Here is a 288,358-nt window from a genome sequence, read left to right on the forward strand (position 1 = left end):
GGAAGAGTTGTCAGTTCCCACATATAAGGTGGTATAAGACAAATATTAAACAACTATTCTTCATTCATTCACCTCTCTCATTCTCTCTGTCTCTCTTGACCTTCTTTCTCAATTCTGATTTTTCTCTTGACATTGCTGAGCAGTATATTGTGTGCCACAAAGTACTTCCAGCTCTGTAGAAAATATGAATTGTCTAGATCTACAACTGCTGATGTTCCCCAAACCAAGATATATAGGTCTTAAACCTTACATTTGACATCAGGTGAAGTTTCTTAGTCGTGTCCGATTCTGCGACCCCATGGACTGTAGCCCACCAGGCTACTCAGCCCGTGGGATTTTCCAGGCAAGAATACTGGAGTGGGATGCCGTTTCCTTCTCCTTTAACATCAGAGTTTATTCTAAATTCAGCACTATTTGTCAATCTCTTTCATGTAATGTCTCCTCTTCAACATTTTTACAAATCCAAGATGTTGCTAAACCATTTCCTACCATAGAAAATGGGGATTTCCATATTTTAACATTTTAACTTAATACATCTAATAGAGCTTGCAAAATTAATTTGGCACTCTTCAACCTTCTATGGGCTTCCCTGATAGCTCAGATGGTAAAGAATCTGCCCGTAATGTGGGAGATCAGGGTTCAATCCCTGGGTCAGGAAGATCCCTTGGAGAAGGGAATGGCAACCCACTCCAGTCTTCTTGGCTGGAGAATCCCATGGACAGAGGAGCCCGGCAGGCTATAGTCCATGGGGTCGCAAAGGGTCAGATGTGATGGAGCGACTAACACTTTGAGTTTCAATCCTTCTAAATCTATCTAGAGCTATACTAGTTCACATCAAAGACTAATTATAGGGCATTGACCATGTATAATACCAAGTCTTATGCATAATACTATGTAGACAGTCAAATATAATTATTGAGAGAAGAGTGAAATAGTTTACGTAGTTGCATAATCTTAAGTAACTTACTCTTCTTGCCTAATTTTCTTGCCTATACAGAATTTACAATTACTTTTATCTCAATGGTAATTGTGAGATTAAATGAGATAACACATATCAAGTGCCAGATACAGCATGTGTCAAAGAAAATAGTAACTACTATTGCCGAGAATGACTGAAGCAACATAGCACTCAAAATAATACTGTACGATAGAAAGATAATGTGAGATGCACATGTAATTTTAAATTTTCTAGTAGTTATAATTTCAAAGTTTAACAAAAGGTAAATTAACTTTAATAATATATTTAACACAATATATCAAAGAAATTCTTGCAACTTCACTTTCACTTTTCACTTTCATGCATTGGAGGAGGAAATGGCAACCCACTCCAGTGTTCTTGCCTGGAGAATCCCAGGGACGGCGGGGCCTGGTGGGCTGCCATCTATGGGGTCACACAGAGTTGGACACAACTGAAGCAACTTAGCAGCAGTAGAGCAGCATATCAACATATAATCAAAATAAAATGTTATTAATGAGATATTTCACATTCTTGTTTTTTATAATACATCTATAGAATCCACAGTGCACTTCATATTTACAGAACATCTCAATTTAGACTAGCCATACTTCAAGTGCTAAATTGCTAAGTATAGCTAATGGTTGCTAATGGCTACACAGATCTAGATGCTTATTAACTTCAGATGTGAGTGATATGTAACTCTGGGTGAGTCATTTCTTTACAAGTGGGTTCAAAAGTCCTTAAAAAAAAAAAAGGAAAAAGAAAATAGTTCTATGGAATATATCATGACCAGGTTCCTGATGACCTTACTATTTTCTTTTAAAGTGTTCTTAATAAATACTATGTTTCAAGTAAATAAATAATAAGAAAAATACAATTTGAATTTAGAAAAAATAATTATGATCACCATTTTAAAAGTATGGGAAGTCAGCCCTTGTTTTAGGAAACACATATTTGTTTTTTAGTTTTTTGGTTATAAAATTTTATTTTTTTAATATAAATTTATTCATTTTAATTGGAAGCTAATTACTTTACAATATTGTATTGGTTTTGCCATACATCAACATGAATCCGCCATAGGTGTACACATGTTCCCCATCCTGAACCCCCCTCCCACCTCCCTCCCCGTACCATCCCTTTGGTTTATCCCAATGCACCAGCCCCAAGCATCCTATATCCTGCATCGAACCTGGACTGGTGATTCGGGAAACACACATTTTGAAACTGTTAAACTTACACAGAATCCTAGAGTAAGCTTGGTTCTCACAGAAGCAAAAAGATGCACACAGCGTTTAAAATGTTATTAAAATACTTTGAAGAATGTTTCTATTCCCACTGGGCTAACAACACAAAAGCCCTCCTAGGGCCCACCCCAGGTTTGCCAGCTCAATGAACCCTCTTAGGCAGTTTAAAAAAAAAGAAAATCCCTTCACCTTCTCCTCTTTGCTACATGAGCTGATTTCACAGGCTCTTTACATGCCTTATTTACTCTTCATTTTCATCTTCGGAAGAGAAATTTGAAATATTTATTCACAGGACATTGTCCTTTTAAAACGCTTCCAAAGCCAAGGATTTTGTAAATGGCGGGAGGAAAAAAAAAATGTCTTCAACAGTCAGTGTAATTATCATCCCTGAAATTGCATTTTAAAATATTTTAATAATTAAAGAAGTTTTCAGAAAATACAGGCAAGAGAACTAAGAGAATAGAGGAGCTCAATAATCCAGGGTAAGTAAGCCTGCTGTGCTGTGTGTGTGTACACATACTTAATTCTTACATAAAGCCCAACAACATTAATCATGTCTGTAAAATGATAACCAAAATGACAGCCTTCACCCTGCAATCAGCTATACGGGGAAGCAGCTTCTAGCCATAGCCTGCTACTCTGAGCAAACAAGTGATGGACAGCGGTCCTTTTGTCAGATTTCTGACAAGTGAATCAATAAAAAGACACAGCAAAAGTTCAATCAGAACAGACACCACTAATACGGCTGGCCTTTGGGGACCCACAGAAGCGTGGAACTGCTTTTCCATGTTAATTTCTCTTCACTACCCCTTGGGGTTATCACCTTCTCTGGCCCCTGTTAATTAAAAACTGCCTCCTTCTAAAATTCCTTGGCAGGCATTTCCCTTGTGTCAGCCTATCTTGCTGACTGTTAAAAGAAACGGAGGAGGGAGTGTTCCAAAGCTGAGAATTTCATGATGCCAAAACTCTGCTCCTGTCCTCCCAAAAGACTGTGTAAATAATCTTTTTTTTCCATAGAATCCCTTATATTATAATTATGAACTAACAGAAACACACATGAATAAAGATAACACATGAATAAAGTCAAACAAAGAATAAAATTAGTTAAGTGGCTAGGCAGGTGAATCAATAGGTAGGCAGAGAATCTTCGTATACTATTTTTGGAGTTAGCCTTATTTTGGAATTTCTTGATCTAAGGAATCTTAATAGTATTCACATATCTATTTGTTGATTTAGCCTGCCACTTAGTCATTGCATTCTTTTTCTTCCCATATCAGACATAAGTTTATTTCTACGTACTTGGTAATCCTACATGAATATCAAATAACAGACGTTAGGGACCAGGTTACTTCATGTTTGTGCTGAAGTCTATAAGGTTATCTATTTCACTATGCCTTCTCCAACATCATGTATTATTATTTATTTTAATATTCTACAGGTGTGGCTTATAGGACTTTACTTAGGATCAGTGCTTTTAATCCAGTCATGTTATTTCTACCAGATATAAGAGTCCATTTTGCTATCATTACCTAGGATAAACTACAGCCTCCATCCTGAACAACACTAGAATATAGCAAGCCATCACTTCTCTATGTTGTTCTAGTCTCCTCTGCAATCAACCACCATTCTAGAGTTATTTTGGATTTTTATTCTAAATTATTATTGTGTTTCCCATTACTTATCAATATTTTTAAAATATATTTATATGTTTTCTGTGTTTTTACTTTAACACTATTCTTTGATTTCTCGTCCCTGAGTTTTCATTGTTATTATTAAAATTCTATTGCAGTATTTATCAAAAAGAGATTGTGACTGGTAAACTTACTGAATCTCTGGATAACCAAAAGGACTTCATTGTCATCTCACAAGTGTTTATTAGACAATATCTAAAGTATGGATTAAGAATATCTTTTGTGAGGTGATGATAACAAGATGATAGACTAGGAAGTTCCAGGTTCTCACTCCACCATGCAAACAGGTAAACAACCCACTGACTAAAATTACCTTCTGGAAACTCTAGAAACATGTTAAAGATTTGTAGCAACCAAGCAAACAGCCAATCAAGAAAAAGCCACACCAAAATGATAGAAAATTTCATGGTGCTTTTGCTTGTCCTTACTTCACTCCCTCCCCATAGTGGTGTGATGTGATCAGGAGAAAACTGCTCAATTCCAAGTTCCTACTCATGGACTAGAAGGATAAATGTGGAATATGGTTGTAACATTCTGGCCTTTCTTTGGGCTATCTGAGGGACTGATTTTTTATTGTTTGATCCAGAGCTCAGATAGAAATGGCAGCATAAGCTTCATCTCAGGATGGAAGCCATGGAAAGCTAGGGAAGTTACCATGACACATGAAAACTGCAAGGCTGCTGTTAGAGACCTGGGTTGGGCCTGGTTGTACCTAGTACTTAAAAGACATTTAAATAATTATTCGGACAATTGTTCTGGAGGCACCTTTTGATCCTTCTTATTTCCTTTTAACTCTGCTGAATCAAAGAAGACTCAGTGGTCATCTCAGGCTCCCCTGTTCCAGAGGCCATTTGTACTCTTGTAAAGACTCCCATAGAGTTGCTGGATGCTATACAAGTCTGAGTCTTCATAGGGTTACAGTCAAGAAGCAGATCTTGAGTCCTTTCTGCCACAGAGTCCCAACATTATGGATTTAACCCCATTTCCTCAAATCACTCCCTTCCCAACCACCTGCTAGGATATCCACTCCAAGAAAAAGTAGCATTGGGACCTCTTACAGGCTCTCTGCTTTGTCTGATCCGGACGCTTTGCTCTCTTACTTTTCCTCTTCACATACCATCTAATTCTTACTTTAAGAAGGAAATATAAGTGCTCATTTTAAGAGGGAAAAGTAATAAAGTGTTATGTCATCCATTGCTTTTTTACTACTACATATATGTTTAATTTTCATTAAATGCTATGTTCTTAGTACAGCAGACTTTTTGGATTCTGATATCAAAGATGATTTTGATGTCTTACTTTTGGAATGTAGAATGCTTCTCTAAAATTTCTAAATCTTATGACTGAAAAGTATGGATTGCAAGACTATTTTTGTTTCTCTACCCTGATACACTAACAAGAGGAGCAAAAAAAGACTCTCCTGAAATTTAAAGTTGAGCTAGAGCAATGACTGATTTGTTTTCAACCACACCAGTCTTTTTTCTGAGGACATTGTGCAGAGAAAGCTGTTACTGATCCATGACTATTGAGAGAGAAGACATGGGAGAAAACACATAATAAAAATAATGGTCAGTTTTGTACATAGCAGAACAACTCCTTCATTGTGATCTATTGAAAGTCAGACCTCCACACAAGGGTTTGTAAAATAAAATTAGAAAAAAAAATAATGATCAACTACATGAGGGCATTTCCCCTCAATGTACAGATAGATGATAAACAGATCAATCAATCAAGTATCCGATAGAGAGATGAGATAGCTCCAACACTTTGGCCACCTGATGTGAAGAGCCAACTCATTGGAAAAGACCCTGATGCTGGGAAAGATTGAAGGCAGGAGGAGAAGGGGACGACAGAGGATGAGATGGTTGGATGGCATCACCGACTCGATGGACTTGAGTTTGAACAAACTCCAAGAGATGGTGAAGGACAGAGAAGCCTGGCAGACTGCATTCCATGGGGTCTCAAAGAGTCAGACATGACTGAGTGGCTAAACAACAATTGATAATAGCCAAAATTGGATGTCTAATCTTAACACATGTAAACCTTTACCATCAGATTTCTGTATGCTTATGTAAACTATCTTCCCACTCTTAATGAATTGTGCAGCCTTTTCTTTGTGCAGCCTTTTCTTCAGTCCTAGATCTGATATTTAGATAGTGTTTTACTGAATAGCATTGTGAACTTGGCAGGTCTTAGTGGCCAAACATGATGGTGGTAGGGGACAGGTATAATAAACTGGAATGAAATACAGAGTCTTCCCCAAGAAAATATGGTGCCTCAAGAAGCACAGGAATTAGGAGAGGCAAACCCTTTAAGGCAGAGTCCAGACTGACTAAATTCAAAGTTCAAATCCAAAGGGCAGCAGAAATGCCAGAAATAGGAGTTAGAGCTGAGCTAGGATATGGGCAGAAACTAGATTGAAAGCTACCATCATTACTTCCAAAAGATGATCTCTGGGTAAGGTAACTGTAAGTTCTGATTTATATTTCTTGACTGTTATTTTAATATGATTCTTAATGGTACCCTTTTGCTCTCAAAGTGCTCTGGTTTAGGGAAATCTTGGCAGCTTGGCCTTTCTCAGTGGCACTAGTGGTAAAGAACCCATCTGACAATGCAGGAGATTTAAGAGATGCAACCTCAATCCCTGGGTCAGGAAGATCTCCTGGAGAAGGACAAGGCAATCCATTCCAGTATTCTTGCTGGAGAATTCCACGGACAGAGGGGCCTGGTGGGCTACAGTCCATAGGGTCTCAGAGTTGGACAAGACTGAAATGACTCAGCACACACCTGGTTTAGAAAAAAACTGTATGTTACCTTACCCCTTGTTGACCGGAAGTCATGTTGGAACATCTACAAAAATTCTAATTGATTGGGATTATAGGTTGAGAAGGCAAGCTCGTTAACATGACGTAAGGTGCATGACCATGTTAGACTCCCAGGTAATATTAAAATTAACTACTGGAATAGATGTGAAAGCAGGCAAACAAAAACACAAATAACACAATTATTTGCATTTATACTAGAGAAGTTACTTTGGTCCCTACTCAACTACTTGTCAGCACCTCTCTCATTTACCAAGTTACCTGTGGGCATACCTGTCTGTACTACTACATGATTCTTGAGGTCTGTTATGCAACCTTGTTCACCTTTGTCTCTCTCAATACTCAGCATTAAAATTTGTATTCGGAAACAGTTACAAAAGTTTATCACAATCATTGGCTAAAATCTGTAAGTGATCCAGGTTTTTAGTCAAAGTAGCTAGTAAGTATCTTAATCCTTTGTATTCATACATAACTGTGATAGAAAAATTATAAATAGCTTACAGGCACTGTTTAGAAGATGGTATTATTGATTTTTTTTATAGATGAGGAAACTGAGGCATAAAGAAGTTACATGATTTTTCTCATGACAACCCAGCTATATACTGATAGATCTCAGATCTGATCCCCAAATAATCTGTTGTAAAGTTAAATTGTCATCTAATGCACTGCCAATATATATTGGGATATTCACACATACAATGTTTATTTCTGCTTTGGGAAATCTGAGGATTAATTTCATACTCTCTCAATCCACCAGCTTTAGTGTCCATACTCTTTCTACTCATGAAATTTCTGTTAGGCTGTCTTCCTCAAGGCACTGTGTCTTCAAAGAGCATTTTACAATTAAATAACTGTAAGTCATACATTCATGATTGTGTAAAATGTCACAAATTAAAAAAAGACAATTTGTTGATTTTACTATTTCATCCCAACATATGAGTCCTATAGGACTCGCTCCAAATATTTCTATGAATATAAACCTCTTGAGTAGAAACACACAAAGCACTGAGTTCTTACAAACTCTTTGTTGTCTGTGTGTTATTAAATCCTTACATACTGGATGATATTCTTAGTGAACCAATCATTTAAGAACAATAACAACAAAACCCATAGTTTAGCTTATCAATAAAATAACACCTTGAATATTTACTTTAATAAAGAATCATACTAGATATTTGATTCTAAAACATACATGTATGTAAAATAAAAGGAATGAACTTGGGCTTAAAGGAGTAGCTATAACCATTACTGAATATAAGTTTTATTTAATCAGCATAGTTTTATCCTCACTAATTTTTGGTTATGAAATTAATGAGTGAATGAATAAAAATAAACAAATCATAAATAAATTCTCACTTGACTGGAGGCTATAAAAATTTGAAACATAAGTTACTGTAGTACCTTCTCTTTGAAAATTATATCACACAACAAATGACCTTATTACAGTACAAAATTCTAGAGGCCTTGTGTTGTGTGTGTAGACTTATGTGTGTCTCTGGATGTCTAGCATGGGGCACTAGCTTGTTGATTAACAGTATCTCTTTTTAAAACATATATTCAATTAGATTTAAATAACATTGGATCAGACCACCAATTCAGTGTATTTTAACAAGCACCTAGTCAGTTTAGCAAAATTAAGCTATCAGTTAAATGTCAGTCAATTTAGACAGTACTTCTGGTAAATTTCTCCCAATCCTATACTATTTCTGGATTCCTGGTAGACATATATGAAATACAGTCTAATTACTAACTTAGTAGGAAAGTTTCTCAGGAAATCTACCTTTGTAGAAACTCATTTTTCAAGTACATATTGGATACAATTTTATTTAACACTTCTAGATCAGTTGGCATTAAACATTTAGTATATCAATACTATTTAAAAAGTTAGAAAAAATTTAAATTGGGAAAAAATAATACCACAAATTTCCCTTTGTTCTGAATATGAATATCTAGTCTTTTAAATGTCTAATGAAAATATGAAAATCAAAGATTAAAAGGAAACACTTTCAGAGACAACATATCACAGAGACCAAGTCAAACCTTTGATGTACTTCAATTCACCCCAAGAACAGTGAATCATTTTTGACACAAACAAATGTACAGAAGACCATTTTTAATCAGAAAACCTTTACCTGTAGGAAGATAAAGCATACTGTTTAACTTTCATGTATTTAGAATTATTAGAATGCCAAAAAGAATTGTGTTGTCTTTGCTAAAGTTTCATATATTTTTAGGCAGAATGCAAAAACAAAATTCATTTGTCCTCGTAAGACAACTAGGTTCTTTGTCTAATTTCCATTTGTTTCTTTGGCAGCTAAAACACCTTGAAATTACCTTCTCCAGCATGGAAGAATGATTTTTTTTTTCCCTACCTCTAGCTGTCATAGTGATTAGAATTTTAATTAGCAAAGTAGAGTGCAGAGAGGAAAATGACTGAAAAAAAAAGCACACAAAAGATTCTCAATTGGAAGAGAAACAAAGGGACAACTGAAGCTGGCTCACAGCTTGAATGCTTCACCTGTGATTTCCCCCCATTCCTGGATGCTCTGACTTAGCACACGGCTGTCTACCCACATACCAGCATGGGGTGGCCAGGGCACTACTCAAAGTTATTCCTAGTTGTCACTCAAAGTAAAGCAAAACTCTTAAAGCACTGGAGTGGCTCTGTTTCAATGCCAATGTCAGCCTCTTTAATTTACTCTGAGAAACCTACTGCCGATTATAAGTCCAACCACAAAAGGCAGAATCCATTAAATATTCAAAAACTAAACACTCTCAGGCTGGCGATAACACTCTCGCGCTTCAGAGGCATTCATTCCTTTGTATGCAGGGTGAGGCACAGCAGGCATCTTTCATCAAGAAGTCACTCAAGAAACATAGAAACTATACTAGTTGTTCATTATGCCATTAATTAGCAAAGGGTCAGAATATTTCTGAAAAATCTAAGACAATCTCAGTTCAGTCACTCAGTCATATCCGATTATTTGCGACCCCATGGACTACAGCATGCCAGGCTTCCCTGTCCATCACCAACTCCCAGAGCTTGCTCAAACTCACGTCATCGAGTCGGTAATGCCATCCAACCATTTCATCCTCTATCATCCCTTTCTCCTCCTGCCTTCAATCTTTCAACAGGGTCTTTTCCAATGAGTCAGTTCTTTGCATCAGGTGGCCAAAGCATTGGAGTTTCAGCTTCAGCATCAGTCCTTCCAATGAATATTCAGGACTGATTTCCTTTAGGATGGACTGGTTGGATCTTGCAGTCCAAGGGACTATCAAGAGGCTTCTCTAGCACCACAGTTCAAAAGCATCAATTCTTTGGTGCTCAGCTTTCTTTATGGTCCAACTCTCACAACCATACATGACTACTGGAAAAACCATAGTTTTGACTAGACAGACCTTTATCGGCAAAGTAATGTCTCTGCTTTTGAATATGCTGTCTAGGTTGGTCATAGCTTTTCTTCCAAGGAGCAAGCGTCTTTTAATTTCATGGCTGCAGTCACCATCTACAGTGATTTTGGAGCCCAGGAAAATAAAATCTGTCACTGTTTCCCTTATTCCCCCATCTGTTTGCCATGAAGTGATGGAACCGGATGCCATGATCTTGGTTTTTTGAATGATGAGTTTTAAGTCAGTGTTTTCACTCTTCTCTATCACTTTCATCAAGTGGTTTAAACTAACATCATAAAGATTACATCTACCATCTATATTACTGCAGTAATATTGTATGCATGTGTATATATAAATATGTATGGGTGATGTATAAATGTAATGGAAGCAGCTATGGAAAGCCTTTGAGTATCAGGGTCCTGTGGCTTTAGAGGGCTTCTCTGGTGACTCAGATATTTAAGAATATGCCTGCAATGCAGGAGACCCAGGTTTGATTCTTGGGTTGGGAAGAGAGTCACTTGATCTTTGATGGGCTCTCTTAGTGCTTGCTACTTGAACTTGGGAAGCTTTTTAAGCTGTCAACTTCAGTCTGTCATTTATTTGAAGTAGGGAGCATAATATATACGCCATGCAGATAATGTGAAGAATGAGTGAGACAATGGACATATAGTTATAATAATAGTAATAAATGTACACAAATAGCTGATAATTATTTGCAATATTATAAGTAATGTCATAACCTCTATGCACAAACATGAGATAAATTTAAATTGAATTATAAAAGAAAGATTTTGATGGGCAAAAATGAGGCTGGTAATTTCAGAAATAAGCAAAACCACAAATGAGCAAGGCATAACTTGAGGGAGATGAGTAATGAGAAATTTAAGAATCATAATAATCAACAGCTGAAAGAGCAATGTGATACAGTCAGCTAGGATAAGGATGTCCTATATTCTGAATTTTATACCAGGGTTCTTGGGACTCCACCCTGTGGGCAGTAGAATGATTTGACGGAAGGCATGCCGTGAATAGTCCAATGTCTCAGTGATAGTATCTGATATCAATACTATTGGATATGGACTGATATCAATACAGTCCATTTGTGTTATGGACTGAAGGCAGGAAAAACCAGTTAATCATCAAAATGAGACAAAATGGATCTCTGATGTTAGTGACTGGCATAAAAGGAAGGAAAAAGATAGGAGTGCTATAACCAAAAAAATAAATAAAACAGAATTTAACATCATAATGTAGGGTGACAGAACAAAGAAGATGGGAAGTCAATGATAACTATAACATTTCAACTCCAGGATTATTGAAAAAGTAAGGCTATTTGTAGACACAAGGGTTATTGTGGTTTTCAAAACAGAAACAGAAAAATTTAAGGAAAGGACCAAAAGTTTTTGAGTTTACATTTGCAGAATAGAAAAATACCAAAAGCACTTAATGAATATTGTTCAAACAAGCTGCTGACAGAGAGAATATAAGTTCCCCTTAGAAATTTAATTATTTCATTTGTGCCATTTAAAACCTATTTTATTGAATTCATTTTAATTGATTATTAAGGAGCACTTAAGGCACTGGGGAAATTTGGCTTAATTTTCTAGTTGTGTAATGTGTAATAGTTCATTATTGTTAAGATAACACCAATATATTTAAGTAGGTTTTATACTGACAGCAGGATTAATTTGAAATTGATGTATTTAGGATGTTATAAAATACCATATATTTATTCTCTATCACAAAATATTGAATTAAATATAGATGTGTTGCAAGCAAAGACCAATTCACAACTGCCTATCCAAAGTATGTTATTTTCTAACTAAGAGTGATTTAAATTCCATTTCATATACAATTTCTGTTTCAGTCAAAATCCAGGCTTAAGAATTAAAATCAGAAGGCTTCCAACAAATGGATCATTGTCCAAGCTCTGGTAAATGCGCTTCTGGTGTAACAAATTGGTTTGCTGACCTTTTGTCTACTAACATAACACATGACATATTTGTAATTTATGGAAATCAATCCATAAAGAATTTTTAGTTTCATGTAATTATAGACCAGTGCAAGATCTAAATAAAGGTGAAGAAAAGGTCTTTAGAAAAGTAATGGTACACTGTTGATAAAAACTAAAAAGCAAAGTTCAAAGCACTGATCCATGCAATGCATCTTTAAATACTGGTAAAAGGCCAATAATTATAGCTAAAAGTTAGTTACCAGCTGTGTTTTACTGCATACATTTTAAGGCACCACTGAAACTGCAACCCTATACTCAAGAATGTAGGGGAAAAAATCACACAAGACCAAATCTATCACCTAGTTACAAATTTTAATAGTGCTTGGCAATTTCCATCTGCTTTGCTGAAAGGCTGTCTTTATCAGGTAGTCATCAACTCATTTATACTGTCTCTTCTGAGATACACTATCCGTCAGCCCAGCCTCCACCTGGTTGAATAACGCCAGCCTGCTCTCAGCAGACCTCAGTTCAAAGCCTGGCTCTGTCACATAATAAAAGCGCCACAGTTTGTAAGTTACTCAAGTTCTCTTGTGTACATTAAGATTTTGAAGTGTTTTGAGAATTAAATGAAGCAAGTTTAAAGTGCTTTGACTGGTACCTGATATAAACTAAGTTCTCAGTAAATGTTTCATGTTTCATTATCCTTTTCACCATCACCACCATCACCATCCTTTATTTTAGAGAGAGAAGACATGTCAGTGTGCATTCCTTTTCTTTCTGTTCTCCCATTGTTTCCCATGCAGTTAACTTCCCTACACTACTGGTTCTATTACCCAAACTGCTAAGCAGTCTCTGGAAAGCCCGATTTTGTGTCGATAGTGTGGCAGAAAGAGGCATGTTACACTTCTTCTAGTTCATAAGAAATGCCAGCTCCTTTTCTACTCATGGACCATCATATACATTGCTCCTTATGTCTAGAAAATTTATCTTTGCTTGGCTAAACTTTATTCATATCCATGTATGAGCCATTAGTTCAGTTCATTTCAATTCAGTCGCTCAGTTGTGTCTGACTCTGCGATGCCATGGACTGCAGCATGCCATGCCTCCCTGTCCATCACCAACTCCCGAAGCTTGCTCAGACTCATGTCCATCCAGTCGGTGATGCTGTCCAAACATTTCATCCTGTCATCCCTTTCTCCTCCTGCCTTCAATCTTTCCCAACATCAGGGTCTTTTCCAATGAGTCAGTACTTCACATCAGGTTGCCAAAGTATTGGAGCCTCAGCTTCAGCACCAATCCTTCCATTGAATATTCAGGACCAACCTCCATTAGGTTTGACTGGTTTGATCTCCTTGCAATCCAAGGGACTCTCAAGAGTCTTTTCCAACACAGAGTTTTAAAAGCATCAAATCTTCAGCACTCAGCTTTCTTTATGGTCCAACTCTCACAATCATACAGAAACTAGGAAAACCATAGTTTTGACTAGATGGAGCTTTGTCAGCAAAGTAATGTCTCTGCTTTTTAACATACTATCTAAGATGATCATAGCTTTTCTTCCAAGGAGCAAGTGCCTCTTAATTTCATGGCTTCAGTCACCATCTGCACTGATTTTGGAGCCCCCCAAAAATAAAGTCTGTCACTGTTTCCCTTATTTCCCCCATCTATTTGCCATGAAGTGATGGGACCGGAAGCGATTATCTTGATTTTTTGAATGTTGAGTTTTAAGCCAATTTTTCACTCTCCTCTTTCACTTTCATCAAGAGGCTCTTTAGTTGTTCTTCGTTTTCTGTCACAAGGGTGGTGTCATCTGCATATCAGAGGTTATTGATATATCTCCTGGCAATCTGGATTCCAGTTTGTGTTTCATCCAGCTCAGCATTTCACATGATGTACTCTGCATATAAGTTAAATAAGCAGGGTGACAATATACAGCCTCGACATACTCTTTTCCCAATTTGGAACAGGTCTGTTGTTCCATGTCCAGTTCTAACTGTTGCTTCTTGACCTGCATACAGATTTCTCAGGAGGCAGGTAAGATGGTCTCGTATTCCCATTTCTTGAAGAATTTTCTAGTTTGTTGTGATCCACACAATCAAAGACTTTAGCATAGTCAATGAAGTAGAAGTACATGTTTTTCTGGAACTCTCTTGCTTTTTTGATGATCCAACGGATGTTGGCAATTTGATCTCTGGTTCCTCTGCCTTTTCTAAATCCAGCTTGAGCATACAGAAGTTCTCAGTTCATGTACTATTGAAGCCTCACTTGGAGAATTTTGAGCATTACTTTGCTAGCGTGTGAGATGAGTGTAATTCTGTGGTAGTTTGAGCATTCTTTGGCCTTGCCTTTCTTTGGGATTGGAATGAAAGCTGACCTTTTCCAGTCCTGTGTCCACTGCTGAGATTTCCAAATTTGCTGGCATACTGAGGGCAGCACTTTAACAGAATCATCTTTTAGGATTTGAAATAGCTTAACTAGAATTCCAACACCTCCACTATTTCTGTTCATAGTGATTCTTCCTAAGGCCCACTTGACTTCACATTCCAAGATGTCTGGCTCTAGGTGAGTGATCACACCATTATGGTTATTTGGATCATTAAGATCTTTTTTTGTATAGTTCTTCTGTATATTCTTGCCACCTCTTCTTAATATCTTCTGCTTCTGTTAGGTCCATACCATTTCTGTCCTTTATTGTGACCATCTTTGCGTGAAAAGTTCCCTTGGTATTCTAATTTTCTTGAAGCGATCTCTAGTCTTTCCCATTCTATTATTTTCCTCTATTTATTTGCACTGGACACTGAGGAAGGCTTTCTTATCTCTCCTTGCTATTGTTTGCAACTCTGCATTCAAATCAGTATATCTTTCTTTTTTGTCTTTGCCTTTAGCTTCTCTTCTTTTCTCACCTATTTGTAAGGCATCCTCAGACAACTATTTCACTTTTTTGCATTTCTTTTTCTTGGGGATGACTTGATCACTGCCTCCTGTATGATGTTGCGAACTTCTGACTATAATTCTTCAGACACTCTATCAAATCTAATCTCTAGAATCTATTTGTCACTTCCACTGTATAATCAGAAAGGATTTGATTTAGGTCATACCTGAATGATCTAGTGGTTTTCTCTACTTACCTCAAGTTAAGTCTGAATTTGGCAATAAGGGGTCCATGAGCTGACCAGTCTTGTTTTTGCTGACTGGATAGAGCTTCTCCATCTTTGGCTGCAAAGAATATAATCAATCTGATTTCGGTGTTGACCATCTGGTGATGTCCATGTGTGGAGTCTTCTCTTGTGTTGTTGGAAGAGGGTGTTTGCTATGACCAGTGTGTTGTCTTGGCAAAACTCTGTTAGCCTTTTCCCTGCTTCATTTTGTACCCCAAGGCCAAACTTGCCTGTTACCCCAGGTATCTCTTGACTTCCTACTTTTGCATTCCAGTCCCCTATAATGAAAAGGACATCTTTTTTGATTGTTAGTTATCAACAGTCTTGTATGTCTTCATTGAAATGTTCAACTTCAGCTTCTTCAGCATTACTGGTTAGGGCATAGACTTGGATTACTATGATATTGAATGGTTTGTCTTGGAAACATAGATCATTCTATCATTTTTGAGATTGCATCCCAAGTACTGCATTTCAGACTCTTTTGTTGACTATGATGGTCACTCCATTTCTTCTAAGGGATTCTTGCCCACAGTTGTAGATATAATGATCATCTGAATTAAATTCACCCATTCCAGCCCATTTTAGTTCACTGATTCCTAAAACGTTGATGTTCACTCTTGCCATCTCCTGTTAGACCACTTCTAATTTACCTTGATTCATGGACCTAATATTCCAGGTTCCTATGCAATATTGTTCTTTACAGCATCAGATTTTACCTCCATCACCAGTCACATCCACAACTGGGCATTGTTTTTGCTTTGGCTCTGTCTCTTCATTTTTTTCTGGAGTTATTTCTCCACTCTTCTCCAGTAGCATATTGGGTACCTACTGACCTGGAGAGCTTATTTTTCTGTGTCATATCTTTTTGCTTTTTCATATTGCTATATCCCTAGCATGCAGCGTAACACCTAGCAGACAGTAGGTGTTTTTAGAGTGACTATTTTGCAGCATTGTTGTGAGTATTAAATGTTAAAATTCTTGCCACAGTTCAACATACATTAGGTACCCAGCCCTTCTCTCCTAATACCAGAACTTAGTATGTACTTAGGCACAAGGTATCCTCATTTTCTCAGTCATTCTCAGGAATCCTTCCTGTTACCAATTTGGCATCTATTTGTGAAATGCATTCCAACACATAATTCCTTTTATTCACTAACCATAACTTTAGCCTTTTTTGTCCTACTCTATAATAAAGTATGTGAAAATAGAAATAAATAAGAGCAATTCTGTAATTAGGGATACTCTAATTTGTACAAAGTATTATATCTTAGCACGTTGTGGATTGAATGTCTGCGTACTTTCCCCTCAAGTTTAAAATACTGAAGCCCTAATCCCCAGTGTGATAGTATTTGGAGGTAAGACCTTTGGGAGATAGTAAGGTTTAGATGAGGCCCTGAGGATGGACCTCATGGAAAGAGGACAAGAGACCAGAGTTCTCTCTCTTCCCACCACATGAGACACAGTGAGAAGGCAGCCGTCTGCAACCCAGGAAGAGAGTTCTCACCAGGAAGTGCATATGCCAGTGCCTCGATTTAGACATCCATCCTCCAGAACTGTGAGAAATAAACGTCTTCTTGTTTAAGCCTTCCAGTCTAAAGTATTTTGTTATAGTAGTCTGAGCTAATACAGTATGTATTAGATAGCCTGTATACCTGTGGTGGATTCATTTTGATATTTGGCAAAACTAATACAATTTTGTAAAGTTTAAAAATAAAATAAAATTAAAAACAAACAAACAAACAAACAAAATTCTCACTCTGACTACGTGAAATCAAATTACCTCCATTCCAGGTAATCTTTATTGAGACCTGAATTGATGAAACAGGCACCATCTACATTTCTGATCATTGTTAACCAAAAGAGCTCTGAAGGGTCCCATGTTGGCACTAAATGATCTAGCCCAAAAGTGACACTGTCACTTCCATTTACAAACTATTGAACAGAATAGTCACATGACCCCATTCATTCAATCACATGGGAGTCCAAATTTCAATATTTTAAGTACTATAGTAAATATAAATATTCTCTAAAAAAATGATATATCAATATTGCTATGATCCTGAAAATGCTCTAAACTTTTCCCTTTCTCCCTATACTCCTAAATCAAAACTAACTGTGAATATCAAAATTTTCTGAGCAAAATCTCAAATAAAATCAAGCAGGTAGAATAAAGGAAGGAAGGAGGGAGGGAGAGAAGGAAAGGAGGAGGGAGAATAAAGAATAAAAGAAAGAAGGAGAGAGATGGAAGGAAGCATAGAGAAAATGAGAGAAATAAAACTGAATGGAAGGAAGGAAGGTATGAAGACAAGAAGGGAATAAAAGAGAAAGAAATACTAAGCCAGAAACATAGCCTCATGAAATAACCAATGTTCCTACCTAGATTTTAGGATGACTGGTTCCCAAGAAAATTATCAGAGACATACAAAAATTAATGATGCTGTGATATTTAGGATTGCTTCTAAGGAAATTAGAACTCCATGTTCTTTCTAAGATTAGCTCTTGGTGATGATACACTCAAACTGGATAGTTTCAGATAGTTTAATAAAGGAACTATTAACAAAAATGTAGGCCGGTTTGGAAGGAAATAAATAGTAGTGCAGATCCTGGGGCCTGCAATAGTAAAATCACTGAGCTCCCCTAGGCATGAACAGACAAGAAGAGGGAACAGCTAACCACGAGATACCACCTCACACCTGTCAGAATGACTATCATCAAAAAGTCTGCAAATAACAAATGTTTGCAAGGATATGGAAAAAAGAGAACCCTCATACAATGCAGATAGGAATGTGAAGTGGTACACCCACTGTAGAAAAGAGTAATTGAAGTTCTTAAAAAAACTAAAAATAGAACTAACCATATGATCCAGCAATTCCACTCATGGGTATACACCCAGAAAAAAAATGAAAACAATAATTTGAAAGGATACATGCACCCCAATTTTCATAGCAGCAGTATTTATAATAGCTAAGACATGGAAGCAACCCAAGTTCCCATAAACAGGCAACTAGATTATATGCCTAAGAATATATGCCCACAACAGAATATTACTCAGCCAGAAAAAGGATGAAATAATGACATTTGCAGCAACATGGATGGACCTAAAGAATGTGACATTTAGTCAAATAAATTAGACAAAGAAAGACAAATACTGTATGATGTCACTCATATGTGAAATCTAAAAAATAATACAAGTGAATGTATATACAAAACAGAAACAGCCCCACAGATATGGAAAACAAACTTGTGGTTATCAAAGGGGAAAGGGAAGGAGGGAGTAATAAATTAAAGGTATGAGATTTACAGTTTCAAATTACAATATGTAAAATAGATATACAACAAGGATATATTGTATAGCATAAGAAATTATGCCCTTTATCTGGTAATCACCTAAATGCAGTCTAATCTGCAAAAATACTGAATCACTATGCAATATACCTGAAACTAACACTGCATTCTTAAATCAACTATCAGATCAGATCAGATCACATCAGTGGCTCAGTCGTGTCCGACTCTTTGCGACCCCATGAATCGCAGCACGCCAGGCCTCCCTGTCCATCACCAACTCCCGGAGTTCACTCAGACTCACGTCCATCAAGTCAGTGATGCCATCCAGCCATCTCATCCTCTGTCGTCCCCTTCTCCTCTTGCCCCCAATCCCTCTCAGCATCAGAGTCTTTTCCAGTGAGTCAACTCTTCGCATGAGGTGGCCAAAGTACTGAAGTTTCAGCTTTAGCATCATTCCTTCCAAAGAAATCCCAGGGCTGATCTCCTTGCAGTCCAAGGGACTCTCAAGAGTGTCCTTCTCCAACACCACAGTTCAAAAGCATCAATTCTTCAGTGCTCAGCTTTCTTCACAGTCCAACTCTCACATCCATACATGACCACAGGAAAAACCATAGCCTTGACTAGACGGACCTTTGTTGGCAAAGTAATGTCTCTGCTTTTGAATATGCTATCTAGGTTGGTCATAACTTTCCTCCCAAGGAGTAAGCGTCTTTTAATTTCATGGCTGCAGTCACCATCTGTAGTGATTTTGGAGCCCAGAAAAATAAAGTCTGACACTGTTTCCACTGTTTCCCCATCTACTTCCCATGAAGTGGTGGGACCGGATGCCATGATCTTCGTTTTCTGAATGTTGAGCTTTAAGCCAACTTTTTCACTCTCCACTTTCACTTTCATCAAGAGGCTTTTGAGTTCCTCTTCACTTTCTGCCATAAGGGTGGTGTCATCTGCATATCTGAGGTTATTGATATTTCTCCCAGCAATCTTGATTCCAGCTTGTGTTTCTTCCAGTCCAGCGTTTCTCATGATGTACTCTGCATATAAGTTAAATAAACAGGGTGACAATATACAGCCTTGACGAACTCCTTTTCCTATTTGGAACCAGTCTGTTGTTCCATGGCCAGTTCTAACTGTTGCTTCCTGACCTGCATACAAATTTCTCAAGAGGCAGATCAGGTGGTCTGCTATTCCCATCTCTTTCAGAATTTCCCACAGTTTATTGTGATCCACAGTCAAAGGCTTTGGCATAGTCAATAAAGCAGAAATAGATGTTTTTCTGGAACTCTCTTGCTTTTTCCATGATCCAGCGGATGTTGGCAATTTGATCTCTGGTTCCTCTGCCTTTTCTAAAACCAGCTTGAACATCGGGAAGTTCATGGTTCACATATTGCTGAAGCCTGGCTTGGAGAATTTTGAGCATTACTTTACTAGCATGTGAGCTGAGTGCAATTGTGCGGTAGTTTGAGCATTCTTTGGCATTGCCTTTCTTTGGGATTGGAATGAAAACTGACGTTTTCCAGTCCTGTGGCCACTGCTGAGTTTTCCAAATTTGCTGGCATATTGAGTGCAGCACTTTCACAGCATCATCTTTCAGGATTTGGAATAGCTCAACTGGAATTCCATCACCTCCACTAACTTTGAGAAGGGGACATATAAACAGACCTGGAATGAAATGCATAGAGGGATTCCCCTTTATGAAAGCCATGACCTTTAATTAAGGAATGCTGCAACTTCCAGTGATGCAACAAGAAGGAATCAGGATGAATCTTTATCCTCATCCCTCAAACCAATCACCAGCAGATAATCCTACTGTCTAATTTATAGCCAGAATACAAGGGAGTCTGCTGAGACAGTCCATGTAGCTCAACTTGATAGAAAAAAAATATATGGGGTGGGAAAATGACAAGAAGGGCACCCAAGTGATATGCTCAGCTTGTAAATCGTAGTTGTACCTCAATTATCAAAGAATAGAGTACTCCCTTCACCTGCTGTGAGAAAACTTGATGCTACATCGGTCTCCAAAACATTTCTTTTAGAACAACATGCTTCCTTTCAGGAATCAACCTTGATTTTATAGCATTGCCTCTTGAGATAAACCTCAGTTTTCTAGGTTCATTTGACATGATGATGTTGCGATCTTTAGTGATAGGCAGTGATGTTTTGCCAATACTACTACTAAAGAAAGGCAAACGTTCCATTGATTCCTTCTCTTTGCCAATAACAGAGGAAAAGAAGTTTGTCAACACTCAACAGAAAAGCTGGATCTGTGCAGATTTGGCCTGCTGATTGGGTCTAGTAGGCTTAAAGGCATAAGCCAAGCTAGGGAGCCTCATCAGTAAAAAACTAACTCAATACAAATAGGGTTAACAGTGGTTGGAAGGGATTTAGTGCCAGGATATTACTTCAGAAATGGGTAAATTTCAAAGAATCTCTGCACAGATTTATATACCTTAGCCTCTTTCTCAATAAAAAGTAGTTGTCAACGCTGGGGGCAGTTAGCTGAAGTCCTTTGAGTGAAAGAGAAGTCCTTCAAATTGTTGGGAAGAAAAAACAGAACATTTTAAGACTAAGTGGTATTAACCTTGCTTTCTTGTGTCCCCAGTTGCCTTCCATGTTGCTAGTTCGAAACCACATTTGTTAATCACGAAATAGATGCATACAGATCTGACACATGCTCAGAGCATACCAATTAGGAAGAATGGTGTTGATAAGCCACCCATGTGGAAATATACAAAGATGCCATCACTTAGCTTTTCTAAGAAGACAGAAAATGTCTAGCATTTTAGGATAGCTGAGAAAGAAATGTGGAGAAAAAAAATTTACACACGTATGTCAATATATGACACCAATTTGAGCCCTAGGTACATATTAGAATCACCAGAAAAGGTTTTAAAATGCCCATATTGTGGCTTATCCTCCATAGATTTTGAAATAAATGGTCAAATGTAGGATCAGGCACCGATATTTTAAAAATATTTCCAGGTGATGATAAAGACATTCAAGTTTGCAAACTTTTACATTCAGGCATGGGATTCTGTCAAGTTTATTAGAACTTTCTTTAGGTTTATGTTAGGAAGGCAAAGAAAATGGCATGACTATTCAGTAAGCAAGAGTTCATGTCAAGACTTCAAAAAATATTTTAAGGAGGGGGATGCTAAGGAATTTTCATAGTGATTTGTAGAAGCAATAAGATAATGTTTAAGAGTATGAACTTTGGAATTAGAAAAACTTGACTTTGAATTTTATCTCTGTGATGTACTAGCTCTGTAATTTGAGAAAATGTCCACATCTGTAAAAATTGGTATAATAATATCTACCTTGTGGAATATCTGTGAGGTTGTGTGTGTTAAATGAGATCAATCATGTAAACCACTATCATATAGCTTTTGTTCAGTAATTGACATATTCTTCTCATATTCAACCATACTTCAAGCCCAGTTCCTTTACAGAGATACCTGTGCAATCCTGATAGCTACCTAAAAGCAAAAACAAACAAACAAAAAAAATCCTAAAATAAGCAGTTTATCAATAGAACTAAGATGTATAATTTGTGGTATGAACAGAAAATTACAGCTGAAATCAAGCTATCATTTTCATGATGCACTCATTTATTCAAAAGCAAGTTTAGTCATCAGCTTACATATTCCTAAAATATACCACTTTGGTCTAGACTGAATTGTATATGGAGAAAAGATATTAAAAGATTTCATTTCAATCCTGAAGTGCTAAAATAAGCCCATTGTAAAAGAAATTCAAGAGAAATATAAACCACATAATGTATCAAAAGATCATCCCTGATCAGATTTTCACTTGAGAAGTAGTTCAAAAAACACTAAAGGATAACTTTTTCCAAAGAAAAACAATCATGTTATAACCCTCCTCCCACAAACTAAATCCAAGGAAGCTGGGCCAAAATTTATTAAAACGGAGCCACAAGGAGATGGTTGCATAGAACTTAAGCTCTGCACATTGAACAAAGCATTTTTGTTATGTCAATAAAAGATCTCCTTGGTCATCGACTTTCAAAATTACAACCAGAGTGGGAGGCACCTTACCCATTTCTCCAGCCTCTAAAAATATTTCCTTTCAGAACAGTCTGTCTGTAAGACAGATCTGTTTGCTCCAGCTCCCCCCTGCTCTATGCCTCACGTGGGAGTACTTGCAAATGGAGCGCCTGGAGGGATCAACACAGTTTTCTAAAGCAAACATAACACAAGTGCTATTCATGGGTTACACACTCCACAGCTGTAAAACGAAATGTGTAGGAGCAGCCCCTAATGGCATTCAAATCATGTACTAACAGTTCTCAAGTGTCAGGTGTTTTTCATTTTCTACTAGGGGAAGAGATATTCACGTGCTGATTTCCTACACTGAACAGCTTTGTAACCCCTGCAGAGTGAAGGCGCACTGTGTTTCTGAGTCTCTATTATGTCAGATGAATGCCACAGTTAGAGGCCAGAAAGGACATGTGATCCCAGTTTAGATTCTTTTTTCTTCCAGCCATCGCTCAGCATTTCAGCCGCATGAATTTTGTGTGTATGCATGGAAGAAAACTCATAGAGCATGTATCAATGTTAAATTTCACATGAAAGACTTAGGCCACATATTTTTCTATCTGGGTATAATTTAATACTTCTGTACACACTTTGATCTCATTGAAGGTTTGAATTTTCAAAATGGCCTCGTGCGGTGCCCCAGTTGGCTGCCTGTCAAACCCAAGCATCAGGCTCACTCTAAATAGTATGGGTTCTCATTGGAACAATGAGGTTCACATTATACATGCTGAGGGAATTAAGATACATTTTATTTATTTAAATCTTTTTTTTTTTAAACTTTAAATGTGACTTGGTCATAGACTATAACAGAGAATATTACAACCTATTTTCAGAACACTAAAAGGCACACTTATTATAAATGTATCAATAACTTCAACTTAGAGTGAAAGAGTATGTGTGAAACTAGTGTTGGATATTCACCATTATAATCTAAATATTTGGGATTCTGTGAAATCTAAAACATATTTTACCAAACACGTTTCCCATCACACTTGAAGTTGTGTATTTCAAAGCTATTCAGTCCATTTATTCCAAATTCATTTATATTAACCTTATTAGGGCAGTGCTTTGTACACTAAAAATCTTGACATGCCAGAAGACTTATGGTCTTTTTAAAGCCATTTATCTTAATTTTAAAAGGCGACTGGAACTCTAGGCTAAAAAAGTTTCCTTCCATGTTGAATTTTAAACATCTCCTTTAAGAAAAAATGGAGAAAGTCATTTGTTGTCTGAACGTAACATGTGGGTATTTATGTGCCACTTTGTATTCGATTAAACACATATAAAAGAAAGAAAGCATTTCACAGGATTTTGGAAAATGGTTGAGTCAAGCACATGAGAAGTAGTTACATAGAGGTGCTGTGTCCATGATTTTAGTTAAAAATTATGTATTTAGATGGCAATAAGAACATGCTTTCCAGGGTAAATTAAGCCCTTGTGTGATTTTTTTTTTTTTTTCTTTTCTTTTCTGTAACCAATGTCATTGTCTTCCTGTCCTTGTTCTCTAAGCTCAAGCAAGCTGGGTCCTTGAGGAATAGCCTGGAGATACATGTACCAAAAAACCAACAACTCTGCAAATGATAGAACATAAGACTAGCTGCAAAGAGACTGTAAAAGCTAAACTGGAGAAAAAAATAATATGCAATCTTGTTTAGCTGTCTTCATATATCTAAGATCTATATTCTCGGTTGTGAAGAGAGAAATAGTGAATTTGGTGGGGACTGACATAGAATACATCTGACATTTTAATAATAACATGGACCTCAGTTCAGAGACGTACTGAGGGGTCTTCTTCAGTGCTCTGTGCCCTCTCTAGGCCCGCTCACTACCGGCCCTCAAGAACGTAGAGGATACATGATAGAGTCGACTCTCCCAGTCCTGCCGCCTTTGGCTAGTGAACGAGCTTCTTAGAACCGTTTCTTCACATTTAAGGATAATTAAGATACTTACCTATATTTGCCACAAGGTTGTAAAAATTGGCATGGTGTATGCAACGTACTTTTACCACAAAATAGTTGAAGAAGTAAATGAATGTTATTTTAAGAATTAAGTTAAGTCTGCCTTCTGAAAGCTATACCATATACTATCACAGAGTAGATTAGAGGGGAGATAATGAGTCACCCTAAAGATACACCAAAGTAACTTTAATAATGACAGTGACTTATTGAATAAAACAATGTATTAATCATAAGGAAGATTGGTCAGAAGTGTACAGTGATCAAAAGGAATGCATTTTATTCAGCAGAACTTTCTCATGAGGGAAGCCGGCTAGGAAAGCAGTAAGACTGCCACGCACCCGCTTCTCTTGGAGCAAAGGGAGGAGAGGAGGTGTCAGGGCAGCTGTTGGATCTTCAGGTCTTCAAAGAGTTCCAGTCAAGATTTGCTTGTATTATGTGTACTACGATGCACATTTCCATGTATTCATAAATTACCTTTTTAAAACATTCTGTAATCACTTCCATCACTATCATGAATAATTTCCAACACTATCACAACCATCACCAAAATTCTCAAAGTGCTTACCGAAGAGAACTACTGCTTCAGAAGTCTTACTCGGACTGTGATGTAATTATAGAACTGGATAACATATTAAAGATAATATAACTGGGTTCCAATAATGAGGGACTGCTTTGGGGAATAAGAAGTTAAAATTAAGGGAGCTAAAAGTCCTTGATTTCCCTATTTCACTTAACCTGAATAGTATATTTAAACATATATTGGAATTTGTGTAGGACTGTATTTGATACATTGGCTTCCTGTTTAAAAAAAAAAAAAAAAAAGTTTTAAAACCATCAACCTAGTCCTGCTTTTCATGTTACAGATGCATAAACTGATGCAAACGGTGAGTTGGTATCTCCAAATTGCCACAGTAAGTGGCGACATGATACAATCCAGTTCTCATACGCTGGATTCAATTGTCCTTTATCTTTACCACAGCATTTCTTCAACTCTTCTTTCCATACAAGAGCAAGTATCCATCAACTCTTCTTTCCATACAAGAGCAAGTATCCACATTTTTCTTGGTAGCACTGAAGTTATTCTTCCAGGGACACAAGCTTAGAGCCTAAACTTCAATTCACTAATCAAAGTTCTTAACATTTCTTACCAGTTTATTTTTAAGACATGGATTAAACAAAGAGTAGCTAAAGACTCTGTACGGCAGATCTCTGTGAACTATCATTACTTCTCTAGCCTCTTTCCATCCCTCAGACCCAGATAAGAAAATAGCAAGGGTATTCAAGAGGCAAAATTATATTTTCTGATTCTCTGGGACTTACTTGATGCTTATCAAGGAAGGAATCTTTTGCTGAAGGTGGGTAGGGAGGGCATGTCCAAGAAACTTCGGACTCATAGTTCAAAGATGACCACACAAAGCACGTATTTAGTTAATTAGGAGGTTTATGGAAGGAGTAAGATCAAAAGATCATCAAAATTTTATCCTATTGGAACCAGATGTCAGACTTTCTACCCAGGTTGGAGGTCTTATTCCATACATATCTACCAAGCCCTCTCCTACCTGTCTTTTCCTTTCTTTGATTTCCATGTCTTAACAGATAATTCTTATGTGCACTACAGATTTTCTTTGGGTACCATCTCAGTCTCCAATTTTGTTTCAAACTCCCACACATTTAACTAGTGACATAGCTCTCTAGCTTAAATATTTCAGACCTAAGTATGTTTTCTTTTCTTATGTACATATATTCTGATCACTAGAGAGAACGTCCTACTTTATCTCCTCTGCTCATATAATTACCCATGTTAATAACAAATATCTCCACAGTGTCCCTAAAAGAGTGATGAAGCCCTTCATAACGTTATGCATGCTTGCAGGTAGGGGGTGAAGGGGAACTCTGACAGGAAAGCGTCTCTTCCCAAATGCCTCACCATGTTTCGCATTTCATTCTTTAATCATACCCAGCGAGCCACTCTGCATCTCCATGACAGAGGCTCTCTCAAAGCCTTCTTTTCTTTCCATACCATGACAACCCCTCTCAACCAGAATTTATTGCAGCACAACACAGCTCTGCGACAGCTCCCTGCTTCCTGTGCTCCACTGTGCTCTTCTAACAGTCATTTCCTAAATGCCACCGTCATTTTTAGGTAGCTAAATCTGACCAATCTTCCAGGCCACACACAGGAATTACCTCCTTCCCAAACGCTTCATTCTCCCTACAAGTAACTGCTTGTTCTCTTGGATGCTCTCAGAAACTCTTTTCTTAATTTCTGGAACTTATGGGAGTTGAATGGAGCTATCTTCCTGGAAAAAGCCTCCCTGATAGGCATTGCCCAGATCTAGGACTTAGTCTTTATTATGGGTTGAGCTGTGCCCACCCCCACTCATATTTTGAAGTTCTAACTTCCAGCTGCTCAGAACTGACCTTATTTGAAAATTGGTCTTTGCAGACGAAGTTTAGTTAAGTTGAGGTCATTAGGGTGCATCCAACTTCATTCTGACTGGCGTCTTCATAAAAAGGAGGAATCTGGACACAGAGACAGAGATGATATGAAAAAAATACAAGAAGGCAGTTATCTACAGGCCAAGGAGAGAGGCCTGGGACAGATTCTTCTTATACACCCCTTGGAAGGAACCAACCTGGCCAACATTTTGTTTTAAAAGTTTAGCATCTAAAACCGTAAGACAATAAACTCCTACTTTTAAAATTATCCAGTCTGTAGTATTTTGTTGTGACAACCCTAGCAAACTAATACAGCTCTTCTCCTTTTAGGCTCAGAAACCGCATCTTTCAGAATCTTTATGTATTCACACTCAGAGATGCTGACCCACATTTTAAAGAAGCAGTACAAGAGACTGATGTATAAAGCCAAAATGATAAATCACGAATTACACTAATAACTAAACCTGCTGATGGTATCACACACTTTTGTTCTCTGGCCAGCACATTCTCTTTGAGGATTCACACCATTTGGAAAGCCTAATCACAATCACTGAATTGTACAGTGAGCATGAACACATAGCAAATGAAATAAGAAACAGGATTCACACTCACTGCACGTACTCAAATGATACGTTTGCTGGTGGGACAAATCAAGTGAAGTCTTTGGAGTACATTATCTTTGCCTTTATCCAAGCTGTCAATATAGGAAGCACTGTTTGGCTTTACACCTTGCATTTATTTTTCCTTTTCTCTTTCCTAATTTTATCCGGGGGTCTGGGCCCTGCCCCACAGCAGGATGGTAGTCCTGCCATCTCCCTCTTCAGTGATAGATTCAATAATCCAGTCTGAAGTCAATCCACACATGGGCCTTCCTAGGTTCCCTAAGAAACTGATATTTCAAGTTCAGATTCCTGTTTCTTACTATTAAAAGCATCCTAATTGCTAAAGAACATCTTTTTTCTATGCTTCCTAGAGTACTTTTAATTCATACTTTCTTTCTTTGGTTTGCTAACATCACCAGCCTTTATTAGGTTAGGAGACCCTTCATTTTATGGTGACTTTGCTCATCTTTTATCTTCTGTGTTCTGTGGGAATTTAGAGTTGCAGTTCCATTAGGAAAATTGATATATGGGAGAAATAGTGCTGGGAATTCAAGGCAGGCAAGTCATTGCACACATGGATTAAGTATTCTAAGTAGAAGACATGCGAAAATACATAAACTCATAAAACCAGATCCTAGATTGTAATCTATGGTATGGAGAAAATAAGCAGGGTGCTGGTATAAAGAACAAGGATAGATACTTTCTAGGGAGAGTGGTCACAAAAGCCTCTTGGATTAACTTTAAGCTAAAACCTTAAATTTATAGGAATCACTTCAGTGTGGCCCCAAGGTGCCACTCTCAGAACTTTCACATTTTCCTGTGCATTATTTATATAATTTGCAGGATATTTGTCATTATTTTAGACTATTATTTAGATACATATCTGGATTATGAACTCACCTATTCATTTCAATATTGGACTTCCCTGATAGCTCACCTGGTAAAGGATCTGCCTGCAATGCAGGAGACACCAGTTCGATTCCTGGGTTGGGAAGATCCACTGGAGAAGGGATAGGCTCCCCACTCCAGTATTCTTCATCTTCCCTGGTGGCTCAGCTGGTAAAGAATCTGCCTGCAATGCAGGAGACCTGGGTTTGATCCCTGGGTTGGGAAGATCCCCTGGAGAAGGGAATAGCTACCCACTCCAGTATTCTGGCCTGGAGAATTCCATGGACTGTATAGTCCATGGGGTCGCAAAGAGTCAGACATGACTGAGCAACTTTCACTTCACTTCATTCATTTCAATGTTTGAGGAATTCCTATTCTTATGAAATTGGCAGTGGCTACTACCCATATTGAATGCAGAATTTTAGAAATCCACCTTCTCAACCTCCTGTGCAGTTGTGGCACGTGCCCCAGGATCCAGGCATGAGAGGCACACACTTAGACCCGGAAGCGAGGGCAACTTCTCTCAGGTAGTGGAACCTGCTGCAGTCTCACAGTGAAGGGTTCTTGAGCCCTATAACGAGGTATTAAGTGAAGCATCCAGTCCTGTTTCAAAGAAGTGGTTTATACAGCAAGGATTTCTGTGGTGTCCAGGGCACTATATCCAGCTATTTAACATTCATTCTAGTTCTTCAGTCCCATCAAGATTTCTTTGAATTCCACAATATCCTTTTAGAGGACTTCTTTTCTATTTAAAAGTTGGATTCTATTGCTTGCTGTTAAGAGCCCTGACTGATACTTATGTCTTATGTCACATAGCTTAGAATAATCACATCAATTTCATCAGAGCACTGCTTGAATTGGATTTTTTTAATATTGTTTATCAAGTCATCATATTGTGTAATATACTCTAGTTGTTCAATGTGTATGGAATAAAAACATTCTTTGAATTTTATTTTCCCTTTTAACAAGAGGAATAAAATATAAAATATACTGATTGCATATTATCTTATAAATATAGGTTTAATTACCTCAGGTGTATCTCACAGAGTTAAGCAGAATTATCTTCAAATAAGCCTTCTTTTCTTCTTTCCTAAAATCACATTTGGCAATGCATATTGGTCTCCTTAAGAAAACTATTGATATGTGAGTGTCTGAGTGAGAAATCTCTCTTGCATTCTTTAGTTCCCAGTATGGAAAATTTTGAGCCACTATTTTATATTATCCGATGATAGATATGTACCATTCCTTCTTTCTTTAGCTTAGGTGAAAGAAAGCTGCAAATGGTTCCAAGAGAATAGTAACCCATGGTATAGAAAGCTCATAAAATAGCATTTTTGACTTAAGAGTTCAGAATCTAACTTTTAATTTAGAATCATTAATGATTTAAGCTATATAACACTAACATGGCTTCTTCTAAGAGATAGGCTCTCTAGGTAACAAGTGCCCATTTGAGAGGACAACACATGCAAGCACTTGATATACATATATTTTCTCAGTTCTCACTACAGTCATCTATTTATATTTGACTACTGAGAAAATGGGCTTCCCAGGTGGTGCTAGTGGTAAAGAACCTGCCTGCCAATGCAGGAGACATAAGAGACGTGGGTTCAATCCCTGGGTCAGGAAGATCCCCTGGAGGAGGAAATGGCAATCCACTCCAGTATTCTTGCCTGGAAAATCCCATGGACAGAGGAACTTGGAGGGCTGTAGTCCATAGGATCACAAAGAGTTGGACATGACTAAAGCAGCTTAGCATGCATGCACTGAATAAACAGTTTCAGAAAAGCTGGGGATCTTGCCTAAAGTTACAGAAGGTTGTTGCTCAAGGATTTGCAAATGAATCCATCTTAATCCATTCTCCTCTACCACATAGTCTCCTTAGGTCATTAGTAGGTAAAACTGGCCTTTCTTTCCTTAAAGTCCTTTCCTTCATAGATATGAAAATAAAGCTAAGAAGACCAGAACCCTACCTCTCTCTTAGAATGATGCAATATATATGGAAGAGAAAATAATGAATAGTTTACTTGAACATGATTACTGTTTTTATCATTTTAGTGATCAAATTAATTACATATATTCACAGCTGCTATTCCTATTTAGTTGTTTTTAGCACCTAGCACAGTCTTCCATCATAAGTTCCTGATAAGAAAGTAATTGAGTACTATAATCCACTAAAGTACAAACAATATTACTTTACAATCCTTAGACTAAACAATTGTAAAAAATAAATATTATAATTATGCACAAGTAAAATTAATTAATAGGCAAATGTGGCAGAAGGGGCCCAGATACTTGAAGTCAATTGAGAAGTAAACAAAAGCAAGTTACATATTATATTTAATGATATTGGGTAACATTAACAGAAATTAAAATTTTAATATAGGAAGTAAAAATTTACACTAATTTAGAGACCAAATCTCAGGACTAATTGATTATATCAGAATGTAATTTATCCATGTCTAAAAGGATTTGGAAAACCTGGAGAGTCCAGAGAAGGAAACCAGAACAATTAAATACTGAAAATATTCAGAGGAGATGAAGTTGGCTCTACAGGGAAAGTCAGCTATGCAATGGCTTAGTGAGTAACTTCAATCAGAGAATCTTTATTAAGTGGCAGGTGCCAGTCTCTTCAGAGCACCTGACTTGAACAGCAGGAATTGAGACCTTGGCTAATGACAAAGGAAACCCCTCTTCACAGAGGTTTCCCTCGTGACTTTTGCCAGACAGTCCCCCCAAAGTCATCATTAGATCACTTTGCTTATTATTAAATTTCATATAACTAGAATCACGCACATCAAACCTATCATGAAATGTGATTTTCTCTTCTGGAGTATCCTATTCTACAACACAGAGTTCCAAACAGAGCATTTATAGTACAAGGAAGACCTGATTACAGCTGGAATTCCAGTCAAAAGCCTGAAAATCAGGGTACCATGCAGACCCCAAGAGCTCATTGTGTCATGGTCTGCAGGATGATGACCACTCTTGGTTCTAAAGAACTGACAGCAAAATCAGAACATGGGCTTCACAGCCTTGCCGCAGGGTTCAAGTTCTACCTCTTTTTCTCTGTAGCTGTGTGACACTGGGCAAATATCTTTTCTCTTTGCCCCTCTAATTCCTTTCTTTACCCTTCTCCCTATTCTCTTCTTCCTGAGAAACTGACCTTTTTGCAAGATGTGTGCTCAGACTTGGCATTGGGTTCAGCCAGTGGAGGACCTCAGGAAGACTGCAGGTTGTAGGAAGACAGTAGAGTCAGGGTATTTATTCTCCTTCTGCATCCCCTCCCTAAAGTAGGCACTGTCTTAGCTGACTATCTCTACTGAAATCATGAAGTCATTTTCAAGACACCCTCTCTGCCTTTTCCTTTGTTTTGTAATAGCTTTTCCTCAGTTATTTCAGTCCCAGGCTACTGCCTTTTCCTTGGTAATGCCCCAACACTCCTTTCTCATCTTTGTAACTATTTTGTATTTAAAATAAAAAGAAAAAAGAATGATGAAATAACAACAAGAATAATTTATTATTAAATTATTCCAATTTGAGTGTGTTATCTTTGTCTAATTCCATCACATGAAAAGTTTTCATTTCCTATTTTGCTCTATGAACATGAAATGTACACAGGGTGCTTAAATCAGTATTGGTGGGAAGTAAGTATTCAATGAGCATTAGTCCTTCAGGTGGAGGAAGACTGGAGAATGTGCTGTTGGCTTCAACTTGGTTCCCATTTCAAAGCAATGGGTCTTACCCATCTGATGCCACCCCTCAGGGAGGGCTATACCTCTATTGCTGGTTTGGAAATAGTTTCTTTTGATAGGGTAAGAGAGAGAGAGAGATTCCTCTCCCCAATACCATGCTCAGTTATAGCTACCTAAGGCCAATGTAGACCCTATCTTCACTCTTAAGTACAATGAGTTCTTCCAAAGACACTCACTGTGCTGGCATAACTGAGTCCAAGAAGCCCTCCAGCATCAGCTACATGACGTGTCTTTAAACCCCTGCGTCAAGTCCAGCTAGTCATACTGACTCCAGACTGTTAGCAAACTGTTCATTTACCATGGCTGGCATAACAAAGTGCCACAGACCGGAGGACTTAAACTGGGAAATTGGTGCCTTATATTTATACAATAAACGGACCACTCAAATTACTTTTATTAGTACTGAGAGGTCTTCTAAGGCTGTCTGTGGTTGTATGTAAAAATGGAATAGACAAACTAGCAAGTCATATATATATATATTTCCTTCAACAGTTAGAACTGTACATGAAACAATGGACTGGTTCCAAATTGGGAAAAGAGTATGTCAAGGCTGTATATTGTCACTCTGCTTATTTAACTTATATGTAGAGTACATCATGGGAAATGCCAGGCTGGATGAAGTACAAGCTGGAATCAAGATTGTCAGGAGAAATATAAATAACCTCAGATATGCAGATGACACCACTCTTATGGGACAAAGCAAAGAAGAACTATAGGTGAAGAGAAGAGTGAAAAAGTTGGCTTAAAACTCAACATTCTAAAAAGTAAGATCATCGCATCTGGTCCCATCACTTAATGGCAAATAAATGGGGAAACAATGGAAACAGTGATAGACTTGATTTTCTTGGGTTCCAAAATCACTGCAGATGGTGACTGCAGCCATGAAATTAAAAGACACTTACTTCTTAGAAGAAAAGCTATGACCAAGCTAGACAGTGTATTAAAAAGCAGAGACATTACTTTGCCAACAAAGGTCCATATAGTTAAAGCTATGCTTTTTTTAGTTGTCATGTATGGATGTGAGAGATGGACCATAAAGAAGGCTGAGTGCCAAAGAATTGATGCTTTTGAACTGTGGTGTTGGAGAAGACTCTTGAGAGTCCCTTGGACTGCAAAGAAATTAAACTAGTCAATCCTAAAGGAAATCAATCCTGAATCTTCATTGGAAGGACTGACGCTAAAGCTGAAGCTCCAACACTTTGGCCACCTGATGCAAAAATTGATTCATTGGCAAAGATCCTGATGGTGGAAAAGATTGAGGTAGGAGGAAAAGGGGACAACAGAGGATGAGATGGTTGGATGACATCACCCACTCAATGGACATGAGTTTGAGCAAGCTCCAGGAGATGGTGAAGGACAGGGAAGCCTGGCATGCTGCAGTCCAAGGGGTCTCAAAGAGTCGGGCATGACTGAGCAACTGAACAACAACAATATCCTTCAACAATCACCTCACTTCACTACAAAGATCAATTAAATACTGAAGCTAGCTACAAACTGTGGAACCACCACCCCCCATCAACTATTTCCAAATGTAATAAAAATTCACTCCTCTTTGACTGTTAACTACTGATATGTCTAGAAGCAGGAATCTGAACCAGGTGACCTCTTGAGAAGACTTTGTCATCAAATTATGTCAAGGATTAAATGGCTAGCAGCCTGGAGGAATTTAAAATAAGTCCAACTCTAATCCTTAGGATGACATAGAGCCAGGTAAGACTTTATTAATCAGCATGTGGCAAAAATGCTTATGCCTGCTAATGAGATGACAGTAGCTATGTTGAGCAACCTGTCATGGTGAAAGCATCCCTGCCTGGCTCCTATGCCCTTGGGCACTTTTCCAGTTACCAGGTAAATAGCAGCGGCTGAGCAGGACAGGCTTTAGAGATGGAATTCATGAGCATAAAATCTCTCTTAGACTATTACTTCTACTCATTGAAACATTAATCCTGACAAACATACTAAAGGGGGAAATTCTAGTCTATAGTGAAATAACATTAAAAAATAAGGAATAGATTTTGTTGCCACATAAGGATTCCCTTACAATAGTCAAGAGAAAAAAAATAATGCTCGTGAAAGCTTGGGCTGAGAGCTTAAAAATATTGCATATTAAATCTTGCTAAACATTAGGAATAACGTAATGGAAACAGAAGGCTATATTTTATATCTGCAATTTCCTTTCATAGGATACTGTCATCATTTTAGGGAGAAAGGGCAGAATAATCCTATAATGAAACTTACTTATTACATCATTTTATTTTCATAACAACCTTGTTCTCATTGCATTTTATACAAATGAGCACTAAATAAAATGCTAGTTAAAATGTGTGTTTGCTTTAATATATAAACAGATGAAACACTCAATTCAATGAAGTAGGATGGAGCATTAACCTTTAGGGAGCAAGGGTTGCTGACTAAGGATTGATGGAGTGATTCTGTGTTTTATCAAATCACTTAAATCAAAATGGAGTGTAAGTTAATTGGCTATTTCAAAGCACTGTAAAGACAGTTTCATGGTTTAAAAAGCATCCGTTTCCATTACCATCAATGCAATAAGTGTAAAACCATTTTATGCTATTTCTACATGCTTTTATTGTATAGAAAGGAAAATGCATTATATTATGTTAAGGTACATGGATTTTTTTCAACATTTCTTCTTTGTGAAAACTTATGGTAAATATCCCCCCCTAAAATAGCTCTAATGAATCAGATAAAATAATGCTGCTCTACTTTAATAATAGGGAAAATTTATATGAAAAATACAAAATGTCAAAATTGCACTTGTGCATATACAACAAAAACATAAAGAAAAATCATTTAACATATGTAAGAGAGAAGGCAAAGTGATTTCTTTTATTACCATCATTTTTAGAATTCATCAAATAAGTAATATCAATGAGAAAAAAAAAAGGTACAGCACTAAAGGGCTTACAGTGAGAGTTAATTCTCTTTCCCACACTTTCCCAGATACTCGGCTTTTTTCACTACAGTCAACTATCTCATGAGCTGTTTTATGTTTATAAATATATATATGTACATACATAAACATGGGCATGTGTATTTTTCCAAGTTAAAAAATAATAAGCAGCTTTTTATACTTTTATCTTTTTACTAAAAAATATATCTAGGGGATTATGCTTCTAGCATGAACATATATGCATGCAGACACACACAGACACACATCATTTTCAATATTAATCTCTGCATAATATCCCCTCTGGGAGTGCACCACTATTTAGTCGTCTTTTGCTGACAGGCGTTTAAATTGTTTTCAGTGTGTTCTTCTTATAAACAGTTACTGCAATAAGTCCAAGTAACTATGTCAAATCCACATGTAGAAATAAGTTCAGTCCTGGATGTAGAATTGCAGAATCAAAAGCTTATGGGCATTAGTTATTTTTACAAAAATTAAAAGTTTCCACACTGCTGAGGGAATTTCGGGGCACATATGAACCATTTACTACCTAGTTAGGTTGCACCAGTTTATACTCCTTCCAACAGTGAATGAGAAGACCCGTCTGTACTCTGTTCTCCAAAGCTGTGCAGCTACTGTGCATTTATTCAGGGATACAGAGCACCTGCTCTGCCAGGTGCTGGAGCTATTTAAAAAAAATGATAGGGATAATGTCCCTGATACTCTGGAGTTTATGCATTCCTCATATTATGTGAAAAAAGCCAACAATTTCATTGATAAAATATTTTAGGTAGTAAAAAGTAAAACAAAATTAAAATAGACAAAAGAGGATAGAGTGTGGGTTGGGAGAACTTAGTTTCTCCTCTCTCTTAGCAGGGTGGTTAAGGAAGACATTTGGAGAAGGTGACAATGGAGTAAAGTCTAAATGAGATGAGGAGACAGAAAGATTCAGAAAGGGCCAGCTGAAAGAGGGAAAACAAGTAGAAAGGTCTGGAAGTTCCTTACTGGATGTGTTCATTGGGGAGCAGGAAAACTAGCCAGTCTAGAGTAGAGGAGGGGAGCAGAGGGCAGAAATTTCACAGCTACTTAGGACTTCAAATTCAGTTAAAAAGCAGCGGTCTTAAACTATATTTCCATTCCATTTATATAAATCTAATTCTTTAGACAAGCATCCTGATTTTGTTTTTACTGTGATATCATTGTTATCATTTTTGATAGATGGTCTTGCCAGGGGTGAGAAGGAATACATAGTCATTTTTATCTGAGCATAAAGAGACAATTTAAAATCATTGCTCCTATTATAATTAATGAGAATTAAAAATCTAAATAGCCCTGACTAAAGTACAGACAGTATCCCTGTATTTCTGAATTCAATATGACATATATATGTACATATATATACATGTACTGACACCATATAATTGTGATAAACAACCTCATTATAATACAAGGGAAACTAACTGGGGTGCTGCCTTTATTTTTTAGCAACTCTCTCTCCAATTCCAAGTGAAAAAAAGGTCTTGCTTCAACTAAATTATTAATGTTGCAATAATCTGTCATTAGAATCAATACCTGCTTTATTATTCATAGTGCATAGAGAGCTAAAATGGACCTTTTCTGAAATAAATTTAGTGCCTTGTCACAATACAATATGATTTTACAATACTGCTAATGTGCACAAAGCATTCAAATATAGAATATTGACATGTCAGAGATTTATGACAAATGTGAGGAGAAGATGCATCCAGGTTAAGCTTTCATGTCACTTGACTGAGATTAAAAAAAAAAAATCAATACTATTCATAATGTATCTTTCACCCACAGTCTTAAATGAAAAACCTTATAAGCATAGAGGGATTTTGTTTATTTCTCATCTTGGCTATACAAATACTCTAGAATTGAGGTTAATAGAGAAAATAAATGAAAACTAATTAGTAGGAAAGTGAGCTAATTACATTTTGAGAATATACAATGACGTAGAACCAGGGAGCTAGATACATACTCATATGCTTTCCCTATTTTTATCTTTACCTTTATCTGAAGGTATGTTTAATGTTTGTGAAATGGAAGATGTGCAATGCTGTGGGCAACAGTCACACTTCTCTACTCAACTTTGACTTTTATGGATTTTACAACATGCAAAATATCCAGCAAATGCATTTTTATTTTACTTACTGTTTCCTATTTCTTTCAACACAACATGGTTTTTAGGTATATACTGAGCACAGTGTTCAGTTCCTGTAATTCTTTTCATCCCTAAAGATTAGTGTAGCCCAAATGTTGGTATTCTATTACCCTTGTCAGTGAGTAGTTGAGAATAGGCAAGTCACTTAGTCCTGGTCAACCATATATAAGGAGAAACCTCTTAGGGGATTTGGCAAAAAGAATCTTTCTTTTTAAAAAGAAGACTCAGAAGAAAGAATGTTATTCTTTATTCTCTGAATTTTATCTAGAGATTCAGGAACTTCTAGAGTTATCTTGAAACCCTGTGGGAATTTAGCCCAGCTGACTTGGAAAGGACACAGTGCTGAGAGATGAAATAACTCCATTATTCTGTGAAATTGTCTTTAGATAAGTCTGGAGACTACCTTACCTTTGGGTTTAAGACAAATATCCAATTTTAAGTCATTTTGAGATGCAATTTTATATTGCAGCCAAAAAGTATCTTAACTGATGCTATCCATCAGTCATGATTAGAAACTAATTGAAGATTAATTATTTTTCATAGTTTTATTTATTCTTTGATGCAAAGAGACTGTAGTCTGCAACTGTATTATCATGGAATTAAAATGGCTAATGACTCTAATCATAAATAACTCAGCCCATTTTAGCTCAGAGAAATGACAGTAGTCCTGTTTTATAAACTTGATCTATAGTTAAATATTTTTATGAAGAGTCTTTATCTCTGAAAGGTTTTTAAGCATTATGATAATTTCATAAAACTCTTTCATTAATAGGTTGATCCTAAGCAATAGTTATCCATACATCCATTCAATAAACATTTACTCAGTGAATAATGAGAGAGGTAGACACATAAAATTGTGACAAACACAGTAATAGAAATTATGCCCAAGATACTCTGATACCTTGAAAGATAGGCACGACCTAATCTAGCACAGATGAAGAAGAAACATCAAGAAAGGTTTCCTGGATAAAATTCTGCCTGAGCTGAATGTTGAACAATGATTAGAGCTTGCCAGATGAAAGAAGGATATGATATGAGGATATAAGAAAAAGAAAACCAAATAGATCAATAAAGATAGAAAGGTATACATGTGAGAATTATGAGTCCAGGGAGTGGGACAAGAAGTGAAAATAGACAAGGCTGAAGATAACAGTAGTATATAGTGGTTAAAAGCAAAGATTTTAGAATCACAGTGTTTTGAATGTCAATCCCTCCTCATTCAAGCAATAATTGCCAAGTTTCAAACATATATCCATTTCTGTGACAGACAGTAAAAATCTTTGTCATCATGAAGCATACATTCTAGAGAATGAGGAACAACAACAACAAAAAAAGGAGATAAGCAGAAATGTGGGTGGGGTGGGGGAAGAACTGTCAATATAACGGGTGTTATGAAGGAAACAAAGGGCTGAGGTAGAAATTAACAACAAATATCTATTTAACTAGGATGGTCATGGTGGATCTCCCCGAGAAGATGCCAGGCTGAACTTAAAAGGTGAAACGGACTCAGCTTTATCAGGAATAAAAGCGTGTTTCCAGTCATCTCAGAAGAACTGCCATGTCTATGACCCAGGCATAAACATTTCTCTCTACAGTAAAGCAAAACCATTTTCCAAAAGGAATAGTAATCATGTCCTTGCTTTTCTTTATAATTGTATCATCCAAGTGTGTATCCCAAATTGCTGTTGTTTGTTGTTGTTTAGTCACTAAGTCATGTCCAGCTCTTTTGCAACCCCATGAACTGAGGCCCACAAGGCTCCTCTGTCCATGGGATTTCCCAGGCAAGAATACTAGAGTGGGTTGCCATATCCTTCTCCAGGGACTCTTTCTGACCCAAGGGTCAAAACTGTGTCTCTTGCATTGCCAGGCAGATTCTTTACCACTGAGCAACCTAAACACTTAAGTTTAATTCTTCCCATTTCTCCTTTTTAGTTTACATAAGTTTTTTAATGTATAGTTTTATCCTCAATCTGTTGCTTTTTTCTTACATGTATCTATCGAAGAAACTTGGTTATTTAATCTGTAAAGCTACCCACCATATGATAAGAAATAACTTTTATCAGTCTACTTTTGGATAGCTCTTTTGTACATATTACTTTGGGCTTCCCTTATGGCTCAGCTGGTAAAGAATCCACCTGCAATGTGGGAAACCTGGGTTCGATCCCTGGGTTGGGAAGATCCCCTGGAGAAGGGAAAGGCTACCCACTCCAGTATGCTGGCCTGCAGAATTCCATGAACTGTATAGTCCATGTGGAGAAGGCAATGGCACCCCACTCCAGTACTCTTGCCTGGAAAAGCCCATGGATGGGGGAGTCTGGTAGGCTGCAGCCCATGGGGTCGCTAAGAGTCGGACACGATTGAGCGACTTCACTTTCACTTTTCACTTTCATGCATTGGAGAAGGAAATGGCACCCCACTCCAGTACTCTTGCCTGGAGAATCCCAGGGACGGGGGAAGCCTGGTGGGCTGCCGTCTATGGGGTCGCACAGAGCCGGACCCGACTGAAGTGACTTAGCAGCAGCAGCAGTATAGTCCATGGGGTCGCAAAGAGTCAGACACGACTGAGCAACTTTCACTTTCACATATTACTTATCTGCCCTTCTGTCCTTTTGGAAAGTTTAAAAATAATATCCCTCACAGGGCCCACTCCTAATTTCCACAAGGAAAGATATCCTGTCAGCACACTCCCATTTTAGGGTTGGATGCCTTATCTGTCTGGTGTATTGGGGAATAAACTTGGGGAGAATGGGCTCGACTTCCTTTCTTCCTTGTGCGAGTTGTCAGAGCCAGCGCAAGCTTCTGCATTTTCTGGGCCGCTACTGATAGGCAGCGGTTGGGCAGTGCTGGTGGTGGAAACGCCTGTCCCGATTCAGAACTGTTATGACCGCTTGTGTTAGAGGGCCCACCTCTGAAGAGCAGTGCTGATAACCACACGTGGCTAACTTAGAGCCTTGTCCTCCACTGGGCCTCACCAGTGATACAAGCAATATTTTGGTCCTATGGCATGTCTTTGCTTTATTTCTTCAAATGTTCAAAACCCTGAGAAGAAGATTAGTATCCTAAAATCGAAACAAACATCTGTTCATTGTATTTCTAGGATCACTGTAGAAACATGTAATGATGATTTTGGACTGTATTTTGCTTAAGTAATAAGCACATTTCTAACGAACTTAATTAAATTTAGACTTTGTGATCTGACTTATTTAATATTTAAAGTGAATTAAGGTTGCACACTATTTTAAAGTAATTCTTTGGTAAAATTAATTGCATAATTTGCTAAAATTAATTGGGCCTTAGTTTCCTTTCATCAGATTTATTTTCTGAAATACTAACAAGATTTTGTGAATGCAAGTTAGATATTGAGAATAAACTTCTAAATGACCACAATGAATTCAGGAAAGTAGCAATGCATGTGTGATTTGGGGAGAAATTCCACAGAATGTTGACAATGAAAACTTGACATGTAGGAGGCACTGTATGGATAAAACACACTATTTATAATCTAAAAATGTATATAATGTATAATATCTCCACCCCCTACACTTCTAGGTGGATGAAGAACTCCACTGTGAGGTGGCTATTCCATTCCAGTATTGATGTGTGGCAAATGTAAACATTTGATCATTTTTCTAATATCTTTCCACAGGATGGTAATAATATGAGGCTTTATCCAAAATGTCTGTTATATTCACATATGTTGAACTTTAGCCAAATAAGTCTCTGTAATCCATAAAATGAATTGGGAATAAATTTATCTTCATAGAAGACTTTTTTTTTTAAATTTTATTTTAACTTTACAATATTGTATTGGTTTTGCCATATATCAAAATGAATCCGCCACAGGTATACATGTGTTCCCCATTCTGAACCCTCCTCCCTCCTCCCTCCCCATACCATCCCTCTGGGTCATCCCAGTGCACCAGCCCCAAGCATCCAGTATCGTGCATTGAACCTGGACTGGCGACTCATTTCATATAAGATACATAGAAGACTTTTAAAAAATATTTTCTTTTGGAGTTTTAGATATTTACTTTAGAGTTTTATTCTCACAGATAGAGGTTTATTTTACTTTTATTAATGTAAAAAGTTTACTTTATGTTAAAGTAAAAAGTTAAAAGTTCTTTTAACTAAAGACTATAATCTATTATTTCATTACTTACTATACATAGCTTTTATAAAAACTGTCATTCATAAATTTATAGGTAAGAAGAAATTACGTTACTTTTAACTGCATTTATTGAAAATCTATGCTTCATAGTTGCAATATAATCCCCTTGCTGGTAATTATAATTTAGAAAGTTCAAGTCTAACTCTGTATATCATTGTTTCTGCCAAAAGAACTTTGGTAAATCTCTGCTCTTCTGACCTGAATATCTATAGTGAATCCTTACAAGTCTTTAGCAGCATCACAGGTTAAACTCATATCTCATCTTCATTTATAAATCTACTTCTCTGCATCTTTGTTTTCATGTATAAGTATTTTATTTAACAAAACCATGCTACTTTAATGAAAAAAGTCTTTTGGTCAGCATCATGTTCACTTCAGTAGTTAGAAAGGTAATCATATAAGCAGTGTATATTTATCTGGAAGAGATAAAAAGACTATTAATTTGATCAATATGGATATTATTAAATAGAATGTGAATTAAGCAGACACAACTATATAAGTGATTTTTCAGTGAAAAGAGTATTAGAAAGATGATTTAAAAGAGTCTTATTCGTTGCAATTCTATTTTTAGACATGTCAATTGCATAACAGATATATTATCACCATGTCAACCAGCTTTCATACTGCCCTTTGACCAGATAAAACAAATGGTTTGCATGGCAACCAGGTTGCCAAGTGTAAATGATATGGATTCATAGACTATTGGACATTTTTAAGCCAATTTGAATTAACTACATTTTTACCTCAGTGTGAAAATAGGAACTGACATATTCTTTTGAAATGTCATCTGCAAAACTACAAGGATAAAAAGTAAAATATATAAATATATATTTAGAGAAGACAAAGTGGATTTAAAAATAAATAACTATGGATATTATTCTGTATACATTACTGATGCCATCAACATGATCTTGTCTTTCAACCTTTTTTTTCTACAAGTAGAAAATTTTGCAATAGACAAATCCATAATTACAGTTGGAGATTTAAATACTCATCTTTCCAACCCTGGTTTAGGAAGATCCCCTGGAGGACGGCATGACAACCCACTCCAGTATTCTTACCTGAAGAAGCCCATGGACAGAGGAGCCTAGTGGGCTACAGTCCATAGGATCGCAAAGTGTCAGACACAATTGGAGCTACATACCACACACACACACACACACACACACTCATACAATCTATGTTCTCTGAATATATTGAATTAAATTAAAAATCAATAACATAAATATATCTGGAAAAGCCCCCCAAATTTGGAAATCATCCTTATCATTACCATTTTTCATCTGTGTCAAAGAAGGAATCAATAGGAAAATAAATATTTTGAACTGAATAAATATAAGGAAATAAACATAAAATATCAAAATCTGTAGAATGGTGCTGAAGCAACACTTAGGGGTAAATGTACAGCCCTAATTGCCTATGTTAGGATGAAAAGGAAGATTTCATATGAATGACCTCAACTTCAACATCAAGAAGCTTAAAAGAAAAAGAAAAAGAAAATGAGCCTTAAAATAAGTAGAAGAAATAAAGATCAGATCAATGATATAGAAAACAAAAGACAATTAGAAAATTATCAATAAAACCTAAATTTGATTCATTGAGAAAACAAACTGATAAACCTCTTACCAGGAAAAAAAGGAGAGAAGACATTACCAATACCAGAAATAAGAGAAGTAACATGACTTGTGACTATGTTAAAAATTTTTGATCTTTAAAAATTTTTTTTCCTGACATTTGTCTGCACTGTCCCGTCAATATCAGTAGTCTGTCTCCTTTCGGCAACTCTCAACTAGCCTTCACTTCTGCATTTTTTTCTTCCACTTAAAAAATCTGGTTTCTATAAACTTTGATTGCATTTCTTTTCATTATCTTCCCATTTTCTTTCTTGAATATTGTTTTTGTGCTTTGAAGTCTTGTTGTGTATAGAAAGTTGCTTTCTCTTCTGTCTCTGCACTCCTCCAAAAACAATTTACTTCTGCAAATATGGCTACAACCGTGTCTCTCCCTTTAGTGCCTCTTTCTCTGTTTCTAAGGATTTTGTGACAAATCTGGTTGGTAAAAACTTCAATCCCCTTTGGTTTAAATAAGAGAAGAGTGATTTTGCCCCAGAGTGCCACTTAATATAGGCTTTGTCTAAAGTCTACAGTAAAGAGTAGATATCCTACCTTAGTATGCCCACTAACCTGTATTTAATCTTCACTGTATTTGATGACTCTTTCTCATGTGTTGTGGTTTAGCATTGCTCAGACAATCTTAACTTCACCGAAAATGAAGTTCAGGTTTCTGTTTTCGGCACTCCCTGTTGCTACTGGGTAACTTTCAAGAAAAGAAATCATTTTAAAATTGAATATGTCTTCTACTTTATGTTTTCTAACAAGAAATTTATGAAGAACACTAATGTTTTAAAAATAATATGATTTACTTTGGAAGTATTAATTTAGTTTTAATCATTAAGAATTTAGAAATGAAAAACCTTTAAATTTAATTGTTATTTCAAAGGATATTTGGTGATATATTGATTAAATATCACATTAGTAAATACAACTAATATAAATAGTCCTGAGAACTGATTTTATCTTCATATCATTTATCACAGTATGTGGTATTAAATTGGTGTATTTATCATTTTATCAGAAAATGAACATATAGAAACTATAGCTGTCTTAAATCTAAACATAACCCAAACAGAAGCAAAAACAAAGAGCACTTATTAGAGACATCAAATTGCACTTCAGAAAGGGATTCAGAATTTTATAACAAAGTATTTACATTCTAGAAAACTGAGAATATTTTTAACTAAAATCTTTACCAAGTATTTTAAGTTTGTTTTGCCTTTTCCTGTTTGGAAATATTGAGGAGTTAATCCCATGGGTTTTCTGGCTTGATGAGAGAAAGCTGAGAATGAACACCAGCTTTTAGAATTATATCTTTCCTACTTTAATCTCAGCTAGAATTGTCAAACCAAGCACCTTCTCCTTTGAACTCCAGGAAATCCATTATCATATTCTTTTAATCATTTCAATATACTGGTAGTATTTTCTGTTTCAGTTATAACTCAAAGAATGCTTTTAACTTCAAATAGTTTCCAAGATATTTTTGAACTAAATAAATATTTTTTAATAAAATGTTCCAAATTTAATAGTGAAAAATAAATTTTATAAATACAAATTACTTGGGAATATTAGATCATGTCAATTATTAGCTAATGTAATAAAACCCTAGAAGCTCGGATGGTAAAAAATCTGCCTGCAATGCGGGAGTCCTGGGTTCACTCCCTGGGCTGGGAAGATCCCCTGGAGAAGGCAACGACTATCGACTCCAGTATTCTGGCCTGGAGAATTCCATGGACAGAGTAGCCTGGCCATGGGGTCATAAGGAATCAGACATGAATGAGCAACTTTCTTTTTCACTTTCAACACTTACTAGAGTGTTTGATTACATTATGCTTGTTCTTTCTGAATAATCAATAATTTTTAAAGTATTTTAGTTGAAAATAAATAATGCAAGCACAAGGTACAAAATCCAAAAGACACGAAAGGGAATCAGTTCAACTGAACTTCTCAGTCATTCCATATCCCTATTTAAAGACAATCCACTACTTCCAATGTCTCCTAGAGTGCCCAGAGCTGATCTATGTATATATAACCACACACACACACACATTCTTTAAAACATAAATGGTAGAAATCAGTATGTTTTTCTGTACTTTACATTTCTATTCAACACTGTTTTGAGAATTACTCCTGAACAAATGGAAGTACATTATTTTGCTGAACAGCTGCAAAGTACTGTATATATTGCATGAAAGTGCCATGACTCATATAATTAGCTCTCCACTGTTGTTCATTTAGATTATTTCTAATTCTTTGCTAGTTCTATCATTGTTGGCACAGATATTCTTTTACATTTCACATATATATTAGTAAATTTGTAAGATAAACTCCTACAAGTGAAACTGCTGGGTAAGAGTACATTAATTACAAATTTAGATAGGTATTGTGAAATGCTTTTCATAGAACTAAAAGATGTGTCAAATTTGACCCACACACAATATTAGCATAAAAGAGTGCTTATTTCCCCAAACTTTAACACATATATTTTCAAATACCCTTTTGTTAATCTAAAAGGTAAAAAAAATATATATATATATTTTAGTTTTAAACTTCATTTTTTTTAATATAGAAAAAAATACTGCTTTCAGTGGCCACTTCTTTTAAACATCACTTGTATGAGCCAGGCTCGTATCAGCCTCAAAGAGATCCTGCCAACAATTTATAAGTCCTTTCTTGTTTTTCATCACCCTCATAGAATCTTTTACAGAATACACATACTTTAAAATGTACCTACGTATATATATATCTTTTATCATTATTTTACAAAAATTATATCATCCTATTTGTTTCTATCAATGTTTTGCTTTTCATGCATAATTATAACTCTAAGATAATTGGCCTAGTTTTAATTTATACTTTTCATTTGCTACATAAGATCTAAATTATTCACTCCCTCCTCTACTGTTGAACATTTGTTCACTATTTTCTCATCTTTTTCAACTTTGTATGTGTATAAACATTGTTCCAAATTTTCAATATCATGGACATGTCTATTTATTACCAGAAAGGCTTCCATTATTTCTTTGAATAGACCTGAAAATAGTCTAGACTTTCAATCTATATTGATATATTTCACACAAAGTTAGACTTCTACTTTAATTTCTTCACTGATTTAACAAATATTTTGAACCTTTAATCTGTGCTCAGAATTATGCTAGAACTTGTGGATGATAAGATAAAAAGTTACATGGTCACTGATCTTGAAAAAGCTCAAATCAAGTAGAATTTCTGAATTAACTGAACCGCATCCCAAAGATCCAATTTGGAAGCATATGACAATCTAAAGGCAGTTAAAATGTTTTACAATGACAGTTTTCTTAGCACTGATAATAATATCGCTTTGGTTACATTTCACATTAGAAAGTGGGGAGAAAATATTGGCTAAAAAACCTAATTCTTTAAAATCAAAAAACTTTATTTCCCACATTTCTAGAAAACAGATGCAATGAACATTCATTATCATTCTTCTTTTAAAATAAAGATAATTTAAAATGTTAATGTGTTCATTGAAGTTCTGAGGTGATAGGAGTTTTTAACTACTGGATTCAGTGTGCAGCCATAGCTGACCCTTCTCTCACTTCTTTTAAGGGCTGGTTGAGTGAATGGGAAGACAGGAGACAAAGAGGCAGCACCTGTCTGCCTGACAGATGGGCAGTGTCACTTCTTTCTTTTATCCTTTCCAGGAAATAGAGACACTGGTGATGAATGTAACAGTCCAGCTCTTCATATACTGAATAATCATTGATCTAGATCTGCTCAGATAGTTTCTGTTAGTGTTTGTTGTATCAGTACAATGATTAGTAGTGTTCAATTTTATTCTCAAAAACATTCCTATTTGGACAACAAATTACACAGTCACCTCATTATTATGTGGGTATATTAAGTTAAGTAATGAGAAGGCAATGGCACCCCACTCCAGTACTCTTGCCTGGAAAAATCTCATGGACGGAGGAGCCTGGTGGGCTGCAGTCCATGGGGTTGCTAGGAGTCAGACACGACTGAGTGACTTCACTTTCACTTTTCACTTTCATGCATTGGAGAAGGAAATGGCAACCCACTCCAGTGTTCTTGCCTGGAGAATCCTAGGGATGGGGGAGTCTGGTGGGCTGCCGTCTATGAAGTTGCACAGAGTCGGACACGACTGAAGCGACTTAGCAGCAGTAGGAGTAGCAGCAATGAGGTTATATGTAGACTTTTGTCATTCATTCAACATGCTACCAAAAGACTTTGAATAACTTTTCAAAGAAACAATATCTAAAAAGATCAAAAAGAGAAAATCTAAAAGTTAAATGTCTTCTAACCGTTGGCAGTCATTTAATAAGGAAGCATACAAAAACCAGGAAAAACCCAGGAATCGAAATGGGATCTCCTGTATTGCAGGCGATTTTTTACCGGCCAAGCTACCAGGGAATCCCCAGTCTAATAACATGTCAGTCCAATTCACTCACCTTAAAAAGGAATTCTGGATTCCATGCAATCCACAGTGACAACCCACATGAGAAGTGGTTAATGAGGGAAGGTAGAAGTTGCGAAAGTAAGTAAAAGTAAAGTCAAATGATCTACTCACTAAACCACTGACTTTTAGTCATAATAAAAACTATTTTAAAAACATTCATATTTGATCACTCTCAGAGGAAAAGAAAATGATTCTTGTTGACAAATGTTATTACATGGAACCAACACTTCCTTTTAAATCAAAAGACTAGATATCAAGATTGACAACCAGTTCCATGTACTACAAAATAAAGGCCAAATCATTTACTCATGACTTCATTATTTTACTAAACTTTAGAATCTAGTATAAACCTTCTCCAGTCATTATTTCTTATAGGCAACCCTCAAATGCCACTATATTTATCAGCTTTCAAGAGGCTATGCTGCATAAGGAATCACTGCAAAATCTCACTAAATTAAAACAACAAATGTTTATTTCTTCCTTGAGTTCCATATAAACTGCAGCTCAACTGTGGTTTTGCTCTAGGCCTGGAATCAGATATGTAATTTACCTATTGTTTCAAAGAAGAGCCAGAAGTTGAACTAAGTAGTCACTTTTAAAAATTTAAACTTTTAAAATTTAGAATTTGCTCAGATCAGATCAGATCAGATCAGTCGCTCAGTCATGTCCGACTCTTTGTGACCCCATGAATCACAGCACGCCAGGCCTCCCTGTCCATCACCAACTCCCGGAGTTCACTCAGACTCATGTCCATCGAGTCAGTGATGCCATCCAGCCATCTCATCCTCTGTCGTCCCCTTCTCCTCCTGCCCCCAATCCCTCCCAGCATCAGGGTCTTTTCCAATGAGTCAACTCTTCACATGAGGAGGCCAAAGTACTGGAGTTCCAGCTTTAGCATCATTCCTTCCAAAGAAATCCCAGGGCTGATCTCCTTCAGAATGGACTGGTTGGATCTCCTTGCAGTCCAAGGGACTCTCAAGAGTCTTCTCCAACACCACAGTTCAAAAGCATCAATTCTTTGGTGCTCAGCCTTCTTCATAGTCCAACTCTCACATCCATACATGACCAAAACCATAGCCTTGACTAGACGAACCTTTGTTGGCAAAGTAATGTCTCTGCTTTTGAATATGCTATCTAGGTGGGACTAATATCATATATGTCATATTCCACTGGCCAAAATAAATCCATACCCAAGCTTAACAGGGCTTCCCTAGTAGCTCAGTGGTAAATCTGCCTACCAAGCAGGAGATGCAGGTTAGATCCTTGGGTTGGAGTGATCCCCTGGAGAAGGAAATGGCAATCTATGAACAGAGAAATTTAACAGGTTACAGTCCATGGGGTCACAAGAGAGTCAGACATGACTCAGTAACTAAACAAGCCTTACATCAACAAAGCAGAGACATATAACCCTACCACAAGATGAAGGAAAAGGAATACTTCCCAACAATCATAAAACATATCACAGCCATGCTCAGTGTTTCAGTATTTCTTTATGTCTTTCCAGTTTTTTTGAATAGTCTTGCTAACCCATTTATTGTCAAATTCTCCCCCATTCCAAGGATCAACTCAAATCAAGCAAATCCACAAGTCTTTTTCTAATGGTTGCGATTCACTTTTTTACTTTGTCCACTCTTTTGTGCATTTATATTTATCACTTATTTTGACATAAAAATATGGTTTGCATCATTATATATTTGTTTCATACCCTTATGCCTTGTTTTAAGGACAAGGACCATACTCCCCTCTTTTTATTAATGTATACACTTTTCACATATAAAATACAATAGAACTATATGTTGACTCAATCATTCACTATTACTTTGCTCCTTTCCATTTCAGAACTGGTTCTGAAGGGTACAAGACCAGTGATCAAAGCTACATTTACACTATTTCAATAATTTCATCATTTATTTATTCAATAAATATTTATTTAAACATGTATCTGTAGCCTGTATAACCTCACATATGAAGGTGCTAAAGATGATTCAACAATACTCTTGAAAGCTCTTGAGGAATTTCATGGCACCACTAAAAGATAAAATATTTTCTATCATAACTGAGGTATCAAAAAAACTAATCTAGAAATAATTATGGACAATATAGAGAAATGTATATATGTTCACACATACACATCTTGTATGGTATGCTTTGATTATGGTTGTCTATTAGAATAAATCTCTCCTATGGAATATTTAGGATCCTTCAAACTTACATTAGAACATTTTGAAATCAACAAGTGTATGTTTCTCATCAACAAATAACAGTGTACTGTGTCTAAGTTATTTTTATATCTGTAAGTCCATAAGAAATTTGCATTACTTTGTGAGTATGAACAACCATGAGAAAAATGGAGAAAAAATAGTGAATCAACTAATCAACACTGCTACCACTATAAAAAATATATTTCTTTCTCATCCTTATCCTTGCATTTCCTCTGTCCTGACTTTCTGATAATAGAGGTAAAGTTTGGAAGTAGTTTAATAATGTGCGTGTGTGTGTGTGTGTGTGAGTGTGTGTGTGTGCCTGTGTGTGTGTGATCCTATTTGCAGGCTGTTATCAGAGACTCTTGGACAAACTATTTGGAAGGAAGTCTGAGATTTAGGCACCATGTTATAACAATACATTGTTCTCAGAGAAACAGAAGTTTCTATTAAGTGATGACCAATATTCTATTGCAAGTTGTGCCAGGAATTTTGTACTCTGTCAATAAAGGTTACTATAATATTACATTTGTGAACTGTTTACTTTAAAATTCTTTCCTTTTAGGACTCATGATTACTTGTTTTTCACATTTTGTAAAGATCAACTCTAAGTTAGTAGAAGAATTGTGATTTAATCTCACCACGATCTCACAATATCTGCCTTGAACAGAGAAGTCCAAAGGCAAATAACTTTTTTAAAAGGTTTTCAAGATTTAACTACTACTCATATCTTTATCCACAATAAGTTACTACACCCAAAGCAACAATTTAGAAAAGTACCATGGTCAAATAACATGACAAAGATTTATAACAGGTTTATGAAATCATAGGTATACAGAAAGATTCAGCAACCTTTAGTGAGTAAAATTTTTTCCCAGCTGATTGAAGTTATCATTGTAGGCTTATTGGTAAGAATATCTGGATTACATGCACAAAAATAAAAATAAGATTTAAATAAAGCTGTAAGTCATTTTAAAAAAACTAGGATTAGCCCAATTTCACTAGCATTATTGTAGGGAGCAAGACAGTGTGTATCCTGCTATGAATACAACTAAGAAGAACTCTATTCCTTTGCTGCTATCTTCTTTCTTCTAACAGTTTCTTCATTATTCAGCCCATATTAAAGATCTTGAATAAGACTGTTGATACTTAATTCCCATGAGAAATTATCAGTGTTTCTGATTTTCAAAATTCTATGGTTAGTCCTAAAATCAGGAATAATGTTCACTAGTATCATGTTCAGATGTGTGTATCTTTAATGTTGCTGGAATTAACACAAAGATGTTTCATGCTACTAAAGCCCAAGAAACAAATAACAAGGAATTGCTAAGATTTATTACTTCAGTCAGTTCAGTTCACTCATTTAGTCATGTCTGACTCTTTGCCACCCCATGGACTGCAGCATGCCAGACTTCCCTGTCCATCACCAACTCCTGGAGTTTACTCAAACTCATGTTTGTTGAGTTGGTGATGCCATCCAACCATCTCATCCTCTGCAGTCCCCTTCTCCTCCCACCTTCAATCTTTCCCAGCATCTGGGTCTTTTCTAATGAGTCAGCTCTTTGCATCATGTGGCCAAAGTATTGGAGTTTCAGCTTCAACATCAGTCCTTCCAATGAATATTCAGGACTGATTTCCTTTAGGGTGGACTGGTTGGATCTTCTTGCAGCCCAAGGGGCTCTCAAGAGTCTTCTCCAACACCACAGTTCAAAAGCATCAATTCTTAAGTGCTCAGCTTTCTTTATAGTCCAATTCTCACAACCATACATGACTACTGGAAAAACAATAGCCTTGACTAGACAGACCTTTGTTGGCAAAGTAATGTCTCTGCTTTTTAATATACTGTCTAGGTTGGTCATAACTTTTCTTCCAAGGAGTAAGTGTCTTTTCATTTCATAGCTGCAGTCACCATCTGTGGAGATTTTGGAGCCCCCAAAAATAAAGTCTGCCACTGTTTCCACTGTTTCCCCATCTATTTACCATGAAGTGATGGGGCTGGATGCCAAGATCTTAGTTTTCTGAATGTTGAGCTTTAAGCCAACTTTTTCACTCTCCTCTATCACTTTCATCAAGAGGCTCTTTAGTTATTCTTCACTTTTTGCCATAAGGGTGGTGTCATCGGCATATCTGAGGTTATTTATATTTGGTAGCTGCTATATATTTAGAATAATAGCTATCTACTGCACAGCTGATGGTACTCTCGGCAAGAGTTGGCCATGACTTAGTAGCTAAATCACCACCACCACCACCATGAAGTACTACTTACCTGATGCTAAAGCTGAAACTCCAGTACTTTGGCCACCATGCGAAGAGTTGACTCATTGGAAAAGACTGATGCTGGGAGGGATTGGGGGCAGGAGGAGAAGGGGACAACAGAGGATGAGATGGCTGGATGGCATCACTGACTTGATGGACATGAGTCTGAGTGAACTCTGGGAGTTGGTGATGGACAGGGAGGGCTGGCGTGCTGCAATTCATGGGGTCGCAAAGAGTTGGACATGACTGAGCGACTGAACTGAAATGACTGAACTGAAACAAGATTCTACTTACAATTTGATTAAAATGTGTTTTCTCCATCTATATAACCTCTATCCCTCTGCCTTTGAAAAGATTTTGAACCTTGAGTTTATTTAATAGATTCCTATTTGAACTTGATTTCTTAGTATTTTCTAAGTGCTCCATCTTGGCTTTCCTTATATGAATACAGATTGACCACACTGTTTCTCAGAACAGATACTCCCTTTATGTGAACATTTAGCATCTGTCTAGTGATGAGAGTACAGTATGTGTTGGCCACAAAAGCTTCAAACTGGTGAAAAATGGCTGTCTATTCAAAACAGACATTTTGCTACTTTTCCCAAAGCACATATCTAAACAGTTCTATAGATAGTAACATTCTATCTCTGTATAAGTTGAGCTTGTAGAATTTGGGGCATCATCTTAGCTATTTTATATTCTATTAGAATATAATTGTGTAACTCCATCAGAACTAGTCAATATAGGGTCAGTTGCTATTTGAGTACATAGATTATTCTCATTATTCAGCACAGCTATTAATTACCATGAAGCACCATGATAACTGAATTGTCCCTTATGCCGTACTTAAGAGAGTATGAGCATTTGGAGTCATCAGAGAACAAGAAAAGAAGAAAAGCATCAGTTGGGGCAAACGTGTGAGTGCATACACATGCTTGTATGCATATTATGCTTATGAATGACAGGTGTGCAGGAATTAATTTCTCACATAAAAGAGATTAATCTCAAGTAATAAAATGTAAAGTATTCAAAAAGGAAAATGATTGCTAGTTTCCAGCTCTCCAGTTTTACTTTAATTATTTCACCCTGTATCAGCATCCTGAAAATGTTAGCAAGGTTAAAATTACTATGCTAACAGAAACTTACAGCTTCCATTCGATACTTTTCTTTTTTTTCCTGAAACTTTCAGCTGAATAATACATATAACCTTTCATTTTTTTATGAAAAGCAACACTGGAAAATTGCTAGACTGCTTCGAAAATTCTGGCAAAGTAATGTTAGTTTAAGACAATGCTAGCTTGACATAAACTAGTCGCAGTTAGACCGATTTAAAAGACTAATGAAAATGCAAGGAAATAAAAAAAAAAGTCATTGTTCCACAGTAAGATCTTGTCCTGGGCTTGGGCTGTAGATAGTAGATCTGAAATTGCCACTGACTGATGCCATTAAAAAGGGAAAGAAGAATCCATTCAAATGGACCCATACTAATGTATCATCCAACTTGTCATCCTATGAAACACCAGCACATATAGTTGTAAAAGACTGAATGCAATTTCCCTAGTCATAATTCGAAATGTCAATCTGCAAAGACTGCAAAACAAACATAGCTTACAGCATGTTTTTCAATGTATTTTCATCATTTCCCTTTGAGTTTATCCCATCATTTAATAATAAATGGCTTTATTTTTTCATTATATGAGTGCCTGTGCCTGTATAATACCCAATAAGCAGAAAACATTGAAAAATATCATTGGTGTTTTGATATATACAAAGAAAAGAGATCTATGAGATTTTTCCTTCATGTGTATTTTAAGCTGACTGATTTTACATTGAAATATAAGCATATCACAGTTTAATTAGCTTAAATTCAATAATGCTTCCCAGGTGGTTCAGTGGTAAAGAATCCTCATGCCAATGCAGGAGACACGGGTTTGATCCCTGGGTTTGGAAGATACCCTGGACGAAGAAATGGCAACCAACTCCAATATGCTTTCCTGGAGAATCCCATGAACAGAAGAGCCTGGTGGGCTACAGTCCATAGGATTGCAGGACAGGACTGTGCGACTGAGTACGCATGCATGCAAAGTCAATGATCGTTTTCAGTTAAGCAGGACATTTCATATAACACTAATTCCTTTGAAAACGTAGTGAATTATTATTTATTTATTTACCCAAATAAAATTGACATAGTCCTTTGGAATATAGTCATGTTGAAAGTGCAAAAAATTAATATAAAACTGTAAATATGGAACACTTAAATGTGAATTTGCAATAAATGAATCTAAATCACTGTTGTTTAGTGGTCACTTAAATGCTCACGCAAAAATTATTTTTTGCCATCTTCCAAAGTGTCTACCTCTCTTTCTCACTCTGTTTTTGTTTTTGTCTCTTTCTTATTCCCTCTGTCGAGTGTGTGTGTGCATCACACATGTGTTTGCACATTCTTTTTCCAAAACCCTTCCTGATCTACATGTGTTTAATTCTGGATTTTAAAAGAACCAAATGCAAAATACAGCCATCAATACTGATTCACCAGTTGTAAGAAATGTACCACACTAACTCAAGTTGTTAGTAACAGGGAAAATTATACTGGAAAGTTATCAATTATTCATTGAATTTCTTTAATAGATATGGACCTATTCAGATTATTTGTTTATACTTCTGTGAGTTTTAGTAGCTTGCATCTTTAAAGAAATTGGTCCATTTCACTAAAGTTATCAAGTTTATGGGCACAGAGTTGTTAAATGTCTATTTTTTATGTCCACAGAATCAGTAGTGATAGTTCCTATTTCTAATATTAATAATCTGCCTCATTTTCTTGGGTTGCCTCACTAGAGGTTTATCAGTTTTATTGTTCTTTTCAAATAATTAACTTTTTCTTCATTGTTTCTTGTGTTCAGCTTCACTGACTTTATTTTCTTCAGTTTACTTTGCATTTCATTTACTTCTTTTTCTCATTTACTAAGGAGGAAACTTAGAAGACAGATTTTAGATCTTTTTTCTTTTCCAATATACACATTCAGTGGTATAAAATTCTCTCTCAGCACTGCTTTCAATGCATCCCACAAATTTTGTTAAGTTGTATTTTTCTTTTAATTTATTGAAAACATGTTTATTTTTTTCTTCAAACTTGTTCTTAGACCCAGATCCATGTGCTTTTAGAAGTGTGTTATTTAATCTCCAAATAATTTGAAACTTTCCAGCTACCTCTCTGTTAACAACTTCTCTGTTATGCAATTTCTAAGAACATAACATACTCTGCATGATTTCTATTTTTTTAAGTTCGTTGAGGTATATTTTGTGGACGAGAATGTGGTATGTCTTGGTGAATGCTCCATATGAACTTGAGTAGAATGTGCATTTTGCTCTTGTAAATTGAATTATTCTATAAATGTCAGCTAGATCCAGTTCATTGATGATTCTGGGAATTAGTCTCTTTGGGGCATGGTACCTAATAAGAACTCAATAAATGCTTTTCAAATGTATGAATAAATGACTAAATTAGCAAATGAAGAATATTCCATGTCCTACGCCATGATGTAGTTAATCCCTTCTTTATTAAGGAACATTGAAATAAGTTAAGATTTTGCACTATTACCATCTATTTATTAATGTACATGTATGAATGGATTTTAATATCTATAATTCTGCAATTTTACTGTGTATAAAAGGAGAAGTTGAGACACAACAACATTAAGTAATGAAATTATATTCCAAAAAGTTCACTATCATATTTTCCTCACTGTGAAGTACTGGCATCTTTCCCTTCCCACCACATCTTAATCATCTGCATCTTGTTCATTACTGACTGCTGCATTTGCATCTGTTGTTTTGGAACAGTATGCAATATTAATGCAAACTGATTTTTAACATGATACCACAAAGTTCACATACAGAAATGTGGTTCATGCAGTAAAATTAGAAAACAGCTAAAATCACAAAATGATGGCAATGGAGATGTGGCATAGTGAGGACTTCCCTGTGGCTCAAATGGTAAAGTATCTGCCTGTAATACAGGAGACCAGGGTTTGATCCCGGGGTTGAGAAGATCCTCTGGAGAAGGGAGGATCCACTCCAGTAATCTTGCCTGGAGAATCCCATGGACAGAGAAGCCTGGAGGGCTACAGTCCTTGGGGTTGCCAAGAGTCGGACACGACTGAGTGGCTAACACACACACATGGCATAGTTAAACTAGTTAACATAAGCAGAAGAGGAAACTGACACCTAGGGTTACATGAGAGATGTTTCAAAACAATTATTTCATATTAAAGTAAATAGAAAAGCTTATGGAATAATTGAGGTTTTGTTGCAAAAGTCATAAAAGAGGATTAAATATAAGGCTATTATAAAGTGTTATTAGATAAGCTACACTAAAAAGTTTAAAAAGTTGATTTGTATATTTTTTTAAAAACTTAACCTTTGCTTTGTCTAGAACATGCAAATATATCATATTTGTCAGTCCTAAGTCTTTTAATTGTACTGATAGTGATTTTATTTTCTGTGCTGTGTAAGATTTCAATTTCTCCAGTGTCAAATCTGTAGGTCTTTCATTATAGCTATTAGACATAGAATATAGATTTCATCATATGTACACACACATACATGCATACACACTTCAGGCCAAGATTACAAAACAGCAAGATTATTACACTTCTCCCCCATATTTCCTTATATAATACTTATAAATGTATTTGCTTAATTCCTAAAACAATGTGAAGTTTGTGTCCGTGTGTATACATGTGTGTACATGGGATAAAATCTATATCTAATCTACTTTCCTCCCACTTCATTTACAGTTGTCCAGTATCATCTGTTTAAGCACTATATCATTTTTCATTGATTGTAGATGCCCTCTTGTTGCAGATATAATTGCCACTTATACATTGCCCTATTTTCTTGGGCTTTTCTTCTGTTCCAATGACCAACTTTGTCACCAATATTACATTCTTTTAAGCTTTAGAGTTCTGTAGTTTGTTTTATGCAGGCATACATTGGAGATATTGCAGGTTTGGTTCCAGAACACCACAATAAAGCAAATAATGAATGAAGTGAATCACACAAAAAGTTATGTTTACACTACACTTTAGTCTATTAACTGTGCAATAGCTTTATGTCTAAAAGTTGCTTAACTTAATTAAAAATACTTTATTGTTAATAATGCTAATCACATTCTGAGCCTTCAATTAGTTGTAATCTTTTTGCAGCAGTAACATCACTGATCACATATGACTGTAACAATATTATAGTAGAGAAAAGTTAGAAATATTTAGAATTGCCAAATTGTGACAAAGAAATATAAAGTGAGGAAGTATTGTTGGAAAAATGATGTAATAGGCTTGCTTATGCAGGGTTGCCACAGACTTTCAATTTGTGGGGGAAAAAAAGCCGTGCCTGAGAAATACAAGGAAGAGATGCACCATAAAATGAGATATGCCTGGGTTTGGCAAGACCCGTCAATTTTTTTGTTTATCAAAATTTAGTTATTCTTTATTGGCTTTTTTTTCAGATGCCAACTTTCATAACTTTTCATTAGTATTGCCATTGACTATCCATAAAATGTATGGATTAAATTATACATGACTGGCATCTTTGCAATATATTTTTCCTAACTAAAAATATGGACAACAGACTGGTTCCAAATTGGGAAAGGAGTATGTCAAGGCTGTATATTGTCACCCTGCTTATTTAACTTATATGCAGAATACATCATGCAAAACCCCAGGCTGGATGAAGCACAAGCTGGAATCCAGATTGCCAGGAGAAATATCGATAACCTCAGATAAGCAGATGACACCACCCTTATGGCAGAAAATGAAGAGGAACTAAAGGCCTCTTGATGAAAGTGAAAGAGGAAAGTGAAAAAGTTGGCTTAAAACTCAACATTCAGAAAACAAAGATCATGGCATCTGGTCCCATCACTTTATGGCAAATAGGGAAAGAAGGAAACAGCGGGAGACTATTTTTTTGGGCTCCAAAATCACTGCAGATGGTGATTGCAGCCATTAAATTAAAAGACACTTGCTCCTTGGAAGAAAATCTGTGACAAACCTAGAGAGCATATTAAAAAGCAGAGACTTTACTTTGCTGACAAATGTCCATCTAGTCAGAGCTATGGTTTACTCCATAGTCACATATGGATGTGAGAGTTGGACCATAAAGAAAGCTGAGCACCGAAGAATTGATGCTTTTGAACTGTGGTGTTGGAGAAGACTCTTGAGAGTCCCTTGGACTGCAAGAAGATCCAACCAGTCAATCCTATAGGAAATGAGTCCTGAATATTCATTGAAAGGACTACTGCTGAAGCTGAAACTCCAAAACTTTGGCCACCTGTTGCAAAGAACTGACTCACTGGAAAAGACCCTGATGCTGGGAAAGATTGAAGGCAGGAGGAGGAGGGGATGACAGAGGATGAGATGGTTGGATGGCATAACCAACTTGATGGACATGAGTTTGAGCAAGCTTCAGAAGTTGGTAATGGACAGGAAAACCTGACGTGCTGCAGTCCATAGGGTCACAAGAGTCAAACACAACTGAGAGACTGAACTGAACTGAAAATATAGTGTGCATTTTTATTTATTTAGGTCTTCTTTTATATTTGTCTTTTTTCTAACACTCAATGGAATTCCTTTCAATATTTTACCATTATATATGATGTTTTCTGTAGACTTCTATAGTATCAACTTCATTAAGTTAACTTAAATGTGCCTATTGAATATTTTTAGTTACTGGGAGCCAAGGAAATAATCCAGATATCGCGTGGGGGTTTTATTGTTTGTTTGTTTGAAATAAAAGAAAGGACCTGAAATTATCTCATTTATTTATTGACTTCCTCACCCACTCACTGCATTAGACAATAAGCTTCATGAGAACAGAGATCATGTCTTTCTTAACTTTTACAATCCAGCACCAAGGACAGAGTGTCTCATTAAATGGAGAATGGAAGAAATCAGATTTAGAAATTTACCCAATGACTTTAAAGCAGTCTTAAGCATATGGTTCTCTATTTTGCAGGAAAGTCTTAAAATTTGGAGATAGAGCCACTGAATTAAATCCTGATTCTGATTCTTAATATCAGTATGATTTGAAGCAATTTAACTCCTCTGAGTTGCCTAAATGGAAACTGAAATGGATAAAACATAGAACCATTGTGAGAAGTAAATGTAATGGTTCTATAAAGTTCCTAACAAAGTATAAGATACATAATTAATAAAATTAAATACTACTGTCATTTTCCTCTTTTCCTCATAAGCTAGGAATACCATTTAAATAACTGTTGGGCAGTTACATATGATATTGTTTATGTTCAAATGAATTTTTCATGTTTCACAATGTTTTATATAGAGTGAACATAACTTACGATTTTTACCAGTCTGAGTTCATATACCTCTGCTGCTGCTGCTGCTGCTAAGTTGCGTCAGTCATGTCCGACTCTGTGCAACTCCATAGATGGCAGCCCACCAGGCTCCACCGTCCCTGGGATTCTCCAGGCAAGAACACTGGAGTGGGTTGCCACTTCCTTCTCCAATGCATGAAAGTGAAAAGTAAAAGGGAAGTTGCTCAGTCATGTCTGACTCTTCACGACCCCATGGACTACAGCCTACCAGGCTCCTCCATCCATGGGATTTTCCAGGCAACAATACTGGAGTGGGGTGCCATCGCCTTCTCCTCGTATACCTCTAGAACCACAGAAATCTTCCCTTCAATAAGTGTTTTCACAAGCAACCATGGCCTGAAATCTACCATAATCCTTCTGGTGATAAAAAATATTCAATCCAACTAAATATTTGCATATTTAATAGCTGCTATAAGTGTACTTCACAAACAACCATAATATGAAACCCCTCACAATCCTTCCACTGATATAAACTATTCAATCCAATCCTATGATGTTTATTTAACATCTACTATACTATGCATTATAGAAAATATTAGTAAGAAAGGACCATTATCTTCAAAGGAATCCCATATTATGAGTGAAGCAAATGAGAAATAGACCTGAAACAAACATATAAGTAGGTGTATATAATTTTCAGACATTGCAGTATTGCTTTTGTACCCATTGAATTATGAATATGGGCTTGCTCAGTGGCTCAGCAAAATTTGCCTGCAATTTAAGAGCTGCAGGAGACTTGAGTTTGAAACCTGGGTCAGGAGGATTCTCTGGAGGAGGTCATGGCAACTCTAGTATTCTTGCCTGAAGAATCTCTATGGAACAGAGGAGAGTGATGGGCTGCAGTCCATAGGGTCCACAAAGAGTCAGACAGGACTGAAGTGACAGTATGCACACACACACATATGCAATCATGAATATACGTCCATCAGTTCAGTTCAATTCAGTTCAGTCGCTCAGTCGTGTCCGACTCTTTGTGACCCCATGAATCGCAGCACGCCAGGCCTCCCTGTCCATCACCAATTCCCGGAGTTCACTCAGACTCACGTCTATCGAGTCAGTGATGCCATCCAGCCATCTCATCCTCTGTTGCCCCCTTCTCCTCCTGCCCCCAATCCTTCCCAGCAATGTTACAAAAATAGAATCAGTTTTTATAATCAGTTTTTTAATTTTCTGTAAATAAACTGAATAAAATTATAGATTTTAAAATGTTGAGGGACTCAAATTCTCAGGTGAGAAATTGGAGGAACAGAGAAGTCCAAAGTTACCTAGACATTTGGGAATTAAAGCCTGATTTCCTACATGCTAACTAATTATCCCTTTCACATACAGCATGTGATATATATTGACAATTTACATTAACTCACATAGTTATATTGTGATTTAACATTCTGAGATGGCAATTTCTTTGGGATTCTTTATCTTTGTGTCAAAACTATTTGCTGACTATAAAGCTTTCTCTGAATTTTGCATAAATAATTCATGTATTCATACATTTGAAAAACTATCTGATAAAACAACTTTAAATCGCCTAGCTAATTCCCAGAAGCCAGTTATTCCCTAAAACATATTCACTTTGAGTAATTCCGTTTTGTTCATCAGTCATGTGAAATTCTCCTATACTTTTCATAATTTAAGAAATTGTTAACTTACTTTTTTGTTAATGCTTAAAGTCTATTTTCGGAGAAGGCAATGGCACCCCATTTCAGTACTCTCGCCTGGAAAATCCCATGGACGGAGGAGCCTGGTAGGCTGCAGTCCATGAGGTCGCTATGAGTCGGACACGACTGAGTGACTTCACTTTCACTTTTCACTTTCATGCATTGGAGAAGGAAATGGCAACCCACTCCAGTGTTCTTGCCTGGAGAATCCCAGGGACAGAGGAGCCTGGTAGGAGGCCGTCTATGGGGTCGCACAGAGTCGGACACGATTGAAGCGACTTAGCAGCAGCAGCAAAGTCTATTTTAATAATACAAAATAATTTTAAAGTTTTCATTCATTGACAGTTTGAAAAAATCCAGTGGTTCTTCAGAACTATTGCTACAAATTCAGATAAAAAATGAATTAGTAGACTGATGTCAGCATTAGGTTGGTGTAAGATGCTCCCTTTCTCCCCCACAGTGGACCCAGGCACAATGAGTAAGAGGAAGCTTGATGCACACAAAAGGAATAGGATCGCGGGATAAAGTGGGAAGAACCTCAGACAGCAGTGCAGCTCTGTGAAACTTTCCAAGCAAAAGCTGCAGAGCATAGGGTGTTGGGCAGAAAAGGGGTGCAACAGTACCCACACTGTACTTGTCACTGGCTGGGAACATCCCAGGAAGACTGCTCTAAAGCAGTGGTGGATCCAGAAGTGACAGCTGGAACAGTCAGTCAGTCTGGTCCTCAAAGTGGTTTCTCTTAGAGATCTCAGGAACGTATTTCCATGGCTGCCGCAGCATATAGACACAGTGGCATATGATAAACTCATAAAAAATAATCTCAGTCAAGTTTTCCTCCTCAGCATTACTTCATCATGCTGAGTTACGTTCTGAAGAGAAACAGCATTCATAAAAATAGGTCTTACAGAAACCCAGGGGAAAAAGTATGCTTTATGCTTACACTTTATCATCACCTCTCAGGGGACAAGGGGAATCATGTGGCTCATTCATGGGACTCTTCCTCTTTTACCACCTTCTCCAATTCCTTTCCTTGCCCTGCAAAATGGGTACATTTCCAAAGGGTCAGATTCCAAACTCCTGCTTTTGTCTCTTCATCTCTATCCTCAATGAATTCTCAAGACATCCACATTGGTGTCCTTGTAGCCACTTTCCAGAGATACTTTTTCTATAGCTCCTGACTTAAGTCACAGCCTCAGCTACCTTCAAGAAATGCTGAATTTGCTATTTCAACACAACTTTAATTTACCCTATCAAAAACAAACAAGCATGAACAAATTCATTGTTTCGTTACCAGTTATTTTTTCCTAAGGAAATCATTCTTGAAAGATTTGAGTCATCCTCTCCCTGCACTAAGGATTATCAGGGTTTTCCAATTTCCTTTTTTTATGGAAAAGTCTTTTAAAACCTCCCTTCAATTCCACCCACATACCACAGACTATGTCCTCATCATCCTAACGCTAACATGCTTATGATAGTGTCAGCTGTTTACCTCACTCCCTGAAATAAGAACAGAAACTCTGGAGCATCAGCTGGGGTCACTGTCTCAGAGTGTAAAAGACAAATGTGAAGCCAGAGACGAAGCACGTCAGGGGGCCAGGAGTTACTCACCCATCAGGTAGCTTCCATGTGTGTACTAATATTCTTTTAATGGTAATAAAAATCATGAACAATAAAGAAAAACAGTGTAACCCTTTGTGAAAAATATGCAGCATTTTTTTTAACCCATGACAACTTTTACACCAAGAAGCATTTTTGTGTGATTTTTTTTCTACTATGGTTTTGAAAAACAACAAGGGATTTTAAATTATCTTGCATGTAATTGCCTCCACAGATAAGAGGGTTCAGCTGGAAAGTCTAAATTTCCCATCTATGAAAACTGGCTTAATCCTTCCACCAAGCAAAAATTCAAAATATGAATCCCAATATGCCACAGGTAACTGTTAAAAATATTACAACATGTCTTCAAAATTACACATAGGTGAGAACACCGGAACCACAGGTATTGTTTATGGATTAGGTAAAACAAAGTTCATCTTTGACAGCAACCCAAAAGGGCCAGATCAATCTTAGAGCTGCAGCCACAAGTTATAAGCTCCGGAGTCAAAGCCAAGAAAAACAAAGAGGTCACCTCCCAGTCAGTTTCTGTTCCTCTTCTCTGAGACTGCCCTTGTTTCTCCCTTAAAAGACAATAAAAGCAGGGCACAGTGCACACACCTATCCACACAGTACAAGGAATGAACCCAGAATGCCTCCAAGAGGCAAATTCATAAGCTAACAGAGCAGAGTGTAAACTTCACTTGGAATGTGCCTGTTATCCTCCCAGCCTGAGAAGAATGTCAACTTGCTTAGTTTTTTGTTGTATAAGACATACCTTCAAGCCAAATACAAAGGACTTTACCATCACTTGGTCTTTATATCATGTAAATGGGTGCCTCCAAAGAGAATGCCTGCATTCTTCCTCAGCCTGGTACTGACGACTTTCCCTTCCCAATTCCTTTTGCAGTTGTGAATCAAAAATGATGTGCATTATTTTTTTTTAATATTTAGACATTAGGTGTTATAGAAATGCAAATAGTGAAATGCAGATAAAAAATATATACTCCCTTACACTTTCATGTCTCATTGTTTCAAACTGTCCAATTCTAGTTCCAAAAAGAACCAGAATCGGACTTTAAAAAAAAAAAATTAAAAGCACATTGACAATTAAGCATAAGAATGATTTGCTGCAAGCTTTTTGTTCTGTTATGACCCTTTGCATACCACTGTGACTAGAATCAGAACACATGTTCATCATTGCAATATTCACCTCTTTCTCAGAACTTCTAAACATCTTAACCCACAGTTATCACTCCATTAAGTGGTAATATCAAATATTCTTTTTTGCTTACCAAATAAGGTATATGTTTTCTACTTTGTATTGCAGTGCTTTAAAATAGCTACCTCAGAGATTTTGGGTTTTGTTTTCGTTTGGGTTTTATATTTTGTGCCCAACTCTCTCAAAATAGATTTTTTTAGAGAGATTTTTATTCAAGTGACCCCTGTTTAGTAACTGGTTCCAGGTAAAGTAAGTGCATTTTTTGTCTTAGTAAACCCATGAGAGGGAAAATGAACAAAACTCACTTTTCTAATGAAAAGCAAGTAGAAATGCTTAATGAACAATACAGTGAAATATTCTTAGTTTAAATGGAAATGGGGGGAAAATGGAAATGGGGTGTTTTTATTTCCAGAAAATAGATGATAGGATTTCTTTCTTTTATTGTATAAGAAGATAATTTTGACTAAGACCTGACTTTTATAATATTTTAAGATGATTTTCTTGAGTCTGAAAGAATGGCAGAAATTGAAAAGAAATTTAAAAGTATACACAAAATTATTTGTTCTAAACTTTAAAACAATCAGTTCAGTTTAGTCACTCAGTCGTGTCTGACTCTAACAATAAATAGTCTCATTTTATTACCATTAAAATGAAATGAACACTTAAAAGAGGTTGAAAAATATTCAACCAAATTAAATGGGCTGCTATACTATGAGCTGGTGTTAATTTTACCTCATTTGTATTAATGTAAAATAAATCATCAAAGCAGAAGTGAAAATGCAACAGCATTTGTTAGTAATTTCCACTTAATGCTCTGGCAGTGTTATAAATATATCATTAATTATACTGTGCCAGACACAATGTTAAATTACTTTTTGAAAATATTCCTCTTAATATAGCTGTTAATTTTGGACACTATCAAAAGAATGCTTTATCTTGAAAAGCCATCAAAATATTGATCTGAAACTCCAAGTCTAATTGGCTATTTCATAACTGTAGTGTCCAGGGAAAAAAATGGTTGGCAATATTTGTCATTTCTGGACAATTATTCTCATAAGAATAAAGAAGATAAAGGTGCATATCAATTATCTGTTGGATATCCTGAGTATTGAGTGATTACCTGTTTTACAATTTATTGTCTCCTCAGTAATAATGTTAATTCTTATGCCATACATATGTGATCATAATTGATAAGGGATTTATGATGGCAATCATAAATCAATTTTTATACTGACTCTTCTAAGATATATAATGAAGTAGAAAACATAATTTGTTATATATCTTCAGTATAAAAATATAGAAATATTGCCATGTTTTGTTACTGATTTTGGTATATTAAAATATGTCAGAATTTGGTGAAAAGACTATCTTTCTTTTTTTTATTCTGTATAGAACAGAAGTTTTGTTTAAATAAATTCATTGAACGAAAATTTAAATAAATTTTATTAAGTGACTTCTTAATTATTAACCTTTTGAAGTAATTACTAAAGCTTTTGCATACATACTACAACTTTCTTCTTACAAAGAAATAGAGATGGGATCTGAACATAGTACTACTTAAGATGACAAACCAAGACCAAAAATACGTATAAGGCAAATTTACTGATTAATCCAATTGAGATCAGTTGATAAAGGGACAGGTAGGACAAGGTATAAAAATCAATAAATGGGTTAGTGAAGCTAGGTGACCAATTCTTAGCCTTGAACTGAGAAGAGATGTTATCTTTAGCCAATAAGAAACCTATGAAGAAGATTATGTTTTTCTTTCATTATGTGTATACCGGGATTTAGTGTCTTTGGGGCACATCACTGCCACTGTTTTCCTCAAAGCATGAACACAAGTGTGTTATCTCACAAGTAACTTGCTTTTCTGAGGAGAGTAGGACACAAAATCACACAGCCTTTCCCTACAGCCTGTGAATTTTTGGTTGGGAAGTAATTTCCTGCTCCTGATTCTCCACTTGCATAACAAAAACATGGCAGTATTTTCTGGGCTTGTCCTTTTAATAAGTGCAGGGATGATCCCCTGGAAATGAACAGAGATCATTCTGTCGTTTTTGAGATTGCATGCAAGTACTGCATTTCACACTCTTTTGTTGACCATGATGGCCACTCCGTTTCTTCTAAGGGATTCCTGCCCATAGTAGTAGATATAATGGTCATCTGAGTTAAATTCACCCATTCCAGTCCATTTGAGTTCGCTGATTCCTAGAATGTCGACGTTCACTCTTGCCATCTCCTGTTTGACCACTTCCAATCTGCCTTGATTCATGGACCTAACATTCCAGGTTCCTATGCAATATTGCTCTGTAATTTACAGCATCAGACCTTGCTTCTATCACCAGTCACACCGACAGATGGGTATTGTTTTTGCTTTGGCTCCATCCCTTCATTCTTTCTGGAGTTATTTCTCCACTGATCTCCAGTAGCATATTGGGCACCTACTGACCGGGGGAGTTCCTCTTTCAGTATCCTTTCATTTTGCCTTTTTATACTGTTCATGGGGTTCTCAAGGCAAGAATACTGAAGTGGTTTGCCATTCCCTTCTCCAGTGGACCACATTCTGTAAGCCATCTCCACCATGACCCGCCCATCTTGGGTGGCCCCACAGGGCATGGCTTAGTTTCATTGAGTTAGACAAGGCTGTGGTCCTAGTGTGATTAGATTGACTAGTTTTCTGTGATTATGGTTTCAGTGTGTCTGCCCTCTGACGCCCTCTTACAACACCTACCGTCTTACTTGGGTTTCTCTTACCTAAAGGAAAGATATAAGCATTTGAATGCAGAGTTCCAAAGAATAGCAAGACAAGATAAGAAAGCCTTCCTCAGCAATCAATGCAAAGAAATAGAAGAAAACAATAGAATGGGATCTCTTCAAGAGATCTCTTCAAGAAAATTAGAGATACCAAGGGAACATTTCATGAAAGATGGGCTCGATAAAGGACAGAAATGGTATGGACCTGACAGAAGCAGAAGATATTAAGAAGAGGTGGCAAGAATACACAGAAAAACTGTACAAAAAAGATCTTCACGACCCAGATAATCATGAACACTGACCTAGAGCCAGACATCCTGGAATGTGAAGTCAAGTGGGCCTTAGAAAGCGTCACTACGAACAAAGCTAGTGGAGGTGATGGAATTCCAGTGGAGTTATTTCAAATCCTGGAAGATGATGCTGTGCAAATGCTGCACTCAATATGCCAGCAAATTTGGAAAACTCAGCAGTGGCCACAGGACTGGAAAAGGTCAGTTTTCATTCCAATCCCAAAGAAAGGCAATGTCAAAGAATGCTCAAACTACCACACAATTGCACTCATCTCACATGCTAGTAAAGTAATGCTTAAAATTCTCCAAGCCAGGCTTCAGCAATATGTGAACCGTGAACTTCCAGACATTCAAGCTGGTTTTAGAAAAGGCAAAGGGGTCTGTAGAGAGGCAGTTCTAAGATGGCGGAGGAATAGGACGGGGAGATCACTTTCTCCCTGACAAATTCATCAAAAGAACATTTAAACGCTGAGTAAAATCCACAAAACAACTTCTGAAAGCCGGCAGAGGACATCGGGCACCCAGAAAAGCAGCCCATTGTCTTCAAAAGGAAAAATATAAAAGACAAAAAAAGAGACAAAAGAGGTAGGGACAGAGCTCCGTCCTGGGAAGGGAGTCTTAAAAACAGAGAAGTTTCCAAACACCAGGGAACACTCTCACTGTCAAGTCTGTGCCAAGCCTTGGAAGCACAGAGGGCAACATAACAGGGAGGAAAAATAAATAAATAATTAAAACCCACAGATTACAAGCCCAACGGTAACTCCCCCAGCAGAGAAGCAACACAGACACCACTAGCAAGCGGGGGCTGGGCAGGGAGGCGCGGGCTGCATTGCTTAGAGTAAGTATCGGGCCTGAATGCCCCCGAGGGTAATCAGAGTGAACTAATTTGGGCTAGCAAACCAGACTGTGGGATAGCTACCACGCGAAAAGCCCTAAGACACCACCAGGCCCGCACACAGAACAAAGGGCAGAACAGAACTGACTGGCTGCAGACCATCCCCCTCCGGTGACAGGCAGCCAGAGCTGGAAGGGGGCAATCACAGCCCCAGAGAGACATTATCTACCAAACTGCAAACAGGCTTCTTTGCTTACTAAGACTTCTTGGGGTTCTGGACAGTCATCCGCCTGAGAAGGTGCTCCAGTTGTACACCCAGAAAACCGAGTGGCAGGGACAGGAGAGGCGATAAGTCACAGTGACCGCGCTCGCCAAACACCTCATCACCCGAGCTGCTCGGAGCTGGAAAGGACACAAAAAGCACGCCCAATGGAGTCTGCGCCTCTGAGGACTACCCGAGTGCCTGAACCTGAGTGGCTTAGACCTCGGAGGTGCATGCAGCCCAGGGCCAGCATCGGACGGTTCCTGGCGGAGCAACCTAGAGCCTGAGCTGTGTGGACAGGGAGGGTGTATGCGCCATGAGTGGGGGCAGGCCCAGTGTGGCTGAGACACTACGAGCACACGCCAGTGTTATTTCTTTGCAGTGTCCCTCCCTCCCCACAGCGCGACTGAACAAGTGAGCCTAAAAAAGTGCACACCACCACCCCCCCTTGTGTCAGGGCGGAAATCAGACACTGAAGAGACCAGCAAAGAGAAGAAGCTAAAACAGAGGGAACCGCCTTGGAAGTGACAGGCAATAGATTAAAACCCTGTAGTTAGTACCGACTACATAGGAAGGGGCCTATAGATCTTGAGAAATATAAGCCAGACCAAGAAACTATCTGAAAATGAAATGACCCCACACTGCCCACAACAACACCAGAGAAAGTCCTAGATATAGTTTTACTATTTTTACGATCATTCTTTTCTTTTCTTTCTTTTTTTTTTCTTCTTTTTTTCTTTTTCTTTTCTTTTTTTTAACTTTAAAAAAAATTTTTAAGTCCTCTATTACGCCTTTAATTTTCACTTTTATAACCTATTACTTTTCAAAAAAAGACTATTTTTAAAGAAAACTTCATATATATATTTTTAATAACTTTTGTGACTTTTTTCTTCTTCTTCTTCTTTTCTTTAATTTTTTTTTTTTTTTTTAAAATCCAAACTCTACTCTAGAATTTTAATCTTTGCTTTTTGGTTTTTGTTATCAATTTTGTACCTTTAAGAACCCAATATTCAGTACCTATTTTTACTTTGGAGTGAGATTACTGGCTTGACTGCTCTCTCCCCCTTTGGACTCTCCTTTCTCTCCACTAGGTCGCCTCTGTCTCATCCCTCCCCCTTCTCTTCTCTACCCAACTCTGTGAATCTCTGTGTATTCCAGATGGTGGAGGACACTCAGGGAACTGATTACTGGCTGGATCTGTGTCTTTCCTTTTCATTTCCCCCTTTTATCCTCCTGGCCACCTCTGTCTCCTTCCTCCCTCTTCTCTTCTCTGTATAACTCCATGTACATCTCTGAGCGGTCCAGACTGTGGAGCGCACACAAGGAAGTGATTACTGGCTAGCTTGCTCTCTCCTCTTTTGATTCCACCTCATCTCATTTGGGTCACCTCTAACTCCCTCCTCCCTCTTCTCTTCTCCATGTAACTCTGTGAACCTCTCTGGGTGTCCCTCACTGTGGAGAAACTTTTCATCTTTAACCTAGATGTTTTATCAATGGTGCTGTATAGAAGGAGAAGTCTTGAGACTACTATAAAAATAAGACTGAAAACCAGAAGCAGGAGGCTTAAGTCCAAATCCTGAGAACATCATAGAACACCTGACTCCAGGGAACATTAAGCGATAGGAGCTCATCAAACGCCTCCATACCTACACTGAAACCAAGCACCACCCAAGGGCCAACAAGTTCCAGAGCAAGACATACCACGCAAATTCTCCAGCAACACAGGAACACAGCCCTGAGCTTCAATATACAGGCTGCCCAAAGTTACTCCAAATCCATTGACATCTCATAACTCGTTACTAGACACTTCATTGCACTCCAGAGAGAAAAAAATCCAGCTCCACCCACCAGAACACCGACACAAGCTTCCCTAACCAAGAAACCTTGACAAGCCACTGATACAACCCCACCCACAGCGAGGAAACTCCATAATAAAGAGAACTCCACAAATTGCCAAAATACAGAAAGGCCACCCCAAACTCAGCAAGATAAACAAGATGAAGACACAGAGGAATACCCAGCAGGTAAAGGAACAGGATAAATGCCCACCAAACCAAACAAAAGAGGAAGAGATAGGGAATCTACTTGATAAAGAATTCCGAATAATGATAGTGAAAATGATTCAAAATCTTGAAATCAAAATGGAATCACAGATAAGAGCCTGGAGGCAAGGATTGAGAAAATGCAAGAAAGGTTTAACAAGGACCTAGAAGAAATAAAAAAGAGTCAATATATTATGAATAATGCAATAAATGAGATAAAAGACTCTCTGGAGGCAAGAAATAGTAGAATAACAGAGGCAGAAGATAGGATTAGTGAAATAGAAAATAAAATGGTAAAAATAAATGAATCAGAGAGGAAAAAAGAAAAACGAATTAAAAGAAATGAGGACAATCTCAGAGACCACCAGGACAATATTAAACTCCACAATGTTCGAATCATAGGAGTTCCAGAAGAAGAAGACAAAAAGAAAGACCATGAGAAAATACTTGAGGAGATAATAGTTGAAAACTTCCCTAAAATGGGGAAGGAAATAATCACGCAAGTCCAAGAAACCCAGCGAGTCCCAAACAGGATAAATCCAAGGCGAAACATGCCAAGACACATATTAATTAAATTAACAAAGATCAAACACAAAGAACAAATGTTAAAAGCAGCAAGGGAAAAACAACAAATAACACACAAGGGGATTCCCATAAGCATAACAGCTGATCTTTCAATAGAAACTCTTCAGGCCAGGAGGGAATGGCAAGACATACTTAAAGTGATGAAAGAAAATAACCTACAGCCCAGATTACTGTACCCAGCAAGGATCTCATTCAGATATGAAGGAGAAATCAAAAGCTTTACAGACAAGCAAAAGCTGAGAGAATTCAGCACCACCAAACCAGCTCTCCAACAAATACTAAAGGATATTCTCTAGACAGTAGACACAAAAATGGTGTATAAACTCAAACCCAAAACAATAAAGTAAATGGCAACGGGATCATACTTATCAATAATTACCTTAAAAGTAAATGGGTTGAATGCCCAAACCAAAATACAAAGACTGGCTGAATGGATACAAAAACAAGACCCCTACATATGTTGTCTACAAGAGACCCACCTCAAAACAGGGGACACATACAGACTGAAAGTAAAGGGCTGGAAAAAGATTTTCCATGCAAATAGGGACCAAAAGAAAGCAGGAGTAGCAATACTCATATCAGACTTTAAAACAAAGGCTGTAAAAAGAGACAAAGAAGGACACTACATAATAATCAAAGGATCAATCTAAGAAGATATAACAATTATAAATATATATGCACCCAACATAGGAGCACCACAATATGTAAGACAAATGCTAACAAGTATGAAAGGGGAAATTAACAATAACACAATAATAGTGGGAGACTTTAATACCCCACTCACACCTATGGATAGATCAACTAAACAGAAAATTAACAAAGAAACACAAACTTCAAATGATACAATAGACCAGTTAGACCTAATTGATATCTATAGGACATTTCACCCCAAAACAATGAATTTCACCTTTTTCTCAAGCGTACATGGAATCTTCTCCAGGACAGATCATATCCTGGGCCATAAATCTAGCCTTGGTAAATTCAAAAAAATTGAAATCATTCCAAGCATCTTTTCTGACCACAATGCAGTAAGATTAGATCTCAATTACAGGAGAAAAAATATTAAAAATTCCAACATATGGAGGCTGAACAACACACTGCTGAATAACCAACAAATCACAGAAGAAATCAAAATATGCATAGAAATGAATAAAAATGAAAAAAAACAACCCAAACCTATGGGACACTGTAAAAGCAGTGCTAAGGGGAAAGTTCATAGCAATACAGGCACACCTCAAGAAACAAGAAAAAAGTCAAATAAATAACCTAAATCTACACCTAAAGCAACTAGAAAAGGAAGAAATTAAGAACCCCAGGGCTAGTAGAAGGAAAGAAATTTTAAAAATTATGGCAGAAATAAATGCAAAAGAAACAAAGGAGACCATAGCAAAAATCAACAAAGCCAAAAGCTGGTTCTTTGAAAGGATAAATAAAATTGACAAACCATTAGCCAGACTCATCAAGAAACAAAGGGAGAAAAATCAAATCAATAAAATTAGAAATGAAAATGGAGAGATCACAACAGACAACACAGAAATACAGAGGATCATAAGAGACTACTATCAGCAATTAAATGCCAATAAAATGGACAACGTGGAAGAAATGGAAAAATTCTTAGAAAAGTACAACTTTCCAAAACTGAACCAGAAAGAAGTAGAAAATCTTAACAGACCCATCACAAGCACGGAAATTGAAACTGTAATCAAAATCTTCCAGCAAACAAAAGCCCAGGTCCAGACAGCTTCACAGCTGAATTCTACCAAAACTTTAGAGAAGAGCTGACACTTATCCTACTCAAACTCTTCCAGAAAATTGCAGAGGAAGGTAAACTTCCAAACTTATTCTATGAGGCCACCATCACCCTAATATCCCTGACAAAGATGCCACCAAAAAAGAAAACCACAAGCCAATATCACTGATGAACATAGATGCAAAAAACCTTAATAAAATTCTAGCAATCAGAATTCAACAACACATTAAAAAGATCATACAGCAGACCAAGTGGGCTTCATCCTAGGGATGCAAGGATTCTTCAATATCTGCAAATCAATCAATGTAATACACCACAGTAACAAATTGAAAAATAAAAGCCATAGGATTATCTCAATAGATGCAGAGAAAGCCTTTGATAAAATTCAACATCCATTTATGATAAAAACTCTCCAGAAAGCAGGAATAGAGGGAACATACCTCAACATTATGTAAAGTTTAAAAATAAAATAAAATTTAAAAAAATATATTAAAAACAAAAAATAAAAAAATAAAAGTTTATATGACAAACCCACAGCAAACATTATCCTCAAAGGTGAAAAATTGAAAGCATTTCCCCTAGGGTCAGGAACAAGACAAGGGTGCCACTCTCACCACTACTATTCAACATAGTTTTGGATGTTTTGGCTACAGCAATCAGAGCAGAAAAAGAAAGAAAAGGAATCCAAATTGGAAAAGAAGAAGTAAAACTCTCACTGTTTGCAGATGACATGATCCTCTACCTAGAAAACCCTAAAGACTAGACTAGAAAATTACTAGAGCTAATCAATGACTATAGTAAAGTTGCAGGATATAAAATCAACACACAGAAATCCCTTGCATTCCTATACACTAATAATGAGAAAATAGAAAGAGAAATTAAGGAAACAATTCCATTCACCATTGCAATGAAAAGAATAAAATACTTAGGAATATATCTACCTAAAGAAACTAAAGACCTATATATAGAAAACTATAAAACACTGATGAAAGAAATCAAAAAGACACTAATAGATGGAAAAATATACCATGTTCGTGGATCGGAAGAATCAATATAGTGAAAATGAGTATACCACCCAAAGCAATCTAGAGATTCAATGCAATCCCTATCAAGCTACCAACAGTATTCTTCACAGAGCTAGAACAAATAATTTCACAATTTGTATGGAAATACAAAAAACCTTGAATAGCCAAAGCAATATGAGAAAGAAGAATGGAACTGGAGGAATCAACCTGCTTGACTTCAGGCTCTACTACAAAGCCACAGTCATCGAAACAGTATGGTACTGGCACAAAGACAGAAATATAGATCAATGGAACAAAATAGAAAGCTCAGAGATAAACCCACACACCTATGGACACCTTATCTTTGACAAAGGAGGCAAGAATATACAATGGAGAAAAGACAATCTCTTTAACAAGGTGTGCTGGGAAAACTGGTCAACCACTTGTAAAAGAATAAAACTAGAACACTTTCTAACACCATACACAAAAATTAACTCAAAATGGATTAAAGACCTAAACATAAGACCAGAAACTATAAAACTCTTAGAGGAGAACATAGGCAAAACACTCTTCAACATATATCACAGCAGGATCCTCTATGACCCACCTCCCAGAATATTGGAAATAAAAGCAAAAATAAACAAATGGGACCTAATTAAAATTAAAATCTTCTGCACAACAAAGGAAACTATAAGCAAGGTGAAAAGACAGCCTTCAGAATGGGAGAAAATAATAGCAAATGAAGCAACTGACAAACAACTAATCTCAAAAATATACAAGCAACTCCTGCAGCTCAATTCCAGAAAAATAAATGACCCAATCAAAAAATGGGCCAAAGAACTAAATAGACATTTCTCCAGAAAAGACATACAGATGGCTAACAAACACATGAAAAGATGCTCAACATCACTCATTATCAGAGAAATGCAAATCAAAACCACAATGAGGTACCATTTCACGCCAGTCAGAATGGCTGCAATCCAAAAGTCTACAAGCAATAAATGCTGGAGAGGGTGTAGAGAAAAGCAAACCCTCTTACACTGTTGGTGGCAATGCAAACTAATACAGCCACTATGGAGAACAGTGTGGACATTCCTTAAAAAACTGGAAATAGAACTGTCATATGACCCAGCAATCCCACTGCTGGGCATACACATGGAGGAAACCAGAATTGAAAGAGACACGTGTACCCCAAAGTTCATTGCAGCACTGTTTATGATAGCCAGGACATGGAAGCAACCTAGATGTCCCTCAGCAGATGAATGGATAAGAAAGCTGTGGTACATATACACAATGGAATATTACTCAGCCATTAAAAAGAATACATTTGAATCAGCTCTAATGAGGTGGATGAAACTGGAGCCTATTATACAGAGTAAAGTAAGCCAGAAAGACAAACACCAATACAGTATACTAACGCATATATATGGAATTTACAAAGATGGTAACAACAACTCTGTATGCAAGACAGCAAAAGAGACACTGATGTATAGAACAGTCTTATGGACTCTGTGAGAGAGGGAGAGGGTGGGAAGATTTGGGAGAATGGCATTGAAACATGTATAACATCATATAAGAAATGAATCGCCAGTCCAGGTTCGATGCAGGATACAGGAAGCTTGGGGCTGGTGCACTGGGATGACCCCAGAGGGATGGTATGGGGAGAGAGGTGGGAGGGGGGTTCAGGATGGGGAACACGTGTACACCCGTGATGGATGCATGTTGATGCATGGCAAAACCAATACAATATTGTAAAGTAAAATAATAATAATAATAAAATAAATTGAAAATAAAAAAATAAAATACAAAAAAAAAAAATAGAAAAGGCAAAGGAACCAGAGATCAAATTGCCAACATCTGCTAGATCATCAAAAAAGCAAGAGAGTTCCAGAAAAACATCTATTTCTGCTTTATTGACTATGCCAAAGCCTTTGACTGTGTGGATCACAATAAACTGTGGAAAATTCTGAAAAAGATGGGAATACTAGACCACCTGACCTGCCTCCTGAGAAACCTATATGCAGGTCAGGAAGCAACAGTTAGAACTGGACATGGAACAGACTGGCTCCAAATAGGAAAAGGAGTACATCAAGGCTGTATATTGTCACCCTGCTTATTTAACTATATGCAGAGTACATCATGAGAAACACTGGGCTGGAAGAAGCACAAGCTGGAATCAAGATTGCTGGGAGAAATATCAATAACCTCAGATATGCAGATGATACCACCCTTATCTCAGAAAGTGAAGAGGAGCTAAAAAGCCTCTTGATAAAAGTGAAAGTGGAGAATGAAAAAGTTGGCTTAAAGCTCAACATTCAGAAAACGAAGATCATGGCATCTGGTCCCGTCACTTCATGGGAAATAGGTGGGGAAACAGTAGAAACAGTGTCAGATTTATTTTTTGGGGCTCCAAAATCACTGCAGATGGTGATTGCAGCCATGAAATTAAAAGACGCTTACTCCTTGGAAGAAAAGTCATGACCAACCTAGATAGCATATTGAAAAGTAGAGATATTACTTTGCCAACAAAGGTCCGTCTAGTCAAGGCTATGGTTTTTCCAGTGGTCATGTATGGATGTGATAGTTGGACTGTGAAGAAAGCTAAACGCCGAAGAATTGATGCTTTTGAACTGTGGTGTTGGAGAAGATTCTTGAGAGTCCCTTGGACTGCAAGGAGATCCAACCAGGCCATTTTGAAGGAGATCAGCCCTGGGTGTTCTTTGGAAGGAATGATGCTAAAGCTGAAACTCCAGTACTTTGGCCACCTCATGCAAAGAGTTGACTCATTGGAAAAGACTCTGATGCTGGGAGGGATTGGGGGCAGGAGGAGAAGGGGACGACAGAGGATGAGATGGCTGGATGGCATCACTGACTCGATGGATGTGAGTCTGAGTGAACTCCAGGAGTTGGTGATGGACAGGGAGGCCTGGCGTGCTGCGATTCATGGGGTTGCAAAGAGTCAGACACGACTGAGCAACTGAACTGAACTGAACTGATCCCTTAGATGAGGTTTAATTGAGCAAAAAGAGTTTCCGAACAAACAGTTGCAGGGTCTAGTTTGTTGTCTGAGGAAATATAAATTTCAAATAGCTTGGCCACTTACAAAAAATTACATGTGATTAAACCAAATATATTTCTTTTTCACACAAAGAAGTCTGATGTTTCTGATTTCAGACTTCCATGAGGGCTCTGTGACATCATCATGCATCAAGAGGCCTTTCCGTTTACTGCCATGCCTCTAATGGCATGTCACCCTTATTTATATAATCCGAAATGGCTGCCTGAACTCCAGCTGCTCCATCTACACTTCAGGCAGCAGGATAGGAGAAATATGTACATCTTCTCTTTAAGGAAACATCTTAGCAGTCCCACAGATGCCTCTCATTGTTTCTCATTGTATAGAGTTATCACATGATCATATCTAAGTGCAAGTTGGGCTAGGAAATGTACTTTTAAAATGGTGTGTCAATTTACCTAACTAAACATTGGGATTCTAGTGGGGGAGAATGTATATTGAAAGGCAACAAACTCATTCTGCCATAACATCAACTTTTCTTCTTCTTAGAAAAAAATTCCCAATAAAATGCAAAAGGAAAAACATGTCAAGACTGTGAAATTTAACACTGCTTCTCAGACCATGCATTGGAACATAAAGTTTGCCATGTGAATGTATTCATATGAACATAGTTGTAAGGCAAGTCTCAACTAAAGTATTTCTTCCTAGTCATGACTTGCTGTGAATGTAGCAGGAATGTAAACTGCAAGCTCCTTAAGGGCAGGCACTACAACTTAACATTAATTCTCAATGCTTGTCCATTATAAATACAATGAATAAATATTGATAATTGAATAAATGACTTAAATGATTAGGATGACTTGAGATCCAAATAATGGAAAGTAAAAAAAAAATCAAAACTACTAACACCCAAACTTTAAACTGAGTGAGATTTAACATGACAGTTAGTAACTGAGGATGTTACGTGAGTCATCCAAATTCTCTAGTGCTCAATGTCCTTCTTTCTGAAATAAAGTCAATAAACCAGTCTATGGTAACACTGAGTTTTAACCTGATGGTACTCAATTGGTCCAAACTTAGTGAAATGTTCCATCATCTCCCTAGCTGTCCTAGTCAAGAATCTAATTGCCAAGATTGACTGATTTTTCTTTGTTTGGCTCTCCCTTCCATATATAAGTAATTATCAAATCCTCTTAAGTTTTACATTCTGTCTCCCACTCTGTCCAGATAGTTCCATCCATATTCCTACTATGCCGGTCTTGCTGCTGCTAAGTCGCTTCAGTCATGTCCAACTCTGTGAGACCTCAGAGATGGCAGCCCACCAGGCTCCCCCATCCCTGGGATTCTCCAGGCAAGAACACTGGAGTGGGTTGCCATTTCCTTCTCCAGTGCATGAAAGTGAAAAGTGAAAGTGAAGTCGCTCAGGTTGTGTACTTGAAAGTTACACAGTTGTGTCCAGCTCCTAGCGACCCCATGGACTGCAGTCTACCAGGCTCCTCCGTCCATGGGATTTTTCAGGCAAGAGTACTGGAGTGGGGTGCCATTGCCTTCTCTGATGCCGGTCTTAGACACCATCATATCATCATATCTTACATGGATTACAGCAAAAACTTGGTATAACTGCTCTCATTTCCTGCTCTCATTTACTTCTCCAAAGCACATTTGAGTAATCTTTCTGAAATGCAACCCTAGTAAAGACAATCTTCTAATTAAAACTGCTCAGTGATTTTATATTTTCCTTAGAATTGAGTAAATACTTTAGGACAGCCATGAATCCCTTCATTATGTGACCATGAAGAGCTTAGGCTTTTGCTCCCACTCTTCCCTGCCTCACACCATTTATCCAGCCATAGTTAACTCCTTTCACCATTTGAATGTGTAATACTTTCTCTTACAGACTCTGCACATGCCATTTTGTTTATTTGAAATACTGTCTCCTCTCTTTCTACCTCTCTTGATTTTTCTACCTAGCTATTTTTCTTCATTCACTTATCCACTAACCATTCCCTCTAAGGGACTTCCCTTATAGCTCAGTTGGTAAAGAATCCACCCGCAATGCAGGAGACCCCAGTTTGATTCCTGGGTCAGGAAGATCTGCTGGAGAAGAGATAGGCTACCCACTCCAGTATTCTTGGGCTTCCCATGTGACTCAGCTGGTAAAGAATGCACCTGCAATGCAGGAGACCTGGGTTTGATCCCTGAGGTGGGAAGATCCCTGGAGAAAGGAAAAACCCACTCCAGTATTCTGGCCTGGAGAATTCCATGGACTGTGTAGTCCATAGGGTCACAAAGAGTCAGACACCAATGAATGACTTTCACTTCACTTCATTTCCTCTAAGAAAATTTTCCTAAACCTTACACTCCACTTCCAGACTCAAGGAGGTAACCCTGCTATGTATTCCTATAGTACCCTGTGCTTCCTTATTGTCATATTTATTAGTCTATTTTTAACTAGTCCCTATTGACTGTTAATTCCATAAATGCAATAACAATATCTGTTCTCTACATTTATTATAATATCTGCTTAGTGATAAATAGTAACAGTTACTACATATGAATGGTATAAATTCCAATTAATCCAAATCAACTCATATAATATATACACTAAAATATATGGCAAGAGCAAAATAAATGTAAATATATATAATTATATTAATAAGTCTACATTAAGCTTTACTCATTATGGTTCATTTATATTTGGCTATGGTATGAACTCTTTAGATTTCTGTGTTTTAAGCTTCAGAGTCCATCTCTGTTTCTACTTCTTAAACCATCGATCTATGGTATATTCTGGCTTCTGAGAGCCTGTAGAATAGAACCAAAATGTTGATTTTTAGTCTTATATTTATAAAATAGGGGCTGTTCTTGGGAAAACTCTATTGATGTAGCTCACAGTTGTTGCTGAACCTTCTAACCATTTGTCTCCAGGGAGCAAACTGACTTTCTCGATAGGTGGAGTTCTAAGAATTGTGTGACTTACTTCTGCAATGCTCTTTAGTTTTTCTCATTTGCTCTTCCTTTCATGGGAAATAAAGGAGAAGATATGCCAGAGGGTGATCAATGAAGTTTTTATCAAGTCTAACAATAATATCTATCCAATAAAAAATGATTCTTGTGGCAACTGTACTTAATATCATTTCACTCCACCTTATAGTTTCCTTTTCAAACACTATATTATTTACATAGGAATAACCTACCTGGGATGAGCCTTATAGCAGTTTTTATTTGTAACTTTGTCTTCTATAACACACGTCTCAAGAAATTATTTCTCCTTTAGTATTTTAAAGTTATTTTAAACAAACTTCAGTATTAGCTTTGAAATATAATCATATCCTATTTTTCATACAAGAATAAAACAACTTTATTAGACAAGGTTATTTTTCCATGAAAAGAGTTCTAGAAAATTGAAGATAATAATTCTGAGAAATAGAGTACAGGTTTTTAAAATTTATAACTTTGACTGAAAACATAACAGAAAATTCAAATTTATAGTCATATAGAGATAGCAAGGTGGAATCATTTACACACATGAAAAATATTAAAACACTGTCATACCCAAACAGACATTCATTTTTAATCTAAATAGTGTCTGAAAAGGATGGAAGCCAGAAAGAGGAACTTCTATAATTCTTTCAGTACTTTTATCTCTCTTCTTCTATTATAAAAAGTATATGTATCTTGGGAATTTCTTTTTGCTCTTAGTTTTCCTTTAATTTTGTTCTCTTTCTTATTTTCAAGAGCTTAAATATAATGTAATATGATTACTTTGAATTAAGATGTTAAAATATAAATATCCTAAATAAATAGTTACATCCATGGATGATAGCTTAATCATATCAATAAAGGTATATAATGAACTCTCTTTCCCTGTCTCACACACACACACACACACACAGTCATAAACACATAAATACACATTTAGGCACACATACACTACATTCCCATAGTAGAATAAAGGGCTTTATATACACAGAAAATACTGTCTTCATATAAGACCATATATACACATAATAGATTCTATTAGAAAACTATTAAGTTCTAATGTGTTTAAAAGTGGTTACCAGAAATGGTTACTGAGGAAAAGAATAAACAGCTGATAGAGAACTCATAGCCAGAACAATCACTGGATTTTTCTCCCTTAACCTGTCCTACTTCAGCTGTGGTGTGAACTACAACGTTAATTACCAAAAGGCTAACTATGACTTAGGAAACCTTTAAAGGTTGAGCATTTCACCAAGGAGTTATTGATATAGAATATACAAGATGAGTAAAACCAAGAAGAAAACAATGTCACATATAACCAATATACTTTTCCACCAAAAGTAACAGAGGGTAGATCCTGCCCTCAAAAGAATAGGACACAAACTTTAGGACTCAAACACACAAACCTTCCCACATGATCCCAAAAAATGAATCATCAAAATTTTAGAGAAAATATTTTTTAAAACACATGAAATGAAGGCACTAACTAAGGAATTCCCAGGTGAAAACACAAGTAAGAGAGGATATGAAATCTATATATGAGATTCAAGAAAGTGAAAGTGTTAGTCACTCAGTTGTGTCCAACTCTTTGCAACCCCATGGACTGTAGCCTACCAGGCTCCTCTGTCCATGGAATTCTCCAGACAGCAATACTGTAGAAGGGTTGCCATTCCCTTTCTCCAGGGGATCTTCCTGACCCAGGGATTGAACCTAGGTCCACTGCATTGCAGACAGATTCTTTACCATCTGAGCCACTAGGGAAGCTGTGAGATTCAAGAAGGCCCATCATAAATTTGGAATATTAAAATTTTTAATGGCAGTATTTTTAAAAAAATAATAATTAATAGTGTACTAAAAATAGCTGAGGGGGAAAAATATACCTGGAATTACTACTAAGAGGAATAGAATACCTCAGAACACAGAGAAAAGGCAAAGGAATAAACAGTTAAGAGGGGGGAAATGTCAATAGATTTGGAGAGTAGACCCATCTAACCCTAATAAGTTGTGAATTCAGAATCTACTTAATAGAGATTCTAGAAAAGGAAACAAATTAAAGTGAAAGAAATAATAAAATAGTAAAGAAGTTCATGATTAAACAAATAAATTGACAAACTGATCTTAAAATTCATTTGGAAATACAGGGGACTCAGAATAATTTTGAAAAAGAAAATTTGTAAGTTCACACTTCCTGATTTCAAAATGTAACTGCAAAACTACAGTAATCAAGACAGTGTGGTAGTGGCATATAAACAGACATATAGATCATAAATCAATTGAAAACAATTAAATTGCAGAAATAAACTTTAATATGTATGATCATTGATTTTCAAGTAGGATGCCAAAACAATTCGAAGGCAGAAAGAATAGTCTTTTAAGTAAGACTAGATACCTACATGCAAAAGAATGAATACCTACTCCTCACACAACATATAAAAATTAATTCAGTGTGGATCACAAACCTAAAAGTAAGAGTTAAAGCTACATATTAGCTCAAGAAAACAACAGTAAAAATCCAACAAACAAAACCAAACCAAACAAACAACCACAAATATTCAAAGGGTTTGAACAGATAGACCTTTCTACAAATAAGATAAACAAATGGCCAATAGGCACAGGAAAATCAAAACTAAAATGAGATATCACTTTACACATACCAAAATGGCCAAAATAGTTTTTATAAACTAACACGTATTGTTTAGAATGTGGAGACCAGAAACCTCATAAGCTACTGATAAGAATGTAAAATGATAAAGCCACTGTGGAAAACATTTTGATGTGCCCTCAAAAAATTAAATATTCAATTACCTCATGACTTAGTAATGCCCACTGCTATATATATACACCAAAAGAACTGAAAACAGATGATTAAACAAAATCTTTTACATAAATGTTCACAGCAGCACTAGTCACAATAGCCCGAAGTAGAAACAAACCAAATGTGTATAATGAATGAACTGATAAACAAAGTGTGGTAATATCTAGGCATAAGGGTTCAATATATGGACTGATACAGGAAAAAGACCTGACCACAAACTGGTAGTAGCACATACAAGCTTTATTGGGTGATACTTTGACAGGTTTGCATGTGGGGGAAGTACCTCACAGCAGAAGTTTGCCAAGAGGCTATAGTATAAGGATAGCTATTGGTAAGAGGACGAAAGCACAGGAACTCCAAAGGAGAGCGAGAGTACAGAGATGCCCTACATAAGTAGGTGATGTCACTCAGAAGCACATTAAGAAGTCTCTAGGTCAAGGAACTATGAACTGGGCAGCAGCTTGGGGCCTTACAACTATAACGTGCTATCTTAGCAATCAGTAACTGTTTTCAGTGAGGTCTTACGTAGTATGCAAAACAAGCAGGCTCTACATGGGTGAAAACCTGCTTCTTTGGGCTATTTTTTAAATGATTAGATGTGCAAAATTTTGAGTTTGGTTCTGGCAGGCTTCTGAGCTATCAGATCTCAGCTTACAATAAAGAAATAAGCAATCTAGAGTCCATTTCTTAGAGGATATGTTTGGATTATTTATATAACACCATACAATGGAATATTATTCACTCATAAAGGAATGAAGCAATGATGCATGCTACAACATAGCTGAACCTTGCAAACTATTCTATGAGAAAGAAATTAGACACAAATGCTTCATACTATATTATTCCAATAATATAAATTATCCAGATTGACAAACCATAGAGATAGAAAGCAGACTTGTGGTTAGTGGAGGGAGAAGGAAATAGGGAATTATTGTTTAATGTGTATGGGGTTCTCATTTGTGATGATAAAAAAAAGTTCTTTAACAAGACAGTAGTGATAGAATGGGGCTGGGGTTAGGCTGCTGGCACTGAGCCTGAGTTTCTGCTGAGTCAGAGATCTCCACTGTGCTCTTGTGCACTGGCTTTTGGAACTCCAGTAAAGGCCCTTTCATTTCAGGTGAAATTCCTCTTGGTAGATTGGACCTAGGCTGGTCTTTGGAGAGAGATCAAGCCCTGAGCCTTTGGAGGGGGAGCACTGACTTCAAGACCCTAGACTACCAGAAAACTAACCCTGGGGAGTATCAAATAGTGAGAACTCACATAAAGGAAACCACTTGAATGCAAGACCTGGCATCACCCAACCACCAGTAGCATCCTGTGCAGGATGCCTCATCTAAACAAACAAACAAAACAAAAATACAAACTAAGTCATCAGCAAATAGAATTATCACCTCACTCAGCCCTGCCTATCAGAGGAAAAACAAACAAACAAACAAAACCTCAGCACAAATCTCACCCTGTATGAAGCTTACACAAACCACTGGACCAACCTTAAGGAGGGCAGAAACCAAAACAAAGAAAGAATTCAACTTTGAAACTTGGGAAAAGGAGACCTCAAACACAACAAGTTAAAAAAAAAAATGAAAAGGCAGGGAAATACTACACAGATGAAGGAACAAACTAGAAACACAGAAGTCCAAATAAATGAAGAGGAAACAGGCAAACTACCTGAAAATGAATTCAGAATAATGATTTTAAAGATGATCAAAAACCTTGAAAACAAAATGGAGAAAATGCAAGAATCAATTAACAAAGACCTAGAGAATTAAAGAATAAACATACAGAGACAAACAGCACAATTACTGAAATTAAAAATACTCTACAAGTAATCAATAGCAGAATATCTGAAGCAAAAGAATGAATCAGTGAGCAGTAAGATAAAATGGTGGAAATAACTTCTGAAGAGCAGAATAAAGTAAAAAGAATGAAAAGGACTAAAGATAGTCTCAGAGACCTCTGGGACAATATCAAACACACCAACATTCAAATTATAGGGGTCCAAGAAGAAGGAGAGAAAAGAAAAGGGTATGGGAAAATTTTTGAAGAGATTATAGTTGAAAATTTTCCCAGTATGGAAAAGGAAATAGTCAATCAAGTCCAAGAGGCACAAAGAGTCCCATACAGGATAAACCCAAGGAGAAACACACCAAGACATATACTAATCAAACAAAGACTAAACACAAAGAAAGAATACTAAAAGCAGCAAGAGAGAAGCAACAAGTAACGTACAAGGGAAACCCCATACACTTAACAGCTGATCTTTCAGCAGAAACTCTGCAGGCCAGAAAGGAATGGCAGGATATATTTAAAGCATTGAAAGGGAAAAATCTACAACCAAGATGACAGTACCAGGCAAGGATCTCATTCAAAATTGATGGAAAAATAAAAAGCTTTTCAGACAAGCAAAAGTTAAGAGAATTCAGTACCACCAAACCAATTTTACAACAAATGTTAAAGGGACTTAAATAGTCCCTTTAAGAAAAGAAAAGAAAAAAGATCTACAAGATCAACCCCAAACAATTAAGAAAATGGCAATAGGAACATATATATCAATAATTACTTCAAATGTAAATGGATTAAATGTGCCAACCAAAAGACACAGACTAGCTGAATGGATACAAAAACAAGACCCATATATATGCTGTCTACAAGAAACCCACTTCAGACCTAAAGCCACATATAGACTGAAAGTGAGAGGATGGAAAAATATATTCCGTGCAAATGGGAAGCAAAAGAAATCTGAACAAGCAATCCTCATATCAGACAAAATAGACCTTAAAATAAAGAAGATTATAAGAAATAAGGAAGGATACTACATAATGATCAAGGGATCGATCCAAAAGGCAGACTTAACAATTGAAAATATCTATGCACCCAACATAAGAGCACCTCAATACATAAATCAAACTATAACAGACATAAAAGGAGAAGTTGACAGTAACACAATAAAAGTAGGAGATTTCAACACCCCACTCACATTAATGGATAGATCATCAAAACAGAAAATTAAAAAGGAAACAGAAGTCTTAAATGATACATTAGATGAAATGGATCTCATTGATATCTTCAGGACATTCCATCCAAATGCAGAATACATCTTCTTCTCAAGTGCACATGGAACATTCTCCAGGATAGACCACAACTTGGGTCACAAATTGAACCTCAGTAAATTTAAGAAAATTGAAATCATATCAAGCATATTCTCTGACCACAATGCTATGAGACTAGATATCAACTGCAAGAAAAACACAGTAAGAAACACAAACACATGGAGATTAAACAACACCTTTCCAAATAACCAACAGGTTACTGAAGAAATCAAAAGAGAAATCAAAAAATTTCTAGAAACAAATGACAATGAAAACACAACTCAAAACCTATGGGATTCAGCAAAAGCAGTTCTAAGAGGGACGTTTATAGCAATACAATCCTACCTACCTACAAGAAACAAGAAAAACATCAAGTAGACAACCTAACTTTACACCTAAAACAACTGGAAAAAGAAAAACAAAACAAACAAACAGCAACAACAACAAAAAAAAAAAGTTAGTAAAAGGAAAGAAATCACAAAGATCTGAGCAGAAATAAATGAAAAAGAAATGAAAGAAATAATAGAAAAGATTAATAAAACTAAAAGCTGGTTCATTGAGAAGATAAACAAATTTGACAAGCATTTAGCCATACTCATCAAGATAAAAAGAAAGAAGAATCAAATCAACAAAATTAGAAATGAAAAAGGAGAGGTTACAACAGACAATGCAGAAACACAAAGGATTCCAAGAGACTATTATGAACAACTATATGGCAATAAAATGGATAACCTGGAAGAAATGGACAGATTCTTAGAAAAGTTCAGTCTTCCAAGACTGAAGCAGGAAGAAATAGAAATTATGAACAACCCAATTACAAGTACAGAAATTGAAGCTGTGATCAAAAATCTCCCAAAAAACAAAAGCCCAGGACCGGATGGCTTAACAGGAGAATTCTATCAAACATTTAGAGAAGAGCTAATGCCTAGCCTTCTAAAACTCTTCCAAAAAATTGAAGAGGAAGGAACACTTCCAAACTCATTCTACAAGGCCACCACTATCCTGATACCAAAACCAGACAAAGACAACACAAAAAAAGAAAACTACGAGCCAATATTACTGGTGAACACAGATGCAAAATTCCTCAACAAAATTTTAGCAAACAGAATTTAGCAACACATCAGAAAGGCTGTACACCATGATTAAGTTGGGTTTATTCCAGGGATGCAAGGATTCTTCATAATATGCAAATCAATCAATGTGATATACTATGTTAACAAATTGAAAGATAAAAGCCATATTATAATCTCAATAGAGGCAGAAAAAGCCTTTGACAAAATTCAGCACCCATTTATGATTAAAACTTCAAGAAATGGACATAGAGGGAACCTACCTCAACATAGTAAAGGCCATATATAAGCCTACAACAAACATTATTCTCAGTGGTGAAAACTGAAAGCATTCCCCCTAAGATCAGGAACAAGACAAGGGTGTCCACTTTCACCACTATTATTCAACATAGTCTGGAAGTCCTAGCTACAGCAATCAGAGAAGAAAAAGAAATAAAAGGAATCCAGATCAGAAAAGAAGTAAAGGTCTCACTGTTTGCGGATGACATAGAAAGCCCTAGATAGTATCAGAAAATTACTAGAGCTAATCAGTGAATTTAGCAAAGTTGTAGGATACAAAATCAATACACAGAAATCACTTGCATTTCTATATACTAATAATGAAAAATCAGAAAGAGAAATTAAGGAATCAATCCTATTCACCATTGCAACAAAAAGAATTAAATATCTAGAAATAAACTTATCTAAGGAGATGAACTGTACACAGAAAATTATAAGACACTAATGAAAGAAATCAAAGATGACATAAATACATGGAGAGATATTCCATGTTACTGAGTAAGAAGACTCAATACTGTGAAAATGACTATACTATCAAATGCAATCTACAAATTCAATGTGACCCCTATCAAATTACCAATGGCATTTTTCACAGAAGTAGAACAAAAAATTTCACAATTCATTTGGAAACACAAAAGACCCTGAATAGCCAAAGCAGTCTTGAGAAAGAAGAATGGAGCTGGAGGAATCAACCTTCCTGACTTCAGATTATACTACAAAGCTATGGTCATCAAGACAGTATGGTACTGAACAAAGACAGAAATATAGATCAACGGAACAAGATAGAAAGCCCAGAAATAAACTCATGCACCTATGGGTACCTTATTTTTGACAAAGGAGGCAAAAATATACAATGCGGTAAAGAGCCTCTTCAATAAATGGTGGTGGGAATACTGGACAGCTACATGTAAAGAATGAAATTAGAACACTTCCTAACACCATACACAAAGATAAACTCAAAGTGGATTAAAGACCTAAATATAAGACCAGAAACTATAAAACTATTAGAGGAAAATACAGGCAGAATATTCAGTGCCATAAGTCAAAGCAAGATCCTTCATGACCCATCTCCTAGAGTAATGGAAATAAAAGTAAACAAGTGGGACCTGATTAAACTTAAAAGCTTTTGCACAGCAGAGGAAACTATAAGCAAGGTGAAAAAACAACCCTCAGAATGGGAGAAAATAATAGCAAATGAAACAACTGACAAAGGATTAATTTCCAAAATATACAAGCAGCTCATACAACTCAATGCCAGAAAAACAAACAACCCAATCAAAAAGTGGGAAAAAGACTTAAACAGATATTTCTCCAAAGAAGACATACAGATGGCTAACAAACACAGGAAAAGTTGCTCAACATCACTCATTATTCGGGAAATTCAAAACTACAGTGAGATATCACCTCACACCAGTCAGAATGGCCATCATCAAAATGTCTACTAACAATAAAAGTCGGAGAGGGTGTGGAGGAAAGGGAATGCTCTTGCACTGTTGGTGAGAATATAAATTGATATAGCCACTATGGAAGATGGTATGGTGATTCCTTAAAAAACTAGGAATAACCCTGTAAACAAGACAGCAAAAGAGACACTAATGTATAGAACAGTCTTTTGGACTCTGTGGGAGAGGGAGAGGGTGGGATGATTTGGGAGAATGGCACTGAAACATGTATAATATCATATATGAAACGAGCCGCCAGTCCAGGTTCGATGCACAATACTGGATGCTTGGGGCTGGTGCACTGGGACGACCCAGAGGGATGGTATGGGGAGGGAGGAGGGTTCAGGATGGGGAACACATGTGTACCTGTGGCGGATTCATTTCGATATTTGGCAAAACCAATACAATATTGTAAAGTTTAAAAATAAAATAAAATTAAAAAAAAAAAAACTAGGAATAAAACCACCATATGACCCAGCGATCCTACTCCTAGGCATATACCCAAAGAAACCAAAATTGAAAAAGCCTCATGTACCCCAATGTTCACTGCAGCAATATTTACAATAGCTAGAATGTGGAAGCAACCTAGATGCCGATCAACAGATGAATGGATAAAGAAGTGTGGTACATATACACAGTGGAATATTAGTCAGCTGTAAAAAGGATTGCATTCGAGTCAGTTCTGATGAGGGGGATGAACCTAGAACCTCTTATATAGAGTGAAGTAAGTCAGGAAGAGAAAGATAAATATCATATCTAACCCATATATATGGAATCTAGAAAAAAAATGGTACTGAAGAATTTATTTTCAGGGCAGCAATGGAGAAACAGACTAGAGAATAGACTTATGGACATGAGGAGAGGGGAGGAGAGGGGGAGATGTATGGAAAGAGTAACATGGAAACTTACATTACCATATGTAAATAGATAGCCAACAGGCATTTGCTGTATGGCTCAGGAAACTCAAACAGGAGCTCTGTATCAATCTAGAGCTGTGGGATGGAGCAGGAGATGGGAGGGAGTTTCAAGAGGGAGGGGATATGTATCCCCTATGGCTGATTCATATTGAGGTTTGACAGAAAACAACAAAATTCTGTAAAGCAATTATCCTTCAATTAAAAAAAAAAAAAGCTAAAAAAAAAGCTAGTAGTGTTAGTTGTACAACATTGTAAAGGTAATTAATGCCATTAAATTGCACACTTTTATGTCTCCTACATTGGCAGGGAGATTCTTCACCACTGTGCCACCTGGGAAACCCATTCTACTTTTACCAACAGCTGTAAAAACATGATTTTCTTGCTTCCCTTGTAGGTAGAATTCACCATGTGAGGCATTTTTGGCCAGTGAGGTAAGACAATGTGGAGTTCACCTTCCCCCTTGAATAGATCAAAAATATATCTACATGTGGAACAATTCTCGCTGAAAACAAACTAGAAACTGGCAAAAAGAACTGTACATCCAAGGGATGGTAAGAAAGATACAAATTTAATCAGGTAGGAAGGGAAGAAAAACAATGAAGTTGGGACCTATGCCCTCAGAAAAGATATTCAGAGGAAATGAGAGATAATGTGGTAAAGAGATAAAGAGACAGCAGACCTAGGGTCAAACCACAGATTGGATACCCCAGTCCTAGGGTCCTTCATGAGGGAGAGAGGCCCCTTGGCTGATTAGAGAACTGCTTAGACAAAGAGAAAGACAGTGGGAAGCCTGGACTCTGCTCTCCTGAGGAGCATGTATGCAGAAGTACCTGTTTGCAAAACAGAGAGAGGCCTGCTATAGACGGCACAGATTTCTCACAACTGCCTCACTGCATGCCCCAGTCCAAGTTGAGCAAATGATCCAGTATTGCTCATTCATATCACAACATGGCCCTAGATCTGAAGCTGCCAATAAGGGAAAAGACTCGACCACGGAACACAGAGATGACCCAGTCCCTGGGCAGAGCCTGGTGGGGCTGGTGGTGTCCGTTGCTATTTTTTAATCAGGGGATGGGTTTTCCGGAGTCCCTAGTGGTAAAGAATCTGCTTGTCATGCAGGAGATGTGTGTTTGATCCCTGGGTCAGGAAGATCCCCCAGAGAAGCAAATGGCAACCCACTCCAGTATTCTTGCTTGAGAAATTCTACGCACCAAGGAGCCTGGTCGGCTCCAGTCCATGAGGTTGCATAGGAATCAGACATAACTTAGCAACTAAACAACAGCTCAGGGAATGCCTCAGAAGTAGCCTAGATCTTTGACCAAAGTTGGTTCATGCCAAAAGTCCATAGAGGCTCCACAACCCTGAGGTGTGGCTCAACAATAGTGCACAGTGGGAGACTGAGGCTGGGTCAGTGATCAGCTGTGAGGAACAAAAGGGACTTGCACCTGAGGCTGCATCTCAGCAGAGTGAGGAAATCAAGTGCAGGCATTGCACATCAGCCCACAAGAGACAGCTTTGACCTCTATCAGCAACTGAGGGCCCACAGGGACCCCTTGCTTCAGCACTGCCCCACTATTAGTGGGAATATAAGCTATGGAAAACAATACAGAGTTTCTTGAAAACTCTAAAAATAAAACTACCCTATGATCTAGCAATTCCCCTCCTGGGTATATATCCAAAGAGAATGAAAACACTAATTTGAATATATATTTGCGCCCCAATGTTCATAGCAACCTTATTTACAGTTCAGTTCAGTTGCTCAGTCGTGTCTGACTCTTTGCGACCCCATAAACCGCAGCATGCCAGGCCTCCCTGTCCATCACCAACTCCCGGAGTTTACCCAAACTCATGTCCATTGAGTCGGTGATGCCATCTAACCATCTCATCCTCTATCATCCCCTTCTCCTCCTGCCTTCAATCTTTCCCAACATCAGGGTCTTTTCAAATGAGTCAAGACATGAAATCAACCCAAATAATATCCCATCGTGCGTGTGTGTGTGTATATACACATATACAATAGAATATTATTCGGACATAAAAAAGAATGAAACTCTACAATTTGCAGCAATGTAGATAGACCTAGAATATATAATGCTTTGTGAAATATTAATAATTCATACAGCAAAAGGCAAATACTATATAATATCACTTCCATATGGAATTAAAGTATAAGACAAACAAATACATATAGCGAAAAAGAAACAATCTCACAGATACAGAAAACAAATTAATGATTACCAGTGGAGAAAGGGAAGTAGGGAGAGTGGCACATTAGGGTTACGGGATTAAGAAATATAAGCTACTATATATGAAATAGACAAGCAATAAGGATATATTGTATAGCACAAGGAATTATTGCTGTTACCTTTTAATGAAGTACAATCTTTAAAAATACTGAATCACTATGGTCTACACCTGAAACAAATATAATGTTGTAAATTAACTATATTTAAAAAGAAGTGAAAATTAATGAATAAAATTTAAATACACAGAAAGAAAGAAAAAATTCCTAAGTTTCTTGAGTGTCCGGCTGTGGGTACCAAATTCTCTGACCCAGCCTGTAGCGTAGGCCTGGTCTGTCATTTGTTTCTTTTGGATCTTTTTTCCAGAGCTACTCACCCCACATAAGGTCAGAGTCACAACTAAATTCTAGCCTAGTTTCTAACAAGCCATAAGGCTCTGGGAAAATACCCTCTCTGACCTTCAATTTCTTTATCCTTAAGACAGAAAAAAAAAAAAAAAAAGTGAGACTTTACAGTGCTGTTCATAGGGATTAAAGAAGGTGATGAGAACATAAGGGCAATATCTACCTGTAAATTGCAAAGAAGGTCTAAGTTAGTCTTCCAGGGGAGATTCTCCCAACCCTTTAGGAGTTAAGTCACCAGAATGTTTATTCAAGACCCCTTAAGATTAGCATCTGTAGAAGGAAGCAAGATACACAGAGGAAGAAAGAAGCTTAATTGTGAATGGATGCAGACTCAAGATGGGCTTCCCTCGTGGCTCAGATGGTAAAGAATCGGCCTGCAATGCAGGAGACCTGGGTTCGATCCCTGGGTTGGGAATTTCCTCTGGAGAAGGAAATAGCAACCCACTCCAGTATTCTTGCCTGGAGAATCCCATGGACAGAGGAGCCCAGTGGGCTACAGTCCACAGTGTCACAGAGTCGGACACAGCTGAAGCGACTTAGCAAGTAGGCAGACCCAGGACAGCCTCAGTCTGCCATGTAGTCAGCTCTGAAACTAGAATGGACCTTCAGGATTGTCCCAAGTGGGATTAATATAGCCAGGCCTTTTTTCCTCTCTGTTATGAACCCACCATTTGTATCCTCCCCAAATTCATTCTTGAAGCCCTAACCTCCATGGTGATGGCATTTGGAGGTGAGACTTTGAGAAGTTATTAGATTGAGATGTGATTATGAGGGTGCGGCCCCAAGATGGGATTACTGTGTATTTATAAGAAGAAGAAAAGACCAGAGATCTCTCTCTTCCCACCATGTGAGGTACAACAAGAAGACATCCGTCTCCAAGTCAAGAAAAGCTCTTATCAAGAACTTGGCAGTGCTAGCAGCTGATCTTGGACTTCCAGCTTCCAGAAGTTTGAGAAAATACATGTCTGTTGCTTAAGCCCACATGCACACAACAAAAGAATTAATATAAGAAAGAACATGGAATACAAATTGTGACTGCAACTGAAAAATTAAGAAAATGTGAATGAAGAAAGTTAGAATTAACCAAAGAAATATGGATTGAATGATTGGTAGAACATCTTTGGCAAAATTTAAATAGCATAGAATTATTTTACCTTCTAGGGCCTCCCTGGTGGCTCAGATGTTAAAGAATCTACCTGCAATGCAGGAAACCTGAGTTCGATCCCTGGGTCAGGAAGATCCCCTGGAGAAGGGAATGGCTACTGTGAAAAGAAAGTATCCCTTGCCCTATCAATACATAAGAAATGTCACAGCCATCAGCGATTTATGGCCTCCAAATGTCAAGGAAGGCTCCCGAAACTTTTAATCCATCGGATGCTGCCAACCCCCACAGTGATTGCTGAGGATCTGGGGGAATGCATGAAGCAAGGCGAACAAGGAAACAAGATTGGCCCCAGATAGCTGAGGTGCATATGAAAGGAATGAATTCAGTGAGCCTAGAGGCTTGTATTTTGCCATACATAGAATGCTATACTCCTTAACTTTCCATCCATAGAATGCTATATTCCTAAAGAATGCATCTTTCCATACACAGAATGCTGATCTTTGATGTTCAGACTGCCTGCTCCCATTATTGCCAACTTGTAAGTAGCCTGGGAGGCCTGCCTTGCTGCAGTCCATGAGGTGGTGAAGAGTCAGACATGACTGGGTGACTGAAAGATAACAATAAATATAGCCTGACTTTCCCTCCTGCCTGCTTGGAGCAGTTTTCTCAGAGCTACTGAGATACTGCCTCCCAGGCTCAGAGTCCTAAATATTCCCACCAAATAAAATAACTCTCTGCTTTCAGATTATGACTATTTTTTAGTTGACACTACTCACTCCAGTATTCTTGCCTGGAGAATTCCATAGCCAGAGGAGCCTGGTGGGCTACAGTCCATGGGATCATAAAGAGTTGGACACAACTGAGCAACTAACACACACACAATTTTACCTTCTACATGGCTTAAAGCACAGTTATTAAAATTTACATACAATATAAATTTACTGTATTGGTTTTCATCTTTTAAAAATAAAAATTGAAAATGTGGTATTATTTCAAAACAGAACTTAATGTTATAAGGCTTGATGATTTTTAAAATAGCAATAAAATTTTCAAAAAGTGAATGTAGAAAGACAGAGAAGAGGCTTAAAAATAGATAAATATTCTAATTCTCTCATTTTTCACAGCAGAGAAGTCCATAAATACTTTTGATAAGTCAAGCATTAGGCTATAACTGAATAAAATATAAATCACTAGAGGAAAGTAAAGTTAAATAAATAAATCAAACATTAGAGAATGAAGAAATTTAGTAAGTTATGTGAGTTAAATTCCTTATGCTTTCCAAAAAAGAAGCAATATTTATTTTCCAAAACAGATAATTTAGAAATAGAGTAAATATATGAATAATATAAAGGGAGCAAATTGAGTAAACATATAAATCATATGTAACTATATATAATATGCATAAATTAAAAAAATATAAATACATTGTATAAAGCAAATAATGGTAGGCAGAGAACCAAAAAGAGAAGCTGTTGTGCTGTTTACCTAAAGGGAATAGAGAGTACTCATAAAGGTGATTTCTACTTCGCATTTTGCTTTCTTATAAAACAATTTTTTATCATGTACATCATTTTATGGAATTAAAACCAATTAATGAAGTACATAATTTGGATAAGGAAAAACTCCAGCTCTGCTTTACCTGAACCATAATGGGACAGACTCATGATATCACCATTTATTTTGCCATAAATAGGCAGTACAGTAAATATAAGTGTATGGAAAATATTGCTAGGCAGTCAAAGTTTTCAGTATGCCCAAAGTTCATTCCTTAGAAACACTGTTTCCGAACCTGAAATATATTATGCAAATGACTCTAAATTTTTCCTGTGTTCATCATATTTCAACTTATTTTTTAAAATCTATATGATAATTTACAGGGACATGGTTAAAAATATTTAATGTTAAATATCCTCACATTGATGCATTTTAAACCATGCAATTTGTTTGAAGCGGGCCTTTGCAGCTCATATATCTTTCCTTTTCTGCATGCTACTAAGGTTTATTCTTGATTCTTTTATGCATTTGGCTCTACAAGCAAACTGAAACACAAAACAGAAGTGAAGCCTCAGAAGCCCCACCCCCAAGTGCAATACTTGAAGAAAAAAATGACAAAGAAAAGCACCCAGACTTACAAAGAACAAGAAGCAGAACAAAACAAACTCAAAGAACAACAAGCAAACAAAAGACCTTATTGGATTTAGATGGTGTTATCTTCACGGATGACAAAAGGAAAACCGAGAGTAGGCCAAACTAGACATAAAACTTAAGACAAGTTCTGATAGTGAGTGATGAAATAATGAACTAAAAATAATGCATATGATTTATAAGGTCAACAGAGACAATCATAAAAGAAAAAAAATCAGCAATAAATATTAAAATATAATTAATTGAAGACTAAAACCAAGAAATAGAAGTTAATGCTCTTAGGAAGGGGAAAAGAACTGTGGATATGGGGATGAGGAATCAAGAGTTATGGAAAGATTTTTGTCCTGATGCTAAGTCCAGGGGATTACTATCAGTTGAAGAATTATAGGGAACAGTAAACAAAAATTCAACATTGTTTATCAAATCTACATACATTAATAGCTTTAATTCCATATGTGCAAATGTAATCTTTATTATGAAAAGAAAATTTTATAATATTCCCTGGATATTTAGTATAAATTATTACCGTCTTTAATATATAAGACTATAGGACACTAAAGATTTGAGGGCAAGATTTAAACAGTATTACTGAAACACCTAGAAAATATCCTATTTTTAAATATTCCTGTTGTTACTGTGTCACTGTTTTCTTGAATTTATGGTCCAAGAGTAAAATTGAGCTCTATAATAATTAATTCTGACAGTTTTATACTGAAACAGAGAGATCATAATGATGAACACTAATATAAATGTTGACATTTAACAAAATGCTATAAAAGAAAATTTTATTATACTACAGTGGCTACTTACCAATTGATTTCTTAATAAACTAAAAGAATAAATGGACCTAACAAAAGTTCCTAAATTACTCTTGAAGAACAGCTTCCATAGATATATTTTCCCTTTAAAGATGGTGAAATTTCTCAACTACTATTCTTTGCTTCCCATGGATCATGAAAAATCATGAATTCAAGTTTCTCGAACCCTTAATCCTTGGGTCAAAAGAAAGTGAACAGACTCTTGAGGTCATTATTACTTGTGCATTGTTAAGTTTAAAATATATTCAGTATACTAACGCATATATATGGAATTTAGAAAGATGATAACAATAACCCTGTGTATGAGACAGCAAGAGAGACACTGATGTATAGAACAGTCTTATGGACTCTGTGGGAGAGGGAGAGGGTGGGAAGATTTGGGAGAATGGCATTGAAACATGTAAAATATCATGTATGAAATGAGTTGCCAGTCCAGGTTCAATGCACGATACTGGATGCTTGGGGCTAGTGCACTGGGACAACCTAGAGGGATGGTATGGGGAGGGAGGAGGGAGGAGGGTTCAGGATGGGGAACACATGTACACCTGTGGCGGATTCATTTTGATATTTGGCAAAACTAATACAATTTTGTAAAGTTTAAAAATAAAATAAAATTAAAAAAAAATAAAATAAAATATATTCAGAATATGAACAGTGTTTACCTCAGATAAAAGAGAATATAATGTATCTATTGAGTCCATAAATTTAAAAATGCTTCAAAGTCATTTAAAATGCAACGTTGGATTTAAATATATTATTTTTCATACTTAGAATAAAAATCTAATCAAAAAACATTTACATTTATGTTTATAAATTTAATAATGCCAAAATGACTCCTTACTTTCATAGAGAACCTATGAAATTCCCTCGGCATGTAGTCCTGTTTATTAACTGTAAACATTAATTCTATAGTAAATAATCCATTTTTGCAGTTATTTTTAAAAGGCATCCTGATAAAACCTAAAAGAATTATGTTTCCTGTATCTTTCACTGGAATAAAATATGCAATTAAAATTACCACTAAACAGTAATAACAGCTTTATAAAGATGACTTGATAAGAAAGTCAGGTCAAGAACACTAGCTAGAAGAACATTCCATTTGCTTTTGCCAGCTTCCTTTTCAGACATTCCTTGCTACAAAAAGACAATGGATGAAAGAAAAGAAGGGGAACAAAGATTCTTTGTAAATATTGGTGCTTTACTCTGTGAAGTAGATGACTACTCACCCTGAGTACTCTGTAATTTTCTCGTTCAACACTCTGCCTCTTATAGCCTTGTCAGGTGGTAAAATTAAAAGATTCTCCAGGCTTGCTCTGAACATAAGTTTCTATGCTCTTCTGTACACACTGAATGCTGTGCCAGTATTACTTTGCGATCTATTCACTCTAGTTTATCATTTTCCCTCTTTCCTTAAAATCCTACATTATAGGCTGGGGGAAAATATCTGTGCTATCATTTTCATACTTTCCAAAATAGTAAAAGCCATAGGTTGTCATCATCCTAAAATTAATATTTTCTTAATGTACCACATGCAAGACACCTTTGGCATTTTAAAATATGCTTTTAAGGAAATCAACATGATTAACATGGTGTTGTGTTCAGGGAGGGGAAGTGTTGTAGCATTGTTATCCCAGTTCATTTTTTAAACAATTGAGCGACCTTTCATATAGTTTTGTTTCTGTAGGTGATGATTAAACAAATTTAGTTCTCCCATATTGTTCTTGGTACTGATGCTGGTTTCAACTGTTGTGAAATCAGTGTTGATTGTGAGTAAGTTATTCATAATACAGCTTCTCATGAAGTGTGGACGTGACATGAATAACAAATATCCTAGCTCTTTAATAAGGTTATCTCAGACTCATCATAAAACCCTACATTGTCTCTATAATCCTGCAGAGGTTTACCGAAGTCAAATTAAGACACATAAAAACACATTCTTCAAGTGTGATTCACAATCCTCAGGAAACGACTATAATTGATTTACAACAAACCAGCTGTACTGAGAACTCAGCAGCCCCAGGTGATTCTGACAGTTGTGCTTGAGTAAATCTGTGTGCAAAACACACTATTCTGGAATTGTTTACCGCCAGATTGTTAAATCCAAAGATGAAACACGTGGTTAATGGGGAACGTTTAGCAAAAAGGACTGGAGAATGATGTTGCTTAGGTAAACATTCATTTAAACACATTAGTAAAAATGTCAGGCACATTAAAAACTTATATAAAGAATTTATAAAGCTACTGTGTGTTTCTAAAATGAATCTCTTCCCTCTCCTTTGGAAGATCCTGATTTGTTTAAGCTTTCTTGTTTTTATAAAATCCTGGCATACACAGTGTAGTGTATCTGAAAATGATAAAGTGTGCCTCTTTGGTACACCCTTGTCAATTACATGTGCCTTGTTTCATTAGCTACAGCTAATTATTAGCCATAGTGTTCGAGGCTATGAATTTAAATTGAGGAAAATGAGTGGTCATTTTTTATGATTTCCTTCTAGTCATTTCAGATTCATCAGACTATTTTTATCACATGTGAAAATACTAAAATTATAATAACCCAAATCTTTCACCACCTTGTTCAGCAGTTGAAAAAGAATGCATATTAAGAATGACAGAGATAGATGGGATTAACTCCATTTTTTTGCTTGACAGCTTTTGCCCACAACATATGTTCAGTGCTATCAGGGTTATTAGAGAGAACACAAACTAATCAGGTGGACAGATTCACAAACAGTGCCCAGAACACATGGTGGCCTCCCAGTGTGAACAAGGAACATCCAAATCAATTGCAAACATGGTCAAATAATGTGAGGATTTGTCATTTTGATTGTGATTCTTAAAATCACGATTAGAATAACTGTGTTGTCTATGAAGCTTCTGAATTGGGAGTTAAGGTACTGGGACATGACCTTACTTACTGCTATGTTATTAAAAGGGAGAAAAATAACAGGCTCTGTAGGTTCTGATATTGATTTAACCACCTAATGTGCTTTACCTTGAAAAATAATTTGTGGTTCAGTTTTATTCTTGAAGCTAAATTTCTTAAAGAGAATTATTACCAGACAGCCATTTTGTTCAAAAGTTTAAAATTTGCAAAGAATGGAAAAATTATAGCATGTTGAATTGAATGAAGGAATTTAAGGATTATAAGGAGAATGTTGCTGGAAAAAAAAAACAACCCTCAGAATTGTGATATTTCCAAGTAAACAGACCCATCAAGAAACTAGAGCTAATTATAAGGGCAACAGTCACATAGAAAACCATCTGGGCTCAGCATTTATTCCACTAACTTTCCTCAGTTTTTTTTAAAAAAAGGAGAGATTTCTCTATTAAACTGTGGATTATTGGGTTTGTGACTTTCTCTCACATTATTTTTTCCTCCACTAAATCAGTTTATCATACTCAAGGTTAGAGATAAAGATTCAGTTCAGTTCAGTCGCTCCATCGTCTCTGACTCTTTGCGACCCCATGGACTGCAGCACAACAGGCTTCCCTGTCCATCACCAAATCTCGGAACTTGTTCAAACTCATGACCATCAGGTCAGTGATGCCACCCAAAAGCATCTCATCCTCTAAGTCCTGTTCTCCTCCCACCTTTAATCTTTCCCAGCATCTGGGTCTTTTCAAATGAGTCAGTTCTTGGCATCAGGTAGCCAAAGTATTGGAGTTTCAGCTTCAACATCAGTCCTTCCAGTGAACACCCAGGACTGATCTCCTTTAGAATGGACTGGTTGGATCTCCTTGCAGTCCAAGGGACTCTCAAGAAACTTCTCCAACATCACAGTTCAAAACATCAATTCTTCAGCACTCAGCTTTCTTGATAGTCCAACTCTCACATCCATACATGACTACTAGAAAAACCATAGCTTTGACTAGAAGAACCTTTGTGAACAAAGTAATGTCTCTACTTTTGAATATGCTGTCTAGGTTGGTCATGACTTTCCTTCCAAGGAGTAAGTGTCTTTTAATTTCATGGCTGCAGTCACCATCTGCAGTGATTTTGGAGCCCCCCAAAATAAAGTCTCTCACTGTTTCCACTGTTTCCCCATCTATATGCCATGAAGTGATGGGACTGGATGCCATGATCTTAGATTTCTGAATGTTGAGTTTTAAACCAACTTTTTCATTCCCCTCTTTCACTTTCATCAAGAGGCTTTTTAGTTCTTCTTCACTTTCTGCCATAAGGGTGGTGTCATCTGCATATCTGAGGTTACTGATATTTCTCCCGGCAATCTTGATTCCAGCTTGTGCATCTTCCAGCCCAGGGTTTCTCATGATGTACTCTGCATATAAGTTAAATAAGCAGCCTTGATATTTGGAACCAGTCCATTATTCCATGTCCAGTCTAACTGTTGTTTCTTGACCTGCATACAGATTTCTCAGGGGGCAGGTCAGGTGGTCTGGAATTCCCATCTCTTTAAGAATTTTCCACATTTTGTTGTGATCCACACAGTCAAAGGCTTTGGCGTAGTCGATAAAGCAAAAGTTTATGTTTTTCTGGAAATCACTTGCTTTTTCTATGATCCAATGGATGTTGACAATTTGATCTCTGGTTCCTATGCCTTTTCTAAATCCAGCTTGAATATCTAGAAGTTCATGGTTCACATACTGTTGAAGTCTGTCTTGGAGAATTTTGAGCATTACCTTGCTAGCGTGTGAGATGAGTGAAATTCTGTGGTAGTTTGAGCTTTCTTTGGCATTGCCTTTCTTTGGGATTGGAATGAAAACTGACCTTTTCCAGTCCTGTGGCCACTGCTGAGTTTTCCAAATTTGCTGGCATATTGAGTGCAGCACTTTCACAGCATCATCATTTAGGATTTGAAAGAGCTCAACTGGAATTTCATCACCTCCATTATCTTTGTTTGTAGTGATGCTTCCTAATGCCCACATGACTTCACAATCCAGGATGTCTGGCTCTTGGTGGGTGATCACACCATCATGGTTATATGCGTCATGAAGATCTTTTTTGTATAGTTCTGTGTATTCTTGCTACCTCTTCTTAATATCTTCTGCTTCTGTTAAGCCCATAACATTCCTGTCCCTTATTGCACCCACCTTTACATGAAATGTTTCCTTGGTATCTCTAATCTTCTTGAAGAGATTTCTAGTCTTTCCCATTCCATTATTTTCCTCTATTTCTTTGCTGATCACTGAGGAAGGCTTTCTTATCTCTCTCTGCTATTTTTTTGGAACTCTGCATTCAAATGGGTATATCTTTCCTTTTCTCCTTTGCCTTTACCTTCTCTTCTTTTCTCAGCTATTGTAAGGCCTCCTCAGACAATCATTTTGCCTTTGTGCATTTCTTTTTTCTTGGGGATGGTCTTGATCCCTGCCTCCTGTACAGTGTCATGAGCCTCTGTCCATAGTTCTTCAGGCACTCTGTCTATGAGATCTAATCCCTTGAATTTATTTGTCACTGCCACTGTATATTCATAAGGGATTTGATTTAGGTCATACCTGAATGGTCTAGTGGTTTTCCCTACTTCTTCAATTTAAGTCTGAATTTGGCAATAAGGAATTCATGATCTGAGCCACAGTCAGTTCCCAGTCTTGTTTTTGCTGACTGTATAGAGCTTCTACATCTTTGGTTGCAAAGAATATAATCAATCTGATTTCAGTATGACTACCTGAGTTAAAGATTACTGAAGAATAAAAAAATTCATAAAAATTAGAATTATATGAATTTTAAGTTAAAATAGATCCTATCTTGTTATCTAATCAGCTCAGATGAAGTTTAAAGTCCTTAGCAGTCCTTTGTCTGTAAAATAAAATTCCATTCAGAAGTGTAGTCTTTGGAGACAGATGACAGATGCTATTCAGAAGGTTGATTGTAACACTTCAGACATGTGTGAATCTGGACAAGTCATTTAACTAAAACATCCTTAATTTCATCATCAGGAAAACATAGACATAATACCAAATTACTATCATCATTAAGAGGATTAAAATGGAAACCATTTATTTTTAAATTATTTAATAGAGTGACTGACACATAGAAGTGCTTCACAATGGTATCTATTAAATTTATTGTCCTGGTTATTTCTATTTTGAATTTTCAGGCCAGCCTCTAGACTCCAATCTTGGGGAAAACTATTCCCATTCAGATCAGATCAGATCAGATCAGATCAGTCGCTCAGTCGTGTCCGACTCTTTGTGACCCCATGAATCACAGCACGCCAGGCCTCCCTGTCCATCACCAACTCTCGGAGTTCACTCAGACTCACGTCCATTGAGTCAGTGATGCCATCCAGCCATCTCATCCTCTGTCGTCCCCTTCTCCTCCTGCCCCCAATCCCTCATAGCATCAGAGTCTTTTCCAATCAGTCAACTCCTTGCATGAGGTGGCCAAAGTACTGGAGTTTCAGCTTTAGCATCATTCCTTCCAAAGAGATCCCAGGGCTGATCTCCTTCAGAATGGACTGGTTGGATCTCCTTGCAGTCCAAGGGACTCTGAAGAGTCTTCTCCAACACCACAGTTCAAAAGCATCAATTCTTTGGTGCTCAGCCTTCTTCACAGTCCAACTCTCACATCCGTACATGACCACAGGAAAACCATAGCCTTGACTAGATGGACCTTTGTTGGCAAAGTAATGTCTCTGCTTTTGAATATGCTATCTAGGTTGGTCATAACTTTCCTCCCAAGGAGTAAGTGTCTTTTAATTTCTTGGCTGCAATCACCATCTGTAGTGATTTTGGAGCCCAGAAAAATAAAGTCTGACACTCTTTCCCCATCTATTTCCCATGAAGTGATGGGACCAGATGCCATGATCTTAGTTTTCTGAATGTTGAGCTTTAAGCCAACTTTTCACTCTCCTCTTTCACTTTCATCAAGAGGCTTTTTATTTCCTCTTCACTTTCTGCCATAAGGGTGGTGTCATCTGCATATCTGAGGTTATTGATATTTCTCCCGGCAATCTTGATTCCAGCTTGTGTTTCTTCCAGTCCAGCGTTTCTCATGATGTACTCTGCATAGAAGTTAAATAAACAGGGTGACAATATACAGCCTTGACAAACTCCTTTTCCTATTTGGAACCAGTCTGTTGTTCCATGTCCAGTTCTAACTGTTGCTTCCTGACCTGCATACAAGTTTCTCAAGAGGCAGGTCAGGTGGTCTGGTATTCCCATCTCTTTCAGAATTTTCCACAGTTTATTGTGATCCACACAGTCAAAGGTTTTGGCATAGTCAATAAAGCAGAAATAGATGCTTTTCTGGAACTCTCTTGCTTTTTCCATGATCCAGCAGATGTTGGCAATTTGATCTCTGGTTCCTCTGCCTTTTCTAAAACCAGCTTGAACATCAGGAAGTTCATGGTTCACATATTGCTGAAGCCTGATTGGAGAATTTTGAGCATTACTTTACTAGCATGTGAGATGAGTGCAATTAGTTCTATTTCTAAGAAATAGGTTAAGTTCCTCTCTTTTTAATCTTCTCATTCAGAAATAGTGACTTTTTCTGCCCTTGGCAGTGCTTCTCTTTAACCACAACTTGAAACTGTATTTTATCAATCACCTGAATAGAGATCTACTTCAGCCTTCTACTATTATAGCACCATACTTGGGAATATTATGTTAATATGTGTGCATTCAAATTCATTCTTGCCCACCTCAGAGGTCTCACCCTCTTGCTGGTCCATAGTTACTTTCACAGACTCTCCGATAAATCCCATTTTATCCCCTTTATATAGTTATCACATGCCTTCCTTTAGCTTTTCCCCTTCATTTTTTCTTTCTCTAGATTGCCTTTTATCTCCATCAATCTATACACATGTTTCTATGTTTGTTATCTTTAGAAAATAAAAATTATCCTTTAATTCCAAGGCTTCCTCTTGTCTCCTCCATTCATCTCCAAGAGTCTTGAATATAATCACCCTGCTGTTTCTGTTTTCTCACTTTTATTCTTTTACTAACTAAAAATCATTATAGACCCCACCTCTCTATCAAAATTGTCCTTTCCCACTCAGCAATGATCTGGCACTTGTAAAGACCAATAAGCACTTTCCAGATTCATTTGTAGCATTTGAAATGTTAATCATTTCCTCGTGGAATTCTCCTCTGTGAGTGTCCAACAGCTTCACCACTTGTCTTCCTTGTACCTCTACTTATTGAAATTTGTGAGATCCTTTTCATCTATGTGTTTCTCAGTTCAGTTCAGTCACTCAGTCATGTCCGAATCTTTGTGATCCCATGGACTGCAACATGCCAGGCTTTCCTGTTCATCTCAACTCCCGGAGGTTGCTCAAACTCATATCCATCAAGTTGGTGATACCATTCAACCATCTCATCCTTGGTCAGCCCCTTCTCCTCCTGCCTTCAGTCTTTCCAATAATCAGGGTTTTTTCCAGTGAGTCAGTTTTTCGCATCAGGTGCCCAAAATATTGGAGCTTCAGCTTCAGCATCATTCTCTGCAATGAATGTTCAGGACTGATTTCCTTTAGGATTGACTGGTTTGATCCCCTTGCAATCCATGAAACTCTCAAGAGTCTTCCCCAACACCACAGTTCAAAAGCATCAATTCTTCAGGGCTCAGCTTTCTTTATGGTCCAACTCTCATATCCATACATGACTACTGGAAAAGCCATAGCTTTGACAAGATGGCCCTTTGTCAACAAAGTAATGTCTCTGCTTTATAATATGCTGTCTAGGTTGGTCATCACTTTTCTTCCAAGGAGCAAGCAACTTTTAATTTCGTGGCTGCAGTCACCATCTGCAGTGATTTTGGAGCCCAAGGAAATAAAGTCTGTCACTGTTTCCATTGTTTCCCCATCAATTTGCCATGAAGTGATGAGACTGGATGCCATGATCCTTGCTTCTTGAATGCTGAGTTTTAAGCCAGCTGTTTCTACCTGTTTCTGCATAGTAATTATTCCACCTTCAGTTCTCTTTCATTCAGTGAAAGCACACTGATTTGTCTGACACACTCATGATAATCCTCTACATCTCCAACTCAGCATTTTATTTAAGCTGTCAGAACATATAACCACTTCCTAAAAAAACTACTTGGACAACATTTCCAACATAACTGGGCCAGAACGAAATTATATGGCCCTCCCCTGTAACTCACAAATCTTAATTCTCTATCTTGGAGACTTGCACTGCCATATTGCCAGTTTCCCAACAGGTCTCAAGGTCATTTAGATTTTTCACTTTCCCCTGCATTCACTCCACCTCAACATTTTGTCAATTCTACCTTTCATATACTTAACAATGCATTTTCCTTCTCTGTGACTCCTGCCTTTACCCTATATTAAACCCTCATCTTTACTTTCCTTTTTTTCTCCTTCCTTTCTTCTCTCCCCAGTATACTTCTACACAGCCACAAAAGTGATTTTTCTAAAGCATAAGTCAGATCACATTATTCTCTTCAATCATTCTAGGTCCTTCTACTACCTTCAGGATAAACTTTCTGCTATAACTCTTATTGCTCCAAATTTTATTTATTTGTACCTCATTCACTGAATTATGAAATTCTTTAAGAAAATATGAGATGTACTTTGCTACACAAGTACCCTCACCTGATGTATATTCAGCACTCTGAATAAAAAGTCATTAAAATGATTTTCTAGACAATTAGCATAAAGAAGGCAGAGCACCGAAGAATATATGCTTTTTAACTGTGGTGTGGAGAAGACTCTTGAGAGTCCCCTGGACTGCAAGGAGATCAAACCTGTCAATTCTAAAGGAAATCAATCCTGAATATTCACTGGAAGGACTGATGCTGAAGCTGAAGCTCTGATATTTTGGCCACCTGATACAAAGAGCTGGCTCATTGGAAAAGACCCAGATGCTGGGAAAGATTGAAGGTAGGAGGAGAAGGGGATGACAGAGGATGAGGTGGTTGGATGGCATCACAGACTCAATGGACATGAGTTTGATCAAGCTCTGGGAGTTGGTGAAGGACAGAGAAGTCTGGTATGCTGCACTCCATTGGGTCACAAAGAGTCAGACACAACTGAGTAACTGTAAACAACAAAACAATTAACAATGATCCTTGATCTCTACTCTCATTCCCTCTCAGTAGCTTCATTAAATCATTTTGTTGAGATGTGTATACAGGAGTGTTCTCTGCTTTTCATTTTTCTATTTTGTTTCCTATCCTTGTTTTTCATACTTTTCCAATAGGTAATTTGCCTAAGTATATGCATTATGGAAACTTCTACCTCTCCTTTCTGTGAGTTCTGATTTTGGCATTCTTTACTGAATCCTAGGGTTACTAATTACAGGCTCTTAGCTATTCAAAACATCAGTATATCAGTAGCATAACCTGGTTGTCTTGGAGATTGAATTTATCTCAAATGCAGCCCATTATATCTCTCTCAAGAAGTTACTAAATTAAATGCCCTATAAGATGTTATACTGAATTGATATATTGTCAGGAAAGTATAGCATTGATTTCTCTTAAAGCATGAGCTGTAACGAAGACCTAAGATTCATGTTTCTTTCCCTTTGAGAGGCTATATCTAAATCTATGGTAATTATTGATATTTAGAAGAAGATTGTTTGTTGCTGGCCAGAACTATTTTAAAAATACTCCTCATACTCACAAACAAGGTTAATTCTAAATGAAAACATACCACATAATATGGAATTAACAGTTACAAATAATATAGACATTTCATAGAATGCGGTATTATACAAGCATTATCCTGTGTATAGAAACTATATTTTGTGTTTTTTGTTTATAAAAAGAGCATTGCTTTAGGGCAATGATAATAAATAGTATTTACAAATGTCATATACTAGATGGCTAATACAATTTCAAAGTTTTGATTATAATTTATCTTGAAAAATTTTTCCCCTTGGAAGCAAAATGAATTAGAGGGTCTATAAGTTGATCAGGTTTAAAATGTACCAGAAGAATTTCCAAATATTGTTGCAAACATATCAGTGTTTGGCCAAACTGAATTTTAAGCTAAACTGACACTCCTTATAATATTGAATTCAGTACCACTGAGATTCAACTGAAATTGTAATCAAGAACAACTTTCCAAAGTGACCTCAGCAACATGGCTGAAAAACAAATCTCTCATTTGCATTCACCCCTCAACAATAATATTTTTGCATCCATCCACAGATAAAACTGCATTTGTGAGAACTACCGTACACTGAACCATATGCTAAAGCACCGGGACATATCTTGCTAACTCGTGTGTAAGATAATAGGCATTCAGACCTTGGTCCCGGTGACAGACACTGCAGTGGCCTATGAAGCAGCTCCAGCTCCTTTTGGCAATGATCTGGGAGCTCCTAGAGAACACTGTGTTAGACAATAAGCCAAAGATAAGAGAAGCTTTAGGGAAGTCCATGTTCTAATGTAGAAGTTTCAGCACAAAATTAGAGGAAAAGAATGTGTTTGGATGTATTAGAGAGGTCATCCCCCTTCAAGACAGCATGGTTCAGTTCCAAAAGAGATTTTCTCAGCCTGCAATTTCTCCCACAGGATAAAGTGCAAAGGCATGAGTGAGTGCCTAGCTTCTCTAGCTATGCAGGACATTGCCAAAGAGACCTATTTCTCTCTCACCCATCCAGAGTACTGAGTCATGAGCTGCATGACTGGGGAGCAGGAAAAACCCTGGGAAAGCTACAGATAAGACTCCTGAAGCACATTGAAGGAATGCAGATCCTACTAACTGTACTGAGGACTCCTTCAAGAGGCAATCGACAAGTCACTGGGGACCTGGTGTGTGCAGATCCCCTAAGCTGGCCCACAGCATCCAAGCATTCTGTGTGCCTCAGTCATAAACACCTCGACGCTGTGACTGGCTCACTGTGTGCACTCCTGATGGTAGCAAAAGCAATCTTTAGCAGGTAGATGGATATGGGACACATGCAGAAAGCCGGACCAAATTTGTGAGCTAGAGAGAACACAAATTTGAGCTTTAGCGCCACCGTTGGGAAAGCAAAAAGGCGGCTCTCAGCACCCAGCCTGGTGTGTTGCAGAGTTGAGAGAAGGCATACAATCTTACGAATTCTACCACAAAAGGGAGTAGGAAGTGTGCAACATACATAAAAGATCTGAGAAAGCTTCAGTATGCCTAGCAGGACTCATGAAATGCAGCTTCTCCCAAAGTCAACTAGTACATACTGGTGGAGGTGACTGCTACTACTTATGAATAAGTTTAACCAAGAGGTGGACCATATGGACTTCCCAGGTGGCTCCGTGGTAAAGAATCCGCCTGCCAATGCAGGAGAGGCAGGAGATGAAGTTTTGATCCCTGGGTCAGGAAGATCCCCTGAAGGAGGAAATGGTAACCCACTCTAGTATTCTTGTCAGGAAAATCCCATAGACAGAGGAATCTGGTGGGCTGCAGTCTGTGGGGTCACAAAGAATTGGACATAACTGAGCAACTAAGCAACACACATGTCAGATGTGTACACTGAAAACTGAAGACTTGGACAAAATAAATGGAAGAAGACACAAATAAAAGGAGAAATATTCTGTGTTCATGGATTGGACGAATTAATATTGTTAAAATGCCCATACTGTTCAAAGCCATCTACAGAATCTATGTAATCCCTATCAAAATTCCAATGTCATTTTTCACAGAAATAGAAAATACTATCTTAAAATTTATATGGAACCACAAAAGAGCCCAGTCAAAGCAATTCTGAGAAAGGAGAACAAAGCCAGAGGTATCACATTTCCTTATTTCAAAACATACTACAAAGGTGTGTGTGTGTGTGTGTATACATAGAAAGAAAGTCACTCAGTCATGTTCGACTCTTTGTGAACCCACTGACTGTAGCCTGCCAGGCTCCTCAGTCCATGGAATTTCCAGCAAGGATACTGGAGTGGGTTGCCATTTCCTTCTCTAGGGGATCTTCCTACATATATGTGTGTGTGCTAAGTCACTTCAGTCGTGTCTGACTCTTTGTGACCCTATGGACCACAGTCCACCAGCTCCCGTGTGTGTTTGTCTGTGTATGCTCAGTTGTGTCCAGCTTTTTACAACCCCAAGAGAACTATAGCCCACCAGGCTCCATAGTCCGTGGGATTCTCCAGGCAAGAATATTGGAGTGGGCTGTCATTTCCTTCCCCAGGGAACCTTCTAGATCCAGAGATCTAATCTGTGTCTCTTGCATCTCCTGCATTGGCAGGTACATTCTTTACCAATACGCCACCTTGGAAATCCCTATCTATGTATCTATTTTTATGCCAGTATTAACAAACACAGAATAGTACTGGCATAAAAATAGATATATAGATATTAATAACAAAATCAAGACCCCAGAAATAAACTATCATGTGTGTAGTCAACAAATATTTGATAAGGGAGTCTAGAATACACTGTGGGGAAAGGATAGTCTTTCATGGATAATGCTAGGAAAACTGAATAATTACAGGCCAAAGAATGAAATGGGATACTTGTCTTACACCATTCACAAAAATTTACTTGAAATGGATTAAAAACTTAAACATAAGACCTGAAACCATACACTTTCCTAGAAGAAAATGTAGAATAAATCTCCTGGACATTGATCTTGGCAATTTTTTTTTTAATATATAACACCAAAAGCACAACAATAAAAGCAAAAATAACTAAGTGGGCTTACATTAAATGAAAAAGCTTATAAACAGCAAAAGAAACATCAATACAATGAAAAGGCAACCTACAAAATGGGAGAAAATTTTACATATTACATACCTAATAAGAGGTTTATATTTGAAAGGTACATATGAGAATTCACACAAACCCACAGAGCAAACTCCAGGACAGAGTGAAAGACAGGTGTCTGGCATGCTGCTGTCCATGAGATCACAAAGAGTCAGACACAACTTAGTGACTGGACAACAGCAAGACAGCAACTAAACCAAATAATTCAACTGAAAAATGGGCAGAGAAACTGAATACGATTTTTCTCCAAGGAAGACATAGAAATGGCTGACAGATTCAAAAAGTGATGTTTAGTATCACTAACCACTAGAGAAATGCAAATCAAAAAACCACAGTGAGATTTCACCTCACCTCTGCTGGAAAGGCTATGATGAAAAAGACAGGAAATAATAAGTGCTGGTGAGGATGTAGAAAAAAGGGAACCACTGTTAGTGGTTTTCAAAGCCACCATTGAAAACACAATGGTGGGTCTTCAAAAAAATTAAAAATAGACCCGCACATGATCCAGAAGTCCATTTCTTGGCATATACCCAAAGGAAATGAAATCAGAATCTCAAAGAGATATCTTCACTACCATGTTGACTGAAGTATTATTCAGTATATCCATGATATGGACACAGCCTTAGTGTCCATCTACAGACAAACGGACAAAGAAGAATGGTACACAGATCTGCACCTATACACACATACATACATACATGCCCACAGTGGGTATGTATTCAGTCACTAGAAAGAATAAAATCATGTCATTCGCAACAACATGGATGGACCTCAAAGGTATTATACTAAATGAAAGAAGTCAGTCTTAGAAAGGAAAACAGTCTATTAATGTCACTTTTGTGGAATCTAAAAAAGCTCAATTCATAGAGTGAAAAAGCTAGTTTAACACTCAACATTCAAGAAACTAAGATCACGGCATCCGGTGCCATCACTTCATAGCCAATAGATGGGAAAACAGTGGAAACAGTGACAGACTTTATTTTCTTGGGCTCCAAAATCACTGCAGATGGTGATTGCAGCCATGAAATTAAAAGACGCTTGCTCCTTGGAAGAAAAGCGATGACAAACCTAGACAGAATATTAAAAAGCAAAGACATTCCTTTGCCAACAAAGGTCCATCTTGTCAAAGCTATGGCTTTTCCAGTGGTCATGTATGGATGTGAGAGTTGGACCATAAGGAAAGCTGAGCACCGAAGAATTGATGCTTTTGAACTGTGGTGTTGGAGAAGACTCTTGAGAGTCCCTTGGACAGCAAGGAGATCCAACCAGTCCGTTCTAAAGGAAATCAGTCCTGAATATTCATTGGAAGGATGGATGCTGAAGTTGAAACTCCAATCGTTTGGCTACCTGATGTGAAGAACTGACTCATTGGAAAAGACCCTGATGCTGGGAAAGATTGAAGGCAGGAGGAGAAGGGGACGACAGAGGATGAGATGGTTGTATGGCATTACCGACTTGATGGATATGAGTTTGAGCAAGTTGTGGGAGCTGGTGAAGGACAAGGAGGGCTGGCATACTGCAGTCCATGGGATTGAAAAGAGTCAGACACAACTGAGCAACTGAACTGAACTGAACCTCAGCCGGTGTGGAATCTGCCTGCTATGCAGAAGATGTGCAACCCTCCACCAGGAAGACCCCCTGGAGAAGGAAATGGAAACCCATTCCAGTATTCTTACCTGGAGAATGCCATTGACAGAGCTGCCTGGTGGGCTGCAGTCCATGGGATCACAAGAGTCGGACATGACTGAGTGACTAAACCAGCACCATAGAAACAGAATAGGAAGGAAATGCAGAGGTGCTGGTCAAAGGATACATACTTCCAGTTATAAGATTAATAAGCTCTAAGGACTGAACTTATCAGAACATAGTGACTACAGCTAACTATACCACATTGAACACTTGAAAGTTGCTGAGAGTATATCTTCACACTTCAAATAACAAATGGTAATCACATGAGGTCATGGAGGAGTTAACTAACCTTAGCATAGTAATCATTTCACAACATATAAGCGTATCAAATAATCACATTGCACACCTTGAACTTACACAATGTTATGCATCAATTATATCCCAAAAAAGCTGTTAAAAGAGAATAATGAAATTTTCCCTTCAGATACTAAAATAATATGCATTTTGTTCAAATAAATATGTTCTAAAAGCCAAGTACACATTTTGTTCTTTATGTGAGGCCATGTCAATACCTGGGGGTTTATAGTTAATCAGCGCAAATTGTCACCATTTTGAAAATTATGTCTAGCTGTGTACATTCTTTACATATTTAGATGACTTTTATTTATTTATTTATTTTTTAAATGGCATATTTGACTTTAAAGTTCTAGTCCTTTTGTACAAGCATAGCAAAAAAAAGTCTTTCATTTTTCCAAATAATAAGAGGTCATTCTTGATACTATTACATTAATTAGAGGTGTTCATGTGTGTGTACATGTGTGGAAATATATAGATAAATGCAAAACATGGAGGACTGCAATAAAAATGAATATACAATTGATAGAAAGGTAAATAATGCATGCATATTTGTTACCTGTCTACCCAATATTCTCCCCAAAGTTTGATGTTTGTTTTTATCCTTCATCCACCAAAATTGCCCAATTTCACTAAACCATTTAGACTTTTTCATAACTAAGAGAAATATACTACATGGGAATCATAGGTTAAAATTCACAATATTTTAAAAGTTACAGTAATTTAAAACTGCTTTTAGAAATATTATCTCCAGTGTAGCTCTAAACAGCCCTTCATAGTACTTCACAAATATATCATCTGTGTTTTATAGTTGGAGAAAATGCTGAATTTTTTTTTTTTATCAAAGTCATATGGCTAGAGAGTGTTCCACAGAATAAATCTTACAAAACAACTTAATATTTTTCCATTTTCACAAATAGAAATTAAAAGATCATAATTCTACAAATTCAAAAACTAAATAGTTTATATAACCATAAAAAACTTGATACCACTATAGCTTCATATCTCCTTTTTCCTAGAAGAGCTTGCCAGAGCAGTATATCTGAATAATTATTTTCAAAATATATCTTAATATCTATATTAAAAAGTGGATAAAGAATATATATAAGCAATTTAATAAAAAAGGAATACAAACAACTCATTAACAGTAGAAAAATGTTTAACTTCACATAATAAAAAAATAAATGAAAATTTAAATAAAAGAGGTAATGTGTTAATAACGTTTTAGAAAAACATGCAGTCCTATATAGGACTGATGGAATTTCAAATTAATAAGAAGCTTTGTACAGGACAATTTGACAATAAAGAAAATAAAACACATATATTCCTTTTGATTCAAAAATCCAATGTTTCAGAATTTATCCTAAGAAAACATGTTTATATGCAAAGATTTAGTTTCAAATATGTCCTTGGATTTTAACAACTCAAGAATTCAATAAAAGAAGACTGGTCAATTAGTTATTTAATACTATAGCATCACAGACATTAAAATATTAAAATATGTAGGAGAATAAATAATGCTATTGGGAATATTTATGGTACATAACATAGTTAATAAAGAAGTAGATTGAAATTGTATGTATAATATGATCCGGTTTGGAGGCAATATACTTTTGTAACTAAAACCCCAGTTTAGAGTCGGATAAATGAACTCCAGTTTGGGCTACACCATTTACTAATTGTGTAACCTTTAGAATGTTACCTTAACCTTTCTGAAACTCAGTTCACTCATTTATAAAATGGGCTTAAAGAAACCTCTATATTTTCAGGCTTTTGTAAGATTTCAATGAGATAATTCAAGTAAGACTTTTAGCACAATGCATTAATAAATTATTCGACAAATGTTAATTATCATAATTCTTATTATATAATATGTATATTTCATGTCATATTTTATATTATATATATATTATAATAAATATATGTTTCTAACCAAACACTCATCAAAATTTTGCAAGTGATGGTTTCTGAGTGGTGGGATTATAGATAGTTATTTTGCTTATTCCTGAATTTTCCTTCAGTGGATTAACATAACTTTCATAAGAAAAATATAAAATAACATAAGTCAGGTTAGGCTAGGGATGGTAGCAGTAATATTCAAACCCTGAAATCTCAATGGCTTGCTTCCCACGTCTGCAGGTAGCTCTTCAGGAATGCACATGCCAAGCAGTAATGAGAATGTGTTTACATCATGAACTTGCATGTGCCTTCTAGATCTCCATCTAAAGGAAGTAAGCTGAAGGGCTGTCTATGTCTTTTATTGCCTCAGCCTAGAGGTGATACATGTCCCTTCTACTCTTAATTCATTGGCCAAATGAATCACTTGGTCTTTCCCCATCTGCAAGAGGGCTGGAAAGTGTGGGGGAGAATCTGGATATGAGACAAGGATTACATGTCTCTCCAACAGAAAGTGATAACTAAATGAAAACTAAATAAATAAATTTTACTAAATTCAGAAGTACTTTTCAAAGTTCACTTGGCAATTTTCATCTCTCTAATATTTCCAGTAGAGTACTAATTACATTTCTTTAACTTTTTCCCTAGACAGGCCTTCCCTAATAACTATGACTGGAGAACAGAGTTAAACTGGCCCCAAAGAAAGGCTTCCAGTCAATAAATATCTCTGGACTCAGTGTCCTTATTTGTAAAATAAGTTAGCTAAATTTTTTTGTAAATGTCCTATACAGATAAAAACATGTCACCTTCTTAAATCAACACCCCTGTCAGCTGACAGCTTTGCTTTTACTCTAACTTCTATTTATTAAAACAATTACATCTTTTCATTGGTAACATTAGTGCCATAAACCTAAATTAAATGTCATGTGATATTTATTTTTGCAGTTTTCTCATGGAATTCTATAAGACAGATAAATATAATCTCAGAATGAATTACAATTCCATATCAGTTTAGCTCTTTTCAGCAAATCAAGCCTCTTGGGAGTATGTGAAACAGATTGAAATGTATACTTTTGAGTAACTGATGCTTATAACTACCTTCTGAGGTAAGTATGATAGTAGGAAACCTAAAGGTAAACTTCACAGTTAGGAAATCATCAAAGTAGGTTTTGAACTAACTCAGGTACTCAGCCCAGGCTTATGACAGTTTTGTACTCAATCTTCCCACAGTAAAGTTGCAGATGCTGGGAAAGATTGAAGGCAGGAGGAGAAGGCGATGACGGGGGATGCGATGGTTGGGTGGCATCACCGACTCAATGGACATGAGTTTGAGTAAACTCCAGGAGTTGGCGATGGACAGGGAGGCCTGGCGTGCTGCAGTCCATGGGGTCTTAAAGAGTCGGACATGACTGAGCAACTGAACTGAACTGAAACTTATACCTTTAATCTCTTAGGGTTCTTTTTGTCTGGCTCTGAAAAGTAAATTGACCTAAGACAGATTGAAAGAAGAAAAGCCTGCAAATCTATTTAATACAAGTTTTACTTGACATAATAGTCTTCATAAGGAATGAAAACCCAAATAAATGACAAAAGATACTTGCTTTTATATTAGGCTAAACAAAGAAAGACAATTTGGAAAAAGTGACAAAACTATGTGGAAAAGCTAAATAAAGATAAGAATTATTTTAATAAAATCTGCATAGAATTCAGTCATCTCATCTTCTTATCCTTGATAAGACTGTGACATGCATTCTGGTAGAAAGAGGACATCTTTCATACAAGGAATTTCATCTCATGCTTTTAAGAAAAGAAAAAGAGCATTTTTCTTTCATTTGCTGTTTTTCAAGTGCCTTTAACTCAAAATAGTCAATATGTCACAATGGCATATTGTGGTGTGGCAAGCTCTGAATTCTTTCAGGGTCAAGTTAGAAGAGAAATACTGCTGTTTCATTTTAATTAAAACACAGAGACTTGGGAACTCCCCTCAACCATTCTGGGAAAAACTAGGTCATGTTACTGTAGAGTCCTACTCAGAAGAACCTAAGAAAACTGCAGTGTGGGGGTAGCTGCAAAAGGCAATGGTAAGGCCTGCACCTCCAGGTTATTTTAATTTTTAGCAAATGAGTTCATTATTAAAAATACAGTATTATATGTATTTTCTCAAAGGACAAGGACCATATCTATATCACTAACTGATCTTATAAGCTACTAGTGCTTAGCATCTTAAGACCCATTGAAAGGAATGAACTCTATAGGGTTTATTCCAATTTTTCCCAGCAGAACTCAGTGAAATTTCTAGTAAATAACTCAATTTTTACATAACAAATCCTAAATATAGCTTCCTAATGTGAAATTTATGAATTTTGTCACTAGAGGCAGAGGGAAAAAAATCAAAACTATGGGGCATCATCCAAAGTTGTGCTGTTCATAGGAATATAAAAAAGCAAAGCCATACACTAATTAAATGAAAAATATTCTCCTCTGAGAGAAAGCAGATTGGAATATTGGCAAAACTCCTATGTTATGTGATTGTGGGATGTCACATAATATCACTGTTTTTAAGTGTTGAAAATTATACTACTAGATATCTTACTTTACATTTGAATAGAACCAATAATGTTAATATTATTTAATAGCTCTTGGTATAAGTGTGGTAGATATGGAGAAGTAGTACTTGACTAACACTTTTAGATACTTCGAAAGCCCATACTGCAGAAGAAGACTTTTCTTTTTGTTGTTCTTTTCTTGTTGTTGTTTAGCTAACAACTGTATTATAAATCATGACACAGACTATGAAATGTGCACTGAAATCAATCCTGATAAGTCAGTTATGTGCCAACAAAGCCAGGTGTTATCCAATGAATAATAAAGGACTGTGTCAGAACGTTAATCCTTACATTACTGTTTTAGTGAACAATATATGCTTTCTGATATTACTTTAGTATTGAACAAATGATAAAATAAAGACGATGATAAAACCAAAGCCATTTAATATAAACTTTTTAGGAACTGGGCAAACGAACAAATAACAATAAAGATGGTAAATCAAACCTGAGACATGAAACATCCAAGCAGAATGGTACACTCAAGAGTTTGTGAAAGGAGTAGCAAATGATGAAAACATTTCATCATGATGGTGATCATTCTGGTAAGAACCATTTTCATATTTCAGTTGGCTTGCTCAAGTGATATAGCTCAGTAATACAGCAATACCTTAAACAATTTCAAGTTACAATTTAAGGGCTAAAATAGCAAAAGTTTTCATATAATATGTAATATAATAACGTGTCTAAAGAAAATTGATCTGTGAGGCAAACGCTTCAATCATCTAGGTTTGACTCCCAACATTAGTGATTTTCTATACTTATTAGTAGGGGCTTCACCTCTGACTCAGTGGTAAAGAATCCACCTGCAATGCAGGAGCTGCAGGAGAGACAGGTTCAGTACTTGGGTTGGGAAGATCCCCTGGAGGAGGGCATGACAGCCCATTCCAGTATTCTTGCCTGGAGAATTTCATGGACAAAGGAGCCTGGAGGGCTACAGTCCATGGGGTCACAAAGAGTCAGACACAACTGAAGTGGCTGGGCATACTTATTAGTGAAAGAAATCAACAACAGTTTGGGGCAATGTATAAACTATATTCAACATATAAAGGAATATGCTTCTAAGTTGTCTATAACTGAGAAATAAATTGAGGATCCATTTGCTTCTCAAATTAATAACATTTGGAAGGTTAAATACCTTACACATTTTTAATGTGGTGTGTGTGTTGACATTAACTGTATCTTCAGTAAGAAATCTCTCCATAATATCAAGTTAGTGTTTAATCTGAAAATATGCAGGACCACCTTACAGAGTCGTGATGCACTTGCTGACATTCTCAAAGGCCTATAAAGATGAATTATAATTCACTAACATTGGAGAAGGAAATGGCAACCCACTCCAGTGTTCTTGCCTGGAGAATCCCAGGGACGTGGGAGCCTGGTGGGCTGCCGTCTATGGGGTTGCACAGAGTCGGACATGACTGAAGCGACTTAGCAGCAGCAACAACATAAAAGAAATAACTTAAGAAAAAAACAACATCTGAATTTGAGACTGATTCAAGGTATATATCACTGAGCAGAAATAGATATAGCTGTGAAATGTTGCAGACAATTTCATCCTTAATACTTTATTACTTTTAAATATTTAATTTTATTACATAAACATTTTTCTCTGAACTTTATATAGAGCTGATTGTCTCTATATACACTAAAAGCCCAGATTTTGAGGAAAACAGAAATATAAATAGTTTGGCTAAAGCACTACCATATTTCTTTGGCTCAAAAAAAAAAAAAAAAAGTTATTTTTAGCAGAATGTAGTTAAATGCCCTTCCTAACCCATTACCCTGGTGACTAACTTTTCACATTTAATGTGTTTACTCAATTCCCTAGCTAGAGATTACAAATTCTTTTAGACTTTTCTTGAAATTTCCATTCACTTCCTGACAAGCTGAAGACACTAATCAGAATCTGATTAATGTTTCCTCATGGGGAAAAGTTAAGGAGAGCATGCCAACCCAAGCTGGAAAGAATCATTCCTTTCCAGAAGACAGTCAAATTTGAGAAGATAAAACAGCAGAATCTTTCTAGTCTATGAAGTAATTCCTCCTTAATAATTAGTTCAAAGTATGTTCAATTTATTCTTTTAAAGGTGTGTTGACAATGTGAATTATTTTAATGATGAGGAGGAATACTTTCACAAAACAAACCATTTTTAATTTAATAAACAACTACCCACAGGAAATAGGTTTTATCAAATCAAATAATCCTCACATCACCTAACAACTCAAACAGAAAGCTGGACATCTTATTATTAACTATCTTAATATATCAAAGGACACTTCAGGCTCCTGCTGGAATAATGTTTTGTGGTTACAGCTTCCATTTTTCTCCTGATGTGATTGCGAGTTCGACTGTTTACATAAGCCAATGCAAGGGGAAGTGCTTATCTCACCACATCACATTTTATTCTAAGGTCTCACCAAATAGACCCACAGATGTTTTACAATGTAAAGAAATTTTCAACTGAAGCATCCTGTGATGACTCTGATTAGGGAGATATACACACACACACACATACAAATATCAAATAACCAACTAAAATAGATCAACAGAACTTCCATGTTTTGAAAGACTAAGTTCCCATTAGAACTGGACAAAGAGCTGGATTTCTGAGGGTCAAATATATTCAACTTCCTTCTTTACCTTCTTCTATTACCTTAAAAAAAGATAAGAAAGAAAAACAGAGAGAAAGCCAAACTAAAATTTATTTTCCTTATTTGGCTTTCTTGCAACTGTCAAAACAAATTGAAAGCTTTTCTATTCAAAAGGAGATTGCTTTTGCTCCTAACACTGAGGGATTCCTTGCTCTTTTTTTCCCCCATGTTTTTACAGGGCATGGACTGTGGGTCACCTCCCTGGTTCTGCTTGCTGTGCGCAGGCAAAATATTGACCTACACAAATCCAAGGTTAGGCCAGCAGGCCAGTCAGAAACCAAACTCCTATTCCGGCTACACAATGGGATTCCCTATTGCTTTATTCAGTCTAAACCCATCTTATTCGGCCCTCTTAGGGCTATATTCTCTCAGATCAACATAATTTATTTCCAGGACTTTTAATTTTTTTATATCTTATCCTCTTCTCAAGGCTTCCACACACTGTGAACTTCATTCACTGCTTATTCTTTTCTAAACCCACCCTCGGAAGAAAGAAACAATACAGTCCCCCCCAAGTTCCACGGGTGAAAGATTAGACAGAAAAGGCCACTGAGAAAGATGCAGCCTAGCCCTTCAAGCCACTGCAGTGCTCACAGGACAAAGGGAATGCAAGTCTCACGCTTCTAGCAGGCATTGCTTTCTTCTGGCACTTTGGCTGAAAAAAAAAAAAAAATTAAGAAATAGACTATAAAGAACCTTTGTGGAGGGGAGGAAGTGAGGAAAGTCTTTTACATTTGTGTTATCTACAGACTTCATTGCAATTGATTCAGCTTTGTTCCTGAAAAAGCTTTCCGTATAGCAAACATGAAGCTTTGGTGTTTTCTTTGTTCAAGGTTAACTTTTTACAAGTCTGGTTTCCTCCCACTCACCCTGCTCTGCCACCAAGCTTTGGCATATAAAGCATTTCAAAGCAAAATAAAATGAAATGAAATAAAGCTTCTGCTGTCTGCTCTCAAGCTTGTCCCACTGGCATTTTAAAGCAATATTCAACTCTTCTATAGATGCAATTTTCTATCAGTTATTCTGCCCCAGGGTAGAACACCAAGTGCAACATGAGGAAGGGGAGAGAAGTCTGCCTGGAATCACCTCTGTGCTAATATCTGTCAAGGTTCACTTACCAGCATCTCTTCCTCCTTATGCTGCAAGGACTTTTTTTTTTTTTTACCTTTCTGCAAACCTGACATGAAGCCAAAAACTCCCAGTGAGGAAATATTTTCACTTAACTGTGCAAAGGTCAGACAAAAATGTGGTAAGGGCATTTTATTTTTCAACGCATATTAATCTCAGTTTCACTTGCCCATAGAGCAGAGCCGTTTGAAAAGCAGTGGAAGCCAATGCAGCATCTTAATGCAGATTCCTGGCAGGTATGGTTACCATGGGGCCGCAATGACCTGAGTGGTCAATGGCAGAATTACACAGCTCAGAGAATTTAGCCAGCACCTGTGTTGCCACTGTCTTCCTGTGGTGTCTTCTCAGTCTTTTAGTGGAAGTAATCCTTAAGTGGCTAAGTGAGGAGCTGTATCTGACCTTAGCCCAATATAAGTATTCCAATAACCACTTTACAATTTGCATCTGTGAAATGTGGAGAAAATTAATAAACACAAGAATGATGGGTGAAATGTCCAGGGAAGAAGTTGCATTTTTTTTTCTCAGTTAGTTTAAAAGCAAACAAAAATAAACCCTATTTTAAAGCCATTTATCTTCTTTTCTGGGATAACATATTCTTACTTTCCAAAAATCTATTTGGCGGTTGACTCATTGGAAAAGACTCTGATGCTGGGAGGGGTTGGGGGCAGGAGAAGAAGGGGAAGACAGAGGATGAGATGGCTGGATGGCATCACCGACTCCATGGACGTGAGTCTGAGTGAACTCCGGGAGTTGGTGATGGACAGGGAGGCCTGGCGTGCTGCAATTCATGGGGTCGCAAAGAGTCGGACAGACTGAGCGACTGAACTGAACTGAACTGAAATTAGATCTATTGAGTTAGACAAGGCTGTGGTCCTAGTGTGATTAGATTGACTAGTTTTCTGTGATTATGGTTTGTGTGTCTGCCCTCTGATGCCCTCTTGCAACACCTAGTCTTACTTGGGTTTTTCTTACCTTGGACGTGGGGTATCTCTTCACGGCTGCTCCAGCAAAGCGCAGCCGCTGCTCCTTACCTTGGACGAGGGGTATCTCCTCACCGCTGCCCCTCCTGACCTTGAACGTGGAATAGCTCCTCTAGGCCCTCCTGTGCCCGCGCAGCCACCGCTCCTTGGACCTGAGGTTGCTCCTCCCGGCCGCCACCCCTGGCCTCCTGCGTGAGGTAGCTCCTCTCGGCTCCTCCTGTGCCTTCGCAGCCTGGCACTCTCGGCCGCTGCCCCTGACCTCAGACGTGGGGTACTCTTCTTGGCCGCCGCCCCTCGGGCATGGGGTCCTCCCAGCTTCTGCTCCTGACCTCGGACGTGGGGTAGCTCCTCTCAGCCGTGCTATGTGTGCCAGTCGCAGCCGCCCGCGCTATGTGTTAATTTTTGTTATGACTTCAAAACTTATCAGTAAAGTGCTCTATAGGGGAAATTATAAGTGGGTCCAAAATGAGCTAAGGCTTTTTGCTGCCTATAAAGTCTGCAGGGCGCTGGATCCCAGGAAGGTGTCCACAAGCCTTGGAGAGGAAACTCATAGGAGGGACCTCTGCCAGGCCCTTCCACCCCCCTATACCTGTTCATCTTGTTCTTGTCATTCAGGCCATTCTTCCCCAGCAACAGAATCTGCTGCACTTTGGCTACATTCCCTATAATGGCAGCGCTGTGGATCTTTCCGAGGTCCTTGTCTCAGATGTGATACCCAGGCTGGAAGTTGATTCTATGACCACTGTCTCTCCCCGGACTGATGGAGGAGCCTAAGGGCGACTCACCCTTCTTACTCCCGAAGCCAAAAATCTTCTTCATCACAGAGCCCACGGGCTTCAAACACACCTCACCTCTCCCTCAGCTCTTCACTGTCCCCGAAACCCAATACTAATGCTACAGATAAGCCTAAGCAGTTCCCCCACAATATCCCAGTTGGGAAGCTCCACTGTTTTCCAATCTAATCACAAGTCAATCTAATCACACTAGGACCACAGCCTTGTCTAACTCAATGAAACTAAGCCATGCCTGTGGGGCCACCCAAGATGGGCGGGTCATGGTGGAGAGGGCTGACAGAATGTGGTCCACTGGAGAAGGGAATGGCAAACCACTTCAGTATTCTTGCCTTGAGAACCCCATGAATGGTATGAAAAGGCAAAATGATAGGATACTGAAAGAGGAACTACCCAGGTCGGTAGGTGCCCAATATGCTACTGGAGATCAGTGGAGAAATAATTCCAGAAAGAATGAAGGGATGGAGCCAAAGTAAAAACAATATCCAGTTGTGGATGTGACTGGTCATAGAAGCAAGGTCTGGTGCTGTAAAGAACAATATTGCATAGGAACCTGGAACATCAGGTCCATGAATCAAGGCAAATTGGAAGTGGTCAAACAAGAGATGGCAAGAGTGAACGTCGACATTCTAGGAATCAGTGGACTAAAATGGACTGGAATGGACTGGGAATGGGTGAATTTAACTCATATGACCATTATATCTACTACTGCAGGCAGGAATCCCTTAGAAGAAATGGAGCAGCCACCATGGTCAACAAAAGAGTCCGAAATGCAGTATTTGGATGCAATCTCTAAAACGACAGAATGATCTCTGTTCATTTCCAAGGCAAACCATTCAATATCACAGTAATCCAAGTCTATGCCCCAACCAGTAACGTTGAAGCAGCTGAGGTTGAAAGGTTCTATGAAGACCTACAAGACCTTTTAGAACTAACACCCAAAAAAGATGTCCTTTTCATTATAGGGGACTGGAATGCAAAAGTAGGAAGTCAAGAAACACCTGGAATAACAGGCAAACTTGGCCTTGGAATATGGAATGAAGCAGGGCAAAGGCTAATAGAGTTTTGCCAAGAAAATGCACTGGTCATAGCAAACACCCTCTTCCAAAAACACAAGAGAAGACTCTACACATGGACATCACCAGATGGTCAACACCAAAATCAGATTGAAAAAAAAAAATCAGATTGATAATATTCTTTGCAGCCAAAGATGGAGAAGCTCTATACAGTCAACAAAAACAAGACCAGGAGCTGACTGTGGCTCTGATCATGAACTCCTTACTGCCAAATTCAGACTTAAATTGAAGAAAGTAGGGAAAACCACTAGACCATTCAGGTATGACCTAAATCAAATTCCTTATGATTATACAGTGGAAGAGAGAAATAGATTTAAGGGACTAGATCTGATAGATAGAGTGTCTGATGAACTATGGATGGAAGTTCATGACATTGTACAGGGGACAGGGATCAAGGCCATCCCCATGGAAAAGAAATGCAAAAAAGCAAAATGGCTGTCTGGGGAGGCCTTACAAAAAGCTGTAAAGAGAAGAGAAGTGAAAAGCAAAGGAGAAAAGGAAAGATATAAACATCTGAATGCAGAGTTCCAAAGAATAGCAAGGAGAGATAAGAAAGCCTTCCTCAGCGATCAATGCAAAGAAATGGAGGAAAACAACAGAATGGGAAAGACTAGAGATCTCTTCAAGAAAATTAGAGACACCAAGGGAACATTTCATGCAAAGATGGGCTCAATAAAGGACAGAAATTGTATGGACAGAAGCAGAAGATATTAAGAAGAGGTGGCAAGAATACACAGAAGAACTGTACAAAAAAGATCTTCAAGACCCAGATAATCATGATGGTGTGATCACTCACCTAGAGTCAGACATCCTGGAATGTGAAGTCAAGTGGGCCTTAGGAAACATCACTACGAACAAAGCTAGTAGAGGTGATGGAATTCCAGTTGAGCTATTCCAAATCCTGAAAGATGATTCTGTGAAAGTGCTACACTCAATATGCCAGCAAATTTGGAAAACTCAGCAGTGGCCACAGGACTGGAAAAGGTCAGTTTTCATTCCAATCCCAAAGAAAGGCAATGCCAAAGAATGCTCAAACTACCGCACAATTGCACTCATCTCACACGCTAGTAAAGTAATGCTCAAAATTCTCCAAGCCAGGCTTGAGCAATACGTGAACCGTGAACTTCCAGATGTTCAAGCTGGTTTTAGAAAAGGCAGAGGAACCAGAGATCAAATTGCCAACATCCGCTGGATCATGGAAAAAGCAAGAGAGTTCCAGAAAAACATCTATTTCTGCTTTATTGACTCTGCCAAAGCCTTTTACTGTGTGGATCACAATAAACTGTGGGAAATTCTGAAAGAGATGGGAATACCAGACCACCTGACCTGCCTCAGGAAGCAATAGTTAGAACTGGACATGGAAAAACAGACTGGTTCCAAATAGGAAAAGGAGTACGTCAAAGCTGTATATTGTCACCCTACTTATTTAATTTAACAGAGTACATCATGAGAAATGCTGGGCTGGAGAAAGCACAAGCTGGAATCAAGATTGCCGGGAGAAATAGCAATAACCTCAGATATGCAGATGACACCTCCCTTATGGCAGAAAGTGAAGAAGAAATAAAAAGCCTCTTGATGAAAGTGAAAGAGGAGAGGGAAAAAGTTGGCTTAAAGCTCAACATTCAGAAAACGAAGATCATGGCATCTGGCCCCATCAGTTCATGGGAAATAGATGAGGAAAACAGTGGAAACAGTGTCAGACTTTATTTTGGGGGGCTCCAAAATCACTGCAGATGGTGACCGCAGCCATGAAATTAAAAGATGCTTACTCCTTGGAAGAAAAGTTATGACCAACCTAGATAGCATATTCAAAAGCAGAGACATTACTTTGCCAACAAAGGTCTGTCTAGTCAAGGTTATGGTTTTTCCAGTGGTCATGTATGGATGTGAGAGTTGGACTGGGAAGAAAGCTGAGCACCGAAGAATTGATGCTTTTGAACTGTGGTGTTGGAGAAGACTCTTGAGAGTCCCTTGTTCTGCAAGGAGATCCAACCAGTCCATTCTAAAGGAGATCAGTCCTTGGTGTCCTTTGGAAGGAATGATGCTAAAGCTGAAACCTCAGTACTTTGGCCACCTCATGCAAAGAGTTGACTCATTAGAAAAGACTCTGATGCTGGGAGGGATTGGGGGCAGGAGGAGAAGGGGACAACAGAGGATGAGATGGCTGGATGGCATCACCTCTTCAATGGACGTGAGTCTGAGTGAACTCCAGGAGTTGGTGATGGACAGGGAGGCCTGGCGTGCTGCGATTCATGGGGTCACAAAGAGTCGGACATGACTGAGTGACTGAACTGAACTGAAATTAGGTCTATTTCTGTGTCCTCCTTAAGTTTAACCTTCATCATATGTAGTATCCTTTTATTTAAAAGCTGTTACCTCCTTTATTATGAGCAGTAGGGAATTTGATTATTCATGCTAGTGATTAAATTGCCAAATCAGATCCAACCCAAAGAACAGTCTCCAACCACCACTGGTTGAGAATGATTCCTGGGCAGAACTCCAATAATAAAGGACTTCAGCATATAAAAAGGTTATGAAGGTGTATAACAACAGAAGATCCATTTCAGTACCTGTACAAAAGTTTGTTTCCCTCCCATCATCCTCCAGCTACTTAAGGCAAGCTCCTACCCCCTCCCCCACTTGGTGCCAGGGTACAGAAAAGAAACAGACCTGTGTTAAGATGCAAGTATTTATATTTATGTGGCCACTGAAATCCCTTTAGCACTTTGAGGTTATGCTATTTTTACACAATATATAGAGCTGCTTTTTGAACTCTTAGATAAAACTTTTACATTAACAGCTACTGTTTACAGTCTAGCCCTAAGGCAAAGAAGGATGGAAAAACCAGGATATTTTTTTTTATTTAAATCTTGCTGTTAAATCACGGGAGCTAGCTGAGCTCTTGGAGGAAAAACTCAGGAAGTAGCAGATCAAGAAAAGTAATCATTTTAAACTGATATCCCTTTATAAACTTAACTAAACCTGCTTTTATCAGACATTAAAAGTGGAATACAGTAGTAAGTTGTTTTCATTCCACTATTTGAAATATATAGAAGTCCTTTAAATGGCAGTTGAGTCAAACATACTTAACGTAAGTTGTCTGGGTGTCTATTTTTTTTTTTTTAAGAGTTTGAAAAAGGGTAAAGCAATGTCTATTATATATAACTTCTATTTTATCTTAAGAAACACTTAAAATTCATGGCTCAATTTGTCCCTAGAGCAAAAACATGAAACACTGTTTATTACCTGCGGATTTTAAGTTCTGATTTTGTCTCTTCTAGAAGAAAATTAGTAATTCATTATTATTATTATCAGCAGCAGCAGCTATAGCAATGTGCACTGAGAAATTACAGGTTCTAAATTCTATTCTTGTCTTGTAAGTGCTAATATAAAAAGGAGGGGGAAAAAAACCGTAAGAGAAACTAATATACCCTGGTTAAAATGGAATGTTCAAGTGTGACATATGACATAGAAGGGCTTCTTCCCATGTTTACCAGCCATTAGAATTGGAGAAGACTTAGTAAAAGAGCTAGATTTGAAGTATACCATAATTTCTTTTCTAAATGACTCCCTTTCTTTATCATTATATTTAATTTATAAAAGGAGATGACTTTTACTAGCTTAGATTAACTGCATCTTTAAAAATATTTGTTTACTGATTTATGCCTTTCAAAATTGAATTGTGAGAATTAATTTCATGACTTTTAGATATCAGGGGTTTGCTCATGTCTATGTAGGACATAAACATATTAAACAAACTTCATTCATTGAAACAATTAGCTTTTTAATAAACTTGAATTATTGCTATTTTTTAAATATAATATCAGGTTATTTAGCTGTAATTTTTAATGATGAATGAATGTGTCCAATGACTAAAATAATGAAGATATTTTGAACTGTGGATCTGGAAAATTTTTATATCCATTATCTGTTAAAAGAAGAGAGAGAAGAAGCAATTTTACTGTATGTAATTTTTGATGTAGCACAAAGATTTTCCCCAGTATTTTGTAGCAGACCTAAGTTGCTTGACCTGCCTGAGTCTGTCTCACTTGGCCTGTCAAATCCATCAAATACTGATTGGAATAGATTACTGAGTTGATGGATCACCAGGATTAGGCCCATCTTTCTGCAAAAGACTCTGTAATCATGATGAGAGGTTATTGTTGCCTGGGAGCTCAAAAGAGACAAACTGCATTGCACACAAGGATCAACTGGAGCTGTTTGTAAGGCAACAGACATTGAAAAACAGAATGAGTCACAGCGTGTGCCACAAAGCCAGCCCAGTGAGCATCAGAAAGGTATGTCCAGCTCTCACAGAAAGTATGCTGCAATGTTTTAACTAAAATAATGTTTATATGAAATGTTTCCAAATAAACTGTATCTTTTCCTGAAACAATACTTCATTGAAATTCAATGTTTTATTTTTGGCTTTTATACAGAGAATGCAATGGTTTAAAGTCAGTGTCTTAATTTGATTTGAAATGTAAATTATATTATCTACCCATTAAAAAGCATATATAAATACGGATAAGTATGCAATAATTATTTAACATTGTGAACTTAGGCTTGGAAAAACTAATATTGTTGGGATTTTACCAGGTTAAGAGCCAATGACAGAAACTTGTCATAAAACCAGCCTTGTTGAATGTTTTAACATAGGATGTATGATTCAGCTCTTTTTAAGGATATATTACTTGAATAAATTATACCAGCACTAAAATGCATGACCTGGAAACTTTAAAATACATTTTGCCTCAACTGTTATTAACGTGACATTTTTCTTTCTCTCTGACCTCTAGAAAATTGACTTTTCATTATGTACTACATATCTGTTTTCTTTTAGTTCATGAATGAAACAGGACCATTTTTAAAAAATAAATTCAGTTATACAGCAAGGCCTGTGTGCCCTCACTGAAAGAACATGTAAAATTTGACAAGTCCATATAGAGATGTGACCTCTGAGATGTACAGAACATTACTGGTAAGTAACATCTTCATGTACAATGTACTCTGATGATAGAAAAGCCAAAATGATATTTTCCATACCATGGCATACATTAATAGAAAGGGATTCTGCTAGGTACAGGATTATAGAACTGTATTTCCTCTCAACACAAAACCCTAATCTTCCCAGTCATTAAAGAATATCAACTTTCCTTGTACAGTAGATATTAGGCATTATAAAAGTTAAATATACTTTTCATATTCATCTGTGGACTGCAACTTCTAAATTTTAACATTCTGATATTAAAGATATTATGAAATATAATGAACATAACCTAGTTTGGAGTTTGTTAGGTATACTTTAGGACCTTTACATATATGTTTTCAAAGTTACTCTTCCTGAAGTCTTGTGAAGTAGATATGACTACCTTTATTTCAAAAATCTGGAAACCAAGGCTCAGAACATTTGTCCACAATCAGAGAACTGGTAAAAAGGAGTTAAAATTCAGTTTAATTGAATTTAACTGTATGGAAAGAGCCAAATTAGAAAGTTAGAATGATTTTCCTCCATGCTCTCAGAGCCACTATTTTTATATGAGAATGAATGTGCCTGTTCAATAGGTATTATTGTAAGAAGCAAGTTAAATTACACTTATTTACTACTGTGGTCTTGCCTTATTTTGTACATATGATCCTATATTGTGACTAGTTGCATGTCAATTTCCCCCTTAAAATCTATGATGAAATTGTTATGCTCTTCAAAATGACTTGGATTGCATCTTGTTCATTTTTGTATCACCAGCACTGAACAAAATGCCTGATTTGCAGAAAATAATACCTGTATGAATAGATGAATTACTGCATCAAAACATAACTCTTTCATCTTAGAAGACTGAAAAGGGGGACTTAGAAAAGAATCCAATCCAAAATTCATTCTAGAACTGGTAATGAAAATTAATCACAGAATAGTGACCACAAAGCTTCCTAGCTTGCCAGGTTTATACATCTCTATTCTATTCTTGCCAGGTTTATGTCATCTGTATTCTGATTACATATTCTCATACACAAAGCACTGTTCATATCACTGAATTTTGTTTTCTGAGATTATATCTGACATATATAACAAATAACAATCACTTTAAGGTCTTTCATAGATTCAATGCATACTACTCCACATGCATTCTTACTGAACATTTCCCCAGGTAACATGTGCTAGGAAGACATATATGAATAAAATATCATTCTTACTAATCATAATCTTACAGTTTTACCATTGGAATAGCCTGAAAACCATAATTCAATGGTTTTAGTGCTACAGAAGTAAGTTCAAGGAGCTAAGGAAGAGTGGAGGAGGGAATAATCAGAGAAGATATATGAAATGGGTCTTGTGGGGAAAATGTGACTTTACTAAAAGAAATGGGCTAAGTAGTACATTCTAGGAAAAGGATTAATGACATTTAGGGTTATCCTCATATGAGTAGCCATAAGAGGCTAACTGAATATGTGAATATATCCCAATACAAATGGCAAACATTATCTGGAATGTTTTGAATTAGCCCAGGCTGTCTTGCTGGGGCTTCTCTGCCCTTGGAATGGGGTATCTCCACGTCCAAGTCAGGTATGACCTAAATCAAATCTCTTACAATTATACAGTGGAAGTGACAAATAGATTCAAGGGATTAGATCTGATAGAGTGTATGAAGAACTATAGATGAGGTTCATGGCATTGTAGAGGAGGCAGTGATCAAGAGCATCCCTAGGAAAAAGAAATGCAAAAAGACAAAATGGTTCTCTGAGGAGGGCTTACAAATAGCTATGAAAAGAAGAGAAGCAAAAGGCAAAGGAGAAAAGAAAAGATACACCCATCAGAATGCAGAGTTCCAAAGAATATCAAGGAGACATAAACAAGCCTTCCTCAGCAATCGATGCAAAGAAACAGAGGAAAACAACAGAATGGGAAAGACTAGAGATTTCTTCAAGAAAATCAGAGATACCAAGGGAACATTTCATGCAAAGATGAGCACAATAAAGGACAGATGGTATGGACTTAACAGAAGCAGAAGATATTAAGAAGAGGTGGTAAGAATACAAAGAAGAATTATACAAAAAATTTCTTCATGACCCAGATAATCACAATGGTGTGATCACTCACCTAGAGCCAGACACCCTGGCATGCAAAGTCAAATGGGCCTTAAGAAGCATCACTACGAACAAAGCTAGAGGAGGAGATGGAATTCCAGTTGAACTATTTCAAATCCTGAAATATGATGCTGTGAAAGTATTGCACTCAATATGACAGAAAAACTGGAAAACACAGCAGTGGCCACAGGACTGGAAAAGTTCACTTTTCATTCCAATCCCAAAGAAAGGCAATGCCAAAGAATGCTCAAACTACCACAAAATTGTATTCATCTCACATGCTAGCAAGGTAATGCTCAAAATTCTCTAAGACAGGCTTCAACAGTGCATGAACCGTGAACTTCCAGATGTTCAAGCTGGTTTTAAAAAATGGCAAAGGAACCAAAGATCAAATTGCCAGCATCTGTTGGATCATAGAAAAAAAGCAAGAGAGTTCCAGAAAAACATCTATTTCTGCTTTATTGACAATGCCAAAGCCTTTGACTGTGTCGATCACAACAAATTGTTGGAAATTCTTGAAGAGATTGGAATACCAGACCACCTGATCTGCCTCCTGAGTAATCTGTAAGCAGGTAAAGAAGCAACAGTTAGAACTGGACATGGAACAACAGACTAGTTCCAAATGGGGAAAAGAGTCTTATTTAACTCATTGTCATATTGTCACCCTGCTTATTTAACTTATATGCAGAGTTCATCATGAGAAATGCTGGGCTGCATGAAGCACAAGCTGGAATCAAGATTGCCAGGAGAAATATCAATAACCTCAGATATGCAGATGACATCACCCTTAGGGCAGAAAGTGAAAAACTAAAGAGCCTTCTGATGAAAGTGAAAGTGGAGAGTGAAAAAGTTGGTTTAAGACTCAACATTCAGAAAACTAAGATCATGGCATCTGGTCCCATCACTTCATGGCAAATAGATGGGGAAACAATGGAAACAGTGAGAGACTTTAATTTGGGGGGCTCCAAAATCACTACAGATGGTGAGTTCAGCCATGAAATTAAAAGATGCTAACTCCTTGGAAGAAAAGCTATGACCAACCTAGTTCAGTTCAGTTCAGTTCAGTCGCTCAGTCGTGTCCGACTCTTTGCGACCCCATGAATAGCAGCACGCCAGGCCTCCCTGTCCATCACCAATTCCCGGAGTTCTCTCAGACTCATATCCATCGAGTCAGTGATGCCATCCAGCCATCTCATCCTCTGTCATCCCCTTCTCCTCCTGACCCCAATCCCTCCCAGCATCAGAGTCTTTTCCAATGAGTCAGCTCTTCACATGAGGTGGCCAAAGTACTGGAGTTTCAGCTTTAGCAGCAGTCCTTCCAAAGAAATCCCAGGGCTGATCTCCTTCAGAATGGACTGGTTGGATCTCCTTGCAGTCCAAGGAGCACTAATATGCTATCTAGACAGCATATTAAAAAGTGGAGACATTACTTTACCAACAAAGATGCATCTAGTCAACGCTATGGTTGTTCCATTAGTCATGTATGGATGTGAGAGTTGGACTATAAAGAAAGCTGAGCACTGAAGAATTGATGCTTTTGAACTGTGGTGTTGGAGAAGACTCTTGAGAGTCCCTTGGACTGCAAGGATATCCAACCCGCCCATCCTAAAGGAAATCAGTCCTGAATATTCATTGGAAGGAGTGATGCTGAAGCTGAAACTCCAATACTTTGGTCACCTGATGCAAAGAACTGACTTATTTGAAAAGTTCCTGATGCTGGGAAAGATTAAAGGCAGGAGGAGAAGGGGACAACAAAGGATGAGGTGGTTGGATAACATCACCAACTCAATGGACATGAGTTTGAGTAAACAGGAGTTGGTGATGGACAGGGAGGCCTGGCATGCTACAGTCCACACGGTTGCAAAGAGTCGGACCCGACAGCAACTGTACTGACCTGAACTGAGCCCAGGCTGTACTATTTGATGCCTGTCTGCTGTTCTGCTTCTTGACTTCCTTTCCTCTGGCTTTCAGTACTTCAATTTCTCTTGGACTAGCTTCTGACTCTCTTAGCCAAATTTCATTATTGACACCTCTGTGACCCTACTATTGCAAAACCACTTTGATCAGATAAAAATCCATCTATGACCGCATAAACTGGAAACTGGTATAGCACTGTGCTGGATAATGTCTTTGCTCACCTCCATGTAACAGGCACTAGATCTCAGTTGGCCTTGTACAAGTCACTTCCCTTTCTGTACCTTGGTTTCATTACTTGAAAATCATTTGAGACAACTCTTTTCTTAGATGTCACCTTTTAAAGAGACTTATCCTGAACACTGCATTCAATAAGGCAAAGTGCCCTTTCTCCTCATTATTCACACACACAACCCCAATTCTCCTAACCCTAAACTCTTGGCATACTTTGACTAATGACAGTATCTTTGTTTACTTGGGGGCTCTGGGCCATGCAGAAAAGTCTAACAATGTGATTTATGGTGGGGACTTTGAGTCATACAGTATCAGCTCAACACCACAGAAGCTGGAGATTAAGGTGCACTATGTGGGCAGTAGAACATTTCTATGTGACTGGTTCCAAATAGGAAAAGGAGCACGTCAAGGCTGTAAGTTGTCACCCTGCTTATTTAACTTATATGCAGAGTACATCATGAGAAATGCTGGGCTGGAAGAAACACAAGCTGGAATCAAGATTCCGGGAGAAATATCAATAACCTCAGGTATGCAGATGACACCACCCTTATGGCAGAAAGTGAAGAGGAACAAAAAAAGCCTCTTGATAAAAGTGAAAGTGGAGAGTGAAAAAGTTGGCTTAAAGCTCAACATTCAGAAAACTGAAGATCATGGCATCCAGTCCCATCACTTCATGGGAAATAGATGGGGAAACAGTGGAAACAGTGTCAGACTTTATTTTTCTGGGCTCCAAAATCACTGCAGATGGTGACTGCAGCCATGAAATTAAAAGACGTTTACTCCTTGGAAGGAAAGTTATGACCAACCTAGATAGCATATTCAAAAGCAGAGACATTACTTTGCCAACAAAGGTCCATCTAGTCAAGGCTATGGTTTTTCCAGTGGTCATGTATGGATGTGAGAGTTGGACTATGAAGAAGGCTGAGCGCTGAAGAATTGATGCTTTTGAACTGTGGTGTTGGAGAAGACTCTTGAGAGTCCCTTGGACTGCAAGGAGATCCAACCAGTCCATTCTGAAGGAGATCAGCCCTGGGATTTCTTCGGAAGGACTGCTGCTAAAGCTGAAACTCCAGTACTTTGGCCACCTCATGTGAAGAGCTGACTCATTGGAAAAGACTCTGATGCTGGGAGGCATTGGGGGCAGGAGGAGAAGGGGACGACAGAGGATGAGATGGCTGGATGGCATCACTAACTCGATGGACGTGAGTCTGAGTGAACTCCGGGAGTTGGTGATGGACAGGGAAGCCTGGCGTGCTGCGATTCATGGGGTCACAAAGAGTCGGACACGTGTGAGCGACTGAACTGAACTGAACTGAACACCAATAAAGATTCTGAACATTGTCTCAAATGAGATTTGCTACTTGGAAACACTCTGTGCTTATTACGACATGTTACTTCCATGAGGAGTTAATCATATCCCTGACTCCAGTGGGAGTGGACAATTGAAAAATCCACATTTATTAATAGGACACTTCTGGACTCTGCCCGATCATTCCCTTTCCTTTGCTGATTTTAATCTGGATCCTTTCACTGTAGTGAAACATATCTGTGAGTATAACAGCACTGAGTTCTGTCAGTCTTTCTACTGAATTGTCAAATCGAAGGGTATCTTGGGCCCCTTAAATTGCAATTGGCGTCAGAGGTGAGAGTGGTCTTATAGACTGTTCTCTAATTCATCTGTTATGTTCATATTTTATCCCAGGTGCCCTTCACTAGAATGTAAACTCTATGAGGTCAAAGATCTTTGTATATTTTGTTCATTATCTATCCCAAACAATTAGAATTGTGCTCACTGAGAGTAGCCGCTCTAAAAATATTTGTTGAATAATTGAGCTGAAGTATTGTACTAGCTGACTTATGCCCTGTCTTTTTATTTCTCTCATTAAATGACACAGAATTTATGATTTAGTCACATTACATTATCTAATTTCCTATTTGAATTTTATAATTCAGGAGTACAAAACCGATAAGAGCTTTCTTTTAATATTTGTAGAGAATGGAGGGGAAAGTTTTAAAGGAGGCTTCTGACTTTTGCAGTATTTATGGAAGCTGTGCAAAAGCAGCAGGCTTAAGTTAATGCTCACTACTCCTCTAATTGCCTTTGTCTGACTTGCTAATATCTGAATCTTTCTTCACATGATAATGAATGGACATGAATAAACACGTAGTTGCCAAAAGGTAAAAGGATCTGTAAGAAAGACTTAGAGAAAGGTAAGCAGGCATAGGCACAGCCATGTCTTTCTGGCACATAAACAAATGTTAACATCTCAAAGGTTACTGAGAATTTTGCCCAAGGAAGATGGATGCTTTGGATGTCTAGATAGTTTAAAATTGTAGTTCTTTGTACAGGGATCTAGCTAAGCAGCTGTATAGAATTTCGAAAGAGGAAATGTGAATTTAAAGCCCAAATCAAAGATGAAACTATTTACTTGTCTTGGTCTATCGATTTCATATGTCATGGCAAGGGGATTTTTTTTCAAGCTGTTAATCTTATTCATATTACATCAATAGTGTAAAGGCTGAGAGAGCACTAGAGATGTTTAGAGGCCAATTCTCTACTACATCTTAATTACTTGGCCTAATAAAATGTCACAACATGTGTGCTTATATATGATACCTGACCTCACCACTGCTGAGTCAATTAATCTGTTTTCAGGTACATTTAAAACAATTTTCAAACGTTTATGATCTCAGTAATAATGCTAATCAGTTATTTAAATAACACCTGGAGACAGAAGCAGTCTAATTTGACTATTATTACTATCTACATATGACTATGACCAAGAACAAAAACATTGAATCTTTCTTTGGCTTGACACATACGTATTCAATCCCTGCATTTCATTTCTTTGATAATACTGATTTACCCCTCATTACTGAGGCTAAAATAGTAAATTCAAAAACATTTTTGTATATCAACCTCATATTTCAACATTTTGATAAAATCCTTTTGCTTTTATCTTCTAATATTATTTCTAATTATGTGTTCCCCACTCAGTTCATTATTTTATGGAAATCTTTATTTCACATCTCCCTGGATTATTGCCATGGAATCAGATTATTGTGAAGCAGATGTTTGGAGCCTGGTTCTTTGGAGGCAGGCATTTTGGCAGCTGGGAAGTTTTAACATTATCACTCAGGGAAGTTTGAACATGAAACATTCTGAGTCTTCTCAATAAGCACAATTGACCAATGAGTGAAAATCAAGCCCCAACCGGAGATGTACTGGCAAGAAAAATATAGAGTATACAGCATTCTGGTAGAAATGTGGCATATCCAACCATAGTAAACCACTGAAATAACTGGTTGTATTGATCCTCCTGAGCGTAATTGGAAGGCGACAAGGCAGGGAGTTAGCAATGAACCAGAAAATGAAGAAAGGACACGCTGACACAGTTGACAGAAAAATCAGGCACTTCTTCCACATCCTAAGATCTGCAACCCATTTTACCTGCCAGTAAACCCAATGAGGCTTTGGAAATAGGCTGGGAGCATAGACTCCTAGAAAATTCTCTCTTGAGGAGGTTTTAACAGTGCTGGTCAAAAAACAAACAAACAAAAAAAGATTTTCACTCCAAAGAATTCTGGTTGGAAGTAAGATAGAATGCAAAATGCATACAGAATGCTCATCAGTTCATATTACCTATGGTGTGTCAGAAGATGGGAACTTGCTTAAAAACTCAAGGCTAGTGAGTATGGTTGGAGAAGGCAGTGGCACCCCACTCCAATACTCTTCCCTGGAAAATCCCATGGACGGAGGAGCCTGGTAGGCTGCAGTCCATGGGGTCGCTACGAGTCGGACATGACTGAGCGACTTCCCTTTCACTTTTCACTTTCATGCATTGGAGAAGGAAATGGCAACCCACTCCAGTGTTCTTGCCTGGAGAATCCCAGGGACAGGGGAGCCTGGTGGGCTTCCGTCTGTGGGGTCGCAGAGTCGGACACGACTGAAGCAACTTAGCAGCAGCAGCAGCAGAGAGTATGGTGGGATAAAAATCCCAACTATGTTTTAATGCTGTCCTCTGCTTTTCTTGTCAAGAAGGAAGAACTGAACAAGAGAAAAAGGTTAAGACTGAACAGACATTAGAGCATTTCATAAAAGAGAAGAGCCTTCAAGAAAAAAGTTTTGGTATCAATGATTGTGATTTGAAAATATAAGGATATGAGGGCCATTTTCCTTTCCCAAAGAGAGAAGTACCATTTTCTAGGGAGCTATGAGTCGGTATGTACAACAGTCCACAAAACAGAAGCAGCCCAGGAAAGCTTGTTCATGCCAAGACAGAGCAGTGGCACCTTGAAAACAGTCACTGAAAGTGTGTATGGGAGTTGGAGGAGAAAGTCTGCAAGATCAAAGTCATGTTATGCACCACTAAAACCTATTCTCAACAGAAAATTACCTAGCAGTCTATGCTCCAAGCCTATCTCCAAAGCCTCACTAGGTTTATTGGCAGGTAAAATGGGTCAGGTTGTTTTAGGTTTATCTTCCTAGGTTGACCCTGTGGCCATTTCTACTCTTAGAGACTTTCTGCTTCCTCAGTCACTACCCAGAGTACAAAGTACTCTCTGCACTTGAATAATCAGATCTGTCTAGAATTTCTTTTTATTCCAATACCAAGGCAGAGCCTGAGTAGATGTCTAAACACAGGCTTCCTTCTCAAGAACTCTTTCCACCATTCATTGCTGATCCCACCTCCAACTTGCCAGTCTGTCATAGTTCTGGGGAATCTGTCTTAGTTACAGAAAAAGGAAACTGTCCTTTGAGTTGCCACATGTTTGCATAGCTTTCAGTTCCCTTGGGTTGTATAATTTTGAAATCTAAACCATCACTCTGTTTTTCATTGTAACAATCTTTTCCTAAGAGATATGTATAGCAAGTTCTGACTCCTGACCAAATGCGAAATAAATCAGGTTTAGAGGAAATATAAAAGGAAAAGCCACTAGCCATTATTTCAGAAGTATTATCTCAAAATAATGCAAGGATCTTCCTGTTAAATAGAAATTGAAGGCCTCTCCAGTTGTCACAATGCAATAAAACCGAAGAGAACCCTGATGCCACTGAGAACGAAGAATACATTCAGATTAGAGAGAATGAGAGCTACATCATTTCATCACACACCAAATTTTGTTATCATTCAATAAATACTTAGTGAGCACCTGAGTGCCTATTCTGTATCAGGTTATAGTCTCTGGGGACACAGCAATGTATAAAAAAGGCAAAATAATCCCTGAATTAAGTGGAGCTTATATTCTTATGATAGGAGACAAATATTAAGGAATATAAGTAAGTGAAATGTAGTATAACAATGTTAAATATTATGAGTAAAACAAGCAAGGATGAGAAATAAAAGTAAGAAGTCTTAGAGTTTTAGATAGATAGGCAAGTAGAACAAGGTCTCACTTGAAATGAAGATATTTAAATGAAGACATAAAAAATGAGGGAGAAAGTCATGTGGATTATAGCAGTGATGAAAACTAAAGATCACTGCTACTCAATTACACATTGCGCTAAAATTCTTACATGTTTTATCTAACTTCTCTTGATAACATCTTTATGACCCAACTACTGTGATTAACTTCATTCACAGATGAGAAGATAATTAGATAAATTTCTAATTTCACATAGCTAGTTCATGACAGAGTACAAATTTGAACACAGTACTATCTGATATAAAGTCCCTGAATGTGACTATGTTACTCTGCATGTAGCTTTTATGCCTCAGAGTCTAGAAAGATGTTCAGTCAATTTCTAAAGAGACCCCTATTTTATTCACTAACTTAATTGAATTCAGATAATTGTGTTTAATATGTTTTTATTGCTCTGTTCATTCACTTTTCAGTTTGCACAAAGTTCATCAAAGATCAGCATCCTTGAAGTGTTTTAATTTTGGCCACCTTCTAGTCCTCCTATTCTTAACTTACCCTGGCCAGGGCCTTGGTTTAATCTACTACTCATCATTGTTTTGAGGGCTAGAGAGTTTCATGAAGCCCTTGTAATGAAAGACAAGCAAATAGGTTTCCCAATGTTCTCATGATGTTTCTTAGAATGAAGTACTGTTATTTTGCTTATATTGATCCTTGTTTCAGCATAATTGCTGTGTGTGATTAGATTGAAAAACTCCCTCCCTATGAGGAATGAGTGAAGGAAAGAACAAAAATAAGAAAACAAAGAATCATTCTAAATTCAGAGGCAACTATCATTTTTAGAGAAAATTGGAAGGTAGTGACACTGTCTATAAAAATCAACTATAAAAAATAACAGTTCAATCCAATAGGCTCACAATAAGAAAAAGAGATAGTGGAACCCATTCTAGAATTCTGTTTCAACAAAGCTAACTCCTGTCTGAGACCATTGCCCATTTTATTTTCATGTGTGTTATCTTGGATTCTCATGATTCAATGAATATGATACACCCGATACATTAAATAGCCTGAACTCAGCAGGACACAAATTTGGAATTGCTATAATTTAATTCAATCACTGCTTTCTCATGTCCTATGCCTTTACAAACAAACATCTAAGAGATAGATCAACAATTGTATCTCTTAGAAAGATATCCAACCAAGAAATGACTCACCAGTTTTTACTGCTCATAGTCATTTCCAATATTTGAATGGTTCTCTTGAAATTTTCTTTCTTGATTTAGGAGTTCTGCTCAGGTCCAGTGAACAAATGGAGATTTTTTAGTACATACTGTCCTCAGACAAAACCACAACTCTGAGATACTAGCAGAAAGCCCATTCAAAACTCTGTAACAAAAATATTAAAATTATTTTGGTTTCAGGTAATGGTAGAGTAGTTTATATCATAAAAGTCTCTTACAAATAAAATTTTAAAATTCTAGACAAAATATTATAGAACCACTGTTCAAAAGTTCTGGAGACTAGGTAGTATCTGACAGAGTTAGGACACTTGTGAAAAAGTAACTATAGAGGACGAGAGCCACATTATCTGTTTTATGATGATTTTTTTTCTTTTACCCATTAGGAGAGTCTCTAGATCTCCTGAGCTAGATGACAGAGCTTCATAGAACATGTAGATTTATTGGGATGAGTGGTCATAGGTTGGAGTTGAAGGCTTCTGGAACAGTATGAAATTAAAGAGGAAATCCTGTAAAGAAGGAACCTACACTCTGTACATTCAATGCTAAAGAACTTAGCTAACTCTTGAAATTGATAGGCCTAGAGAGAAATCTAAAAGGTACAGGGTAAACAAGAACTGCAAAGTTAAAGGAGCTGATTAATGATTTCAGAAGCTGATTGTCACTTGGAACACAGAATTAGGAACCCAATCAACCAGAGTGATAGAGACTTGATAAATACTTTGAGTTATACAGAGAAATAATATTAAGACCACAACTTAGGAGTAAAGATCACACCCTAGAACCAAGAAATATATGCTTACACCAAGGGAAAAATTAAAATAAATGCATATGACAAAGCCTAAAACCAAACCTTTCTTTGATCATATGATCTCCCAGTAATTTAACTTCAGACCAATATAAAATGCGAAGTTCTACAGAGAAAGAGAAAAGTAACAGGACTGTATTATACAACACATTATCTACAATGTCTATTAATCAACTATTACTCTACATGCAAAAAAAAACAAGATATTCAAATATGTATATAACCTCAGATATGCAGATGACACCACACTTATAGCAGAAAGTGAAGAACTAAATAACCTCTTGATGAAAGTAAAAGAGGAGAGTGAAAAGTTGGCTTAAAACTCAATATTCAGAAAACTAAGATCATGGCATCTGGTCCCATCACTTCATGGCAAATAGATGGGGAAACAGTGGAAACAGTGACAGACTTCATTTTCTTAGGCTCCAAAATCACTGCAGATGGTGACTGAAGCCATAAAATTAAAAGATGCTTGCTCCTTGGAAGAAAAGCTATGACCAACCTAGACAGCATATTAAAAAGCAGAGACATTACTTTGCCAACAAAGGTCCTTCTAGTCAAAGCTATGGTTTTTCCAGTAGTCATATATGGATGTGAAAGTTGGACTATAAAGAAAGCTGAGAACTGAAGAATTGATGCTTTTGAACTGTGGTGTTGGAGAAGACTCTTGAGAGTCCCTTGGACTGCAAGGAGATCCAATCAGTCCATCTTTAAAGAAAAAAATCACTCCTGAATATTCATTGGAAGGACTGATGCTAAAGCTGAAACTCCAATACTTTGGCCACCTGATGTGAAGAGCTGACTCAGTTGAAAAGACCCTGATGTTGGGAAAGATTGAAGGCAGGAGGATGAGATTGAGTTGAATGGCATCACCAACTCAATGGACATGAGTTTGAGTAAACTCCAGGAGTTGGTGATGGACAGGGAAGCCTGGCATGCTGCAGTCCATGGGGTCCCAATGAGTTGGACACGACTGAGCAACTAAACTGAACGGAAAGAAAAAGAAAAATTTGCCAATACTAAAAAGAAGAAATATCTAGTACAAAAAGATATAAAGATAAACCATAATTTGAAATTAATAGTCAAGAATATTAAAAAATTATGATACATATACTAAAGGCGTCTTGAAAATATTTAGATACAATGAGTAAAAAGATAAGAAAATTTTGGACATCTATTTAAAATGTAAGGAAAAGAAAACGTGATGGAAATCCTTGAACTGAAAAATACAGCTTTTGAAATAAATTTGTTAGATGTGATTAACAGTAGTTTGGCTACAAGTGGGAAAAGAATCAATGAACCTAAAGATAGGATACTAGAAGTTATTCAAATTGAATCAGAGAGAAGAAAAAAGGACTGAAAAGAAATAAATTGGCCCCAATGACTTGGGGATGGTATTAAGTGATCTACCATATGTGTAACTAAAGTCTTTGAAATAGTAAAAGGAGAATGAAACAGAAAAAACATGTGAAGAAACATTGGCCATGATTTTTCCATTTATAATCAAAAAGTAGTCCACATATTTGGAGGAGCTCAGCAAAATCAAAAAATATAAACATAAATCTCTTGAGAGTCCTTTGGACTGCAAAGAGATTCAATTAGTCCATCCTAAAGGAGATCAGTCCTGGGTGTTCGTTGGAAGTACTGATGCTGAAGCTGAAACTCCAATATTTTGGCCACCTCATGAGAAGAGCTGACTCATTGGAAAAGACTCCTATGCTGGAAGGGATTGGGGGCAGGAGAAGGGGACAACAGAGGATGAGATGTCTGGATGGCATCACCAACTCGATGGACATGAGTTTGAGTGAACTCTGGGAGTTGGTGATGGACAGGGAGGCCTGGCGTGCTGTGATTCATGGGGTCGCAAAAAGCCGGACATGACTGAGCAACTGAACTGAACTGAAAGAAATCCATAACTAAGCTCTTTAAAGTCAAACTGCTGAAATTGAAGGAAAACAAAAACATAAAAGCCTTGGAAAAGTGATACATTATATTCCAGAGATATAGTAAGAATGATAACAGATATTATCAGAAACAATGGAAACCTGTGAACAATAGAATCACATCTTTTCAATGATGAAAGAAAAATAAAACTGTCAACAAGAATTCAATATCCAGTGAAAACTTCTTTAACAAAATGAAAGCAAAACCTCTTTCTCAGATAACAGAAAGCTAAGATAATTCACCTGCAGACTCAGAGATACTATGAAAATGTGTCATGTGGAAGGAAAATAATATCAGATGAGAAATCATTTCAACAAGAAAGAATAAAAAGCACCAGAAAATAATAAATATATAAATAAACTTTAAAGACTTTTTCTTCCTTTCCTTATTTTTTTAAAGATTATTGAGTGTTTAAACAATAGCAGAACCATAGAGTCCATAGCATATATATAAATAAAACACATAACAACAATATCTCAAGGGAAAACTGGGAGTAAATGAAACTATTCTAATATTTTTACATCATAAGTGAAGAGGTAAAATATTAATTCAAAGACTAAAAAATTCAAGATAAATTATAACCAATACAGTAATCATAAAAGAGAATATGATGAGCTATAGTTTAAAAGGCCTTTAAAGAAGGAAAAATAAAATACCAAAATGTGTTTGTATACAAATATATGTGTGTATTTATATATAAGATGTCAGGAGAAAAGAAAGAAGAGCAAGGGAAGAAGGCAAAAACTGAAAACAGATATTAAACTTATGGATAATGCCAATTATATAAATTTGTATTTATTTATATGAATGGATGGAGAAGGCAATGGCACCCCACTCCAGTACTCTTGCCTGGAAAATCCTATGGATGGAAGAGCCTGGTAGGCCTCAGTCCATGGGGTCACGAAGAGTCAGGCACGACTGAGTGACTTCACTTTCACTTTTCACTTTCATGCACTGGAGAAGGAAATGGCAACCCACTCCAGTGTTCTTGCCTGGAGAATCCCAGGGACGGGGAAGCCTGGTGGGCTGCCGTCTATGGGGTCGCACAGAGTCGGACACGACTGAAGTGACTTAGCAGCATATAATGGAATAAACACTCTAATTAAAAGGCAAAATTTATTTAAAAATTAATCACTACCCAACTAACTGTTGTTTTCAAAAGATGACTTTTAATAAAATCAAACAGATTGAAAGTAAAGTGTGGAAAAAATATCATGTAAACAGTAAACATTAAGTAAACTCACATTTTTTTATTAATCTCACAAAAGTACACTTCAACAAAAAGCATATTACCACAGACAGAAAGGTTTATCTTATAGTATAAATTTGTCAATTCATCAAGAAAATAATAACAATACTAAATGGAAATAGAGAAACACACGATCATTGTAGATTTTAACATCCTCTGTCCGATGACTGATAGAACAAGTAGAAAAAGATTAAGCTTAAATATTAAAGATTTGAACAAGACTGTCTTTAAACTCAAACTAAATTACATTTAAAGAACATTCACACAATTTCATAATTCACATTTTTTACAAGTACACAATAACATCCATCAGAAGAGACTATGCACTGGGCTGTGAAGCAAATTTCAAAGAATTTCAATCACACAGAGGATGTTCTCTTTCCATAATGGAATTTAATTATAAATCAACAGTAAGATAAGTAGCTGCTGCTGCTGCTGCTGCTAAATCGCTTCAGTTGTGTCCAACTCTGTGCGACCCCATAGACGGCAGCCCATCAGGGTCCACCATCCCTGAGATTCTCCAGGCAAGAACACTGGAGTGGGTTGCCATTTCCTTCTCCAATGCATGAAAGTGAAAAGTGAAAGTGAAGTCACTCAGTCGTGTCCAACTCTTAGCAACCCCACGGACTGCAGCCTACCAGGCTCCTCTGTCCATGGGATTTTCCAGGCAAGAGTACTGGAGTGGGGTGACATTGAGTAGACTAATCCCCAAATATTTGGAAACCCATCAGCAAAGTAACAAGTTAAAAGCAAGTTATATAATATTGCTAATTGAATGCTAATGAAACATAGTTTTTGCACATTTCAGGGGATGTTGTGAAAACAGTTATGAGAAGGAAATTTAAATTTTTAAATGCTTATATTGGAAAAAGACTAAAGCTACCTTCACAAGAAGCTAGCAAAAGAAGAATAAGTAAAAAGAAAGTAAATAAGCAATATAATAAACTAAACAATTTTTAAAAATTCAGAATCAATAGAATACAAAACAAAAAAGAAGAAAATCAACAAAGCCAAAATTTGTTTGTCATCTGAAAAAAATAACAAGCTTATTGGTGAATCTCTAGGTAGAAATGATGTATGATTTCACACACACATCCATATATATATGTTTGTAAGGTGAAAAAAATCTATAATGATGAAAAAGACCAAACTGGGGTCACTCAGCATACTGATTTTGAGATTAATCTATGTTATTAGATGCAGCAGTAGTTCATTTCCTTTTATCATTGAGTCGCATTCCATTGTATGAATATACCATATTTTGGTTAACCAGTCACCCATTGATGGATTTTTGAATGGTTTCAAGTTTGAAGCTTCCATTAGTACAAGTGTTATAAACATCTGTGTACAAATATTTGTGTGGAATTTAATAAATACTAGGAGTTAAAAGACTGGGTCCCCATACTAGGTGTATGTTAACTTATTAGAACCTGCAAAACAGTTTTATAAAGTGACTGTAGCATGTTTACTTCTATTATTGATGTATAAGAGTTCTAGCTGCACCACGTTTTCACCAATATTTGCTTGATATGGTCAGCTTTTAAAATTTAAGCCATTCGAGTAAGTGTATACTGACATCTAATTGTGTTTTCAATTTGTTTTCCCTGGTGACTGATTTGAACATCTTTTCTACGGTGATTGGCCATTTGCATTACTACTTTTGTGAAGGATCGCCTCAAATTTTGCCATTTTTTTATTTTTTATGAGTCATACAAGTTTTGTTTATGTTTTGGATGATTTTCTTACAAAATATAATTTCATGGCTGCAATCACCATCTGCAGTGATTTTGGAGCCCCCAAAAATAAAGTCAGCCACTGTTTCCCCATCTATTTCCCATGAAGTGATGGGACCAGATGCCATGATCTTCGTTTTCTGAATGTTGAGCTTTAAGCCAACTTTTTCACTCTCCTCTTTCACTTTCATCAAGAGGCTTTTTAGTTCTTCTTCACTTTCTGCCATAAGGGTCGTGTCATCTGCATATCTGAGGTCATTGATATTTCTCCCGGCAATCTTGATTCCAGCTTGTGGTTTATCCAGCCCAGCGTTTCTCATGATGTACTCTGCATAGAAGTTAAATAAGCAGGGTGACAATATACAGCCTTGACGTACTCCTTTTCCTATTTGGAACCAGCTTGTTGTTCCATATCCAGTTCTAACTGTTGCTTCCTTACTTGCATACAGATTTCTCAAGAGGCAGGTCAGGTGGTCTGGTATTCCCATCTCTTTCAGAATTTTCCACAGTTTGTGTGATCCACACAGTCAAAGGCTTTGGCATAGTCAATAAAACAGAAATAGATGTTTTTCTGGAACTCTCTTGCTTTTTCAATGATCCAATAGATGTTGGCAATTTGATCACTGGTTCCTCTGCCTTTTCTAAAACCAGCTTGAACATCTGGAAGTGCATGGTTCAAGTACTGCTGAAGCCTAGCTTGAAAAATTTTAATTACTTTACAAGCATGTGAGATGAGTGCAATTGTGTGGTAGTTTGAACATTCTTTGGCATTGCCTTTCTTTGGGATTGGAAAGAAAACTGACCTTTTCCAGTCCTGTGGCCACTGCTGAGTTTTCCAAATTTGCTGGCATATTGAGTGCAGCACAAAAGCTTTTATTTGAAAGTGATTTGATGGCTAAGAAAAAAACCTAAGGTATCTAGAAAGCAACTGTATGAACTAATCACAAAAATTAGTAATTTCACTGGAGATAAAGGGATATAAAATTCATTTTTAACATGTTTACATGCTATAAGCATTTTAAATACTATAAGTGAATGATAAAAAATGAAAAAATTTTAAATTCTTTTCATGATAATAGTGAATTTATAAACTCTTCAGGAATCAATTTAACAAAAGTTTTATAAGAGCTTTTACTTTGAAAAGTACAGAAAATTAGTAAGGATTAAAGAAGAGGTAAAAAATGGAGAAATTTACTCCAATGAGTCGGAAGAGTCAGCATCATCAAAATGTTGGTTCTTCCCAAACTGATCTATAGATTTAATTCAAATCCAAGCCAAATTCTAGCAGGATATTTGCATAAGAGCCAGCATACTGATTATTGCTGTATCATTTTTGCTAATAAGAACTTTTTTTTTATTATTTAAAAGTTCTAAGTTTTAAACACATACTGGGACTCAACCATCAGAACTCAATATAAGCATCTGTCTTATCCAAAAAGTTTTCCAAAATGACAGGCTGGGACTTGGGACCCTTATACTGGAGTGCCTGTACTTGGACAAACGTCTCTTGGAGCAACAGAATGCAAAGAAACTGTAAGGGACTAAAAATAACTGCACGCAAGCACTGTTGATACAAATCATGAATCAGATAACAAGGCTAACTTCTGAGGTGCCAGGAACAAATGTAGGGTACAGCAGTTGAATCCTGTACACAGCATTACCAAGAGGGTGGACAGACCACCTAAACTACCCCTCTGACCAACACACTAATCTGTCGCTACCCTCATCCTCTTTAAGAAGCCAGCCTGCACTCCTCCAGAAGCAGGGAGCAAACAACAGAACCTGTTACTTGTTTTTGTTCCCTCTAATTACAGTTTCTCTAGTGGCTCAATCAATAAAGAATCTGCCTAAAACACAGGAGACTTGGGTTCAATTCCTAGTTTGGGAATAAAAGGGATTCGCAACCAACTCCAGGATTCTTGCCTTGAGAATTCCATGGCAAAAGAGCCTGAATTCCTTGTCTGGACTCTCATCATTTCTATTTAATAAAGAGCCTAAGACACTGAGTCACTAACAAAACCACCACCTTCATTGTGAAGTTTCTCAATTTTACCATTTCACAGTTTACTTTTCCAACCAACAGGTCATGGAGCAGGTAAATAGATGACCAGCCTTTGCTATTCTGTCCCCAGTGGTGTTTGGGATCAGCTATTGACTACTTCTTCAAGTCATTTTTCTGCCTTTTTCAGGTCACTATTTCCATTATCTTATTCTGGATTTCGCAAATCTCTCGGAGCTGAGCACAACTAGTTCCTGAATTGAACTCTTGAAGTTTTTGATTAAAAGCCCACATAGAAGAGACAAACTTAGTAACTATAAGTTGTTTTGATGACAGATGCTTCAAGTATGGTCTTCGGGTGTTTTCCAATGTGCAATACTTCTTTCAAAAACAAAATTCATTTCATGGGAATTACACAGGCAGTGTTTTTCTGAGAACGTTTTTATTAATAATTTTCAATTTTCTAAATGCTATTCCATTGTTCTGTAGATCAGCAAGGCTCACTTCAAAAAAGCAATTCTAGAGGACATCAGATACAGTTTTGCTTCTTGAGACTGGCCTAGTGTTATTCCAATATTTTTTAATGTATAACACAGCTGGCACGTCTCATCATACCAATCTTTCTGAGAAAATAAGTTCACCACTTCAGTCTTGGCTTTTTTTTCTGTTGTCTTCCCATAAGATGCTTTTTCTTCCCCAACTGCTATGGTGCCTCTCAGAGACTCAAAGGGCAGCAAGTGTATTTTAAAATTATTCCAGATACCTTTACCTACCACAAACACTGTATCTAAAGAAATAAAATGTGCTTGAAAAAAAAAAGTTTAAAATCTTCTCCTGAAGTTGTGGCACTTCAGTTTAAACAGGATTTTTTTTTCCCCCTTTCTTAATCTCCCTTTAAACTGTTATCCTTTTCAAATTTGATTCATGTAGCTGCTGGATAAAGAAGTTCTTTTAAATAATTGCCAAGAGAACAAAATAGGAATCAAAGTGTCAAATTCCCTAACATTATTTTGTAGGTAGCCTTAAATACTTCTTTAATGCCTACGAGAAATCAAATATTGGTAATCTGTCGCTGTCCATTTCTCTCTTCCCAGATAGCTAATGACATGCATTATACTTCCCTGACTGTGTGTACCTTTCATTTCATGCAAAGCCTTTAATCCTTCTCTTTTTAGATAAAATGCCATAACTATAGTGTAGTAGGTTAAGATTGATTGACAAGTGCATATAATTATGGCTTCAGTCGTGGAGAGTGTTTTACAGTTGAAAAAAATGCACAACCTTGAAAATAAAGAAATGCCCTTTCTCTGGGATAAAAGGATCATATCAAATTGGTTCATTTCTTTGCTAGAATGAAATAAAAGATTTCCTATAACAAAGACCACCACCCAAAAGGCTGCTAGAGGATGTCTTTCCTGACTAGCTAATGCTGTGCCAATAAGGAAATCAAAAGAGATAAAAGTGGAATTTGAGGAGTTTGTCCATTTTACTTCATTTTCCATACATAGTTCACACATAGTTTGGAACAAAAAGAGACAATAGCAGAAAAAAACATTAACATTCAAAAATTTAATTTATAAAATGTATAAAAGGATAAAGTTTGTGTATTAAACCTAAGGGTCACACTAGTTAAACAAGCTTCCCTTACTTTCCTCCTGGCCTTAGACCAACAAAACTGAGAATAAATCATGTTATATTCCCTTAGTTTTAGTACTCCATTTCAATCTACTAAATACAAAAATATTTATAGATTTAGCATTTTGAGTTAAAATAGGACTGAAGAGTCCAACTGAAAACCTTAGATCTGAGCACTCAGTGGAAAGAGAGAAACTCCACCCCCTCAGTTGTGGGTATGGTCATTGTGTGTAGATTTGCAGGTATGTGTGGTATTTGTCCACCCACTTAGATCAGTCGCTCAGTCATGTCCAACTCTTTGCGACCCCATGAATCACAGCACGCCAGGCCTCCCTGTCCATCACCAACTCCCAGAGTTCACTCAGACTCATGTCCATCGAGTCAGTGATGCCATCCAGCCATCTCATCCTCTGTTGTCCCCTTCTCCTCTTGCCCCCAATCCCTCCCAGCATCAGAGTCTTTTCCAATGATTCAACTCTTTGCATCAGGTGGCCAAAGTACTGGAGTTTCAGCTTTAGCATCATTCCTTCCAAAGAAATCCCAGGGCTGATCTCCTTCAGAATGGACTGGTTGGATCTCCTTGCAGTCCAAGGGACTCTGAAGAGTCTTCTCCAACACCACAGTTCAAATCTTTGGCGCTCAGCCTTCTTCACAGTCCAACTCTCACATCCATACATGACCACAGGAAAAACCATAGCCTTGACTAGACAAACCTTTGTTGGCAAAATAATGTCTCTGCTTTTCAATATGCTATCTAGGTTGGTCATAACTTTCCTTCCAAGGAGTAACCATCTTTTAATTTCATGGCTGCAGTCACCATCTGTAGTGATTTTGGAGCCCAGAAAAATAAAGTCAGCCACTGTTTCCACTGTTTCCCCATCTATTTCCCATGAAGTGATGAGACCAGATGCCATGATCTTCGTTTTCTGAATGTTGAGCTTTAAGCCAACTTTTTCACTCTCCACTTTCACTTTCATCAAGAGGCTTTTTAGTTCCTCTTCACTTTCTGCCATAAGGGTGGTGTCATCTGCATATCTGAGGTTATTGAGATTTCTCTTGGCAATCTTGATTCCAGCTTGTGTTTCTTCCAGTCCAGCATTTCTCATGATGTACTCTGCATATAAGTTGAATAAGCAGGGTGACAATATACAGCCTTGACGTACTCCTTTTCCTATTTGGAACCAGTCTGTTGTTCCATGTCCAGTTCTAACTGTTGCTTCCTGATCTGCATACAAATTTCTCAAGAGGCAGATCAGGTGGTCTGGTATTCCCATCTCTTTCAGAATTTTCCACAGTTTATTGTGATCCACACAGTCAAAGGCTTTGGCATAGTCAATAAAGCAGAAATAGATGCTTTTCTGGAAGCATTATTTGAGCACCCACTAGAAGACAAGCAATCACAAGACTGCCCTTCAACTCTAAACTCGGCTAATAGAACCTCACTGTGTCTTCTTTTGGCTGGCTAAGCATCTCTGTTTCCCTGAAAATATAATTTCAGATGATTCCTCATTTTGAAGCCCTGGATGTTATCTGTGAAGACAAGCATGTATAAGGCCCATGATCACCTTTATCCTAGATATCATTCTTTTATTCATAATGGCTCAAAACCCATGAAAATATAATTTAGCCACATCCTGCCCTAAGAATTCTTTGAAGAACTGAGGTGTCTTCCATCTAATGAGGAAGAGGACATGTAGTCGGGGAAAAGGAATCAGAGAAATATTTTGCAACCTCTAATACTTGAAGAATAATCTTATCAAATACTTAGCTGTCACTTCAGAAATCAGAAAACAACATCCAGAAGCAACTGGTGATTAATTAGAGAAGGTTAATTTGAGAGGAGGAGGAGACTGGCCCAAAGTCCAAGATATGTGTCCAACAGGGTCAAATCAAGACTTGGTAAAATCTCTCAAGAAGAAGTAGAGGGCAACTGAAAAGTAAAAGGGCAGTCAGAGGAACATCCAGAGTAACAGGGAGGAACTTTTGTACCAGGGACTTCCCAGGTCATGGGAAAGAGAGAAAAGAAGTGTTGTAAGACAAGAAACAAGAAATGCCAAATCTAGTTGTAAGAAATATTTTAGCCATAATAGCAGTATTGATAAGCTTATCTGCATGGGCTTATTGATATTTCTCCTGGCAATCTTGATTCCAGCTTGTGCTTTATCCAGTCCAGCATTTCTCATGAGGTACTCTGCATATAACTTAAATAAGCAGGGTGACAATATACAGCCTTGATGTACTCCTTTCCCAATTTGAAACCAGTCTGTTGTTCCATGTCCAGTTCTAACTGTTGGTTCTTGACCCGCATACAGGTTTCTCAGGAGGCAGATAAAGTGGTCTGGTATTCCCACCCCTTAAAGAATTTTCCACAGTTTGTTGTGATCCACATGGTCAAAGGCTTTGGCTTAGTCAACAAAGTAGGAGTAGATGTTTTCCTGGAACTCTCTTGCTTTTTTGATGATCCAATGGATGCTGGCAATTTGGTCTCTGGTTCCTCTACCTTTTCTAAATCCAGCTTGAGCATCTGAAAGTTCTCAGTTCACATACTGTTGAAGTCTGTCTTGGAGAATTTTGAGCATTACTTTGGTAGCATGTGCAATGAGTGCAATTGTGTGGTAGTTTGAGCACTGCCTTTCTTTGGGATTGGAATGAAAACTGACCTTTTCCAGTCCGGTAGCACTGATAAACACTGATACATGCTGGTTTAGTGCTTTCTAAATCTCACAGATTTAAGGCTTTCATGAGTGACTTCAAGGATTCTTTGGAGATCCCACTCCCTATAGCTAGGAACTGTTCACTTAGAGTTCCTTTGACAAGCTGGATACATCTCTGTTCTTAAAGTGACATCTTCCTTCTGAAATCTCTAAGATTTCAGCTAACATCAGCTTCTCTCTGTCCAGGCTGTTTATTCTAGAATTTGGTGACATTTCAGTCTGTTCTCTGTCCTAAGGGATTTGTCTTCAGTTCTGAAAATTTCCTCAAATATCCAACTGAAAGATTTCTGAGTTACAATGGTGTAGTTGCTTAGTAAATCACTGTCCATAATACCAGTTAATCATAAACTACCTGAAAACATCATTATGCTAAATGAGATAATTATTTAATCACTGTAAATGGTCTTAGAGCACCCTTAAATTAACTGGGTTTATATGCAACCTTTGACCCTGTCATACAACACTGTCAGTTATTTTGCCTATTTTTATAATCAATAGAATTTACTATGAACGAATTCACCACAAGATAACCAAAACCATTTTTTAGAATGATCAGAATAAATTGTTTGAGCACTGTCTATATTTTGTTATTAACAAAGCATACTTACATTTGCATGTATACAAACATATACATATATTTTCACAAAATTGTATTTATAACTATGTATATACATATATATTATTTTATATAATTATAGATTTTAGCATTGACTGTCAAGGCCATGGTTTTTCCTGTGGTCATGTATGGATGTGAGAGTTGGACTATAAAGAAAGCTGAGCACCGAAGAATTGATGCTTTTGAACTGCGGTGTTGGAGAAGACTCTTGATAGTCCCCTGGACTGCAAGGAGATCCAACCAGTCCATCCTAAAGGAGATCAGTCCTGGGTGTTCATTGGAAGGACTGATATTGAAGCTGAAACTCCAATACTTTGGCCACTTGATGCAAAGAGCTGACTCATTTGAGAAGACCCTGATGCTGGGAAAGATTGAGGGAAGGAGGAGAAGGGGATGACAGAGGATGAGATGGTTGGATAGGCTCGATGGACATGAGTTTGGGTAGGCTCCGAGAGTTGTTGATGGACAGGGAGGCCTGGTGTGCTGCCGTTCATGGGGTCAACAAAGTGTCGGACACGACTGAGTGACTGAACTGAATTGAACTGATATAATTATAGATTTTAGAATTGAAACTCTAAAAGTTTTAGCTATTTTCATGAAGTTTTCTTAGAAAAAGTTACCTCTATATTGAACTTGTATCAAAATCTCAAATAAGTATTTCAGTAAGACATATGAAGACAGTGATTTCATATTTCAAGTGGTTCATCCAATAATATATATCCACTGAAGTTTAGCAATATTATAAGAAGAGTCTCATCTTTCATAACATTCCTAAACCTCAATAAAGTATTTTAAATAAATTTACTTTAATTAATATAAGTAACTCTTTATTAAATTTAATTTAAATGCTTATTTAAGACTTAATTTAAAGTGCTGCTCTCTAAATTGTGTAGCCTGACCATACAAATGGTCTTAATGCCAGAAATGATTGTACTTTAAAATCCTTAGGGAAAAAAACAGATAAAAAGAAAAATGGATCAGCACATACTTAGTAACTAAACCATTATTTACTTACTAGGTTTAGTACACAAGAGGGATATTGTCAGAGCACGCACTGCTGTGATAAAATTAAATCATGTCAGCATTTTTCACACCCAACAAAAGAAATATGTAATAAATAGAGAATTGTGCTTCCTTTTAAAGAAAAAATCACCTTCTCAGCTCAATAGCCTACTGTAATCTGGTGATTAAATTCCAAGGATGAGTGATCTTGAGCTGCCATAAAAATACAAAGTGTATCCATATATTGGATTTTATTAATCTCCTGATTTTGACTGCCTTGGTTTCATTCTTGGAATAAACTAGAAAAGTCCATTTATGCTTACATTCTAAAGCATAATTACTATGATTAAAAAGTTGTGGTAACTTATGATCTGTAAAACTAGTAAATTATATCCAGCCTGTAAGTAGAACTAATTATAAAGCTGTTGCTTGATTAAGGTGTTTATACTAAAGAGTATTATAGGGATTAGTCCAAAGCCTTACATCCTGCAGCACAGAATTAATATGCAGGATTTAAACACTCAAATTAATTCAGGTGCAGCAAACAATTATATGAAATAGGAACACTCGACTGAGCTAATGACCACACCAGTCCACCAAGCTAATTTATAATCATGTAATATTGACCTCTCTGCGTGTTCACACAAGGACTGTTCTCATGCTAATTTCTGCCTGCAAACCACTGTCATAGCCTTGTGTCTAATCATCACAGTGATTAGTCCCAGGCTGGAAGCACTAGTACCTAATATTATTGTAAATTTTGTCATAATGAAACAACTCATATTGCAAGAAGTTAACTGGAAATGATAAACTATGTCATCGTCACCAACAAGAAGCAGCATTTAGTAAGAATTTACTATGAGCGTTTCTAGTCTCCAGAGAACAGTCTAGCTGTGCTCCACATCTGACCTCTGTGAGTTTATCAGCTAATTGGAATAAATACATTGAAGGAGAGAGAGAGTCCAGGTCAAAATGATAGCTAGTCCAGCTTACGGTTTAAGACTCCTATATATAAGCGAGTCAAACCACATCTTAGTCCAGGATTTATTCTAAAATAAATAAATGCAGTCTAGATCCCCTGGGGCTTATTCATTCAAAATGTTCAGCAAACAATTAAGTTCTGCCTTGTGCATTTTAGACAGTTTTTAAAAAATAAAAATTGCTAATGCAGTCCTTGCTCTGAGGAGTTAAGGAACATGCACTTTAACAGGAAATTGATTGTATACTGATTTGAGAATATTAACATAAGAGAGGCACAAAGAAATATGTGAGCTCACACAGAGGAAAGCTGTCTTACACAAAGCATTAGGCCAAGAGCCCAAAGATAGGAGTCACATAAAGTCTAGCTTGTCTTACTAGCAGTGTGAGTTTAGACAGCTGCTTTTCTGTACCTGTGCCTCACTGAAATAAACGTTTTCTTTTAAACAGATCTAAAAGAGATGTTGATTTGGGATGAAAGCGAATATCTTGTATGCATATTAAGACTCGTTCTTGCTGTCACTGGGTATCCCACCAAAGACAGGACTGGCAAAGTGATCAGTAAAGACAGACTACTTGTTTTATTTCCTAACATTTCTCTCTTACATATTTAAGTATTTATTTATTTATCTACTCATTTGTTTATTCATTTATGGCTGCTTGGGCCAGAAACTTTGAGAGATGGTAATGCAGCAAGAATGAAATATTTATCTTCTCCCAATGGAGAGTTTTAATTGCTAGATCTTCATTCTTTTCAAGGAAGAGTAAACACTGTTGCAAAAACTCAGAGGCTGTTTCTGATGAGTCATTAAAGTTCTGTGTAATGGGTCATATGAAAGTAACAAAATTCGAAGTTTGAGGAGGTTGCCCTCCAGGGAGAGTTGAAGTATATCTGAAAATATGTTGAGGGGAAGCAGCAGAAATGAAAGATTCTCAGTCCAGGGTTCGAATGCCTGGCCCTGGATATGGTGGCTTTTAAATGCTGAGGCCCCCAGTAAACCCAGGAACACCGTGGGACCTAAAATCTGACCTCAGTTGGCTGAGAGACAACTCCTTTCAGAGCAGCGATGCCAGAGGCGCACTGACCGTAACACACACGGGGGCTCATCTTTAAGAACTCTTAGTAACTACCTCCTAGCGGTAAAATACCGGATGTTTCCACTGTCCTCCTCCCCGCAGTTTCCGTTGTGTTGGATGCCTTTGCAGTGACTGAAATCATATTTTCAGGAGGTAATACTAAAAAACAACAGTTGTTCCCTGAAGAGGAGAGAATTGTAAAATTAATAAGTTGGTTTCTGCCATATATCAGAATCAGTCATAGATATACATATGTCCCCTCCCTCTTGAACCTCCCTCCCCACTCCCACCCCATCCCAACCCTCTAGGTTGTCACAGAGCACTGGTTTGAGCTCCGTGAGTCATACAGAAAATTTCCACTGGCGATCTATTTTTACGTATGATGATGTACATGTTGACGTATGGCAGAAATCAATACAATATTGTAAAATGATTATCCTACAATTAAAAATAAATAATTTTTTAAATCTTAAAAAAAGAAAAAGCTAATAAGTGGAACAGACACTATTAACAGCTTTCACCAAAATGTGCACTGAAGAATTCTAGGGTCCTTAAATATTCTTTGAAAACAAATTATTAAATCGAATAATTCTGGGAAAACTGTATAAGTGAGCTACCTCCTCGAAGAATAACATAGCACATTAACCTATTAAATGTTTCAAGGAGTTTTGACCTAAGAATTCCATTTAGCTTTGTTAACATAAACTTTTCAAATTTACTTACTCACAAAATTCTGTTTTGAAAAATTTTGAAATATTAACTAACTTTTTTAAGGATACTAGTAGTTTTTAAACTACTTTTTAGGAAACACTGGTGTACGTGAATGGCTCTACAACTATTACAAAGAGGAAACTGTAATAAAAAAAAAAATAAGGAGATGTTTAACAAATCACCTACGTTAAAGTGACTTGAAAACAAGTGATAGCTTTATAAATATTAGGTATTATATAAAGAAATGTTGTAAATAATTTGGGGAATAATTTGGAAATGCAAATTTTTCTCCTAATGGAATTTCTTTTTACACTAATAAACATAGATGGGTGATCCTAGATGGACTACAGGATTCCATACCATATCAAATTATATGGCATTTTTTAAGATACAAGTATTAACAACTGATTTAACTTATTTCTCCCTGTAAAATGGATTCTCTGAGCATTTGTGTCTCAATTGATTGCTGTTTTAAGATGAATGCTCCTAGTTTGCCAGGATATTGTCTGTACACAACTGTTTGATTTGGGCATACTTAGCAAAAGATCCGGAGAAGGCAATGGCACCCCACTCCAGTACTCTTGCCTGGAAAAATCCCATGGATAGAGGAGTCTGGTAGGCTGCAGTCCATGGGGTCACCAAGAGTCAGACACAACTGAGCGACTTCCTTTTCACTTTTCACTTTCATGCATTGGAGAAGGAAATGGCAACCCACTCCAATGTTCTCGCCTGGAGAATCCCAGGGACGGGGGAGCCTGGTGGGCTGCCGTCTCTAGGGTCGCACAGAGTCGGACACGACTGAAGTGACTTAGCAGCAGCAGCAAAAGATCAAACCTGTAGGTGAGATAAGCAAAGTTGGCTATATATCAAGTAGATACAATCTGTGTGAAAGGTAATAAACTTAAAGGTGGAAGAGTAGGATAAAACATTTGAATGAAGATAAAATAAGTGGCAAACTTCAGCAACATTCTTATGGAACTAGTCAAACTGTTTAGAAATATAAACAGTGACTAGGGCATCTAGATATGAGGGGAGCAGGGACTGGTACAAATTCAAAAATATTTCCAGATAAACAATTTAGCAATTACAGGGAACTTCATATATTTTTCAAAGCTGCACTCAAGAGAGAACTCAGTATGAAAAAAATACCAATTTCTTTTGCTTAGGCCTCTTATCATTCTCCTTTTGTTTGCTTATATCAGATACTTCCCTAGCCAAAGATGATAAATTATGGAATCATCCTGATTGGCATGCTAAGGTACATATCCGGTGGGGTTGTTGACTTTCATAAAAGTCTGGAAAAGTCAGTCAATTTACATTTGAATTGACTTTCATAATCTTTGTCCAAGAGATTTAGAATTTATTGTGAAGGATTCACAAATTTATGGAAACTTGATATGTACAGAAGTTTGAAATTTACAATTAGGGGCCTGCAGACCAACATTCATCACATGTTATATCCTTAGAAAGTGGATTAATTCAGATCCTGTGTGTTTTCTCCTTTTTGTGTGTTTTCTTAACAATTTTTGGATTATGCTGGTCATTGCTTTTGATAACTTTATTTTATACTTATAAACTAGTGTATTACTGGAATGTCTATAATGTCCATTACATACTTAATTTTTGAATATGCCAAAGATATTCAAAATGAAATGTATAGATCGAAAAAATAATTGTTGATAAAAATGAACAAAAATTAAAATATGGTAGGAAAGGTTGAAGATGGTGACATAGGAAGATCCCAAACTTACCTCCACCAATAGACACAAGAAATCTACAACTACATATGAAATAATTCCTTTTGAAAGGAACCCGAAAAGTGGATAATCAAAATCTTCACAACAAAAGGGGAAAAGACAACGTCAAGATAGGTAAGAAAAATATAGATGATCCCTCTAAGGAAAAACCACAGGCTGACCACAAGAATCCATTATCAGGAAGGATCACAAAGGTAGTTATTTTCCCTGAATCACTTGAGCTCAGCATTTGAGCTCCATATCAGGCACCTCAGCCTTTAGGTCCTCACACCATGTATAAAAGTAAACTCAAAATGGATTAAAGACCTAAATGTAAGATCTGAAATCATAAAACTCCTAAAAAACACCACAGGCAGAACAGTCCTTGATATAAATCATAGAAATACCTTTTCTTGGAACAGTGTCCTAAAGCAAAAGAAATGAAAGCAAAAATAAACAAACGGGACTTAATTAAACTTAAATGTTTTTGCAGAATGAAGGAATCCATGGACAAGACCAAAAGACAGCCTACTGTATAGGAGAATACATTTGCAAATGATATAATCTGTAAGGAGTTAATATACAAAATAGATAAACAGCTCATACAATTCAATGTCAAAAAAAAAAAAAAACCCACAAAGAATTCAATTAAAAACTCAGTTGAGGACCTGGAGAGACATTTTTTCCAAAAAGATACACAGATGACCAACAGATACATGAAAAGATGCTCAACATCACTAATCGGAGAAATGCAAATCAAAATCGCAAGGAGCTATAACCTCATACTTGTCAAATGGCTAATATCAAAAAGTCTACAAATAGTAAATGTTAGCAAGGATGTGCTGGAAAGGAAACCCCAGTACACTGATGGTGGGATTGCAAATTTATGCAGCCACTTTGGAAAACAGTATGCAGGGGCCTCAAAAAATTCAAAATACAACTACCACATGATCCAGCGATTCCACTCCCAGGCACATATCTGAAAAGGAAAACAGCAATTTGAAGAGACACATGCACTCCAATGCTCAGAGTAGCATTTACAATAAATCAAGACATGTAAGCAGCAACTAAGGGCTCATCAACAGATGAATGGATAAGGGTGTGTATGTATGTATGGAATATTGCTTAGCTCTAAAAAAGAATGAAATTCTTTTTGAAAAAATGCAGACAGACATAGAGAGTATTACACTTAGTGAAACAAATCAGACAAAGACAAACACTTTATCACTTATATGTGGAATATAAAATATAAAACAAACTAATGTATAACAAAACAGAAAGAGTCACAGATATAGAGAACAAACGTGGTGACCAGTGGGGAGAGGGAAGAGGGGATGGTTGAGATAGGGGTAACGGACTGAGAGACACAAACTGGTATGTATAAAATAAATAAGCAACAGTGATATATTATACAGCATAAGGAAATATAGCTTGTATTTCTTGTAATATTAACTTTTAATAATTTTAAATGGAATATAACCTATAAATATATTGAATCACTATGCTGTACACCTGAAACATAATATTGTAAATCAACTATATGGACACCTTATCTTTGACAAAGGAGGCAAGAATATACAATGGAAGAAAAGACAATCTCTTTAACAAGGTGTGCTGGGAAAACTGGTCAACCACTTGTAAAAGAATGAAACTAGAGCACTTTCTAACACCATACACAAAAATTAACTCAAAATGGATTAAAGATCTAAACGTAAGACCAGAAACTATAAAACTGCTAGAGGAGAACATAGGCAAAACACTCTCTGACATACATCACAGCAGGATCCTCTATGACCCACCTCCCAGAATATTGGAAATAAAAGCAAAAATAAACAAATGGGACCTAATTAACCTTAAAAGCTTCTGCACAACAAAGGAAACTATAAGCAAGGTGAAAAGACAGCCTTCAGAATGGGAGAAAATAATAGCAAATGAAGCAACTGACAAATAACTAATCTCAAAAATATACAAGCAACTCCTGCAGCTCAATTCCAGAAAAATAAATGACCCAATCAAAAAATGGGCCAAAGAACTAAACAGACATTTCTCCAGAGAAGACATACAGATGGCTAACAAACACATGAAAAGATGCTCAACATCACTCATTATCAGAGAAATGCAAATCAAAACCACAATGAGGTACCATTTCACGCCAGTCAGAATGGCTGTGATCCAAAAGTCTACAAGCAATAAATGCTGGAGAGGGTGTAGAGAAAAGCGAACCCTCTTACACTGTTGGTGGGAATGCAAACTAGTACAGCCACTATGGAGAACAGTGTGGAAGGTCCTTAAAAAACTGGAAATAGAACTGCCTTATGACCCAGCAATCCCACTGCTGGGCATACACACTGAGGAAACCAGAATTGAAAGAGACATGTGTACCCCAATGTTCATCGCAGCATTGTTTACAATAGCCAGGACATGGAAGCAACCTAGATGTCCCTCAGCAGATGAATGGATAAGAAAGCTGTGGTACATATACACAATGGAGTATTACTCAGCCATTAAAAAGAATACATTTGAATCAGTTCTAATGAGGTGGATGAAACTGGAGCCTATTATACAGAGTGAAGTAAGCCAGAAAGAAAAAAACCAATACAGTATACTAATGCATATATATGGAATTTAAAAAGATGGTAATGATAACCCTGTATGCAAGACAGCAAAAGAGACACAGATGTATAGAACAGTCTTTTGGACTTGTGGGAGAAGGCAAGGGTGGGATGATTTGAGAGAATATTATTGAAACATGTATATTATCATATGTGAAACAGATTGCCAGTCCAGGTTCGATGCAGGATACAGGATGCTTGGGGCTGCTCTGGGATGACCTAGAGGGATGGTATGAGGAGGAAGGCGGGAGCTGGGTTCAGGATGGGGAACACGTGTACACCCGTGGTGGATTCATGTTGAAGTATGGCAAAACCAATACAATATTGTAAAGTAATTAGCCTCCAATTAAAATAAATAAATTTATATTAAAAAAAAGAAAGAAAGGAGCAAAGCTTCAGCAGCTTGGCTCTACTGAGCTAACCTTGCACTGTACAACAGCCAATAAACCTCTTTGCTTCAATTAAAAAATAATTAAAAATAAAAAAGTGTTATAAATAATCAATAGAACTTCATAATAAGCTTCTACTAAAAAAAAAAAAATACACAGCTCTCCTATACCCAATGACAATTACTGTTATTGTTAGTGAACTATCAAAGGAAAGAAGCAAGGAAGGAAGGGAGGAAAGGAGGAAGGGAGAGAAAAATGGAGGAAGGATGGGAGGAAGGAAGGGAGGGAGGGAATCAGAAAGGAAGAAGGGGAGAGAAAAGTATTGGGACCACTTCCAGAAAAAATGTTATTTGAAAAGATTCCAGAAGAAATATTGGAAAATTGGGGTACCCACCCATTTAGACCAGTCAATTCTAATAAGTAGTAGAATAGTAAGTGCCAAAATTGGGGTATTTCTCCATGTGCTGGGATATCAGTTTTACTCAGACTACCCTTCAGACAAGTCCAGAAAAATGCAAATTGTTTATAATCTCTTAAATAACATGATTACCCATTATGAATCCCCATACTCTAGGATGAATCCCCATACTCTAGATAGAAGAAAAGCTGTTATTGAAATCCATGATTTAAAAATTATGCTTAAAAAAACCCTTACCCAATATGATAATTTAGTCATTACCAATAATATTCAGTTGGTTTATGTTTTTAAAAACATCAGTATTTAAGTCACATGTTTTTATGTAGAGACTGCATGAGGCCTAGTGTAACTAAGGCAGTGTCAGGAGGAGATCCTTGTACACAAATTGCACCCCTGTACTATCATGGGTTCCTACACTCTGTGGCAATGAGCCTTGTCCACTTAGTTGCTGCTTGACCTGCTGACATTTAAACCTAACTTCCCTTCCCCCTTCTCTCTTCGCTACTCTCCCTCCTTTCATCTTCTTCTTCGTCTTCCTCTATCTCTTTCTCCCTCTCTGGCCAGCTCTCTGGTACTGGCATCATTCTGGCTCTCACAAGTGCCATGTCTTCTGGGGAACTCCAGGTCTGGAAGTGGATCCACTCCCAGCTATTGTGGGAGTGTATCCCCAGGCCTTGAGCTCCTGTCCCCAAGCAGTCCACAATGCAGCTTACTTCCAGCTGCACTACATGCATGCACTCTCAGTCCCTATCTTGTCCAACTCTTTGCAACCCCATGGACTGTAGCCCACCAGTCTCCTCTGTCCATGGGATTTTTCAGGCAAGAATACTGGAGTGGGTTGCCATTTCCTACTTCAGGGGATCTTCCAGATCCAAGGCCTGAACCCATTTCTCTTGTGTCTCTTGCCTTGGCAGGAGGATTCCAGCTGCAGTAAAATCCTTTAAGGGTTTAACAGAAGTTCTGAGTCCTTCCCATGATGCACAGGATCTAAGAGCTACACAGAACACTAAACTCTAGTCTTCCATCTACCATGCTACCATTATATGCCACTGAGTACACGTGACAGGAGGTAGAAAAGGAAACAGTGGCAGATTTGGTTGTTTTTTTTTTTGGGGGGGGGGGGTGGTTCCAAAATCACTGATGACAGTGACTGCAGCTATGCAATTAAAAGACGCTTGATCCTTCGAAGAAAAGATATGGCAAAGCTAGATAGCATACTAAAAAGCAGAGATGTTATTTTACTGACAAAGGTCCATCTAGTCAAAGCTATGGTTTTTCCAGTAGTTCTGTTTGGATGTGAGAGTTGGACCATATAGAAGGCTGAGCGTCAAAAAATTGATGCTTTTGAACTGTGGTGCTGAAGAAGACTCTTGCGAGTCCCTTGGACACCAAGAAGATCAAACCAGTTAATCCTAAAGGAAATCAACCCTAAATATTCATTGCAAGGACTAATCCTGAAGCTCCAATACTTTGGCCTCCTGATGTGAAGAACTGACTCATTGGAAAAGACCCTGATTCTGGGAAACACTGAGTGCAGGAGGAGAAGTGGATGACAGAGCATGAGATGGTCAGATGATCACCGACTCAGCGGACATGAGTTTGATCAAACTCTGAAAGGTAGTGAAGGACAGGGAAGCCTGGCATGCTGCAGTCCATCTGGTTGCAGAGTCAGACATGACCTAGCGACTAAACAACAACCCTTGACAGTGTCACTTCCCAGACAGGCACAGGGGAGAAGCAGCCTGAGAGCTCCTTCCATGTTTTTAATCATGAAATAGACAAACCCTCTTTCTCTAGGCGTTCCCTCTAACACTCTCATCTCCAATTAGGCAGGTGGTATACATATAGTCTTCATCTTCTGCTTCCATCTATCTCCCAATATTACCCAAGTATCTCAGGACCAAAGCATGAGGTATCCACGTTTTTTCCTACCTTACATATAACTTACAGTTCTCCTGGCATGGTAACTGACATGATAATGGAGGAAATATAGGGATTTAGGGGAAAAAAAAAAACATTCTGAAAAGTTTGGTTTCCCAGACTATACTGACTATACCGGACCATACCATACAACACTGTCCTATAAATCCTATTTTGAATGTCTGAAGCAAAATATTATCTTTCTTTCTCTCTACACTTCACCTGTAACAAACCTAATCTACCACTTTCACCTGCCTTCAAGTGATCAACAACTCTGGCTCAGGGAGAATGTCCTGTGCACAAAAACAGGATGCAAACCAAACTGTGTTAATAATCTCAGACTTCTCTCCCTTTTAAGGCTTGCATTCCTCTGATAGAGCAAAGAGAAAGGAATAGTGTAAACAAATTCCTGTGGAGCTCTCCCCATCTGTTCTTTTTCTGGTGGCTTCTTACTCTTTTCCCCTTTTCCAGTGTAACTGGAAACAGTTACACTGCTGTGAGGTGATAACTCAATATTAACCTTAAAGCAATGGTGACAGAGGTGATCCTGGTAGAAACATCTTTGCTCAGAAGCTTGACCGTATTTCACTTTGTGTGCTCTTAGATTTTTGTTCTGAGCTGACCTTCAAGTACCAGTCTGCAAACAGAAAAATAAAGGCAAGAGAACTATATGCTGAAACTACCAAAGGCAACTGATTGCCACGATGCACAAAAAAATGCCATCTAGTAGGAGACAATGACCTTAAGAATACATTAATGAACAAATAACCTCCAATAACTCTGGCCAAAAGGTTATTTACAGTCATCTTTGACTATATACATATACTTCTCTGGCTATCTGTGCTTCTCGGGTTTTCTTACTTAACTATTATTATCCAGAAAGTGGGAGTGTGGATGGATGAGACAGAGCAAAAGATAATCAGATAATCCCAGAATGATCATTCTTGGGATTTTCTCTCTTGTGAACCTCTTTCTTGAATTCATTCTTTATCTAGGAAAAGATCTTCTCTGGGCAATTTCTTTCTTTCTTTTCTTTTTTTACTTTGCAGCCACACCACACAGCATGTGGGATCTTAGTTCTCCTGCCAGAGAGTGAACTTGGGACCCCTACAGTGAAAGCACAGAGTCTCAACCACTGGACCACTAGGGAAGTCCTGGCAGTTTCTGCATATAAATGTTCAAAACTCTGTTAGGTGTTATACGCGGAACAGAGATGAACAAATCAGACTATCTTGCTTTAAGGATCCTGCAACCTATTGGGTTGGACCATCAGGCACATAAATATCTAAAAACAAAGCAGGGACATGGAAGAAGTACACAAAAACATGAGAGCAGAGAGGAAGGTGAGATTAAATTTTAACTACAGAAGCTAGACTAGATTTCATAGATAAAATCACCTCCAGCTAAGCTTTGAGCAGGTGGAGGACTTCAATAAACAGAAAGAAGAATATATTAGATTAAAAAAAAATGTGAGCAAATCTATAGTTGCATATCTTGTGGTAGGAGTATTTAAATGAAATTAGGAGTAACTCAGTGTAGTATGCTGTGGAAGGCACAGGAGGAAATGGGGAACAGGAAGTTTAAAACCAGGAAAATAGTTTGAGTTAAATCAAGAGGTACTTAAGCATTTAATAAAACAATTTGAACTTATTGTGCAAAGCACTGGGAGGGTAGCAGATTATTGAGCAAGAGATCGCTTGATCTCAAAGCAAGGATATGAATATAGGTCGATGCAACTTTTTTTTTTAATGAGGAAAATATAAATAGTATGGCTAAGACAAAAAAATATGTTCTCCTTCTGCTTACATGAGTTTTTATTCTTTCTCCTGAGTTGGACACAATGTCTCTAAAGAATAAGTAACCAGTTTTCAGAGGGTATCATTGATGCTTTTTACGGAGTAGTCTTTAAAATGAGAACCCTTGATTTCTAATCTAGCATTGAAAGGTTACCTAGCAAAAAAGCACATACAAAACAGTTTTCTGGCAAAAGATTTTCCTATGCTAAATAACTTGTTTGTAATTTTGGAAGAAGACTCAAGGATCTAACTCATCAAGTACAATTTCCATGAACTTATCATTCTTATGGAATTTCATCCCTGGAAGTTGGAAGTTAGGAATGGAAGGTGAGAGAAAAATAATCGAATTGAAAATTGGCCAAGTGCTAGAGCCCGCAGGCCCTGACTGTTGCCTTAAAATAAAATGATTCCTCTATCACCTCTTCTACCTGACAAACCGGCAAGAACTTATTCATGATTCTTTCCTATTAAAGAACAGAGCAGGCACCCCTGGGGCACACGGGCTAGCAACGGTGGGAGCAGCTCAGGATCGGATCTGGAGACAACAAGGACTCTTAGGTGTGCAATTTCCCACTTGAAAGTCTTGAAAATAGGATTGGAGAAGGAAATGGCAACCCACTCCAGTGTTCTTGCCTGGAGAATCCCAGGGATGGGGGAGCCTGGTGGGCTGCCGTCTATGGGGTTGCACAGAGTCAGACATGACTGAAGCGACTTAGCAGCAGCAGCAGCAGAGAATAGGATGAATTCATGGCAGGAACTCACCTGCATCTTTCATATGCTGAATTTCTTAAGCTGGAGCAGATATTTCTTAAAGTTTGTGTGTACTAATAGCTGTTCATTTCCCTGAGATGGGCTAATTTGCTTCTTATTTGAGACATAATTCTTTCTTAGAGCTACACTGATTGCTAATGATGTAATAGGAAAGAGACTCGCAAACAATATGCATTTATACATGGTAAGTATTAACTTGGGAAAGATTCTTTACTGATTTCTGCAAAACCTTATTGAGCTCCCTCTGTTTGGATAGTTGATCACATTTCTATAGAAGTTTTAATTTTATCATGGGTTTTATCTCCTTTGCTTTACCTCCCCAACAATATAACTTGAGAAGGGAAGGTGCTATAGCCTCCAATTCACTCCGCTTGGTATGCTGGAGCCAAGTGCTTAACTTCTCTGAAATCACACAATAATAGAGCCATACAAAAGACTTAAAAGTCTTTTAACTCTAATCTGTCTTTGCTCATTGGATGATATGTGAGTAGCTGCATTAGATTCCTTCAGATGTTATCATGTGAATAGTTCTCAAAGTATATACACCTACCCTTTTCTGTCTGCTTTTTCTCTTTCCTGGTGTGTTGGTCTGAGCTTGAAATGCAGCCTTTCCATTCAGGACTAAAATAAGTGTATTTCCTTTAAGTCTCTGACTTTGAGTATTAAGCTATACCCTCCTACTCCTGTATTTATCAGATAGGTAAGATAGAAAAGCCATTTGAATGATGTGTTTTCTGGAGAATTATTTCTTTGCAGTGATTTTCAACATCATTTTCCCTAAGGGACTGATAAAGATCACAAATAAACCTGACTGTGCTTTGTATTAGGCATTAGTTATTGTTTTAGGTGTTTTCCCTGGCTCCTGCAGACGCTAACCAAACATCTCTCAAAGGAAAAAGTATGCTCCTCATTTGTCACTTGAGAGTGTTATGAAAGGCTCACCCTTCCAGCAGATGGGATGGTCCTTCCTCAATGATTCCATTCTTCTAGAATGTCTATATTTGTCTACTATTACTGTATTTATTGAGATAATTAACATGTTCTATAGCAAATGTGCATAATTTACTACTTCCAGGATTAAGTTAGACAATAATATTTACTTTGGGTTGGACTAACACCTGAATCTTGGAAAGTTTTAAATTTATTCAGATAATTTGGGGCTAGAAAATTGGGATAAATCTATTTAATCCCAACCTTTTATTTTATCCCAACCCATCTTGTGCAGCTTGGTTTAAAATGAAGTTAGTGAATATTAAAAAACAAAAGAGTAAACTTGTTATGACTTACAAGGGCAATAAGAGTGCTTGTTGGAATGTGTGGCTTATGAACTAGGCACAGTACAAAGTAACATAGCTATTTATATATAAAATACAGTACAATAAACTTGAATATATAACAATCTTGAAATCTATGACCATAGATTACCAGTTTAAATAAGATAAGGAAAATAAAAAGAAAAGGAAAGCAACCTAATCACATATTCTCTCTGTTCTGTTTCCATGTCTTTTCTTTGGCTTTTCTTGTCTCCTCAATTAATTCTCCATCTGCACTGGGTATTAAAGAAATATTGTATTGATACAGTGTTAAACAGCTGTTAGGTCCTATATTTTTATGTTTCTTATGCTGGATTTGATGTCTGTAAGTCTAATTATTTCTAAAGTAGAAACACTTATTGTACAATGACATTTTAACTACCGTAATGATTCACCCCTTAGCCAGCAGCTTGGACTACACTCACTATTGGGAGCTATTTAACCTGCTAAATAACCTTGTATAAATCCAGACTTGCTGTCCCAGGTAAGCTTCCAAGAACGATTTCTCTAGTCAGAAACTATACTAAAACTCAGAGAGGGAAATGCTATTTCTTTAAAATCACTTATCACACAATGAAATTATTTTTTAATTAATGCACATCTCTTCCTACTAGAATGTAAGCTCTATGAGAGCATCAAAAACTCTGCCTGCCACAGGAGATGTTTATCAATATCTGTTGAATGAGAGGATGAATGAATGAGCAAGAAACAGAACAAAGTTAGCAATATGTCTGGATACTTTCAGTCAACACAGAAGAATGAATGGAAAAGAGAAACATAACTGTTTAGATGAATTACTCATTACTATTTATCAATTCCCTTTGATAATATTTTATTTCAATTTTATCATTTTTGTTCAATAATTTACACCATTTTTTATTTCTAGTTGTTCTAGAATTTTTACTGTATGTTTCTGTTATTTTTTAATAGTGTTACTTCATTTAACCTTTAAATATTCTAAATAAAAATACTTTAAAGCTTTGTGTGACTCTTTTTCATCAGTAACTTTACCTGAAGTTAACTTATGCCCTAATTGTCATTTATTTTTCTTTCTTAGCATTACATGATTTAATGGATTTTGGAATTTTATAGTTTCATTCTGACAGGAAATTTTTATTTTTATCTTTTTCTGGGTTTTATTGTTGTGTCTTGGATGATGGTTTTTTCTAATCTTTTTAAACTTGATAAGGCTTATTTTCCGGCATAGCATATAGTCTAGAGAATGGCTAAGGTGCACTTGATACGACATGTATTCTGCTGTTATTGGAATGGATCAGTCTATAGATGTCAAATAAGTCAAGTTGGTGATAATGTATTCAATCCTTCTATATTTTTGCTGATTGTCTGCCTAATTATTCTTTTCATGACTGAGAATAGGTATTGAAATCTCTAATATTGTTGAATAGTCTATTTCTCCTTTGAGCTATTTCACTTTTTGCTTCATGTATTACGGGGCTCTGGTTCTATGTGTGTACAATTTGTAATTGCTATATCTTCCTGATATGTTGATCCTCTTATTATTAAGAAATGACTTTATTTCAAGTAATATTTCTTATCTCAAAACCTACTTTTTATAATATTAATATATCCAGTATAGCTATTGTATAGTATAGTAAGGACCTGACCAACCTTACAGAGTATATTTTTAAGGAAACATTTTAACAGAGCTTAAGCAAAATATTTTGCTCTACTCTTGTTCTGGTGTTCTTTATATGAAGGTACCTTCAAACACTTGATCACTAAATTGATTTGGGAATCTAAAAGAAAGAATTGTATACTCCATATTTATCATACTTTGATACACAGATGTATAGTAATATGTGTAAATAATTTTCCTTTTCATATGAAATATTTCTGAAGATCATTTGAAATATTCCCCTCTGTTGAAACACTACTCTCTGAAATCAATTACAGTATTCATTAAAATAGTCTAATATATACTCCTAAAATGGTTAGAAATAAAATTAAATGCACTTTTACATTCAAATTCATAAACATTTACTCAACTATATAGGAACATTACATAGAAAGCACATAACTTTAAATACTTTTTTTGGCATAGTCTATAAACTCAGCACAATGACTATTTTGGTAAAAAAATTTAAATACATAGAGACCAACAGATTTTGTTTCCAGATAATCAACCAATTGGTCAGGTCCTTGAAGAAAAACTATAATAAACTGCATAGCAAATATCAAATAAACTATTTAATGTCACTTTCATTACTACTTTCAAGATAGATCTGTGCTAAACTACAATCAATATTAAAAGAGAATGTATTCTGTTTTTAACAATATTTGGAATGGGGGATATTACTTGCCAAAATAACATTTCATTGGCTTTGGATAAAATGACAGACACTGAGAATATTGCTCTTCTTTAAAAATATAACAAATATTTACTAAGTGGCTACTATGTTCAAGACCCTGTACATAGCACTGGATATATCTATATGCATGCTTTCAAAGTGCTTCCCCCTTTGTTTCTTCTTCTTTCTTCCTTTTCATTTTCTTTGAAAAGCTCCTATTGCAACTCCTTGCTCCAAAACTCCATTTAATATATAGTCCTCAGATAGAGAATGTATCAGATATTAAACTGATAAGAACAGATGCTACACTTGATCTTAGCCAAAAAGGCTGAGAAGAGCTTTCTATCTAGTTAGGCTATCTGCAGGTAAAGCATGGTGTGATAAGTGCTGTGACAAGAACATGCCCAAGGAGGAACAGTCAGCACTGGGAGTTTGAGAAGGCCTCCTGGATTACAAGTAATATAAGTAATGAATGGTAAATAGGAGTTATTCAGCTAAAGAGGCAGAGACAGAAAAGACACCAGGCTGAAGAAGTATGCATAAAAACTTTTAGGAGAAGATATTCTATTAAGAAAAAAAAAAGTTTATTTTATTGTAGAGTGGCAAAATTGGAAGTAGAGAGAGAGATAATAAATATCCTATCACAAACTAGGTGAGAAGGAAGACAGCCTCTTCTTAAGTAGCATGAAATGGACAAGAAGAGAAATGGATGAATTAAACAAGTTTGGGGGGGTGGGGAATTGACATCATGCATTTATTTCTTGAATGTGCTGGCCAAAAGAGAAAGAAATGAGGAGGAGGATTCCCAAAGAAGTGGCTTGAGTAAATAGATGAATGGCTTGCCATTTATTGGAATTAAAAAGTCAAAAAGAATCATGTGTAGTTAGTGGGGAAGCAGGCAGCAGGGATTTTCAGAGTGAGTCCTTGTAGGCAAAGTGATAAATTTGACTTTTAACATGTTAGTTTAAGGGGAAATACATGATAGATATCCAGATGTCAGATAAACTTGTTCTGAAACAGGAGAGAAATCTCTGGAAATATAATTTTTTAAATTATCAGATTACAGCCTTAGCTATGGAGTTATCTATCTATAGACAGCAGAAATGATAGCTAAGGATAGATCTTGAAAACTTAATTGGCAGTCTTAGGAAGAAGGGCCAGTGATGAGATTGAACAGAAAAATGAATCTAAAATGTAGAAAGACAGGAAGGACTAATATTCCAGAAGCAAAAAATGAGTTGGCTACCAACTATGGGCAAATAAGGTATCTGCTCTTTGTCGTCAGATGCATTTGGTGACTTTAATAAAAACAGAATTCATGGAGGGGTTCTGACTACTACAATACTTCAGGGAATGGAGAATTCAGAAAGTGATATAGAACTAATAAAGGAATTACCTCTTCCTGATTGAAATAAATAAAATACAGAAAAAAATACTTATATACTAAAATATGCCATGCAAATATATAACTATAGAAGTTCAAAACATTGCACCCCAAAATATACCACTTTGGCATAGTGATTATTTTGAGCTGTAGGTACTTGAAAAGCAACAAATGCAGGGAGAGGCTTTCTCTGAACTCCTCTTATCTGCCTAAAGACAGATCCTCCAAAAGGAACTCAGTTGTCATAAATCCCCTGCCTGGAAGTTTCATCAAACAGGAAAGATTGATGCTTATCACAGGAGGGGAGGGGAGAAGTTGACATGACTCCCGAACAAAATTTCCCACAAACTATCATACTTCCCATTTGTTCTTCTAAAGGCTCATCCATCTTTCCTAAAAGCATTTACTTTTCCTTAAGAAACCTACACTCCTTCTCCCATTTCCCTATTAAAATGGTATTTAAGCCTGAATTCCTGTCCATTTTAGTTCATTAATTCCTACAATGTCGATGTTCACTCTTGACATCTGTTTGACCACTTCCAATTTGCCTTGATTCATGGACCTAACATTCCAGGTTCCTATGCAACACTGTTCTTTACAGCATCGGACTTTACTTCCATCACCTGTCACATCCACAACTGGGCATTGTTTTTACTTTGGCTCTGTCTCTTCATTCCTTTTGGAGTTATTTTTCCAGTCTTCTCCAGTAGCATATTGGGCACCTAATGAATGACCTGAGGAGATCATCTTTTAGTGTCATATCTTTTTGCCTTTTCATACTGTTTATGGGGTTCTCAAGGCAAGAATACTGAAGTGGTTTTCCATTCCCTTCTCCAGTGGACCATGTTTTATCAGAACTCTCCACCATGACCCATACATCTTGGGTGGACCTACATGGCATGGTTCATAGTTTCATTGAGTTAGACAAGGCTGTGGTCCATGTGATCAGTTTGACTACTTTTCTGTGATTGTGGTTTTCATTCTGTTTGCCCTCTGAGGGATAAGAGGCTTATGGAAGCTTCCTCATGGGAGAGACTGACTGTAGGGGGAACTGGGTCTTGTTCTGATGGGCGGGGCCGTGCTCAGTAAATCTTTAATCCAATTTTCTGTTGATGGGCGGGGCTGTATTCCCTCCCTGTTGTTTGACCAGAGACCAAACTATGGTGGAGGTAATAAAGATAATGGGAACCTCCTTCAAAATGTCCCATGCATGCACTGCCCCACTAAGTGCCCCTGACCCTGCAGCCGGAAACTGCCAACCCACGCCTTCGCCAGAGAATCTTGGTCACTCACAGGAAGGTCTGGGTCAGTCTCTTGTGGGGTCACTGCTCCTGAACACGAATGGGCAAATTTAACACAGATGACCATTATATCTACTACTATAGGCAAGAATCCCTTAGAAGAAATGGAGTAACCCTCATAGTCAGCAAAAGAGTCCAAAAAACAGTACTTGGGTGCAATCTCAAAAACTACAGAATGAAGTAAAGCTCTCACTGTTTGCAGATGACATGATTCTCTACATAGAAAACCCTAAAGACTCCACCAGAAAATTACTAGAACTAATCAATGACTATAGTAAAGTTGCAGGATATAAAATCAACACACAGAAATCTCTTGCATTCCTATACACTAATAATGAGAAAACAGAAAGAGAAATTAAGGAAACAATTCCATTCACCATTGCAACGGAAAGAATAAAATACTTAGGAATATATCTACCTAAAGAATCTAAAGACCTATATATAGAAAACTATAAAACACTGGTGAAAGAAATCAAAGAGGACACTAACAGATGGAGAAATATACCATGTTCATGGATTGGAAGAATCAATATAGTGAAAATGAGTATACTACCCAAAGCAATCTATAGATTCAATGCAATCCCTATCAAGCTACCAACAGCATTCTTCACAGAGCTAGAACAAATAATTTCACAATTTGTATGGAAATACAAAAAACCTCGAATAGCCAAAGCGATCTTGAGAAAGAAGAATGGAACTGGAGGAATCAACCTACCTTACTTCAGGCTCTACTACAAAGCCACAGTTATCAAGACAGTATGGTACTGGCACAAAGACAGAAATATAGATCAATGGAACAAAATAGAAAGCCCAGAGATAAATCCACGCACATATGGACACCTTATCTTTGACAAAGGAGGCAAGAATATAAATGGATTAAAGACAATCTCTTTAACAAGTGGTGCTGGGAACTCTGGTCAACCACTTGTAAAAGAATGAAACTAGAACACTTTCTAACACCATACACAAAAATTAACTCAAAATGGATTAAAGATCTAAACAGTAAGACCAGAAACTATAAAACTCCTAGAGGAGAACATAGGCAAAACACTCTCTGACATACATCACAGCAGGATCCTCTATGACCCACCTCCCAGAACATTGGAAATAAAAGCAAAAATAAACAAATGGGACCTAATTAACCTTAAAAGCTTCTGCACATCAAAGGAAACTATTAGCAAGGTGAAAAGACAGCCTTCAGAATGGGAGAAGATAATAGCAAATGAAGCAACTGACAAACAACTAATCTCGAGAATATACAAGCAACTCCTACAGCTCAACTCCAGAAAAATACATGACCCAATCAAAAAATGGGCCAAAGAACTAAATAGACATTTCTCCAAAGAAGACATACAGATGGCTAACAAACACATGAAAAGATGCTCAACATCACTCATTATCAGAGAAATGCAAATCAAAACCACTATGAGGTACCATTTCACACCAGTCAGAATGGCTGTGATCCAAAAGTCTACAAGTAATAAATGCTGGAGAGGGTGTGGAGAAAAGGGAACCCTCTTACACTGTTGGTGGGAATGCAAACTAGTACAACCACTATGGAGAACAGTGTGGAGATTCCTTAAAAAACTGGAAATAGAACTGCCTTATGATCCAGCAATCCCACTGCTGGGCATACACACTGAGGAAACCAGAAGGGAAAGAGACACGTGTACCCCAATGTTCATCACAGCACTGTTTATAATAGCCAGGACATGGAAGCAACCTAGATGTCCATCAGCAGATGAATGGATAAGAAAGCTGTGGTACATATACACAATGGAGTATTATTCAGCCATTAAAAAGAATACATTTGAATCAGTTCTAATGAGGTGGATGAAACTGGAGCCTATTATACAGAGTGAAGTAAGCCAGAAAGAAAAACACCAATACAGTATACTAACACATATATATGGAATTTAGAAAGATGGTAACAATAACCCTGTGTACGAGACAGCAAAAGAGACACTGATGTATAGAACAGTCTTATGGACTCTGTGAGAGAGGGAGAGGGTGGGAAGATTTGGGAGAATGGCATTGAAACATGTAAAATATCATGTATGAAACGAGTTGCCAGTCCAGGTTCGATGCACGATACTGGATGCTTGGGGCTGGTGCACTGGGACGACCCAGAGGGATGGAATGGGGAGGGAGGAAGGAGGAGGGTTCAGGATGGGGAACACATGTATACCTGTGGCGGATTCATTTTGATATTTGGCAAAACTAATACAGTTATGTAAAATTTAAAAATAAAATTAAATTAAAACAACAACAACAAAAAAAAAAACTACAGAATGATCTCTACTCATTTCCAAGGCAAACATTCAGTATCACAATAATCCAGGTCTACACCCCAACCAGTAATGCTGAAGAAGCTGAAGTTGAACAGTTGTATGAAGACCTACAGATCTTCTAGAACTAACACCCAAAAAAGATGTCCTTTTCATCACAGGAGACTGGAATGCAAAAGTAGGAAGCCAAGAGATACCTGGAGTAACAGGCAAATTTGGCTTTGGAGTACAAAATGAAGCAGGACAAAGGCTTACAGTTTTCCAAGAGAACACCCTGGTAATAGCAAACACCTTCTTACAACAACACAAGAGAGGACTCTACATATGGACATCACCAGACATTCAATACCAAAATCAGATTGATTATATTCTTTGCAGCCAAAGATAGAGAATCTCTATACAGTCAGCAAAAACAAGACTGGGAGCTGCCTGTGGCTCAGATCATGAACCCCTTATTGCCAAAGTCGGACTTAAACTGAAGAAAGTAATGAAAACCATTAGAGCATTCAGGTATGACAAAAATCAAATCCCTTAAGATTATACAGTGGAAGTGACAAATAGATTCAAGGGATTATATCTGATGGATAGAGTGCCTGAAGAATGATGGATGGAGGTTCATGACATTGTACAGGAGGCAGTGATCAAGACCATCACTTAGAAATGCAAAAAGGCAAAATGGTTGTCTGAGGAGGCCTTACAAATAGTGGAGAAAAGAAGAGAAGCTAAAGGCAAAAGAGAAAGGAAAATTATACCCATTTGAATGTAGAGTTCCTAAGAATAGCAAGGAGTGACAAGAAAGCCTTCCTTAGTGATCAATACAAAGAAATTGAGGAAAACAATAGAATGGGAAAGACTAGAGATCTCAAGAAAATTAGAGATACCAAGGGAATATTTCATGCAAAGATGGGCTCAATAAAGGACAGAAATGGTAGCGACCTAACAGAAGCAGAAGATATTAAGAAGAGGTGGCAAGAATACACAGAAGAACTATACAAAAAAGATTTTCATGACCCAGATAACCATGATGGTGTGATCACTCACCTAGAGCCAGACATCCTGGAATGTGAAGTCAAGTGGGCCTTAGGAAGCATCACTATGAACAAAGCTAGTGGAGGTGATGGATTTCCAGTTGAGCCATTTCAAATCCTAAAAGATGATGCTGTGCAACTGCTGCACTCCATATGCCATCAAATTTGGAAAACTCAGCAGTGGCCACAGGCCTGGAAAAGGTTAGTTTTCATTCTAATCCCAAAGAAAGACAATGTCAAAGAATGTTCATGCTGCTGTTGTTATTAAGCCACTTCAGTAGTGTCCGACTCTGTGTGACCCCATAGACGGCAGCCCACCAGGCTCCTCTGTCCCTGGGATTCTCCAGGCAAGAACACTGGAATGGGTTGCAATTTCCTTCTCCAATGCATGCATGCATGCTAAGCCGCTTCAGTTGTGTCCGACTCCATGTAACCCTATGGATAGCAGCCCACCAGGCTCTTCTGTCCACAGGATTCTCTAGGCAAGAATACTGGAGTGAGTTGCCATTTCCTTCTACTGCACAACTGCACTCATCTCACATGCTAGCAAAGTAATGCTCAAAATTCTCCAAGTCAGGCTTCAACAACACGTGAGAACTTTCAGATGTTCAAGCTGGATTTAGAAAAGGCAGAGGAACCAGAGATCAAATTGCCAACGTTGGTTGGATCGTTAAAAAAGCAAGAGAGTTCCAGAAAAACATCGACTTCTGCTTTATTGACTATGCCAAAGCCTTTGATTTGTGGATCACGACAAACTGTGGAAAATTCTTAAAGAGATGGGAATACCAGACCACCTGATCTGCCTCCTGAGAAACCTGTATGCAGGTCAAGAAGTAACGGTTAGAACTGGACATGGAACAACAGACTGGTTCCAAATCAAGAAAGGAGTATGTCAAGGATGTATATCGTCACCCTGCTTATTTAACTTCTATGCAGAGTACATCATACGAAATGTTGGGCTGGATGATGCACAAGATGGCATCAAGATTGCTGGGAGAAATATCAATACCCTCAGATATGCAGATGACGCCACCCTTACGGCAGAAAGTGAAGAAGAACCAAAGATCCTCTTGATGAAAGTGGAAGAGGAGAATGAAAAAGTTGGCTTAAAACTCAACATTCAGAAAACCAAGATCATGCATGGCATCCTATCCATCACTTCATGGCAAATAGATGGGGAAACAATGGAAATAGTGACAGACTTATTTTCTTATGCTCCAAAATCACTGCAGATGGTGACTGCAGCCATGAAATTAAAAGACGCTTGCTCCTTGGAAGAAAAGTTATGACCAACCTAGACAGTATATTAAAAAGCAGAGCCATTACTCTGCCAACAAAGGCCTATCTAGTCAAAGCTATGGTTTTTCCAGTAGTCATGTATGGATGTGAGAGTTCAGTTGTTGCTTTTCAACTGTGGTGTTGAACAACTGTTCAGTCGTTGCTTTTCAAGTTGATGCTTTTCAACTGTGGTGTTAGAGAAGACACTTGAGAGTTCCCTGGACTTCAAGGAGATCACACTAGTCAATTCTAAAGGAAATCAGTCCTGAATATTCATTGGAAGGACTGATTCTAAAGCTGATGCTGCAATACTTTGGCCACCTGATGTGAAGAACTGACTCATTTGAAAAGATTCTGATGCTGGGAAAGATTGAAGGTGAGAGGAGAAGGGGATGACAGAGGATGAGATGCTTGGATGGCATCACCAACTCAACGGACATGAGTTCAAGCAAGCTCGAACTCTGGGAGTTGGTGATGGACAGGGAAGCCTGGCGTGCTGCAGTCCATGGGGTTGCAAAGAGCCCGACAAGACTGAGCGACTGAACTGCACTGAACACTAACACAGAATCTCTGCTCAGGTTTCAAAGGGTCTGCTGTGCCACCAACGTATGGCTTGTGGCTTTAGCGTTAAGAATGGGCAGAAGATCTGAATAGACATTTTTTCCAAAGAAGATATGCAGATGACCAACAAGCACATAAAAATATGCTCAATATTCCTCATCATCATGCATTAGTCACTCAGTCGTGTCCGACTCTTTGCAACTCCATGGACTGTAGCCTGTCCATGGAATTTTCCAGGCAAGAATACTGGGATGGGTTGCCATTTCCTACTCCTCATCATCAGGAAAATGCAAATCAAAACAACAATGAAGTATAACCTCATATCTGTCAAATTGACTATTACCAAAAAACAATAACACGTTTTGGCAAAGGAAAAGGAAAACCCTCATGCGCTGTTGGTGGGAATATAAAATGCTGCAACCACTATGGAAAAGACTATGGGGATTCCTCAAAAAATTAAAAATAGAACTACATATGATCTATTCATTCTACTCCTGGTCATTTAACTGAAGAAAACTAATTAAAACAGACATGCACCCCAGTTCATTGCAGCATTATTTACAATAGCCAAGACGTGGAAGCAACCTAAGTGCCCATGCATAGATTAAAGAAGATGTGATATACATATATATGCAATAGAATAATACTCACCTGTAAAAAAGAGTGAAACCTTGCCAATTGCAACAACATGGACAGATCTGGAGAGTATTATGCTAAGTGAAATAATTCAGGCAGAGGAAGACGAATTCTGCACAATTTCACTTATAGTTAAAGTATTAGCCACTCAGTTATGTCCAATTCTTTGCAACCCCATGGTCTGTTCATGGAATTCTCCAGGCAAGAATACTGGAGTTGGATTCCATTCCCTTCTCCAGGGAGTCTTCCCGACCCAGGGATCAAACTTGTGTCCCCTGCATTACAGGCAGGTTCTTCACCATTTGAGCTATCCTAAGTGGAATCTAAAAGAAATGAAACAAATAAACAAACATAACACAACAAAAAACAACGCTATAGAGAAAAGCACAGGTGGTTGCTAGAGGGCAGAGGAGTGAGGGACAAAAAAATGAGTGAGTTAGAGTAAGAACTTCCAGATGTCCAAGTTGGATTTAGAAAAGGCAGAGAAACCAGAAATCAAGTGGACAACATCCACTGGATCATAGAGAAGCAAGAGAGTTCCAGAAAAAAAATCTACTCCTACTTTATCAACTATGCCAAAGCCTTTGACTGTGTGGATCATAACAAAGTGTGGAAAATTCTTCAAGAGACGGGAGTACCAGACCACCTTATCTGCCTCCTGAGAAATCTGTATGTAGGTCAAGAAGCAACCGTTAGAACTGGACATGGAACAACGGACTGGTTCCAAATCAGGAAAGGAGTACGTCAAGGATGTATATTGTCACCCTGCTTATTAACTTCTGTGCAGAGTACATCATGTGAAATGCTGGGCTGGATGAAGCACAAGGTGGAATCAAGATTGCCAAGAGAAATATCAATAACCTCAGATATGCAGATTAGACCACCCATATGGCAAAAAGTGAAGAACTAAAGATCCTCTTAAAGAAAGTGAAAGAGGAGAGTGAAAAAGTTGGCTTAAAACTCAACATTGAAAAAACGAAGATCATGGCATCTGGTCCCATCACTTCATGGCAAATAGATGGGGAAACAATGGAAACAGTGACAGACTTTATTTTCTTAGGCTCCACAATCACTGCAGATGGTGACTGCAGCCATGAAATTAAAAGACGCTTGCTCCTTGGAAGAAAAGTTATGACCAACCTAGACAGCATATTAAAAAGCAGAGACATTACTCTGCCAAAAAAGGTCCATCTAGTCAAAGCTATGTTTCTTCAGTAGTCATGTATGGATGTGAGAGATGGACCATAAGGAAGACTGAGCACCAAAGAATTGATGCTTTTGAACTGTGGTGTTGGAGAAGACTCTTGAGAGTCCCCTGGACTGCGAGGAGATCCAACCAGTCAGTCCTAAAGGAAATCAGTCCTGAATATTTGTCGGAAAGACCGATGCTAAAGCTAAAACTCTAATACTTTGGCCACCTGATGGGAAGAACTCACTCTTTGGAAAAGACCCTGATCCTGGGAAAGATTGAAGACAGGGGGAGAAGGGGACAACAGAGGATGAGATGGTCGGACAGCATCACTGACTTGATGAACATAAGTTTGAGCAAGTTGTGAGAGTTGGTGATGGCCAGGGAAGCCTGGCATGCTGCAATCCATGGGGTCGCAAAGAGTCATACATGAGTAAGTGACTGAACTGAACTGAACTAGATTAATAGGTATAAACTTCTGGTTGTAAAATAGTCATGGGTATGAAATGTATGACGTGGGAAATATAATCAACAATTAGTTAATATCTTTGTATGGTGGCATATTATAACTAAACTTATTATGGTGATCATGTTTAAACACATAGAAATATTGATTCACTATGCTGTGTAACAGGAACAACCTTTGGAACCAGTGTTAAAGGTTACTTAATACTTTAACAACAAACAGACCAACAAACTCATAGAATAAGAGGTAAGATTTGTGGTTGTCAGAGTGGGGGTTGAGGGTAGGAGAAATTAGATGAAGGCAGTCAAAAGTCAAAATTCTAGTTAAAAGATAAATACATGACTTGATAATTAATACTGCTGTATGAAAATTAACACTGCTGTCTGAAAGTTGTTGAGAGTAGATTCTAAGAGTTCTCATCACTAGGAAAAAATTATCTATTTCTCTATTTTGTATCTATATCACATGACAAAAGCTCACTAAGCATGAGATAATAATTTTACAAATTTGTAAGTCAAATTATTATGCTGTATACCATAAATTTATACAGTGGTATATTTCAATTATATCCTAATAAGCCTGGGGAAAATGAATAAAATGAAATAAGTGCCTATACCACAGAGCGGGAACAAGTTGTTTTCAGAATTCAAGGTCCTCTCTATTATGACCTCACTGATTTTTTCAACTTCATTTTCCTCTCCCACTTCTCACTGCCATACTGAGGCCACATGCATCTATCCCTCATCCACACATACATTCAACGTGATACTGAATATCTGAAATGTGCCAGACACTGCAGGTTGACAGGTTATCAGAATATGTAAAACATAGTCAGTCATGAGGCAAACAATAGACCAGACTTAATATTCAAGTATAATAACTTGTCCAAGATCTTCTTGAATCCCAAATTGACAAATACCACCATATAGAATCGAAAACGTAAAATTAAATGAAGATGGATGATAGGGGCGTTTCAGCTAATATCACTCCCTACATCAACTTTGTAAGCAACATAATATAGACTCTTTCCTCAGCAAAAGTTAAAATCCACATAAAAGTGGATCTTTGGTGAGTTGTCTGAAAACGGTAGCAACTGAAAACAATAGAACAATGAATTTCAAGGGCTTAACAAATAGTAGCTCTCATCTGAAACGTTTTTCTCCTTATAACCCCTACCCAAGTAGTAATCTTCTTTCAATGCACAATATTTATTCACATTGTTCATTTACTCATACTACCCATTCAGTCATATTATTTCATAGAAGTACATGTTAATCTCTTCTCTTATTATTTAGCCTTTCACTTTATGTGTGTTTTAGTGCTTGTCTGTATGTGTGTGCACACATGCTGTACATTTTCAATATACTGATAGGATTGTGTGTTATACTTGTACTTCAAAAAGTATCCAGAGAAGCATTTTATGCAGAATAAAAATGAATAGCTATTAACAGAAGGATTAAATTCATGTTAATAACAACAAATTATTGAAAAGGACCAAATAAATTATCTCTTAATTACTTCTTTGAAATCGTAATGCAAGTTACTAACTGAAGCTTTTAAAATCACTGACCAGTGACTTGATGCCATATAGACACAATCACAAAAGACTTACAGATAGCATACCTTTTCATGGAACTAAGTCTCATAAAAAACGAAATCAATAAACAGAATCTAGTAGATGTCTCTGCCAATCATGTAAGATATGCTTATCATTTGACAGGTCATTGCACCTATGATAAGAATTGAGAAATTATAAGTCTAAAAAGTTATAATTCTCTAGACGGAGGTATAATTTGTGTTACCAGAGATGAGATCCACCTTACTTTATGAGGCTGATATTTGAACGATGGATAGTAATATTTTATTCCATAAGACCGATGCTAATATCATCCTTCATTCTTAGCCAATCTTTTTATGAAAGCAAGAGCCAGAAGCCTCAGGGCATCATATTGTACCTAATTACAATAAAGGAATCCCTGCATCAAATTTAAGCATTAAATACCCACATTTATTTTATGTGTTGTTTGTATTGCTAAGATTAAAAAAGTCATGACTAAATAATCTTTACCCTTTAGGGTCTGTGGATTTAAACCAGGCAGTATTTGAGCTGTCAAATAGAAGAAACAAAACTATAAACAGTACGAAAGACTTAGAAAATGCTCCTTCCTTAAGCACAGAACTGGAGGTGCATTTTAGAGAGATGATTATTGTTTGTTAAGGAGGCAAGAAGTTCAAAGAGAGCACCTGTCTGATTCCCAAATCACCCTGAAAGAACAATAAAATAGTGTTTTAAGCAGTTTTAATGGTAATTCAATCATTGAAATTAACAAGTGAAAATTTATTATAATAACATGCAACTTGGTTACAGCAGATGTCCAGAATGGCCAAGGCTTATAATCTGCTAAAAAAAATTACTTGAATTCAACTATCATTTACTATACACCTAGAATTTCACTGAATTTACAAGGAGTGTAAAGAGGTAAAAGGTATTATTCTTGACCTGAAGTAGCTTGGGGTCTAGTTAATGACACATGAATAATCCTCAAGAAATATGCATAATGCTACTTAAAGGAAATTAAATGTGATATATAGTATTGTAGTCAGTCTATAGGAAATTTAAATAAGAGAAAGTCAGTGTAGAGTGAAATGAGCCACGGCAAGTTTCAGGGAATCAGATGCATTTTCAATTGGGTTTTGAGCAATGTGTTAATCATATGCCCTCCCCACAACAGTATGTGGTTTTACTTGGATTTGGTAGATATCCCAAGTTAAGGAGAAGAGCAGGAATAAAGACAGGAAATGAGGCAAATATAAATAGAAAACAGAAATACGGCAAAAACTCAGATATACTGGGCCCACTGTAAGAAGATCTGAAAGGACAGCGGGAAAAACCTGCTTCTATCCCTGAAGGACAAGGACACCTGGTAGGACTTGGGCACCAGAACGAAGTGAAGAAACGGAATTCCCCGAAGAATAATCCAACAAGAATATACAGCGTAAGATGTAATCCACAGAAAGTTTTGGCAGGAAAGAGACCATATAATTAACCTTGGTATTTGGAGATAAGAAAGAGAGTTCTGACAAATGAAAAGGAGAGGAAATGCCACATTGCGGGGAATTTTCCTATATGACCATCTCCCCACCTTGCAGATCATTCAATTTCTACAACGATCAGGAAATAGTGCCTTGAAGATCTTGTAACTAAAGTGTAATGTTAACAAGGCATTTGGAAAAAGGTTCCCTGCACAGGCTAGGTTAGGCAGCTGAGCTTTCTGGGCCTCCAGGTATCATGACGCAGACACTCTTCTTCCCCACAGTAAAAGGAGATTAAGATCACCCATTATGCCAGTTCCCAGAGGAGAGTTTGACAGCAGCAAGAAACAGGGCATAGTGGAATGTAAATATTCTGTTACCAGGGTAAAGAGCTATGAGCTGAAAATGAAAGCAGTGGACCTTCTGTGTGCTGTTTAGTCAACCAAGGAAGGTGTGAATAAAACTCTTATTTATATTTTCTTTCCACTGTTGGCCTGGCTTAACCAAATTGATAGGCTTCTAAAAAATGTAGACTACTATCACTTTTGCCATCATTTCTCCTTTATTATTATTATTAACACAATTAGTTTTATTATTGGAATTGGATGAGAATAACAAAAATAACCTGTTAAAAGCCCCCCAGTCATATTTGACTACAGTTATAAAGTTGGTTCCTACTCAGTAAGTTAGGAAATTAAAAACACTAAATCTAGGATTTTCTCCACTGGGACCTAATCCAGTCCAATTTAGAAGTTGAGGATTTATAAAGGCTTTTCTGAAAGAAATGGGAAAATGTCAGCTACAATTTCTTGCTAGACTTGAAGTGAATCTATTAACCTTGCCCAGAGAATATAATGTTACAGTTATCTCATTTACAATGTTATTGTATATGATTTATGGCCAGAGTATCAAGCCTCAAACTAGGTTTTGTAGTTTTAAGTTAAATTTACATGTCTGTAATACAAATGATTTTTTTCTTGTTCAGATAAAAAGATATTAAAAAGTGATTTATAATATTTCAGTTGGATGGAAAATACACAGTATGACTTAGGCTACTGAGGGAAAAAATATTAGTTAGGCAGCTATTATGAATATGTACATTCACACTGCTCAGTGCCTCCCATCTTTTAATGTATGCTTGGGTATCAGCCACTAGATATCTTTAGAATTACATTATATTTAGACTATGAGACACAAATCTATATGAAAATCAGATTTAAAAGAAAGGAACACCCAAGAGGATGAGGAAAAATGCATCTTCTCTGTAGTTCACCTAAGATCATAAATGCTGAAACGAACTTAATAAATATCACCTTTTCTGCAGGTGTCTTCTACCAAACAGCACAGAACAGTCTTAAAATATATTCCACAAAAGCGTCTCTAACAGTATTACCATTATTGAAACCTAAGAGAATTTGCTTAACCATAAACTCTAAGTTTGAGATGTGATTAGGAAGTATTGTGTTTTATTGAAAATGGTTGATATAATGCTACCTGAAAGATATGCCTCACCACTGTAAAGTCAGGACCAACTATAAGCTAGACTTAACATTTACCACCAAACGAACAGGCTTCCCAGGTGCTAGTGGTAAAGAACCCTCCTGCCAAAGTAGGAAACGTAAGAGTCTCGGGTGGGGAAGATCCCCTGGAGGAGGCCATAGCACACATACACCAAACAAACAGCACATGTGTGTGCATACTCAGTTGTTCTCGTCATGTCCAGCTCTTTGCGACCATATGGACTATAACTCGCCAGGCTCCTCTGTCCATGGGCTTCTCCAGGCAAGAATATTGGAGCGGGTTGTCATGCTCTCCTCCAAGGGATCTTCCCTACTCAGGGATCAAACCCATGTCTCCTGTGCCTCCTGCATTTCAGGTGGATTCTTTACCCACTGAGCCACCTGGGAAGCCTAAATAGAACACAATGTCCTATACATTTAAATTAAAATAAAAAATTTTGTTGGCATCCTCCATATAAGCTATATACATATATATGCAAAAACTTCAAAATCACATAATTTCAAATAAATTTCATAATTTAAAGGTACAATTAAAAATAAAACCCTGCTGCTCAAGCTGTATTCATTGACAATGCATATATATTTACTGTCTATATATAGAAACTTATATATGTATATATATATACACACACATACCAAGTGAAATTAATTTTATTCGAGATTCCTATATAATTACTTAATTTTGTGTGCTTTAACTCTACTTGTTCATATTTGGGAAAGCTTTTTAAATCTCCCACTCGTGTGCTTTTTTTTTTTTTTAATATGTATTTATTTGACTGTGCCAGGTCTTAGTTTCAACATGCAAACTCTGTTGTGGCATGTGGGATCTCATTCCCTGTCCAGGGATCGAACCCAGGCCCCCAGAATTGGGAGCTGGAGTCTTTAGCCACTGGACCACTAGGAAAATCCCTATAGTTGTATCTTTAACAAGTTCTTCCTGTCAGTTGAAATTAAATTAAGCTTCTAATAAGAAATAACTAAAATAACAGTCCTGAACAAAATAGGGATTTATTTTTTCTCACAAACCTGCATTTATCAATGGTAAACATGTTACCTTCATTCTTTCTAGCATACAGTCTTTAGCAGCCGGCTTTCATCCTGAGTCAAAACATAGACACGGAAACAGTCGTCTTCTCAGGTCAGGGCGCTTCAGAGTCACTTGTCTCACAAGACAGGTGCTAGATTTCTAGCCATCTCACACACATTTAAGTCAGAAGAAGGATTAAGAAGATGAGTTAACAAGGTGCAAACAAAGTAGGCCCACTTCAGAGAATTTTTCCTGAAACTCCACCTCACCATTTCTGCTCACATCTTACCAGTGCCTTCAAGGCAAAGTGGAAAAATGTTACTTACTAGAAGCAATGCTACTAGCAATACTTTGGCTGGGTGGGTTGACGTTTTATGTGTTGAATTGCTTTGTTAGCTGTTACACATGGATTTATGAATACCAGAGCATGCTGCTGCTGCTGCTAAGTCACGTCAGTCATGTCCGACTCCGTGTGACCCCATAGACGGCAGCCCGCAAGGCTGCCCCGTCCCTGGGATTCTCCAGGCAAGAACACTGGAGTGGGTTGCCATTTCCTTCTCCAATGCATGAAAGGGAAAAGTGAAAGTGAAGTCGCTCAGTCATGTCTGACCCTCAGCGACCCCAGGACTGCAGTCTACCAGGCTCTTCTGTCTATGGGATTTTCCAGGCAGGAATACTGGAGTGGGGTGCCATTGCCTTCTCCATATCAGAGCATATCTTTATCTTATTTAATGCTTTCAATTTTAAATACTTAATCATATATTAATATTAAACATTCTCCATTTTTTGTGTTTGTTATCTTCCAGGTTGACTTTTATCCAATTTCTAGTATTTTGCTCAAGATACTGATAGAATGGTGCTGGTGTTGTTTATGCATAGGGCACAATGGGGTGATTGGAGTATCGTTGTTGTATGTATAAATGTACAGCATTTTTCCTAATTTTCCTCCTTATTCCTGTACCTGACTCTTACTTCCTGCCATTCTACCATCTGAGCCCGAAGCCTCTTCTTTTCAAATTCTCCAAAGAATAAGGAGGATTCAAATTCTCCTTATCTACCAGCAAGGAGCTAATAGTGACCTTCTCTAAACTCAAAGTTAAAATTATCAAAAATTATTCGCAATTAACTTTGCTTTTGTTCAACAGAATCTCTCTATTGCTTTAAAGTAACACATAATATTACTTTATTAAAAGTATGCATGTTTTGCGACTATCATTAACTTTATGGAAAAGATTTAATTGGGCTACAACAGTGCATTATATCATACATAAAAAGTCAAGATTTGATTACCTGTATATTTTCTTTCCAAAAATAATGTTCACCATAACTGAAAATTCAGATTACTCTAGTGAAAATTGAGTTTTCCCAGATTGCTTTCAACTCTGCAAACGTGTTATTTTACAGCTCTGAGTGATCCCACAAGGGAAATAGTTCCTTGACTTGAAATGGAAATATAAGATTTAAATTGCTCTTTAGTTCTTAGGAACAAAAAGGTGTTTCTATGCCAGTGCTCATAGCTAGAAGAGTTGCCCACTTCCAATTTCATGGTCAAACAGACAAAGGAGTGAGCAGAGATCAATGTAATTTAAGCCTTGAGTTCATTAGCTGCCTCTGACTCACCACAATCAATTTTAGTGACTAGGACTTATCCTACCTTGACTAGACAAGTATCCATTTAATCAAAATGTTATCATGCTTCCAAAGAGAAAAGAAACAACAAACAAAGTTGGGATTGTGTATTTACATTTTTATTATTTTATGAAGAACAGTAACTTACAACCTATAGCAATAGGATACTACTACTACTAAGTCACTTCAGTCGTGTCCGACTCTGTGCGACCCCATAGACGGCAGCCCACCAGGCTCCCCCATCCCTGGGATTCTCCAGGCAAGAACACTGGAGTGGGTTGCCATTTCCTTCTCCAATGCATGAAAGTGAAAAGTGAAAGTGAAGTCACTCAGTTGTGCCCGACTCTTCGCAACCCCATGGACTGCAGCCTACCAGGCTCCTCCATCCATGGGATTTTCCAGGCAAGGGTACTGGAGTGGGGTGCCATTGCCTACTTCTTTCTAAATGATTCAAGATGGGGCTATATACTACCAGGAAACATTTTTGAATATTAATACATATGGCCACCAATGATCTTATTATATTTAAATAAGTCAACACATAATTAACTCTAAAAGATAAATCTGTATATTGGATCTAAAAGTTCTCTATTCTTTGTGTGCCCTCTAATTGGGCAAGGAGTTTAAAGCTTCTTAGGAGAGTTAAGTAGAAAATATTTTTTTTCAGCCTGCCTAAATAGATCAAAAAATTTGACTTGGTTCTCATGTTTACTCTAAGGTGATTTATAAGAGAAATGAAAATAGGAAAATGGACCAAGTGAACCAAGTTCTTTAAAAATCCGTTACTTTTAAAATATTTGTTTTATCCCAATTATTGATACTAATATTACTGAGGAACTTAGAAATAATACTTAGAAGAATCTATTTCAAAACTCACTAGATCAGAAAAGACAGCATAAAATAAAATGGTAAAACATTTTTCTTATACTTTTTATACTTATATTTAAGCATAAAACTGTTTGAAGATTTCATTTGCTACCAAATACAAAATTATTTTTATTATAAACTTGGAACTTAATTATGAGGATGATTAAAACATAAAGACAAAGTAATCTCATTAAAGCAAAAACTATTAATTGATATTGGAAGAAGCTAGAGGACAACTTGACACAATAATTTGCTTGCTTTGGATAATTCATTTCTTTAATCATGTACTTTTAAGTCAGAAATGCGAATTGACTTCAACTAAGCTGAGAAAATTAGAGATACCAAGGGAACATTTCATGCAAAGATGGCCTTGATAAAGGACAGAAATGGTATGGACCTAACAGAAGCAAAAGATATTAAGAAGAGGTGGCAAGAATACACAGAACTGTACAAAAAAGATCTTCACGACCAAGAAAATCATGATGGTGTGATCACTCACCTAGAGCAGACATCCTGGAATGTGAAGTCAAGTGGGCCTTAGGAAGCATCACTACAGACAAAGCTAGTGGAGGTGATGGAATTCCAGTTAAGCTATTTCAAATCCTGAAAGATGATGCTGTGAAAGTGCTGCAGTCAATATGCCAGCAAATTTGGAAAACTCAGCAGTGGCCACAGGACTGGAAAAGATCGGTTTTCATTCCAATCCCAAAGAAAGGCAATGCCAAAGAATGCTCAAACTACCACAAAATTGCACTCATCTCACAGGCTATAAAGTAATGCTCAAAATTCACCAAGCCAGGCTTCAGCAATACGTGAACCGTGAACTTCCAGATGTTCAAGCTGGTTTTAGAAAAGGCAGAGGAACCAGAGATCAAACTGCCAACATCTGCTGCATCATTGAAAAAGCAAGAGAGTTCCAGAAAAACATCTATTTCTGCTTTATTGACTATGCCAAAGCCTTTGACTGTGTGGAGTACAACAAACTGTGGAAAATTCTGAAAGAGATGGGAATACCAGACCACCTGACCTGCCTCTTGAGAAACTTGTATGCAGGTCAGGAAGCAACAGTTAGAACTGGACATGGAACAACAGACTGGTTCCAAATAGGAAAAGGAGTATGTCAAGGCTGTATATTGTCACCCTGTTTATTTAACTTATATGCAGAGTACATCATGAGAAACGCTGGACTGGAGGAAGCACAAGCTGGAATCCAGATTGCCGGGAGAAACTTCAATAACCTCAGATATGTAGATGGCACCACCGTTATGGCAGAAAGTGAAGAGCAACTCAAAAGCCTCTTGATGAAAGTGAAAGAGGAGAGTGAAAAAAGTTGGCTTAAAGCTCAACAGTCAGAAAACGAAGATCATGGCATCTGGTCCCATCACTTCATGGGAAACAGATGGGGAAACAGTGGAAACAGTGGCAGACTTTATTTTTCTGGGCTCCAAAATCACTGCAGATGGTGACTGCAGCCATGAAATTAAAAGACAGCTTACTCCTTGGAAGGAAGCTTATGACCAACCTAGATATCATATTGAAAAGCAGAGACATTACTTTGCCAACAAAGGTCCGTCTAGTCAAGGCTATGGTTTTTCCAGTGGTCATGTATGGATGTGATAGTTGGACTGTGATGAAAGCTGACCGCCAAAGAATTGATGCTTTTGAACTGTGGTGTTGGAGAAGACTCTTGAGAGTCCCTTGGACTGCAAGGAGATCCAGCCAGTCCATTCTAAAGGAGATCAGCCCTTGGTGTTCTTTGGAAGGAATGATGCTAAAGCTGAAACTCCAGTACTTTGGCCACCTCATGCAAGGAGTTGACTGATTGGAAAAGACTGTGATGCTGGGAGGGATTGGGGGCAGGAGAAGAAGGGGATGACAGAGGATGAAGATGGCTGGATGGCATCACCGACTCAATGGACATGAGTCTGAGTGAACTCTGGGAGTTGGTGATGGACAGGGAGTCCTGGCGTGCTGCGATTCATGGGGTCGCAAAGAGTCGGATACGACTGAGCAACCGAACTGAACTGAACTGAAGCTGAGAAATTCCAGCAATATTGAACTATTTTCAATGATGAGAACATTTTGTTAAATAAACCAATCTGTGGTTTTTTTTAGAAAAAAATAATGTTTAGAAGAAAAAAATTAGAGAAGCATAGGGTAAAGGGCAAAATATATGTGGATCCACACTCTTCCAAACACTTTGCACTTGTTATTTTAGTTAATACTGATAATATTTCTATGAAGTTCATAATAGAGGTTTCTTTTGATAAATGAGAATAATGAGAATCAGGAAAATTTTATAAAAACACAGCTAGTAATTTAGTTTGAACCAAAAATAAGAAGGTTTGTCTGATTCCAAAACCCCACTAATTTTTACTAGGTATGTAAATATATTAATAGATGCTGAATGCAAGGAGAAAAGAAAAAATTTAGGTTATGTAATTTAAATCCCCTTTTGGTACATCTTGAGTTTTGACTATCCCTGAAGCAATATCTCTACTGGATTTGTTCTAGAAAATTTCTGGAGGAAAAGAAACATGATAATTACATGAGGAACTCTGTGGCATATCCTCATCAACTACCTACATTACCATCTACTTAGTTTTAAATCATATGATTCCTTGGTTTTTAATAAAAACAGATTTTTAAAAATAAACCTTAAGTGCTCATAATGAGAAGGAGCAAAGCCAAGCATTATCCTTCACAGCTCAAGTTCCACTTTCTACAAGTCACTACTTCTACAATTTTCAGATTTTTAGCTGCTACTGGGTACATTTAGGACTCTAAAAAGTATTATTACAACATTATTATCTAACTATATATATGAGCAACTATATAGTAAATCTCTATTTAGAAAGATGAGTATTAGCTTATTAAATTCTATGTTTATTCTTCCAATTTTTGTGTTATTATTTTGTCCTTCCAGTGATTATTTTGGAAATATAATTATGTTACTTCAGTTTAAATTACATCACCTTTTAATCCTAAAAAGTTCTTTTAATCCTCATGCTATTATCTAAAGCTACAAACATTATCTTGCCTTCCACCTCTCCTTTTCTCTTTTTCATTGCATATTCTTTCAACTGTTACTTTTATTAGTACATTGCAAACTTTTATAACATATTTATAACCATAAATAATAATTCCATTATTAAAAGTTATATTTGATTCTGAAAGCTGAAAACACTCACTGAGGGATATATATATCCCTAGGGATATATACCATATCATACACAAAAAATTAGATAACAACCTAGCAATTAATTTATCTATGAATTGAATATCCTAACAATTATGAAATTCAAATAAAAATGTTCCTAATACAAGATAAAATGCACTTGATGTTTCATATATGTCATAAATTTCTCAAAATAAAACCATAATCTGAGGTGTTTCATATAAAAACAAGATTATATGAGTTTCTCTTCATGGATTTTAATTAATACTTTTTGTTTTTCTTGTTGATGTAAACAAGAAAAATCTTTTGTTTTTAAATTTATCTTTAACATATTTCAGCATCTTAATTTTATGGAATCCATTCCATTCAAACAGAATGCAATATAGTTTAAACCAATTGATTTCTTTTTCTGTTTGTTTATTAAAGCATAATTGATTTACAATATTGCATTACTGTGTTTCAGGTTTACAGCATAGTGATTTAGTATTTTTGCAGATTATATTCCATCATAGGTTATTATAAGATAATGAATACAATTCCTAGTGTTATACAAGTCCTTGTATATAATCCTTATATCTATTCTCTATATAATTGTTAGTGTCTGTTAACCCCATATCCTTAACTTGTCCCTCACCCCTTCCTTCTACACTTCTGTGTAAAGGTTTGTTTTCTATGTCTGTGAATCTGTTTCTGTTTTGTATATACATTCACTTGTATTACTTTTTAGATTCTACATACAAGTACTGTGCAGTATTTTTCCTTCTCTATTTGACTTATTTCACTAAGCATAATATTCTCTAGGTCCATCCACATTGCTGTAAATGGCAGTTACTTTATTCTTTTTTATGAGGAAGATTGAAGGCTGAAGAAGAAGGCAACAGAGGATGTGATTGTTGGATGGTATTACCAATTCAATGGACATGTGCTGTGTGCTCAGTTGCTCTGTCATGCCAATTCTTTATGACCCCATGGACTGTAGCCCGCCAGGCTCCTCCATCCATGGGGATTCTCTAGTCAAGAATACTGGAATGAGCTGCATGCCCTCCACCAGGGTATCTTCCCAACCCAGGGATAGAATCCAGGTCTCTCACATTGCAGGCAGATTCTTTACCAGCTGAGCTACCAGGGAAGCCCTCAATGGGCATGAACTTGGGAAAACTCTGGGAGATGGAGAGGGACAGAGAGCCCTGGCATGCTATAGTTCATGGGGTTGCAAAGAGTTGGACACAACTTGGCAACTGAACAAAAACAATATTCCATTATATATATGTACCACATCTTCTTAATCCGCTTGTCTGCTGATGGGCATTTGAGTCACTTCCATGTCTTGACTATTGGAAATAGTGCTGCTATGAATATTACAGTCCATGTGTCTTTTCAAATTAATGATTTTTATTTTCCCGGATATATACCCAGGAGGGGAACTGCTGAGTAAAGAACCCACCTGCCAGTGCAGGAGACCTAAGAGATGCAGGTTCAATCCCTGGGTCGGGAAGATCCCCTGGAGAAGGGCATGGCAACCCACTCCAGTATTCTCGCCTGGAGAATCCCATGGATAGAGGAACCTGGCAGGCTATAGTTCACAGGGTCACAGTCAGAAAGGACTGAAGCAACCTAGCACAGCACATGGTAGCTGTATTTTTAGTTTTTTATGGAATCTCCATACTATTCATAAAACATTCTATAGTGGCTATACCAATTTATAATACATCCCCAAGAACAGTGCAGGAGGATTCCCTTTTCTCCATGTCCTCTCCAACATTTGTTATTTGTAGAATATTTTTTAATTGAAGAATTGATTTAAAATGTTGTGCTCGTTTCAGGTATACAGCAAAATGATTCAGTTATTTGTAGAATTTTGATGATAGCTGTTCTGACAGGTGTGAGGTGATAACTCATTGTGGTTTTGAATTACATCTCTCTAATAATTAGCAATGTTAAGCATATTTTCATGTGCCTCTTAGCCCTCTGTATGCCTTATTTAGAAAAAAAATTTTCCAAGTCTTATACCCATTTTCTGATTGAGTTGTTTGGTTTATTTGATAGTGAGTTGTATGTATGAGCTGTTTGTATATTTTGGATATTAACTCATCAGTTTCATCATTTGCAAATTTATTTTCCTATTCCATAGGCTGTCTTTTGGTTTTGTTGTTATTTCCCTTTGTTATGTGAAAGCTTTTGTGTTTTTAAATCCCACTTGCTCATTTTTGCTTTTACTTCTTCTGTCTTGGGAGTCTGATTAAGGAAAATAATGTGTTTGCCTTTGACATACTCTTCTAGGAATTTTATGATTTCATGTCTTATGTTTACTCTTTAAACCATTTTGAGTCTATTTTTGTAGATGATGTGAGGGAATGTTTTAATTTTATTGGAATGCTGGCTGTCCATCAGCATGCTGGTTAGAGATACGTGGGCTTATATCTAAGTTCTCCATTCTGTTCCATCGATCCTGATGTCTGTTTTTGTGTCAGTACTACACTGATTTCATTACTGCAGTGTCATTGTATAGTCTGCAGTCTGGAAGGGTTATACCTCCAGCTTTGCCCTTTTTTTCTCAAGATTCTGTTGGCAATTCAGGATCTTTCGTGGTTCCATATATATTTCAGGCTTATTTGTTGTCGTTGTGAAAAACGTCATGAGTATTTTGATAGGATTTACACTGCTGCTGCTGTTGCTGCTGCTAAGTCGCTTCAGTCGTGTCCGACTCTGTGTGACCCCATAGACGGCAGCCCGCCAGGCTCCCCCGTCCCTGGGATTCTCCAGGCAAGGACACTGGAGTGGGTTGCCACTTCCTTCTCCAGTGCATGAAAGTGAAAAGTGAAAGTGAAGTCGCTCAGCCGTGTCCGACTCTTAGCGAGCCCTTGGACTGCAGCCTACCAGGCTCCTCCGTCCATGGGATTTTCCAGGCAAGAGTACTGGAGTGGGGTGCCATTGCCTTCTCCGAGGAATTACACTAGATCTATAGATTTCTTTTGGTAGTATGTTCATTTTAACAATATTAATTTTTCCATCCAGGATATGTCTGTTGGTAAATACTTGCTTTATATATTCAGGTGCTCCTGCATTGGGTGTATATATTCTGCACAGGGTTTGAATTGGGACTTCCTTTCTGCTCCATGATTTTGCTGCCCTGCTACAGATGGGGTCAGTTACTCAACTATTGAAGTGAAATTCTAGGTTTGAGCTTGAGCAGGCTCTGTTCCCTTTTAAGTGTATGTTTTCCCTTCTCCCTACATTGCGGATTTTGCCCCAAAGGAGGGAAGGGCTGAAGTAAGTCAGCTAGTATGCTTACATGGGTCTGATGCATTGACTGTGTAGGCAGCTGAACCTCCACTCAGTCCACATTCCTTTCCCTGTTGTGGTCATCCCAGATCTAGTGCAAGGTTGTGGCACAGAAATGGGTGAGGTTGGAGCATTCACTAGGCTGAGACAGGTTTTTTGGAGTGTTGTGGTTGCAGGAACTGAAGCAGCTGTGCTGATGTCAGAGGTCCGGACTCCTTCTGGCCTTCAGCTTGACAAGCACCAACACTGGCTAATACTGTTTCACCTGGACCACACCCCAGGCCCCTGAACTTCTATCTCTAGATCACATCTTCTACCAGGACCTGTCTGCCTCAGATCCAGTGTCAAGTTATGGCATGGAGTGAGTGTGGCTAGAGTGTGTATGTACTAGACTGGGAGTGGGGATCTCAGCATGGTGGTCATAGTGGTTCAAATGGCAGCACTGCCATCAGAGGTCTGTACTGCTTCTGTGGAACTGCCTGAGCGAATGCCAACAATTCCACTGAGGTGCCAGTCAGATCATACCCCAGGCCTCCAGGCCACTCCTGTGTCTCTATATCAAGTATTCTCCCAAGACCAGGTTGACCTACTTCCCGTATCAAACCATGGTGTGGAGTGAGTTGGGCCAAGATGTTTGTACAGCTCAGACTGGAATGCACAGAAAGGCAAGAGACACAGTGCAGGACTCTGCCGTGTGTGTTGGCAAGCCAGTAACCACACATTCTTCATGAGTGCAGGCTAGCCTTCTCCAGCCCTTCCATCTGTCCTAGCAGTTCTCTTAACAGCCAAGTTGGTCTTGTTTCCTCTGCATAAGACCCCAGGTCAGCAATACCAAGTCTGTGCCTCAACCTCCTCACTCTCTAGGGGGAGGGCTTGCCCATGTACACTTTCTTTTCCTCCTAGATCACTCCCAGGGGCACAGGTCCTGACCCATTGTGGGGTTTTTTCCCCCAATCTACCCAGTTACATGGGAATTTTTCATGCAGCATTTGCTGTATAGGAGTAGTTCCCCCAGTTTCTAGTTATATTTCCATGAAAACTGTTTGATATGTAGATGTATTTTTATGTGTTTGGGGTGGGGGACAGTGAGCTTCACATCCTTTTACTTCACCATTTTGATTCCACTTTGATTTCTTCTTTAGATTGACTGTCCCTTTGTAGCTGTTTACTTTCATAATATGAAAATATTATGTTTCTACAGAACCTCTATATCTTTATACCTCCCAATCTATTTCCTAATTTATGTTGCTTGTATCATTACTTTAATAGATCCAAGTTTTAATATACTTGCTTTCATTCAGTAATCATGAAAGAATAATATATAACATTTATAGATTTATACTTTAGAATCTATAATTAACAAAAATATTTGATTTTCAATAGTTACTTTCCCTGAGGTTGGAGAAACTATTCATAAGAACAAGGTGTAAAATCTCAAGTATTATTTCAAGTATGTCTGAATAAGTTTCTATCAAATTTATTCTCAGAGAGATAACCTTTAAATTCTAGAAAACATCAATAAACAACCACTTGAAGGCATTAGAGACTGAAAAAAGGCAGAAATATCTACAAAGAAGTGAAAACAAAAAGTAAAGCATGGTTTGAGCTTCCTGTTTTTAAGACTTTTACACTGATAGCGCTCTATCTTTTGTGGTAGATAAAATGCCAGTAGAATACATGCAGTCTTCCAGAGAATATAATGTGAGGCAACTACAGTCTCTGGAATGTGAAGAGAAAGGATCTCACAGGAAAAGGGAGCCAGAGAGACAGAGCCTGAATTTATTTTGTATCAACTCTGCCCAAATCTCTGCCTGATTTATGATCTACACAGGTATGTGGCCAACATGAAATTATGTAGCTAAAGATAAAAGAACTCAACTTAAAATTTAGCCATGGCCCAAGAGAAACAATTTACAGCTTTTGTTTGACCAAGAAAATTGTCTACTAAAACAAACTAACTAAAACCAGGGGTTTTAAAAGAACGTAGTATCTCCACAACATAAAAGTTTAAATGGCCAGGATAAAATTCTACCCAAAAAGGACAACATAGGACCAATTTTTAATTAAAGGACAATTAAACCCCATCCAAAGATGACTGAAATATTGGAAGATGTAAATAAGGAATGAAACCATCTATTCATAAGCCTGCTCAATAATTGTAAAAGGAAATGTTTGCAGTTAATGAAAAGGCAAGAATTCATAGCAGGGAAATAGAAACTATAGTAACATCTACATGGAATTCATGCAACTGAAAAATATAATAACACAGTAATGAGTCACTCAAATATAAATTAGGAGAAATTATCTAGTCTGAAAAACACAGAGAAGGAAAAGGTGTTAAAAATGAGAAGAACCTCAAAAAAATCAGAAGTTGATCATAAATGTAACTGGAATCACAGGAGAAGACAAAAGAGAAAACAAATTAAAAAACAGCTGGCTAATTTTTCCCCAATTTGGAAAAATATACATATATAAATGCAAGATGCTCACAAACGCCAAGCAAAATATAATAAATACAAAGAAAACCATGTCTAGGTTCATCATGGTCAAACTGCTAAGTCAAAGATAAAGGCGAAATTTGGTAAACAATCAAAGGAAAACAGCATATTACCTACAGGAAACAATGATTCAAAAACCACTAACCTCTTCAAGGAAAAAAAATAAGGCCAGATGACAGTGGGAAAATACCTACAAATACCAAAAAAACAGAACTATTAACCCAGATTTCTATTTCAAGTGAAATAATTCTTCAAGAATGAAGAACAATTAAAGACATTTCTGAATAAAAAAACTGAGTTTGTCAGAAGACTTATACTATATGAAACTCTAAAGGAAGTTATTCAAGTACAAGTAAAACTGTACCAGAAGGAAATGCAGATCATAAGGAAGGGATAAACAGCATCAGAAGCAATAAATATTCAAATAAATGGAAAACATTCTTTCTCCTCTTAATTAAAAAAAGTACATGAATGATTAAAGCAAAAAGTATAACATTATCTTCTGGGGTTTATATATATGTAAATGTATATAATATTGGTAGAATAAAGATAGGGCATAAAGAGAATTATATGAATCTAAGTTTCTATATTGTATATGAAATGGTAGAACAGTAACTTTAAGTAGAGGGAAAAGGTAAAGATTTAAATGTAATTGCTACAGTAACCACTTAAATACTGATGCAAATAGGTAAAGGTAAAAATCCAACAGGTAAAATAAAATATATATCACAGAAATATTCAAATAATCCAAATACAAGCAAAAAGGAAGAACAGTGGAATGACAACAACACAACAAACCAAAATAAAACTATAAAAAAGAGGTTAAAAAAATAAAAAATAAACTAGAATAGAGACTCATTCAGTCATAATATTAGTAATTTTGTAAAATGTCAATATAATAAATGTATCAGTATTTAAACACTTAAAGAACAAAATTTGTCAGAATAAATAAGAGAACAAAACCAAATTATATTCCTTTGAATAAGTTTGACCTTTAAATAGAAAGACAGAAAAAATAAATAGACAGGTTGAAAGTAAATAGATGAAAATAATATTTTATATAAAGAGTCAGCATAAGAAGCTTGGGGTAGTTATTTTAGTATCAGCTAAAAATAGACCTCAAGAAAAAAATGTATTACTAGAGATAATAAGGGACGTTTAAAAATAATAAAATAATGGTACAGCAGGAATAACATAATAATCATAAATGTAAGTACATCTTAGAACTTTAGAGCTGAAGAGAAAGAATTAAAAGGAGAAAGAGATAAAATTACAATGACATTTTAATGCCTCTTTTATCAGATCAAAAGATCAGTAAGGACATAGATTATCTTAAAAAATACTATCAACTACTTGACCTAATTAGGATTTAGAGAACACTATTCCCATTTATTTCAGAATACATGTTCATTTTTAGTACACGTGGTAAATTCACTAGAAAAGATCATATTCTAGATTCTAAAGCAAGTTTAAATTGTTGTATAATTTAACACATCATAAATAAATTATTATTGAATACACTGAAAAGAAGAAAGGGAAAGAGGGAGGGAGGGAGACAGCAAGGAGGGAGGCATGAAGGGAGAAAAGGCAAAAGGAAGGTAATTATGCACAGATCACGTCTAGATAGCTTTTTTTTTCGTGTGTATTAGCCTTCTCCAACCTATCCACCCATGTTTTTATTTTAAAATAATTGTTGAAAACTGCAGGCTTCTTTGTCTTTCCCTTTTTGCTTGCCTTTTCTAGAAATAAAGATACAGTTTATAAATCCTGAAAATACAACACAAGCCTCTAGGTGGGCTAAAATGTGTGTTTACTATAATACCTAAAGACAATCTTCTTCTATGGAGAACAAGATAAACAAATGTCATGTATGACATGTATAAGATCTGCTAACTATAATCATAGAGTGCTAACCTGTAAGATACATTAGATGTAGAATAAATACAACCCATGTATGCTGAACACAGAAAAAATGATGGAACAAATGAGAGCTAACTTATAGATATGAAGGGATGGAAAGACCATTTAAACCTTAAATATTCATAAATCATGGATCATATTATTCCCAGTTGCCAGCAATATGATCCCTACTGTGACTGTTACCCACTGATGACATCCATTTCGGTCCCTTGTGACCTTTGCCAGAGACATACAGATACAATCCATAGCTGCAGCAAGTCATCAGTGATCTACAGCTATTGGCTAGGCATGCTTGCCCCTGTGTCTCTCTAATCATACAAACAAGTGATGGGTCAGAGGACCTTATATCTGCTGAGTGCCCTTCCTAAACCTCGATCTGGTCCTTGTAACTCCACTGTCAGCAGAGAAGGCTGATGAGACAGAGGGAGGGAGAGAGATGGGCGTGTGAGCACTGTGTAACACAGACTTCAGGTTCAGCGCTCCTTCCACTCCAGATGCATCTTACTGTTGAAAGTGTGTTAACCTACACTAATACTTTGCCTTTTCTACGTGTGACATTTTGGAAATTGATTAAATTGACTATATGATTTGAGCACGTTAATTTGCTCCTTCTCCTGTTCTGCAACCTCTGGTTTTAAATTTTTGAGATCTCAGAATTTCCTAGAGGTTGAATGATTTGTATGTCTAACAGCAGATGAAACACACATACACGCACCCCAGTAACACCACCACTGAAAATAAATACTGGACAAAGCATTGAATTCAGAAGCAGAAAACCCTCAAGAATATGGTTCACAGAGATTTCAAGTAATTGATTTATCTTTCTGATTATCTCTTTCTTCCATGTATAAAAGTGAAGATTAAACACTTTAAACTTCTCATAATTATTTACAGGACCAAAGTATCAGGACATTTCATATTTTTGAACATAAGTAGATACGTTTTTCTCTAATATAAGGTATATGAGTATACCTCCTAACTGTTGAGATGTAGCTTGTCTTTTGGTTAGAATATCTTTAATTTATTCAGCATAACTTAGTAAATCAACCATTTCTTCTCCAATTGTGCACTGGAACCATGTTGGAAGATTTTTATGAAAAATTATGTTTTCCAGAAAAATTATATTTCTGGGAATTTTCTTTCTTTCTATTATTCAAGATTCCATTCAAAACCAACCCCGAAACTGCACAGACACTGAATGTACAGTCTATCAGTGCCAATGCTCAGATTCTAGAGTAAAGACGACATTCATCGTAAGAAAGTCGTATCAACCATCAGGTAGTCCTCAGAGCAGTTCCTAGCCTGCCTGGTGGACCACTGGGCTCACCATGTCCTCCCCTTCTGGTACCATTAATGCACGTACCATACTAGGGTTTGGAGAGGGTTAATTAAATTGGAAAGAGGTGAGATTCCATATATTTACATCATGAATCTCCAAATTAGTATAGAATTTGATATAATATGGGGTGGGTTTTTTTTTTTTTTGCATTATTAGTAGAATAATACATAAGCCTAAAATGGAGATAACCAAGATTGATGGATTTTAAGTAACACATCTATCAAACCTGACTGAGGAATAGACCCAGCTAAATATTAGCATTGAGAGAATAGTAAACAAAACACCAAAGTTTTTAAGAGTCAGAAATTTGAGTGCTCCCAGTTTCCTTGAGTCTTACTTGCCTAACCTATCAGTGAAGCGCTAGTTTCTGAAGACCTTTCTGGCCAGGAGTGCCTAATATAATCCTCCATGATAATTCACGCCAACCATAAACCATATTGCTGCTTTCCCCTTTCCCTCTTTCTCCAGCTTCCCTCAGATCTCCATCTTCCACCCCTTAAATCCAATGCTGACATCACTATAGGAGTCTTTATTGAAACCATCTGGAGCTTTCACAAAAATCTCGGGGTTCTGAAAAGAAGAAGAAAACAGCTATAAAGCAAGAATGGCCTGAGCTAAAATGATGCCTATCAGTGGACTCCCAGAGAGGACTGACTGATGCCTCTGTCTGAATAGTCTCTTCATTCTGCTTCCTGCAATCTCATCTTTTAAAGATTCTCCAATTCACTGTTGGCCATGTCAACTCCATTGCTAGTCACTAACTTGGGATCCTGCTGCTGCTGGTGCTAAGCCACTTCAGTCTTGTCCAACCCTGTGCGACCCCATAGACGGCAACCCACCAGGCTCCCCCGTCCCTGGGATTCTCCAGGCAAGAACATTGGAGTGGATTGCCATTTCCTTCTCCAATGCATGAAAGTGAAAAGTGAAAATGAAGTCACTCGGTCGTGTCTGACTCTTAGCGACCCCATGGACCGCAGCCTACCAGGCTCCTCCGTCCATGGGATTTTCCAGGCAAGAGTACTGGAGTGGGGTGCCATTGCCTTCTCTGAACTTGGGACCCTAAAGTAGCCTAAATAGGGCTTTGCTATTGGAATTCCAGACTCAGTGTTGAAAGGTTAGGTGAATGTGGGACAGAACATGTCTACCTGCCCTACATTGTTTCTTGATTCTTTCTAACTTTGGCCACCTCATGCGAAGAGTTGACTCATTGTAAAAGACCCTGATGCTGGGAGGGATTGGAGGCAGGAGGAGAAGGGGATGACAGAGGATGAGATGGCTGTATGGCATCACCGACTCAATGGACATAAGTTTGGGTAAGCTCCGGGAGTTGGTGATGGACAGGGAGGCCTGGCGTGCTGCGATTCATGGGGTCACAAAGAGTCAGACACGACTGAGTGACTGAATTGACCTGAACACTAAAATACATGTGTGAGACTTTGCTGAAAAGATACAATTAAAACAAAATATCATTGTAGCCAATTAAAAATTTATCTCCATAGGAAAAGAGTCAAGATGGTGAAATAGGAGGATATGGAATTCATCTCTCCTCACAAGTACATCAAGAATACATCTAGAAATGGAATAATTCTCACAGAGCAAATGCTGAACATTAGCAGAAGACTGCAGAGCCCCAAAAGGAAAAGGAAAATCTCCTGGTATCCAGGTAGGGAAAAGAAAAGAGGAATCAAAAATGGAGCAGTACCCCTGGCAGGATGCTGAAGGTGAGGAAAGGTTCCCACACTTAGCAAAACCCCCTTATGGTGGGGAAATCAGCTGGGACAGAAAGGGACCTTCCCAGGGATTGAAGAGCAACGCAATCAATCCCCGGATGGTCCAAGGAAGGCAGGGCTAAGAACTGCATGTATGGGCTGTGCTACGGCCCTGTACACCCCAGCCTGAGTTGTGTCTCCTGTTGCTGAGGGTGGTTGGGTGTTGGAAAGTGGGGGCTAAATCTTTCACATGGGGTGCCTTAAGGGTGCACAAAGTCCTACTAGTTTCCTTATGCTTGTTCTTATTCCCATCTCAATGACTCCTCCTTCAAATATCAATTGCACAAGCCACAATTACAGCTAGGGACAAATGTCCATTCATAACTCCCTATCCATGGAATTCCCTTCCTGTCCCCTGCAACAACCCACCCCCAACCCAGTAATCTACAACACACAGTGATCCCAAATAGTTCATATCCAAATCAGAGGAAATCAGTCTACAATAACATGAAATAAAGGGAATGAAGGACCTAATTAGGAGTGCGTGTGCGTGCGTGCTCAGTCATTTCAGTCGTTCTCAATTCTGTGCGACCCCATGGACTGTAGCCTACCAAGCTTCTCTGTCCATGGGATTCTCCAGGCAAGAATACTGGAGTGAGTTGCCATGCCCTTCTCCAGGGGATCTTCCCAACCCAGGGATCGAACCAGTGTCTCCTACATTGCAGGCAAACTCTTTACCGCTGAGCCACAAAAGCTTTTTAATGTAAAAAAGTTAGGAGTAGGACTGTCCTAATGAGAATCAATCAAATGACTCCATAAGCCCATCGCTCTTCCTCTCCTAATTTCTCAGGCAGACTGTCCTGCTATAGGCCCTGAATCCCAACTAGCTAGATGCACACAAATTTCATCTGTTTAAATGGTGGTGTCTACACTGTATTCTGTTTATTCCTCCTTCATAAGAGTTTTACTCTCCCTCTCTTTCCCAGGTTTTACTTTTGGACACACTTGAGTTACTTTGAACTGTGGTGTTGGAGAAGACTCTTGAGAGTCCCTTGGACTGCAAGGAGATCCAACCAGTCCATTCTGAAGGAGATCAGCCCTGGGATTTCTTTGGAAGGAATGATGCTAAAGCTGAAACTCCAGTACTTAGGCCACCTCATGTGAAGAGTTGACTCATTGGAAAAGACTCTGATGCTGGGAGGGATTGGGGGCAGGAGGAGAAGGGGACAACAGAGGATGAGATGGCTTGATGGCATCACTGACTTGATGGACGTGAGTCTGAGTTAACTCCGGGAGTTGGTGATGGACAGGGAGGCCTGGCCTGCTGCAATTCATGGGGTCGCAAAGAGTCAGACATGACTGAGCGACTGAACTGAACTGAACTGAACTGAGTTACTTTAGCCATCCCACCTGAGGGGCATTATATAGTGTATGCCTTTAACTACATAATTATTGAATTAGCTTAGCTACTGCCTTCTGTTCAACACTGGTTTATAAAGCATCAAGTATAAATCATACTTCCATCTGATTTTTCTATGTATGTATTTTAAAACAATCTTCATGACATGCTTTCCCAGAGATCCTAGAAGTTTCTAAACTTTCTGAAAGCAAATTAAGAAAAAGAAAAAAATCAAGATTGAAAAAGACAATGCTAATGCTTCAGAACTCAGACTTTGGAAGATGTTAAAGTCAAAAGCTTATAATGAAAAGCAAACTGGCTGTAAATTAAAGGCTACTTCTTCCCTTACCTGCCAGGTGACACTAAAAATCATAAAGGAAATCTAGATTACATTAGCCATCTCAGTGACCAGAGAGGATACAACTATTCTACCTCCAAAGAAAACTGATTTTTTTCTGAAATGAAAACAGAAATACACAGACTTTCTATGATATTTATCCAGATTTTCTATGATAGTGATCCAGTTAATTCAGGAAAGGAATAATAACCTATTGCTCACCATTTAACACTGTTAACACCATGATCTCTTTCACAACATATGAGAACATGCTTGTTCTTTCAGATTTCATGAACATGGACATAAATATTTGGTTTTAGTTTTCAAACTTCTCTCTCTCTCTCTCCTTCTCTCTCTCCCTGTCTCCCTCTTAAGCACATTTCCTAACTGATTCTTTTGGGGTTTATCTTTACTGAAACAATCATACGGCCAAAGGGAAAGTTCTTGATGTTAAATTTTTAGTTATTGCCATATCCAAAATCGGCCATCTCCATGGCTAAAATGAACTAATAATGAATTGAAGTTATCTAATTTTAACTAGATATTTGGACATTGTGTAGATATACTTCTCTTTAAAGAAGCAAGGTAAGAATAATGTTTACATAATTCATGAAATTTAACATAAATATCACTATCTTTGGGGAAATATGTGTCTGTCATAGCATAAAGTTCTTCTATAAATTAGGTGACATAAAATACACTGATTATTTTTGCATAAAAGTAAATAGTTCATCAATAAATATATAAAATTTATACTACATCTAATTGTGACAAATAGCATATATTCTATTCACACATTGAGACACTAGTTTTTCAAATAGGTCCAAATAATAGTAACCCATTGAACCCACTGAAATGTGTTACTATAAATTTTGAAATTGTCACATTATTCTAAAGTTTTCTGATCTGACTTTAGGAACACATGTTAAGGAAATCAATTAAAATACACATAAATTTTGCTTTAAAATTAAAAAAAAAAGAAAACAGCTTATTACTGGCAAGTTGATGAAAAGTTTATTTCCATTTAGCTTGGGTCAGAGTGATTCCCAAACTGAGTTTTGCATTTCTGTATACTGAATAATATGGCACCCCACTCCAGTACTCTTGCCTGGAAAATCCCATGGCAGGAGGAGCCTGGTAGGCTGCAGTTGATGGGGTCACTAAGAGTCGGGCACGACTGAGGGACCTCACTTTCACTTTTCACTTCCCTGCATTGGAGAAGGAAATGGCAATCCACTCCAGTGTTCTTGTCTGGAGAATCCCAGGGACAGAGGAGCCTAGTGGGCTGCTGTCTATGGGGTCGCACAGAGTCAGACACGACTGAAGCGACTTAGCAGCAGCAGTAGCAGTATACTGAATAATGGTGACCAAGCCAAAACCCAGAAATTACACTGAATAAGCCAATCACCTATGTTTCAACTTTTGGCCACTTTTATTTTTCTAGGATTAAATCTATAGATACAATCAGAGTTGCTATATATATATATATATAGAGAGAGAGAGAGAGAGAGAGAGGATATTCAAATAAATACACAAATAATAACAACAACATATTCAACTTTCTTTCTCAATGAAAAGACTAAGACTGCTTAATTTTGCATAGTGAAAAATGGTGTTAATGTATACTATCAGTTCAGTTTAGTCGCTCAGTCGTGTCTGACTCTTTGTGACCACATGAACTGCAGCACACCAGGCTTCCCTGTCCATCACCAACTCCCAGAGTCCACCCAAACTATGTATATACATATACAAATGTATACTAGTAATTTATCATTACACATACTAGTCAGGTATGCTATGAAGACTTTAAGAAAAAAGTCATTAAATTAATGACTGAATAAAAATATTACATGACCAGAGGAATTCTTTAATCTGATGAACTGATTACAACTTCTAAAATAAGAAAAATTTTCCAACAAAAAGTATTTGTTTATTATAGGTGAAACAGTTGGTAATTCAAGATTATTTTAGCTGTCAAGATATTTGTGGAGATTTGATCAAGAAATTTAATTTCATATTTCAATTTGTATTAATCTATACCTATATCTCAATTCAGTTCCCTCGCTCAGTCATGTCTGACTCTTTGTGACCCCGTGGACAGCAGCCAGCCAGGCCTCCCTGCCCATCATCAACTCCCGGAGATTACTCAAACTCATGTCCATTGAGTCAGTGATGCCTTCCAACCATCTCATCCTTTGTCATTCCATTCTCCTCCTACCTTCAATCTTTCCCAGCATCAGGGTCTTTTCTAATGAGTCAGTTCTTTGCATCAGGTGGCCAAAGTACTGGAGTTTCAACTTCAGCTTCAGTCCTTCCAATGAATATTCAGGCTGATTTCCTTTAGGATGGACTAGTTTGATCTCCTTGCAGTCCAGTTCAGTTCAGTCACTCAGTCGTGTCCGACTTTTTGCGACCCCATGAATCAGCAGCACGCCAGGCCTCCCTGTCCATCACCCAACTCCCAGAGTTCACTCAGACTCACATCCATCGAGTCAGTGATGCCATCCAGCCATCTCATCCTCTGTCGTCCCCTTCTCCTCCTGCCCCCAATCCCTCCCAGCATCAGAGTCTTTTCCAATGAGTCAACTCTTCGCATGAGGTGGCCAAAGTACTGGAGTTTCAGCTTTAGCACCATTCCTTCCAAAGAAATCCTAGGGTTGATCTCTTTCAGAATGGACTGGTTGGATCTCCTTGCAGTCCAAGGAACTCTCAAGAGTCTTCTCCAACACCACAGTTCAAAAGCATCAATTCTTTGGTGCTCAGCCTTCTTCACAGTCCAACTCTCACATCCATACATGACCACAGGAAAAACCATAGCCTTGACTAGACGAACCTTTGTTGGCAAAGTAAGGTCTCTGCCTATGAATATGCTATCTAGGTTGGTCATAACTTTCCTTCCAAGGAGTAAACGTCTTTTAATTTCATGGCTGCAGTCACCATCTGTAGTGATTTTGGAGCCCAGAAAAATAAAGTCTGACACTGTTTCCACTGTTTCCCCATCTATTTCCCATGAAGTGATGGGACCGGATGCCATGATCTTCGTTTTCTGAATGTTGAGTTTTAAGCCAACTTTTTCACTCTTTTCTTTCACTCTCATCAAGAGGCTCTTTCAGTTCTTCTTTGCTTTCTGCCAAAGGGGTGGTGTCATCTGCATATCTTCGGTTATTGATATTTCTCCCAACAATCTTGATTCCAGCTTGTGCTTCTTCCAGCTGGCATTTCACATGATGATGTACTCTGCATAGAAGTTAAATAAGCAGGGTGACAATATATAGCCTTGACGTACTCCCTTCCTGATTTGGAACCAGTCTGTTTTTCTATGTCCAGTTTGAAATGTTGCTTCCTGACTTGCATACTGATTTCTCAGGAAGCAGGTCAGGTGGTCTGGTATTCCCATCTCTTTCAGAATTTTCCACAGTTTGTTGTGATACACACAGTCAAAGGCTTTGGCACAGTCAATAAAGCAAAAGTAGATATTTTTCAGGTATTCTCTTGCTTTTTCAATGATCCAGCAGATATTGGCAATTTGATCTCTGGTTCCTCTGCCTTTTCTAAAACTAGCTTGAACATCTGGAATTTCACGGTTCACATACTGTTGAAGCCTGTCTTGGAGAATTTTGAGCATTACTTTACTAGTCTGTGAGATGAGTGCAATTGTGCGGTAGTTTGAGCATTCTTTGGCATTGCCTTTCTTTGGGATTGGAAAGAAAACTTACCTTTTCCTTTCCTGTGGCCACTGATGACTTTTCCAAATTTGCTGGCATATGGAGTGCAGCACTTGCACAGCATCATCATTTAGGATTTGAAACAGCTCAGCTGGTATTCCATCACCTTCACTAGCTTTGTTCGTAGTGATGCTTCCTAAGGCCCACTTGACTTTGTGTTCCGATACACCACTGTGGTTATCTGGGTCATTAAGATCTTTTTTGTATAATTCTTCTGTGTATTCTTGCCACCATGTCTTAGTATCTTCTGCTTCTGTTAGGTTCATACCATTTCTGTCTTTTATTGAGTCCATCCTTGCATGAAATGTTCCCTTGGTATCTCTAATTTTCTTGAAGAGATCTCTGATCTTTCCCATTCTATTGTTTTCCTCTACTTCTTTGCATTGATCACCGAGGAAGCCTTTCTTATCACTCCTTGCTACTCTTTGGAACTCTGCATTCAAATGGGTATCTTTCCTTTTATCCTTTGCCCTATATCTGAAGTCTATATACCTATATCTAAACTCTTAGAAAAGAAGTAAATCAAGTTATCTAAAAATATATACTTTATTTTACTATATATATATATATATATATATATATATCCTAAAAGTTTGATGTCTAATCTCATATTCTCTCTCTCTCTCTCTATATATATATATATATATATATATATCAAGCAAACAATATCTTAAAAAGTGATTTCACTTTATATTTAGGCTTCTGAAGGAATTATTGAGAATATTAAGTATTCTCTGTCTATCTAAAAACTATTTGTTAGTACACAGAGCACTAATAGTCTCTGAAAAACAACAAAAAGATTTAGAAATAATATTGTGATTAAAAGGTATATGGTATTTTCAGTAACTAATTTATATGCAAATTAAAAAACAAATTATTTTGCAACCCATTATATAATTTCCAAATGAAACCTAATGGATTTAAGGAAAGAGTAGACCACTTAGTGCTTTGAAGAATATCATGTATGCTATGATTTGGTGAGTTTTTTTGTTTCTCTTTCTTGCCTGGTTTTCGTGTATTTAACTCCTGTAATTGAGAGCAATTTAGTATAGGACTGTGCTAGACAGTTTTGCAACAATAAATGACTATTTTATTCCTTTATTGAACACTTTTAATATTGGATTACTTGGTTTATTATTTTACTTATTTCCCTATGTGTGTGCATGTGTGTTCTGTGTGCTTTTACTGATACTCATAAGATCAGAGAAATCTCATAGCAGATCAGAGAAATCTCATAGCAAAATCATTTGTGTTGAACTTTGAAATATGTATAAGTTTGTGGTATTTCAGATATGCTAATTTTGATTTACAATCACTGCAAAATGTTCAGGATAACATTTATGCTCCACTGTCACATTTCTAAAGAGTTTGGCAAACATTTTATTTTAAAATTGGATATTGATTGTCTTATGAACTTCCATGTATACATCATGACTAAAAGAGATATCTAAATTCTAAATCCACAGAATGAACTAGTCCTGATATACAGAAGGAATTATTCAAATCTAGAGCAGTAAAAATATTCACTGCTTAACAGTTTGAAAAAAACACTAAAACTTTACCAGTTGTGGACATCTGTACAATGTCAACACAAGTTCTAAGTTGCACCAGTCATGTCCAACTCTGTGCAACCCTATGGGCTGCAGCCCACCAGGCTCGTCTGTCCACAGGATTCTCCAGGCAAGAATATTGGAGTGGTTTGCCATTTCTTTCCCCAAACAACACAAATTATTGCTATGTTAAATTTTATGGTTAAAAAAAAGTGTATAATATAATGAAAATAAAAACAGGTGCTAGTCAGATTTAAGTTTATTTTACTTTGGTTTCTCTAAACTCAGGAAAATTAATTTAAGTATATAGGCAAATGTCTACAAATTTAATTTTTGAAGAAAGTAAACTGCAATTATATTAAAAATATTTAACTTTATTTTATTTCGTAACAATAATAAAAAATAGAAGTTTGCTGTTTTCTTTTGAACTAGTAGGGAATTCAAATTGTATTCAGTTATTTGCAGCTATAATAGCTTTTCTTTTGCTTACCTAGAATTTCATTTGCTTTTTTATTCTAGTTACCTAAGATGGAAATTTAGATTATTGATTCTAGGTCTTCCTTCTTTTCTAATTTATGAATTCAGTGCAATTACCCTCTACACACTACTTTCACTGTACCTTACAGATTCTGAAGTGAAAGTGAAAAAATATTTTCACTTTCAAAATATTTTTAAATTTCTCTTTAAAGTTCTTTGATTCATTTGTTATTTAGAAATGTACTCTTTAACCTCCATGTATTTGGGGATTTTCTAGTTTAACTCCATTGTGATCTGAGATCAAACACAGTATTGTTTCTATTCTTTTGAAAACTACAAGGTATGTATTATGGTCCAGAATGTTGTCTATCTTGGTGAATGTTCCATTTCAGCTTGAGAAGAATATGTGTTCTCTGTTGTTGGATGAAGTAATTCTACAGATGTCAATGATATGCACTTGATTGCTGGGCTGAGTTCAGCCATGTTCTTTGATTTCTGCCAGCTAGATCTGTCCATTTTTGATTAGAGAGCGGTGTTGAAGTCTCCATCTATCATAGTGTAGACATCTGTTTCTCCTTGCCACTACATCATTTTTTACATCATGTAGTATGGCACTATGTCATTAGGCATATAAGTTTCTTGGACAACGTACATCTTTATTTATTCCTGATAACTTTCCTTATTTTGAAGTTGTCTTAATTTTATTATATTTATAAAATTTAATTCTATATTAAATTAAGGTAGCTACTTCTGCTTTCTTGGATTAGTATTACCTTGACATATTTTTCTCCATCTACTTAATTTTAATCTATATTTGTCTTTAAAATAGATTTTTGTAAACAATATATAATTGGGTCCTGTGTCACATACACTCTGACAATCTTTGTATTTTAATTAGTGCATTCAGACCATTGATGATCTGATTATTAACATAGGTTAATATCTATCATATTCACTTTTGTTTTCTATTTTTTGTCCTTGTTCTTTGTTCTTGCTTTTGCTTTTCACTCCTTTTTGCCTTTTGTGGATTTAACTGATCAATTTTATATGATTCCATTTTCTCCTCTTTTTTAGCATATCAGTTATACATTTTTTTCACTTTTTTCCAGTGGTTGCCTTGAAGAAGAGAGTGGCAGAGGGTGAGATGGTTAGATAGAATCACTGACTCAATGGACATGTATTTGAGCAAACTCCAGGAAATAGCGGAGGACAGAGAAGCCTGGCATGCGACAGTTCATCAGATCACAAAGAGCTGGACATGACTTAGTGACGGAATAACACAACCACGTTCACACTAAGCATGAAGTGGGTGGGTGCTCAGTCACTAAGTCGTATCCAAGTCTTTTGTGACCCTGTGAACTGTATCCAGCCAGGCTCCTCTGTTCATGAAATTTCCCAGGCAAGAATATTGGAATGGGTTGCCATTTCCTTCTCCAGGGGATCTTCCTGAACCAGGGATCAAACCCAGGCCTCCTGCATTGCAGATGATCACCTGCATTGGCGGGTGGGTTCTTTACCACTGAGCCACCAGGGAAGCCCAACCATGAAGTGGTATAGTGTTATTAGAAAGTGGATGTAGATTAGTTGTAAATGTATATTGAAAACTCCAGGGCAACTGCTCTTTGTTATTGGTGTTATTGTTGTTATAAGGTGTGACTACCTTATGATAAAATATTTTAGTTCCTTCCATCTTTTTATCATTGCTGTCATTCCTTCTACTTACATACAAGCATATATAAGCATATATATAAATACATATTCATATGATATATATAGACATACATAAACAAATATATTGTTGGTATCATTATTTTGAACAAACTGTTATCTGTTAGATCAGTTAAAGAATAAGAAAATTAAAAGTTTTTATTTTACCTTCATTTATTCTTAATTCAATGCTGTTCCTTTGTTTATGTAAACCTGAGTTTCTAACCTGTATTATTTTCTTTCTTTCTAACTTCTTTTCACATTTCTTGCAAAGCAGGTCTACAAACAACAAATTACCCCAATTTTTGCATGCTTGACAGTCTATTTCTCCTTCACTTTTGAAAGATAATTTTGCAAGTACAGAACTCTAGGTTGGTGGGATTTTCTACCAACACTTTAAATATTCATTACCTTGTCTTCTTGCTGCATGGTTTCTGAGAAGTCGGCCATACTTCTTATCTTTGTTCCTCTACAGGAAAGGTGTTTTCATCCTCTGGTTTCTTTCCAGGTTTTTTTCTTTATCCCTGATTTTCTGTAGTGTGAAAATTACAGGCTTTCCTGTATTTCTGGAATTTTTGTTAGTTTGTTTTGGTACTTATCCTACTTATTCTCTAAGTTTCCTCGATCTGTATTTCAGCATTTGACATTAATTTGATAAAATTTTAAGTCAATATTGTTTTAAATATTTCTTCTGTTTCTTACTCCCTTTCTTTTCCTTCTAGTTTATCTATTACCTGTGTTTTATATTTTGTAATTGTACCACAGTTTTTATATATTCTGCTCCAGTTTTTAGTATTTTTCTCTTTGTGTTTCAGTTTTTGAAGATTCTATTGATACAGCCTCTTGCTCACAGATTCTTTCCTCGGCCATGTCCAATCTACCAATAAGCCCATCAAAGGTAATCCTCAGTTCTGTTACAATTCATTAGATCTCTAACATTTATTTTTTGTTCTTAGGATTTTCATTTTTCTGTTTACATTGCCCATCTGTGTTTTCATGTGTCTACTTTATCACTAGAACTCTTAATATATTAATTATAGTTGTTTTAAATTCCTAGTATGATCATTCTAACATCCCTGCCAATTCTGGTTCGGATGTTTGCTGTCTCTTAAAATTGTGTTTTTTATTTTTTGGTGTACCTTGTAATTTTTTGATAATCAAATATAATGTCTTGAGTAAAAGAAAATGCTGTAAATAGGGTTTTAATATGTGTTGGTGGGTTTCCCAGGTGGTTCAGTGATAAAGAATTCACCTGATAATGCAGGGACTGCAGGCGATACAGGTCCAATCTCTGGCTTGAGAAGATCCCCTGGAGGAGAAATGGCAACCTACTCTAGTACTCTTGCTGGAATAATCCCATGGACAGAGGAGACTGGCAGAGTCTCAGAGGTTGCAAAGAGTCAGACATGGCTGAGCATGCATGCCAGCAATGTAGTGGTGAGCTGTGGGGGTAGAGGAAATACTCTATAGGAATAATTAAAAAAATGAATACTCTATTTGATTAGGTCTCAGTTTTTTACTGAGCCTATACTTCTGGACTATGAACTTCACTAGTTTAAGTGCTTTTTCCTCCTCCTTTAAGTGGGACTGGGTGGTTAGAGTGGGCTGGAGTTGGGTATTTCCCTTTCTCAAGGTCAGTTGGAATATGATAATACCCCAATAGGTTAGACTCTTATTAACTAGTTTCTCCTGAAAGTAAGCCTTGTTAAGAACAGAGTTCTGGAGGATTTCAAAATGGCTCCATTTCCCCTCCCCTTGCCAGAAGAAAAAAAAAAAGATTTTTCTCTGATATTTACTCTAAGAAACTGATTGAGCTTATGGAGGTAAATCTTAAAATATGGTGAGGGGAGGGAGGAGCCAAGATGGCGGAGGAGTAGGACGGGGAGAACACTTTCTCCCCCACAAATTCATCAAAAGAGCATTTAAACATCGAGTAAATTCCACAAAACAACTTCTGAATGCCGGCAGAGGACATCAGGCACCCAGAAAAGCAGCCCAACTCTTCGAAAGGAGGTAGGAAAAAATATAAAAGGCAAAAAAAGAGACAAAAGAGGGAGGGACGGAGTTCCGTCCCGGGAAGGGAGTCTTAAAAAGAGAGAAGTTTCCAAACACCAGGAAACCCTCTCACTGCCGAATCTGTGCCGAGCTTTGGAAGCACAGAGGGCAACATAAAAGGGAGGGGAAAAAAAAAAAATAAACAATTAAAAATCGCGGATTGTGAGCCCTACGGTAACTCCCCCAGCGGAGAAGCAGCGCAGACGCCTGCACACGGCATTAGCAAGCGGGGGCTGGGCAGGGAAGTGCGGCACGGGCTGTGTCCCTTAGAGTAAGAATCGGCCCGAATGTCCTGAGCGCTATCTGAGCGAAATAATTTGGGCTAGCAAACCAGACTGTGGGATATCTACCACGCAAAAAGCCAGCCCTAACCTAAGACACCGCCAGGCCCGCGCACAGAACAAAGGACTGAACAGAGATAGCCGGCTGCAGACCTTCCCCCTCCAGTGACAGGCAGCCAGAGCCGGAAGGGGGCAATCGCAGCCCCAGAGAGACACTATCTATAAAACTGTAAGCAGGCTTCTTTGCTAACTAAAACTTCTTGGGGGTCTGGACGGTCAACATCTGCCTGAGAAGGTGCGCCGGTTTTACACCCAGATAACCGAGTGGCGGGGAGGCGATAAGTCGCAGCATTGGCACCCGCCAAACACCTCATCACCTGAGCTGCTCGACCTGGGAAGAACACAAAACGCAGGTCCAACCGAGTCTGCGCCTCTGAGGACTACCCGAGTGCCTGAACCTGAGCGGCTTGGACCTGGGAGCTCAGTCCAGGGCCGGCCTCTGATTGTTCCCGGCGGAACAACCTAGAGCCCAAGCAGTGTGGGCAGGGAGGTTACACGCGCCGTGAGCGGGGGCAGACCCAGTGTGGCCGAGGCACTGCGAGCGCACGCCAGTGTTATCTGTTTGCAGCATCCCTCCCTCCCTCCCCACAGCGCGGCTGAACAAGTGAGCCTAAATTAAAAAAAAAAAAAAAAAATAGGGTCCTCCACCGTCCCCTTTGTGTCAGGGCGGGAACCAGACACTGAAGAGACCAGCAAACAGAAGAAGCTATAACAGAGGGAAACGCCTTGGAAGCTACAGGCCATAGATTAAAACCCTGTGGTTACTACGGATTACATAGGAAGGAGCCTATAGATCTTGAGAAATAAAAGTCGGACTAAGGAACTGCCAAAAATGAACTGAACCCACAATACTCACAACAAAACCAGAGAAAGACCTAGATATATTTTTACTATTTTTACGATCAATCTTTCTTTCTTTCTTTTTTTTTTTTAATTAAAAAAAAATTTTTTTAAGTCCTCTATTGTCCTTTAATTTTCACTTTTATAACTATTACTTTGCAAAAAAAAAAAAAAAGACCCTATTTTTTTTTTTTTCTTCTTCAGCAAACTTCATATATATATTTTATAATTTTTTGACCGTGGTTTTTTTTTGTTTGTTTTTTGTTTTTTTTTCTTTTTTCTTTTTCTTCTTTTCTTTAACATTGCATTTTTGAAATTCCAAACTCTACTCTAGATTTTTAATTTTAGCCTTTTGATATATGTTATCAATTTTGTACCTATAGTTTTTTTCATAATTGCTGTGACTTTTTTTTTCCTCTGTTTCTCTCTCTTCTTCTTTTATATAACATCGTATATCTGCAATTCCAAACTCTACTCAAGATTTTTAATTTATGCTTTTTGGTATTTGATATCAATTTTGTACCTGTATTTTCTTTATAATTTTTGCGACAGTGTTTTTGTTGGTTTGTTTGTTTTCTCTCTTTATTTTTATTCTTCTTCTTCTTTTTTTTTTTTTTTTTTAACGTTGTATTTTTGAAATTCCAAACTCTACTCTAGATTTTTAATTTTTGCTGTTTGGTATTAGTTATCAATTTTGTACCTGTAGTTTCTTTATTACTTTCACGACCTTGTTTGTTTTTCTTTGTTCGTTTTTTCTCTCTTTCTTTTCCTTCTCCTTTTCATTAACATCGCATTTTTGAAATTCCAAACTCTACTCTAGATTTCTAATTTTTGTTTTTATGTATTTGTTACCAATTTTGTACCTTTAAGAACCCAATCTTCAGGACCCATTTTTCACTAGTGTACGAGATTACTGGCTTGACTGCTCTCTCTCCCTTTGGACTCTCCATTTTCTCCACCAGGTCACCTGTATCTCCTCCCTAACCCCTCTCTACTCTACCCAACTCTGTGAATTTCTGTGTGTTCCAGACGGTGGAGAACACTTAAGGAACTGATTACTGGCTGGATATGTCTCCCGCCTTTTCATTTCCCCCTTTTATCCTTCTGGCCACCTCTGTCTCCTGCCTCCTTCTTCTCTTCCCTGTATAACTCCGTGAACATCTCTGAGTGGTCCAGTTGTGGAGTGCACATAAGGAAGTGACTACTGGATAGCCCACTCTCTCCACTATTGATTCCACCTCATCTCATTTGGGTCACCTCTAACTCCCTCCTCCCTCTTCTCTTCTCCATGTAACGCTGTGAACCTCTCTGAGTGACCCTCACAGTAGAGAAACTTTTCATCTTTAACGTAGATGTTTTATCAGTGGTGCTGTATAGAAGGAGAAGTTTTGAAACTACTGTAAAATTAAGACTGATAACTGGAAGTAGGAGGCTTAAGTCCAATCCCTGACTCCAGGGAACTCCTGACTCCAAGGAACATTAATTGACAGGAGCTCATCAAACGCCTCCATACCGACACTGAAACCAAGCACCACACAAGGGCCAACAAGTTCCAGGGAAAGACATAACAAGCAAATTCTCCAGCAACAAAGGAACACAGCCCTGAGCTTCAAGATACAGGCTGCCCAAAGTCACCCCAAAACCATAGACATCTCATAACTCATTACTGGACATTTCATTACACTCCAGAGAGAAGAAATACAGCTCCATCCACCAGAACATCGACACAAGCTTCCCTAACCAGGAAACCTTGACAAGCCACCTGTACAAACCCACACACAGAGAGGAAACGCCACAATAAAGAGAACTCCACAAACTGCCAGAATACAGAAAGGACACCCCAAACTCAGCAATTTAAACAAGATGAAGAGACAGAGGAATAGCCAGCAGATAAAGGAACAGGATAAATGCCCACCAAACCAAACAAAAGAGGAAGAGATAGGGAATCTACCTGATAAAGAATTCCGAATAATGATAGTGAAATTGATCCAAAATCTTGAAATTAAAATGGAATCACAGATAAATAGCCTGGAGGCAAGGATTGAGAGGATGCAAGAAAGGTTTAACAAGGACTTAGAAGAAATAAAAAAGAGTCAATATATAATGAATAATGCAATAAGTGAAATTAAAACACTCTGGAGGCAACAAATAGTAGAATAACAGAGGCAGAAGATAGGATTAGTGAATTAGAAGATAGAATGGTAGAAATAAATGAATCAGAGAGGATAAAAGAAAAACGAATTAAAAGAAATGAGGACGATCTCAGAGACCTCCAGGACAATATTAAACGCTACAACATTCGAATCATAGGGGTCCCAGAAGAAGAAGACAAAAAGAAAGACCATGAGAAAATACTTGAGGAGATAATAGTTGAAAACTTCCCTAAAATGGGGAAGGAAATAATCACCCAAGTCCAAGAAACCCAGAGAGTCCCAAACAGGATAAACCCAAGGCGAAACACCCCAAGACACATAGTAATCAAATTAACAAAGATCAAACACAAAGAACAAATATTAAAAGCAGCAAGGGAAAAACAACAAATAACACACAAGGGAATTCCCATAAGGATAACAGCTGATCTTTCAATAGAAACTCTTCAAGCCAGGAGGGAATGGCAAGACATACTTAAAATGATGAAAGAAAATAACCTACAGCCCAGATTATTGTACCCAGCAAGGATCTCATTCAAGTATGAAGGAGAAATCAAAAGCTTTTCAGACAAGCAAAAGCTGAGAGAATTCTGCACCACCAAACCAGCTCTCCAACAAATACTAAAGGATATTCTCTAGACAGGAAACACAAAAATTGTGTATAAATTCGAACCCAAAACAATAAAGTAAATGGCAACGGGGTCATACTTATCAGTAATTACCTTAAACGTAAATGGGTTGAATGCCCCAACCAAAAGACAAAGACTGGCTGAATGGATACAAAACAAGACCCCTGCATATGTTGTCTACAAGAGACCCACCTCAAAACAGGGGACACATACAGACTGAAAGTGAAGGGCTGGAAAAAGATTTTCCATGCAAATAGGGACCAAAAGAAAGCAGGAGTAGCAATACTCATATCAGATAAAATAGACTTTAAAACAAAGACTGTGAAAAGAGACAAAGATGGTCACTACATAATGATCAAAGGATCAATCCAAGAAGAAGATATAACAATTATAAATATATATGCACCCAACACGGGAGCACCGCAGTATGTAAGACAAATGCTAACAAGTATGAAAGAAGAAATTAACAATAACACAATAATAGTGGGAGACTTTAATACCCCACTCACACCTATGGATAGATCAACTAAACAGAAAATTAACAAGGAAACACAAACTTTAAACGATACAATAGACCAGTTAGACTTAATTGATATCTATAGGACATTTCATCCCAAAACAATGAATTTCACCTTTTTCTCAAGCTCACATGGAACCTTCTCCAGGATAGATCACATCCTGGGCCATAAAGCTAGCCTTGGTAAATTCAAAAAAATAGAAATCATTCCAAGCATCTTTTCTGACCACAATGCAGTAAGATTAGATCTCAATTACAGGAGAAAAACTATTAAAAAATCCAACATATGGAGGCTGAACAACACGCTGCTGAATAACCAACAAATCACAGAAGAAATCAGAAAAGAAATCAAAATTTGCATAGAAACGAATGAAAATGAAAACACAACAACCCAAAACCTGTGGGACACGGTAAAAGCAGTCCTAAGGGGAAAGTTCATAGCAATACAGGCACACCTCAAGAAACAAGAAAAAAGTCAAATAAATAACCTAACTCTACACCTAAAGCAACTAGAAAAGGAAGAAATGAAGAACCCCAGGGTTAGTAGAAGGAAAGAAATCTTAAAAATTAGAGCAGAAATAAATGCAAAAGAAACAAAAGAGACCATAGCAAAAATCAACAAAACCAAAAGCTGGTTCTTTGAAAGGATAAATAAAATTGACAAACCATTAGCCAGACTCATCAAGAAACAAAGGGAGAAAAATCAAATCAATAAAATTAGAAATGAAAATGGAGAGATCACAACAGACAACACAGAAATACAAAGGATCATAAGAGACTACTATCAACAATTATATGCCAATAAAATGGACAACGAGGAAGAAATGGACAAATTCTTAGAAAAGTACAACTTTCCAAAACTCGATCAGGAAGAAATAGAAAATCTTAACAGACCCATCACAAGCACAGAAATCAAAACTGTAATCAAAAATCTTCCAGCAAACAAAAGCCCAGGTCCAGACGGCTTCACAGCTGAATTCTACCAAAAATTTAGAGAAGAGCTAACACCTATCCTGCTGAAACTCTTCCAGAAAATTGCAGAGGATGGTAAACTTCCAAACTCATTCTATGAGGCCACCATCACCCTAATACCAAAACCTGACAAAGATCCCACAAAAAAAGAAAACTACAGGCCAATATCACTGATGAACATAGATGCAAAAATCCTTAACAAAATTCTAGCAATCAGAATCCAACAACACATTAAAAAGATCATACACCATGACCAAGTGGGCTTTATCCCAGGGATGCAAGGATTCTTCAATATCCGCAAATCAATCAATGTAATACACCACATTAACAAATTGAAAAATAAAAACCATATGATTATCTCAATAGATGCAGAGAAAGCCTTTGACAAAATTCAACATCCATTTATGATAAAAACTCTCCAGAAAGCAGGAATAGAAGGAACATACCTCAACATAATCAAAGCTATATATGACAAACCCACAGCAAACATTATCCTCAATGGTGAAAAATTGAAAGCATTTCCTCTAAAATCAGGAACAAGACAAGGGTGCCCACTTTCACCATTACTATTCAACATAGTTTTGGAAGTTTTGGCCACAGCAATCAGAGCAGAAAAAGAAATAAAAGGAATCCAAATTGGAAAGAAGAAGTAAAGCTCTCACTGTTTGCAGATGACATGATCCTCTACATAGAAAACCCTAAAGACTCCACCAGAAAATTACTAGAACTAATCAATGACTATAGTAAAGTTGCAGGATATAAAATCAACACACAGAAATCCCTTGCATTCCTATACACTAATAATGAGAAAACAGAAAGAGAAATTAAGGAAACAATTCCATTCACCATTGCAACGGAAAGAATAAAATACTTAGGAATATATCTACCTAAAGAATCTAAAGACCTATATATAGAAAACTATAAAACACTGGTGAAAGAAATCAAAGAGGACACTAACAGATGGAGAAATATACCATGTTCATGGATTGGAAGAATCAATGTAGTGAAAATGAGTATACTACCCAAAGCAATCTATAGATTCAATGCAATCCCTATCAAGCTACCAACAGCATTCTTCACAGAGCTAGAACAAATAATTTCACAATTTGTATGGAAAAACAAAAAACCTCGAATAGCCAAAGCGATCTTGAGAAAGAAGAATGGAACTGGAGGAATCAACCTACCTGACTTCAGGCTCTACTACAAAGCCACAGTTATCAAGACAGTATGGTACTGGCACAAAGACAGAAATATAGATCAATGGAACAAAATAGAAAGCCCAGAGATAAATCCACGCACATATGGACACCTTATCTTTGACAAAGGAGGCAAGAATATACAATGGATTAAAGACAATCTCTTTAACAAGTGGTGCTGGGAACTCTGGTCAACCACTTGTAAAAGAATGAAACTAGAACACTTTCTAACACCATACACAAAAATAAACTCAAAATGGATTAAAGATCTAAACATAAGACCAGAAACTATAAAACTCCTAGAGGAGAACATAGGCAAAACACTCTCTGACATACATCACAGCAGGATCCTCTATGACCCACCTCCCAGAATATTGGAAATAAAAGCAAAAATAAACAAATGGGACCTAATTAACCTTAAAAGCTTCTGCACATCAAAGGAAACTATTAGCAAGGTGAAAAGACAGCCTTCAGAATGGGAGAAGATAATAGCAAATGAAGCAACTGACAAACAACTAATCTCGAGAATATACAAGCAACTCCTACAGCTCAACTCCAGAAAAATAAATGACCCAATCAAAAAATGGGCCAAAGAACTAAATAGACATTTCTCCAAAGAAGACATACAGATGGCTAACAAACACATGAAAAGATGCTCAACATCACTCATTATCAGAGAAATGCAAATCAAAACCACTATGAGGTACCATTTCACACCAGTCAGAATGGCTGCGATCCAAAAGTCTACAAGTAATAAATGCTGGAGAGGGTGTGGAGAAAAGGGAACCCTCTTACACTGTTGGTGGGAATGCAAACTAGTACAGCCACTATGGAGAACAGTGTGGAGATTCCTTAAAAAACTGGAAATAGAACTGCCTTATGATCCAGCAATCCCACTGCTGGGCATACACACTGAGAAAACCAGAAGGGAAAGAGACACGAGTACCCCAATGTTCATCGCAGCACTGTTTATAATAGCCAGGACATGGAAGCAACCTAGATGTCCATCAGCAGATGAATGGATAAGAAAGCTGTGGTACATATACACAATGGAGTATTATTCAGCCATTAAAAAGAATACATTTGAATCAGTTCTAATGAGGTGGATGAAACTGGAGCCTATTATACAGAGTGAAGTAAGCCAGAAAGAAAAACACCAATACAGTATACTAACGCATATATATGGAATTTAGAAAGATGGTAACAATAACCCTGTGTACGAGACAGCAAAAGAGACACTGATGTATAGAACAGTCTTATGGACTCTGTGGGAGAGGGAGAGGGTGGGAAGATTTGGGAGAATGGCATTGAAACATGTAAAATATCATGTATGAAATGAGTTGCCAGTCCGGGTCCGATGCACGATACTGGATGCTTGGGGCTGGTGCACTGGGACGACCCAGAGGGATGGAATGGGGAGGGAGGAGGGAGGAGGGTTCAGGATGGGGAACACATGTAAACCTGTGGCGGATTCATTTTGATATTTGGCAAATCTAATACAGTTATGTAAAGTTTAAAAATAAAATAAAATTTAAAAAAAAAAAAAAAAAAAAAATAACCAGACTGAAAAATTAAAAAAAAAAAAAAAACCACCACAATATTGTAAAGTAATTAGCCTCCAATTAAAATAAATTTTTTAAAAAAGAAAGAAATCAGACTTTGCTCAGATTTGAATTGTTTTGCAAATTATAATTTTGTTATTTCTATAATTGTATTTACAAAACTAAGCTTTATATTTCTAGTAATTCCTACATGTGCTATATTGGCATGAAATAAAGTACAAGCCCTTTACTTCTTATCCTCTTTTCTAATAGTCTTGCTCATGTTATGCAAATCCTATTTGTCAAAAAGGATGTTCATGCATTTAACAGCAGAATTTCAAAGTATAAGAAGCAAAATCTAACAGAACTAAAAGCTACACCCTTAACCATATTTGGAGGCTTCAATACTCTCAGTAGTAAATATAACTAGTAAACAATAAATTAATAAACACATAGATGAACTGAGAAAATACTACCGACTGTATCTAACTGCCATTTATAGAATAATACATAAACATAATTGTTTTCCAAGTGCACATTGAAATTTCATTAAGATAAATCATGAAAAATACCTCATTGCCCTAAAACAAACTTTACCAATTTAAAAGAATTGCAATCATGCAAAGTATGTTCTCTGACTCAAGTGGAGTCAAGCTAGAAATCAATAACCAAAAAACAAGAGGAAATACCCAAACAATTCATTGTTGAAGAATAATTCTCAAGATAAATTATAAAATACTTTGAACTGTGGGAAAATGAAAATACAACATATCAAAGTTTGTGAGACACAGTAAAAGCAGTGCTTGTAGGAAGTTTATATTTAACACTATTATTAGAATAGAAGAAAAGTCTCATCCCATAATCTAAACTCCTGATTTAAGAAACTAGAGCAACAAGATCAAAATAAATTCAAATCAAGCTGAAGAGAGAAATCATAAAAATAAGAGCAGAAATCAATAAATTTGGAAACATTAAAAACAATAGTGAAAATCAGTGAAACCAAAAGCTGGTTCTTTAAAAAGATCAATAAAATTGATAAACCTCTAGGAAGACAGACAAAGAAGAGGAGAAAGAAAGCAAAGATTAATAATATCAGGAATAAAATAGAGAATATCATTGAAAATCTCACAGACTTTAAGAATACTATGAACAACTATCCCTAGGCACATAAATCTGACAAATTGTATAGTGGTCCAATTCTTCAAAAACCACAAACTATTAGAATTCACCCATGATAAACAAGGGGCTTCCCCAGTGGCTCAGATGGTAAAGAATCTGCCTGCAGTGTGGGAGACCTGGGTTCGATCCCTGGGTCAGGAAGATCCTCGGGAGAAGAGAATGGTGACCCTCTCCAGTAGTCTTTCCTGGAAAACTCCTTTGGACAGAGGACCCTGGAGGGCTACAGTCCATGGAGTTGCAAAGAGTCAGACACAGCTGAGGGACTAACACACACAAGTACATCCATGATAAACAAAGGGCTTCCTCAAATGGTAAAGAATCTGCCTGCAAGGCAGGAGACCTGGGTTCAATCCCAGGGTCTGGAAGATCCCCTGGAGAAGGGTATGGCAATCCATGCCAGTACTCTTGCCTAGAGAATTCCATGGACAGAAGAACCTGGCAGGCTCCAGTCCAGAGGGTCGCAAAGAGCAGAACATGACTGAATGACTAACACTTTCACTTTCATGATAAACAAGATAACCTAAGTAGTTCTATAAGTATTAAAGAAATTGAATTCATAGTTCAAAATCTTCCAAAACAGAAATTTTCAGGCTCATATTGTTTAACTGGCAAATTCTACAAAATATTTAAAAAGAAAGAACATCAATTCTCCTACATGCTCCTTCAGAAAATAACAAACATTTATCTATACCTTTCCAAGATTCATTTGGAAGGGATTTCTATATGATCACATCAAACACTGAATGTCAGAACCCTGAAAATTACATGAAAAGTATACACACTCAGGTATAAATGCTGACAGGCACAGATGACTAAGAATTACAATGTATCTGAGCTTTATTATTTCATCCATATGAACATGAGCTTGAAATGTCTACAACTCACAGTTAAAATATAGCTATATTCCAATTAACCCAATGTATAAAATGATTGATAAATTTTTTCAGTATATCACCCTATATAAACTTTGTATGTGCATTTTTTATGCATCTAGGAGATGGGGAGGACAGAAATATAATTAATGAGACAGAGAGAAATAGAAAAGACAAATTTTATGTTTGATCCTCAACCATTCCACTCATTGACACGTATCCAGGGTGAACACTAGATAAGAAATATGACTGTTGATTCCTCAGTTGGCCTGAGTTCTTGAGTGTCTCCCATAAACTGAATAACTCTCCTTTTAGTGCATATGTGTAATGAACATAACATATACTGGAAATATTCCTATATGTATTAAATATGTATGTGTATTAAAATACACATACACACATATAGTAAATCACATTAAGATCTACCAAGCCAATGGCTAAACTAAATTAAAGTGAACAAATACTAATATATATCAGAAAAACATCAGGTATACTGAGTTTTGCAGCTTATCTAAAAGAAATTTCAGAAATAATTTTTATTACATATCATTTTTATCTTATGTGTCAATTGGAACAAGAAATGTAACTCTATCCTACCTGATTTTTAGAGATTACATTAACCTAGAAACACAGTGCACATCTTAGCATTTATTTACATTATCAGAGATTATAAGAAGTGAACAAAATGGCACCATAATATGTAATGACTCTGAGAAACAGGAGGAAAAAATGCTGATAGTACACTAAAGGAATGACCAAATGCACTAGACCACATTACATGACAATGAATATGAGCTGAGAAAGGAGACGTAAAGTCAAAGTGTGAAAGTCGCTCAGTTGTGTCCAACTCTTTGCGACCCCATGGACTATATAGTCCATGGAATTCTCCAGGCCAGAATACTGGAGTGGGTAGCCTTTCCCTTCCCCGGGAGATCTTCCCAACCCAGGAACTGAACCCAGGGAGAAAGGAGAAAGGCATTGGCAATCAAAGAGCACAACAGAGTAGGACAAACATTGTAAGCTGTGGTTAACATAGAAGAACACAAGTGCAATAAAAGGCAGACCACTGGATGAGCAACCACACTAAATGAAAACATTAAATACTCTATGGCTGAAAATTTCAATCTACCTGCTGCTTGAGACAGCTTGTCCATTACACAAACCACCTTAACTAAATATGAGAGTATGTGATATTTCCCATCTTTGGAGGCTCTGATTAAATCATTGCTTAAGGTGTATACTACAACACATTTCTAAGAGTTTAAAAGTTATACTGATTACTGATCAATTAATCCTGTAAACATTTTAATACATAGTTTTTTTATTAACAGGTGCTTGGTGACAAATAGTTGAAATGATTATTTTAGGAATTGCTGCAGAACGGAAAATCACAAAAAGACCCAAGACTTGTCTTGCCTATTCACACTCAGTTATTTCCCTTGAAAATCCAGCCCAACAAGTAAATTATTTCTTGCCCTTTGAAAACTCTTTTTCATTTCCCTAAGACTTTAAATTAAACAACATACTGAATTCAAAAGTATATTCTTCCTCCTGTAAGTATTCATGTGCCCTATATATACAGATTTCAATCAAAAGTATCCTCCAGTTGATGACATGATACCATTATCAAGGCAGATATAATTTTAGATTTTTTGGTATGCATTTCTTTTATCCTCAGTCCCATCCCTATATCCACTGTGTATTAAAGTGTAGCTTTCTAAACTTCCTTCCATTATTTTATTCTTATATATCCATCAAAGCATATTAAGTGATTCCGGAGTAAAGAATCCATATCCAAATGAAAAGACCTATTTTATTACAAGTTATTATTTCCAAATGACATCTTAGTTCATTAAGAGGTTTAAAAAAGTACTAGTTTGAGTAGTATGATGCTGTGCTCAGTTGTATCTGACTCCTTTGTGACTCCATGGACTGTAGCCCACCAAGCTGCTCTGTCCACAGAATATGCCAGGCAACAATACTGGAGCCAGTCACCATTTCCTATTCCAGGGTATCTTCCCCGGACCCAGGGATCCAACCTGCATCTCTTTGTGCCTCCTTTGGCAGGCAGATTCTTTACACTAGTTCCACCTGAGTAATATTATTCATACTCTTGGTCTGTGGGCTTTTTTTCTTTGTTAGTCAGTAAGTCTGTCTACTGTGTTTTCAGTTTCTTTAATTTATAGCAATGATTTAACACAGGATCTTACTAGATAACTCCAAAGCAATAAACAACTATTTTCTACTTTTCTTAAGTATTTATATATACAAGAACATATATATACATATATATATAATTATTTGTGCATGCTTGTAATATAAATGCATCTATCCATTTCCCTGGAATTCCTAATTTCATTCAATGTTTTGAAAAATCCACCCATGCTAATAACTGTAGTTCTGTTTAACTTAATTCTATGTATGCTATGTACAGTATTTTATCATGTGACTGTATGAATTTTATCTGTCCACTCAATTACTGATTGTCTGTTAAGATAAAACATTGGACTCTTTAACTGCAATACTTGAACATACATATACATGTCACCTTTATAATTCTAAATTTGTCTTAGAAGTCAAACACTGGGCTTATCTCTTATAGTATCTTCCTTTTCCAACATCTTTAATTTTTCATTTCTTTGCAGCTCTCTGCTACTGTCAAGGAAATATTGCTTAAGATTTTATCCAATATTTTCAATTATTCTCAACGAAATCATGACTGGTAAATTACTTTGCCCACAGTTACCTTGAAGCCTCATTTACTCCTCACATTCTAATTCTTCCTTATATCTCATATTTTATTGTTTAATTAATTGTCTGGCTCCCTCTAAATTTTTCTAGGTGAATGGTAATATTAGACATAATAAGGGAAGAAACATGATTCACAAAGAACTTGCTTATTCATCCTGACCTAGATATGAAAGATACAGCAGAGCTTCAGTATTCAAGAAATTCTGGAGTGGTCAGGCCTGCCACAGACCATTTTTACCTAAAATCCAGACTACAACCATGATGAAGTCATTTCTTATCATTTCTTTCTTTCACAAATCCAACCTCAGACTTCTTACAAAGTGAAACTATCTATAATCACGGAGAAGGCAATGGTACCCCACTCCAGTACTTTGCCTGGAAAATCCCATGGATGGAGGAGCCTGGTAGGTTGCAGTCCATGGGGTCACTAAGAGTCGGACTCGACTAAGCAACTTCACTTTCACTTTTCGCTTTCATGCATTGGAGAAGGAAATGGCAACCCACTACAGTGTTCTTGCTGGAGAATCCCAGAGACGGGGGAGCCTGGTGGCTGCCGTCTGTGGGGTCACACAGAGTCGGACACGACTGAAGTGACTTAGCATAGCACAGCATCTATAATCACAGTTGCTCAACTTCTAATGAAAATCACTACTGACCATTTGCTTGAGTTACTCTGATTCTCTACAATATCTTGTGGACCTGCGCATATCCTCCTGGATTTACTGTAATGTTATTACTTTCAACTTAAACTGACACATTTCTTTTTTTAATACAATAGATTTCTCTTTTGATCCTACCACCCAATATTTCACTATTTTCCCATAACCCTCTTTGTTTCCTTCAGAACAATTATCAGAGCTTCTATGGTATTTTGTTCTATGTTTTTCCCCTTTCTCACCTACTGGAATGTGAACTTCATGAAGGCAGGAATCATGTCTGTCTAGAAATACCATTGTATCTCTAGCATTTGAAAAACCATCTGATGTGAAAAGGACTCTAAGTAAATACTTTTTGAGTTATTTCATGTGTTTTCATTTGTCAGTGCTGTGATTCCAAAGTATATTTTAAAAGTTAATGGAAAAAAACTGAAGCTGAAAGGCTCTTTTAAGCATTTGTTACATACCAAACACTTGACTCAAAGTGTTTTATTATTATAAAACCACATAATGTAGGTTCCATGATCCCTACTTTATAGATGAAGAAATTAAGACACAAGGAAATTAAGTAAGTTCCACAAATTTAGCTGCTGATGGCAGAGATGAATTTTAATCCTACTTCATTTGATTCTGACCTTAGGTCAACCTACTATACCACACTCCCTAAGGGGAGCACTTTTGAGTCATACATAGCTTTAGATAATTCTCTTAAACCCTGCAATTGAATTCTTTGAACTCCAGTATGCTTCTCTGCATCATTGCTCCATGTGTCAGAAGCAACATTCAGAAAACAAGCAATTCTTGTTGAAAGCAGGGCAGTCACATTATTTGTGTTTAAATTTCCTTGTCATGAAACTGTCTGGAATTATGATTATATATCATTACCCATAAAGACATCTCATCTGCATAAAACTTATACCTAAATTATTGGGGTACATTCAATGTGCAGATGTTACTTCCAATATATATAAAACTGATTATTTTCTGGGTTACTGGGTCATTGGAACTGAATGGACTAACTTTTTTTTTTTTTTAATATTTGGGAACAGAATATATCAAAAGTAACCATGGCATATAATAATAGATGAGACCCAAGCTTTTGTAGGGGCAACATATTTAAAGCTCAGAGGTGGAACCTAAGGTCCAAGGACATTAATTGGCACAAGGATAAGCAGCTTGCTCATGGCATAGCTAGAAACATTCTAATCACGTTATAACATGGATATTACTGATGAGTTACTGTCTTACTAGTGGCACAGCTAGCAGGATGCTAATCACTTTATAACATACACACCACTTAGTTCCTGCTTCCCAAGCGAATGGTCATAAGTGATAAACTATAATGTTTTACCCTATGAGTTTTATAATTTCTTTCTTCCTGACTATGCCTAATTCTCCTTCTCCTTAGTTTTAATACCCAAATTCTCATTAAGTGCTTGGTTATATAACCCTTATCTTTTCATTACAACATTCATTAGTTATACTTGTTGGACAATGAATTATTATTCTCAAAGGGGCAAATACTTTTTTCATTTCAATAGCTATGAAATGGAATACCTGAATAAACTTACTGGGCTTTAATGATAAAATTTTGGTTATGGAATTTATGCAGTATAGAAACCTTAAAAATATTTGGCAATCACAAATTTACCCTAGCATTTATGCACAAATTCAATAAAACATTTATTGAGAATCTACATGCCGCAGTAATTTACTCACAACAATGAGTTCACTCATAGATTAGGGGAGTAAACATGTACAAAGATATAATATTAAATTATGTAATAATATATATGGTAAGAACTTCCTGGAGAAGTATAATCCAAATGACATACAGAATTTTTTTTTTCAGTTTTATGAGATATAATTGACAAATAGAAACTGCATGTATTTAAGGTGTATAACTTGATGTTTTTGACGTAGGTATACATTGTGAAATTATCACCATAATCTAATTAATATATTCATCACATCACAGAGTTACCATTTGTGTGTGGTGGGTGAGGGAACAAATACTTAGGCTCTACCTTCTCAGAAAATTTCAAGTATAAAATACAGTATTGTTACCTATACTCACATGCTACTTTAGATCTCCAGAATTTACTCATCTTACAGAATTGAAACTTCATAGCCTTTGGTCAACATCTCATTTTCCTTTCTCCTCAACCCTTGACAACCTACTCTGCGTTTCTATGAAAGCACTTCTATGATTCCATGTATAAGTGAGGTGACAGGGATCAAAACCATTCCCATAGAAAAGAAATGCAAAAAAGCAAAATGGCTCTCTGGGGAGGCCTTACAAATAGCTGTGAAAAGAAGAGAAGCAAAAAGCAAAGGAGAAAAGGAAAGATATAAATATCTGAATGCAGAGTTCCAAAGAATAGCAAGAAGAGTTAAGAAAGCCTTCTTCAGTGATCAATGCAAAGAAATAGAGGAAAACAACAGAATGGGAAAGACTAGGGATCTCTTCAAGAATATCAGAGATACCAAAGGAACATTTCATGCAAAGATGAGTTCGATAAAGGACAGAAATGGTATGGACCTAACAGAAGCAGAAGATATTAAGAAGAGATGGCAAGAATACACAGAAGAACTGTACAAAAAAGATCTTAATGACCCAGGTAACCATGATGGGGTGTACATCAAGGCTGTATATTGTCACCCTGCTTATTTAACTTCTATGCAGAGTACATTATGAGAAACGCTGGACTGGAAGAAGCACAAGCTGGAATCAAGATTGCTGGGAGAAATGTCAATAACCTCAGATATGCAGATGGACACCACCCTTATGGCAGAAAGTGAGGAGAAACTAAAGAGCCTCTTGATGAAAGTGAAAGTGGAGAGTGAAAAAGTTGGCTTAAAGCTCAACATTCAGAAAACGAAGATCATGGCATCCGGTCCCACCACTTCATGGGAAATAGATGGAGAAACAGTGGAAACAGTGTCAGACTTTATTTTTCTGGGCTCCAATATCACTACAAATGGTGACTGCAGCCATGAAATTAAAAGACACTTACTCCTTGGAAGGAAAGTTATGACCAACCTAGATAGCATATTCAAAAGCAGAGACATTACTTTGCCAACAAAGGTCCATCTAGTCAAGGCTATGGTTTTTCCTGTGTTCATGTATGGATGTGAGAGTTGGACTGTGAAGAAGGCTAAGCACCGAAGAATTGATGCTTTTGAACTGTGGTGTTGGAGAAGACTCTTAAGAGTCCCTTGGACTGCAAGGAGATCCAACCAGTCCATTCTGAAGGAGATCAGCCCTGGGATTTCTTTGGAAGGAATGATGCTAAAGCTGAAACTCCAGTACTTAGGCCACCTCATGCGAAGAGTTGACTCATTGGAAAAGACTGTGATGCTGGGAGGGATTGGGGGCAGGAGGAGAAGGGGACGACAGAGGCTGAGATGGCTGGATGGCATCACTGACTCGATGGACGTGAGTCTGAGTGAACTCCGGGAGTTGGTGATGGACAGGGAGGTCTGGCGTGCTGCGATTCATGGGGTCGCAAAGAGTCGGACATGACTGAGTGACTGATCTGATCTGATCTGATTACTTAACATTCAGTGTCTTGCTTATTTCACCAGCATAATGTCTTCCAAGTTCATGCACATTATCACAAACATCAGAATTTTGTTCTGGTGAATAATATTCCATTGTGTATTTGTGTGTATGTATATGTGTAGTATCACATTTTCTTGATCCATTCATCCATCAAAGGTTTTTTCACATCTTTGCTATTGTAAATAATGTTGCCTTGAATATGGGAGTCCAGAAATCTTTTTGAGAGCTTGTTTTCATTTCCTCTGGAAATATATCCAGAAGTGGAATTGCTGAATCATATGGTAGTTCCATTTTTAACTTTTTGAGGAATCTCTATACTGTTTTCTGTAATGGTTATACCAGTTTACAATCCCATCATTAGTGTATCAGGATTCCTTTTCCTACAAATCCTCATCCGTACTTGTTATCTTTGGTCTTTTTGATAATAGTTACTCTAATAGATTCAAGATTATGTCTTATTATAGTTTTGATTTTCACACCCATGATAATTAGTGATGTTATTATTTCATATATCTGTTGATTTTTGTATGTCTTCTTCTGAGACATGTGTATGCAGATCTTTTGTCTATTTTGTAATTGAGGTTTTTGGTTTTTGGTTTTCTATTGAGTTGCTTAAGTTCCTTATAAATGTTGGATTATAATCCTCTATAAGATTCATCATTTGAAAATATTTTCTCCCATTCCACAGGTTGCCTTTTCACTCTGTTGTTTCTTCTACTTTTGTTTGCTTCAGAGGCTTTTAGTTTAATGTGATATCCTATGTGTTTTTACTTTTGCTTCCTGTGCTTTTGTGATCATATTAAAAAAAGATTACTGTCCAGACTAATGTCAAAAAGCTTTTTCCCTATGTTTTCTCCTAGGAGTTTTACAGTTTCAGTCTCATGTTTAAGTCTTTTGCCCATTGAGTTGATTTTTAATACAGTATGATATAGGATCCAAAGTTATTCTTCTGCATGTGGATACCCAGTTTTTCCAGCACCAAATTTCGAACCTATTGTGGCATTGTTGTCAAAGGTCAGCTGATCATAAACATGTGGGTTTATTTCTGGGCTCTCTATTCTGTTTCATTGATTTGTATGTCTGTTTTTATGTCAGTGGCAGGCATACTGTCCTCATTACTCTAGCTTTGCAGTATAGTTTGAAATCAGGAAGTGGGATGCCTCCAGTTTTGTTCTTCTTGCCCAAGATTGCCTTGACTATGTGGGACATTTTGCAGCTCCATTTGAATTTTAGGATGGCTTTCTTATTTTTGTAAAGAATGCCTTTGGTATTTTAACAGAGTTTACCATGAATCTGGAGATCATATTGGGTAGTATAAATGTTAACAATCATAATTCTTCTAATCCATAAACACAGGATGTCTTTTCATTTATCTGTGTCCTTTTTAATTTCCTTCATCATAGTTTTCTAATTTTTAGCATGCAAATCTTTCACCAATTTGATTAAGTTTATTTCTTTTTTCAGATATTTACATCTACTTTCATCATTAAATCTAGCATCTATTTTCTCAAATAGGTATTTTTGGTTTGATCACGGCCCAATAGCATGAGTTACAGTTTACTTTCTTCTGTATCTGTACTCTAGAAGCTTTTTTCAGTAATATCAGCAATCATATCTCTTGAATGTTTGGCAGCAGGCCCCCAGAAAACTTGCTTTTGTATTTTTTATAAGATTTTGCCCTTCACATTAAATTTCTTGAATAGTTATAGGTTTATCCTTACTATTTCTTGAGTCAATATTGATGTAGTTATTTTTATAGTGTTTTAATAAATATGTATTTTGTTTCAAATATTTTGGAATAGAATTACTAGAATTCTATACATTTTTATTATTCATTCAAATCTATAGTTTTTTTTATTCCATCTATTTATTCATTTTTTTCCCTTAAGGTGATCAACACTGTCAGAGATTCATAAATTTTATGGGTTTTTCAAGAAGTTGCATACAGTCTTTTGATCTTCTTTATTATAACTTTGTTTTCAATTTTATTGACATTTGATTTTTGTCCATTATGTCTCTTCTATAATATTTTCCTTAAATACATTATTTTTATTTCCTGACCTTTAATGTACAAACCTTATTTTTATCCTTTCTTCTTTTCCAGTATAAACACTTGAGAATATAAATTGTTCTCAAATACCACTTACATCCTGTAAGTTTTATATATTTAATTGTCATTCAGGTTTTTGCATTTTTTTACTTCCATTATGATTCTCTATTTGACTTATGGATTATTTATTCATTTGTTTTTAATTTAAAAACATATTTTTTTCTTTTTAGTAATTACTATCTTATGTCAGTCTTGCATGCACTATAATTCTTTTTTATTGTTCTACCACTTCTTGGCACAGAGCCCTTTTTCCCTAGTCTTTCCTCTTATTTTTTTATTGAAGTTTCAAGAATTTGCAGTGGGGGCGGATTTCTTAAAAGGTTTTTAAAAGGTTAACCATTTCTACTAAAGAGTAGAAATGATCCTAAGGAAAGATTCCAAAGCGGAGCTTTACAAATAGAGAAATGTGTTTTCAATACTATTTTCTGAGAAAAGCAGAGATAGTATTTATGGATGAGCCCTCCCTTCCCCAACACACACACATACCTGGGAACAGAGAAACAGTTTTTCCATTAATGCCTGATGAGAGAATTCCATATTTCATGCATTTCTTATGGTTTACAATGAGGGTATACAGAACACACTCAGTTTTAATAATATTATATTTTACTTGACATACTGCTATGATGGCTGAGGATATGTGTGTTGTAAACTTGAGGAATGTCAGGCTAGTGATACAATAGTAGGTATCTTCCTAGATTTTGGAAATTTAGAAACTTTGGACTCAATGATGGATGAATCCAATTTTGGAGATCATGAAGTATCTACACTAGATCCAGTGGAGGGAGAAAAGCTCAGGAAATAGCTGCTAAAGAAGGAATTAAGTCCTGAATTAGGCACATGAGTGAGTGTTCCATATTTGGGACTACACAGAAAAGTTGGTAGGGAATACTTTCAGACATGAACTATATTAAACACTTAATTTCTACAAGATGAATGATACAATTTGTAGGTTTTAATATTTTATGGAAAATTATTAATAGAAAATATAGTCATTTAAATTTGGCACCCTCTTTGAATTGATGGCAATTAATGAGGAATGCAGAACTGTGAATTGCTCATTGTATAACCTGTTCGTTAAACAACCTGTTTGTATAACCTCTAGTACTTTGGCCTCCTGATGTGAAGAGCCAACTCATTGGAAAAGACCCTGATGCTGGAAAACATTGAAGGCAAAAGAAGAAGAGGGCAACAGAGGGTAAGATGGTTAGATAGTCTATCTAACCATTGAGTCCATCACTGACTCAATGGACATGAACTTGAGCAAACAGTGGGGGATGGTGGAGGACAGGAAAGCCTGGCATACTGCAGTCCATGGGGTCACAAAGAGTTGGACACAAGTTAGCAACTGAACAACAACATAACCTGTTTGGATATGGCAGTTTAGACAAACCAGTTAGGTGTAAAGCAGAATGAAAAAGAAAGAAAATAATCAAAATGTAATGTAATTTTGCAGTTAACTTATTGGATGTCTTAATGTGAGCTGTTAGGGATTTTATCATACAACAGCAAATATTCTTTGCAAGCCAGAACTTCCTAACTCATCACTCATCCCAGTATTGTATAAGAACTATTTACCTTAAGAAACAATTACATAGGACAGTGAAGGACTTTCTGATACCCTACTGTGAAGAAGACGGACTGGGTGTACCTCTAGTTTCCAATGGGTTTGGCTTTTTGGACTAACTGCTTAAAATACACACACATAGAGCTCTGGGGAATACAAGTAGGGAAACACTCTTCCAACCACCTGTGATACTGTAATTTGTAACAATTAATGTGTATTGGATTAATTCCAGTACTTCATTCCAGTCCAAGCTCCTGGCACAAACCTCCAAAAACCCTTGGAATATCCTGCTGCTGCTGCTGCTGCTACTAAGTCGCTTCAGTCCTGTCCGACTCTGTGTGACCCCATAGACGGCAGCCCAATGACCAGAAATAAAGTATCATTTGCTGTGTTAACAAAGTGACTTTTGAAATGCATCTAAGGATGGGGGCGGATTCCCAGGAAAACCAAATCTGTGAGTTGAGGTTTAGAACTTTCAGTTCTGCCTCCTCTGACCTCCAAGGAGGAAAGGGGTCTAGAAGCTGAATCAGTAACTAATGGCCAATGAGTTACATCACTCATGCCTATGAAATGAAGCCTTCATAAAAACTCAAAAGGATGAGGTTTGGATAGCTTCCTGGTGAACATCTGGAAGAGTGTCACATAGACATCATGGAGCTCCTGGTCCTTTCCCTTTATGAGTCTCTTCTATCTGGCTATTCCTGAGTTATATCATGTTATAGTAAACCAGTTATCTGGTAAGTAAAATGCTTCTCTGATTTCTGTGAATCATTCCAGCAGAGAAACTGAACTCAAGGTAGGAGTTGTTGGAGCCTCCAATTGATAGATGGTTGGTCAGAGCACAGGTGCAACCTGAATCTGATATTGGCATCTAAAGTAGTAGGGAAGGGCACTCCTGTAGGACTGAACCCTTAACCTGTAACATTGGACACTATCTCCAAGTAGATAGTGTCTGACTATTGCTTGCTACTGAGGGGCAAAACACACACACACACACACACACACACACACACAAGTCAAAATTGGTATCAGAATTGTACACCACAACTTAGTTTTCATAAAGGAAATAATACCAGTCTAACCAAGTCAATTCCATACCACCAATAGAACTACACTTAAGGCTGGATAGGCTGAGAGTATAAGAATCAAGTGTAACTATTTGGCTTTCACTAGCACCTTCTGTTCACAACATTAAAAATGTATTGCAAGGAGTAGGTTCATATGATTGCAGCCCTTACAAATCATGTAAACCTAATCCTTGCAATAAATTTATATATATGTGTGTGTGTGTGTGTGTGTACATAATCATCCTCAATTATCCATAATCATCCTTTCAAGTCCTATAACCACGAAGTAGTAGGATTTTAGTATAAGGTAAGAGAGAGGCCCCACTTAGCATTTAAGCCAAAGTCATGATTGCAGCCCAATTTTCCAGAAAGCTCTGCACTGGGGTAACAGACTTTCATCTAATAATAAAGAAACATTACACTCCTTGTTTACAACTCTTCTTTATGTTTATATCTCTTTTAGGAAACTCTGTGATGAGGGTTAATTGGCCAAGGCAGAATCTTGGCATTTCTGAATATGTTATTTCAATACATAATGTCATCCATCAAAATCTCACTCGAATCTAAATGAACACACACACACACACACGCACATGTGCACACATACATTACTACACATCCCTTCAGTCCACTTCTAAGTTTACCTGCAGCAACATCAGACAGTTTCCAGCGCACAAGCAGCTTCCCCCTGATGTACCGTCTCTCTGAAATTCTCTACCTGGAAGCCTCATTTACTGCCATGGGAGCTTGCTCAATCCTGGGTCAAGCAGCCTGCAGTTCAGGGGTTTTAAAACCCTCAACAACACCTTTCAAGCAGGAAAGGATAAATATCAACAAATAAATATCCCAGATTTCAATATGAAAAAATTCTCTGGTTTTTCCACATGGTTCCTCAGAAAGTGTACAGTCAGGATCAGTTCTGTGACTTGAATTTATTATATGGATGAAATAAAGTCCCATCCTTTCAATAGTCCATAAGGATCTCCTTGTCTTGTTGTTATAAATTTTTCTCAAAAGAATGCATTTGTGAAGTATCTGTTAGAGGCTGGTGGAAGTCTTACACCCCATGGCAATAGAGAGTAGTAAGATTCAGGATGGATGGGGATTAAGAGATTAAAAAGAGATGCCAAGAATATACAGAAGAACTATACAAAAAAGATCTTCATGACCCAGATAACCATGATGGTGTGTCACTCACCTAGAGCCAGACACCCTGGAGTGTGAAGTCAGGTGGGCCTTAGGAAGCATCACTATGAACAAATCTAGTGGAGGTGATGGAATTCCAGTTGAGCTATTTCAAATCCTAAAAGATGATGCTGTTAAAGTGCAGCACTCAATATGCCAGCAAATTTCAAAAACTCAGCAGTGACCACAGGACTGGAAAAGGTCAGTTTTCTTTCCAATTTCAAAGAAAGGCAATGCCAAGAATGTTCAGACTACCATACAATTGTGCTCATTTCATAACTGACATGGTAATGCTCAAAATCCTTCAAGCTATGTTTCAGCAATATGTGAACTGAGAACTTCCAGGTATACATGCTAGATTTAGAAAAGGCAGAGGAACCAGAGATCAAATTACCAACATCCATTGGATCACAGAAAAAGCAAGAAAATTCCAGGAAAAAAAAAATGTATTTCTGCTTCATTGACTATGATAAAGGCTTTGACTATGTGGATCACAACAAACTGTGAAAAATTCTTAAAGATATGGGAACACCTGACCACCTGCCTCCTGAGAAACCTGTATGCAGGACAAGAAGCAACATTTAGAACTGGACATGAAACAATGGACTGGTTCAAAATCGAAAAAGGAGTACCTCAAGGCTGTATATTGTCACTCTGCATATTTAACTTTTACTGCTAAGTCACTTCAGTCATATCCGACTCTGTGCGACCCCACAGACGGCAGCCCACCAGGCTCCCCTGTCCCTGGGATTCTCAAGGCAAGAACACTGGAGTGGGTTGCCATTTCCTTCTCCAATGCATGAAAGTGAAAAGTGAAAGTGAAGTCTCTCAGTCATGTCCGACTCTTAGCAACCCCATGGACTGTAGCCCACCAGGCTCCTCCATCCATGGGATTTCCCAGGCAAGAGTACTGGAGTGGGGTGCCATTGCCTTCTCCAATTTAACTTCTATGCAGAGTACAAATGCAGAATGTCAGGCTGGATCCACTCAAGCTGGAATAAAGATTGTCAGGAGAAATATCAACAATCTCATATATACAGATAATACCACCCTAATGGTAACCCACTCCAGTATTCTTGCCTGAAGAATCCCTTGGACAGAGGAGCCTGGCAGGCTAAAGTCCATGGGGTTTCAAGAGTCGGACACAACTTAGCAACTAAACCACCAAGCCAATGATAGAAAGTGAAGAGGAACTAAAGAGCTTTCATGAATGTGAAAAGGAGAGTGAAAAAGCTGGCTTAAAACTCAACATCCAAAGAACTAAGATCATGTCATCCAGTCCCATCACTTCATGGCAAATAGATGGGGGAAAATTGGAGACAGTTGCAGATTTTATTTTCTTGGGCTTCAAAATCACTGCTGATAGTGACTGCAGCCACAAAATTAAAAGATGCTTGCTCCTTGGAAGAAAAGCTATGACAAACCTAGACAGCATATTAAAAAGCAGAGACATCACTTTGCTGACAAAGGTCCATAGAGTCAAAGCTATGGTTTTCCCGGTAGTCATGTACGATGTGAGAGTTGGACCATGAAGACTGAATGCCAAAGAATTGATGCTTTTGATCTGTGGTGCTGGAGAAGACTCCTCAGAGTCCCTTGGATGGCAAGGAGATCAACCTAGTCAATCCTAAAGGAAATCAACCCTGAATATTCACTGATATTCACTGAATCTTCTGAAAGGACTGACGCTGAAGCTCCAATACTTTGGCACCTGATGCGAAGAGTCAACTCATTGGAAAAGACTGGTGCTGGGAAAGACTGAGGGCAATAGGAGAAGGAGCGACAGAGGATGAGACAGTTGAATGGCATCACTGACTCAATGAATATGAGTTTGAGCAAACTCTGGAAGATAGTGAAGGATAGGGAAGCCTGGCGTGCTGCAGTTCCTGGGGTCATGAGGAATCAGACACAACTTAGCAACTGAACAACAAGATTCAGGATAGATGGAGATTATGCTTCCTTTGCTGAGCAGGGAAAGAGTGATTTTGGAAGAGAAGAATGGGGAAAATAAAAGAACACTCAATATTTCAGGATTCTCTTCAGAAGAAAATGTAAGAGAACCAAGGTTTCAACAGAATAAAAATAGCATTAACAGACATGTAATGGAAAGAACTACAAGAAATTAGTCTCCCAGTGCGCCAACCTAGGAGTTAGAAGACAATGTTCAAGTATTAGATTCATCAGTTATTGGATATTTGATGTTAATAAAATAATATTCCTGAGTCTCAGATGTTCATCTACAAAATGAGGACAATAATATTCAAATTATAAAACTGTGATGATGACTAAAAGAAATAATTTATGTAAAAATGTTCTAAACTTTAAAAATGTACACAAATGTTAGAAATTATAATGGATCCATCTTTAGACATGCAAGAAAATAATAATTTTTTTTAAATGGACATAATGCAAAAAGGCTAAATAAAGCTCTAAATCCTCATATTTAATTAACCTGCCCATTCTAGGGCAGACACGCTACAGCACTGTCACCAGCAGGTCAGCTCTATCAACCTGATTGTTTGATCATCAGTTTGTCTATTCAACTTAGAAATGCACTTTTATATTTATACGATACATATCAAAAGTTTGTGTTAGCTAAGAGGCCAAAGAAAACACTGAAAGATGAAAGCACAGAATGAACTGAGCATGAAACAGCAAACAATCTAGCTCAACAGAGAAACAATAATATTTGGCCTTTACCTGGAAAACATTTCATGTCCAGAGGGTCTTTTTCCTTAAATAAAATGCAACCATATTTTATGTTTTCTTTTATTGGACATTACACATGGGGAAAGAAGTGGGAGTGTTAGTCACTCAGTTGTGCCTGACTCTTTGCAACCCCATGGACTATAGCCTGCAGACTCCTCTGTCTATAGGATTCTCCAGGCAAGAAAACTGGAATGGGTAGCATTCCCTTCCCCAGTGGATCTTTCAGACCCAGGGATTGAACCCTGGTCTCCTGCATTGCAGGAGGATTCTTTACCATCTGAGCCACCAGGAAAGCCCTTGGACATTACATACTGGTAGACAAGTCAAAGGAGAGTTGGGGGTGGAAAGGAAACACCTAAAATTCAGCAAAACAATAAAAAACAATTGGATTAGGGGTCTAAGAATGTGCCGTGTTTGCCCAGAGAATCCACTTCATTTCCTTATTAAAGGTGATGAATACGCTAGCGGGCTATCTGGTCTAATTTTAAAGCTATCATATCAAATGATAACCATTAATAACTACCAATATTATACAACATTAAAATGAAGGTCAAATACTATAGTTTTACTGTTAAATAAGGTTTTGATCATAACTAGCTTTTAACAGAGCAAATTTTGCTTATCTTATAGAAAAGAAAAGTGGCTCAGTCAGTCCGAATCTTTGCGACCCCATGCACTATATAGCCTGCCAGGCTCCTCTGTCCATGGAATTCTCTAAGCCAGAATACTGGACTACGTAACCGGTCCCTTCTCCAGGGAATCTCTCAACCCAGGGATCAAACTCAGGTCTCCTACATTGCAGGCAGATTCTTTGCCATCTGAACCACCAGAGAAGCCCTATCTTACAGAAATTTACTCTAAAAAATGTGCTCCTAGACCACACAACCAGCGGTCGTTTCTTTTCCAGTGTTTAATAATAACTACTGCCCCTTCATCATCATGAAGCCAAGCAGGACCCTGTGGGGCGCCCAGGCATAAAAACTTTTCTATGTCCCCTGTTTCATGTCTGTAGGAAACAGACTTCTTTTAAGCCCCCTGACCTTCCCTGAGTGCCAATGGGCAGGTTCAAACAGTTACTCATAAAGGAAGGGAGAGGATGAGGAAACTTGCAAAGTACAAGAAACAATAGTGCAGCTTTGGGGCAGAGTCCTGGTTCCCCCTCAAGGGATATACATAACAACATCTTTGAACTGTTTTGCAGACACTGAAACCCCCATCAGGTGGAAGAAGTTAACTGTCTGCTCGCAAGTACATCAACTCCACACCTGTCAGAACCAGAAGGTTGATGATGCTGACTCCCAATTACCTCATCATCAATCAATCAGAAAAATGTCCACAAGCTGACCAAACCCTCTTGGAATATTACTATAAACCCCTCATTACCCTTTCCAGGTCAGGATACACAGTTCTGAGGGCGTTAGCCTGCTGTGCCCCGCTTTGCTTGGAAAAGCAATAAAACTAGTCTTTTCTGCTTCAGTTATATTGTCTCTGAAATTCAATTTGGTATTGGTATACAGAGGCTTAGTTTTGGCATCAACACTGGCTTTCTTTTCTAACATTCAACACATGAGGCTCAGTACATTACAGCCTATCATTATAATAAAGTCAACAATTGCCTTCTCCTTCATGGCCAAAATTCAGGTAGAAAATTTTCCAAAAGAGGTCAAAACATTTATTAATAATAAAAATGCTGGTACTATGCATGCACAATCAAAGAAGAAACATAGAGTTTTTCTATGAAAAAATTCCCATTCCAGAAGACTGCACCTGTGAGGACTGAGAAGATAATTTTTGGAGGTTATTAACAGTCCAATGTTCAGTGCTACCCTACACTCTCACCCTTTTCATCAGCCTTTGGCTGATTGTGGGAAACACTGCTGACCCTGCCCCCTAATCAACTGTTTGGTGTTTGTAATTCTCCCCTTAATGACAATAACATGCTTGTGAATTTTGATTGTGAATGTCCCTGATTACAATGTAAAAAGAGGAGAGGGGCATGATTTTCTGTCACTGTTTGCCTTAACAGCTACTTGTAAACCACTGTACTGGTTTAGGGACTAGGGCTTCACTCAAGAAGACACAGTTGTGAGTTCTGGGTGATCAAAGAACTTTGGACTATTACAGATATGAGCACTACTGGAGGGGAAGATGCAAACTGGGAAAGGTCGCTGAAAATATACCACCTTGTTGCTGTTCAGATTACCTTCCCCTCTAACTGGCCCACCACCACTATCTGATACAAGCAACTTTCTGAAGCTCAAATATGGTAAAAACAAAAACCAAACAGTTGAATATTGACTCTAAAAATGCTTTCAGCAATTATGAGCAAACATTTCTCCCTCAGTGAAGCTTTATAACACTTATTGTCTTTAGCAGTTTTAAGAATGAACAGTGGGAGGTTGGGTGGGATGGAAGCCATTCAGGGGTCCATGTGTCTGGCTCAGGGGAAGCCAGGCTTTGCTGAAATAACCCTCCTCTTTTAAGATGAGTCAAGTTCACATAAAAGATAAATGGCAAGTCCAGGACCCAGGCTGCTGAAATCTGCAGCCAGAGGTCTCTTTCAGGCACCACACTACTCTTACAGGTTTGGGTTCTAATCCCAACTTTGTTCTCTGTGCAAATACCAACTAAGGTGGAAATGGAGAAAAGAGAACTCTGCCAAATGACTTCTATACAAATGAAAATTTGATGATTTAAAAATTGTTGACTTAAATTTTAAAAATGGAAAAATAAAAAATCAATATAACAGCTACAGGCATATTCCGTTCTCCACCCTGCTAGTTCATGACCTCTGGACTCTATCAGCTGATTTCTAATGCTCTCTGCTTCCTTTTCTGTTTGTGACCACTCAGCGGTCATTCCTACCTATTCAGTGGCCCAAGCGTCGGGAGCTGGGAGCCTCCTCGCAGTCCTCTTGGAGGCGGCCTGGGCTCCTCTTCAGCAGGAACTGATGAACATGCTCCAAGAGCAGCTGTGCCCACCAGACCCGTCTGCCACCACGGTTGAGAAGCCGTAAATTTTAGAGCTGAAATTTACCCACCCTGAAATTCCTCCAGGGTCAACATCTTTTCAGGAGCGGCCTGCTCATCCTTTGCCATCTCTTCAGGGTCTCCTCAGGTGTGACCTCGTGCAGGTACTCACGGGAGTCGGAGCCATGTAGGTGCAGCACTTTCCTGCCAGCCCCCTGCACATCAGACCCGCGGAGGGAGCTCCCTGCCCCTGCTCAGGCAGAGGACAGTCTGCTTTACCCAGAGCGAAAATAGGTAGGCACGTTAAGGTAAACTGTGAAAGGCTGGTGATTGGCCCTGGGGTCAGTAACAACCGGAAGTTTGTTGGGGCTGCTGGGTGGCTGCCTAGATTTGGTTAATGAAGATTCTGAGGGTGGAGCCGCCAGAATAGGAGGAGCTCCAGAAGCGGCAAAAACTTCTGCACAGCTTGCAGGCCACATTCCTGGAGGATATGACATGACACCCCCAGGTTTTTAACAGCAAAATGGCACAAACCTGTGGCAGAAGCTTCTCCCAGGTGCTCTGAGGCTTTGTGATGTAGAGGCCATCACCTTTGTTTTTCATAGATGAACTGTTCCATTTTGAAGTCAAGATTGGTGCCACCCAAGTGGATTCCTGCTGGAAGGACTGTGATGACGTCCTCCTCCTTTATCTACAGGACAAAAGGGCCTCTGGACGCTGTGAACGTTTCCCTGTAAATTATGACATTTGGACCCCTCTCTGGGAAGCACAGAAAGGCTTCCACGTTATAAATAAATTCTATCCTTTGTGTTCACAATGTGACCCATCAGGACATATGCACTTTGACATTTGTATTTATATTACAGAAATGTATATTTTGACCCACCTTACACTCATCTAAGTTCAATTTAGAATTAACCCTGGGAGGTTGCTCTTTGGAGGTCAGAGATTAAGGTTAGATTTCAACAACATACAGCTGCAGACAGACTCAAAAGGAAATCGTAACTGTGATGTTGCTGCTGCTAAGTTGCTTCAGTTGTGTCCGACTCTGTGTGACCCCATAGACAGCAGCCCACCAGGCTCCCCCGTCCCTAGGATTCTCCAGGCAAGAACACTGGAGTGGGTTGCCATTTCCTTCTCCAATGCATGAAAGAGAAAAGTGAAGTCGCTCAGTCGTGTCCGACTCTTAGCGACCCCATGGACTGCAGCCCACCAGGCTCCTCCGTCCATGGGATTTTCCAGGCAAGAGTACTGGAGTGGGGCGCCATTGCCTTCTCTGAAATGTGATGCTAACATAGCTAAAATTATGAACATCAGAATCATCTGCGATTATTCACAAAAGAGTGTTGGGTTTTAAATCACCTATCAGACCTCTTTTTCCTAGGCAGAATACACCAGTTAGGTTTCCTCTTCTTATTTGCTACTGTTTTTCCACTTTTGTGTTGTTTGGCTTATTCTCCAGTGAGTTATTTCAAGTTAAAGTTGTCAAAATTTATACTTGACAAAATGCTAGACTATTTGTTGCTGGAGCTAAGAGTGACTACAAGGCACCTCTTCCTCCTAGAAGGAAATGATATGCTTGCTTAAATCAAATAATGATGGGGGGAAATGCAAATATTAGCAGTGCATATTTACCCTTTGCACTGGATTGGGATAGAATGCTTCCTATTAAGTGGACTTTGATGCATTGTTCCCTGTGGCAAAAGTGTCCCCACTCTCAGAAAATAGAAATTGGGGGAAACACACTCTGCGTAGAAATAAAAACAAGGCTCTAATATTAAAAGGAAAACACAATGATATAAAAGTCAGGCAACAGCTCAGCAAAGCCATTACCATGCTTATTGCCATTTGAAGGCACAATGATTGAAGTTATTGTACATTAAGTAAGATTACTAAATAATGCATCCCATAAAGGAAAGACATTGTATTGGCCATAAAACGTGTGTAACTGCAACAGAATTCATACTTATTTAATGACACTTTAGAATCGGATGGTAATTAAAATGAAGTAGGAATTTTTAAAAGGCAAGAGAAATTCAAACACACCAGTATATAAATTGAAACATTCTCTTTGTTTTGCAAGCACATAAAGAAGTAAATTTCACACAGGTTTTTGGTTTTTTTTTTTTTTGCTTTTTTGGCCCAGTGGGAACTGCACAATTTTGACTCCTCAGTATTTCCACTTCTAATTGCTAGGATGGTTCATTATCAGTTGTCTAAAGTGCAATACATCAACCTTGCAGAGCTGAGTTACAAAAGACTTTCACACATCTGATGGGCTGCTGTGCTAAATACATCTTAATTTGTGCTGCATCTGCTGTTTTCTAATTTGTTTATCATGCTGTGAATGCTGCAGACTTTGTTAGAGCAGCTTCCTGATTTTTTTCCTTTAAAAATTCATCAATTCTTCATTTTAAAAAAATGGCTGTTTTCCATCATTGTTCATCTGTATCTTGGAATGCCATAAACTCAGTTCTGTTGTACACATACATGTACGAAAAAAAATCCTGTGCACTTGAATATGTATATGTATTACATTAGAACATTTGCATGTGCATAATCCAAATACTCAGTTTAATCACATAAAACAAAACAAACTTTTCAGCCATTACTGGATGCACAAAGCGACAAACGCTCCAATCTCAGAATTCTGGCATGAATAAAAGTGCTTCATGTTGCTGGGATCTGCTACGCAGAAGATGGGCATAAGGGTGGCGCTCTCAGTTCAGACCCAACTAAGCAGCAGTTCACATGGTAAAAAAGTAAATGCAATTCAGCGTGATCTGGAATAAACCAGTCTCACAATAGGGAAGTTTAAATTCAGGTTTGGAAAGAAAACAAGTCTCACCATCTCAGGCCCATGCCTCCCTCCATCTTTTCACAAATACCAGTGTCTAAGATGAGGGCAGAGCCTACTTCCTTGGGATGTGACCTGTGCAGTTACATAAGCCTTATACTTAGAGAGCTTAGTTGGGTTTAAGGCTCTGCAGTTACTGTTTAGAAATTTTTAATGATTTATAAACAAGGGGTCCTGTATCTTCATTTTGCACTGTACCGGCAAATCATATAACTGGTATTGGTGCAGGATGAATTTTAGGAATACTGATGGAACAGCTAATGGACCTACTCTGCAGTACATATTTCGAGCTTTTAGTCCTTTCATCTTTATGATCACAAAAATGTGCACCTTGAAATGAAAAAGAAAAGAAGGATAAAAGGAAAAAAGTGGGGAGAGAGGAAAGAAAGAAGTGAGGAAACAGCAAATAGTATTTATTTTTGTTTTCATATAGTTCTTTGGGGCATGAGGCATAGAAAGCAGCCATTTCTAGATATTATTATTTCTAAGCACCAAACTTCTCTGAGTGAAACTCATTAAAAGAAAATGCCTCCATCATTGATTTTGGAATCACCAACCAAAGTGGCACTCAAAGTCAGTCTACAATCTTAAAAAAAATTAAGCTAAATATATTTCAATGTTTTGGATAATTTGCCACCTCGCCTTTTCCTTATACCCACACACTAAACACACATGACCAAACCAAATTATTTCAGGAAACCTAACTAAAAGGAGATCAGCCCTGGGATTTCTTTGGAAGGAATGATGCTAAAGCTGAAACTCCAGTACTTTGGCCACCTCATGCAAAGAGTTGACTCATTGGAAAAGACTCTGATGCTGGGAGGGATTGGGGGCAGGAGGAGAAGGGGACGACAGAGGATGAGATGGCTGGATGGCATCACTGACTCAATGAACGTGAGTCTGGGTGAACTCCAGGGTTGGTGATGGACAGGGAGGCCTGGCGTGCTGCGATTCATGGGGTCACAAAAAGTGGGACACAACTGAGTGACTGAACTGAAACTGAACTGAACTAAAAACCAGGGAATATAGAGGAGTTGGAAACCTCAGAAGAGTGCCCAGGCCCTTTTCCTCCTGTAGGCCGCTTACTGGGAATCAGGCTGTGAACTGGGCAGCAGTGAGAGGCTGGCACAGAGGCTGGAACCTTTTGTCTATGAACCTGACAATGGGGATGCAGGGAGGCAAATCTGTGCCCTGGATTCCACTGGCTGTACAGCCTTCTGAGAGAGAGATGTGGACCCCATTTACATAATGCCAATCAGTCTTTCGTGTCAAATTTTCCCAAGAACATGCAGAAACGATTACCAAGGCAGGCATTATGACTGGTGCAGTCACAGACAAATCAGGGCTTCCGTAAAGGAGTATGTTGAATCAATAACGCATACTGTTCAACCAGGGCTGAGAAAAACACCTCATAAAGTAACAGCATTTGTAAAGGTTAATCAATTCAGCTAATTGTAAATGCTCTCAATTGTCAGTCCCTAAGCAGTCCCTTCTCTTTGTAGCTAGTAATTCACTGTGGGATGCAGCAGCTCTAAAAACAGGAAGCAGAGAAAGAGAGGACAGCAGTCAAATTTCTCATTACTCTCCCCATGTTGTGCTCTGCCGGTGTCTATAAATGTCAATACATTTACCACAGGGAGATCGCCTTTTTTCCTATGAGCACTAGTTGCCTCCTTCATTATACACAAAACAAAGTAAAGAGCCTAATTATCTTGGTCTAGGCAGATGGAAAGGAAATCAGGATATTGATCTTTAGGGCAATATCTTAAGGCAATGCATATGATGAATAAGCTGTGCAGTTAAAGGGACAGTCTTTCATTGACAACGGTAAGTAGAAAAGCACATCTTATTCACTGCCCAGAACTGACTCAGAAAAAAGAAAGAAAATCCTTCTGTCCTTCCCTCCCCACTGCCTCCGGTTCCCAGTAAGAACAAACCATTGTGGAGAGTTTTTTTTAATGAGTGTCTATGGAGATTGGAGAAGCTGAAACCAATCATGTCAGGGAGAAAACAATGAGATAATTCTACAATGAACTATCAAGGCTCTGGCAGTGAAAGAAAACCAATGACTTTCTTGGAACCAGACAACTCCTTTCTGTGAAGCCGCAACATCAGAGTAGTCCATATTTCCAGGCCACTAATGAGTGTTCTACTGGGGACACAGAATGTAATTTGTGTTAGCAGTGCTAAAAAAGTTCTAGAAAATGGTGACACAAGACACATGATAAATTGTTCTAAAATAGTTCACCCTCTTTGTAAGATCTTACCTACATCCTTACTGACCTTTACTTTGTATACATATATAGTATTACATTTCAGAAAGTGTTATTTCCCAGTAGTACAAAGATTAAACTTCTATCTTTAAAAAATATAGGAAAATAGTTATTTTTAAGAATATTTGCATAAGTCATGCAAAGATGAGGAAACAAAAAACAAAGATGAGGAAAACTATTTCAAGTGTTTTGATGCACAGTAATATTTAAAGCGATGTGAGAAATAACATTCACCCATGTATTATACTTTAGAACTCAATGATATATATATATATATATATAATTTCCTGTCCTCAATCATGAACTGCTGAAATATGCAGTCAATTTACCTTTATTTCATCTCTAGCTTAGTAAACTATAAATACTTTTTGCTTAGAAGTAAAGCTGTAAGGGCTTCATTAAATTTAGAAATGTACAAAAAAAATCACAGTATATTGTAAGTGGCAAAGCTTCAACAATTTGACAAAACAACATCCTCATCTTTTACGTATTTCAATTTAGTGTTATTAATCACGGGCTCTGTAAAATTCTAGTTAAATACACACAAGGTCTTGTGTTCCTGTGAAACTGTTTTATATTTCAGGTATACTGAGTAGTGCAGTCAGACAAACCAAGTAACTCAGTCAAAATGTACCTCCATGTGGCCCTGAAGAATATAGCAAATAAGCTGGAGAAGATATGGAAAACAAGTTGTTGGCAGCTGGCACATATCATACTATTTTACCCCCCAAATATGTAGATCTGTGTAGGATGGTAGCCTCTTCAAAGTCAAATCACATGGTGCATTGTAATAATAATGATGTATGGTTATAGAAAACAAAATCTCCATGTTTATCTAGGGTGAACAGAAACATTGGTTTAAGAAAGAAATTCTGTTCTTAATGAAAGCAGTTTCTTTCATCCATGAGTAGAATTTAAAACGTGCCATGTTTACCTTTGAAAAATGATAAATTAAGGAATCAGGAATGTCCAGAAGCTACCTTACTGGCAAGTGGTAAAATACTTCTTCAACAACAAACTGTCTCCCACCACTCCCCTTTCCATTCTTCCCTTCCTTTCTTTTCTTTGTTTTATCTCTCTTCAGTTCCCCCTTTTTCTAAGATACCCTCCTTTCATCTAACAATACTATTTTCTCTTAATTTCAGGAGAAACTTCCTGATATTTTTGGAAAAACTGAGAATCAAAAATGAAGTCCTCTATATGCAATTTTTCACCTTAAAGGAATTGAAATATCTCTTATATTTTCAAGAGCTATAGCCTCAAGCAAGCAATGAGAAAAATTAACTAAACAAACCCCCACCCAGGACCTGATTATCTCATTTCGTTTACTGATTGTTCCTGAGCATTTGACACCTTCATCCTCATATATATTCATTTGGAGCCTCACCCTTTATACATAACATAATTTTCTTTCCAGAGGATAAATTTTTATATCAGTTTAATAATTTCTTGAAGTTATACTGAAGTATTGCTCAACTCACTTCTAAATTAAAGCACTTATTAAAAAACTTTGAAGCACTCTCACAATTTTAAATCACTGTGCACGTAGCAATTTAAAATTATGGGAGTAGTTTTATAAGCACTTGAATTTGGAGGTGATCAGAGACCTGAAAATGTGCAATACAGAGTAATTTAAAATTATTACAGTACTTCACATTTTTTTATAAGCTCTTCAGCTGCGAAGTGATCGGGTTCTAACATCTGAGCTTATGCAGTGCAAAGTGAAGTACTCCTTAGCCTGAGAAGATTCACTCTATTAAATCAAACTACTTTAATAATTTTAAAGTGATGTACAGTGAGCATGCTCAGACCTCCAAATTCACTTTTAAATTAAAAATATTTTTCACTTCTAACCTATAAAAGCCACTTACGTGATAGAGCAGCAATTTACCCTTTCAATTTTAGACATCACACTGCCCTCTCACTTTTAGAGTAGTTTTCTCCTGGTAAAAACAAACACCAGAATATTTAAAATACTGTCCTTTTCCATTAAAACAGTGAAAAGCATTATGCTCTGAAAGTTTAGCAATCTACCTGTATTTGAAAACATTTCCATTGTAAAGTCAACTTCAGCATAATTGTGTTTTGAGATATTACACCTAAATAATGACAAATGAATATCTTGAGAAGGTTTTTTAGCATAAACCCACTGACACAGATGAATGGTTCTTCACAATAGGACAATTGTCTTGCAACCTGATAAAAATCATGTAGACCCTACTATGTCTTCTGAAAAACGCTGCTAACCTGAAAAGCATGTGGTTCCAATATTATTCCCCCAGTCCACCCTTGAGTTCAAAGAAAGGACAACAGAGCAGAAGCCTGATACCTGTTACACTAAATCTACATTTGGCAAATACAGCTCACAGATCATTCAGATTGGTTTGTGTGATTGTTTTGTTCCTGGGAAATCGTACTTATACTTCCTACAGCAAAATTAGCATGTTGAATGCTGGTCTGGATTAATTAGTTCTATTAACAAGCAAGACTGCTAACCAGTTGAAAGGGATTCTAATCTCATAGTAAATAATTCAATTTCTGGTATGTTTAAATGTAGTCACTGAGAGACAAGAATCCGTTGATATTTGTATCAGGGATGAATGATTTAAATCTTATTTTGGTAGTTTTCTCACCCTATTTAGACATAACTACAACAAATAAATAGGTAGACATCTATGAAAGCATTTTGAAAGCTAAAAATAATGTTTTCTCTTCATTATCAAGCAGCTGTGAAGTTTCCTTTTCCCTGTTCCCTGCCTTCTCCTGCCCTCCTCTTTCTTCCCTTCCTCTTTTTTCCCCTCTCTCCCTCTTCCCCTCTCTCTCTTTCTCACTCCCCACTGCCCAAAGATCCTATTCATCTGAATTCTAGTTGCAATCACACTGGATCTACTGAAAGGTAATCACTTAGTAATAACTTCCTTGTCCTTTGACAATAATTTGAATTTTAGCCTATGTGAGAACTGATCCTAACAGTTATGTTTTTAACTACAAGTGAACTGGAGTGGTTCCCAATAGCAATTTGCTACCAGTGGAAAGTATGTTTTAGCTGTTTGTTATCACTTATCAGAGAATAAGGATTACAAAACATACATGTACTGCTTTTTTGAAATGTCCTTCTGACTGTGACAAAAACTTCCAGAGTCACTTCATCTTACACCGTTGATACTGCCAAAAAACAAAAGATAAAAGTCTGGGAGGCAGGAGTGAGGGTGACTGTGGTCATAATGTCTTTAAAAGTCCTCTCTCAGAATAAGCTCTTACATTGAGAGATATATTAAGGTCACCCTTAAAGAAGTAGATTTATTTTTGAGGGATTTTGCAATAACTTTTTAAACTTCATTTTAGAAGCCTAGCTATGAACACTAAAAGACAAAATTAAAAAATATGACTTGATAGCCCTTTGTAGGGATTCTGGAGGATGGGTTATAATCCAATTATAAACTCGAGAAGTCAAGGCACACATATTGCCCAAAGTCTGACCCACAGAGAAATATATGGATGTAACCAACATCCAACACTTCAAGGAAAATGATAATCATGAACTCAGTGGATTTTTCATTTTAAAGTATCTGTGTATATACTGAAATCAGAGACATTACCTTTATGAAATATTTTAGAATTTAGCCTATGAAATAGGTTCTGTTATAACTAGTGAACTGAAAACTTTCAGAAGTTATACCATACCAGTGTCTATACCAAAGCATTTTGAAGTCTATAAGATTTGGATTTGTCTTTGTAGTAAGTTCAAACTACCTTGGTTTTCATGTTATTTCCAACCAAAATACTTCTGGAAGAAAACTAAAAGAAAGCTTCCCGGCAATAGAAATTCATGTGGTTTATAGGCAGTCAACAGAATCAATTACTTGGCATATAGTATCATTAAGAGTATATAACTACCCAAGAAATTCAGTGGTGATAATGCAAAATCCTCCATGAATACTTATCTGTAAACTAAAATTGTCCTGCCAGAGCTAAAAATTCTAAATAAGTAATCATTAACCAGAAGTTAGAAAGGGATGATGAATCAGTGTGTGCCTGATTTGAGGGAGAAATTTGGGTATAAACCGTAGATGAAATCACAAGGGCATAACTCCCAGATAACTCACTTATCTGAGAATTCTTCAGTGTTAGAGAAAATAGTTAAAAGACATTCTAAGAGTCTGTTTCTATAATATGTAGGTTGACAGGAGGTCTCTAAATAAAATTTTGTTACAATGAATAGGTGACAAGTAAGTTAGGCAATTATGACACAACGGATTTGAAAATCAATGTGGCTATTTCAAACTAAGTGACGATTAGACAGAAAGCCAAAATGTACTTATAAGACTAATATCAAGGAAGGAATTTAGATGAAAATATAATATTCAAGCACTTGAACTATGCAAACATAATGAAATTCGACACACCTGGGACAGTTGTCAAGTGTTGTGCTCTGAATCTGTCACTGTATTTTACTGTAGTAATCACTGTTTTTAGGATCGTGATATAAAAGGTGAGAGAAGTAATACTGCATGGTGCCAATCTATGAGCCTCCTGTGTACAATATTGAATTTAGGGGAAAAAGCAGGGAGATAATACCTGAAACACATGCTGTAAAGACCAGTGTGAACTTTTCAGATAAAAATGTTTAATTCCTCTGCATATTCCTGCAGCAGTACCTATGCCCATTCACATGAGTGTGTTGAATGTTATTTTATCTGAGGGAATTGTTAAATAAACAAAAATGTCTTTAACACTCTGGCCATTGTAAGTGAATCTTTGCCTAATGATACAAAATGCCCTGTAATACCTAGCGCCTACTGCATGAGTTAAGCCATTTAAGCAAGAGAACATGTGTTGTCAGATTGTGTGAGTCTGACATTTTGTTGAACCAAACTAAGCCTTTTGAGAATTGAATTCCATTTGCTTCAGGGGTTAAAAAAAAAAAAGTGACTTTCTGGTTCAAAGGAAAAATGCTTAGAAGCCATATTTGAAAAGCTCATAAGAGGTCTTACACATCAAATGGCTCATAGAAAACAACATTTTGATGAGTTAAGTGTAAATTAATTAGAAACATACAGATTGCTTTTCCCTGGCTATTCACATGGGTTTCAAAGTTGAAGTATGAGTGTTAGACGAAATATGGTTAGAGTTTTCGTGACCCAAAAGCATAGGAAAGTAGTTCAAGATGTTTCCATGAAGCAAAAATACTTGTTTGCCTGCAGTGATCTTTCCAAACAAATATATTTCATGAGTTTCTCTTTAAAAAAAAAAATTGGACTCATGCAGGAACTCCATTTTAAGTCCATCAGGTATATTTAAAAGAGGATTTTCCCCTGCAAAGAAGCTGATTAAGTGTTTATAAATGAATTTCAGCCTGTAGTCCCTTTGAAAAGGAAAACATACGTGAAATAAACAAGAGTTGGAGTAGGAGATCATTTGTGGATGGAATCTCTGAGGTTCTGAGACTTCAGAGCCAGGAATAGCATTTCTATGAAGCTCCCTAGATAACATCAGATAATAAGAATTTGGTTCAGGCATGAAATTAAAAGGCACTTACTCCTTGGAAGAAAAGTTATGACCAACCTAGATAGCATATTAAAAAGCAGAGACATTACTTTGCCAACAAAGTAATGTCTAGTCAAGGCTATGATTTTTCCAGTGGTCATGTGTGGATGTGAGAGTTGGGCTGTGAAGAAAGCTGAGTGCCAAAGAATTGATGCTTTTGAACTGTGGTGTTGGAGAAGACTCTTGAGAGTCCCTTGAACTGCAAGGAGATCCAAGCAGTCCATTCTAAAGGAGATCAGCCCTGGAATTTCTTTGGAAGGAATGATGCTAAGCTGAAACTCCAGTACTTTGGCCACCTCATGCAAAGAGTTGACTCATTGGAAAAGACTCTGATGCTGGGAGGGATTGGGGGCAGGAGGAGAAGGGGACGACAGAGGATGAGATGGCTGGATGGCATCACTGACTCGATGGACGTGAATCTGAGTGAACTCCGGGAGTTGGAGATGGACAGGGAGGCCTGGTATGCTGCGATTCATGGGGTCGCAAAGAGTCAGACACAACTGAGCAACTGCACTGAACTGAATCTGGTTATATGTCCATTAAGTGCTTATATCCAATTAACAGGGAACTACAACTTGTCAAAGAGATTAAACAAATAAACAACTGTGGAAATGTATGCAGAAAGTAGTTCCCTAGCACTGGCAGTACTAATTTTCTCACTAGAGAAAGTACCTTAAAATGTTATCATTAGAAAATATTTATTATAAACCAGTTGGTTATATTGTATTGAAAATTAATGCTATCAGAATTTCCAGAACAAGCACCTTTAGACCTACCACTAAGAAAGAAAAGAATAGAAAAAGAAAGAAAGAGAAATAAGTTTCAGTTCAGTTTAGTTCAGTCGCTCAGTCGTGTCCGACTCTTTGCGACCCCATGAATCACAGCTCGCCAGGCCTCCCTTTCCATCACCAACTCCCAGAGTTCACTCAGACTCACGTGCATCGAGTCAGTGATGCCATCCAGCCATCTCATCCTCTGTCGTCCCCTTCTCCTCCTGCCCCCAATCCCTCCCAGCATCAGAGTCTTTTCCAATGAGTCAACTCTTCGCATGAGGTGGCCAAAGTACTGGAGTTTCAGCGTTAGCATCATTCCTTCCAAAGAAATCCCAGGGCTGATCTCCTTCAGAAATAAGATTAAAAAGTATAAAATACTACATTTTTTATTTTTTGCTAAGTGGTTTATTTTTTTCTTAATTATTTTTCTAATTGACTAAAATAAAATTCAGAAGTCCCTTTTAAAGTTGAGCATGCAGAGATAAGCATCAGTCTCATCCAGGGAGAGAAGTAACCTTCTCAACTACTCCAACTTCTAAATTTCCTGCCATAACATGAGGACAAAGTGTTAATATTTTCAATTCACTATAGTGAGGTTATTGAGGTTTTTTTCTCTCCTAGGGTCCTTAGAAACTTAGAACTTTTGCTCAAAGATAACAAAGTTTTGAAAAATTATGAAGTTGTTTTTAATAAAAATTACACCATCACAGTTTCACATAATTGCTAAGACAGCTCAATGAGAGTCATCACTAAGAGACTGAATTATTTGGGATGTTAGTTCTCTGGAGCCACTTGCATGACAAGTCTCCAAAAGATTTTTTAAGTCTATTTTTGAGGTTATTTTGAGTACCCTTTCTTTCAGTTAACATGTTTTCCAGCTGCATTATAGGGGAGACTTGGCAGCTCAGATATATTAAGATGTAACATCAGTTATGTACTGAGTCATACATCTCTTTTAAATGCTCTTTTAGAGCATTTAACTGCTATAAAGTTTCAATCCTGGTAGTGGGAGATTTGGAAGAGAAAACTCACACTGGATGCATGTAGCTTCTCCTAGGTTCTACAAGCTATGTATATTCACATGGATATATTCCATTATACAGTCTTGTCTCTGAAAATGAATTTAGTGTTATACAGCCAGATATTCTATAAGAAATATGTGTTGATGATGATTGGCCCCTCTGTAGGACATATATAAGGAAGCTTGCCACTTCTGACCCCAATTCAGTAAAGCTTCATTTTTCTTCTCATCTTAAATTGACCCTTTCTTTTGCTAAAATATTTATTTTGCATTAAATAAAATGTCAAAGTTATATTGACTCTCCAAACTTTAAGGCAAACATTTAGTGCCACCAGTTTCCAATTTCCCAATTAGCTGTCTTTTAAGCATTTAATATTAAGTAGATATTTATGATTCAGAACAAGCTCTTCTGTAGCAGGTCATAAAATGCATCGCCCATTTGCAGTGTAGTATTATACTAGCTAGTTCACCAGGCAGACCCATGTGGCTGTCAGAAAATCCACCCTGTCCTCTGGCTAAGGCTACAAAGTCAGTCTCTGCTTGATGGAGCCGGAACAAGTCTGGTAGGAAGAAGGCAAGTTGGATGCTTGTGGGCACCAGAAATATGATCATTCTCTATAGATATTAATACTTAACAGCTGGATTTCCTCTTAGTCCTTATTTCTCTTTTATTTCCAGTATTCTGGGAGGTGGGTCATAGAGGATCCTGCTGTGATTTATGTCGGAGAGTGTTTTGTCTATGTTCTCCTCTAGGAGTTTTATAGTTTCTGGTCATATATTTAGATCTTTAATCCATTTTGAGTTTATTTTTGTGTGTGGTGTTAGAAAGTGTTCTAGCTTCATTCTTTTCCAAGTGGTTGACCAGTTTTCCCAGCACCACTTGTTAAAGAGATGGTCTTTAATCCATTGTATATTCTTGCCTCCTTTGTCAAAGATAAGGTGTCCATAGGTGCATGGATTTATCTCTGGGCTTTCTATTTTGTTCCATTGATATGTATTTCTGTCTTTGTGCCAGTACCATACTGTCTTGATGACTGTGGCTTTGCAGTAGAGCCTGAAGTCAAGCAGGTTGATTCCTCCAGGTCCATTCTTCTTTCTCAAGATTGCTTTGGCTATTCGAGGCTTTTTGTATTTCCATACAAATTGTGAAATTATTTGTTCTAGCTCTGTGAAAAATACTGTTGGTAGCTTGATAGGGATTGCATTGAATCTATAGATTGCTTTGGGGAGTGTACTCATTTTCACTATATTGATTCTTCCAATCCATGAACATGGTATATTTCTCCATCTATTAGTGTCCTCTTTGATTGCTTTCACCAGTGTTTTATAGTTTTTTATATATAGGTCTTTAGTTTCTTTAGGTAGATATATTCCTAAGTATTTTATTCTTTTCATTGCAATGGTGAATGGAATTGTTTCCTTAATTTCTCTATTTTTTAATTATTAGTGTATAGGAATGCAAAGGATTTCTGTGTGTTTATTTTATATCCTGCAACTTTACTATATTCATTGATTAGTTCTAGTAATTTTCTGGTGGAGTCTTTAGGGTTTTCTATGTAGACGATAATGTCATCTACAAACAGTGAGAGTTTTACTTCTTTTCCAATTTGGATTCCTTTTCTTTCTTTTTCTGCTCTGATTGCTGTAGTCAAAACTATGTTGAATAGTAGAGGTGAGAGTGGGCACCCTGGTCTTGTTCCTGACTTTAGGGGAAATGCTTTCAATTTTTCACCATTGAGGATAATGTTTGCTGTGGGTTTGTCATATATAGCTTTTATTATGTTGAGATATGTTCCTTCTATTCCTGCTTTCTGGAGAATTTTTATCATAAATGGATGTTGAATTTTGTCAAAGGCTTTCTCTGCATCTATTGAGATAATCATATGGCTTTTATTTTTCAATTTGTTAATGTGGTGTATTACATTGATTGATTTGCAGATATTGAAGAATCCTTGCATCCCTGGGATAAAGCCCACTTGGTCATGGTGTATGATCTTTTTAATGTGTTGTTGGATTCTGATTGCTAGAATTTTGTTAAGATTTTTGCATCTATGTTCATCAGTGATATTGGCCTGTAGTTTTCTTTTTTTGTGGCATCTTTGTCAGGTTTTGGTATTAGGGTGATGGTGGCCTCATAGAATGAGTTTGGAAGTTTACTTTCCTCTGCAATTTTCTGGAAGAGTTTGAGTAGGATAGGTGTTAACTCTTCTCTAAATTTTTGGTAGAGTTCAGCTGTGAAGCCATCTGGACCTGGGCTTTTGTTTGCTGGAAGATTTCTGATTACAGTTTTGATTTCTGTGCTTGTGATGGGTCTGTTAAGATTTTCTATTTCTTCCTGGTTTCGTTTTGGAAAGTTGTACTTTTCTAAGAATTTGTCCATTTCTTCCACATTGCCCATTTTATTGGCATTTAATTGCTGATAGTAGTCTCTTATGGAGAAGGCAATGGCACCCTACTCCAGTACTCTTGCCTGGAGAATCCCAGAGACAGGGGAGCCTGGTGAGCTGCTGTCCATGGGGTCGCACAGAGTCAGACACGACTAAAGCAACTTAGCAGCAGCAGTAGCAGCAGTCTCTTATGATCCTTTTTATTTCTGTGTTGTCTGTTGTGATCTCTCCATTTTCATTTCTAATTTTATTGATTTGATTTTTCTCCCTTTGTTTCTTGATGAGTCTAGCTAATGGTTTGTCAATTTTATTTATCCTTTTAAAGAACCAGCTTTTGGTTTTGTTGATTTTCGCTATGGTCTCTTTTGTTTCTTTTGCATTTATTTCTGCCCTAATTTTTTAAGATTTCTTTCCTTCTACTAACCCTGGGGTTCTTCATTTCTTCCTTTTCTAGTTGCTTTAGGTGTAGAGTTATGTTATTTATTTGGCTTTTTTCTTGTTTCTTGAGGTATGCCTGTTTCTCAAATGATGTCCTGCCATATAGACCTATCCTAGGATTTGTTTAAGCATGTTCTTTCATAAAAGGTTTCTGTGGCTAATGAAGTTGAAGAAGTGTTCAACTAAACACAGTGAAGCAGTGTTCAATCCTCTGGAATTTTTTGGATTTTTAATGTAGGACATCCTCTGTAAATCTCTAACTGGGGACAACAGTGTATAGGGTTCCTTTGGCTTATGAGGTTTCAGAAGCTCTGATCAGGGCTCTACAGGGGCCTAGGTCTCTTTGAAACAGCATTCAGGAGATGTTCTGATTATCCTTTGCTTAAGCATCCTCAATTGGAAATGGGGGCACAAGGAGCTAGCTCCCTCCACAGAGACATGGGAAGTGTCTCGAACTGAGGTGGAGGGGGGGAGGGGTGTGGTCTCTGCTATCTTTTTGTATACGTAAACTATTCATAAGTTAGGAACTGACAAGATCCTCCTTTTCTGGACAAAATAATTTATAAAAATATGTCAGTGCCTCCTAACGTGAGGACCTACAAGGTGGTGCCAAAAAAATTATAAGGGGAAAAAAACTGTTGAACAATATGGCCAATACAGTTCTGTTTGCTTTAAAAAAGTATTAGATTCATCACAGAGAGTACCATCAGCTGTGCAGTAGATAGATATTAATATTATTCTAAATATATCAGTTCAGTTCAGTCACTCAGTCATATCTGACTATTTGCGACCCCATGAATTGCAGCATGCCAGGCCTCCCTGTCCATCACCAACTCCTGGAGTTCACTCAAACTCACATCATTGAGTCAGTGATGCCATCCAGCCATCTCATCCTCTGTCGTCCCTTTCTCCTCCTGCCCCCAATCCTTCCCAGCATCAGAGTCTTTTCCAATGAATCAACTCCTCACATGAGGTGGCCAAAGTACTGGAGTTTCAGCTTTAGCATCATTCCTTCCAAAGAACACCAAGGACTGATCTCTTTTAGAATGGACTGGTTGGATCTCCTTGCAGTCCAAGGGACTCTCAAGAGTCTTCTCCAACACCACAGGTCAAAAGCATCAATTCTTCAGTGCTCAGCTTTCTTCACAGTCCAACTCTCACATCCATACATGACCACTGGAAAAACCACAGCCTTGACGAGATGAACCTTTGTTGGCATGGTAATGTCTCTGCTTTTTAATATGCTATCTAGGTTGGTCATAACTTTCCTTCCAAGGAGTAAGCGTCTTTTAATTTCATGGCTGCAATCATCATCTGCAGTGATTTTGGAGCCCAAAAAAATAAAGTCTGACACTGTTTCCTCTGTTTCCACATCTATTTCCCATGAAGTGATGGGACCAGATGCCATGATCTTCAGTTTTCTGAATGTTGAGCTTTAAGCCAACCTTTCCACTCTCCTCTTTCACTTTCATCAAGAGGCTTTTGAGTTCCTCTTCACTTTCTGCCATAAGGGTGGTGTCATCTGCATATCTGAGATTATTGATATTTCTCCCAGCAATCTTGATTCCAGCTTGTGTTTCTTCCAGCCCAGCTTTTCTCATCATGTACTCTGCATATAAGTTAAATAAGCAGGGTGACAATATACAGCCTTGACGTATGCCTTTTTCTATTTGGAACCAGCCTGCTGTTCCATGTCCAGTTCTAACTGTTGCTTCCTGACCTGTATACAGGTTTCTCAAGAGGCAGGTCAGGTGGTCTGGTATTACCATCTCTTTCAGAATTTTCCACAGTTTATTGTGATCCACACAGTCAAAGGCTTTGGCATAGTCAATAAAGCAGAAATACATGTTTTTCTGGAACTCTCTTGCTTTTTCGATGATCCAGCGGATGTTGGCAATTTGATCTCTGGTTCCTCTGCCTTTTCTAAAGCCAGAGTGAACATCTGGAAGCAGCTATCAAATATCAATAACCTCAGATATGCAGATGACATCACCCTTATGGCAGAAAGTGAAGAAGAACTGAAGAGCTTCTTGATGAAAGTGAAAGAGGAGAGTGAAAAAGTTGGCTTAAAGCTCAACATTCAGAAAAATAAGATCATGGCATCCGGTCCCATCATTTCATGGAAAATAGATGTGGAAACAGTGGAAACAGTGGCTGACTTTATTTTGGGGGGCTCCAAAATCACTGCAGATGGTGATTGCAGCCATGAAATTAAAAGACGCTTACTCCTTGGAAGGAAAGTTATTACCAACCTAGAAAGTGAAGTCGCTCAGTCGTGTCCGACTCTTTGCAATCCTGTGGACTGTAGCCTACCAGGCTCCTCCGTCCACGGATTCTCCAGGCAAGAATACTGGAGTGGGTTGCCATTTCCTTCTCCAGGGGATCTTCCCAACCCAGGGATTGAACCCAGGTCTCCCACATTGGAGGTGGACGCTTCAACCTCTGAGCCACCAAACCTAGACAGCATATTAAAAAGCAGAGACATTACATTGTTAGCAAAGGTCCATCTAGTCAAAGCTATGGTTTTTCCAGTAGTCGTGTATGGATGTGATAGTTGGACTATCAAGAAAGCTGAGTGCTGAAGAATTGATGCTTTTGAACTGTGATGTTGGAGAAGACTCTTGAGAGTCCCTTGGACTGCAAGGAGATCCAATCAGTCCATCCTAAAGGAGATCAAACCTGGGTGTTTGCTGGAAGAACGGATGTTGAAGCTGAAACTCCAATACTTTGGCCACCTGATGCAAAGAGCTGACTCATTTGAAAAGACCCTGATGCTGGGAAGGTTGAGGGCAGGAGGAGAAGGGGACGAGAGAGTATGAGATGGTTAGATGGCCTCACCGACTCAATGGACATGAGTTTGGGTAAACCCCAGGAGTTGGTGATAGACAGGGAGGCCTGGCTGCATTTCATGGGGTCGCAAGAAGTCGGACATGACTGAGCTACTGAACTGAACCTAGGGACTTGATTAAAACATACCAAAGCAATCTACCTTTCAAGACTAACCCTGTTTAAAGAAAAGAAAAATATTTGAATAAAGAAGGAAATATAAAAGAAACCTGATTTAAAATCCATCTTTGTATTCATCAGCTACTTTACACATTTCATACTAGACTTTATAGACTGTACAACATGATCACAGAATGAAATGCTCAGTTGCTGGTTTGCAGCAGACAGGAATGTGAAAGGAACCAACATATAAGAAGCCTATAAACTGAATTATTTCTGCAAAGCAGTGCCATTACTGCAGTTCATACATCCTTGGAAGTGACTTCCTTTCTGACAAAAAGTCAATGATAGTAAAATCCAGTCATTGCTTCATTGCTGCTCTTAAAAAGGCAGCATGAACCCTGTGCTACATCAGTGTGGTTGGTGAAGAGGCAAGTTTGGGCATTTTGCAGACTGTGTAGACCAGAGGAATGCAGATTCCACATGAGAAGATAGCACACAGATAGAGGAGCCATTATTTTTGCATTTGCTATAACAATTCTGTATTAAAGAAGCAACTGTTCTCACACAGATCAAAGGGAGTCACAAAGAACCTAAAGAGATAACAGAATGAACACTATGATGAGGAAGTTCCAAACAGGACCAGGAAACAGACACTTGCCATAGAAAAACCAATTCAGTCAGTTCTTTCATAAGAGAGAATTTGCAAAAACTCTAAATTAGTAGTTCTCAAACTTTTGAGTCTCAGGTATATTTCACTTCTTAAAAATCAAGATTAAAAACCCCAAATACATAGGAGTGTATTTACTGATGTTTATTGCATTAGATAGAGGATGAGATGGCTGGATGGCATCACCAACTCAATGGACATGAATTTGAGTAAACTCCAGGAGTTGGTGATGGACAGGGAGGCCTGGTGTGCTGCAGTCCATGGGGTAGCAAAGAGTCGGACATGACTGAGCAACTGAACTGAAATGAAATGAACTGATTGCATTAGAAATTTATTTTTAATAATAGATTATTATTTATTTTTTTGACTTTCCCTTCAAGGTTCCTTTTCTTTTTTTTTATTTTTTACTTTACAAAATTATATTGGTTTTGCTATACATCAATATGCATCCGCCACGAGTGTACACGTGTTCCCCATCCTGAACCCCCCTCCCACCTCCCTCCCCATAACATCCCTCTGGGTCATCCCAGTGCACCAGCCCCAAGCTTCCTGTATCCTGCATCAAACCTGGACTGGCAATTCATTTCTTATATGATATTATACATGTTTTAATGCCATTCTCCCAAATCATTCCCCACCCCCATGCAGCTCAATTCTAGAAATTTAAAGTAAGATATTTTTCAGATACATGAATAAATTTAGTGAGAAGAGTGATATGGCTTTCCATTTTGCAGCTTGTGTTGCTGAACAGAGGACAGATGGATGCTTCCAACTGCTTTTAAAACAAAATCCCTACAATGTCACTGGGCCTCTGGGAAATGCTACAGTCCACTCCCACAGAAGGAGTGAAAAGGCTAACCAGGACTTGGTACTATTATGAGAAATGTTTGATTTTACAGACATCTTGGAAGAATGACAAGAACCCAGAGGAATGCCTGAACTGTACTTTGAGAACCAAGGAGCTAAAAATATATTTACAGATATTTACATATATCTACATACTGTATATAGACTTCTCAGGTTAACTACTTACTAACCTATAGGTAGATCATTTCATAGTATAAGTTCAGACACCCTGAACTGTTTCATTTCTTTCAAACATATAAAGCCTGCAATACATATTGCAAAGCAGAATGGCATTAAAGATAAATAGACTACCTACTACATGGAGACATAACAAGATGCACTCTGGACTGTCAATACTAAATATTATATTTTCACAAGTGGTACTACTGTGCCCTAATAGTGAAGTAGATAGAGTGAGCGCTATTCCATTTTGTAGAGGAGGAAAGTACACAGACGGGGGTAAGTGACTTATCCAAGTACCATAACTAATCCATGACAGAGCTGCGACTGTATCCAGTCCAGTGCTTTGGGTTTGTTACTAGGCCAACATATGATGCCAAAATACATGGTTGAAAAGTGAAAATTATTGCTGGGGTGTTGTGTTGCCTGATTTGTTTCTATATAGTTTTTCACGTACTCTGCTAAATAGATGTTTTGGTAGATACATGGTTGGTGCTTTGATATCATTTTGCTAAATGTTCTAGTATTTTGAAAATGCATAATTACTCCCTCTGGTCTTCATTTTCCTTACATGTAAAGTTTGGATCAAAATACCATGAAAGCGCCATCATCAACAGCTTAATAACTAACAGAAAAAGGCATATCACAATCTACAATTTGAAAAAAAATCTTTTCTCAAATTGAGCAAACATATAAGGAAACTTTTCATTCACTCCATGATGCAGATGGTATCAGAACTTTCGGAAGCCAGGGGCTAGGAATCGTTGACATCCTGCAACATTATGGACAATATTGCATAACCAAGTCTTATCCCACATCCCCACAGTTCGAAATGTCCTTCTGGACCGTCACATAGGTAAAGATTTTGTTTTTAATTTTCTAAACCTGGATACCAGCTGTGTTTTATATGTAAACGAAACATATTTATATAAGTTTTAATATGCATTGATTTTTCCAAAAACACAGCTCCCATGTAAAGGACAACTGCACCGACGATCTACAAGTTTACCAGGAACGGCCCAACAATTCAGAAAGCTGTGCTGTGGCCCTGGTGTCGTCACAGCCCACATGCACTGCTGTTAACGTCACACTGATCCTACACATCAGTGTGAGGATGCCACTGCTTCACCAGACCTTCTGCTATGAAGATACATATGAATTTATATATATATATAAATATATTACTTTAAATTGCTTCTAAAATTCATCCTTTGTATTGTAATTAAGATATTTTAACAATATTTTACTAGGTATATCAGCTCAGTGCAGTTGCTCGGTCATGTCCGACTCTTCGCAACTCCATGAATCGCGGCACGCCAGGCCTCCCTGTCCATCACCAACTCCCTGAGTTTACCCAAACTTATGTTCATTGAGTCGGTGAGGTCATCCAACCATCTCATCCTCTGTTATCCCCTTATCTTCCTGCCCTCAATCTTTCCCAGCATCAGGGTCTTCTCAAATGAGACAGCTCTTCGCATCAGGTGGCCAAAGTATTGGAGTTTCAGCTTCAGCATCAAAAGAACTTTTGATCAAAGAGTCCTTCTAATGAACACCCAGGACTGATCTCCTTTAGGATGGACTGGTTGGATCTCCTTGCAGTCCAAAGGACTCCCAAGAGTCTTCTCCAAAACCACAGTTCAAAAGCATCAATTCTTCGGTGCTCAGCTTTCTTTATAGTCCAACTCTCACATCCATACATGACCACTGGAAAAACCATAGCCTTGACTAGATGGACCTTTGTTGGCAAAGTAATGTCTCTGCTTTTCAATATGCCTTCTAGGTCAGTCATAAGTTTCCTTCCAAGAAGTAAGCGTCTTTTAATTTCATGTCTGCAATCGCCATCTGCAGTGATTTTGGAGCCCCAAAAAAGAAAGTCTGACACTGTTACCACTGTTTCCCCATCTATTTGCCATGAAGTGATGGAACCAGAGGCCATGATCTTAATTTTCTGAATGTTGAGCTTTAAGCCAACTTTTTCACTCTCCTCTTTCACCTTCATCAACAGGCTTTTTAATTCCTCTTTCACTTTCATTAAGAGGCTTTTTAGTTCTTCTTCACTTTCTGCCATAAGGGTGGTGTCATCTGCATATCTGAGATTATTGATATTTCTCCCAGTAATCTTGATTCCAGCTTGTGCTTCTTCCAGCCCAGCATTTTTCAAGATGTACTCTGCATATAAGTTAAATATATAAGTACAGCCTTGACACACTCCTTTTCCTATTTGGAACCAGTCTGTTGTTCCATGTCCAGTTCTAACTGTTGCTTCCTGTCCTGCATACAGGTTTCTCAAGAGGCAGGTCAGGTGGTCTGGTATTCCCATCTCTTTCAGAATTTTCACAGTTTATTGTGATCCACGCAGTAAAAGGCTTTGGCATAGTCAATAAAGCAGAAATAGATGTTTTTCTGGAACTCTCTTGCTTTTTCGATGATCCAGCAGATGTTGGCAATTTGATCTCTGGTTCCTCTGCCTTTTCTAAAAAAAGCTTGAACATCTGGAAGTTCGTGGTTCATGTATTGCTGAAGCCTGGCTTGGAGAATTTTAAGCATTATTTTACTAGTGCACCTGTGCGGTAGTTTGAGCATTCTTTGGCATTGCCTTCCTTTGGGATTGGATTGAAAACTGACCTTTTCCAGTCCTGTGGCCACTGCTGAGTTTCCCAAATTTGCTGGCATATTCAGTGCAGCACTTTCACAGCATCATCTTTCAGGTTTTGAAATAGCTTAACTGGAATTCCATCACCTCCACTAGCATTGTTTGTAGTGATGCTTCCTAAGGCCCACTTGACTTCACTTTCCAGGATGTCTGGCTCTAGGTGAGTAATCACACCATCGTGATTATCTGGGTCATGAAGATCTTTTTTGTACAGTTCTTCTGTGTATTCTTGCCACCTCTTCTTAATATTTTCTGCTTCTGTTAGGTCCATACCATGGTTATATTATGTGTGTTTTTCATCCAGAATAGTAAAGAGTCATTCCTCAGTTTTTTTAATAGAGTTGTTGTGTCTGATAAAACCAAGAACCTTTGAGTTAATATCCATCAGAAATGGCAAGTTTTTTTCGTCTCTGAAAAATTTATCTTTAGAGTCTGTATGAATAGATAGTTCTAAAAATTTAACCCTCTCTGGGAGATTATTTATGGTTACACCCTCTGTATTAATAAAACAGTATGAAAACAGCTTTTTGTTTACCTGACTAGACAGTTCGAGGTTGGGATTTGGGGGAGGGAAGAGAAAGGATGATATCTAGGCTTGACTTCAAAGAAGCCATAAAGCCTATTTTTGGTTAACTACTTTAAGCAATGTCAAGCTCCTTCACAGTAAAAAAGCCCACAAGCCTCTCCACCACCCCTACCAATACCACAGCTATGTACAAATGTCCTTGAGAAGATACAACGTCCCTCTGCTTTACCTACTACCATAAAGAGAAAAGATGTAGATAAAATTATTGATTAAATGAAGGAAGCCACAGCTTCTGCTTGTATTAGAATTTTCTTCTGAATATTATGTCTTGAAATGCATGCCGTTGGTTCAAAAGGGAGTATTCTTTTCAAAAATGAATGATCTTCATTTATAATTAAATATTGGAAACAATTTCAGTGACAAATGTGTGTCATTTACCAAAATTAGATAAAGGTAGCTGAGAGTTTTAAAATCCTAGTGAAACTTTGATGAATGTGTTCTACAGAACAAATAATTATGATGTTTGTTTTGCTACATGCACATAAAGTTTTTCCTTGGCTGCTTCCCTGAGCCATACAATTATGTTAAGATGTATTTTTTACACTCTCTGCAGGTTGAGATATATTTTTTGAAAATTGAAAATAAAATGACTTTTCTTAATCACATCATTTTTCCCCCTCTGGAAGACATTGCCTTTTTTACTTACTGTTTTAAAAACCACCCAAATCAATACAACTTTCATGGTTGGGTACGAGACCACTTGATTATGTTAGGAGAATATGTACAGTGCTGGGAACAGCACTTACTTCTCTGACTGTATTCATTTTGCAGCATTGGTTCATTAACAGCACACATCATTAATTTAGAGTAAGCCCTACACTAATAATGACAATTGATTTCTTTGTTTAATTTTTCTATAACCAAATGGCACACTTTACAATGAACCCCAAGTTAAAGTCCTTTTGAGACTTTGGATTACATTGTATCTTTTTAAAAGATTATGTTTGATAACCTAACCCATTTGATATTTTTCTTTTTGCAACATTTAAAATATAAAAACACAGTTAATTGCACTATTACAACTTTAGTTATGTTTTATTAAAAGATAAATAAGCTTTCTAAAAATAAAAAGAACGCTTTCACATATAAATTTCCCTTTCAACCTGTACTAACAACCATTTCTTAATGAGCTACCATGTATAGCATATTTCTAGGTTTAAAAACACAGTCTCCTTCATGCTCTGTGGCCTAAAAGTCAAAATTTTAGTGTGCCAACAACTACCCCTCCTGAATGCATTGACCTTGAGCTACTCAGACATTTTTTCTGCCATCATCTTCTGTTATAAAACAGGTTAATAATAACTTGAAATACTTGTTTTTAAAAATATATTAATGAAAACCTTCAGTTGTCAATGAATACAAGTGATATCTCTCAATATGATATATAATAAACTCCTGCTGGCATAAATATTAATCCTGAGTGCAAAAAGCCCTGAATTCAAATTCTAATTCTGTCACTTAAAACCTGGGTTATCTTGCCATGTCATTTTACATTTCTGAGTGTCTATTTCTGTGTATATCAAAAGTGCTTAATAATATATATTCTATTGCACTCCCAGGGCATTCGTGGACATAAAGAAAAAAAAACTCAGATGATTTTCAAATCACAATAATAAGATGATGAATAGAAGGAAAAAATATGTTTCAAAGATCATGACGTGTCCTCTGCTTTCTGGAATTCTGAATCCAACAGATGTATTTCTAAATAATCAACATAATATAGACTGAGTGGAACTTTGTAAACTAAGCAAAGTCACATCAATATGACTGCCAGAAACTGAAACAAGAATAAAGTTCATGGGTCACCTGACTGCAATAAGTCCCAAATATTTTAGTATCATTCCTTCAGCCATGACCAAAGCAACAATAGGAATTGACCTGCAACAACAGGAATAACACTTTAAATCTATAATTTTGCTAGACTTTCATCTCATATTTTTAATGCCTAGAATAATTTTGGGGGATCAGAGGCTAACGTAAGCTCTGTACCTGTGAACATGACACAAACATTAGTCAAAATTATGGCATTGATTATTATTCTATTTTTTAATTAATTTTTTATTAGAGTATAGTTGCTTTACAATGTTGAGTGTTTTTTCTGTACAGTGAAATGAACAGTTATCTATTTTTTTTATCAAAGTATAGTTGATTTACACTATTGTGTTAGTTTCATGTGTATAGTGAATTGATACATATACATTCATCTGTTAATGAACACTTAGGTTGCTTCCATGTCTTGGCTATTATAAATAGTGCTGCTATGAACATTGGGGTGCATGTATCTTCTTGAATTAGAGCTTTCATATTTCCAGATAAATCCCCAGGACTGGGATTGCTGGATCATATGGCAACTCTATTTTTAGTTTTTTAAGGAATCTCCATTCTGTTTTCCATAGTGGCTGCACCAATTTATGTTCCTACCAACAGCGTAGAGGGGTTCCCTTTTCTCCACACCCTCTCCAGCATGTATTACTCATAGACTTTTTGGTGATGGACAATCTGATCAGTGTGAGGTAATACTTTATTATCATTTTGATTTGCATTTCTCTGATAATTATCAATGTTGAGAATCTTTTCATGTTTTATAGGCAAATCTCAAATGTAGATTTCTAGTCCCAATCATGATCCTGAGCTCAAAGTAATTTTCTTCTCTCTGTTATAAATCTCAAACTGTCCAGCAAAACCAAATACATTCACTTTGCACTTAAATGTATTATAGCTTTTGCTTACTGTATAATCCTTAAATAGTTTGTGTATATTTCCTATGGCAAAGGTAAAATAAAAATGTATTTATATATTTCACTAACTCTTAGTAAATGGCCTAGATACAACTATGAAAATAAGCTCATTTAAAACTTTACCTATCTACTAAAAATCAAGACTTGACATGGCATCTGGTCCCACCACTTCATGGGAAATAGATGGGGAAAGAGTGGAAACAGTGTCAGACTTTATTTTGGGGGGCTCCAAAATCACTGCAGATGGTGACTGCAGCCATGAAATTAAAAGATGCTTACTCCTTGGAAGGAAAGTTATGACCAACCTAGATAGCATATTAAAAAGCAGAGACATTACTTTGCCAACAAAGGTCCATCTAGTCAAGGCTATGGTTTTTTCCAGTGGTCATGTATGGATGTGAGAGTTGGACTGTGAAGAAGGCTGAGCGCCGAAGAATTGATGCTTTTGAACTGTGGTGTTGGAGAAGACTCTTGAGAGTCCCTGGGACTGCAAGGAGATCCAACCAGTCCATTCTAAAGGAGATCAGTCCTGGGTGTTCTTTGGAAGGACTGATGCTAAAGCTGAAACTCCAATACTTTGGCCACCTCATGTGAAGAGTTGACTCATTGGAAAAGACTCTGATGCTGGGAGGGATTGGGGGCAGGAGGAAAAGAGGACGACAGAGGATGAGATGGCTGGATGGCATCACCAACTCGATGGACGTGAGTCTGAGTGAACTCCGGGAGTTGGTGATGGACAGGGAGGCCTGACGTGCTGCGATTCATGGGCGCAAAGAGTCGGACATGACTGAGTGACTGAACTGTACTGAACTGAACTGACAAGGAAACTCTAACTGTACATACTAATACCAGTTTATCACAAATTGTACAACCAATATAACCCTTGTATTTGAAACAGAGAAAATAATATAAAATCTACTTTCTAATGACTGATGTGACATTCTTAACTCAAATCAACTTAACTCTTCACTAAGTAAAAACCCACTCAGAAACAGTTGTGCAGCACACTTGCAAAATAAAAACAGCATAACAAAAAGAAAATGGTTAGGAAATGCTGTAGTAAGTGTGATGTGAGTAATTGGCAGATGAGAACATTTTTATTCCTTTCTAAGGGCAGCAAGAGATTAATTTAGCAGTATATAATGACATGACTGAGAAGTTCATTTTGTGTATGAAAACTGAGCAGCTTAAATCGAATCTTCATGCTAACAGTTAATACGTAACACAGTTCCTTGAGAAAAGAAGCAATATGTTCATAATAAGTGGCAAAAACAATTAGATCGGCAAGTCTTCCAAGCCAACTGTGAATATTGTTAAGAAAGAGAAGAAAAGACAACATCCATCTCCTACAGAGATTCAAGCCCTGAATTAGCATGGAGTAGAATTTCTTGTTATTTTTCTCATTTATATATTCTCTAACTTTAGATAAGATACTTAGGAACAAAAAAGGATAAGAAAATCAACAAATTTATCGCTGACACCTTTGAAGACAAAAGCGAAGAGGAAGCTTTTCTGTTTTACCTAAGAAAAGAAGACAATTCTGCTATGTAATTGGTAAAACCTTTATAATTTATTTTCAAAAATGCATATTTCAGTGATAGACCATGATACAAGATAGCTAAAACCAAATAGGAGTCTATTAAAAAATAAATAAATGTACTACAATATAAAGGTCATAGCAATATTGTTTATCAGATTGGGTAGAGTTTACAAGGGTTTGCATTTTATAGTTACTCACCTTGCTATGTATTTGTATTTTATAAACTTATATATAAGTGGGTTGTATTTCACAACTTTTAAAAGATATTTTTTTAAATCTTACAAACTAAGTAAACAGTAAAATCTCAGTTGTAGTTACTCTGTGGCCATGTCTGCCCTTTCCTAATATACACTTTAGCCAGTCAATCAGCTGCTGGAAGCATTTGTCAAGAAAGTCTCTTGATATCATGTAAATAAGATAATCACATAGACAAAATGATGATTTGGTATGTTTCACAAATTATTAATAAATGGCCTGCAAGTAGTATGAAAATGAACTCATAATAGTGTATCTAATACCTAAAAAAAAACAGGCTTAACAAAGATAATACAATTAAAAATGAATTACTTGTGTATTCACAATAGCCAAGATGTAGAAACAAACTAAATATCCATCAACAGATGAATGGACAAAGAAAATGCAGTACATAATATATATATATATATAAAATGGAATACTGCTGCTGCTAAGTCGCTTCAGTCGTGTCCAACTCTGTGCGACCCCATAGGCGGCAGCCCACCAGGCTCCCCCATCCCTGGGATTCTCCAGGCAGAATGCTGGAGTGGGTTGCCATTTCCTTCTCCAATGCATGAAAGTGAAAAGTGAAAGTGAAGTCGCTCAGTCATGTCCAACTCTTCACGACACCATGGACTGCAGGCCACCAGCCTCCTCCGTCCATGGGATTTTCCAGGCAAGAGTACTGGAGTGGGGTGCCATCGCCTTCTCCAATGGAATACTACTCAACCATAAAAAAGAATAAAATAATGCCATTTGCAGCAACATGGATAGACCTAGAGATTATCATATTAAGAAAGCCAGAGAAAGACAAATATCATATGATATCACTTATGTATGGAATCTAAAACATGACAGAAATGAACTTTTTCTATGAAACAGAAACAGATTTACAGACATAAAGAACAAACGTGGTCATCAAGGGGGAGAGGTGTGGGAGAGGAATAGATTGGGAGTTTGGGATTAGCAGATGCAAACTAGTATATATAAAATGGAGAAGCAACAAGGTCTTACTGTATAACACAGGGAACTATATTCACTATCCCATGATAAATCAAATGCAGAAGAAAATGATAAAAAATGTGTGTATATATACATATATATATACACACATGCTGCTGCTGCTGCTAAGTCACTTCAGTCATGTCCGACTCTATGCGACCCCATAGATGGCAGCCCACCAGGCTTCATTGTCCCTGGGAGTCTCCAGGCAAGAACACTGGAGTGGGTTGCCATTTCCTTCTCCAATGCATGAAAGTGAAGTGAAAGTGAAGTCGCTCAGTCGTGTCCGACTCTTTGTGACCCCATGGACTGCAGCCTACCAGGCTTCTCCATCCATGGGATTTTCCAGGCAAGAGTACTGGAGTGGGGTGCCATTGCCTTCTCCGATATACACACACATATATATATGTATATCCGAATCACTTTACCATACTGTAGGAATTAACACAACATTGTAAATCAACTATACTTGAACAATTTTTTTAAATAATAAATTGTTAATACAAATTACCACAAACACCAAGATGGATATACAGTACAACCCTCTTATTGAAAGAGAAAAAATGAAAATGAAATTTAACTTACTAATGAGTACTATGACATTTACTCAATCAAATCAGCCTCACCCCATACTGAGGAAAAGCCAACCATGTTGGTCATGCCACCTATACAGGATCTGCTCTCTTTGCTTTTCAAATTCACATCTGGAGATGTTACTTCAGACATGATCTTGGTGAATAAATTTATAAATTTGGTCTTGGTTCTTATTCCCAGTCACAGAGCATGAAATTTGAGTATCCTCCAATTTGTGTACAGATATGAAAATGTAAAGAAATGCATGTGTCTGTTTAGGGGGAAAAAAAAGAAGCTTATTGCAAAAAAGAGAAAGCATATTAAAAATTTATGTGAAACCAAGCAGTGTACAAAGTTTATTAATATGTTGAATGGTTGTAAAAGTAGGAATGAAGATATAGCATCTAATATTGAGTCAAACTATAAAACACAGTAAGTTATGTATAATAGTTGATAATACAGTTTATTTAGTTGATAATACAGTTTATTTAGTTTATAATTAATTTTCTCTAACCCTACAGTGAAAAAATATCTGAGGGAAACAAGAGTATCAATACACATACATACATACACATATTCATTTGAATTGACAGACTGGCAGCAATTAAAATTTAGGAAGTAACCTAATTTCTTTTAGACCATGAGTCCACAATTTTATGTTAACTTGATTGACGTTCATAGCTACTAGATGGAAAACAGACAAACAAACAAAAACAGTATGCAGAGTTACAGAGTTAGGCTGCTTGTAGATCATACAATTTTACTCACTTTGAATATTTTAAGGTGTGATTGTCTCATGAATTCTTTTCATCTCTCTTGCATCTTTAATTACAGAATCACAGAGAGATTATGAGATGCTGCAAGGTACGGATGAATCAGGGAAATACATATTTGCTTATGAACTTTCCCTGTTTTCACTGTGCATTTTAACCCGTAAGAATCAAAAGCTCAAATGTATGGAGGACGGCTTTAACAAAAACAGGGAAGGTTTTCTAGACTCTCTACTAAAGTGACAGCAAAGGCCTGAAGCCGAAGCTGCTGCCATCACTATTTCCCCTTGTTTGCTGTCAAGGATTCGACAAAACACTGTCTAGCCTGCATTTGTCATTGACTTAACGACAGTGACCTTAAATGCAGCGTCATTGCACTGTCCTGACTTGAACTGTTGTGTAGAATCTGAGTAATTCGGATATATGACTGCACACGTATGAATGCACGTATGTATTGGCACTGTCATTGCCAAAGATGCAGAGTTAGGCCGCATGTTGATGGGGCAGGAGATTTTTCCCACAAGAGACGAGATCTCGGAAAATGAATTTCTCTAAATTTAGAAACAAAGATAAAGGGGGTAGGCTGACTCTTTCCACAAGGGTGTCTTGGTGACAGATTCTGAAGTTGGGGAATAATGATGAAAGTAATTGAAAGTACTCCTCTGAGAAAAGGAATATTCATCCATAACAGAGCTCCCATGATGCTGCAAATATAAAAAAAATCTTCAGATTCCACCATCAAATCAATCTGTGTCTTCATTATACCTTCCCAGCACCCCAAGTCATCACAAATTCTATGGAAGAAAAGCTGGCACATGATAGAGCTGACAACTGCTTTTCAGTCACAGCTAGAAAAAAACTGATTTTTATGTTTAGTTAAACTCACTGCAATTGTTCACCATTCCATTTACTTAAAAACTGTTTATGCAATGTCAACTATGAGCCTGACAATCCTTGAGACTCCCTCATAACACAGTTAGTAAAGATCTGCCTGCAATGCAGGAGACAAGGGTTTGATTCCTGGGCTGAGACGATCCCCTGGAGAAGGAAATGGCAACCAACTTCAGTATTCTTGCCTGGAGAATCTCATGGACAGAGGAACCTGGTGGGCTACGGTCCCATGGGGTCACAAGAGTCAGATGTGACTTAGCAACTAAAGAGAGAGAGAGATCACCCAGATAGAGAATGCCAAGACTAGAATGGATGTGGGGAAGACACATAGGAAGCTAGTGTCTTAACCCTAACAGGTTTCCCAACTTTTCAAGCCAATTCAATTTAATTATACAAGGGAAATATTATACAAGGGAAAAATTATACAAGGGAAAACAAAGAACTTATTTACAAAAAAAAAAACAAAAAACAAAAAAAATAACTGAATTTCACACACCATAAATTTTCCTGATAGTATTAAACAGCATGACATTATATACATAGCTTCTACTTAAAAAAAAAATGATGTTTATATTTCCATATGTATTGAATACCAAAATTATACAGGGGTATATCTACAATCATTTGGATGGGTATGCTTTAGGTTAAAGAAAATAAGTCCCCCATCCCACTGCTTTCTCATCCTTTCTGCTTATTCCCAAAATGAAATCTTAATAAAAATTATTTTGTGCCATTTGGCTTATGTCCTTTTAACTTTGAAATCCTCCTAGCAAGTAAACATCTGAAAAAGGTCATAACATAGCATAGGACATCTCCTGAAAGTGAACCCCCAGACATCTGTGCACAAGATGTGCACAAAATTTTATCTTTATTGTCAAGTTCTTCCTTTTTTGAACACCTTGCCTAATTCACAAATAAAGTTTGTGGGAAATATTGAAAGATAGCACTTAGTCTGTCCCCATTTCTGTAGATTACTAAATTTCAGAGTTTAAAAGGATACTCTGACTTTCTATAAATGTGGAATTAGATGGTGTCAACAATCTTACATTGTCAGATCTTATGTTAAACATTTGTGTGAAAATTAAATATGATTTAAATTCTAGCTTTTAAGATTTGTTTCTCCCTGCTATTATTATTATACAAAACCTATATTAACATGCTGTGAAATGAGACATCTGCAACATCACTAGTCAAAGCCTTTAAGTGGTAATCCTTCTGAATCCTTTCTTGTAAGAGCTGAACATTTGCTGTACAAAACCAGCGGAATTCACACGTGCTGCTACAGAGTACTAGAGCAATTATTACAGCATTTTTTCCCCAAAGTACCTTAGGCTTTAGATGATTAGAGAACAGGCTTTATGTTTTAAACGTCTTGCCAACAATGTGACTTTTTAGTTGCATTGGATTGAGGACAAAATGTAGTATAATGTATGTTGACAGTTTAATAACATGGGTTACTATCCTTGGTGTACTTTATGATGTAATACATCCTTAGAGGTGTCTCCAGAGAATTGTGCTATGATTTTTGAGGTACAGAAAATTCAGTAAACTAAAACAGTCTGAGTAAGATTTCTGCCTTCTGTATACTTTGGACATTTTCCTAAAAAATATGTAGGTGCTACCCTTCTAAAATATTTTTCTGACATGACGTTTCTGTTTTTCTTCTCAAGCTGTAGTTTTTAAAATTGGAATGGTACAATTCTTAATAAATTTTACTTTAAAAATATAAAAGTCTCTTTCTCTATATAATAAACAGTCTTTTTTCAGGTCTCAGAGGTAAAGTTCCTTTTCTATAAAAAGCTGTAATTGTGGTTTTTAACAATCTCATTAAATATTTAGATCTTTTAGAGCACAAGTGTTTTCTGTTGAGGTTTAAACACATTTAGACTAATTATTTCTAATGTTTTGACCATTGTACAAATACTTGTAGTATTAAATAGTTAACAGCATAAAACAAAATAGCAAGTCTTCTGTGCAGAATTCATATAATTACTCCTGGATTTTCTTGTCATCAAGATATTTCTGGGTGAAACAAATATGGCCATATAATGTATTTTTAAAGTGATACATTAGTGGGGCTTCTCAGGTAGCACAATGGTAAAGAATCCACCTGCCAATGCAGGAGATGCAAGAGACACAGTTTCAATTCCTGGGTCAGGAAGACCCCCTGGAGAAGAAACAGCAACCCACTCCAGTATTCTTGCCTGGGAAATCCCTTGGACAGAAGAGCCTGGTGGGCTACAGTCCATAGCGTTGTAAAGAGTTGGAAATAACTGAGTGCCTGAGCACACGTAACACATTATTATTAAATGAATGCAATTCTAAGTACAGATGTTACTTTATAAAGCCTTAGTCCATCTTTTTTTGCATGTATAACCATAAAATGCAAAAATCTATTCAATTTCTTCAAGCACACTAAACCCACTGTGATTTCAGAATGGACAAAAAGTATTAATACTTTAATGATTTATAGGAAGGAAAACACACTACAATTGTCTAAAAGAAATATTCTCCCAATACTACGTTATAAAAAAAAGAGAGAGACTTAGTAGTTTTATCATTTACTTTTAAGGTGAAAAACCAGTTTGAGAAAATGACTATAAATCACTATATTCCAAAACTATGATCCTTTATTCAGTCTTCTCTAAAATGCTCAATAATATGGAAAGACAGAAAATGCATAAAGCAAGTTTCCTGTACCAAAGATAATATAATCAATTTTATTAAGTACTGTGTGAAATATGTAATGTATATAATTTACTTTTTGCTTCAAGCAACCCCAGATGATACGTTATTCTATATCTATTATTCTTATTCTAATTCTATATCTATTTTACAAATGAGGAAAGAAGGGCCAGACAGTCTTGGTTTATCTAAGATCTTACAACAAATAGGTGGTGGACCAAAAATTCCAACCTTGACATTCAGACTTCAGAACCCAGAACACACTGCCTTCCCCACTAGATAAGCAATTGATTTAGATTTTTTTAAAGTATATGCAAATATTTTAATAAAAAATAATATAAAGTCAACATAGAGAATACTAAATGAATTTAGGTTTTATTTATTGTTTGTTTGAGGACTAAGAAACTCATCCACTTGGGAAATTTGTTCTGAAATTCCTTCATTTCAGAGTGCTCACTAAGGATAGATCAGTTCTTTCACCAAGAACTTAACATTATGGCTCTTGAAAATCATATGCTACTGATGTTATCTCTTTGTCATCTAGTGGCAACTCAAAGCCAAACTGTCTGTGTTCAAATTCATACAAAATAATCATCTAAGGTTTTGTGAAGCCCCCTGAAAGCTAAGAGAAGGTGATCTGCAAAACAAAGGGGAATGAGACTCAAACTAGAGAAAAAAAAAAAAAAAGGTTATTACGCCCTTGAATTCTGGCCCACATTGAACTTTTTGGTTCCAACTTCTTTGTTGCTTTTTCTAATTCTTTGGCCCAGAGCTTGTGTGCTTTCCACCCCCCAGGGGTTCCGCTGAGCAGGCCTGGTTGGAAGAGATCCCAGCAGAGAGCAGAGGTCTGGGGATTATTGAAGTGGTTTTCTTTTTAATCACTTACAAAAACATAGACAAAGCCAATCACCAGCCATGTGATTTGCTCCAAGTCACTGGGCCTCTAAATTCCCTAAACAAAGCCAGAATCAATGCTTTCCCAACAGTGTTGTAGTTTAAGCGTCTCTCAAGTTTGAAAACCATATTGCTCTGGGAAGGGGAGGGAAGCAGAGAAAAAAAAATATGACTTGAACACATGAATAAAGTGGAGAACAGAGTTAAACTATCACGCTTGATATAGTGTGTATACTTATGTGTCTCTACTACTTTCCAGCATTTTGAGAATTTACTTTCACTTTATTTCCCAGTTGATGAAACTTAACATAATTTCTGTGTCTTCCTCTCATACCCCTCTGATGTTTCCTTCCATGGGCTTTGCAATCAAAAAGTACTTCTTAACAGCTAAATTAAGAACAGAAGAGGAAGAGACCGAGATAAATCTGATTGCATTGGTCCTTACTAAAATTTAATTAACTAGCATGTAAAAAAACACTCTCCAGGCAATTTCAGGGAAAGAAGAAAGGCTCTGAAAGAGGAGTCACAACTTCAACACCCTACTGGTCAAGCATTCTTCAGAATTGTTACTAGAGTCACATGAAGCCCCCACTTCCAAAAAACAAACAAACAAAAAATCTGATGGTTTGCACAAAGGATCAATTTCATTTTATTGCATATTTGTAATTATCAAGACATTAGTCCAGGTGATAACATTCATTCCCACCCACATCAACCACTCTACCCCACCACACCAGTTTAAACAAGAAAGCAATCTGTCCACTCAAACTAAATGTTTTCCATTTTTTGCCCTCTTTCATAAACATCAGCATACGTAGTCAAGCACAGGCCAAGTGCCAGCCGCAATAAGACTCCACTAACACCAAGATGTGGGAGTTGGCTGTGTGCCTCTGAGGCTTGCACAGAATGGCATTAAGAGTAATGAACGCATGGAGGGATCCTGCAGAGCACAACATGGTTTGTGTTTATGACTCATTGGAACACTGTGGGTATGAGTGAGTCTTCTAAATCTACATGTACTTGGTATTTTCTGGCTTTGAACACATACTGACTCACTTTTCAACACGTTCAGGCTTCTTTCCCTTTCAACTACCCAATCCCCCTACTCCTACCCCATGTCTGTCCTTTCCCTCTCCTCTTTTCCCACAACATATACTGTAGCCAATTTCATAGAAGCTTCCCAGTCCTTTTCTAAATGTCTCTGTCTTCTTGGAGCAGATGATACCTAGGGCTGGGGTTACTCTGAGGTAATGTTAACAAACTGAGAAATTTCAAATTCCATTGTATATTTAAATCATAATATCTCAAATATAGCAAATAGATGGGAAAACAATGGAAACAGTGACAGACTTTATTTTCTTAGGCTCCAAAATCACTGCAGATGGTGACTGCAGCCATGAAATTAAAAGACGCTTGTTCCTTGGAAGGAAAGCTATGATCAACCTAGACAGGATATTAAAAAGCAGAGACATTACTTTGCTGACAAAGGTCTGTCTAGTCAAAGCTATGGTTTCTTCAGTAGTCATGTATGGATGTGAGTTAGACCATAAAGAAAGTTGAGCACCAAAGAATTGATGCTTTTGAACTGTGGTGTTGGAGAAGACTCTTGAGAGTCCCTTGGACTGCAAGGAGATCCAACTAGGCCATCCTAAAGGAAATCAGTCCTGAATATTCATTGCAAGGACTGATGCTGAAGCTGAAGCTCCAGTACTTTGGCCACCTGATGCAAAGAACTGACTCATTTGAAAAGACCCTGATGCTGGGAAAGATTGAAGGCAGGAGCAGAAGGGGATGACAGAGGATGAGATGGTTGGATGGCATCACCGACTCTATGGACATGAGTTCGAGGAAGCTCTGGAAGTTGGTGATGGACAAGGAAGCCTGGTGTACTGCAGTCCATGGGGTTGCAAATAGTTGGACATAACTGAGTGACTGAACTGAACTGACTAATCTCAAATAAAAACTAAAGGCTTACTAATCAATGTATAAAAATGCAGCTTAATATTACAAATAATAAGTACCTAACAATTTGGTTGGAACAGTGACAGTCCTTAAAATACTGAAGAAACATTGCACATATAATTCTGTGTTTAAAATATACAGAGGAGCTAGGTACACTAAGAGGATTTGAAATTAAAGAGAATCGATATTCCAACCTTTACTATCATTGAGACTTACAATTTGTGTCCAGTATGAAAACTAATGCAACTGTTAACTTTGCTTTATAAAGAAAATAAACAAAATTGAAATGATACTATACTAACTTGCATGGCTGGTCTGTTTCATATTGTGATTGTTATTTCTGCTTCTATTCTGCAGGTAGCCCAGGAATTACTATATTTTAAATAGTTTATAAAATAAGAAAGCAAAAATGACAAAATTTCAGAAATCAAGAGTACCACAACACACCTTTCTTTAGTAGGTGATTCAAATTATTTGAGTGGATCTTCTAAGTTAAATTGGATATATGTACATCTACCTAAGCTTTGGTTTATGTCTGTATGATTTCCAAATGAAATGAAATCTGTTACTAGAAGAAAGGAAGTGACTAGAAAATTCACTGCTGTTATGTGGTTAACATTAGTCATTTAACAGTGAGGTTACTTCCTACTGAGCCCAGACTGAAAAAGCTATGATAATTTCTTTGCACATAATAGCAATGTACTAAATAAGGAACTGATTAGATTACAATTATAAGAGCCTTCACAAAGCCCTAAACATATAATTGGCAGGGTTCCTCCAAGTTGAAAGTGCTAATCTCCAATACTCCAATACACATAAGCTCTGGCTTGGCTTGTCTTGTTAGGTAAACAAAATGTGTCTTGCCTGTCATTGCCATAAAATATTAATGCACTGGAAGTCTCTAAACCTTGCTAAGCATAAGGCCTATTATCACACTTAAGAGCAAAGCAATCTAATAAATCGCTGGCTGTATAAAAACTCAGTCAGCTGGCAGAGACAGTAATCTCCCCAAGGGATAGTAAGAACCTCATCTTCAACTTCAGCAGCTGCAGTTCCAGAGAAATTATGTTTCTCTGCTCAGTAAAAATACATTTGTGCTGAATTCTGTTATTTAAACTCTAATGGAATCATTAGGAATATCCATACATTATGAGTAATAGAAAATTAACTTAAAAAAATATACAATGCTGTCATATAATAGTCACAGTATTTTTATTCGTTTAGAGAGCTAACACTGATACAAAATGAAGCTGCTTATTTCTTATACCCATCTTGAAAGTATGAACTCCCTAACTCATACATAAAGTCATGTGTAAACACCAAGTAAACACCAAATTGGTTTACCAAACAATTTGGTAAACACCAAATTGATATCCTTAATTGAAAACAACTTACTTGTTTGGCCCTGGTATGATGTCGTTCAGGCAACAGATAAACATAAATGTGAAATGATTGTTATACACCTTAAAAACTGTTATAAAAGTGATGTTATACCTATCCAATCTCTGAAAACAATAGAAAGATGTAGTTTTGAATGGTGTGTGTGCTGTATCATCACTTCAGTCATATCTGGCTCTTTAAGACCCTCTGGACTGTAGCCCACCAGGCTCCTCTGTCCATAGGATTCTCCAGACAAGAATACTAAAGTGGATTTCCATGCCCTCCTCCAGAGGATCTTCCTGACCCAAGGATTGAACCCGCATCTCTTATGTCTCCATATATCTTTATTTACCACCCCCCCCAACACACACATAAACATTGAATTACTTAAATCAAAATATTTCCAGTAATAGAGGAAAGAGGGGCAAATAGATTTCTTAAATAGTAATAATTGCTTTCACATATATTATTTTCATTTTAATCCCATAATAATCCACTACAATAAGCAAAATTATCATGTCCATGTCAAAAAGGAAGAAACAGATCATTTGTCACTCAGTTGAGTATGACTCTTTGCAACCCCATGGACTATACAGTCCATGGAATTCTCCAGGCCAGAAGACTGGAGTGGGTAGCCTTTCCATTACTCCAGGGGATCTTCCCAACCCAGGGATCAAACCCAGGTCTCCCACATTGCAGGCAGATTCTTTACCAGCTAAGCCACAAGGGAGGCCCAAGAATACTGGAAGGGGTAGCCTATCCCTTCTTCAGGGGATCTTCCCAACCCAGGAATTGAACTGGGGTCTCCTGCATTACAGGTAGGTTCTTTACCAACTGAGCTATCAGGAAAGTCTTTAAACTTAGAGACAAATATGGGCACTTAACAAGTATTCCTTATACACATGAAAGGAATGTATAATGTTCTTAATAAGGCCATACCATTTTCTCTACATTGACAGTAACCTTGGCATCAGATAAACTAAAGAAAATTATCATTACAATTAAGTGGGCATTATTTCATCACTGAGGAAGATCTAAATCATAATGAATCCAAAGCACAAAGATCTTCAGTCCTGTGAAAAGTGGGTCTCAAAGTTACACACTTACCTAATTACTCTGGTAAGTTCTACTGTAGACACTGACATCAACCTCTCTGAATCCCTAGGACTGATTTCATTTGTTCAATCAGCACTCATCTGCTTTATATGCAGCATGAGTGAGCTGCTGAAGTTATAAAGCCAATGAAGATTCAATGCCTATCCTCAAGGTGGCAACACCTTTATAAAGAGAAGGAAACAGCTACCCACTCCAGTATTCTGGCCTGGAGAATTCCTTGGGGTCGCAAAGAGTCAGACGCGACTGAGTGACTTTCACTCACTCACTCAAAGTGAAATTAGACTTTCCAGGTGGCACTAGTGGTAAAGAAACTGCCTGCCAATGTAGGAGACACAAGAGGTGTGGGTTCAATCCCTGGGTTGGGAAGATTCCCAGAAGAAGAGCATGACAACCAAATCCAGTATTCTTGCCTAGAGAATCCCATGGACAGGGGAGTTTGGTGGGCTACAGTCCATAGAGTTCCAAAGAGTCAGACACAACTGAAGCGGCTTGGCATGCACACATGCAAAGTGAAATTAAATAATGCATCAGGTATGTTGACAATAGGTACTCAATGAGAGACAAGATGCAAAAAATATATATATTCCTTCATTTTCTATGCAGGCTTCCCTGGTGGCTCAGATGGTAAAGAATCCACCTGCAATGTGGGAGAACTGGGTTCAACCCCTGACTTGGGAAGAGGGCATGGCAACCCACTTTAGTATATTCCTTCGTTTTCTGAAAACAAATCTAACCTGGACTTCAAAACTTTCTATGCCAATGTTGGCAAGAAGAGCATGAGCAGCCATATCCATATTGGCTTCTCTCCCCCTTGCTTTATTTGCCCCAGGAAAACTGCAGATTACCTTAAGTCTAGAGGATGGTGGCTTTTTCTGCTGTCGTAGTTCATTCTGTGGCACTATGCCAATAAAGCCTTTACACACAGACCAGATCCTTGTTGAGACTTCCAACATAGTGGCCAGTTTCCACCACTCAAAAATGTCTGACTTTCAGGGGTTAACATCCAAGTGTGTTTTCATTCCCTACCTCCCCCAAAAAAACTTCCAACATCATTTGCTGGTTCTTCTCCTTTTTTTTGTATTCAGAATTGTTTTATCATTGGCCCTAGCTTCTCTCTCTTCCTATTGGGTTAAAGATCCAATATTTTCCACTTGGCTGCCTCCTTTAACAATTGGGTGTAATGGTATACAGCAACACTGAATGACTCATAGAGTCAGATTCCAGACTCCTAAAGTATAAAATGCTTGTATACCTATTCTAAGGCAAAAAAAAAAAAAAAAGTTCAGAAAAATACAGTACCAGTCAGCCAGTTTCCTCTTACCCTAAAGATGAAGTCCATTCTTTTATAGGCAGCAACAAATAAATAACAAGGTTGATTTGATGCATCCACATTTTTGAATTCTCATGTATATATGCTATAGATAAATGTTATACCTATAACACAAGTTCTCAAAAAGCATGCGGATGAAGTGCTATCTAATACTTCAGTTATACCATGCTCTTTCATGATCCCATTTATACATGTGTATATACTTACATACATATGTATATACATAACATTTTTTATTCTGGAATGAAAATGTTGAATTTTCAAGGCTCAGTTCACATTTCAACATTTCTATTAATTAATTCCCAACTTCTCTAGGCAAAGAAATCTCACTCTCCTCATTTCTATAGTATTTTAACATCATTACTTAGTATATTTGAAATTCATTTCAGTTCAGTTCAGTCGCTCAGTCATGTCCTACTCTTTGTGACCCCATGAACTGCAGCACGCCAGGCCTCCCTGTCTATCACCAACTCCCGGAGTTTACCCAAACTCATGTCCATTGAGTGGCTGATGCCATCCAACCATCTCATCCTCTGTCATCCCCTTCTCCTCCCTCCCTCAATCTTTCCCAGCATCAGGGTCTTTTCAAATGAGTCAGCTCTTCAGATCAGGTGGCCAAAGTATTGGAGTTTCAGCTTCAACATCAGTCCTTCCAATGAACACCCAGGACTGATCTCCTTTAGGATGGACTGGTTGGATCTCCTTGCAGTCCAAGGGACTCCCAAGAGTCTTCTCCAACACCACAGTTCAAAAGCATCAATTCTGCGCTTAGCTTTCTTTATAGTCCAACTCTCACATCCATTCATGACTACTAGAAAAACCATAGCCTTGACTAGACGGACCTTTGTTGGCAAAGTAATGTCTCTGTTTTTTAATATGCTGTCTAGGTTGGTTATAACTTTCCTTCCAAGGAGTAAGCGTCTTTTAATTTCATGGCTGCAATCACCATCTGCAGTGATTTTGGAACCCCAAAAAATAAAGTCAGCCACTGTTTCCACTGTTTCCCCATCTATTTGCCATGAAGTGATATTTGAAATTGCATCATAATTATCTGTTTACTTGTCTATCTCTATCCCAGATTATATATTACATTCTGGAAGACATGTACTATTTCCAGTTCATGACTGTGTTCCCAAGAGAATGCAGTCTCAGCTTTGGAACACCTAGGATGACAATAACAGGGCAACAAAGGGGATGTTAAGACAAAAAACCAGCCTATATCAAGATAGTGGCTGGGCCAATACCCCAAAATGCTGACTAATCATTCAAGTAATCCAGTTCAGTAGGGTGGATTTTCTCAATAGGAACCATTGGGTAATGGTGAAACTTGGCATCAGGCTAACAGCAGTATTTGGATCTAGAAGATTCTCCTGGGTTAAATCTAGACGTCAGATGGTGGTGACACCTAGTGCAGAGGCTGGTGAATCATGATGATAGTATCTGCTAAGTTGCTGCACTCATGTCTGCCTCGGTGGGACCCTATAGGCTGTAGCCCGCCAGGCTCCTCTGTCCATGGGAATTCTCCAGATAAGAATACTGGGGTGGATTGTCATGACCTCCTCCACGAATCTTCTTGAGCCAAGGATCAGACCCACGTCTCTTATGTGTCCTGCATTGGCGAGCAGGTTCTTTACCACTAGCACCATCTGGGAAGCCCTGAAGATAGTATACCAGCAATGTAAATGAGAGACCAGAATAGGAGAGGAGACAATGAAAGAGCTGAACACTAGGACCAAGAGCTTTTCATTTGCATTCCTTTAAAATATTATTCATCAGTAATAATAGTAATAGTGAATAGTAGTAATTGTTAGTATTATCAGCAGTAATAATAAAGAAAAATATTTCCCAATGTACTCAGTGTACGTTTCCTCATAGCTCATTAGCCAGCATGAGGTAAATAAAATAACACACTCAAATATGTTAACAGTATGAATGAAGTGCTCAATGACAAACACAATACTAAAATGCTGTATTGCTTACCTTTCCCTAAAATATCTAATCTGAACTCCAAGACTCCATTTGCCAGTGTTGGCGAAAGGTCACTATCAGCCATGATGGTTTGGTCTCCCTTGATTTCTTTAGTCCCAGAAAAATAGAAAAACACCCTAAGCCTTAAGCATGGCGTTTATTCCTAAAGTCACCTGATCCTTCTTAGTTGATCATTGTCAACTGGACTTTCTTGATTGCCTTAAATCAATATTTATACACTCCCTGGGTCTGAGAATGTTATCATACAAATAAAGTCAACAACAAAAAAAGGGAAAATGGCCATTAGGTAGGACACCAACAGTATCTATCACAAACTGATTGAAAAAAGGTCCTGCAAAATATCAAGAAGAGACAGGAGTAGGAAGAATGAAAGAAAAGTTATTTAAAATATTGAGAAAAGAGAAATATCAATTTAAGTTAATATATTAATTTTACAAGGAAAAATAAATAAATACAGGGCAAGAAATTTTAGAAAAAATAATGGCTTAAAATTATCAGAGTTAAAGAAAAATGTAAGATCTCTGATTGAAACAAAGCATAATGGCAAACTGGATAAATTAGGACAATTCCACATTGAGACATGCTATAGTGAAAATTAAGAACGTCAAGTAAAATTAAAAGGATAAGTTCTAGAGAGGAAAATCCAATCACTCATATGAGTTAGGGAGAAGGAAATGGCAACCCACTCCAGTACTCTTGCCTGGAGAATCCCATGGACAGAAGAGCCTGGTAGGCTACAGTCCATACGGTCGCTAAGAGTCAGACATGACTGAGTGACTTCACTTTCAATTTTCACTTTCATGCATTGGAGAAGGAAATAGCAACCCACTTCAGTATTCTTGCCTGGAGAATCCCAGGGACAGAGGAGCCTGGTGGGCTGCCACCTATGGGGTTGCACAGAGTCAGACACCACTGAAGCGACTTAGCAGCAGCAGCATATGAGTTAGAATCAGATTGACAATGAAATTCTCAAGGACAGTATTACAGTCAAGAAGACAATGAAGTTATAATTTCAAAGCATTGAAAGAAAAGTACATTGTACTCAACATCCAATTAAATAGTTTCTCTATATGTGAGTGTGAAATAAAATGTTATTGGCACATTATTGATTCAAAAAGTTTATCACACCAAAACCCCTTTGACATGTTCTCCAGAAAGTAGATTCTACTACTTTACTTACCCAAAACTTTTACTTTTAACTACCCTAAAAAGGATGCTGCAAATACAAGGGAACTAAAGGTGAATAAATAACTTAGGGAAATAGTTTATTATTTAAAATAGCAATGACAATAAGAAAAATTTAAAAAGGATGACAATATTCCTAACAATCAAAAATTAAAACTATAGGTGATGTACACATGGAGGGTTTGTTACTGTTTAACCTATTGAAATCAAATTTATGAATATTTATAAGCTAAAAAACTAAGCCAAAATAAGACTTAAGCATAAGATTTAATAAAGAGTAAAACCATTTTCAAACCAGTAGAAACAATTCTTTATAATTAATGGATATTAAGAAAATAGAAAAAAGTCTTTGAATAAATTGAAAAAATAGAATACATTGTCAGAAGTAAATTTCAGTATAATAGTAATTAAAAGAACTGTAAATGTCTGTTATCATTAATCAAAAGACTTGCTGATGGAATTTTTTTTAAGAGTCAGAAATATTAAACAGGAAAACACATGAAGTATGAAAGTTGAGGGACAGAAAAAAGTGACTTCATTCGTGTGGGAACCAAGGAAAAGCAAGAATCAAAATAATTTAATAAATTAAATAATTTAATAAAAATTACCACGAGAATAAAAAGGGATGTTATATATTTATTGGTTATCTATAATCATCATGAGTCTATCTCCATATAATAGTACAGCTGAAAATACTACATAATAACTTCTCACAAAACTGCAAGGAAACATGAATAAGTCAACAATTGTAATTGGAGGCTATTTCACTTATTAAATAATGTATGCACACGTGCGAATGCTCAGTCATGTCCCACTCCTGCAACTCCATGGACTGTAGCCTGCCAGGCTCCTCTGCCCATGGGATTTTCCAGGCAAGAGTTCTGGAGTGGGTTGCCATTTCCTACTCCAGGGCATGTTCCCTACCCAGAGATCAGACCCGTGTCTCCTGAGTCTCCTGCATTGGCAAGCAGATTCTTTACCACTTGAGCCATCTGGGAAGTGATATTAAATAATAACTGGCAATAAATCAGAGACCAAAATAAAAGCAAATATATTTCTTACAGATTAAAAAAAGAAGCTCCAAGTAATAAACTTTGTATCAACAAAGACTATGAATTTTTTAAACCAAAATCACAAAATTTAGAAAATTTACCCTTGTAGAAAGCCACGAAGTCTCAATAAATTCCTGTGTGTGTGTGTGTGTGTTAGTCATTCAGTCGTGTCCAACTCTGTGACCCCATGGACAGTAGCTCACCAATAAATTTCTAAGAATCAATACTGTACAGCCTTTATCAATGAAGCAGTATAATTATAAATCAATGGTACAGAGATAGCTGAAATATTACTAAAATATTAATGTCTAAAAGAAAATACTTCTCAATAACCCTTTGATTCAACATGGAATTATGAAACATGGAATTAGAGCAGAAAGATAGCAGTAGCCCTATATTTTAAAGTTTGATCATTCTTAAAGCTATATTGGAGTTAGAGTTGACTATAATCTCAATATGAACTGATAAAACTGAAAACAGACATTAAACAAACAGCAAATTAGAATTAACACATTTTTTAGTGCAACTACAGTATCCAAAAAAAGTTCAGACTTCTTTCTGAATACTGTAATCTGTATTAGATGGCACAGTATAAGAACTACTAGGAAAAATATTTTATCACACAAAAAAAGGGCACCAGGATGGAAATATTCCTGGGTTCAACATCTTAGTCAGATGATTAGGCGTTTAGGGCAATGAAAAAAGTACAAGCACACTGATCCTCAAATCTATTTCAGGAGTTGCTATCTGCACAGACATGGCCTATAGACAGATGGTCCATGTTACTCAAAAGGGTAAAAGTGAGATCAATGTCTGGGAATTTCAGTAGGCAGAAATAGTAAGATGATTTTTTTTAAGATATTCTTAACTGTAAAAAGCGGATTAAAAACAATTGCTCAAAATAGTTAGAAACTTATGACAAAGGATGTTCAAGCAGAGGTGACCTCGCAATGCAATAGAAGGAACTCTATTGTAGAACAGGACATCCATGGCCCCTGGGGACTCAAAATTTCTCAAGTTCTCTGTTTTTACAATAAAAATATCAACCCTGAAAAGTGGTTTTATATGCAAGGAAATGGTGATTTCTACTGAAATTTAACACTTTCTTATTTCTGGTCAGTTATCTTTTAGTTCACAATCTTAATGATATAAAGTAACTTTGCCTACAATTCTTTTAGCCCTGATTTACCCCTCTCTACCACAAGTAGAGTGCTAAGCACTTGTGTGTCTTTCTTTCACAATAGTGTGTGCATGTGCTCAGTTACTCAGTTGTGCCAACTTTTTGAGACTCCCATGGGCTATAGTGAAAGACTGTGAATTCTTGTTTCTATCATCAACATTGGCTGCTTATTAGAAAATGTTCATGAGAGAAGGTTCCCAGTTTGCAAAGACAAGGTGAGAAGTCTTTTAGTAAATATCTTCAACAATATGAGCTTGAGCGGCAAGGGATGAGGTATCCCTCGGTGAAAAACAAAAGAGAAATTGCAGCATAAACCATGTAGAATGCACATAAGAAAGGCAATACTCTCATTCATCTGTTAATATATTTATCCATGTACCACGTAAATGACACTATGCATAATAGTGAAGAGCATGGCATGAAGCTTGCCTGTGTGGGTATAACTCCTACTTCTGACACAGGAGAGTTGTATAAAACTTTAAACAAGTTGGTAGATTACTCTATATTTCAGTTCCTTGGTTTGTAAAGGATAATAACAGTACTTTCTGGGTTGATGTGAGGATTAAATGATGATAGATAGAGAACACAAGAACAATAGATTACAAGGCACCTACAGATACACAGAGCCTAGAACAGAGACTGGCCAATGTGCTATCTAAGTGTTAGATGTTACTATTAGTTTCCAGGTACTGTGCTAGCTGCCGGCAATACAATATTTGGTAAATGAAATGTAGTTTAAGATCATATCATACAGAGTATGATAGGGCAGATTATGGCACCTTACTTAATCCTAAAAATACAAGGGAGCTGTTTAAAGCTTTGAAATGGGCAGGTCAAATGGTCATCTTTGTTTATTCTAAAGATTATTCTGGCTGCAGTGAGGTGAATGGACTGATTAGGGAAGGGGATAAGTGGACACAAAGAGAGACAAGTGAAATGTATTAAATGCCAAAACCAGTTGCAAAGGAAGGTTGAAAATTTCTTCTTTTGTGAAAACTTGCTGTGTGTCTGTCTGTGTGCATGTCTCTGTATGTGTGTTTATCATGACTAAATTATCTGTGGGATCAACTCTGCATTAAGAACTAGAATAAATAATCCTCTGAACTTTGCAAAGTTTATAACTTTCTCTAAGAATTAATTTCCTCTTTTCATAAAATATATATGAACAGCATTTTCATGGGAACTAAATAAAAAACTGTATGCAAAAAAAAATCTTTTTAACCTTAGAGCCCAATGTAAATATTCTAGCCGTCATAATTATCTGGGGATGTGGGAGGGGAAACTAAATCTCAAGTTCTCATCTAGGATGTTTGTTTTGCCAAAGGAAAAGCATAAAGATGGAAATGTGATATCAGGAGGTAAGAAGTTGTGTGATTAATATCTGTTCTTACAAACCAAGTTTTTCCTCTAAGAATGTCCTTCATCTGGAATGATGTTTCAAGGTTCCCTATCTCTGACCAACTGCTTCTATATATTCAGCGCACTCCTTCATGACTCTAATTCTTACAATTTTACCCCTCTAGGACAAGATCCATCTGTTTTTTTGGCTTTTCCTCACTGCTGTCATGTCTTCATATCTCTCTTTAAACCCAGCTTAAGTTCCATGGTCAATCAGCATAATTATTTCTGTGCACCACCTCCCCACTCCTTTCGTCATATGGCCCTCGGAAAATCTCAACCTAGTTAAACTGAACCATTCGCATACACTTCTCTCATTCCTGTGAGCTGAATACATGAACAGCAAAACCACACTGACTGGACTCTGGACTCTTTCTATAATCACGATTACTAACTATAACCTATTCCTCTTCCCTTCATCTACTCCCTCTCCCATTCTTCTAGACTACTGTCTCCTGGTTGAGCCTCTGTTCAAATTCCAGCTCTTCTGCCTTCATCCTTATCCTCAGTTTCTGTCCATTTCACTGAGGAAAGGAAAAAATCAGAAGATAACTTTCACAGAATCTGCAACCCCACCACCCTCTAACACACATCTGTACCCATACCTTCCACCTTCTTTCTTGTCACTACAGAGGGACACTCTGTCCAAATTAAAGAGCTGGTCTCTCCCTTCATGCACTGGATCCCAACCTCACTGGCTACTCCAAGACATTGCACAACACTCCTTCACTGCCCTACTGTCACTGGTTTTCCTCCCTCTACTAGATTACTATTATCAGCACACAGACATTCCAAAATCTCTCCACTGCACATCATCCTCCAGAGTCCATGCTGTTTTTCTGCTCCCCTACCTGAGGACACTGTTCTAGAAAGTTGCCTCTATCTCCCCATCATTCATGTATATTCTCTTTTCTCTCTCCATCCCTCTCTCCCTCCTCCCCCTCTTTCCCTCTCCTTCCTTTTCTCTCTCTCTCATACACATACACACATCAGTTTTCCCCATCAGTATACAAACATCCTATTATTTCTTCCACTGCTAAAAGAAAAAGGAAAGTGAAAGTGAAGTCACTCAGTCATGCCCGACTCTT

At 37.3% G+C, this 288,358-nt stretch overlaps 2 long non-coding RNA genes and 1 pseudogene across 4 annotated transcripts; 1 reads left to right on the forward strand and 2 right to left on the reverse strand.

Annotated features, from left to right (window-relative positions):
* Positions 1 to 26,187: 26,187 nt before the first annotated feature.
* On the reverse strand, positions 26,188 to 240,358 carry LOC123335116. Of its 2 annotated transcripts, none has more exons than XR_006553456.1 (4): positions 240,246 to 240,358; positions 154,055 to 154,180; positions 138,222 to 138,393; positions 26,188 to 27,032 (listed from the first exon to the last, which is right to left on the reverse strand). It is a non-coding gene; the product is annotated as an uncharacterized LOC123335116 (long non-coding RNA). The 2 variants fall into 2 exon arrangements; XR_006553457.1 differs by lacking the exon at positions 240,246 to 240,358 and adding an exon at positions 155,247 to 155,299.
* LOC112587193 lies at positions 168,183 to 168,315 on the reverse strand (annotated as a pseudogene).
* Positions 239,155 to 240,988, forward strand: LOC123335115. 2 transcript variants are annotated; one of them, XR_006553455.2, is made up of 3 exons: positions 239,157 to 239,471; positions 240,058 to 240,468; positions 240,780 to 240,988. It is a non-coding gene; the product is annotated as an uncharacterized LOC123335115 (long non-coding RNA). The 2 variants fall into 2 exon arrangements; XR_006553454.2 differs by having other exon boundaries at positions 239,155 to 240,468.
* Positions 240,989 to 288,358: the final 47,370 nt, after the last annotated feature.

Source organism: Bubalus bubalis, chromosome 9 (assembly GCF_019923935.1).
Source record: "Bubalus bubalis isolate 160015118507 breed Murrah chromosome 9, NDDB_SH_1, whole genome shotgun sequence".
Classification (NCBI taxonomy): Eukaryota; Metazoa; Chordata; class Mammalia; order Artiodactyla; family Bovidae; genus Bubalus; species Bubalus bubalis.